At 43.6% G+C, this 264,080-nt stretch overlaps 1 protein-coding gene across 1 annotated transcript; it reads right to left on the bottom strand.

Annotated features, from left to right (window-relative positions):
- Positions 1-22,818: 22,818 nt before the first annotated feature.
- Positions 22,819-236,922, bottom strand: LOC8043723 (atrial natriuretic peptide receptor 1). The gene is made up of 22 exons (XM_042292130.1): positions 236,877-236,922; positions 234,864-234,978; positions 201,837-202,029; positions 182,428-182,563; positions 139,720-139,811; positions 132,142-132,280; positions 124,931-125,012; positions 90,213-90,330; positions 87,225-87,299; positions 87,085-87,162; positions 86,074-86,178; positions 83,295-83,366; positions 82,042-82,207; positions 73,581-73,736; positions 63,390-63,558; positions 56,808-56,957; positions 49,017-49,140; positions 44,916-44,984; positions 43,313-43,487; positions 25,448-25,546; positions 24,693-24,784; positions 22,819-22,914 (listed from the first exon to the last, which is right to left on the bottom strand). The coding sequence occupies exons 1-22, from the start codon at positions 236,920-236,922 to the stop codon at positions 22,819-22,821; spliced, it is 2,547 nt and encodes an 848-aa protein (XP_042148064.1).
- Positions 236,923-264,080: the final 27,158 nt, after the last annotated feature.

The following is a 264,080-nucleotide window of genomic DNA, read 5'->3' as shown; positions in this document are numbered from 1 at the left end:
GTGCAGCAGGTCTTTATTTGTGCGGCCAAATAAAGCGAAAATTCGAAATGTTAGTGAGTGGAATTTCACAAAATTTTGTTTTTTATTATAGCTTCTTGGTTCCGATTATGACATGCACCGCCAGGGGCCGATATGGTTATCCAGAAAAAAATATTAGTTCACCCTAAGTGTGTTTTTCTATTATTATTTTCAGGCTTTATTTTCGCATATTTATAACTACGAAAACGTGCTCTCGGCACTGTGAGATTCAAAGCTGAACGTGCATGATGTTCAATATCGTGACTAAGAACTTCAGTTGTACAAGCGAGGCTCCATAAAAGCGATTACATTGATGGCATTCAGAGCGTACAGCATGTACTCAGCAAACTCATTTTTGCAGGGCGTCACAGAAAGTAAAATAACGTTAAAGAGACGTTTTCACGAATCAAAATATTGCGAAAACTGTGTTTTAGGGTCGGCTTTAGAAGTGCGTGCTTTGAACTCAAAAATCTTTAATTGAGGACGAAGTGCTCTTGCGCGAAAGATTCTAAATTGAAGTGCCATTAGCGCCATTTGTCATCCAAATTCTGCCTGTACCCGGCAAAAAATAAAAACAACAAAAAAAACAAGAGAAAAGCTCGAATGGTGGTGTCGAGACTTAAGTCCTTATCGAAGCATGGCCTTTATTTTCATGTTTTAGTTCTGCAAAATTGAGAATAATTAAATTCAAAAGAGGTCTCTTAAAACTCATTACGAGTGTTTTCAATATATATATATACAAAAAAGGAGGGTTGTCTCTGACTACTAAGGGCAAGCAAATGTCTCAACCACAAAAAGCAGTGGACGAGGCTCATGCATCTATTAGAAACCTTACCTATATTTGATCTTATCGAAATGACGTTCAGCGGGAAAAACTTTGAAATCTACCTCCGTTTAATTGTGTGGCGGGTTTGGCGGTGGTTTTATTGGAGAGGTCTCGGCAGTCCCCAATTACTGAAAAAAAAAAGATTCCACATGATTTCTTTTTGTTTTAAGCATGTGATGTCAAGTACTTCCGTTTCTTTTTCGTATAAATTAAGATATAAACTGCAAAAAAATTGAGATTTTTTTGTTTCTTGGTAATTAATGAAAGCGCGGAACACAATACGATGTTCGCTTATCGTGCTCGGTGAACATCTGATAGGGAGAAAACCGTCAGCACGAAGTTCGTGATGAGCCGAATAATTTTAATTCATATTGAGGTATCTACCATTAAAAGTAGAGAGAAGAAGAACAGGACAGAAAAGAGCGCCATTCACAACTGTGTTTACTGGCAGGAAAAGAAAGAGAAAGAAAAGACCGAATGATCCACCGGGGACTCGCGTTTCTACCACCGGCCCGTGAATGATAGTGGCTCATTCATCCAGGCTCGTTGGGGCCCTTCATTGTTTGTTGAGGGAATTCGTTTTCCTTGTTTGACAGCGTCATTGATTCTACACTAGAACAGTTCCTGTCCTGACAGAGAATGTGGAGTGCCTCCAACACCCTTCGGGTCAATTTGTATTTGTTTCTCCCCAAAATGTTGGTCTCGCCGAACGATGGTCTGCATGTGCAAGCCCTACAATGGATTGGAAGATTTTTCGCCCACTGTAGCCTTCAAGAAATGTGTGTTAGACTACCACCTGGTCCAAATGTCAACTTTACTAATGTTAATTCACGTTATAGCTAACGGCGTTCCGGAAAATTGTTGAAATCGCGGGTTTAAAGTCAGTAATTATTGGAGACTACGCTAGTTAAAACAAATTGAATGGTGATTACTGGCTTTTAAATATTCTCGGTTATTCTTCGCGTTTTGTCAGCTGGTTTCTAAATTGGTTTAGAAACACTAGAATCACTGTCCACAACGATGCACGTAAGAGTTCCTCCCTAATGACGGGCACCTCGTCATTATCTGGGCATTGTATAATTACTTAAGAAGTTAAAAAAAATTCAATTTATTTGGTGAGCCGCCTGAGTGTGATGCTTATCTCAAATCTCACAATTGAGCTCGAAAAACACACAGTGCAGGTTGTTTTCACGTAACTGTAATTCCATTTTTGTCCGAAAACTATAAATTCAAACAATCATCCTGTATACAGAGATCGTACCACGGAACGCTGGCTAGGTTACTGCTGCGAAAGTTCTCATCGCGGAGAAGATATATTAATGTCATAATCGCGTTTGCCAAAGGTTTTATTTTGGAAAATTAGTAGCGTGGTTGATATAATTAATTTTTTAATTACTTCTTAGTGGTTTATTATCTAAGTGGTAACATAAAGATATCGTATTAATAATACACTTTATGCATTGTGTATTCTGCTCATAAATTCGAAAGAGTCGCGGACATTTACAAGGGAGAAGGATATTTACTGCAAGGAGAGTGCTCCAGCTCGAGAAGGCAGGTGATGTTAATGTCTGAAGCGACGTAGCGCGGGTGGAACGGAGCCTGGTGCCTGCTTTAGAATAGACCTTTTGCTCAATTCCCCATGGACCAAGGAACAGGCTGCGAGTGGAGATACACGCGCTGCACCTGCTGGCGTCTGCGTCAGTAGGAACTGTTCTATAGCAAATGTCGAAAAAAAAAACAAGTGGCATCTTCCACGCGCGTTTGTCAACGCCTAGTATTGGTTATTTATTTCGATATTTTTATACGGAGAACCCGAGGGTGTACGGCGAGGGTACCTACATTCCCAGCATTATTCTTGATGCCGGGTAAATTAGCAATATGTGTATTAGGAAGGCCGGCGGATCCGGCGCGTCGGCGGCGCGGGTGCGAGCGCCAGGCAGATTCACAGGTGTCTCTCTATACTGCGTTTTTCCTTAGGTTGATACTAGAAGCTCCGCCTTCAGCGCGATTTCGCTGGCTTCCGCAGTTCTTTCGTTGCGCGTTCCGGCGCGTTCACACTTGTGTTAGCAAGGGCAGAAGGCTCGCGCTGAACGTGGAGCTTTTTGTCTCAGCCTAAGGGTGAACGGAGTATAGCTGATGAGACTGCATGAAACGAATATTTTTAACTAGTTGAGCTACGACATTGTACAACGTGGGCCACAAATGGTACATTCTGTGTATCATCACTGTAAAACCATTAGCTTGCCAGAGTAAAGAGTAAATGGTGATGATGCATTTGCTGTCTACGGTGGTCCTCTGTGAACTAAAGGAGTCTGAATGACGCAGGAGTCAACACAAAGCGGCATGGCATACAAGATTGCAGGTGATCCCAACCGTCCAAACGGACTCTCCAAAGACCAAGGCAATATCAGATGCTTTTACGTAAACTTCGGCCCTGTGCTTCTTCCGGGGCCGAAAATAATTGTGTAATTTTTACTAAAAAAACAACAACAGTGAATGGCACAAAACACACAGGGAAAATTCAATGAAGGGCAATTTTTGGCTATGTCATAGGTTGTCGCTATATTTCAGCAGTTGAGTCACACATATATTAATTCGTAGCAGACGGCCGCCTTATTTTGCCAATTCACGCTCTTAATTTGGTACTTTTTAATCATTTCAGTACAATAAATTTTGATACAAAATATACACCATCTTCAGTCATATCTCTTCAAAATCGTAGCTCAATATGTTAAAAAAAGTATATTTATGGCATGCCTTTAAACAGCCTACAGTCCCTTAGACTCACACGGAAAATAGGATAGGCGCGAGGCGCATCCCTTCGAGCCGCATACATCGTCGACGGACAGTGTTTGCATGCGGAGAGGGAACGGGGCGCCGTTCCCTCTCCGATGCACTGAGATGGGATCGGAGAATCGGGAGCCGACCTTATGCTTTCTAAAACTCTTAACATAAAGTTAATAGAGCTATAAAACAGTCGACGCACGTAGAAAACAAGCGCTCTGGATTAGCTGAAACCCCCGTTGTGTCGGCGGCACAATCCAAAACATTGTTATGGCAAAGTTTTTAATCTGCCCAGCCATATACTGTAAACGACTTAATTTTCGCGAGGACCTAATTTCCGCGAATTTCGCGAATCGCCTACAATTCGCGAAAAATAGGTCCCGAACACAATTCCGGTTAGATGTTAACACATTAGAATCTGTATTGAAATCCTACCATGTTGCGAAAATTAGGACCCGGGAATTATTCCCGATTTTCAGCTTTGACCTAACTCACCAAATATCGAGACCCCGAAAAATAAGTCGTTTGCAGTATTCAACGAACTACGACATTGAACTTAGATAAGAACATGATACTTTTAATCGCACACCACTACTATCTATCAAGAAACGGAACAGAGGTATTTCTAAAAAAATGCTTATTGTAAAGACTGCGACTGCGCTGTAACGTCTACCATAATGAACATACGTTGTTCTGAGACTACATCAAAAAATACGCAGACGTAATTTTGCTGAACCAGTGCATGTATACAACATCACAAGCCTTGCAACGAGTTGGAGTTTCCGGCTCGCCAGGAAGAATTCTAGAGCTTCATCACGCATGTCATGAAGCGCATACTGAATTACTCGTTTTATAACATGTGTTTCTATAAACATAGTTATTTCGCACAATAGGTTTTATTTGTACCCGAACGATACTTAATTATAGCTAAAAAAAATATTCACATAAAGCGGCGTTATTTCTTCACATTCACTATCTCTGTGTGAAGGAGTTCACGGCATATGTAGTGTAAAACACATCTCTGCCGAGTTTGTCAAAAAGCTGTAGCACTGTAAAAGAAAAAAAATGCTGATGAATTCTTTTCAGCACAGTGTCCTGTCTCTTGTGTAATGTGTGCACTACAGATGACCCTAGCTGGTCACCACGCCTTCGATAGAATGGTAAACGTAGGCTGTATCTCGAGTGACATCCCTCTGCATGGCTCAAATAACCCATACAAAAATAAGCCTCCTTTATTCCAGTAATTATAGCGGTTGTGAAATATTAACACACACTTGCAGAAAAAGTAAAAAAAAACAAAAATTAACATTTTTCGTACATACGTGACGCGAGTACGATACTGCTTGTTTTGAATTACCCATCACAATGACAGCCTTCTTACAGTAAAAGATTCCAAACGATACCTAAGTCTAAATTAACATTAATTAGAAAGAAGTTAACTGCAGTAACAAATATATTTCACTAAATTCAATATATTACAATCGAGTTTATTGCTAGCCGCTTCTACTCGCCGATTCCTAGACAAGATTTATTTTCATGACTTTATGCAGTTCTAGAGCTATAATGTGCCTTCTCCAGAGTTTCCAGGGCGCATGCACAGCAGCAGTAGACAGGAGTCCGCAATTTTGTATGACGTGGTGCGTCCGGTTCGGGACTGCGGGAAGCCGCAGTGGTCAGGCGTTTCGAAGTTCTCCGACATGGCCCATTTCTGTTCCGTTGGGTGCAGCAACGACACCAAGTGTTGTCGTGCTTCAAGTTTCTTCAGATTTCCTTCTGCTAGCCTGCACCTAACGAAACGGGAGCTGTGGATTCGAGCGATCCAACGAAACAATGCTCACAACTCTTAAAGGCAGCCTTCAAAGCACTCCCGTTTTTGCAGTTGCCACTTCAGGTTCATGTTTTCTCTTTTTATTGGTGTGTAAATACAAGTCAGCTCCCACGTTTGCAGTTGCCACTTCAAGGAAGGTTAATGTTTTGGTCCTTTCATGTTCTATTGGTCTGTAAGTAGAAGTCAGCAGATAAGTTCGGTATGCTTTCGTGCTGCTTATGTGCCACGTAGAGCGAACGCCTCAGAGTTCGTTTTTCTAAGACGGTGCGTTTGACTGGCGCACGTTTGCTTGCTGAAGTGGAGATCTCGCGTTGCTACGCGACCCGCCTGTCTGCTTTTTGGATGTTGCAAACATTGGAATCACCCACGGTGATCAAATGATCACAAACCATTGGGGTAAAGCAGCTATGCTGCACAGTTTCTTGCTAAGAGCACATCCGGAAAGAAATGGGAGCGGCTGTTTATCTCCACGACCGCATCATTTGGTCTTGTGGTTAAATAAGGGGAGGAAATAACCGACTTGATATCTTGAATTTATGTTTGTATCGAGTAAACAAATTAATTTGCAACATTGTCTGCAGGCGCCAGACTCAAAAGAGTAAGATGTCGCCACTTTCGTGTTCTTTATTGTTTTTCCATAAGGACCTGCTGTGACACACAGCTCTAGCCTGAAGTAGGGTGACATAAATGCCGATTCTCCCTTTGAAATCGGCGGCTGCATGCAAAAATGGCTAATATTCACCAAATATGTATTTTAGTAGTGGATTTGTTTCTGTAAAATTTCAAATTGTAGCACCCCTTCCGTAGAAAAAGGAGGCCAACAAACTTTTCAGGGTAAACGGCGTTCGCAGACTACTCTGTCCGCCCCGAACGCGTCCGGATTCACTCGGGCAAGTTTATTGGTCTTATTTTTCACGGGAATAGGGACCTATTTTGAAATTTCATAAGCTGAGATTCACCACAAAGATACACGTTTCAAGAAAATTCGAGATTGGTAAGTGAAGACGCACAGTTTTTTGGACTATTTTAGAGTGTGCCTTGACATCTATGAAAGCACTTCCTGTCAAATAAAATTTGCGAGCAGGTTAATCAAATTGATCGCTATTTCAAAAAAAGCTTGCCTTAACTCTCCCTTGGTCTCAAATGTTTTTTTTTTTAATTTGCTGCCGATATTGCATATAACATAAAAAACTAGTTTAATAAAATCCTTTGTTCTTTCTCATTGATCGAAGAGAGCTTCAGTCGTGCCATCGGTCACAACGAGTGCCTCGGTGAAGTGCGTCGTCAACTGATTTGGCAAAACAGGCGAAGTCATTCGTAGTCAGCGCATTCACTGAAAACAAACGTAAACTAGTCGACCACGTTGAATAGGGGAAATTTAAACGCTGAACGCCTTTACTAACCGCGTTCAGAAAGCCAACATAGCATGGAGCGAGAAGCAAGGTACGTCACGAAAAATATTTCTCCCACTTCCCGATAGATTGCGACCAACATTCGCGGAAAAGGCCCATTGCACATTGTTGTCAGCTGCAGCAAGCGTGGTGAAAGTAAGTTTTTCTACCTAACATGTGAGGGTGGCCGATACATTTCTATTAGTTTATTCCCGTTGTCACAAATATAAATTCCTCAATTGAAATATTGATCGTGTTACCGTGCTGCAAAGCACGAGCACTAGTTTGACAGTATGACGTGTAATCACGCATATACGTTACGGAGTAAATCAAGGTATCGGTTTGGTTCTCACTGTAGGTCGGGGTACTTCATTTATAGGAAGGCGTCCCAAAAGTGCTCACGCGATTACCTCTATCGAAAGCGTCCTTGAGGCCTTAAATAGCAGGCTATTTATTGCCCTGGTAGAAGTTCCCAGCTGGTCAAGCTCCCAGACAGCTGTTCAAATCCCAAGGCGTCGGTTCTTTTTGGTGAAAAGCATTAGGTATATTTTAACGAAGCCTTCCAATCTCAACAAGTGGTCCGTCCGTCCGCTCGTGCATTTCTCGCTAAATTTTACGTGGAAACTGAATATGCCTTTAGGTCACGTGGCGCCGCGTGATCTATGCGCCAAGTAAGTTTTCACTTCAAAACCGTCGGGAAAATTAATGTCACGTGACCTGACGTCACGTTCCCTATACACCAATTCACTTTCCCTGCTACGTTTTGCGGGAAAATTCGATGTCACGTGACCTGAAGTCTGGGAACCTATCAATAAATTTAGTTTCTCTACTCAATGTACGAGGGAATTTGATAAAAATGAGAGTCCTTCACTCACCGAAACGACTGTGAAATGCCTTCTAAATAATTTTAAACGACCGCATCTTAAATACTGCATTTCATACATTACACAACATTGAAGAAAAAGGTCGCTGCCAATAAATATTTGTATTCGTCACGTTGACTATCCTAATTGTAAGAGCAGTTACTAGAGATTTTGCAGATGTTAAATTTTTCACAAGGGTGGGAGTTCTACAAGTTTTTCAACCTCTCATTTCTGAACAAGACTTAGAAAGAGCTAGTGTTCAAACTAGAAATTAAAGCATTCCTATGACTTAAAACAACTTAATTTTATTAGGAACCACAGTCTTTTGTTACATATTTAGCTAGGACATTCTTGAGATTTCCGTTACAAATATTTTAAATTTGTATTACATCGTGGTACATTTTAACTTTAAAGAATATATTGATATCCCGAACATTAAGACAATGCTTTGTACGACATATTTGGTCGAAATAACGCGATTTAAATTTGAGTATATTTTATGCCCCACAATAAATTGTTATCTGGGCCTTAACATTAACAGTAGAAGTGCATGACATTAATCATGTAAGTTACAAGTGCATGATACACCATGATGTTTCTTTTGCAGGCACGGAATTGCGTAGCCTTTAGAAATAGCACAATCTCGTTTGCAAGTGCCCATGCAAACAATTTTAATTCACTCCCAACTCATTTTGCGGCACTCTTGTGTAGCAAAGTAATGGGCGATGGTCCGAAAGTTCATGCCGTCCAGACACTGCACGGTAGTAGCGCGCCCTGGCCTATGTAATATGAACGTAGTTTTTGGCCTTGAATTGGCACCTTGACACATACTTGTGCTCATCCTTCCTTGAGAGTAGAGCAGAGAACTTGCTTAAAGCAGCACGTGTTCCCCTCTCGACTCAAGAAACACACAGCCCGCGCACTGCCAAAGCACCCGCTGCAACGCCGAGCACTGCGCAGCATGCGGGTGGGCTTTTGAAGTCAGACATTCATCTTATTATACTTAAAAACTTTTTACCGATGAAGCATGTTACTCGTAGCATCAAAAGACACAAAATAATCTTCTGTTACTTTTAGGATGTGTGACCTGCTCATAAGTAATCACATTTACGTATGAATCAGGCGGCATAAAAGGGGTATTTTTGCGCAGTACCTCATGAGCAACCAGATTCAGAAAGCAGCTTTCTTCTTCGATCCCGCGTCCATCTGTTAGGCTCTCCGAGGGATCTCATTGCTCGGAGAACTTATTGTCTGCAGCGCTCCTCGGGTGCTTCAAATTTCCCCTGAAAAAACTTTTCACTGTAAAAAACGTTCCGATAGCACCACGGAAACATTTCAGACCAGGTAATTCAAGGACCGTGATACTACTTTTAGTGAGTTGTGCTCTACGGCGTACGTTTGTACTGAGTTCACCACATAAGGAGATATAGTCTCCTACAGTGATCGGCGATGACTGGTATTATCAACATATATTTGTCTACACAAAAAATAAAACTAGGGTTTCTCAAGTAACCAGTAGTCCAATTTAAACCATTGTGCAGCATAGTGTGACGAAGTGCAGGTTGCTCATATGCTCGTGCGTGTATACACTATTGCAATCAAACTTAGGTGGTTTAAGATTTAATGTTTAGTATCTGTGTTTGTGTGATATAATTTACTGTTCTATACCTTCTAACCACATAAATATACCTACAGTCACTCACAGGTAAGAAATGCAGAGTGTGTTGTGTCCTTTGAATCCAATTAACACTTTACAGCTAAGGTGACTGCGACATTAAGGAAGAATGTCTTTGCTTGGAATCTGTCACGTATACCCAAAAGGTTAATAAAATATGGCAACATTATTACGTAATTTTAAACTTAAAAGGAAGTGATATAGAATACTCTTAGCGCAAAAGCAGAAAAATTTTATGTTTTGATAATATCTGCATTGTGTGGACGCTGGTCCTTGTGTCATAACCTTAACGAAATTCGCGCCAGTTAAATTTAACTATACATGTGGTCTTATTGCGTAAGATGCTTGCTAAATGTTTAAGTTTTACAAATCATCGTTCACTGTACAGACGTTTAGAATTGCTTACAAATTTCAAGTCTGATCCAAGGTTTGTTGTGTAGATATGCTACATGTATTACACCATTGTTGCTTCTACAACACATGCAGAGTTTTCGGTGTACAAGCGCTGCAATAAGGAATCGATTGTCGAAGGGACAGTCGAAAGAATTTAACCTCATTAGACGAATATTTGGAGCAGAGCAGGCAGCCCCATTTTTAATTAAAGGAAAGTGCCTCCCGATCAGGTGTTCCGGTGAGGGCCGAATTAATGACATGAGAAAGTTCAGGACATCGCGTTGGGTAACTTCTCGGCAGACTTTTAATTAACATATTTTTAGGTAGGAGGACTGTAATAAACCAACACTCGCCAGCCCTTGCCGCACTCTGTGTTTGCTTCATTCAAGACAGGTTTCGTTTTACCAGCAAAAGGAAATTAAAAGTAACCATTTCGGCAGACATCTGCCTCGCTAGGTGAGTATTAATAAAAGAAGCTGCAGGTATTCTAGCCAACTGTGTTTAAATAGCTCCACGTTTTGTTACAGTGTAGTAGAAAACGGGGTTGTGTTTGGATCGGCGCGGCTCGGCAATGGGAGCTTGTAAGGCTGCGCGTGTGGACAGCAATCGCGGCGCTGCAGTTGACAGGGCAGCAGGAAGTCACTGCAGTCCGCACGTGCCGTCGCACGTGCGCGTGCACGTGGTGCACGCTCACAGCCGCCACCATACTGACCCAACTACCGATGCGCCGGTGTCGACACCTATCGCGGTCTACACCACACGCGCCTCACGCGAGCCGCTCCGGTCCCAACACTACCCTGTATTCTAGTACACTGTAGTTTCGCGGCGTGCTGGGCCGCTTCTTCACGGGTATTCTAGAGAGATGTAGTGGCGAGAGCGGCGGCCGCCCCGTGAAGATTTTGCGCGTAGACAACACCGTGGCGCTGCTGTGCTCAGCCCTAGGAACGCGCCCCCGTCAGCCTCGTCGTCGGAGCTGTTCGGCGTGTACTACTGTGGTTCGACTGGGGCTTTTCGCAACGTAGAACAATTGCTAATGTGAACAATCGTAAGTCTTTTTTGGACTAATGACTCTAGAGTGTGTGTTATCCTTCCCTTTAAATATTCGCGTGTTTTGATGGAGAATATTTTATTGATATCAACTCTTCCCCCCCCCCCCCCCTTCTTTCAAGTATTGACAGATCGTTCAGCAACGCTGTCACCTGGGCTGCACGCTTAATAGTTGCGGAAAAAAACAACGCGATACTGATATAACAAGGTAAAATAGACTAATCAATTTCAATAAATCTCACACTTTTTCAACAGTGAATAGAACAATAAACTGGTGTACTGTTTTTGTCATCGTGTTACTGATGCTGGGACGAGCGTCGTGTAACGTGCAAGGCCGAGCGCGTTTGGGAATGGCCAAGGTGCCACTGCAACTGGCCAACATTTAGCAAATTGCCTTTTGTGCAACGTAGTTTATGAAGAAGAATACATTGATCGGGAGTACATTAAGCATTAAAATGTAATATGAACACAAATTTCAACAGCCCTTAATATATAAAAAAGATATTCTCAATACGCTGGTTCATGACCTCTGAAAAGTGGTAATACACTTTATCGACATACACAGCAAGCACTTGACAGATACCCAGCGAAAATACTACGCGAAAAGACTACAAAATACTAAAATATATTGCGGCATAGAATCCAAACCTTTTCGCCATGGACGATGTGCACATAGTCCCGAAGGATAAAGCGCGGTTCAAAATGTCTTTCGCACACTGTTGATGTCTCGCAAGGCGTTTATCTTCTAGTTTAAGATTTTGTTCCCACTGCTGTCTGCGCGACTCCTCCTTTGGCGCACAAAACCAACACAAAACAGCGACGGCTTACTCTCGCTGGTGCTCTGGCTGCCCTTGTTGTCCGGGTAACCGGACTTGCATCCCTGCGCAAAGCAGTGTGTCCGTCTTTTTCGTTGCATTCATGACCGAGACGGCAGCGGAACGGTGAAGACTCGATCCCCACAACTGCACCACAAAGAAAAGTGCTACGGTGTTACGCTTGGGAGAAGCGAACCACCTCAAGCTCGGGTTTCTCTTCGCTTATCCCACATGTGCAATATGCTACCAATCCTCGTGGGACCCGGAACTCAAGCGCCACGTTCTTCCCTCGTGGCCATCTACGTCGACCGTCTGCTTGCGGCCCATTGTAAGCGGGCACCGCTCTTGCCACTACATTTTCGAGAGCATTGTTTTCACTGATGACTCATTTGGCTGGGCACCCTTTCTCTTCGTCTCCTTGTCGCTGCCGTTTAAATCGTCCTCATTCTTTTGTCACACCTCGCAGCCTGTGAATATTACTGCTTGGGAGGGCACCAATTGACCGGTTCAGGTTGTTATTTGCATGTTGAAAGATGCCATGACTCTAAGACGAGTCTTTTAATCCAGTGTCTGTCGGTGCCCAGTACGAAACTGTAGTGGAAGTCGATGACGTAGTTGCTCTTTTCTGCATGTTCCGCTAGTGCGTTACATTGTATGTCCTTCTTGGACGTACAAGGTGAAACATTACCGAGAATAGACCTTTACCTTTTCCTTCTACGACGGCAACTTGAATGTCATGTGCCTGAGGTCTTTCCGGCCATCGAGGAATTTGCCAAGTCTACTGCTCTCTCGACCAACGGCAGAAAAGAAACAGAACACAAGAAGAAACGTGTTTCTCTTCAAGGACGCTCCCCCTTACCTCAGACATCTAGCGAAGGTTTTGTCGAAAAACGTTCTTCAAAGTTCCTCTGTCCCACCGAGATCATCGTGTTGGCGAAAGGAATGAAATTCAATCTCACAACTGTGCATCCCCCCTGGCATATGCATTCAATTCAGCTTCCGTTGAAGAGGGCTTCCTGAAGCCCTCTCCAAGCTACTGGTGTACTATCAAGGATAAACCCAAGGAGGCATCAGAACGAGAACGCTGAAGAAAAATCCGCCATCATGAAGCTAAGCGAAAATAACATCATCGTAATCCTCCCAGCTGACAAAAAAAATAAAAAACACCACCGTACTGTCGGGCCGTAAAGACTACGAAAAGAAGGTGCTCGAACTCCTGAACATAAAACGCTACTGAAGGACCCAACATCAAAAGTTAAAGCACTCAAACCCGACACTTTCTTCTATCTTCGGTAAATATCTAGAATCTCGGGCCCTCTACCCGAACCTTATCTGCCGAAATGGCTCAACACCTGCGTTTTACGGCTTACCGAAAATTCACAAACCAGGAGTCCCTCTTAATCCAATAGTCGACTTCACTACGTCACTGCTGCGGGCTTTGTCTAACTATCACCGTCGTCTGCTTCTTTCACTCATGCAGAAGACCAGCGCGCATGTTGAAAAACACTGCCCACTTCACTGAACTAACTTCAAACTTACAAGTGAACGACGACGAGAGCCTCGTCTCCTTTGATGTAGTGTCCCTGTTTAGAAAGGTTCCCGTTCAGCACGCAGTGTCCGCCATCAGACAGGCACTTACGTCAGACACGACTTTCCCTGAAAGAACCTTACTCTCGGTGAACGAAATCTGCGGCCTACTAGAAGTGTACCTGACGAACACCTCCATCTCTTTGGCTTGTAGTTTCTACAAGCAAAGTAGTGGCACCGCCATAACAGCTGCTGTGTCCGCCACGGCAGCTTACCTCACAATGAAAGCCATCGAGCAAAATGCATTAAGTAAGTTCTTTTCGAAACCCACTATGTTTTTTCGCTACGGAGACGATTGCTTCTGCGTTGTGAAAACCAGCGAAGTTAACCGCCTCCACATACATCTAAATTCCATCGAATCAAATATTCAATTCAAAGTAGAACGTGAATCTAACGGCTGCATTTCATTTCTGGGTCTATCTGTAAAAAAAAGGCAACCTTTTAACATTCCTGGTGTACAGAAAGCCGACGCACACCGGACGATACCTAAGTTCTTTATCAGACCACCCCCCACCTCACAAACCTTCCGTAGTTTCGACACTATTTCGACGTGCCATCACGGTGTGTTCCACAGATAAGGCACACAAATAAGGCACTTCGAAAACACGCATATTCAACATAGCCGACCTTCCCTTGTCTCTCCGGGATGCCAAGCCACTGAATCGGGCTTGGACGAGCCTCCAGAAAGGCCTATGCTGGGGACAGGCACACAGAAGCACCTAAGGTGACAATAACCTGTCCTGCTATGGCAATGATCAAGTGAAGCGAACGGAAAAAAAGAAGACAAAAACTGAATGTCGGTTATGGTGGCGCCCATGCACAGCTGCTCGAAAGCGTCTATATAGACCCCTTTCGGAGTAGAGCGCCACCTGTTGCACGCAACTGCAACTAGGTCCGCCGCCATCACGCAGGGGTCCCGCCAGATCCGCCTGCATCTTACCGCCTACAACGGTGCTGCAGCTTAAGCGCGATCCAAACCAACGCTTCTTTTTGCGCCTGTAGGTCGTGCGGCTGCGGATCTGACGTATTTTCGTGACGTCGCGCCGCTTCTTCGCTCCTTCCGGGCGCGCATAAAAAAGTTGGTTGATTTCAACTTCTTTCTCAACGCGCACAAAAACGCGCGGTGACGTATAGGGCGCTCCTGTGTCCCGGCCAATCGGTGGAGGGCAAGCTAGTTCCGGCTCCGCGTTTCTTCGCCGCCTTCTCAGAGCAAGTGACAAAGCGCCCGGTGCTCCTCCCTCCACTTTTATTCTCTTCCAACATTACAACGCGATCTCTCTCTCTCTCCCTCGCCGCCTTCTGGCTGCGACAGACTGGCCTGGCCGGCCAGTCTGTTGCGCGCGTGCGCGCTCGCCCGAAGTTTCGCCCGTCCAAACCAAAGCGCACGGTTCTGACTCAGAAAGCGCGCCCGGAAACAGCAAAAACGCCACAAAATGCGTCACATCCGCAGCCGCACGACCTACTGGCGCAAAAAGAAGCGTTGGTTTGGATCGCGCTTTACACTTTGAGTCCCAGTCTGCGCGCGCCGCATCACTATGCTATCGGATTGCTGCGTACCTTTGTGTACGCAGGATGGATACGTTGACGGAGACGGAAAAAAGGTCCGTTTCAGACAAGTTCTAAAGTGTTTAAAAAGAAAAACCGAGTCCTCGCGTTGTTTACAAAACTTTCACGGGTTAGACAAGAAAACGCTCTTACCATCCGTAAGCGGAAGCATCGCAAACGATTATATGTTGTAGTAGTGTGGCCGTGTGTCGAGTCGCGTTTTTAACTAGAGAGGTACGGCCGCGGTTCAGTGCGCGGCTCGCATGCGCGAGCGGCTCCCTGCTTCAGTGCTTCTTCACTGCAACCGAGGCCATTTTAGGTACTTGTTCGGCGTGTAGATGCAGGATTACTTCTTCAGCAAGTTCGTTTCCTTTACTCACGCCGGTAAAGAGTTTTCCAGAAAACAGACGTCGGGTGGAGGGGTGTACAGACTAAATGCAGTGTACACCGAACCTGAAGATCACTCGAACCCGCCTTGCGATCGTGGGAACTTTTGGGGTGGTGGCCTGAACAGAGTGCCAAGGCCATACCGCTAAACGTTTAGGGACGTTACGCTACTAATCAGTTTGGAAATTTGTGAGAATGCAGCCAAAGAGTTGGTGTTTAGAGCATGTTCAACAATTGTTATTCTGTTCAACGGTTTTTATTCCTGAACACATTGTATGTTGTTCTTGGGTCTTCTTGCTTCGGTAGCAGGAACCCTTGATGAAGAAACTTCCTGCACTGAATGGGATGAAAAAAAATTATACACCGGTTTGACACTCAAACAGCTGTGCAAATTTTCTGTGCAAATAAAGATCAGTTCCAGCACACATTTTTTTTTTTTTTTTTTTTGCAATGTCGCATTTTGGGTGGGTTCAGACAAACGTGGTACGTTTACAAAAGCCGTGAAAAAACCCAATACATCAGTGGTTCTGGAAAGTCTACTCTGTAGCTTTGTGAGCAATGCCATAAACCGCTTAATTTCTTAGTCTTTAAAAGGTGACTGAGGAAGGAATTTAAAATGCTGCTCCACCCACCCGTAGAACCTTTTCTGCTGTTCTGTACGATTTGCGATTGCGATTTCTTGAACACTCAAGGTTGTGACTCGTGAGGTACCTTTTGCAGTTACTGGTACGCGGTCGTAAGTTTATTGGAGGGGTACGAAAAACGAAACGAGCGAGTTCTCGGCTGTCACCGAACGACAAGCTCACGACGGGGGCAGCGTACCGGGTCGTTCGGAGTGGGCACGCTAAAAGCGCGATCACTATGATTAACTGTATTAAAATTATGGAATGTTACAACAAAAAATCACTAAAAAACAAAAAAGAATTTGCCTGTTCCGTGATTAGTTAGCCCTTATCGATGCGGAGACCACGTATGCTTCGACGAAGAGGTTGTCGCTTCTTTCCATGCACCGGTTTGTGCCTGACCGGCTCCTATAGAACTGCTCACCTCTCTGTCACTTATATGTGGCAGTATCGATAGATCATTAGACCAACAGGTGATCGAGAAAACACCCGCACAAGCCATATCTCAAAACGCTACGGCGGCTACGCTGCACGCCGACCGGTCGAACCCTGCGTAATGGCGGTGATCACCCAATGTTGCTAGATGTTTTACTATTCCCGCTAAATATTTTTCAGTGTTGCCAAAATTCCGAAAGGGGTCTATACAGGAAACTTGGTCACCCGTCTTCAGCCAAGAAAACTCATCTCTACAGACGCATGTGAGTCCCGTACCTCAGAGGCACGAGCAAAGTTCTCACCCGTGCTCTCAAACCATATGGTATACACCTTTCCAAAAAACGCTCCTAGGCCGGCGCCATGTTACTGATGCTGATGCGGCTGGTGCGACTCTCGCGCCCTCTATCAGCTAGAAATTTTCTGCCACTCTCTGGGACTGTGAAGACCCGCTCAGCGCGGTTCTCTGCCTACATTTTTGCGGCTTTGTATTCGACGTTTCCTCGCCCCTTTTGAAAGTTTCCACTTAATTTTTTTTATTCGTGCTGCGTACCCTTTTTGTGTTATCTTCCATTGTGAGAAAGAAGGCTGGTAAGTGCCTGCCATTCAAACTTTCCTGCTCGACATTCACGTGAAGCGAAGGAGGTGAAGGACGTCGAACGACCCTCGACGCGATTTTGCGAGCATTGTTCTACCCCCTCCCAGAGATAATCCGCGTAGAATCCTCAGTCATCTCCAAAAATAGTTGTCCGGGTTGGGGTGAGAAACGGGTCAGTCGCGTTTGTTTCTTTGCCTTGATGCGGTTGTGAAAAAAGAAAGCTCTCCCCAAAACGTGCCCCAAAACGAAGTCGTCTCGGATTCCGTCCGATCGTCAAGATGTGACTGTCGTTGACTGTGACTGTGTGATTTGAGATCTTTCTCATATAAATTATTTTTCGGATAACGCTGCATCGTGTGGTACGTACGATATATTGTTCGAATGTTAACACTTCCTCAATTGTATGTCCGTGTCGTGTCCATCGGTAAACACGTTATTTGTTAACCATGTTGAATATACCTGAGACTGGGGTAGAAATTTTGTGAGCGTGAAAAATGCACGCCTTTCGGCCCTCTTCTTTTGCAATTTATTTTTGTCAGCAAAGCGCTTTGTCGTTTCATTTGCGGCAAATCCCGCGGCGCCATCAAAACTTATCCTAAGAAAAAAAAATAACTATCAGTCGCATTAGTTCTGTCGCGCGCGTACCCAACAAAAATAGTTTACAGTTTTTTTTTTTTTGCTTTTTTGTTTTTTTTTAAATGTGGCACAATGCTTTCTTAATGTACTCGGGAAAATACATGTACTATGAAACACAAAATATAGCGGGAAATGACGAGAATTTAGCCGCCAGCAGCGTTTGAAACTGCGCCTACGCAGGCTGCACCTATTGAAATCACAGTCCACTCGGTTAGGGTTAGGAGGGACGCCGGTGAGAGAGTAGCCTCAAACTCAGTGACTGGGATGGAAAACGGTTTGTTGCCCCTGGGGTCGAGTCTTTTTTGGAAAGGTGTATAGCAGTGGCCCAAAAGCCCGTCTCGACCCTTGGCCATCATCTTCCTCTTCCATAAAATCGTCATAAAAAAAAAACAGCCTAAGGCCTTGTTTTTCGTATTCCATGCGCCGACTGCAATCCTTCATATGTGGGGGAAGCCAAGAACTTGCCTGAACGTCCACGCAGACACAAATACGACGTAAAAAAGAAACAAAACACTCATCGACATCGTGAGCAGTTTCATACTGGACACCGAAAGAATCTGGAAAGAACGACTCTTTTTAGAGTCATGGCATATTCAACAAACAACCGGTTTTCGGTACCCTCCCATGCGGTTATATTGACGGGCTTCGAGGTGCCACAAAAAGAAGCACACGATTTAAGCGGCAGTGACAAAGAGAAGAAGAGAAAGACGAACAACTAGCCAAGTAAGTCACCCGTGAGTGCGTAGCCGAGGAGGCCGCGAAACGCCTGGCAATTTAAACACAGTTGGTTAGTGTACCTGGAGCTTCTTTGATCATCATAAGGAAAACTAAAACTGTAAATGTGTGTCATTATCTAAAAACTCGCTCTAGATTAAAAAAAATAGCGCGATAAAGTGTTCATTTTGGAGACCGTTTAAAGTTCATTTTGGAGACCGTTAACGTGCCCATCTGACAGGAATATTAACAACCTAGTGACTGCTTAAGTAAAATTAATATCTTTATCATGCGGAGTTGCCCAGTAAACATTTTTTATAGCTCTTTATCATAAATATTTTAACTACAAATGTAAAAAAAAAATACAGTTACAATGGATATAAAAAGCGTTCCCTCGATCTGAATACGTGACATTGCAGTTGGTTTCGTTTTGGCTTCAACCCTTTAACTGCAAGCGAAGGTGCCACCGCTTCCCATGCATCCTTCTCAGAATTTACGACGCTCCGCGGTGGCCAGTGTTGCTGCATCTGTAGGTCATATTTAATTTAGAGCTGACAGAGAAAATCTGGCCACGGCGCAACGCCGATGTACGCTGGAAGCTCGAGCCCGTTTGCATTCGTTGTATTTTTTGGTCGAAGAAAATCTAAAAACGCACGTTTAACACGGCGCCGGTATGGTTTCGGTTGGACGGGAAGTGGGGAAGCTGCTCGGTTTGCGAGCACATGTAGCGAAGACGTGACCGGAGAAGTGCCCCTGTGATGTTCCGGGAAGACGGAAACTATCATTCGTAAACGTCGTGTGTGCCATGGAAAGCGAAAGGAGTCACAGGGTCCACGAGTGCGCAACCACATGCCAAGGTTCACGACAGCGCTGCGTTGACTTCGGCGATCTTGTTCTGTTTGCTGCAACACGGCGATGCGCCAAAGAGCTGAAATGTTCGTGGTGTGTGGTGCGGTGCTTGGAGGTAGGAAGCCACACTAACACGGAGCGCGAATTGGTTGTTGTGGGGTTGAAATTTTACGCATTCAGTCCCGTTGTTGTAAGCTGACCCGGACCAGCTGGTCCGGGAGGACGCAGCGAGCGTCTTTAAAAGTAAATCTTCCTTCGTTGCGTTTCAAAATGTGGAAGTATCCCGACGCGTACCGTGAGTAAAAAGCTGCGGGCGTTTTCAACCAGATTATGTCGTTTAAATTGAACAATGTACTCCGCATTGTTGTCCTAGATCTGCCGTTTTTATGTTTTGTTGTTGGACTGCGTTTGCAGAGCGACGTGTTTCCACAGCAGCGCACACCGCTTGAGTAGATGATTCGGTCCTGCAAACGACTGGTTAAACAGAATTTCAGGGAAACTTAAGTCACCACCGATATTTTCCTGTAATTCTCGTGCGAGTTTGTTGCGCTCATCATGCGGTGTGAATAATGCCTTAATTGCTAAAACGTTTATTTTACGTGTTGCAACCGTCTTAAAACAACCAACTTATATTCTTAAATATTCTACTAAAGCGAATCACAGAACTATTATTATTTAAACAAAAAAGTTTTCGTATTGTTCAAATCACAATTTGATATAATACTCTACTATAAGAAAAATATAAAGCTTTAAAACTTAACTGTTTTATTTTAAAAGAAATTTTCAGCTTCTCGCTTGGTAGCAGAATTGTTCAAAAGATTAGGCTTTATAAAATAACTTGTTGTTCGGCTAGTTGGTGTTGACTGTATTGAACCATGGTTAAAAGCGCTAAAAAAAAGACGTACACAAGATAGAAGACAAACAGATTGCGTGTTTGTCTTTATGTTTTACTTATCAAACCGCACACTTTTTTTAGAAAGTTCGCTCGGCAATTCTATTTGTTCTATTTTCTGATACGGGATGGTATATTACTTTTTATATTTCTTCTTCCTATCTAAAATAAATTAACTACGTGGTGCTATTCTCGCCTTATAGCCTTCCGGTAACAGCCAGGCGGCGCGAGTAGAGTGAGAGGCCAAGGTTTTACCCTGCCTCGGTGTAACTTGACAAAGGGTGAACGATAAGCCCCATATTGCGTGCCAACGGCTTCGATATCCGCTACGTATATGAGCACAACGCACAGATATTGGAGCATGACACAGCGAAAAGCCTGATACTTCTTTGCAGTAAAAGCGCACTCCGATGATACGTAGTCACATCTCGATTGGCCCGCCAGGGCCGCAACTTCCGCCATACTTGCATGTTATGCGATTAAGGCTTCCTGGCCTGCCCAGTATTTTTGCTTCAGACACTAGGCTATAGCGGCGCCACCAGAGTAATAGCTCAGATTTGAACAATGCAGCAGCCACTCCCGACATACCCAATGTTTCTTGCTTCAGTCGCTAGATAGCGCCAAACCAAACAGCGTTGCAGGTTCCCCATATGCCTGCTAGTCGTTTTGGTGCCTTTCATAACGTGCACAAGGTTATTGTGAGCAATTCAATTCCTTCAGTCACAAAAAAGGAAATACTGGTGGCCACCAAAACATGCATTTCATCACCGTTGTCTTTAAATTAATGCAAAAAAGACTGAACAAAAAAAATGACACATCACATTTGAACTATTTATTTACATGCGTATCGGAATGCAGAGAGTCGCAGTCTCGTGCAGGCCGGGTTTTTGTTTTATAAAGTAAAACAATCGACTGATCGCTCTACACTCTAAAAAAGTTTCAGCAACGCAATCATCAAAAACTTCCTCGAGAGTGATCTGCTGCCCTTCTGAGATATGTATCTAAATCCAGAAATCGTAGATTCTGAACCAGATTTGGGTGAATGAGGGATTTGAGCGAAACATGATCGAGGCTTAATTTGCACCGCCCATACGATGTTGACTTCAAGCACTTGAGCGCGGACTTTGTGCCGTGATTGTCCAGGTCCATATCCTGGACAACGAACTGCCAAAGCCAATGAATGACTTGTTGATAGAGATAGCACACATCTGTTAAGAAAAAAACAACATTCTGGGATAGCCCTTTCAATATCTTGCCCGGGTTTGTCCACTTATAAACTTGTTCCTTTTCTACGGTCGTCAAAGTCTGAGAGGATGTCATTAGGCACCACAAGCGGACTCTGCGACACTCATCCGGACCGGTTCCTAAAATTTCAAAGTGATGAATGCTTCTGGATGCACGTCAAGAATACGCGTTGTCTACGTGTTTTGTAGCTTATTTAACCTGGAGCCCATGCAACACCACCTAGATACAAACAAGGGCAATCTCTCTTATGACGACACAGCACGAGTTAGGTAACGGGCACAACAGCTGTTGATTGGCTTCACCTCTCTAATTTACAATTATATTTGCGTGAACTTGGAAGTCGCGGCCAATAACCAGCGGTGTCCCAACATCTATAATTCGTTTCACTTTAAGTAAAAATGATGCCGATCGTACAATTCGAGGAGCCAATCAAGCATTACAGATATTGCAACATCATGGCATTCGTCATCTTTCTGTGCGTGTCCGCCAACTCAGCCCATCAAGCGCAGTGCGCTGTGGCTTCCGACTTTTAGTGTTTGAGTGTATTGGATTGTTTGCCTTCTAGGCTTTGACCGCGCTCGGACTTCAGGTGAAACGAAGTATTAGTTCATTCATTTGTTATCCCTCAAGGGCACCGACAGGGGGCCTTACACAAGGGGGAAGGCAATACAAAAAGATCACGTGGAACACTGGTTCCACATGTCAAGTTTAGAGCTTTGAAGAGGAAAACGTGCTAAAGGCTTGTACCTAGGTGGCGTTGGCTGGTGCTTTAAAACTTACATTTGTATCATATAGTCACCCGGTTAAAAACAAACACAGAAAAAATCTCAGCCATATATTGTGGCTCTGATGCTTTGAATCCTGCATTAAGGATTTTGATTGCCCTCTCGCAGTACTCCTTTCTTTTTTAAAAACACAATTTATCATTTTTATACACCCGAATACATTTATTCGACAATGCATAGCTGAATCTGGCCCTATTACCGGCTGAATGTTTCCTGACGACCCAAACAGCGTACAGAACGTAACTGCGGCAATGGAATCTGATCCATAAATTTCTACCACAACGATCAAACCAACGTCATGTCACAACCCACGAGACGTCACGGTCTGTTTCGTGGACACTTTCAAATAATTTTGCAGTATCCTGCAACGGGTACCGGCACATGAACACCTGCCCCCTCCCTCTCTTTCTGCATCGTCTAGAAACGTTATTTTTAGGGGTGGGAAAATGGCACTTCGAATCGAATAGCGCTCCGTGAACCCTGCATTCAAAAAGAACCCGTATGTCGTCGATTTATCCAGCACTGTGAAGGCTACGAATAATGAAGCTGTGCAATTCGATTCGAACCGGCATTCGCCCGCCCCTAGTTATTTTACTTCCCCCGGGTCCGATGTGGGGTGGCTTTCTTTTTTTTTTTTTTGTTTTTTTTTTTTGACGTTCCATTTTTTTGCTCTATTGCCTTCCGATCGTATATGCCATTGAGAGCTCGAGTTCCATCACATTTTGGCACTGATCAACATGTCGTCTACTTATCGAAGGCGCCTTTCTCTAGCGGACTGCCCTGCTGGTGGAACGCGGTGCGAGTCCTCTGTGGGTACGGTGTTTTCGGCCCCTCATGGCGCCAGTCTCGCGTCCAGTTTCTCTGGGTTGCCTAGGCACACACTGGTCAGACTTTGGTTTCTTTGGGGTGGCCATCTTCATCTGGGGAAATGGTCTCCGGCGTCTCCTCCAGAAGCCAGTACGTGGTCATTAACCCCTTGCCCTGCAAGCAACAAATTTGAGCTTTGAGAATTTGATTTTTAGGTTTCGGAACAGCTGAAATTAAAATGTCACCAGTAGGTTTACGTGTTTTCAGAGTACAGGTTGTTTGATATTTTCATTCGAAGAGATTCATTATAAAACGTTAGTAAAAGGGAGACTACTGCGCCTTGTTCAGGTGGATTCTACGATCAGAGAAACAGAATATGAGGGGCTAATCCTCGCGATAATTCGCACAATGAAAGAAAATTTTCTAATTATCTTTGTAATTGGTGAAAATGAGTCGTATGGATAAAATTAGAGATTTGTTGAGCGCCATCGAAGACCACCGAATTAGTAAATTTTAGAACGATTTGAAGCACGTGGAAAACGCTGGGGTACACCAAAGGTTTCACTGGTGCAACGGGCGCAATTCTAGTGGGGGAAAACACGGATGATTAGATTATCACCTGCATTTTGTTTTTGCTAGCTTTTCTGTCTTTTACACGAGTGGCAAACTTCGTGCACCCGTACGATTCCCACGTGTTTGAAGTCATTCTAAAATGTATTCATTTAGTGGCTTTTAATGACGCTCATCAAGTTGCTAATTGGAACCGCATATGCTCACTTTTACTAACTAAGTCAATTACAAAACTTTAGTTAAATATCTGACGTACCTTAAGGATTACCCTTTGTATTACGTCCCCCGACCGTATACGTCACCTGTACAAAGTGCATTAGTGCACCTTGAACAATTTTTTTTATTATAATTTTGTTCAGACTAAGAGGAACCGGACTGTATGTTTAGAAATATCCTAAAGTCTCGGATCAGGTTTCATCAAAATCGGGGATAACCGAGAGCCATTTAAAATGATTAGAGCTTTCTTCGTATACAAACTCCCTAGCTTCACAACATTAAATATTTATTCAGAGTGAAATATAGTGCTACCCAGGAACACATTCGACAGAGAACTGTCTGCAAAGCTTTTTATATTCCCTTATCTTGATTCCTTCTCTTATCGTCACTCCGACGTTTTCCATATATTCAACATCTGTTCCCTGGAAGTTGGGCAATCCCATGACCGTGCCGTTTTCTCAATGCGTGCCATAATAAAGGCTTCTTTATTGTCTGATAAAGATAAACACAAAAAACACCCGACACTGAAAATTTTTTGCCGAAGAAAACGCGCCCAATGTCGGAGGAAACTAATTCCCCCAAACATAAAATCCTGTCGTAAGCTGCGAGATATTATTAAAGAGCCGCAAAAGCCAACTATTTAGTTTCAGCTATATAAGTCGGAGTAGTTTGTGTATAGGTATAATGAGGTTAAAAATGTAAACTTACCAAGAAGTTAGTTTCAAATTGAGTTCAAAGTCAATGTTACACCCGATCAAAGCGAAGCGCACCACCAAAAGGTCGATGGCTTCTGGGAGGGGGAGGGAGGGGAGGGGTTAAGAGGGAATAAAAACAAAACGGATGGGGCTGTGCAAACGTTTTGTTTGTCCAGCCAAATGCCACAGCCGAGGCTTCCTTCCCAGCGAAATGCTTGCTGTACGACATCGTGATAATATGTTTCTCTACACGATCTGTTATCTTTTTATATTGTACACCCTATAAGTCTCAAGGTTCTTTGATTATGTGTTTTAGAAAAAAACGGAAGTCGAAATTAATTTCTGGAGTCCATAACGGTTTTATTATTACCACGAATAAAAAAAGACAGTCAAAATCACACCAATTTATAGTGAGTGTATTGAAACTTGATTAAAGCTATTCATGCAGACAACAAAATGTTTTGAACATACCTTTAATTCAATGTCTCCACGCAGTTCAAGTTGGAATGTCTTGAACCTCTCTAGGGCTTCTTTGGTAGCTGTGCTTACGTGGATTTTGAGCGCTGAATAAATAGCAGTTGGAAAAACGAAACAAAGCAGTTACTACCTTCCAGTATCCATGTGCCGTTTATATTGTGCAAGAAACACGCTTACTAATTTAGTAAACAAGGCCTCTTCAAGGATTCATTATTTAAATTTACTTCAAGTAAATTTACGCTGTCATTATTTTTGGTTACATTTTACGCCTTTTGAAAAGCAAAAATGATGTTAAGCGAGCATAGTCCTAAAGGTACGATTGAAGCCACTCCCCATTTTTAAATACAGTGGGATCGCTCTCTCAAAAATCAGCCTTCGTTTCATATATTGCTCATAAAAGGTAGAACATAAAATAACTGTGTAGAGAGTAAGAACGTTTATGACAAATTAGAGGCAAGTAGTTTTACTTCCAGCTGCCAAAACTATGTCTATGAGATATCTTGATTCTATTGAACTAGCTTTCCTCCGAAGCTTTCTTAACTGAAGCAAGTTGGAGCCATTTGTGACTCCCAAGTTACTAATAAAGGCCCGAGTGGTCACCAATAAATAATAATTAAGACATATATCAATCGAGTGTGAAATTTAATTTTTTTCTAAAGCACTATCACAACTCAACAAATTACTTTCCTTTAAAAACTGAACGTTGTAAACAAATACTGAGGCACAAATGATCATAAGAAGTGACTTACGCTGCCCATTAGATTCCATCCTCGAGGCAGTATTAACGGTGTCACCGAACAGACAGTACCTGGGCATTTTGAGACCTACAATTCCGGCAGCACAGGGACCTGCAGAATGACGTGTTGTTCATTTGTCATTATTATGCCGCAAAGTGATTTGGCAAACACAGAATAAACGACACGAAGAAAGCGGTAATTATAATTGTCGAGATAAATCTTGTATTTCTATATTCGCACATAAAGTGCACAGAAAAGATCTGGATGCTGTCGAAGCGTAGGAGGTGTCCTAATATTTAGTTGACATTCTCATTTTTTGTTATATTTAGCGACTGCCTTCTTACTAAGAGTGCCACCGCGGTAAAGCCAGTAATGTTCTCATGATATAACACATCACACAGACAGCAACAACAACAAAAATACTTAAAGCACTTTTTTTTCTTTATTAGTCATGTCATATCTCAGTCTCTATTTAAGCCTAGTTGAATAAAAAAAAACTTTTTAAGAATCAGGAAGCTAGCTCATAACAAAGCTATTTGTTATCAAAATACACTATTTTCAGTGTTTTTATTTTGTTTCAATCTTTCGTTTTTAGCGTATTGAGTCTCAGAGTCGTTATTCTCCTTTCTATGATCGGATGAACACGAATAACTGTTGCCCCCTCAACCTCCAAAAGAATATGTTTTTTCTCACGTTTACCAACCTTTCAAATATATATTTCTTAGATGGACCATTTGGCGCATTGCAAAGGGCATAAATTGCCGAAAAAACACGGACCGAGACACAAAGACAACTACACAAGGCGCACTCTCAACTAAAGTTTATTCGAAAAAAGTACTCGCTATTATTCCCAACGGGAACCCACAGTCATCAATCAATCCCTGCCCAGCTCACGTTTTAAGTACTCATACTCGTCCGTAGATAGGACCAGTGACGTTTCGATGACGCACTTGTTTCCCCTAGCCCTAATCTCAAAAGCCTCATGTAGTTCGCGTGAGAGCTTGTTTTTTTTATTTTGCCAGAACTTGTGTGCTGTTGAATGACGGGGTGCAAAGGCATCTGCTGCAATGAACAGCGTGATGCCCTGACGGATTGATTGATGACTGTGCGTTCCCGTTGGGAATCAGAGCGTGTACTTTCTCGAATACACTTTTGCTGACAGTGCGCCTTGTGTCGTTGTCTTCGCGTCTCGGTCCATGTTTTTCCGGCGCTTTGTACCCTTTGTATTTTTCTTGCACCGCAGTCATTAACTCTGGCAATATCTGTTTGAATATTGTACCGTACAATCTCTGGTTTCCTGTCCACTTATTGACCCTTTCTACATTACTTATCCCCAATAGGCAACCTGCAATGCAGTTTGGCGCTACACTTTGCGCCATCTAGCGGCTGCAAAATAAAGAAACTGGGTAGGCCAGGACTACGCGGGTCGCGGGGGCTGCGGGCGGGCGCATCCAGAAACCACGTGTGAACGTTGCATTTCGGATCGGCGTGAGCTTTTTTGGATTCGTTTTTCGTAAAAGTAAGTCCCGACTTCACGTCTCTATAACCTCACCGGGTTCCTGTGACATCTCGCCTACTCGTGGAGTTCTTCCAAAAAATAAACATTGCTACTGCGGCATGAAAGACGGCCACAGTCGCGAAGGTGACTCAAGCGTCGAACATCACCGCTTCCCTTCGAGATCTTGGGAAGCGACACGGCGACAGAAGTGGATTACTGCAGTGCGACGCAACAAGTAAGTGAATTTTACAGAAACTGTTGGGAGGGAAGTAAACGAAAATATATGTGCAGGCTTGGAAAGTGGTCGGACGAACTCATTTTGCGGACTACTCGGCAAAATAACATATTTATACAAGTTGTATTACGAGTCGCTTTCACAGCCACATTAGGGAAATACGATAGGAACAATCGGGGCGATTGCTGCTTCGCTGTGGCGTTGAGAATCGGGCGATCAGGTCTTCAAGCGAAAGGCTCGTCGGTCCGTTCCGGCACTCCTAATGCCGTTCGGCACGCGTGGTCGCAACCAAAACCTTCCAAACCTGCGAGTTTTCAAGTAATGAATTTTCGTAGCACAAAATTTTGTTTGTTTCAGCAACCAAATTTAATGCTGAGTCTGGTAACAATTGTGACGGCATGCAGAAAGCAGGATGCTAAAGTTTTTTCTTTAGAGAAATCTCATGCGAAGCGTAAATGTCCTTACGCGTACACTTCGTTGCCTGTCGCCATTTTACACCAGGCTTTGCGATGTGCGCACGGTTCTGTAGCATGCAGAGTTTGGTTCTAATTACCCAAATTTTATTCTAGTGTGTGTGGGCGTCGGGAGGAGAGGACGGCCGAGCGTGGCGCGAGCGGGGGCCAGCCGGCGAGGAAAAGCCTGCTGCGCGAGGCTGGGGCCGGGCAGGAACGATAGAACCGTTCTGGCTGGTCTGGCCCATGGCGATTCCCGAGAGCATTCCACCAGCGAAGTTCGGATCAGGACCGGCGGAAGCGGCGAACCCTGACCATACTGGCCTAGTCCATGACGATCCCGGAGTGGTTCCGCAGCAAGACTTTGGCAGTGATAGCCCAGAACAGCTAGCCTACGCAGCGCTGGCGTGGGAAGGCCGATCCGCAGGCCTGGACACGGGCTCCGACTGTGAGCTCTGAACGACAGGCGACAACTAAGGTCGGCGGGTCCGGAGTGCCGGCTTTCGAAGACGGGCAATCGGTATGTACAATAAACCCATTTGTTGTATTGTGTCACTTCCTGGTAAACGAGCGAAGCACAGACCGATCGGGCGCCTGGCGGCCACAAGTAGTGAAGACAACTCAAACGTGTCCAAACGACGACTCTAGAATATTCTCTCAGCACTTGGACCTAGCAAGGCTCCCGATTAAAAAACCGCATAAAAGAACCAGGGACGGAGGTACACACGGGGACTGTTGAAATCGGGGTCGCCGCCGCTCGCAACGGCCCGACGGGAAAACTGGCCGCCCCAATAACAGAGACGCCTCCGCTTGTGGCGCTGAATGCAGTGCGCTCGTGGCGCCGCCTGGCCATTGCCGGCTGCGTATAGTGTATTGTTCGCTGAGGTATGGTTTTATTTATGTTATTTTTTAATTGACTATACGCTTCTTGCAAATATGTTTAATTTTATTCGTCAGGTTTTGTCGATCTGAACGTTTGTTTTTAAATTCGAAGTTTCAGGAAAGTGCTTATTAGGGATTATACTGCGACGCAGTGAAAGTGTATTGGACCGACTGTTTGACAGTATATTTTGCCTAAAGCATGGTCAGCTTTGCATTTCTCATTATTTAAAAAGGTAAACACACTGCGCAGTGGATACTGAAATCCCCAAAAAGCGAGAATTTCCGCTGAAAGCCGCAGCACAACAATTTGCTACGTGGTTAGAATGCATACAAATAAATAACCACAAAAAAAACATTTCATTATAGGCCGCCTTGTCCTCCTGTTTGTGGCAGGACACCGCGTATTTTGTAGCAAACCACAATTGACGCAGGCGCCCGCCAATTGATTCTCAGTCTCGGTTCTGCCCACGGATGCCGGGTGTTCGGCATTCTATTGGACAGAGGTCAGCGAGGCAGGCCGAGAAGAGAACCAAGATCGCCGGTCGTCGTTCCAAGAGACAGCGTGTACTCGGCGAAGGAACGAAGAGTGCTGCGAGAGTGCCCGGCGACGGGGGACTGTGGGAGACGGGCCAGCCGGAAGGGGGGCCTGCTCGTGTGGACCGGGTTGCTGGAGGTCCGAGCACAAAGCTCAAGAGCGTTCCGGCATAAAAGGACCGCGTATTGGGTGACAGCGAATAGCGCATCGATCTTTGGTTCAGTCGCATGTGCGCTGACAAGACGAGGTATTCTCGCACAAAGGGTGCCGCGCCTTGTCGTGTTTGGTTGGTTGGCGTGCCCGCTTGGCTCGCGTTGGCCGGATTCCTCGCTAATAAAATATTACGACCTCGGGGACACGGTAGGCGGAAGCCGTTTCTTCTTCCGGGTTTCCATCTATTGATTCCATTCCACCAAATGGTGGAATTGCTTGCGTCGTCATATAATTTAGATATTTTTCTTTGTTTTCTTTACTTTACTCTTTTTTTTTTGTTTAAAAAGAATGCTTATCTTAAAATGGAAGGTGCTTAAACGGCATATGAATCGATGAAATGTTTATATATTAAATTTCAGCTTTCTGAAGGTAACTGTCGCTGTGCGCCATGTACGTTTTATATATATAAGCTGAAGCACGTTTTTATACAGAAATACTTAGAAAACTGAAGAGGACAAAACCGTTTCTTTTTTTTTTTTGGGGGGGGGGGGGCATATCAAACGTGAGCTACTTTTAAATTAGGCACTTAAATGGGAATCCGAATTGTATTTTGTGTCGGCACTACACCGAATCAAATTTACGATGAATTTAGTTATCTGAGCAAGGATTACGATATATTCTATATTAAAACAATCTTCAATTTTCATTACTATGGCCCCACCTCGCGTAAACTGTTTGACCAAGTTTGACAAAAACGCAAGCTACTCGGCAACACTCTGATGCTTGTATCATAAAAGCCACGCCCCTGCTTGTTCGAAAACGTAATTATTTCAGCGATATAGCGAAGATCGTCAGGAAAAGGGCGGAATAGGGGAAAATGATGAAGGCAACAGAGAGCATTGATTTAACATAGCTAGAGTTGAGAACTTGACAAAAATGAGCACGCACACACTCTAAAAACAAAGGGTGTATTCTTACACCCTTTGTCCCATATAAGACACCCCAAACCTTTCGTTCGACGTACAGCGCGCTGACGTCGATCTGACGGTACCAACTTTCACGAGAGGCTTGATCGCCGTGTGGTACAACTTCCTAAAATAGCTAACGTTCTTATGTTACTGACTACGAAAAAAAAATCGGAGTTTTCTTGACCTTCTTGTAAAACCTCGATGTTTTCGTTCTGTGGACTTTGAGTACTTCAGCTGTTTAAAAAGTTATATCGCACCCTCATCAAGCCCCTCGTAATATTTGGGGCCGTCTGTTCCACTATAGTACGCTGTACGTCGAACTGAAGTTTTGGGTGCATTATATGGGACAAAGGGGTGTAAGTTGATACCCTTTTTTTAGGGTATAACGCTTGTTGCGTAAAATTTTGAGATTTTTTACGGATGAGGCATTTCGTAACTTCCAAATGATGTTTGTGTTCACGGATAATAATGACCGATGGCTTGGGGATGTGTCAAGCACAAGCTGCAGGGCTGTCGTGACGAACAATGTTAAGGTTCGATATCAACGCTGCGGATTACAGTTTGTACACCAATCTTACAAACACGCACACGCACACACACATATGAATGCTCGAGCGCAGGCACACATGCGAATACGCACGCACACGCCCACACACAAAGGCACACACACGCATACACGTACATACCCGCGTGCACAGATACGCACGCACGCGCAGATACACACACGCGCATTTGCACACAAGCGCGTATACGCACACGTGAACACGCAAACGCACAAGCACGCACGTACACGTTTACACTTTGTGCAATATCTTTCTAGCGTTTTTTTGCTTTCGAGTTTACCCAATTCATCATAACAATCCGTCTGCGATGTTTTAGTTAAATATATTCCATGCCTCAAAATTTTTGGATAGGAATATTCACCGGTTTTATATTCATCAGTGGCAACCTATGTCCTTTATAAAGTGTGGACTCCTATAAAGGTAAACTTCGATTTCACGGAGGAAAAACCTTTAACTTAAATATAGATAGCGTGCAAATTTGAGGTCACGACCCTTAACGACAATTGCGTATAACATTCACGTGTGCAAATATAATATAGACAGTTATTTTTCATAATTTGTTCTTTTCTTGTTTTTCTTTATATTGTTTGTGTCCAATCTGATTACCTCTTATTTCCTATACTTTTCAGGCTTGCTTTGAATTCGTGCGTCTTTTGAGTAGTGGCAGAGTTCTTCAACACGCTACTGGTCACGAAACTGAAAACCTTCTATACCGCATAGCGTTACAGAGAAGTTTCGTGACCTACTCCGTTCACCCTGCGGCTAAGATTAGAAGCTCCGCCTTCAGGGCGAGCTGTATGCCCTTGCTACACAAGTGTGAACGCGCAGGCACGCGGAAGCAAAGCACTGAGGGAAGCCAGCGATTTCGCGCTGAAGACGGAGCTTCTAGTCTCAGCTTAAGGGTGAACAGAGTGTAGCGGCGTATAGAAGGACTCTGGCAACGCTTTGGGAAAGCTTGCTACACGGCCACGCACGGCGCTAGAGTCGACAAACCAATCTAGCCACCACTGCTGGCTGTCTGACAACGAGGAAGTGTGCCGGAATTTCGAACCTACTATGAATGAGTCACTCATAGATCGCGACAACCCATCATTGCAGTGAGAGCGCTCCTCGTCAACGTAAGCGTCTCCAGCTCTGTACACTCAATTAACTGCTTAATCTCACATATCTGCTATGATCTCCAAAATATTATTATTTTTGTTACTTTCTCTTTTTCTTGAAATTACCATATCAGAACACTCCTCACCGTTAAGATTCTGCTCTGCTACTACGCCATCTAGTATAGGCACTTCCAACCCGTACGCTCAATTGATTAACTCTTTCGCTTAAAAAATAAAACAACAACAACAACAACAAAAATTCTTTTTGAACACCGGCGAAAAAGGCTTATTTCGTTATTCTCTTTCTTAGAGATCAATCAAGAATGACCGTTTCTTGTACACGGTGATCAATTGCAGGCGTAACAAAATGTTGGTGTACAATCAGTTTTTTTTTAAAACTACTTGTAATTTTGAATGCTTGGTTGACTCATGAAAGGGGAGTGGCAAAAACAAAATGCCGCCGACAATAGTAGCGCACCTAGCAGAACTTTCTGACTCTGTATCACAATTTGGGCCAAGTTTCATGACCACTAGCGTGTTGAAGGACTGTGGTAGTAGGGAGGCGTTTTCGGCGATTAATACGTTGAAACTTAGAATTCTTAGATTAAACTTAGAACTTAGAAATACTTGAAAGTTAGAGGGTGCTCAAAGCATGATCCCAAGTCGTTCCTACAAAAGGTACGCATCGCACAGAAAAAAGTATAATTTTGTATTAGTCTAGGCCAGCGGGCCATTTGAGGTAATCAACAGTGATCAGTACAAGTTGTTTATTAACGCCTTGAGGGCAAAATAAGTAGATAAATCATTACTCTCAAATAATCAATTTTTTAAAATTATGTCAAACGCCAATCATCCAATTTTAAAAATGTACAAGGTGTAACCGACAACTACGATTAGCATCATGGGCATTGTCGGCCTGCGCGCACGGACTATCGTGTCTCGGAGCTCGAGCTTTGGCTCCCCGAATGTCCCAACAACCGGACATGATTCGAAGCAGCTCTAGCTGAAATAAATAGTTTGTCCCTGCTACGAGGTTACAGTATTAGCGACGAGCACCTAGGTCCCCTGTGGAACAGTAGCGACTGCGACGACCGAAGCATGGTGGATGCCAACGCTCACCACCTCTATGGTCACGGGATGTTCGTCTCCGAGAAGAAAGAGTGGAATTTGTACCAGTTCAAATTCCCAGGTTGTTTGCACGTTGCAAAGATAACTGCTGAAGTCGGCAAGAACTTATTGATATCTTCGTTTGGGTTGACACCCTTTCAGCGGCTCTACACCTTGGTTCAGCATCAACATTTCTCATATCTACCGTATAAAGAGCTGGCTAATTGTGGCGTCATGATTGTTTTGCTTTGAGGAAATTCAAAGAGTTTGAGAGAATAAATCCAATTTTGGTGCATCAAGAGGTTTTCAAAAACGTGAAAGACGCCCGGAAAACTGCTGTCTTATTATTCAACTTGCGAATATGATACTGAGACCAACGGCAGTAGTTGTTCATTTTCGACGGTATTAATTGTTAACCTGCATGATTTACGCATCCGGGTGCGTTTATTTATGGAGATTGACTTAACTCTATGCACTACATTATTGCTAGCCGAGGCCTATCTCAGGGCGGAATCGGAGTCTTGCCACATGAATAATGCGGACCAAAATGTGATGCATGAAAGAGGTAAAGTATCCTGCTCCTAACCATGTCAAGTGTTTCCGGTGTGGTAACAGTAACCAAGACTGCCATAAACACATCCAAGATCGACATGAGCAGATATTTTATTCGATCGATTGGACTCTCCACGTGCGCATCGGTCAAATTGATACTATAACCCGATTTCCATGAGTGTCTCCGACAGTCTGGGTATTGTTCATAAGTACAAGTTTCCACCAGGTTTAGCCGAGATGACCAGACCGCTAATCTCATTCCTCGGAAGGACGCTGCCTCGAACTCGACCTCGGGTTGCGTGGTTCTTTTGACGAGATCAAACACCAGCGAACGGCATCCGAAGCTCTTGTTCATTTTGACCCTGACAAGACAATCTACACGGTCAGGTGCTTCATCAGAGGGAGTACGGGCGGTGGTATACAATAAAATCCAGGGAAGAAAATATCCCATCGCTAGTTCCTCGAAGACACTTGCGAAATCCCAGTGCATGTATGCACAAATTAAGAAAGAGGCATTGGCAATCATTTTTGGTGTCCGAAAACACCACTGGTATCTTTGAGTACGCAAGTTTGCCTTCCATAATGATCACTGAACTTTGGCTACCATCTTTGAGCCTACCAAGAGCATTCCCGTTTCTCCAGCCAACAGGCTTTTGCGTAGGATGCTAATTCTGATTAGTTACGCTTACACTATCAAGTATGTCCAAACAAGAAATTTGGAACGCTGATGGCATGCCCAGCTTTCCTGAAGGCCCTGATCAAGCCTTTGCTCAAGAAATGCAACAAGGTGTGTTTTCGATCCCCTGCTGTCTAACATTTTGTTTGCACTTCTCACGAATGCCTAGGAAAACTTGTGGAATGCTCAAGCAGCAATCCCAAGCCAGTTCCGGTTATCTTACTCGACTCATAGAGTTTTTACAATAAACGCTAGAGACTCAGGTGGCGCTAGTGTGCTGTTGCGTTTTGAAGCAGACAACAACCAGTCTCAATTTGACTTCTGGTAATGCATTTCTATGGGAAAACGAAAATGCGTTTTCTCTACGGGCTCGATTAAAAGTGCAAATATTGCTTAGTCTTGTGACAGAATAAAAGTTTTGGAACGTTTTACAATCGGATATACAAAAATACGTGTCAGATAGACCGTTTTTCTTTAGACTTCATGGCGTCAAACACTGAGCTAAAATAGCGTAATGGCGTTGCAGACTGTTATTATCGGGCACTTATTTGCGCATATAAACAATGCTATGAAGCACACAGAGTGAATCAGATTGACAAAACGCCTAAAGAATGTTAATATATGCCGAATCAAATAATCGAAACAGACGACAACAACGAAGCATGGAGTTATGTACTGGATTAGTAACAAACTGTGGAGGCATAATCAAATTAAAGCAGTAACAGCGTGTTGTTGTTGTTGTGTTGTTTTTTTTTGTTCTTTTTGCGTTTGAATTGTTCTTTTTGCTTGAATTGATAGCTTTTAATGACATATCATGCCGTACAACATAGACCTGGGGCTCAATTTTCGCTAACTAAAACATCGCCGAGTAATAAAAAACATTAACGTAATAAATTACACTTTTATAATTTGAGTAAGGCTACGTAGTACCCATTACGAATAAAGAAACCCCACTGTTTTCTATTCTCCCCTGGCGAAGGGAAAGATATCACGTACGTTTTCCCATAGGAATACACAGGAGGATTGGAAAAGTAGACTAGCTGCGCTATGCTTCAATTTGCAACCGGAAGTCCCGTAGAAACTAGCGCCAGCTGAGCCTCTAGTGCTCATTGTAATAACTCTATGACTCGACTTGCTTTATAAATGCGATATAGGTAAGAAATGAAGATGCTCGCGAGATTTTATGCTTGGTTGCCAGGAATCAACCGAGAAATCGAAAGACCACCTCAGTGGTGCGAGCGCTGCATATCCACTTCTGACGATTGACTGCTAGTCTTTGTGCCTTGCTGGGAAGATCCAATAACGCCATGGTATCGGCTCGAAGCAGACTTTGTAAATCTAGATCAAAACCGCTTCCTCGTCATTATTGGCTCTAAAGGACGATTCACAAACTTGCATTGAGTTCGACCGAGTGCGAATGCTGCGTCGGCCCTGGCCAACAGCTGACGCAGCCCTCGCAGAGCGCCGGCGGCGTTGGCTCCAATAAAACGGGGTTATAACCGGCTTTGTTGGAGACGACGCACCTGTTGCCGTGGGAATCCTCGCACTCGCTCGGACTCAACGCAAGTGTGTGAATCGACCTTTACAGCAAATTGCTGAAAGGCATGCCAATGACCTCTACAAAAGCAGTGGTCACCGTGGATGTTTTTTAAGATATTTTTCTGCGCCATGGTGTGCCTGAACAAATCGTAAAAGGCAATGGACCTTAAGTCATCAGTTCTGAATTTAAGTCATTTTTGACTGGAAAAAGCATTGATTATAATTTTACGCCACCATATCACTCATAATCAAATGGCGAGACAGAAAACTTTGTCAAGACGTTCAAGACCGCTCTGCTTCGAACAAAGGGAGCGGAGAGACGAAAGGGCCTACAAGACTTCCTAATGCGTTATCGCATAATTCGCACATCGCCACAAGAAGCCTCCCTGTGAATTCTTAAATTGAAGACATCACCGGATGATCCTTGATTTAGTAAAGCTACCTGTTAAACTGTCCAAGTCTCTAAAAGTGCCCAAAAAAACTCGCGCTCGTTTGAAGTAAAGCAAAAGGTGTGAATTCAACACCCGCTAAAAAGGCAGCACTGGATCAAGGGCCTGGTGCATAAGATTGGGAAGTGTCATTTATGAGATATTCGATGGAAACCATAAATCTCGACGAGCGCATGCTGACCACCTTAATGATCGACGTAATCTGAGGCGTTAGATGGCGTCTTGTTTCCGGTTAGCTCACGCCAAGCAGAGAAAATCCCTGTGCCTCCATGGAACCTTTCAACGTCCCCAAGTCCTGAAGGTTTATACTTCGATTTCCACCCTGCCCCAAGGTATCCTCAGCGGACAAACTTGGCACCGCAGCGGTTCCAGTCTTCGTAAGAAAGGAGATGTAGCAGGCGCTTGTGAATCATTTCATTTCATTTAGTGATTTTAAAGGCGCTTTTGCAAGGACATTACGTAGGGAGGGGGCTGGCACGTAGTAAATGCACATGAAAAAAAAGAAGAAACAACTAAAAATCAAAACTCGCACTCACACAGGTAGAAAAACAATCAGTACACAAAAAAGTTAAAAATTGCGAAGACACCTAAACACTTCTTATGAGTTGTGAATAAGAAATCATCCCAGGCTTGCTGGTGAGTGCGGCGCCGCTGGGAGAGGAGCGGTTGAAGTGCGATGCTCAGCGCGGCGCGTGCTGAAATAACGTGTCCTCTCATTATCGTCATGCCTTGACTGCGAGTACAGGTTGACGACGTTGGACCTCAAAGCGTAAAGTTAGGCCTAACGTTAGGCATAACGTAAGGCCTAACATCAGGCCAGCGCATACCCGCGCCCCGCCCTCACGTCAAACAGCTGCGCGTACTAGTTGACGACTTCAGAACTTATAGCGCCACGATAGGTCTAACGTTAGGCCAAAGGTTAGGCCTGACGTCAGGCCAGGGCATACTCGCGTCCCCCTCTCCCCCCCCCCCCCCCCCCCCTTCCCGCTGCGCCTCCAGCAGTTCGACTGGCCCCATAGCAAAGATGACGCCGTTGCTAGAGAGTCACATGACGGGTAGCAGCCAATAAGAATTTAGGTAAAGTTTAGTTCAAGGGAAATTAGGTTCCGTTTTTCGAGGCTACAGTCAAAATTTAGGTGCCGTTTTGCTCAGCCATTGAGAATGTAGGTGCCGCTTATTGCTGCTACAGACAACGATAGCTCTGGCCACACTCAGATAACGCCGGTTCGCTGTATGACCGCAGCAAATGATTTCGCCTTAAAAATATTTAACCTTTTTTTCTCCTCCCCTATTTCGTTTTATAGGCGAGAAGAACAAATCTAGGTATAGGATCTCACTCTCTGACACTAAATGGAAACATGGCAAAAGTTAATTGCGCCCAACGAAATGAACAATAATTTAATTTCTAAAAACATCGGCATCAGTTATTAACACAATATAGTCGGGAAGATCGTTCCAGTCCACGATAGTGAGGCGGCGAGATGATCGTGCGGGATAGTGTAGAAATGAGCATCTAAAAATGGGATGACGGCGATTCAGTTTGCGAAGCAAGCAAAGACGCGCTACATTGCAGCGTGTTTCGAGTGCAATCAAATTTAGGCTTGTTTCCATCGAAGAGACGCACCATCGGCCTGTGCGCACGGACTCTTGTCTAGTGGCTCGAGCGTTGGCTCCCGGATGTTCAGGCGGCCGGGCATGCTTCAAAGCAGCTCTCGCCGAAATAATTAGTGTGTCCCTCAGACGAGGTCACAACAGATGGCACTTAGAGCATTTTACTGTGTTCTGGAAAAACGTGCAACTTGGACGCGTTTCTGGGTTTTTGTTTCCCGATCGAAGAACATCTTTGCTCCTGTGGTCCGTGGCTAAGACACGCAGCTACCGCGTCGCCTCCCTCGCAGGAGGGAAGGAAGCTTGGTGACCATGCGTTGTGCACCTGGGTCACGACGGGGCAAGACGGCTGGCGCAAATGTACGCTCCGCTGAGTTGAGGTCACACCGTTCAAACATCGTACAAAAGACAGTCCGCAAACATGTGTCACGGCGATATCCGCGGTTCGAATGCCGCGTGCCAAGTTTTTTTCTTGAGCTCATTGCCATGCGGCATTCCGAGCATGGATCTCGCGGTGACTTGCTTTAGATTCTGTTGGCAGACTGCCTTTTGTACGATGTGTAAGTAGTGTAACCATGGCCTTATATAGCTTAAACCATAGTCTCCTCTATACTCACAAAGCCTGGCAGTTCGACGACGGAGCCATAGAGTGCTCGGCCGCAGATAGGAAGCGCGAGGGTCTGGTAGCAGACAGCATTTTTGTTATTCAGCGCACAGCTTGTGCAGTGGCGAGGACCCGAAACATGGTTTTCAAACCCGACGATAAAAGAAGCGGTAGCACGAGGAACGCGAGAAGCACAGGCGGACATTGCATTGCTCGGGAGAAGTGTGTTTCGGCGTCTCGCCGCAGCGGGGCGCCCGTTACATGTCTCTCCTCTCATACGTTGTCTGCCGCTCTACCTTTTCCCTTACAACGGCCTCGTCTTGTGGCGATCTGTTAGGCTTTGTCAGTATAGAGGAGGCTACGCTTAAACCTAGAAACACGTCCAAATTAAGTGTTAAAGCAGGTAGGCAGGGGAGCAGGTTAAGGATAGACATGGCAACAGTTTGGTGTCCGTTCGTCCTTTTTTTCCCCTCGCTCCAGGGTTACCATTTAAATTAAGAATTAAGCGTTTTTTTTAAGACCGTAATGTTGCATTTAGCTGCCTTTTGTATTTGTAAAATAAGTTGATTTAGTGTGTTTCGATGATCATCACCAAGATTTTTTTATTGAAACCATTTGTATATATATTCACTCATTAAAAATACTTCCCGAAAGTAATTAATAAACTAATTATACCGAACGTTATTAATTATCCCGAATGGGCCGTTTGGTAGAGACCAGTACGACATTAACCTTTTCTCAATGTGATGCGTACGTTTGGCCGGGAACGATTTGGCTCACGTTTCAAGAAACACCCTGTATAGGCAGGTAAGGGAAGTGGACACGTTTTTTTTCTCTTACCTTAACGAAATGCAATTTTAGAACATATTACTATGTTTGTGCACACGTTTATTTTCTTTTCTCTTCTTTCTAAGAGTAGTTTTTTTGTTTTTGTTTTTAATTACACGACCATGACTCGCACGATTCCGCGTGTGTAAACACTGTCAGAATAGAAAGGAGCCATGTGAACTGAATCGCAAAATAGCTTCCCGAATTAAATATAAAACCGCGGTTGGAATTGCGCGCCGTAATGTTGCAACGGATTGACCACAACTGACGGGTTTCCTCACACCCCACACTGCTCTTATAAGAGGTGGTCTCATTGTCAAAATAAAATGCACGCCCCGTCGTCCACTAGTAGTCGACCACTTCAAAAGTGGTTCAACGAACTGGTCAACCACAGCAAGGCCACTAGTCAATCACTTGCCTCCACACCCTTTACCCGCGTAGGTAACAAAACGTCGATTCATTGATGATTCAGTCATCATCATTTTAATCATCTGGACTTACCCCGCCTTTCGAATATTTTTATCTTTAATGGCGTCTTTGAGAGATGAACATTTATTTTGCTTTTAGGCGTACATTATCAACGTTCGACGTGCTTTTGCATCCGCTGCCAAATTACGAATACGTACATATTGCTGCATTTGAGCGCCTTGCAGAACATGAAAAAAAAGATATTACGTAACATTGAGGCACGCCATAGTGCTCGGCGGGACATGCAACCTCCCTGAAATTTTCCGCACATAACGCGGAGTTTGTAGGATAGCAGCGCCGCCGAAACAGACTGACAACACCACCAGATATTTGGGTGTATTGCGACGACTAAAGTAAAGAAAATATAGTGCTTTGGAGTTCTCAAGACTTATCTGCTAGCATAACAAATGCAGTAATTAAATAGAAAAGGTTTTATCGAAAAGGAGGTTTCTTTACACGTTTGGGTCAACTCTGGAGCATAAGCAGGCATTTATTTATTCATTTACTTATTTATTTCACTTCTTTAGTTTTAATACTATCGATCCTATACAGGACCAAGATAGGAGTCATATTACACAATCGCAGAGAATCACGCGCACAAAATACACACATCAATAATACAAATGTACAATACAGCAGTGAATCAATCGGGTACAGCTGGCATAAATGTCTGAGATAAGGGGAACTTATTTCATTCCAACTTCTAGCGGTCACAACATACGCGGGGTGCTTGTTTCATTTTCTTGATGTTTAAAAAAAAATAGTTCTTGAAACAAATTTTAGAAAACTTTTGTTCTTCAACATATCTAGTATGCTTCTCGCGGGTGATACGCGACATGCTTTCATTTAAATACTGTTGTTTATTTAGAAGAACGAGGTTATTCGTTAGGTTGTAAAAAAGATTACGATAAGATGTTTATTCTTTCATCTAATGCTAAGGAGGGGTAGATTCGTTCTGCCATAAAAAGGTGACACAGAGGCTAGACTTCTGTAACAAGAGTAGGTAAAACGCAACGCGCGTCGTTGCACCTGCTCCAAATTTGAAACTAGATATTTAGTATGCGAGTTCCAGACTTCGCAGCGTACTCAAGTAAAGGCCGTAGTAGCATCTTGTATGCCGTCCTCGTTCTTTCTGACGAAGCACGTTTCTGAGAGCTTCGAATGTAGCCGAGTCTTTTGTTAGCTTTTGCAGCTGTGTTGTTTATGTGCGGGGTCCAACTTAGATTTGGAGTTATAGCATCTTATATTGTAAATGTCGACCACTCCAATGTAATTTGTTTTGTTGTGTCCCAACTGAATTTTTTTTTTTTTGTGGCGCATACACATTTTTTTTTTTGCCTGGTTCAGTGTCATTTCAGACTGTATCAACCGGTGCCCTGCCATGCGAACGATAACAGGCTTATCGTGACTGATCCCGACAGGCCCATCGCATTTCGGCCGACCGATTCCAAGTAAGCTTCATTAGATCCGACTTCACTTTTTTTTTTTCCTCCGGGTGTATCACCTCTGGTAGTATCACTCAGCGAACTAAGGCCACAATATTCGGAGGCAGAGGACAAACAGTGCTCTTAAGTGGAGGAATCCCGGGTAGGCCGCCTTTGTTTCACTTTTTTTAGATGTATTGCACTCTCGTGTCTATCTCGGTGGCAGCCACACTACCACTATCTCCATTCTGTCAGCACTCGTTCACCTTCAAAACTGCATTACAGAATGTTTATGTCGTAAGTGTGCACAGCAGTATCGTTGCTATATTTGCACAAGATATAGCGCAGAACAAATATACAAAAAAAAGTCTGAGTGCCTGCTGCAATGCCTTTGACATGGCTACACAGATGCCGTAGTATATGGCGGGCGATTTTATAGACTGCGTATTTTCAAGACCAGTTGCACTATTTCGTATGACCAGCAATGATTAGCTAAATTACTACCGAACTGCTTTCTCTTTTTATCCTTGGCCAGTCGTGATTGGCAAATAGGATTTGACAACAACAGCGCGCGATGGTAAGTCCTTACGCTAAATCGGAACAAAAAGCTAAAAACAAAACATTCCTGTTTTCAGTCGGTAGACATTAAACACCTTGGGAGATACCGTATATTTCATGCGGAACAGACAACCAAGGTCCTGATGTCTACTCTTTACGCTGCAGATGCCTAAACAAACGCCTCCACGCCCCGAAGGTGGTCCTATAAAAAAAAAAAAAAGCTTGCCTTGACGCAGTGCATTATTTCATTATATCTTTAAAGATAAAAGTGGGCAAGTAGGTGATGTCATTCAATGCGCTGTATTTGCAAGATGGCTGGTGATGTTAAATTTAGGCCCGCAGTGCCCTAAGAGGCAGCTAACGACTCGCGCATACTTTAAAGCTCAGCGTAATAAAGCAATCATATTTTTTAAGATTTAAATCAGATTAATTTTAATGATATTAGATTTACTTGATTTATATCAATGTAGCTAAATTTTTCGGACTCTAACACTGCGTGTATTTTTAAACATGACAGACGGACCTATCAATCGTCCGACTACTGATAACATTGCGGAAAAAAGAATTTCTTTAATTTAAAGTACAGTTTAATTAAGGACTTTGTATGTATGAAACCTTAGCTATGGTAAAAAAAAACAGCTTCATTATGTTTAATTATCTAGAAAGTCTTACTTGCTTTTTTTATTGCATTTTGATTGGCTAGCGACGGGACAAGACCTTTTTAGACTTTTGTTTCTTCACTTCAAGTTCTTATTTGTTAAATTAAGACGTTATGAAACTAATGAACGAAACGGAAAGTTGAAAGAAAGCTCTATGATCCGATTTGGTCAGAATAGGAACGGTCTTTGTTCGTGTTTACCCTCATGTAAACCTCTGCGGTTTGATGCTTTTTTTTTTTTAAATACGAAACTGATGCCATAGAAAGCATCAAACGATATCCAAACGGTAAAAAAAAATATTTTGATAAGTTTCTTTCTGAAAAGTTTTGAGTTCAATTATTCCAATAAAACGGGCCTAATAAAAAAAAAAGATTGAATTGACGATTTAAATTATGATTTAAATCATGTTGGTTTTTATTCTATACCCTGCCTTCAATCCCTCGCTCAGTGATGCCTTCGCTCCTTTCTCTTCACATGCCCCTGCAGAGAGGTAGGTTTTGTAATGCTCAGGCTTCGAAGTCAAGCTTTATGTTGTTTTAATATTGGTTCTCAGAAGACAGTCGCGCCTGAAACGAATGCCGTAATAAATATTGCGGTTTCCCGTTTTGTTTTTATCCTGGCAAAAATTCCACACAAATTACGACAAAACAACCACGTGGACGTCTCGGACCTAAAAAGTACCTAACACTCTGTAATTCGTTCGACCTGGATACAAACAGCGACACTAATATCCTGCATGTTCTAACGCTGAAACGAGCTCTCCTGGCCAAACTGTCGTAGGAAGAAAAGTACTTTGCTAGGACAGTAAGAGCGTAATGTAGAGTAGCGGCATGTTACAAAGAAGGTGCAGCACCATAAGTCGTACTCGAGCCAAAGACATGATTTCCTTACGACTTAATATTGAAACAACTTTATCACCATGGCAAACCCGTGATATACTGTACCTTTTCGTTTTTCTAGAGTCTCTTGAGGTAGTACAACTATTGCTTAAACTATTTAGGTTCAACATGTGTTCCCACCTGTGTGGATCCCGATGCGTAGCTTAAGCTGTTCCAGGGGCCGATGACGTATGCTAAAACAGCGTACAGCTCGCAGCAATGCCAGAGACATGCGGGCGATCTCTCGAGCATGCAGCATTCCGTTGCGTACCGGAAGTCCTGACGACACCATGTACGCGTCGCCGATCGTCTCCACCTGCAAAAAAAGGCGTGCGCAATGGTTACAGTCTTATATGGTCGTCAATATAAGCATCTCAACATTCTTTGTTTGGCAGAGCCCGTTCCAACCAAATTCTAGAACACTGATAAGCGAAAGCATGCCTTATGAATCTGTCGACCTGAAAATACCGATTTAACTGACGGAAATGCTGTGTAATTGAGTTAACCATCCTGCCGCAGTTTCACGAGCCTAATGTCCTCTTTCAACATGTAGTGAACTCCGGTCGTCCGTGTTGCATACGTTATCACATGATTCTCAATGCTTTAAAAACCACAACACTCCTTCATAACACTGTCGATTCCCATCATTCTGCTACGTAATTGGAACGTTAATCGACCTAAGTCATGTAGCCTAGTATTCATTGATCCTTCTTCAACTACACCTCTGGAGGTGTTAATGATGAGAACCACCCCCTTTATTTCAGACGAGATATTTTTTATATAAACGTTCCCTTCTGTAGGTAATATCTAGAACCTCGCAGAACCTGTTCTTGCCAACATCATACTCGGCTTCATGCAGAGTGTGCAACACTGTCAAATCAGCTAGCGTTAATACGTTACGCCACATATCCATTCTCTTGGATGCGGGATCGCACGGGAAAATAAAGCAACAGATTCACACTAGCGTTTATAACAAAGTTGTACTGAACCGGAGGCCACTTCGAAATCGCTGGAAAATTCTAAGACCGAAACACTCGCCCGGCGAGGCGATATGATCGGCGATTTTCGTCATCATGCGGTGACAAACTTCGCAATAAAAAGAGTCTAATCGAATGGCTCTTGAAATTTTTTTCCGGCATTTGGGCTTTTCATACGTTATGACGACAACTGCGTCTGCACTGTAGATGCGTGCGTCTTGTATGAAGCACAAGAAAGACAGGTTCGTGCTTCAGCGGTCTAAACTAGGGCGGGTGCTCGCCAAAATAATGCAGCTAAGGCACTGGGGCGCACGAATGGTGCGCAAGAACGTGCCATGCGGGTCAGCCGTAATTTACAAATATATTTTCCTTAAAACATTTTGGTGATGTTTATTTTTTTTTTCAGTTTTACACGTTTAGTCATGCAAGACTTAAAAACAAATAAAAACCCGTAGATATTGTTCTGTTTTCTACGAAGAATTAAAGTGTTATATAAATTACTTTTTTTACCGATATCGCCCGCAGAATCAACAAATAAAAGGGACGTGCGAGAAATGTTTCAACCTTCAATACAGTAAATATATTCTAAGCCACAAACAGCCATTCAAAAAACAATTCTGAAGCTTTACAGAAAACGGATATTCCTTTAAATAAATGTACCTAAAATTAGGAACGGGGCCTGCTGTATCCATGATGCCTTCGTGAGAATTTAAGCGGAAGGAAAGTTTGAGAGGACACATAATTTCCTGAAAGATTCTTTAGCTCACCTTGTAAACATCATAGTTCTCGATGATGGAATCAAAGCAGGTGTACAGGTCGTTCAATAAATCGACGACCTTCAACGAAAGAGGGCGAGCAAAAAGGAATCAGAGCAACTCATGTAATTACTCGGAATGGTGGACCATCATTATGGCCCCACGATGCAGTAAGAGGTAAAGAGGAAAACGATTTCCTAGATGGTTCCACTCTCGGGAACATTTAGAAGAATCGAATTGCGCTCAATCGTTAAATAAAAGAGATAAATGAGCTATCTTGTTGCAATCTCGACTGAGGAAAAGTTTCTAGCTGCGGCAAGATTGAAAGTAATCTGTGTTATTTGTTGGTAGTTTGCCTCCCCCCCCCCCCCCCCCTTCACGAGACAATTCTTCGCCTGGAAACGAGAAAGAAAGTTATAAAAATGTAAACAACCGAAAAGAATCTCCCTTTTTTTTCTGAAAAACTACTAGTCCAAAAATTACTTATATTTCTCTTATATTTTTGTTCTACGTGACGTCTTTTTTTCTTTGAAACCTTAAACATTGTTTACGTACTTCCTTCGCAGCAACTTTTCAGGGAGCGTACGGTTAAGCAAAAAAAAAAATATTTTATTTATCTTGGCACGTGAGGCACTCAAAACCGTTTATCATATGATGGCTTCATATTTAAATAATAAAAAAATAATCCGAATTGCCGAATACATAATATACCTTAATATATAATTAAAGTCTCGCAAGTCTATTAAAAAGACTGGGCTTTAAGATTTCCACGATTCAGCTCAAATTAATTTTTGTATGTTATGCGACAGAAGCTTCTCTTAGATAGAGGACTGCTCAAAAGTCAATCATAATTCCGAGAATATAAATGCCGTATGGGCAAAATTTCGTGTGCTGACAGGTATATTTTTCTTCTGTTTGGCAGTGTTCTTTTGTAGGTACTTACTTTTTTTTCTCTTATAAGTTCGCTCTTACTTAATATCAAGTTCGAATTTCGAAAAAAGTGGTATTTTTAAAGTGGTACGTTTAAGTGGTACGTTTGAGGTGGTACGTTTAAGAAAAAACGTACCACTTTAAACGTACCACTTTAAAGTGGTACGTTTAAGAAAAAAGTGGTACGTTTAAGAAACTAGAATACTGGCATGATATTTTGCAACCCCCAGTGAACATACGCACAACCGAATACTTAAAAAAGTCCCCATAGCAGTAAAACAAAACTAGATAAAATGTGTGGTTCTGAAGCAAGATGCCTCATGGACAGTTCATTGACGGCTGTATTCTAGGTCAACATAAAATAGAGCAGTAGATAATTTTTTTTTCTTCGCGTGAAGCGTGGCTATTCAAGGGCAGCTTTAATTTGAGGTTTCTCGGTTTTCCCCCAATTTCGGTAAAACCGTCTCGAGGGTTAGCTTTGGAGGTTTATCTATACCATGCGAGACCACAGAACCCTATTTATGAGTCACCATGTAAAGTTGTAATTAGGCCCTTTTCAAATTTCCACCGAGCAGAGTGGAGAATAAAAATCAAGGTGATTTATATCTTCGTAGGAATCATGATTTCTATCAAGATGATTTAAATCTTTATTTAAATCATGACTTAAATCGTGTATTAAGTCATGCAAGACTCACTACGATTTAAATCAAACTTTGCCCGCAAAAATAATACCGATGGAGTTTTTTTTTTTCGGCGTGTGCTAATCATATCACGCTTTGTGTGGCAATTTGTTTCGTACATAAATAATAAATAATCATGAATAATGAATAAACAAAAATGATGAATAATATTGAATAATTAAGCGAACACCGGCAAAAAGCGGTGCTTCTCTGAGCCAATAAAAAAGTTACACTTTTTTATCTACGTTCCGCTTTGTTGGTTAGCTACGCCATGCGCTATTGCGATGGAATTATAACGCAAAATAAAATGGAAATAAAGCTTTTGTTCTAGCATGACGGGACTTACAAGAAGGAAGGGTCGGTAATTCGACCTTGCTTTAAATTTCCAGATATTCGTTTGTTCCGTTTTGTTTTCAGTGATTGGACGGATGTACTAAATAATCTGTCATGTTTAAAGACCATATATATTGAAGACTCACTATTTGCTAGCTGCTGCGATTCAAAATCAAATTGATCTAATTTCAAGTAAGAAAATCGTTTTTTATCCCTATTTTTCTAACCCTGTCATTAAGTAATAATGATAGTCGTAATTTTTTGGGCACGAAGCGCGTGATCGAATCTGAGCCCTGGCCGAACGCTGACGGAGTCTTCGTATGAAATACATGCTCATACACTCGGTTCACCCTTAAGCTGGGACAGCAGTCAATGGTACAAGCACGAGTGCTCGAGGTCGCTGCCCTGAAGCGTTCTTCCGTATAACGAGCACTCGCGCTAAGATGCTTGTCTCAAAACCAGGAGCGCGTGCTAGCTTACGCTCGTAGTTTTGGGCTGCAGTCTCAACTTAAGGGTGAACGGAGTATGGTACGTCATCACCCAAGCAGCACGGATTTTGGCCGTGCATTGGCTAACGGCTGGAGATGGTCTTTTGGCCAATGGACAAAGAGTGGCCATTCGTCGGCCAATGCTTGGCCGATGGCTGATAGCCAGTGGCCAATGGCCAATGGCCAGAGAAAAGCCAGTCATCGGCCAATGGCTGGCCAATATCTGGCAACTGGCCAAACGATTATTTTCAGCCAATGGCCAATGATTGGCGAAATCTCAATGGGGGAATGGTAGTGGCGCGTACTTTTGAAAGGGTACATTTAACAGATTTAGCGCAACTGCCAGCTGCGATTAAAAAAGAGAAAAGCTATGGTTTTGTAGCCATGATAATGCGAAAACGCATCAATGCAAATAGGGTCATTTAAACTGACGCGTTCGATAGTAATTTTCCAAGATATTCGTATATAATCACTTGACTATGAAAGCTTACTCGGGAACGGTAAATTGAAATTACTAGGACGAGGCAAACGGCATCAGCAAGTTCTAAAATTACACCAAAACTGCAACGGTTCGTCGCCCGCCTTAGAATCGGGAAATACAAGTGATTCATTAAGTGTGTTAGTAAAGTTCGAGCGCTGCACCATTTGCGGATATCGAAAGACAGGGGTGATAATTAATTCATTTTATCACGTCATACAAAACTCATGTTATATTGAAGTTACATCAACTCCTTCAATGAACTCTCAAGATGAGTTGCTAACCTAATAAATTTGTTGAAATGTACAGTTTCTAATGGTAAGCGTAGGAAGATAAGGTTGACAAACCCCGTCACTAATATATAGAACAAGCGGTTGATTGCCGATCTAAAACGACGAGTCGTATAGAAAACACTCACAGCCAAAGGAACGGAGATAACGTGGTATAGCTCCCTTTTTGTAGTAAAACAGGTATGGCAGGTAATACTATATGAACCGGTTTCTGTCTAAAGGCTGCAGCATAAATGCTTTTTTTTTGGGGGGACAAATTGGTTTACACTTTGACTATAAGATACTGTGAATGACTTAGTTTTCGCAAGGACGTAGTTTTCGCGAATTTCGCGAATCGCATACAATTCGCGAAATATAGGTCCCGCGAACAATTCTGGTAAAATGTAAACACATTGGAATCTATAGTGCGATCCCACAGCGTCGCGAAAATTAGAACCCGCGAATCATTCCAAAACTTCAGCTTGGACCTAAATCGCGAAATGCTGAGCACGCGAAAAATAAGACGTTTACAGTATACATAAAGGTTGCTTAAACCTATCTTTGTCGTAAATTGGTTTCTCTTTTTGTACTACGTTCAGTAGTCGACCATACTGAGCCCAAGCTCGTAACTCTGCGAAAAAAAAAAAGAAGTTTTTTTTTTAAGGCTACAAGCTTCGCAGCTCCTAGTTATTGCGAAAAAAAGTCACAAGCAAACATACTAGGCTATATAATGTACATTAGGAGCAGGGTAAGGGCTCGACGTCAGTATTACAATAAATCAACCGGATCCCGTTCTCCCGACATGGAAAAAAGTAAATGAACAATAGAGCTACTCTCTTTCACAAAGTGGTTAATTAGTATAATATACGACGTCAAAGGCAGAAAACTGTAGCCTCCGTTAGGAGGTTTCCGATAGCATAGATGGTCGCACGTACCTGCATTGGTGTGCTCTGGGCCGACAACGACGTGAAGCCCACAATATCACTGAAGTAGATTGTAACGCTGTCGTATGACTCTGCGGTCACCGACTGACCTTTGATCAGCTGGCTTGCAACGGATCTGAAAATAAAACCGAATTTCACTTTACACATGGGTGCCAAATTAGGCTAGTTTTTACCTAGAATTAACTTTCTGGGGCCTTTCAGAGGCTGTTTGTGTATTATATTTATTTCAAAGGTAAATTCTTTGCGCTCTTCCCTGTTTATCAAAGCCTTCTGTGTCCGCTTAAAAGCTGCAAAAATTGCTGTATAATTGTTTTATGATGTGTACCGAGTGTTGTATCTTGTCTAACATCCTCCTCATTCAAAACTATAGATGCGGCTGAGGCGCAGCAAGGGAGCGCGGGTCTTATTTTAAAATATCAAAAGCCGTACAATTGCTGACACACAACATTACAGTCCCTATATTCACGTGCACATCTTTCCAGGACACGCTTAGGGTGAGATAGGAAACCGAGATCTTAACAGTATTCCTTCAGGCCATAGCCTTCTCTATGCTCACAAAGCCGACAGTTCGACGACGGAGCCTTATAGAGTGCCCTGTAGCAGAATTTGAGCGCGAGTTTGTGGTAGCACAGAGCATCAAAGAGCCATTTCTCAGGGAATCTGGACGTCAGCACACAGCTTTTGCAGCGGCGACGACCTGAAACATACTTGTTCGCTAGGGAGGAGTGTGTTTCGGCGTTTCGCCGCAGCGGGGCGCAAGTCACGTGGCTTTCCCCTCCTAAGGTGTCTGCCGCTCCACATTTTTCATTTAAGCGGCCGCTTCTCGTGGCGATCTGCCAGGCTTTGTCAGTATATGGGAGGCTATGGTCAAGTTTATCCACAATATGCAACAAAAAGAGTGGAATATAATAGCGAGATCGGGCCCCGTTTTCATCATCTTCCCATTAGCCGTGCAAGCTTGCCAGCGTGTCTGGCTCGCAACCGAAGGGTCGTGCGTTCGAATCCCGCCAAAATTCTTCAGATGCATCTTTAGGACAAATTAATTACTTTACTAAGTGAAATCATTTAATACAGGTAGCGACTTTTAATTGGCATTACATGTCATGTTTTAATCACTTTCATTCCACGCGTGATATTTCGTTTCACGTGAGCGTGAAATTTCCGCGCGAGGTCATCTGGCTGTGACGTCATGAACCTATCACTTAATCAAGATTTTTTCGTCACACCACAGACAGCGGCTTTTCTGCGACACGAGCTTCTTAAGGTAAACCTTATTATAGATTAGAAAGTCACACAAAACACAACTCCGTCAAAACTGGCGAGAAAACAAAATCTCAAAACTGAACCTTATTAGAGACCACCTATCCATTTGACTAACACTCATCGAAGCTTTTTGTTGAAATATTTGTATCTAAAAAGACTTAGGCATAACAGCGCTTTTTTAACCTTTCTTCCCAGCCCCAAAACTCAACCTTTTAAAGCCACCTTTTTCTTATGTTTCCCGGAGACAAGCCACTGCGTGGCATAGAAAACAGTTGATACATTCATTTCTTCGGCTCAAACCTTATACTTCTATCCTTTTTTTTTTCTCTGTTCTTGAAGATTTCATTTTGTATTTTTTCTCACGTCCTTAGTTCACGTAAGGGTGATCGGAAAGTGCGCTGCAATATGGGCGTGCCGACGCGAAGTATAGTAGTAAACACACACGTCCATAACGCGGGAGATTCTGGCTATTCGGCGAACATTTGACTGATGGCATTCACGGCAAATAACCTAGTCACGTGGGGTAACACTGAACGGCGCGCTCTAGAGGTGCCCTGCCCGCTTCATCGGGGGCCCACGGGGCCGGCGAACGCTGGAGGCTGCTATCACGCTCTTCGCAAACGTCATCAAGCTTTATTAATAGAAAACAAGGAATAAAACCGGAGGTTTCCGGACAATGTCACCATCAAGAAAAAAGCAAACTGAGCACAAAATCGCGCAGCCGATATACGGACCAAAACAGGCGCGAAACGTGAGAGCAGCCTCCCGCGTTAGCGGCCCCCGATGGAGCGGGCAGGGGAGCGGCTTGTTCCATGTTGCCCCACCTAACTAAATTAGTGTCCGCGAATGACACCAGTCGAGCGCTCACCGGAGAACGCCACTCGACCCGCGTTAGGGACAAGCGGGATTACCACTCTATGGAAGCGAAGGTCCACGTTGCCATATTACAGCTGATGAATTCGCATCTTAGAGGAGGTTGTGACCGGAGCATAACTACACTTAGAGAATCGTCCAGGTAGCTGAAGAACACCTAGGTTTGACTTGAGTTTCTTGACAACTGCAACTCGTCATGCAGTTTCCTTCAGATGATTCCAATGTACTACCGTTACATCACACGCTGCAAAGGTGTATATCGGGCACGTTGAATAACACGTGAAAATATTTGTTATGTACAGAAAATCAATTACAGATTTTTTTTAAAAACGATAGCATTTTTATGGCCACAAAACCAAGAGATTGTGTGCGTCCGCCGGTAAGCGCCTTGATGGCCAAATTTGGTGAAAAATGGTTTCCGATCAATTTTGCGGAAGCTTTCCTAAATGTATTGTGAAAACTTAAATTGGTGTATAAACCATGCAGCCTGACGTTACACGACACCTGGATGCCACGTGACTCGGTGTCACATGACGTCACAGCTACGCTCAATGACGCGACATCACGTGGCACTGACGTCACGGCATGTAACGCATTGAGACATGACTGACATCACAGGTGCAACATGACACGGTGACATCACGTGATACTGCGTCACATGACATGGCGTAATGCGAGAGTATGACATCACATGAAGGGGTGCCTTAATTGGTCGAAACCCATGGTTGTTGCAATTAGCGATGAGAGAGAGTAGGAATGAGAAGGAGAGTCAAGTATCAGTGAGAGTGTTTTGAAGGGAAATGGTTGTCTTCAGTTGTGCTTGTGCACTCGAGTAAGGACGAGAGCATGTGTGGCGGGGGAAGGGACGCCCCCACGTGTATCTGAAGTGCAGTAGGTAAAGGATCCTAAAGCGTTACATGTCCCTTGGTAACAGACAGAGAGAAGACGTAGCTTTTCAGTGTGTTGCTGGGCATAATAAGATATACCTCGAGTTTCTTTGTTGTTTTCTTTGTGTTATACCACTTGGGGAATTTCTTATTATCTGACACGAGAATAAAGTTTTGACCATGCCAGATGGCACACTCAGTTTTGAAGCGACGATAACCGAACCTGTGATGAGATGGGAAAGATAACCTCCCACCCTAAAACTGTAGGACTCTTCAAAATGAATTTAACTTTTTGTGCGATGTTATCGTGGCAATGCAGTAAAGCTCCGCGAAGAAGTCATAAAGTAACCAATAAAAAGCTACAAAAGGCGCCTGGGCTCTAGTGACCATGCGCCCGTTCACAGACAAGGAAATAATACGAGCGATTAATAACGCATTGTTGCTGCGTTTGATGCTGTGTAAAACACGTCGGGTCCGTCTAGCCGTCTAGCACTTTTGCAGATGACATCGTCCTGCCTGGGTCCAGCAGTAATCAAGGAGTCTTGAGCAGTCCACGCTTACAACTCAAAATCCAACAAAGGGCTTCACTTCGAAATGGTCCCAGGACCGCAGGCGCTCCCTCGGTTACATAAAATTGGCACCGCCGAGCTGCTCTTCCAACGAACAAACATACAAGCATTACAGAGTCGGCATGGTTCTTAACCTTAGACGGCTTAACGCACTTTTGATCCATTTGCTCTTGCCAAGGAATAAATCTTTACCTGCTTCGTTTTTTTTTTCATCCGCGTATGCTGAAAATAAGTTCTTTTGCCGTCTCCAGGACATGCAGCTGCAAAATTAGAAGCACATTTTTGCAGGTAGTATGCTTATTCAAGTGCAGGATACGTTGAAGATGAATCTTGGACAGAAACGATCCGGTAAATTTATTTTAGGGCATGCAATACCTGACACGAGATACCCATCTGTACCTGAAAATTCCAAATGAATGTTACCATACGCCTCCGATCAAGACGATGTCAGGTTCGCCGACCATTGCCTCACCGGACATGTGCGTAAAGACAGTTGATTATATCATAGTTTTAACCCAATAGTGTTAAGGAGCTCATGACGCGCCGGTCTCGGTGGCGTGCCAGAAAAGCAGTCTTGACGCGAATAACCCGAACGTGTTCAGGAACACGTGCCGCGCCCGCCTCGGTGGCGTGCCAAAAAACCTGACGTGACGCGAAAATCTATGCTTGGTCGATAGGGTCATTACGTCGCAGTCACATAACCTGGGCTCGTCTGTCTGGAGGAGCGCACAGTTTGCATCTGTCGCGAAGGAGCGGGAAGTTTCTGTCCGTCGCCGACTCCGCCCAGTGCCGCTGTGATCCTGCCACAATCGTTATTCTGAGGAGAACGCGTACACTGCCGCGGGGCCGCCGCCAGCCGCCGGGAGAGAACTCGTGTGCGATAGATGCGGTGCCGTCTACAGGTGCGGACGCACTAGAGGCAAAACGCGGCAGAACGCCGCGCGTGGCGTGCCAGCTTGCCGCGAGACCTGCTCCATGGCAGAATTTTTATCCCGCAAAACGAATGGGCTCCGACGCTATTTCTTAACGCGTGCCCCGCGCCGAGAGTGCCAGGAGAACAATCAGAAGCAACGCACTTAGTGACGTGCGATGGCGTGGCAACGATTTTCCTGCCGACCGAACGCTGTTTTTGAGTCGGCAGCCGCTATGAGCCTCGCTCAGGCACGGCCGGACTGGAAACGCGCGCTCTCTTTCTCTTCTTACGGCCTTTGCTATCGCCCAGGAGTCAATGGCGTATGTAGTTTTCTCCGTATGTAGTTCACTTGCTTGCCGCCAGGGGCGCAACCACCTAACCCCACTTCACGCCACTCGGAGAGTCCCTTCGAGCTGCTTTGCGCACGGCAAAGCCACACAAAGTCACTCAAAGCGCTCGGCTGGTTTAATTTTTAACAAGTTCCTCAGAATACTTCTGATTAACCATGCAAAGACAGTCACGGACAGAAACAAAAAATCAGCTGGACATGTGCACAAACCCTCGAGGAAGCACTTTAGGCTGTAATATGCACTGTGCGAAAATCGCACAGACTACTACCCCCCCGTCTACAGCAGCTAACTGACTTCATGTGCGGCCTATGAAATGATGATGCAGACCATGGCAATAGATAGGTTGGGCCTGCTTACATTTCACGCGAGTGTACGAATTATTTATCATTTAAAGTTCCTACACTAGAAGGGGTCCGTCTCCTCCTGTTCTTGAGTTGCAACAGAAGTCCCAGAGGTAAAAACGAGTATAGCTTTTCCACAATTGCATTCGCTGTCTCTACTTACTACGTTTTACTCACGAATCCCTCGGAGATGTGCGTCAAATATTCACCGTTTTGGGCCCATCAAAAGCGCATTAGAAGTGGCTGAGGGTCTGAACGTAAGGATCAGGAGTCAAAAGCTATAAAAATCTCGGCCCCAAGTTGCGACAGCGCTGAGATACACTGTCAGACGCGTTCTGTGTAAACGGCAAAGGGTAGCCCGGTGAGGTGACAGCGCCCCCCCCCCCCCCCCCCCCCCGCGAATTGTGGCGGGAGGTTGCGATTGCCCCAATTGAAAAGGCCGTAAGAAAAGAAAGAGAGCGCGCGCTTCCAGTCCGGCCGTGGCACAGGAAAGTCGAGTGATAGAGAGGCCTCTTGAGACTGTGGGTATTTTTCCTCTCCTTTACGACAAGACTCATCCCGAGTTTAAGGGCAAAGACGCAAAGCTTAACCGGTGTGCTATCACTGGCTCTGGCACGCAGTCAAGGCAGCACGGCACTCGCCTGCTTTTCAAAGTTCCGGTAGCACCAGGTCAGGCGTTCCCAAAATCTTCGTCTTCGATCCTTTTGCGTACGGCACCGTCGTAACTCCAGGGAGTACACGGCAATAATAACTTTTACGACCGTGAAGAAGTCGTTGTCTGGGTCAGCCATGAAAGGAAAGGATGACCGTAGCCACTGCAGCCGAAGGCCGAAGCAAAAAGCACGGAGAATCACGCAGGCGCTCGTTACCATCAAGAGAGCTCGAGATCTTCTGTGCTGTCACGTGACTGCAGCGGCGTCAAACTGCGGGTTGGTGCGGCTCTGCCACGCGGCGAGTGTGGCCGTACCTTACCAGTACGGGGAGCTATTTTTTAATCGTTGTCTTCTACAAGTGCGGATACCGCATTGACGTTTGCTCCTGCTCGGCGACGGGGTCGGCACGTAAGACCGAAGCCGAGAAGGCGGAGACGAAGGCTAAGTGTGCAGAGGCGATGCGCCATAAGCAGGCCAAGGATTCGATAACGCTATCGCATTCCACCCTTTTAGGCAAAGTTTAAGCGTCCTCCGATTATTTTTGATATAATAGATCATACACAGTTTTTTTTTAAATTTTATTTGGCACGTTTCATTTTGCCTTTTGCGTTATGCTTTTTCTTTAATTTGTCGCGCATGCTAATAATATTACCAAACCCGCGTAGTTCTTTTGGAATTATTTTTTTGTAAAAGGGTTCTAGGAATACATAAAAGAGACGCCGGCTCACTACGGACTTTCAATATTAATGTTAGGGTATAGCCTACTGGAAAAGAGCGAGAGTTTCGACTGATCCTAGGTTTCCGCGAAAGGCTGCAAAACTGGGCCTGAAATAACTTGACCTAACTGTTGGCGATGTGTATGTGGAATCCTCTGTAGTGCGCCGTCAAGGCGCTCGGAAGTGCGCCTCGACGGCGCACTTTCGAGTGCCACCGCTTACAGCATGAATTTCAATATGGTGCATGTTCGTTAAGTGCAAAAAGCTTAGTAAACCTGTGGACGCAGAGCACTACGTTCTCCGATATCGTGGAGCGAATGGTTGTGTGGAAGAACTGGAAGTGCCCTTAATATCGTTTTTGGTAGGCAAGTGCCTCCGAAAAATGGCATTTTTCTTAAGACTGCGAGTCTGCAGGCAGTGTTATGAACTCTGCCAGCTGAGCATACTCCAGTTAGTGGTTTTTATGTCATTGCAAGTTTCAAGATCGTCACTGAGAAGCATATGGGAAGATAAAGTGTACCTATTCTACTAACTTTCCCCGCCCCAAACAAAAAAAAAAAATAAATAAAAAAGAAAACAGATATTTATATATATATTTTAAATCCCGAGGAATACCCCGCCCCCGAAAGATAGCCCATCCTTATATTTTTTTTTATTTGCTATATTTTTTAAACACCGAAAGACAGCCCACTCCTAGTAATAGAAGTGTTGGGATCAATGATGGTCGCGGCGTAAATGCGGCTAGTTAGCTACGGCGGGAAATTAGCGAACGTTTCTGACTGGGTAGTAGAGTCATCTTTTCTTCGTTGCCCCTCGGCACCTTAACAAGCTTGGTCGGGGCACAACCTAAAAATCGCTATTTTTAAAACTTTTCTCTATTGTACACCAAAAGTTAGCCACTCCATATTTTCGCCCAATCTGCTCTTAATGTTAGGTGGGCTATTTTCGAGATATTACGATACGCATATGAACTCCATTTTTAAACCTGAAATTAAAATATGATAATAAAATCACCCTCCAAAAATTTAATTATCAAAATGTACTTAGCGAATAAACGCAATATTACGTATATCTTTAAAAACAATAAGAAGGTTCGTGATGACCAATGCGTTTGCAATGCGCAACCTATTTGGCCTTGTTTTTAATTTGAAAAGATTACAAGCCAAATCCTTCATACCTATATCAGAGGATGCGGAAGACAATGATATTGTTCTCACCTGGGCAGCAGTTGGTAGAGAAGGTCCTCTGCTTTCCGCTTCTCTTCGAGGTAACTGGCCGTCCGCTCCTCGACGAGTTTTTCCAGGTTGTTGGCGTACTGCTCCATCCGCGACAGCAGGTTATCCAAAATGTTTACGCCCTGCCGCTCCCTGCATCACACAAAGAGCAAACGTCATGGCCGGGTGTTCAGGCCGCAATGATGGGGGTCTTATTCCGCGGTCATGGGGGTAGAACATGCTAAACAGATCCACAACCACGACCCAGCCTGCTCAGCTCCAACCGGTTATTAGGTACCATGGTCATTCTGTCATTTAAGGCAAAAACGGGAAAGTGTAAGTTCTTTGTATATTTTGTTTTGTAATTTGAAATTTGTATAGCACAAAAATGAGCGCGATATATTCTTCCACAGTTTCGTTGTACAAGATACTGTAAATGCTCCGAAACACATTACCCGTTTAGTTGCTCGTAATAAAAATTCTTACTGACTTGCGAAAATGAGGAATAAGGGTAATGTGCTACAGCCAGCAATAGGCAAAGAAACGCTTCACTTTTTTATATCTTGAAATAATGGCAAGCAAATCCCTAGTATTTCTTTTTTTAAATTATATGTGCCAATGACCTGAACAGGAGTCATAGTTGTATGTATATCTGATTAAGAGAAATTCGCAACGTTTGATACTTCGAGTGGTCACGGCGTTTATTCGTCGGAAGTCAACGCAAAACCATCAGCGAACAGGTCGCCAAAATGCTGCAGGAAGGAGTAATCTGGGATTCCTCAAGCTCCTGGTCTTCGGCAGTCATCCTCGTACGCAAGCGCGACGGTTCGTGGAGGTTTTGCGTTGACTTCCGGCGAATAAACGACTTTTTCAGTTATGCGCCAGTCACCTAAGGAGCGGGAGTTGCGCTTTTTTGGGAGTAAAAGCATATATATATATATATATATATATATATATATATATATATATATATATATATATATATATATATATATATATATATACCATCAGCCGTCATAGCTTAAAGAAATATATTGTGCGTGGAAACTTCATTATGTATTCTTATCACTTTCATAATCCCATATAAATTTAGAGCAAAAGTTTCAACTCGACACTGATATCTCAAAGGAAAAGTTTAGCTTAAAACGGAATGGAAGACGCGGCTGACTTTGAGAGCCTGAGAATTCGAGGACAAACAAGAAAGCTTATAAAAACAACTTCGCCTTTAAAAAGGGAACGCGATAGCGTTGTCGAGCCCCTTTCGCATCGCCTTCTCGTTTGTTTCTCATGTTGTTTTTTTTTTCTGCTAGTGAGCAGGAAGTGCGGCGGACATGACCTGGTCAGTAGCTTGTCCAGCTCGCAACCGAAGGGTCGTGGGTTTGCATCCCGCCTAAAATGCTTCATTCTTCTCTAAGGCAAATGAATTACTTTATTAAGTAATATCATCTGAAACATGCGGCAACCCTTAACTAGCAATACATGTCACGTTTTAAATGACTTTCATTTCACTCATGACGTCACGTTTCACGTGAGCTTTGTGGGTCGTTCGAAATTCCCGCGGGAGGTCATGTTACTCTGTCGTCATTTCCGTATCTACCAATCAGGATTTTCCCGTCACAACGCCACCGACGCCGGCGTTTCTGCGACACAAGCTCCTTAACGCTGTCGGGTTAAAAACGCTTTAACGTAATCGCAAGATAATTTAGCTGAACCCGGAAGCTTAATAATTGGCAAATAAAAGCACTTAAAATCTCTTTCCTGGTATTCGTTTCCTCTAGAAGTATTTAAATGGTACTGCAGTCAATTTTTTTATTTACATATGTAGCGAAGGATTAAGCGTATACACTATAGTTTTTTTTTTAAACTAAACGACAATATGATTATTTATAGCCAAATGTTCCTGGAAGGCTCCAGCGAACTGCTTTGCGCTTGCTAAATTCGCTAGGTATTGCAAATATTGAGCAGTGGGGGTGTAGAAATTCAAGTGCTTATTTTATCAATTTTAGTAAACAAATTATTTTTATTGCTGTTCTTGAAATCTAGTCTACTGCTAACACTTGGTTTGATAATGTTTCTTTTGTTTTTACATACGACAGCCTCAGTGGGGCTATGACAAGAGGAGGAATTATATGCAGACAGTCAAGACATCCCAATCAACCACTATTAATAGCAAACAGAAATCCTTCTGGTTTTAGTTTCCGGACGTTTTTTCGTCACAAGTTCCAACGTTCAATGATGTGAGGAAAGAAACTGTATTCAAACATTTCGGTACAAGGATGAAACGCTAAAATATTTAAATCTTCCTGGCTCCTTGTTGAAGTTGGACTGAGAAATTTTCTGTAGATATCTAAAGAAGCAAAACATTATTAGTTAAGCATAAAATACAATGTCGTTAGGCCCTCGATATCCCGAAGCTCAAAAAGAAGAAATTAGGCCTAACACTGGGAGGTTAGAGAAAGGAAAGAAGTATTGGTCATACCGAAGACAAGTAAAACGTAGTAATTTCTTTTGAACTGATTCGACTTTATTCATGTCAGACTCTCTGTAGGGAAACCAAATTATAGAACCATAATCAAGGTTAAGGTTAATTAAAGCTTTAGAAGATAAAAGCTTGAGATCTTGTGGCGCCATAACCTAAGGCATGTCACAGGTATCCAAGCATCTTAAAGGATTTGTTATATCTCGTGTTAATGTCCTTTGACCAACATAAATCTGGCATGAAGAGAAGACCAAGGTATTTATATTCGGAAACTCTTTTAGGGATAAACCGTCGAAATATTAATTAAACACAGAGGCCGATGAACGCCTAGAAAAAGTATTAAAAACGGTTTTACGGAAGTTTAAGTTCATTTGTCAGGTTTTACACCATGTACACAAATTCTCAACTGGATTGTTAAGAATATTATGATCATGGGTAGAGTTGATTTTGTGGTATAATTCACAGTCGTCAGCGTAAAGTCATATCTTAGGGAACATATAACGTAGCAAATAACTAATCTGCAATAAAAGAGTAGTTATGATCGAAGAACCGATCCTTGCGGAACGCCGGATGACACAGCTACTGCCATTGGATTTGGAGGAGTTAAAACAGACAAACTGCGATCGAAAAGAGAGAAAACTGAATATCCCATTGACCAGGTAAATACTGTTTAATTATAGTTAAGCTTGCGTAGAGGTTTGAAATAAGGAATTCTGTCCAAAGCTTTAGAGCTATAAATATCGTTTAAACTGGGTTACCGATGTCAAGAGACTGACTGACATCATTAACAAATTCTGTTAGTTGTGTCGTAATACTACAACTGCGTCAAAATTCGTGTTGGAAATCGCATATAAAGTTGTTAGTTTCTAGAAACTCAAATATGACAGGCGTTTTTAACCTACCCCCAATTATAGGATTGTGCAGCTAATCTGCAAAGAAATAAGGCCCCAAGAACTTACTAGCGACGTCTTGTCCTCAATGAAAACAAAGGCGCAAAGTTGGGTATAGGAAAGGCTCAACCTCTTCTCAATACCTGCCCGAAATGCCCACTTTGGTTAAGGTACAGAAAAAAATGAAGTTAGGCTGCCATTTAATATATGGCGACCTCTGCGTCACCTGTAGTTGAACACGTTTGTCGTCGCAATGAGACCCGCTAACGACGCGGGGCGTGCAAAGTGTAATCGAAACTACCTGGGCGCACGCCGGTGCGAAGGAACCGACGAGGGCAGAAATTGAGCTCATAATGCCGCGGTCTACGGCACGCGCCTTCGAGTCAGGTGCCGCCGAACTGCGGTGCATTAGCAAACTCAGCCACCGCAACCAGGAAACTTTCCACGCTTCTCGAAATTGCAAACTGGAGGACGCTAAGTCACTAATGCAACAGATGCTAATCATTCAGCCAGGATCCCTGTACACCATAAACCAGTAATTTGCAACAATATTTTATCAATAGGCCGCCATGTATTGATTTATTTATACATTTAGTTTTTGTTTTGATTTACGAGAACCTTCCGGGCCCCAAGAGACATTACATAAAGCGGACAGCTTTGTACGAAATGCCCGTCATTTGCATGATGGAGCGATTCCCGTATCATGCAAATAACTTTGGACACTTTCCGCCCGTCAATTAACTTATATCCGACAACACACCACTTGCGAATCTTTTCGGCTAATTTCGCAACATCGTGGATGCTGGCGCGTGCCTGATATTTCGGTCCGGTGCAGGCGCGGTCGTGTATAACTTAGCGCGAAAACCGAGGCCACTTTCTATCGCTGTGTAATTAAAAGTCCATTAAAGTTTTGAAAGATGGCGAAGAGCACTGTTAAAATCGCATAGCTGCTCGACTCGACCACATGTTTGTCTTTATTGAGTTCGTTAAAATATGCAAAATATAAAGACTAAACAGAAACCAGTCTCGGTTTCTTCTGCCGCATTACCGAAGTTTGCATCGAAGTATCAATGTTTTTCCTCACGCAATTACGCCAACACTAGCTGTGGTGTCGATCCATATCCGAACCCCAATTTCTGTGCTTATTCGAACACCACATTAGCGTAAGTACTGCGACAGATTCGCGCTACTGCGTCAAGTTGTTTCCTTTGGCTGCGGCAGGCCGCTCTTTCAGATATTGCCTCGGGCCGAAAGCCGCGCAGCTGATCGATGAGCTGTCTTTATATTTTTTTAAAGCGCAGCTCTTAGGCGCCCGTTTCCGGGTTGAGTGGCGTCGGCATCGCCTCGTCATCGCCGTCGTCGTCGGCGTCGGCGTCGCTAAATTTAGCGGCGAAATTTAACGGCTAAATATAGCGGGAAAATTTCCCCGCTAACCTTAGCTGGGAAATTTTTCCCCTAAATTTAGCGGGTAAATTTTTCGGCTAAATTTATCGGGGACATTTTCCCACTAAATTTAGCGGGGACATGTTTCCGCTACGTGTAGCGGGAAAGTTTCCCCGCTAACTTTAGCGGGCTAAAGTTCTCCGCTAAATTTTGCGGAGAAATCGATGTTACGTGACCTCAACGCCAATTCAGTTTCCGGCTAAATTTAGCGGGGAAAATGGCGCCACGACTTCATGTCACGTCACCCATGAACAAATTCAGCGCCAGGAGGAAAGGAGGAGAAGGAGAAGGGGAGGAGGAGAAGGGGAGGATGTGGGGAGGAGGTTTGGAGGGAAGGAGGGGAGGGTACGGAGGAGGAGGAGGGGCATACTCTCCCCTCCGTACTCTCCCCTCCTCCTCCTCAAAAGGTGCGCTCTAATTTCTCAATACAGAAATTTAAAAATGTCTTATTTTTTTTTTAATCTTTTTTCGCCCGAGACAGAGGAGTTACCAAGACATGCTGTGGTTTAATTGTCTAAGCATTCGAGAGGATGGCGGCAGCGTCGTCTTTGAATCTTTATTTTATTCATGCCTGCTTTCCCCAGAACTGGATCTGAGCTCATGTAATACGGAGGGCACGCTTTATCTAAGGGATGGAGTTTGTCATATGACGTTCGCAGCTAGATAACCCATATCGCCCAAGTGTAACGGCGCTTGCGATATCTTACGTACTGCAATGCTTTCTAGAGTGGGGAAACTATGACAGGTAAATATTATGCCTGTTGCTTTATGCGCATAAAAAAAGATACAGAACCCAAAATAAATTTTTCTTCTTGACCTAGTCACATTTCGCAAACTATCTCTGAACAACCTTGTCTGTGGAGTGATCAAAATAGATATGAGTGAAATCGTTGTATTGATCTTACAGACCGGCAGAAATGTCTTAAATGAATAATTGACCCTTTCCGAAATTCAGTGCCAACTGGAGGCTGGAGCAGTTTAGGTTTTTTCATACCAATGGTGGAAATGAACTTCTATTTTATTGGGCAACACCACTTTCGGAAGTCAACGGCAGGCGAGGAATTGTTCAATGTGTAGTTCTTTCTTTATCACTTTCAGTTTGATGGTGACAAAGAACCCGTAGTAAGAACAAAGCTCCAACCTACACAGACGCCTCGATAAAACTCCATGCACCAATGAGATTTAGAACAGATTGTGTGTCACCTACAGATTTACTCAATCTCAGTTAGAAATGAAGGCTTACATAGCTTTTGTGCTTCATTCCTACGTCGCATCGTACTAACCCCCAAATGTGCAGGCTTTGCACCATCCGCTTAGGAGCATCTTCAACGTCTTTCTTTATCAGTCACTAGAAGGTCGCCTTTGGTACGGCACGGCTGCCGTTCCACAGATGATGATAGTGATCAACGTGGCCAGACTCATTTTAGGAAAGGGCCTATTCCTGTAAAAATATTTTAGAAGACACCGTATACGCGCTCTATCTTATCTGGATGTCTTCACACTCTCAGTCATCTTTTAAACAAAAACACAAAACTGCTCCTAAGAGAAGATATGTATACTTCATCTTACCTTAGCATGGACTAACTGCGAAGGCCACACGCATGTACTTGAATTTTTTTTAACAAAACAGCGTAAATATGCGCATCAGAAATAACCAATCGAACACATTTGGACCAGTAGCAAGGCCTTAGGATCTTCCACAGAAGAGGTGTAAGAAGCATGTGTCTGTTCATGCTGGTAATGTTGGCGGTCACGAAAGAGCGTACGGCTTACTTGTTGAACCTCCGAATAAGAGGCTTGAGAGAGTGAAAGTCCGGTCTTTCAGCTGGATCTTCGGACCAACATCTGCGAATCATTTGAGCTACTTCCTCGCTGCAGCAGTCTTCTTCGAGAAGAGGTCGGAATGGAACCTTGTGCTCCTTCCGGACATTTTCAACAATTTCTGAAATCAAGAAAATAAAAAAAAAAATAGTGCTTTTAATACATTCAAGGCTAAAATGTGCAAAGCAGTGCCTTGAAGATAAGTGCATGAGTGGGGCAGATATCTCTGATTGGTTCTAATTTTGATCCAGAAGGCATTGAATCAGACTATAACTTCGAAAACTAGGGGGAGCATAAAAATTAACATGACTATAATCATAGTTTAAAAAAATTTAACATTATATAAAATATAAACATATTTGATAAAATATACATTTTTTGTTATAATTAACATATACAATATAAATATAACATATTTTATACTATAATTTTAATCACCGTGATTTGAAAATCCTGATATAGATCAGGGCAATATCACTAAAACAAATAAAATTAACAAAAACACTTTACCGTTTCACGCATAACGTTTTTATTGGCATGTGCATTCATCTTAAAGAAGCAACCATTTTGTTAAAAAAAACTTACTAGGATTTAGGTGAAATTCGTACTTCTAAAAAAATATTAATTAATTAATTAATTTATTCATTTGTTTATTTTCTGTGCTCATGAACAGCTTGACACCTTGATAATGATACACAAAAAATGTTCACAGTTTAGTAATAAATGTCTTAAAAGCTACGAAATTTGGGTTAAAGACATCAATATCTGCTCCCCCGAGGGTATTGTAGAAGTGTTGAATACGGGTCATGGGGCTGGTTTGGGAGATGTGATTAACATGGAAAGTCGGAGAAACCCGCAAAACTCGACTCGGAACGTGAATATTAATAGGAATTGTGAGATCTGGACAATCAATTAATCCATGAACACGTTTGTACAGGAAAACAAGGTTGCGCTCACGCCGTCTGGATCTCAAAGTAGGGCATTTGCATTGTCCCAACAGTCTCGCATAAGAATAATATACAGTACGACCAATGTAACGATCGTCAACAATTCAAAAAAAAAAAAAACGCTTTTCAACATTTTCAATTATCTATTGGCTCGTAGAGCTAATACAATTCCAGACTAGAGAGGAAAACTCCAAGTTGGTCCGGAATAACGAGAAATATAACCGTAGAATACAAGTTGATGTAGAGAACTAACGCGTGATTTTAGAAATTACTCCCAGCCTACGCAAAGAGTCACTTATAAGGTTGTTAACATGTACAGCAAAGTATAACGAAGAATCTATGTATACACCAAGATTACGCGTGCACTCGATTCTTTGCAGGGTATGATTGCCAATATGGTAACAAAAGTTTATTTCTTGTACGTTTCTACAGAAGACATAATAACAGTTTTAGAAGGATTGAGCGTTAACATGTTCTGACGACACCAACTGCACGCACGGCCTAACATCCTCCATAAGTTCTTCACAGCCTTCCAAGGATATGATCTGCCTAAACAGCTTGGCATCATCTGCATATTGCAAGATGAACGAATTGCGAACAATTGAGCTCAAATCAGTAATAAAAACATTTAAAAAGATCGGCCCAAGTATGGAGCCTTACGGCACACCCGAAGAAGAAATATAAGGCTGGGTGTGATGTCCAAGAACACGGACAAAATTGTGTCTACCAGACAAATAATCTAGAAACAGGGAACAAAGGAAGGCAGTCACGCCGTTGGATTCTAGTTTGTGTACAAGGAACGAATGGTCTACCAAGGCAAAGGCCTCAGAAAGGTAAAAATATACAACATTTACCTGTCCACGTTGACACACAGTATATATATATATATATAAAACTGAGAAGAGAAGAACCCTTAGTGAAAACAGCAACCACGGCCGATTTAATCTTCGACGTTTCGGACGGAGTTCGCCTTTCGTCAGGAAGAACTTTTACAGATCAACGCGGGTGGTATTTATACAATGCTACGGTCGAGTCCAAATTTCGGCGGGTTGACGGTTCGAGCTTATATATATATATATATATAGTGAGTGAAGATTGACAAGTGCAGCCGTAATAATATATATATATATATATGACTTTCTTAGATCGTTTTCTACGTGGCCTCCAGATTGTCAGTAGGCTTTCAGAGGCGTATGCTTTGTAACTTCAAGGTTATTCACGCAGAGTTCCATTGCAAGCTCAACAAGGCTTGATAAAAAAGAAAGCAACAAGGATATTTGAAGCGCTGACGTAAACACACGGGCACAGATTCATACTAAGAGATAGAGAGAGAGAGAGAAAGAGAAAGAGAGGAAGCGAAACAAGAGAGGCAGGCAGATAGACCGAGCTATCCGTCTAAAGCCAATATTGTTTCGGTTGGTGTATCCACGTGGCCTCACATGAACCTACGGCCTCCTCTTCAAGGCCAAATAACCATGATGGCGCAAAAAAAACTATTTAAGAAATTGTGGAGAAGCGATTGGAAAACGGCGCTTGGGTTGAAATGTCACTGTTCGCGCGTCACTGGCGTGCAGTTCGTCGTCATTTTTGTTGCTTTCCATATTCGGTGTGCCGGACCTTTTATATTTCGTATCCAGTCAACTGCAGGCGCAATGGGCGCAGTGGCATCACATGCATGAAGTATCCAAAAAAACAGCCGACCCGTTTTTAAAGTTTAGCAAGCAACATTGGCGGTCGCCATTTCCTGGGCACCAAGCGTGGGGTTCCATCCGAGTCTATGCCGAACACGGGCGCAGCCCCAGGTGTCAGATCATAGCCTCCTATACAGGGTGTTTTTTTCTTAGCTTCACCAAATTTAAAAAAAAAAGGAACGTGAGATAGAGTAATTTGAGCCCTGGGGAAGTTGAGTGGTCACGGCGGCCCCTAGAAAAAAGGTGAAATTAGGTAATTAGTTAGCTAATTAACTAAATTGTTTTGATTAACTTTTTAATTTTTCACTTGAGGGCACATCATATATTTAGAGGATTGAAGACCGGCCACAGCATGGTCTAGCCGTGTCGTCAAATATGGATAAAAAAGTCTTAGTAGGCGCAACGGGGAAGAGAAATGTCACTTTAGTAAATGGCGTCAAACTGAAACGAAACAGGAAAGAGTGCCGGTAAAGTTGTCGCTCCGCCCTTCCGGGTACGCGACTCGTCATTATCGCGGCTGGCTCGCCTAAACAAGTGGAACCGGCCGTGATAATGAAAAATCGCGTACCCGGAAGGGCGGAGCAATAACTTTACCGGCACTCTTCCCTGTTTAGTTTCAGTTTGACGCCATTTACTGAAGTGACATTTCTTGACCCCGTTGCGCCTACTAAGACTTTTTTATCCATATTTCACGACACGGCTAGACCCTACTGTAGTCGATCTTCAATCCTCTAAATACATTATGTGACCTGAAGTGAAAAATTAAAAAGGTAATAAAACATTTTAGTTAATTAGCTACCTAATTACCTAATTTCACCTTCTTTCTAGAAGCCGCAATGGCCACTAGCACTTCCCCAGGGCTCAAATTACTCTATCTCACGTTCCCTTTTTTCTTTCTTTTTTTTTTTTTTTGAAAATTTGGTGCAGCTTAAAAAAAAAAACCTGTATATTGACAAAGTCTGGCAGATCGCCACAAGAAGCGGCCGCTCAATTGGAAAAGGTGGAGCGGCAGACAACGGATGAGAGAATGGATGGATGGATGGATGGATGAATACGGCTGAGCCCTTTGGATCGGGCGGTAGCTTACGCCACCTAGCCATTTTGTTTTACCATTTAAGCTTAGAATATTTAAATGTGAAATCTATATTCACTCCGCAGTGCAAAGAAAGTGAGGCTATGAAACCCCCTTGCCATCAGTGGATAAGAAAATACCTAGTTTTCTCTCGATTTCTGCCACCATTCACTTAATCTTTGCTTGGTAATCTCTACAGTCTTGAAATCCACTCTCCCTTCGCTGTCTCTAAAACCCAATGACTTTATTAAGTCTATGTTGTCTTCGGTAGGCATAGGGTGAAGCCCTTTACAGTAGAGTATCAAGTGCTCAGCCGTCTCGTCCTCCTCTCCACAAGCAGTGCACACTGTATCAATTTCCTGGTACTTCACTCTGTATGTTCTGGTTCGCAGAACACCCGTTCTTGCCTCAAACAGCATTGAGCTTCCCCTAGAATTGTCATAAATGCTTTCTTTGGCACTAACCAGGAAAGCTGCATGACTAGCGCCCCGCTGCGGCGAGAGGCCGAAACACACTTCACCCGAGCAAACAAATCTGTTTCGGGTCCTCGCCATTGCAAAAGCTGTGCGCTGACGTGCAGGTTCCCCAAGAAATGGCTCTTTGATGCTATGTGTTACCAGATCCTCGAGCTCCAAACCTGCGACCGGGCACTCTATGGCTCCGTCGTCGAACTGCCAGAATTTGCGAGTATAGAGGAGGCTACGGTCTGATACACGCTCAGGGTACGTGCCCAAGCAATGGCGAAAGCAGATAACTGACGCAGCGGCCACTAGACGGCGCGCACTTTTGAAAACAAGTCGATTCCGCCAGAATCTTCTAGCAGAAGATATAAAGAAACAAAAATGCCGAAGTCGGGGGGGGGGGGGGGGGGGCTATAATCCTGTAATATTACTAATTTATTCCGCGGGCAGTTGTTACATTTTTTTTGTAAACTTATTTATTGTATTACGGCCAATAAAAGTTATTAACTAAATAAATACAAAATACAGCAGTTCTTGTCCAAAGTAGAAAGCGTCGTGGTTTATTTCAGTAACGACGTTTGCAATTAAACTGTAGTTTACAACATCGTTTAGTGCGCAGTAAGTAACTCGATCCATATGATTTTACGTCTAGAAAACCATTAACTGGGAGTTGAATTATATTTAAAGACTTCTAAACAAACATTCCTAATTTATTTATATTATGACTTTTTATCTTGTGTAAAAGTATTCTGGTCAGCACGAGGCCACTTGTTTTAGCAGTTTCCGTGTAAAATTGGTTCGTCCGAGAATGAAAACCATCTTGAATATATTTCGGTATGAAGTTGGGCCGTGGGGGTGCATATTAGTAACAGAAAAACAGGGGACACAAACACAGCGCTCTGTTTGTATTTCGTCTACTTGTCCTTCCGTCTTTTAAGGCGAAAGGTTTATACTTGCCCCTTTACGCGAAAAGCCGGCGGAGTTGTGCCCGAAGATAAACAAAAATACATCATCGAGCACGCCAACAAGCATATCATCAGAAATAAAACACAAAGAAAAGCACAGCAGCGCAAATGCCTCGTCATGGAAGCCGTTGAGTCGGCAAGTGCGCCGCGCGTGCGCAGTGGAAAGCCTGATGTCGCCACCGGATGACAGCTAAAGAGAAAGAAAGGCATGCACCTATACACACCGAATCTAATACCGGCAGAAATAACCTCGTTGCGTGTAGAAACATCACTCAAAAACGTTTCACCCGCGGGAATATAATGCTTTCGCATTCCTACAGGTAAGCAGTCTTAGTGCCTTCGGCGAATATTGTTGCGCTGTTTTCTCTCATATATTTCTCTACAGTATAAACATCTGGCCCCTATGTTTCACATGTATAAATAACTTTAAAAAAAAGTGGTTTGTAAGAAAGGGGGGGGGGGGGGGGGGGGGCGGCGTTTCCCTCAGAGGAAAGATATTGCAAACCATCGACCGCACTCTGAGGATCCCAGGAACCTGCTACAAACATCCTAGCAAGTATTGACCACCTTCGTATTTTTTTTATGTGTTCCTGTGAAAAAGAATATTTGGCAAAGACACTTAAGACTGCTTACGTATCGGAATGCGAAAGCATTCCTATAGACCAGTGTCCGGAAGTGCTCTTTTTAGCCTCGACCGCAGGGAGCAAAAGCGAACAATAATCTCGAACCCAGATGCTCACGGGGAGAGGGGGGGTGGGGGGGGGGGGGGGGGGGGTCTGCGTCGGCATGCGCCGCCGCTTCCCGTTGAGGACTTCTTCGCTGGTGTGCCGACTGCCTTTTCGCCAGCATTGGTCCTGTTTACCGTGGTTTGTGAGTATAGCGCCTGTAATATGAGAGCCGTTTGTCCATACGCCACTTTGCCGCTGTTGGTTTTCATCTAGCCGAGCCAGAAAAAATCTCGCGACGAGTTGACCGCGCCGTAAGTGACGAAGAAGAAGCGAACATGGCGACGGTTTGTGGCTCCGGTGTTGAGTATCTTCAACGTCCACGTGAGAAGATTCCCCTGCCCTTTGAAGTTATTGCAAGCACCACGAGTGGCACGAAAGATGTGGAATCATCGCATCAACTACAAATAAGCAGGCCTCCACGAGCAACAACGATGCCGAGCTGGCGCTCGGCACAGTTCTGTCGTCAGATGTTCTACAACGCCGAGGTATTTTCGTTTTTCATTGGGAATAGCTTCAAGAGTAGGAAATTAATCGATTTCGCGGATTGTTAACGCCGAGGCGAGTGCCCTCTGTCCCAGTGCCGTTATCACGCAAAGTGCAGAGAAAACCGGGTGGCGATGGCGGGGGTGCTCTTTGATCGCTTTGATCTTGCGCCGTCGGGTTCATGGAGTCCGGAGTAAACATACGTACGTGCGTCTGCTGGATCAGTGTTTCGGACTGCCTCAACACTCTTTCTCACGCGCATTTTCCTTGTGAAGCTTAGTAGCTCATTACACCTCGTCGTCGACTGCGCTCATTTGACTACGACGGACGAGCCTGCGTGATGTGAATTTCACTGCCTAAGATCCTTGGTGTGCTGTAACGAGGGCTAATAAGATATCACCGCGAACTTCTGAACGAACGAGTCAAAGTTTCGTCTGTTGTCATAACTGATCGCCTGTCACAATATTAATCAGTAGCGTTCCTAGACTCCGCCCCCATAGGCACCCTGCGTCGTTGCCCGATAGTGTCTCCTGGTACATCGTAGAATTCCAGCTCCCACTTCAAGTAAGTACCTTCCTTTAGAACTGGCAATTAATAGTTCCGAACCCAGACGCTCGCAGCGTGTGTGTGTTTGTGAGTGTATGTGGGGAGGGGGGGGGGGGCGCGTGCTAACATACTCGGAGCCCTCGTTTGCGGCGCTTCGCGGCGGCAGACAAGGCGCCACATTACAAAAGAAAGCTAATCCGAGCTGTCTATGTAACTAGACCCATTCGCTAGTCATTCGATGTAACGTCGTGGTCTCGTTTTCATTTCTCTAAAACGGCGTTCAATCAAGTGAACGCCGCCCACTTATTTCGGCTCGGCAGAGCCGCGCCGCCGCAGAAAGGCAAGCAGATCGCGAAAATCGGTCTCAAACGTGCCACGAATGTAATGTCGTATACAAGAAGCCAACAATCAAGCATTTGAAAGCTACAAGAAAGCGGTAGCGAAATATTTACTACGCAATGAACCAGCAGACACCGAGAAACATATTAAGTGAAGAAAGTTTTTTTCTTGTTTTCTTGATCGAGATGGGTTCTCCAATGTTCACGACATCTGTTGAAGAACGGGCCGCGGAGGCTTCTGGTGAAGACATCTTTCACGATGTGCCGGTGTATTCAGACGGCCTGCCGCATTCAGCTCCCCAAAACAACGCCACCAACGCAGCCCCCCCCCCCTCTCCTCGCCCCCCCCCCCCCCTTTTTCCTGCCTGCCAGTTCTCTCCGCGTGGTGGCGCGAGCGTAGATAAACATGGCGGCGCCCTGGAATTGGCGCGGACACTGGTCCATACGCCGCGCATTCCTACAAGCAGCGCGCCACATGTGCCTATCGCACACTGCGCTTGGGCGGTGATATCACCGTGCAAGGTTCGCTGCGCAGGCGCGGCGAACTTTGCCGGCTCCACGACAGCTTCCGTGACGAAGCATTGAGTTGCTGTGCTTTTCTTTGTGTTTTATTTCCGAGGTGCGTCCGCGTTGACATTGAGCGGCCGCGCCGGCTTCCGTGTCAAGGCATCTGATATACGTCGCAGCCAATTTAGGTGCCGTTGTTCGAGGTTACAGAAGCCGCCGGCTCCGATCCATGGGAGAGTTGATGTTTTTGCATTAATACACGCTAAATGAAGCTTCCCGATTTTGCATAAATTAATAGCGATAGTAAGCATTCGTAATGTCATATAGTGCTGGGTTTGCTTGATTTCATTAGCTTATGTACAAATTTACGCTCAAAAAAGTATAAACAAATATTTAATTCACCATGTATGTCACGTTAAATGTCTTCGTCAAAACAAACTTTTAGCCATCGCTCGAGCGAACTATGTAGCGGGACTCGGTTTTTGTACCCGATAACCAAAGCTTGGTGGGACAGACGATACATTTCCTTTCATTCGCAGAAACAGTTCCGGTAGAAGAGTAATGTATTCCATAACAAATATATCCCGTGATAAACTCAAAGACCACCGAGATCCTTATAGAAACCGACGTAATGAACACACCATCGAAGGGGGCTCAGCCTCCCAAGATATTCGGGGAGCCCGTTTCATAATCCAGAGAGAAAATAAAAATCCTCAAAATGGCTCACTACGACCTCGAATTGGACGTCATAACTTAACGTTGTTGCGATGTTCTTTATTGTGTGTCCACCTGCTTTGTTATGGAATTGTAATGCGCCTTGTGTACGGTGTCCGTCTTACATTCATACACTTTCGTTGGTGCCGTGTGGTTACGTTCTTTATTGAGGAGGCAATACAAGAATTCAATTAAGAGGAAAAGGTAGTTGTAATTAAGTATAAAACGTATTGAGTTTTAAACAACAACTACCCTTTTAGTGCTTCATGCTTCGGCGGAAAATACAAAATACTGCACATAATAATTAAACTTTAAGACATTCCGTAGTCCTCCCAAGAAAAAAAACAAACGTAAAAGATTAAAGATGCAGAGTCACTCTCGCTTATTTACAGAATAACATCCCAGCGTGCTTCCTTCGCAGCCTAAAACGCATATTCTTGTCGCTTTGGGAAACGAGCGAACCACGCGGCCATATGCAGGTATGCTGAAAAAGGCACCGGCCAGAAGGCCGTTTCTGCAGTGATTTATTTCTATAAGGGACGAGTCGTAACTCCCGTAAGAGCATTACCTTCATGTCTGTATTCAAAAATGAATAAGTCAGGTAAATGTGAACGCGCTCACCCTTGAACATAGCTCGTAAATTCTAGGACTCTCCAAAAGACGCATTGATAAATGTTTGCGCATACCCGATTTATATTTAAGCCGGTGATAAAAACATGTTCCCAATGTTTACGTTTGTGTGTGTGTGTGTTCATCCCTTAATTTATTCTAACAAACTCCTGATCGTCATCTAGGCTACCTTCGGTATATAAACTTAAAAAATGTCTCCAAATCATTGTTAACACAACTGAAAGCTGGAGGAATCTCCAGTCAAATAAGAACTTTTAATTCTCGAGTACGAGCATGAAACTATTCAATACAGCGCTATATTCTGAAATGTTTATTTATATACATTTACTCGTTTATGTAACATCGAACCGCTGCAAGGCGCAATTATTTCAGCAATAATTGTCACACTCGAAATCAGTATATTGGCACTTGCTGAAGCGCACTGCTGGTTTTGTGTGCTACTCACGACACACATCGAGCGGACATTTTGTACAGAGATGGCCAGAAATAATGTATTTCACGCAAAAAAACTCAAGGAATGAGGAACTTGTTAACGAGGAGCTCGTTAAACAAGGAACTTGTTTAACGAGCAAACATTTAGGAGCATGGTTTTCCTACCTATAGCAGGCGTCTGCAAAAGAAGGACGTCTGTGTCACGCAAAAGCCAAGAGCTGGCGGCTGCTGTTGACATACAGCCGAAATAACTTGACAACAGAATATTTATTATTGGACTTGTTCCAGTCCAGTGGAATGTGTTAGTTAAAATAGCAAAACCAAGCAGGTAAGGGCCAAGGTGCAGGCACTGATCTGCGATGATCAGCGTCTACTTCCTGGTTCTACTTGCCTCCAGGGTTTTGAATATATATCGGCAGTTGCGCAAGTAAGACAGTCAAAATCATTTTCTTAATTTTCTATTTCCTTGATGTAAGTTAATTTTTATAAAGATTGAGTCGGAAATTCACATTTTTTATCACTTCTACACATAATCTTAGCGTACGTCATGCGCTGAGAATCTGATTTTCGCGGTCCCTTCAAAGAAGCAACAATTCGTTTGACTTACGTGTTGGAATGTGATAGATTACCTTTAGGGCAGAGATCGAGCGGTCCAAGAAAGAAAGGTCCCTGCCTGAGGACAATCTCGTGGGCGATGATGGCGAACGAGTAGACGTCACCTTTTTGCGTGCCGGCTGAAGGAGCGTCGCAGGCCCGTTGCAGCTCGGGTGCCGTCCACAGCATACCTAAAGTAGAAACAAATTCACAATAAACCATTCGTGCAGACACCCATATCAGCGAGCAAACTAGCAGCTCTATGGTTGCAGTGTCTCCGACATTTCTATCTTCCACAACAAAACACGCTTATACACCTTATAATGCTCTAAGCTGAAGACAACGAATATATTGGTTATTTGTTCTGCTACTATTGAGTATAGAGCGGTACAACGTGCTTAGCCTTAGCAAGCGGTGAGATTGCTAATTTCATATTCGCAAATTAATTATATTAAAAACAGAATTTGAATAAAATCCTTTTTATTTTGCCTAAAAACCATCAAAATAGAGAACGTCAGAGCTGGAAATTGGTTCCATCTGTTACAGGTAATACGACTACATAATAAAAGTTTCTTAGACACCAACTCTGCAGGGTGACATTGTGTCTACAAATGTAACTAAGATTTTTTGAATGTATGAGTGAAAAACTTCTTAGTGAGCGCGTTGGTAATGATGCAGGTTTAGAAAGAGTTATACACCTATATGAGTGAAATATCTCATTGTTTGACAACTTCCGATGAAAGAAATTCCGGTTTGATTCCACATTTTCTTATGTTAGATAATCTAAACCTCTACAAGGGCATCTGGGTGCCTTATACTCAATACTCATTCCAGCTGAAAGTTAAAGTCCTGCATGAGTAACTACAATTGGGTCTTCTTTTGGAGACGCGGTAAATACCTGCTTGCGGCATAAACATTTTAGAGGTGGTTTCTTTGGGGATTTTCGATTATGTCCAGAAAAAAGACAGCAAGAAGCAGACATCTTTTTGGGGTTTATTTGTGTTCTTTGTGTCTCCAGGCCTGCGAGTTTCAAGAGCCCCGAAAAAACCGTCTTACATATTGTATATTGGTGCCCTCTTTGTAGTCTCTATAGATATTATGTACTTCCCCCTCCCCTTAAGAATTTATGTTAGACTGTCTGCTGAGTATAATCCTGTTAAGTGTAGGGAGTTGCAAAATATGAGGGCTTAACATAAGGGGCGTATACATCGTCTTTGCTATTGATTACGAGGTCAAATCTGTGTCTGTCTTTTGATTACGAGATTCTGTCTTTGGTATTAAGGCGGCAGCGGTTTCCATTAATGTCTTCGTAAAACAAAAACGCGAGTTAAATGTTTTGTTTTCGTATTTCTTCTGCCTGCTTTAGTGACAATACGGCGTACATTGTCAAAGAATTGTCAGAGTTTTGACATACATCTCGGGCATAGCGTTCATTGTTCGATCGGCCAAAAGGAAGTCTGATAGCAACCTCATTATAGAGCTATTAACGAGCTCGTGGTCCCCCGAAGGCTTCCTTGATGGCCATGTAAGTGCCAAGGAGCCTAGCAGATACTGGGAAAATTCATTCTTTCAGGTTTCCAGGGGTTATCACCGTCAATTTTAGATAGCTTTCCACAGAACCGTTGGATCGCGGGTGCTATGCAGGGGTTTCTAGCTTTGTCATTCCAGGAGATCTGGCGTGCTATGTAGGTAAGGAGCAATTCAAATTGTTCTCGACCAGTAAGACCGCCGCCTTCATTTTCATTTATTAATGTCAAAATGAAGGCGGCAGCTCTGGCTGACGCAGTGATGTCCGTTATTACGTCGCCACTTGCCACCTCGTCAACGTTTTTATGCAGGTCGCATGGTGTCACTTCTTCTGCGATGGTGGAAAGGGACGACAAAGCTCAGATGTATTTTAGATCCACGCAATGTGCTGGAGATAAATCTTGGTCTGTGGCACAGGGTTCCACTGTACCTTTGCCGACTGACAGTGCATGCACCAGCAAGCCAAGTTTTCGATGACTGGCTTTATGCGGTGTCAGACATTTCGGTTCGTGATGAGCGTTTGTGTTCCCCGAAAACCTGGATGTGACGGGCTGTGGGAGACATTTAAAGTATTCGAAGTATAGGAGCGGGCACAAATGATAAGCTTTTCAGTTGCGACATGGCCAGGGTCAACATTTTTGCCGTGGAAAGCTCATGTCCTTCTGTTGAACATATAATGATGTCTGCAGCACTTTGAGCAACGTGTCGTCGATTTGAACACAAGCAAGTTCTACAGGGTCCAAAAAAAAAAACGAGAGAAAGAAGATTATATAAATGCGACAGAAAGCATCGGGAAGCAGGTACTCCAGGTGTTCTACGTGTCAGATATCAGTCGTGAATCTCGTCATGAGGACAAGGTCACGATTTTCCGGTTGTCTGTAGAGGTCCCCCGTTAACATAGAATTGGTCAGGTGGCGACCTGTCCAGATGGCGAAGTTTCATTCTCAAACAAACTGTCTGAAGAAGCAAACAACTAAGTAGCCAGCCAGCAACTCGACTCCTTCTCACCGCTCTCTTGCGGAATTGCGAGAGTTCCAAATACCTGAAAACATATTATTTTACTTTGTGTAGCAGTCACATCTGTATTATGATTATTACAAAACCGTACCTTCAATGTCACAACAAATAAAATTATGTCAATAGAAGAATAAAAAAGAAAAAAATCCTATTGATCTTGAAGACTGCGAATCTTTCTAATTATTATCTTGGTCGCAATGAATGACGTTATTAACCCCTTGTGTGTGTGTGTGCGATGCGTAGTTTTTTTATAATAACCTTGAATGCACTCCAGTGAATCAGTGTGTATATTAAGCTACTTGACTTACAGTAGAATAATGCCGAACGAATCTTTTTCTTTATTTTCCTGCTTAAATCACAAGTACAAACGAAACTGCAATGCCAACTGAAGGATCGCAGCATTTCTTGCAATCATATCTCGTCGAGGCAGTCGTCCACGGGCTCCCGAGTAAAACGAAGTATTACGATCCTTTCTCTAGGCTGCTCCTCGGGTGAACGCCGTTATTTGTACAAGCCCCTGCTGAGCAATCGACCGACAACAAAAAGGTCGCTTACAGCCTCCCTGAGCAGACAGGGCTTTGTTTGAGCAATCCGATCGCCGAGGACGCAGCATTAGTTTCCTTTGACGGCAGAAAGAGACTAGAAGGAACGGAAAAAGAATTCAGGACCTTCGATTTATCTTACTGCAAACCATCAGAAACGCTTTTTTTTTTTTTTTTTTTTTTTGCTTCAAGAAGAAGGAAGGAATAGTCTGGATCGGGGTCAACCCAGGTTTGATCCGTAGGGCCGAATGCGAATCACATGAACCTCCATTTGCGTACAACCTATACTTTTTTTTAGCGGCATCCCTATAACATCTTGCGTCCATCTTGTGGGCTCCAACAAAAAAGCTATAAAAAGGCGCCCACATCACTTCAACCGTGTACAGTCGCGGCGCCATGCATGCTTCCCCCCGACGTTGTGGGAAAACGGGGAAACAAGGAAGAATACATATAACCGTGTAATGAGGATCAGCAGTTCTCATTAGCGGAGAAGCTTAAACAAATATACGGTCTCCGACAGAGAGGCCAGGCCCTATCCGTCGGCCGTCCCAAGAAAGCGCCCTCACGTGTTGGTCCTCAAGCAACACTGGTGCGGCGCTTGTCAGCTACCTTCCCCGCTCTCGCCATTGAAGAAAAAAAAGGGGCATCCTTCAGATTGGTAAAGCTAAGCAACTGTGTTAATTTTAAAATAAATAATTACAAAGCATATGGAATGTAAATTTTATTTTTCATAGCATAAAAATAATGTACAATGAGAAATCACTTGGTGACAAAATTTGAAAAATTTGGCGAAGACCTTAGCAAACATGCATGACAATATTTAAATACTGAAGGAGCGCACCCACACAGTCCCGGGAAGCTACACCTAAGTTGCGTGAACTTTTTGGCTCAGGCGGTTTATGTGCTATCTTTCTTGCTTTTAGCGCGATGGTAGACAAAGTAAAGCGAGTGAAGACCAAAATCATCTCCTGTGCTTTTTTCGGTGCTTGTCAGCGCGATGGAAATACGGGATAGTGTCCCTTCATTATTGGTCCAGTCGAGGTCCGAGTAGACCAATTCTGTAATGGGGTTTTTGGATGTCCTGCTTACGAAGCTAGGGGAAACTTTTTAGTGCAATGCTCTTGTGCTCGTGGTACTTTCCAAATGACGACTACTTCATACTTGCTAGCTAAGTAATTTTTTATGTGACAGTGTAAAATAATAAAAAATGGACGGAACAGACCTCAGACTACGGTTTACTGGGACAACTTTTGCAGTTTGTGGAAGAAGCTCAAAATTTTTGGAAAACCTGTGTATGCGTTTCGCACTTTTAGAAAGCAAAAGCGTACAATATTTTGAATTTGGTACTTGTATATTAAACATACTTCACGTTTGTATACCATAATGACCGGACTGACTCAGCAGTTAAAGTAGAGCTAATGCCGCGCGTAACGTCCCATAAAAACAATACGCAACAGGTGTAATAAAGGTGTACTTTAGATTACGTATATATGTATATCGCAGTCTATTTGAAATAACCTTTAATGCTATTTTGTGTTTATTAAAGAGAAAAACAGACACAGTGTCAATGCATTGCTTTTTTTCCAAAGGAAGCGAAGAATCAATAGGCTGGCATTCCCTCAGTTTAGTTTTGAGTCGAGTGGGTTGTTGCAGCTTGTGCTTCGTATGTTTGTCGCCGCATTGGTTAATCTTGTTCCTGCTCCCCGCACGGTTGAATAAAGCACACCTTAGCAGTACTTGAAGTAAAGCGAAATAAATGAAAGGTGATGTACTTCAAGTAAAGTAGTAAGTACAGTGGGTACTACGCTCTTGAAGTAAAGGGGTATCAATACAATGCGCTTTCATAGCAAACCACAAGTACTTTTTAGCAGAATCTTATATGATGCCCTTTCGTACAGAAATTTTTTAACTAGTATGCATTTCTTTAGGCTTAATAGGGGGTGCACCAGTTATATCCGGAAGTGGCAACGAATATTGGATAAAGTCAAGTGGCCACAGAGCAGTTATTTTTGCAAATGGTGCCAAATTCCGTAGTATCTCCGTCATCTGAATTTGGCGCCGCTTGCACTGGCTCGTTGCAGTCAAGGGGTCAAGCGTACTAGGAGAGAGCATGACGTCAGGCCTGTAGCTTCCGCAAGCAATATTTTTGTAGAGGAGTATCCTCAAATTAAGAAAAAGAGTGAGTGTGCAGCTGAGCTGGTGATGATTACTAATAATGTGACACCTAATACTCTGGTGCAGAAAAAATTTAAAGACCTTTCAAGTCGAAGGAATAGACTACGGAGGAGAATGTCTAAAATCATTGAGACGCTCTACTCTTGTCTTTTTCTTCGAATTGAAAGTTTCGTTATTTTTTGTGCACCACAGTCTCAGGTGTTACGTTATGATTAATTGTCATATTCTAATACTTGAACCTCTTCGCTTGCGATGTCCGGGCGAGATATAGCGAAAGTTCGAAAAGTTACGGGAAAACGGCCCTAGAGCAAAAGCAGCAATGCGTCGTCTGTTTGCGTTTCTGGTGATAGTAGAATATCCCTCCCCGTATTTCTTCAGAGTTGATAACGCATCATTTTGTGATACAAATTTAACAAGACCAAAATTAGGGGATGTATTTTTGAAGTCGGAAGGTGTACTTTGCTCGGGAAGTACCAGAAAAAATACTTACACTAAGGTACAGGGACTTACTCAGATATTCTACTTCAAATAAACTAATGCTTTCTAAACCTACTTGAAGTAGTATTTTGAGTACAATGTACATAAAGTACTTCCCAACAGTGGCTCACCGGTAAGTTCTTCGATACAGGGAATAAATGGAACTTTTTTTTAATAACCGATTTTGGGAAAATTTGTTTCACTAAACCTACAGTGGCCAGCCAGCGACATGCGTTTACAAAGGAAATGTGTCTGCTTTACGATGCGTGGTGCGCGATCTTGCAGCGCAAGAAATCCGCTAAAACATCATGACCACTTTGCGTCCAAGGACTGTACTGTTTCTAAAAATGCAGCGGTAGTTTTACCGTGTGTTTATATTTTTCAAATTTGTCAGCCCAGCAAGCATATCTTCTGGTGATCCTTTAAGAGTTTCGGACTTGCGAGTTATATTTTTAAGTTGATACGGCTAGCGGCCACATGAATCTTTGATGTTTGTAGACAACGTCAAATCATCATACGCTTGCCGGCGTTCTACCTCGTACTGCGGTACCTCGTAACTTAATTTCATTTATTATACCCCTAACGCGCCCATCGGACTTTACATAAAAGGAGGATAATAAAACAGAGCAAATTCAAAATTGTAAAAACACACGCATAATAAAAAGAAACGTACATGTTGCTACGTGTTTATGAAAGTTGCAAATGCAGCTCTAAAGCTTAATGATTCCTAAATAATTGCAATGTTATCAGGTAGAAAGATCTATACAGAAATGAATAACTGAAAACATGAAAATATGAAGGTTTTTGCATGGTGTGACCACTTCAATCATTTTGAGCATTGTCAGTACGTGGGGATATGTAGAAGGCAGCCGGACAATACAAATCTCTCCTTGATTGCGGAATGATAATACAAAGTGTATAGTGATGCAAGTCTAGATACGTTTTTCCTCTGCACGAGAAAAGAAATATCAAGTTCGTTCTTCAGTTTTGTAATGCTTGTGTGTGTGTGTAGGTTTTTAAAATGAAGCTATTGGCTTCAATTTAGACACATTCTAATATCCTTTCGCCACGGGTAAAATAACTTTATTCCACAATAGACTTATTGAAAATTGCACACAAAGTTCAATAATAAATAATACTGTACAAAACACAATTATAGCCGATGTAGTCAATAACAAATAATGCCGGGTTTTCTACGAAGGCCGGTATTGAAATACGGGCATCAGACGATTAGCGAACGGCATTGCGTCAGATGTTGAAATTTTCCTTCAACCCCGCATATCTACGCTGTTTGTCAGAACAACTAGGCTGCTTATATCTGCTCGCTCATAGTTTTTTTTTTAATTTCGGGGGCATCTAGATCGTTCATGTGATTTGTGGGACTCAGCCAAGCTTTATGCTGTGATATACGAAAGAAAAATGACATCTCCGCAGCCGTCATAGCTTACTTTCAGTGTCACTGCTCTCGTTTTCGGCCTCAATGCAGACTCCCGAAACCCATTGTGGGGGCAGCAGATGTCATGATTCGGGCCTTCGTTTTTAATCTGAAGGGGAAATGCCTGTAGGGCTCCGCTGGTATTGCGAATGACAGGAGGCTGTCACGGTGAACCCCATGACGCTAAATGAGCACCGATTGTGTTAAAATAGTTTCTGATATACCTTATCATTTGGCCTCAAATTTGTTCGTTATACCTTGTGAGAAAGCGGTATGAAGTCACATCTCTCTAAATAGCAGCATTTTAGAATGTTTAATACTATTATATAGGGTTCTATCCAGCATTCTTCACAGCATAAAGACCCGCTTTTCTTTCCTCTAATGTTGTGAAAAACTAAAATTCTTCCCTCATATGTTATAATTTGTGGGATATAGGAAGGTGTGACTCTGTAACCCTCTAACAGGCCATTTTGTGTACACAACCTAAGTACTTTAGTCTTAGGGATAGAGAATAAAAGTGCTTCTAGACGAAAGTTTAATATTTGTAGTAATTTCGGGAGTTTGTCCAGCGTAGTATAATTACCTGGTCCACACGAAATAAAGAGAAACTAAAAAAGTATTACCAGCTGATCTCTGCATAAAACAAAACAAATTATGATTCCCCACTCAATGTTGTTTATACATATTTTAATTTCCAGGAAAAAGTTAATGCTTTCGTTATTGTGGTCGGCGAACTTAGGAGGATACAGCGGAAGCCAGCTGATTAGAGTCGCACGTAGCTACGGTTGTTTACTTAAGACTATCGGTGGCGCCAAATATACAAATTCCGAATGTGTGCGCAGTTATAAATATATATCTATATATATTACGTGATTTTAACATTTTAGTACACACTCCACCGAAATACATGCAAACACGCAAAAAGGAAAAAAAAAAAAAACGGCGCTAGAGATGTTACGTCAATTGCAATAAAAAATAAGATTGCGCAAACTTTCTCACATCCCAAAGCCAATGCATCGCAAACCACGATGTAAAGAAACGAAAAGAAATATCGGGGAAATGCTTTGATATACGACCGCCTGCAATCAGGAGGCAAGCAGCGAGTCTCGTGCAGCAGCCGCCAGGCGATGCATCTGGGTGTAGATCGGAAGGACTAGCCTCGCCCCATTTCTCGTCCGAAACCGCTGAAGTTTTATGGCTCGTTATGCAAATCCCCATCTTGTTCTAAGTGGAGTGGCGGCGTGGAAATTTCATGGCCGTTTGGATAAGTTTGCATTAACAAGAAGGAGAGAGAAGCAAGTACGAGAAAGGGGAAGGACTCACGTCTCCAGTACGCGTAGGAGTCGTGGTTTTCGTTGTTGTCGCTGGAGCGCAGGCAGTGGAGGCCAAAGTCGGTGATTTTGAGCACGAAGCGACTGTCCACCACGCAGTTGGAAGATTTGAGGTTCCCGTGACTGTGGAGGACACTGCTGTGTAGGTACGCCATTCCCTAAAAAAAATACAATATACGGGAACTTAAAAAAGAGCATTACAGAACATCGCAAGTACCACATAACGCTACCTTAAAGGAACTTAGAATAAACTTTGCCTCCGAATTCTCATGGAGAAACTGAAGTCACCGCGTTCCTCGGAAGAAATGCGTAATTCTCAAGGCCGTTGTTTACAAAAACGAAAAAAAACTACGCCCAATATCCATTGCCCCCATGCAATCTGGGCATTGCTTTTTATGCGGAGCTTTTCTTGCAGTTTTCATTTTGCTACATTCCACAACTAGTTAATGGTCTGCATCTCAGTTCCATCTAGTTAATTGCTTGCATCTCGCAACACACTGCCAATGCATATCTCTTAGTTTGATCAATCATTCCACAGGTGCCCATGACTTGGTAATTAGAGTCGTTTCGCAAACAATAGGTAGAATTATGGGCTACTTGTGCAGAGTAGATGGCCTAAGGCAAAAACCTGTCAGACGGTGCGTTGAGCTCGAACCAGTGCAGCGAGACAGAAGCTAGCTTCACAGTCTAGGTCCAATTGTCGGAGCCATTAAAATGACGGTTATTGGGGCCCTAGCAAAATATAACACAAACAAATGACACATCTTTTTGAACGCCAGCAAACCATTAAACAAACTATTCCGCTGAAACATCAGTATGGCTACTACCGATGTTTTGTTAGGAGACAGAGTCTTGGGGCCCTGAAAAAAGTGTAAATCTTTTAGCGAAGGGTTTGGTGCAACTCTACGGATTCGTGGAGGGCAAATGAAGCCCTTTTTAGCACTTTCAATCGTCATCAATGATGTGCTGTGGGGAGGAAGTACGTATGTATACGCACTGCGTAAAGCTAGGCTTTTCTCGTATACTACGGTTTCATGTGTGCTACGCTAGAGAAAGCTGGACGTGTTCAGTATATGCGTTGCCTGGACGTAGTAATCGCAGAAAAGACTAAAATATTGTAAACTCAAGCTAGAAAAGCAAAAATTTTATTTTGTAATTGACATTGAAATGCTTTTTTATTTTAGAAAATAAGATAAAAACCAAATGAACGAGTGAGCTTTTAAGTTATGAAAATATTATGCGTACCTTTACAATATCGTGCATCAACGAGTAGCGAAACATCCAGTCCAACTTGATTTCATCATTTTCGAGAATATCCTAGAAAAGAAAGCAATTAAGAAAATAATTCATAAATGATCTGACAATGCAAATAAAAGACAGTCATAACAAAACTTATATACACATATACATACATCTAAAGTTTTCAGTAAAAATAACACTTTTTACTTAGTTAACTGCATAGCTTGCATGAAGCACCGATGTTTGTTACACTCTTATTGTATTGCTTAGAGATACTCCACTTGACTAGCATATTTGTGGGAAAGACCAAAAAAACACTGTTTTCACGTCAGTTTTTTTTTAATTTTTATGAAGTACTTTAGATCGTGACTGCCTAAAAAATAAGCAGCTCGCAAGTTGTTACAGCTATCTCCGTAGCTGTTTCTGTCGAGGATCTAGAGAAGGTCAGAACGAGTTACCTCGCAATACTGCTTCAAATAGCGCTTCCTCTAAAAGTTTGTGCTTTACAAATTAATGAATAACAGGAAACCGACATAGAATACATAAAGGATGTATTGTTTTTTGTCCTCTATGTCGCTTTTCTTTTATTCCTCCAGCCTACCAGTACGCTCCAATTCTCCGATTCGTCGAGTCTCCCACTTACACGAAATATTCTGCCTAACGCATGTTTTTTTTCTTTCATCCTAACCTACGTGCATACAGGGTGCCATTTTTCAAATGCTTGACATTGCTGCATTAAATGAAACTCAGCCTCCGTAGGTGAAATCAGAGTAATATTTTATAAACGTCCTAGAATGAAAGGAAAAAAAATCGAGTACAATTAAATTTGGGGTGATGAATTAAAGAAGAAAAGGCTAAAAATATAATATTCATGTGAGCTCAATTAGAACGTCTGAAAATATAAAATAAAATTAGCAAGTTCCTGGAAGGTACATGTTGGAAGGAAATTGTGATGAAATAGCAATGGTGAAAACATAAAGGAAACACAGTGAAATACAACTCTTAAAAAATCATTCTTCTTTAGCTTTCTGAATAGCACAATTTAAGCTTTATTGTGAGCCCCATAAGATTTTTGTCTGGTTTCTAGATAATAAAAAATATCACAGGATGCACTCTTGTTTTTATGAGCCCAATACAACGAAACAACAGTGGAAGTCTAGTTCCCGTCACCATGACAATACCAAGGCTTCGTGGCATTTCGTTTTTCCCGTATGTCTACTTTCTTTATATTTATATTGGCCCTTTAAGCAGGTTTTTTTCTTTGAAAGGTTTCAAAGTTACCTTCTTTTATCAAAGAAACCACCGTGTGACAGGAGATTCTCGAATGTGCAATGAAGATTAACAGGAGTAGAAACGTTGTCTTTAACCTTTCGGTATAAAAGATGGCTTTCTGGAAGCCTCTGAACATAGAATTTTATTTGGCATCTTGTGGAGCCCCTTTGAAGGGGCTCCACCCCAAGAGCTTAATTTTTTTCTCTTTCACTGAATCCAGAACTGCGGGCGCAGTGCCCTCCCTTAAAGCGACACCGATTGAAATAATTTAAACAAGAATTGAATGAATAACAATTGAACGATTAACAATTGAAATCTATGGACGAACACTTGTAGAAAATATCTTCTAATGGGGCATTGCAATTTGTCTCCAAGAAGTATTCACGTTACAAAACAAGCAAAACATATACATAAGAATGCCAAGAGAATAAAGTTGCTAAACAACATTGGCGAACTGTAAATAGAATGAATACAACACAAATGTGGCATGGAATCAATATCAACACGCACGCCTAATCTAATGATCGCTCTCGAATTCCAAAGAATTATAATGATGTCGCTCTTAAACGTATTCTTTATTTTTCTCTTTCATATCAGTTACATTTGATCAAGAGTAGTTATCTAGAAATGTTCCGAGACTGACAAGCCCATGGACGCACTACACAATGTGTGGCCATTGTAGAAAGAAGGCTGAGGTTGCCGAAGTTTACCTTCACCTTATGTCGCACAGGCGCGATCTAAGGCAACGAGTTTAGGCATTATCACTAAATTACCTAATAAAAAATAACAATTTAAAAAAAATCAAATGCATTTATTTAATTGCAATCAGGTTACTTTGACTTAAATCACTGTAGCTAGATTATAGCAATTTGTTAACACTATATACATTTTTTTAACACGGCAAAATATTTAAATAATTTGTCTGATCACTGATCGCAATGCGACAAAAAGGATTACTGTAAATATACAGTTTAATTAAAAGCTATTCACTGCTGTAAGTTTTGTCATACTAGAACAATACAAACTTTTTTTTGGATTGCTGAAACAGCTCTTTTTTCTTTCGAGTTATGAACTGAATAAAAGAACCCATTTACTTTTTTAGTCTTTCCTTTTCTTGCGTTCTGGTTTTATTGCTGTAGGACGTTTCGCAGCTGATGATCTAGTGGAAGGTAGAAATTAAGCTCAATTCTCCAATATGCTAAGAAGAGCACTTCATTTTGCTCCTGTTTTACCTGATAAATACACGTCTTGCTTGATGATTATCTCATTTAAATACAAAGCGAATGCAGATAGGAAGAATCAAATGAGAGGGAAGCGGAAAATAAAACAAACAGCATTATGTTTCCGAATACGTTTTGATTTAAATCATCATAATAAAACTGGCTTTATTTAGATCAATGGTATATAAGGATTTAAATTACGATTTAAATCATATTGATTGGCCTTATCACACTGCATGATTCCAGCTTCATTTAAACTTAAACGAACGATATACTAAAGCCTTTTTACTCACCTGCAAGCTTCCCCTTGGACAATATTCTGTGACGAGACAGCAGTGAGGAGAATCCTCACAAACACCGAGGAAACGCACGATGTGGTCGTGTTGTAGATCTTTCATCTGAATAGAAGCCCCAGAAACATATCCGTCTGACGTAGCATTCATTCGGCCTTCATTTAGCTTCCCTCATCGCAAAGCTAGAAAAAACATCACTTTCACTCTTTGTAATTTTGGATCATTGGAGCACCTTTCGCAGTTGAGCAGAAACGAAATTTATCAGCAGTCAATGATGCGCACTACGCGTATTTTACGTCCTATTTCTCAGGCCAGCTCTCTGAGAAAGTCAAATTTGTAAGGAGTGATTTTTACTGGGTGTAACGAACTTGGGCGTTTGGGGATTACGAGTAATATGATGTAGCTAAGTTAGGGCACGTTCTTCACTTTTCGGGTTCATACTGAATATTCGCTCAGTTTAGAGAACGTTCACACGACGTGGAATGCGAGGCTATCGTAACTCTTGCTGACTCGACAAAATCCTCATATCGAAATCCCCCAGAATATTGGGAGTCAGTTTCACGAACCGAACATAGACTCTTCACCCGACTGCTCGGGCCAGTTCTGTTAACTTAGTTTTTCACTTTTTATTTAAACAAGTATCTGGCATGTTCAGTGACTCACTTGTTTTAGGTGTTGATTTCCCACAAAGCACACTACGGCATGCCGGTGCAAAATTTCTGATTTCATTTGTCATTAGAGAGCTTGACGTTTTCAAAGTTACGGAGACAATAGAACATGGCGACCTTCGCTCGCAACCTTGCCGGAATAGCGAGCATAAGGCGTCCGAATGGTAAGACATTTTTGTCAAGGCCCTGCGTCATAATATTTATGTGCTGAGAGGGCAAAGGAACTTCACATTTATAAAATAAAGGAAAGGGGAAGGGAGGGAGAGATAATGTTGCACTTCTTCAAAGAACCAAATAAGTAAAACGAGTGATACGAGAAGACACACAGACGTGTAGTACTCACGTTTTTCAATTCTACGAGTAAAGACCTTGTGACTTCAAGCTTCATCTTGTTGAACGGCCGGATGGCAACCACCATTCCCTTGAAACGGAAGTGAAATTAGGAGTTGGCACGCCTAGTAAAATTAGCGTTTTAAAATTTACCTTGTAAAGTCCTGTGCCAATGAACATTTGACGACGCCCATCTCCAAAGAACATGGCCTCTGATGAGTTGGAGCTCTGCAAGCAGCATAAATGAGGTTCCATGTAGTTTGGAAAGCCGTCAAGAAATTTTTCAACAGTCGATTGTTTGGAACACCTGTCCGGGTATAAAAGCTACAGAATGGAAGAATTCGTTACAACTATGAAAACCGGGGCATACTTTATGACAATATTTCTTTTATGTTGAATAGATAAATATACCAAGTAAGAAATATTTCGAACTCGGCTCTCGAAAGTCGAGTTATTCAAATTTGCTAATAGATATCGTTTAACATTTGACCTGGTTTAGTTAAGTTAATATGCGCTATAAAAACGGGGGGGGGGGGGGGGGGGGGTAAAATGTGAGTAGTCAGAATCCCTACAAATGATGAAATAACTTTTTTATCGATATCAACTTTCTAGTACATTACAGGTAGAGCGATCACAACACCAGCAAAACACACACGGCGTCTCTGGACAGACGCCAGAGTTCTCTCACCTGTCCCGCATCTAAATTGATTGTGGCCTTCTGTATAAGCTCTCTTCTGCACTCTTTGCACATTTAACATATTGTCTTAAAGTTATAATACTTCGACCATTAGAAACCCTACTTCCTTTATTTTAAGATAGAAAGCATTCACGGGGTTGTCCCAACGACACGTGAAAGTGTAACGGCAAAATTTACGCGCACCGCTTCACCTTTTATTTCAAGAAACCGCGACTTGTTACCTTTGACTTTTGACCGCAAGGTGGGTGTCCTTAAACAAATCTTTATAATACTGCTACTGATTTCCACACAGCAGTGATATGCGTCCGTAGACCAAGATCGGCTTCTACGTACCACAGCTCTTTTGTGTCGACATGACGAAGCTGTTTGTTTCCTCCCGCTCAGACTGCTCGCTTTAGTTCAAAGTAAATTATATTTACTGCGCAGGCCCTGGCGGCTTCAAACGTATAGCGGCAGCACAAAGAGCCACAATGAATGCGCGTACAAGATTTACGGCTAGAGTTTGTTTTCTTATGTTAGTAAAAGAATGCGCACGAACGTCGCTTGCTCAATTGAATAAGCGCTGAAAATTTATATTCTTTTCAAGCTCGTTTTATTTTGCAAAACCATAAGGATTGCCCCACGGCAGCATTCCAGCGAGTGGCGCGCTGTCCAACTCTCTTTCATATTAAACAGAACATCCTTTCGCCCCAAATTCTAAAGCGGGCTCACGACAAGCGGCCATAATGCATTCATAACGGTTAGCACCGACAGGCAGCGTAATTCCGCGAAAGGCAGCAGAAGACAGGGATCAAATGAGAAGACGAAGCCATTATGACCACCTTCAATATAAGTGGGTTATAGAAATATGCCGTGAAAGCATTATGAGGTATAGCTAGTGACAGAGCAAGAGGCGCAAGACGTCGAGACACACGCGCATCGCATTATAACTCGGCAACCAATGAGATTGGGGGAAAAGTCAATAATGGCGCCGAGGAGTGAATAGCAGAGCAAAAACCTTGGAGACGATATGCAACACCCTGCGTTTTACAACCTCAGTGACTATCGCGATTCGTCACTCTAAAAGGCCTTCGCTTTCATGTATCCATATATGACGCATGGATTCAGCTATTTGGATATATCGAAGTTTAAATAATAGGTGTCAACTGTGAGTACATACCTAGAGTCACATGAACTTAAAAAGAGAAAGGACAATGGTAGCTTATAACGTTCAGGCTTCAAGCTTCGTTTTTTGATCTTCAGCGTACTTTTCGATATTGCAGGAATTACATTGAATAAGAAAGTATAATAGAATGCGTCTGACTGGTCGTACTCTGGGTTTTTTAAGCCATCAGTAGAATTTTCTGTTCTCGGAATTTATAGCTTTCGTGGAATTCGGAGGGCATTTTTCGCTGTTTATTTTTCGCTGGAAATTCGGGATTTACTGGAGCTTTCGTTTTGTTAGATTTCAAACTCTCTGAAACTGGGAGCTTGAGTTTATTCTGTTCTTATTTCGTTCAAAATATCAATACCAATTAGAAAAATGTTCGGACAAGAACGTACACTAAATTTGGAAAACAATCACCGGTCTCGAAACACACTTTTGCCGCTGCATTTGGCATTTGCGTCCGTGCAATCGGCAGTACTAACTGTCTCACGACAAACTTTGAAAACAAGTGTTACGTCAATAAACGTCGCAATTTCGAAATACCCGACACGCATAAAACCTTCAGCTGCACTCCTCACCCTATGAAATCTACAGGTTTACATATTTCACTGTAAAAAAAAGGACCCTGTCCCTTGGTTCGAACTGGCAACCCACAACAGCTGCTTTTGTCATGGATTAGAAGTAGATTGGTCCATTGTATTGAACGAAACTTGACGAGATAAACAAAAAAGCTTTTCTTGTCAATAGTAAAAACAAAAATTAATTAGTTTTACTCAGAACTAGTAGCCCTGTGCTCTGACGAAGTTGATTCGTAAAACACCGTCCCCTGTGCTTTTTCATTTGGCAACGTGGCTTCTAACGAAACTTTTAACGGCGTGTATCTTTCGTAGTTTATCGAATTTTTCCAAAAACACGAAACCCTAGCTATTTGTGGCTACAGTGTGTGACATTCCGCTCACGTCATTCTTTGGTTCCGCATATTTTATTATTACGATTTATTTTGAACGCATCGTAACGATTGGTAGGCGTATATAGGCTCCTGAAATCGTGCGTTGACCAGCGAACCCTGTATTGGATATTTCGATCTGTCCGCTGCACGCACAAAAATCAGCCGAAGACAAAGCGCAAGTCACGTGACGGTACCTGACCAATGGTTGCTCGCGGCTCCCTCTCTTTTTCTCTCTTTCTCTCTATCTTTCTCTCTCTTTCTTTCTGTGGGGAGCCCGAGCACGTCAATAGGGTCGGCGCAGTGCTGGGGTCGAAGAGCGCTAATTTGTGTTGACGCATGAGTACTCACGGCGAGGCTGGCTCTCGTCAGGCTCAATCGAGACCCAAAGCCGGGAGCCGAGATGGAGATCTCTTCCCATCTGATTTTCCACGTCATGGAGGCCAGTTCTGCTTCCAGTCTGAAGTGCCTGCAGCAAACACGATTTAATTAGCACGTTGGTCCACGTGGGATTGCGCGCGCAGGAAAGTGGAACGCTTTGCGAAGCCAATTCCACCGCTCCTAGTTCGCGTCGCTTGAATGGATGAACGCCAAAGACAAGTGGAAACGTTCTATTAAAAAGGCGCATACGTAGCTTTATAAGTCTGAGAGGGTAAGCTCTATTTTAGTGGGTGCTTGTCGAGTAATTTCCCGGACCACGATGGTTTTGAAGGGAACTCAAACTTTAACTTGGTGTGTTTTGCGAATAAAGGTCCGTCCCATGAAATTACAAAGCGACTGACTGAGGCTTTCACCAGCTTGTAGTTTTGAACCCCGAGACAAATAAAAATAAAAATAACGGAAGGTACGACCCAGCATCTCAAGCCCAGCAGAGTTAATTCGCAAGGAAACATCACTTTATAGCCGTCCACACTAAGAAAAGAGGGAAAACAAAAATATATGTCACCGCAAAGTTGACGGGACGGAGACAGACTGACAAGCCTGCGCACAGACACCAACCACCGTCATACACCCGCCTCCAAGCTACCAGAAATCAGAATTTCTATCAAGGCTATGTGAACCGAGCACAAAACTGCTCCGCCCCCCCCCCCCCCTTATCTCCAACCCCACCCACTCAAAAAAAAAAAAAAAAACAGAAGGAACTTTTTCACGCGTTCGCTCAAAACTATAGACCGCTGGCTCACAGAATTTTCTTGGTCCCCTATACACAAGGTTTTCTCTAAGATTCTCTTGAAAAATCGCTTTATTTGCAAAGATCGAAGCCTCTTTCCATAACGGCGAGCATGCCTTCCATTCAACAATATGTTTAGGGAGTTCATATAATGGAGCAACATTTTTCACACTTCTTTTGTGTTCCAAGAGTCGGTCAATTACACACCGACCCGTCTGGACCACATAGCAGAGCCCACAATCAAATGGTATTTGTATACACGGAACTTCCTTGATGTAACCAGTTGGAGGATTTCTATACTACTCTTTCTTACGCAGCTCTGTGTTTGCTTAAACTCGAACGGTGTAAGACTACCTAACCGAAAATCCGTCTTAAAAAAGACAATTACTTGGGACTTCTTAGACAAAGCTTCAAGAAGATGCGAAAACCTGTGAAAGTGCGAAATCAAAACAAAATTTCTATTCAGAAATTTATAGGAACCTTTAGGCCTTTCTATTTGTCTACGCAATATTATTTCTTTTTCTTAAATGCAAACTATACCCAGCTAGCCTCAACCGCTACAACAGTCTCACGAGCGCATTACCGACACAATGAATACACTACAGTGTTTATAGTATTGCCTATAAGGAACTTTACGATATATACTATTACGAATTTTGAATGGCACTGTGTCTAAATAAGACCCTGTTCGGTTCCTCTTTTCCATACGACCACACAATCATTGACCGTTAAACAACTGTATATCTAGAAATTGCAACTTCCCCATAGCCGTAGAGTCAGCCGTGAATCTTAAGCACGGTTATACTTCGATAGTATAATCCCGAAGCTTATTTGAGTAGTATTAATTTCGGGTGCACATCAGTATGTCGTCAAAAAATCTGTGAAGAATCAAGCTTCTGCCCCCAAATATTTTACAAAAGATGCCGCTTGCCTGACATATTAAGATAGACTTCAGACAACAGCGGATCCACTGCGGAGCCGATACACACGACTCTCCGCCGAAAGAAACATTTTTAGTATTTCATTTCCCCTTGTCTTGATGTTTACCAGCTTTTCGAGGCTTGAACATAGCTCGCGCAGCCTTCCTCCTATTCCAAAATTAACTGAAACGAACAAATTAGTTTTATATCCATAGTAGCCTGAAGAACGGGTGAAGAATCCCCCCCCCCCCTTCTTTTTGCCTTCCCCGTCTTCCATAATTTAAGTTCCTTCACAACTCAAAGCAATCAACAGGTGTATGCGAGGACGAATCGGTGCATGGTCAAGCTTGGTAGACATATAAAGAGAGCTCCTTGATGAAAATACGGAATACCGCCGGTTATACTCACGGACGTGTTCATCAGCACTCCACGTAGGCTAGCGCATGAGCTCTCACCCCTTTAAGTTTATAGCCATTGAATTTTCTTTTAATATCCTTGCTAATATTTGTACTTATCCGGAACACGGGGAAAATCTTTTACTGCCACAATGAACACGCTCCTAACTGTTGCACATATATCAAGATTTATGGGACTCTAAACTTCTCTATTCTAAACGAATGAAACATTGCGTGCTCAAAATCTGAATCCGTCCACTGAAGGTTTTGTGCTAGATTGGCGCTTTTAGCCAAACTCCTACCATACCGACCTGCAACCGTGTATATAACTTTTGTGTGGTGCAGTTTAAAGACTTCCTAGTTCACTAGACACATTTCTCATGTACAACGGAGCCATGAGACGCCCCTTGAGGCAGAATAATATACCGCTGTCTAAAGATACATAATGAGACTCACTTATTTCCCTCGTGGGAACAAACATTAGGATGCACAAATAGACCTGACAAATTACCCAGGCATTATGGAGAATGCTGGAAACGTAGGTACACGCGCTGTATGCACTCAGCTTCTCTGTATTATATATTCGAAGTAAATAACCAAGATAGGGCTTTGACGAACGCACGGACAAAGTGCCATTTGTTTTAGTTTTTCCTTTTCTTCTTGTTTTAGTGCTGTTATTGCTCCAGACGACAGCGCGAGCAGCGTGCGTGATTGCACACGCGCACGCTCCTTGACGCTTGGGCAATTAAGCGAAGGTACTATCGGTCTGCAAACTTTGCTCGACTTGTGTGTTTGTTTACCCGTAAAAGCTCAAGTAATGACGACGCACGCTAGGCTGTCTTCTCTGCGCAAGTTCACTGCGCGTTCCTTATTTTCCCCGATTGGCGCAGTTCTCATTTTTATTTTGCACCAACAGCTTGTGCTAATTACATTCCAATGCGCAAACGTTGGGTTTTGGTACCCTCACACTGCATGATAATCCAAACATTCTCATGCTAGAAATAATATTCATAAAAAACATATTCCTGCCGAAGAAAGAACCCAAAAAACAACCAAACGGTTTTTCTTTTGTCTTTTGTTGCTGATTAAGTGTTTTTGATCATGTATGAGGTTGACGACATGCCAACGACAAAATGTATCAGTGCCAAAAACAAAACCCGTCCCTCGTCTTTCTGGCACTTAACATTACCAAATATGTTTACAGTAAAATAAATAAGAAAAATATTACAGGAATATCCATTGACGGATTATTCGAGAATGCGTTAGCATGACTCTTAGAAACGCCCTACAGGTCACCCTTTGGGAAACGCTAACTTTGACCCCTTTACTTGTTTCTTTTAGATTTCTCTCTTGCTTCCTCTATTTTTTCCTGCCTTTATTGGCCTCGTTACGGGGTCAGTGTTACCGTTGCCCAAAGGGGAACCACTGGGGCATTTCCCAAGGGTCATGTTAACGGATGCCCCAAGAATCCATCAATGGATCTTCCTGTAATTTGTTTCACTCCTTTTTTTTTTTGTACTCTGCCTGTCAGAGTACGTCGACGAACGCCCTCGGATTCGGTATTTCATATTAATCGTGAAAGGAACCGTATCGATATCACTCGCGGAGTGAACCATATTCATATTTTAAACTACACATAGACACACATCACAGCCCACGCCGCTACTACGAAAACCCGAAGCGAAGAACAACCGGTGACAGCAGAGCCGCAACTGGTCCCGCCAGCATTCCACCACACCGCTGCGCAACAACTCCTAGACAACAAAGACTTAGTGCTGAGTGAGATGGCTTCGTCAGACGAGGCCAACGCTAGGCACAGATTTGCAGATTTGACACGACGATTGCGTCAACGTTCCGCTCAAACTTGACTCGAAGCCGAGCGCTGACGCAGCACTCGTTTCCAATCTGTGATCAGCGGTGGCCTTCTCAGATTAAGCAATCTCCGATCTCGTTCAGAATTCCGGCTTTGTTAACAAGGTGTTGCGCGACGCTTCCTCTTCTCTGGCTCCGCGCCAGCTGTGCGCGTGACTTTGCCAAAAACAAAAGGGCTCGTGTTGACGCAAACCCGGCGGTGTGTGTAAGTTTGTCAGCGTGCTCATATTAGAGTTTCGGACCAATGGGAGCGTCGCACGTGATAACTGACAAACCAACGACACCTCCAGGTTTTCGAAAGAACGAGCGTTCTAAACGACCATCGTGATGCCCCCCCCCCCCCCCCTCCCCTCCTCTCAGCACCCTTTTCTCCAGTTTGACACCTATCGTTCGGGTAGCCCTATTGACACGCTGCGGTGCACGTCCGAAAGAGAAGTTCTCAACGGTTCAAAACGCAGCCGCAGCGTGCAAATCGTGTGGCGCTTCAATTGATAGGTGTCGAAAGGGGGGGGGGGGGGGGGGGGGGGATATGGGTATCTGCAAGTGAAAGTAGAGTCTATGGTTAGTTCTTCAACCGAGTTAATCGACAGGATGAGTTAAAGAGATCGATGGTTGTTTGAAGGGCACCGCATAAATCGGGTATTGAACGAATTGAGCTAAGATTTTACACAAAAGAGGCTGAAGAACGTGCATGAAAGATAAATATTTCAGTGAACCAACTTACCTGAGTAAGACGTTAGAAATTAAGAACCTGAAATATCTACCTATTGCGGACGTCTGATAATTAAAGGCGCCTGATTAGTGCACCAGCCGGCAGATGGCGACCTTTAAGACCGCAGGATGGGCGCTTCCGACGACTCCGGCAATAGTAGACAACGTGTCTGAGCCAGAAACGATGCACTTTTTTTTCCTAGAATTTCGAGCATATGATTATATGATTCTACCAATAAAACACAAAAGAAATAGTATAGTATATATATATATATATATGTGTATATAGAAATAGTATAGTATATATATATATATATATATGTATATAATTATTTTTGGCTGCATGCCGTCCTCAGGTGCTTTGTCCTCGCTGGTCTCACTTTTCATTTCAAAGTTTTCACGCGAATAAGTTTGTTCACTGAATTTCTTTTTTTTTTTTTCATTTAATGCACTTTTGCCGGCCACATCTGTACAAACTTTTAGCTTGATATGTTAAAAAACAATTTTTTGCCCTCCGTTAAAACAGCCATCGATCCCTTTGACTCGCCCTCTAGTAGCCTTGCAAACATGTAGCACTGCTTCAACGAATAAACTTGAGAACGGGGCGAAAGTAAAATAGCAGCTTTGATAGAAAATGGCATATGTTCACCTCGTAAATCGCTGCAGTCGTTGAACTCATAAATTGCAACCAATTTGTGTTCCCCTCTTTTTGCATGCAGCTAGCCCGCACTTTACCCGAGATTTTATTTACGGTCGCTGTCATACAACGCCAAGATCGGCGATCCACTTGCACTGACTGTCTCACTGATTTGTATGGTGTTAAGTTTCTCTGTCGAAACGCAAATAAAAAACGAAAACCACAGAAGATGCTTGAGGAAGGCGTCGGACGCATATTTTAATGTTTAAGGGCGAGTTCAACTTTTCTTTTTTTTTTTTCTTCTGTTCATTGAGTACTTTGCTGAAACCAATACCGACAAATGCAAGAAAAAAAAATTATATGAATAGAAAAAGTGCCGAAAGATGCCTGGCAAGACGATACTTATTCCGTCCAGCGTTGTTTGTCACGTTCGAAAGCGATGACGGATATTGCGAGCTTGCGAAATTGAATTTTCTGGCGGTGCTGCCGGGAGGATCATTAAGCCCTCGAGCTGCACATGAAACGATATTAAACCCTGGGCCACTTTTTTTTACAGTTTATAGAGCACTGCGAAAAACGCAGACATCATCTGCAAACTTCTTGCAAAGAAAAACAACACGACATTGACTATACGATGATCAATATCGTGAATTTTGAGTAGCGGCTTTTATATTTGCGGTATTTCGCTTTGGCGCGTGTGCAGAGGCATGCCGTGTTGTTTCTATTCTTCATGACTTTCTTTCTTCAGCCTAGTCTTGTCTTATAAAGGCGGCATTTAAATAAATCAGGACATGCGAGTGAACATATGCAAAAAGCTTACAACGACATTAATCCCGGTCAGTATATACGCGAAAGCACGAAACTACGACGTCCATTCAAATTAAAACGAACAGTTTATGTCGCGTCTTTTAAGACCAGTTTACGCATGCAGCGGATCGGTGAGATAGCACAAAGTTGGCGCTGCATCAGTGGTAGAAATAGGGCTGAGCCAGCGCTGAGTTGGCGCTGTATTGTGTGTGTAAACTAGAAAAGCCTCTGTCCTGAAGCAGAGCGCAGATGCGGAGTTAATATGGCGCAAAGTCACCGCATTGGGGAATTATTTTTGTAGACCGTTTTCTCACCTCCGCTTGGTTATTGCGCCACTATTGCGCATGCACGGCGCTAGTCTCGTCTGCAAGCGCCGGATATCGTAGGGGGGTCGCGGAAAACATTGCGGGACCGCGGAAACGATATACGAAACCTCCCTGTTGTCAATAGCGCTAAGTTAGCGCTGCGTCGTATATGGGAGCAGGCCTTTACAGCCATATAAAACAAGTATACCTCTTACCATACTTAGCGTACGCCTCTGTCAAAGTTGCGGGCGCCAGCGTATGGCTTGATCTTGCGGTGCATTTGCACGTACTCTCTCGCAAATGTTTTTTTTATAGATCGCACCCGTAGCTTTGATGGCATTCGGAAGTTTAGTACAGAGGACCGTAAGGTCGTGGTCGCCCTACTTATATATCATACGAAAGACAGTCTACCAGGCATCAGTCACCGCGATATCCGTGGTTCGAATGCCATGTGCCAATTAAGCTTCTCTTTGTACTTGTTGCCATGCGGCATTCGAAGCACAGGCCTCGTGGTGACTGACGCTTGAACCAGCATGAAAACTGTCTTTCGTATGATGTATAAGCAGTGTGACCCGGCTTAACTCTTTAGGTCCCCCAAGCTGCTTGGGAGACAAAAATCATTGGATTCCCAAGCTACACTAAATCTCTCTAATCTACGCTACGGCCGGACTGGAAGCGCGCGCTCCCTTTCTCTCTTACGGCCTTTGCAATCGCCCGGGAGTCAATTGCATTTTTCTCCGTATGTGGTTCACTTGCTTGCCTCCAGGGGCGCAACCACCTCACCCCACTTCACCCCACTCAGAGAGTCCCTTCGAGCTGCATTGCACTGGTGTTCGAGCTTCGTAGGTTGTTGTTTTAGCAACAGTTTATTGAACTTCGCTCCGATTTAAGTCACTCTACCGACAGGCAGTGTCGTCAGCAAACTGCGTTCCCCTGTGACATAGAGGGGACTCCTGTACTTTAGTGTACTGTACTGTGTGTGGATAAAAGTGGACTTCATTATCGAAATCCTAGGCTTTTCGCACTTCTAAACAACATTGTGGCTTTCTTTTTTTTTTTTTAAGGCTGTTAAGCACCTTTTGCGTACAAATGTGCACGAAGTTCTGCAACTACTCACTGCACCCTATCTTGAAGACGCGCCAATCCTAAGTTGCCCAGAGGACATTGACAACAGTCACTCAAAGCGCTTGGCTTTAATCTGCAACAAGTTCCTCAGAATACTTCTGATTAACCATGCAAAGACGGTCACGGACAGAAACGAAAAATCATCTGGATATGTGCACAAGCCCTCGAGGAAGCACTTTAGGCTGTAATATGAACTGTGAAAAATTGTACAGACTACTACACCCTCATCTAGAGCAGCCGACTGACTTCATGTGCGCCCTATAAAAGGATGATGCAGACCACGGCAATAGATAGATTGGGCCTGCTTACATTTCACGAAAGTGTACGAATTATTTATCATTTAAAGTTTCTCCACGTAGAAAGGGTCCGTCCTCCTGTTCTTGAGTTGCAACGGAAGTCCTGGAGGTAAAGAGGAGTATACACTCTAAGAAAAAAGGGAGCGCGACTTAGTCCCTCGGGGGACTAAATGCGCTGCCACCACCATTAGTCCCCTAGGGGAGCAACTGTAACGGGAGCAACTGTTGCGCCCCGTCAGTTAGTCCCTCGCACTAGCACCGTTGGGACTAACTGTTGCACCCTTTCAGTTACACCTCGAGGACCAACTGTTAGGCCCTTGCACTTGGTCCTTTGGGACCAACTGTTACACCGTTTCAATTGAACCTCGAAGACGAACTGTTAGACCCTTGCGCTTGGACCCCTGGGACTAACTGCTACACCGGTTCAAATGAACCCCGAGGACCAGGGCCGTAACCAGGGGGGGGGGGGATAGGGGGTTCTGACCCCCCCCGAAATTTTTTTCTGTGTACGGCCCTGGTCGGTGCACCGGCAGCCAGCCGATTTTAATCTCCACCTCTGCGCACGCGCAGTGGCGCCGGTCGGCTACCGGGTACCAAACCGGGACCGGATCTCCGGTTTGCTGTAACTCTCCATTATATGCCACCGATGCACATGATTCATAGGCGAAAATAAGACAATAGACACTTTCAAAATGGCCGCCGTTGTCCCCGAAACCCCCCCCCCCCCCCCCCCCGAAATTTTTTTCTGGGTACGGCCCTGCCGAGGACTAACTGTTAGGCCCTTGCACTTGGACCCCTGGGTCTAAACGTTGCGCCCTTGGATTTAGGCTTCTGGGACTAAAGGTTTATTTTTTTCATTTGGTCCCGTGCCACAAATCTCCCGAAACGAAATTGTGGAGTTCAGGTTAAAAGTAGCTTTATTGCCTCGTAGATACACATCGCATTCAAGGATGACTGAAGTCAAAGTTCCAGGGCGGTAGAATCCACGATAAGGCCAGATTCCGAAGAGCGCACTTGCGTCGACGATGGCTTGGACACTGGGACGTCTGCCCAAGTCGGTCGTGGTCCCAGCACCGCTTATTGGGGCTCCGGCAGCTTCTTTCCTGTTTGCGAGGAATTTGGATTATTAGTAACAGGGCAGCATTAATACCGAATCGCTTGACAAATATATGAGATATAAGTTATAACACACGCATAATAAATTAACAAATAGGCTGCATAAGTGATACAATGGTTCACATCCAACACGCAGTCTGTTGACAGCAGACCAGCGCAATATTAGATTTTAGTAGACCGTTCGCTGCGAATTACAGACCCAGCGCGTTCGTGCTCAAACTATGCTTCAAAGTGACGGCATGATCTCCCGCCATCAACGCGAAAGTCTAGTGTACAATCGAATAAATGTCTCCATTAATGCCGGTTCTCACACGCAGCGAAGCGCTGATGTAGCGCTGCTCACGTGTCATGAGCTACTTTTCGTCTGCCGTGAGCATGAGTTTTGTCGGTGCGATACAAAGCTTTTGACCGATCCCGTCAGCACGCGCTTAGCGCAAGGTCAGCGTTATGCCTGTAGCGCTCCGCTGCATGTGGACAGGCGTTTATGGTCAAGCGATCCTGCCAGGGTCTGCGAAACACACACACACACAAAAATAAGCCATCGGTAGAACTGGCGTTTCGCTCGATACGATAGAATATGAGGTCTCTGTGCCGCATAACAAAATCAGCAACCGGGGTGCCAAAAAGAATAGAGCATGGCGCGCGCTTTGCAAGCTAGAGAACGCGCTTAAAAGAAAACACTTTCTGAAGCCACAGTTAATAAATACACCATAAACAGAAGCACTTCGACATACCTTAATCGAGTTCCCTTGGCTTGCGACGTCAGAACAGATCAAGTGCAGTGCTTCAGTACCGCGAATCCAAACCCGATCCCGGCATGATCGGAGACGACACAAGGCGACCAGCCTCCGACGAAGGCTGTATTTCGACTTTCAACTTACTAAAAACAGGTTCTTTTCAAACAAAGACACTTCCCGTTTTCCCGACGGACCCCATCTGACCAACGCCCAACCCTCCGCGTGTACAAGGAGCAAAGAATGCGGGGTAGGGGATTGGGGGGAGGGGGCAGTGCGCGCAGAAGATAATCTCTTTTCCCACTCCCACTGCACACGACACAAGGACACCGAAGAGCTCCAAGGACGGGAGACGGTCGCCACTTTCAACACGCCGGTCGAGTGACCTCAAGCAGACACTTTTTTTTCTTTCTTTTCTCTTTCTCTCTTAAGCATTTTCAACTTTCTCAAGTGGCTTTTTTTTTTTTTTTTTTTTTAGTTTGCATTTGTTTTGTATTAGTAGGGTGCTGCCAGGTGTGACGTTCCGGGCGTGGTTCGTTCTTCGTAGTTCATCTGGATTGTTTTGGAAACAGCGACGACGATGGCATGAAGGCGTCTGGATACTGCCCCTGAATGTGCTCTTTAAGTCGAACGTGCCGTGCATCAAGTGTGTCGTTGCGGATTTTAGTTCGACATTGGACTACCCAGAAAGGTTTGTCACACAGAGACGGAGGCGCGTTCCCACCGGCGATGCGATCTAGCCGCGCGATAACTTCCATCGCAAAAGCGACTATCGCGGGCAAAAAGCGACGCGATTGGAGCAGTCGCTTCTCGACTCAACTTTTTTGCGATGCGATCTAGTCGCGGAGCGGCTGAGCAAATCAACGGCGTTCGGAGCGAGAGTTTTCGACAAACGACTCGCCAACGAAGGCGTTGGACTCGCTTATCGCACACGCCGGTGTGACCATCTAATTTGTTTTGCGATGCGATCTAGTGGCATCGCGCGACTGCTTATATCGCCGGTGGGAATGCTCAGTTTTAGGGATTGAAATGACCATTTATTCTGACTGCGAGACTCCGGTGTTAAAAGCGTGGCTTCTACAAACTGTTAAGTTTCATTTTTAAAAGAAAAAAAGTGTTAGTATTTGGAGGTGTTGCGTTTGGATGAATGCACATTTTTTGCGCGAAGGCAAATTACGTAAATGGGACTTCTGGAATGTCAACAGATCGTTTTTGAGGAGATAGTTGGAAGAAGTCGAGTCAACACATTCGTTCACTCGCTTTCACACAACGCGTGAAGCTCTACCATGCAATGTCTTAACGTTCCTGGCACATTAAACAAATTCGCCAGTTTCGTCCGAGTTTCGTCAACACTTTCAGCCGTGCTGGGCTGAGTATCGCCGATCCCCAAGACAAGCGAAATAGCATCCGTCCTCCTGGCGAACATTCCGTTTGCATTCGGGGACTAAATCATACAGATGCACCCCGTCTGAGGGGGACTAATGGATGCTTTTGCTCGCGCACGCCTATCGGTTGGTCCCAGTCGAGCGCAGTTAGTCCCCAGCTTTTGCGCACGGTACCTAGCTTGAGCCAGATGGTCCTTTCGAGGAGCAACTGGGAGTTCAGAGGACCAAATGCTGCCGTTAGTCCCTTGAGGTCAACTTTTTTCTTAGAGTGTAGTTTTTCCGCAATTGCCCATTCGCTGTCTTTACTTATACTTTTTACTCCCGAATCTCTCGGAGATCTGCCTCATATATTCACCGTTTTGGGCTCGTCAGAAGCGCATTAGATAGTGGCTGAGGGTCTAAACCTAAGGATCAGGTGTCAAAGGTTATAAAAATCTCGGCCGCAAGTTGCGACAGCGCTGAGGTAGACTGTCAGACGTGCTCTGTGCAAACGGCAAAGGGTAGCCAAGGGGTGAGGTGACAGCGCCCCCCGCGAATTGCGGCGGGAGGTGGCGATTACCCCAATCGCAAAAGCCGTAAGAAGGAAAAGAGAGCGCACGCTTCCAGTCCGGCCGTGTCTACGCTAAGTGTGCAACGAAGTGTAAGATTAGCTTAGGAGAAAAGGGAGGGGGGGCTACCAGTGTTGACAAATATCATCTCTCTTTAAAGACTTTCTGTGCTCCATTCCTGAGTGAACAGTCAGATGAATATGTCAACCTTGGATGGAACAATCTCGTTTGAGTGTACTAGTTACTTCGATTTCCGCCGGCTTTCAAAGCACAGGGAGGCCCCGTCAATACTCCCTGTCGGGGCTGGGTTGAAGCAGATGGATGGCTCGATCGCCCGTGGAGAAGCGGCGCCACTGTTCGAGCGGCCGAGCGCATCTGGCGAAGCGGCCGCTCGAGCTTCCCGAGCGATCCTCAGGGCGCCCTCCAATCTACGGGGGAGGTTTATTTCTTTTTTACGCTTTATCGACTTTCTGGGCGCCTTTACGCAGTAGAACTTTTCTTCAACTGAAGGCGCAAAAACGTAATACCGGACCTACTTCGATCATTTCCACGCTGGGAAGGCATGAATTTTTAGAACGCACGCGTTCCTTCGCTCGAACTGCGTTGTGAAATTTTAAGTTGGTTTTAAATGATCCAGGGACCTTTATTCTAAGCCTCAGTAATATCAAGACCGCAGGAAACCTTCTGCGAGGTTTACCCCTTTACAGTCTTCTGCGGTCAAGCTTGGCTATGGACACCGGCTTCTTTGGGATATTTATGACAGCGTTCATATAGATCTCCAAGGATAGGTGAAATTCCTTCAGGCACTTATTCAGGATGGTCGTTTTCTTGCAATATTTGTTTATCTAATCTTTTAAAACCTGAGTGAGTCAAATTTCTCTTTTATTGAAATGTTGGAATATTGCCTTCGACCTAGTAAACCGGTTAGCGTGTTTTGTGGTGGTAAGGGTACAGAGAAATATAAAAGCCGTTTACAACTCCCTGTAACACCGCGTTAGAGCGCAGCTCTTGAGGAGGGAAGGGTACTAGGGGAGGGTATACCCCTCCTCCCTCCTCTTCACCTCGTGATCCTGCGTGCTATTCCTCCTCCCCCTCCTTCTCCTTCACCTCCTCCTCATCCTTCAACCTCCTCCCCTCGTCTCATCCTCCTCCCTCCTCACCCTCCCCCTCAAAGGGGGGTCCGTGACCTTGGGGAACGGGGGAGGAACGTGACCTCGGGTGGACACGTGACGTCGGGGCAGGGGGGTCACGTGACCTCAGGGGGGAGGGGGGGGACATGAACTCGCAGCTATGCCGACGGCGACGTCGACGCCGTTCAAGCCGGAAACAAGCGCCTAAGATCTGCACTCTAAAAATTGATCAAGAGAAGGTACGCTACTTACCTTTTTTTTTTCTTTAGATCTGCATGTGTCAATCTTTGCTCAGTGTGTCCATTATTTCTTCTCACCTTAGTGATTTCCCTTAACCACAATGGTGTGTCTACTTTAGGAATGTGTTTTGGTTTTTGTTTGGTGTACTAGCTATGTGCTGACCGCGTGTTATTTATGTGGTGTTCACGAGGATACCACGCATCCAGATAAACCACAAAGCATGCTATACGAGCACGAACTGTTGGTTTTTAAACATTCTTTCTTCGTCAAGCCAACTGTGCTGAATTAGATCCTTTATTTCGAATTTACCTTGCTTGTATTTCCAGACCCGCTCCAAGCTTGAATAGAACGTTGAGTTAGAGAAATCGGTAAAAAGAAAATAAAGTAAGATTATCTAAACAAATTCGCGATGTGACTTAATTCATGCTTAAAGTCACATACACGGCGAGCAAGCGTTCCGAAATGCGTCTTGGCACATCGGAACGCAAGGGGGCCCACGCCAATAAAAGGCCAATGCAGAGAATGCGCATGAAACGCAAGATGACTATACTTCGTTTCACCTTAAAGATAAACTGAAGCGGTTTTGTATTCCAAGAATTAAGCTTAAATCGTCTTCATTTCGCCTCCAGAATCACAAATATTGAGACTATTTTTCATATTGGTGCACGGAGGCTGCAAAAATCGTTTTCAAAGGTACTGCAAATGGCCCTCCTTCCCGGAGTGTTACGTCTTAAGAGGAGTTTTCGGAACCTTGGCTCTCGCACATCTTCAGAGCCTATCAAAAACAAAGACCTCACGACTGCCGTCAGTCTGGGGGAATATACCAAGGTTGCAATGGCATGGGCTGCCCACGCGAGCGGGCACGCGCTTGGCGGCAAAAAAGATCTGGGTATGACGTAACGACTGGTCTGAGGTTTTTCGTGTTTTATCACGTTTAGTTACATCTTCGGGTAAACCGAATGCGATTTTCAGATTCACGGGCAAAAACTATTATGAAATGACTTCTAACTTTTTTTTTTTCTTTTTCATGGACCTCTTTAGCTTTTTCTAAGTCCCGACTCAGTCGACGCCACGATCTGGTGTGATCAATCAGACAGCGTCAAAAGACCATCATCATGGTGGTAGCCATATTTCTGTACGTGTTCTACATAGCTGAACCAATCATAAACAAAAAAGACATAGTGACTTGCGCTTTGGACGCAGCTCGATTGGTCCCCTTAGCTCGTAGCGTCGACTGCGTCTGGACCTATGTTTGAACAAAGTATAGACGGCCAAGCACGCGCCGTCATTGATTGAAATCCCGGTAAAACAAGAGAGCACGGGCGAGTTTATGAGGTAAACAAAACCACGAGATGGGCAAAGAGCGGGCAAACTTGCACGCGGTATATATATATCAGGGTGTCGAACCGGAACCGAACCGAACCGAAAACCGGAACCGAACCGGTACTTTTTCCGGAACTGAACCCGAACCCGAACCGTTATATTGTTATCGCGATGAACCCGAACCGGAACTGAACCGGAAAAAAAATAACGGTTACCGGCTCATGTCAAAACGGCTCGGCCACGCGCTGTTGACAATGAATGTGCTATCAATGCCATTTGTTTTTTAAGTGCCGTCAACTGACACACACCTCGCTTACATATTTTTCTTCTCCACTCAGTCTTAGGAATATAAACGCTGCATCCATGAATCTTGACAAACGCTGCATCCATGAATCTTGACATAGGAACCAGTATTGCGCTGGTCGCGGCTTGCACGGAAAAAAAAATTAAAAGGCTGTGCAAAAAAAAAAAAAATATCGCGTCACGGGATTTCATTTTCCTACATTCTCGTAAATCCTAAATGCTGCTGTGTGCTCATTTCATAACACGTTTCTAGAACGCGCGAGTTCTTGAAGCTTGCTTTCATCGGAATGAGAAAAGAAAAGGCTGTGGAGTTTGATAATAATGCATCCGGTTTCGTATAGGCACTTAGAAGCTAACATATTTGTGAGACAGCGAACTCTTCTATTTTAATATTTATCCTATTACGTCCTTCTGGCGTTGCGTTCGGTGAAGTGTTTTTCATATTCCCTATCTTGTTTAATGAAAACTTCTTTAAGGGTCTAATTTGAGTTACCGAAGACTAGTTCAAATAAAGAAAGCTGTATTTTCTCCCCACTTTTCCTTCAATTGCTTACACGCCGAGGGGGCGGGATAGTTAGCGAGTTCTACTTGTAAGTGGGTTTGTAAGGAGGTCGCGGATTTTACAGCTACTGCGTCGGACCCAATTAGATGAAGTCCGAATGCGGAAACGTCGGTGAGGTAACCTTTGAGTGCACATAAAGAAATCATTCCTGGTAGAAATCCCTGAGCCCTACACTACGATGTATCCCGTTTCGTATGTGCTGACCTCAGATTTTTATTTGTAATTTATTTTGATGCTGCAATTTGTCATTTATAATTTCCGAACCGGTTCGCGAACCGGTTCGCGGATCGAATTAATCGAACCGGAACTGAACCGGAACAAAATAAATTTACCTGAACCGTAACCGAACCCGTATTTTTTTCGGTTCGACACACTGATATATATATATATTTATTTATTTATTTTGACTAAATTCAAACTTCCTGAGAGGGTTGCCCCACCCCTCAGAAAATTAAAAGCTCTGGGGCTTTGAACTCGTCAAACACAAAGCTGGGGCCGAAGTCGACAGAGCGAACAGATTGGACAATTGCGACAATGACTTCGCGCTTTTGTCGCCGATGTTAAATTGGCGCCTTCCGCGAACTTTCGGCTCCAACTTTGTGTTCGACGAGTTTAGGGCCTCTGGAAAACGAACGCTAATAATTTTTTGCTTATCCTTTCTTTCATTTGGGCGTGTGTCTAGGGCCGGTCATGGTTTCTACATAATGACCTTAAAGAAGTACAAAGCCGAAAATAACGTCCAGTCATGTTAATTGTTCAATTGCGAATGCAGAATTTCCTTTGTGTTCTAGAACATATCTGTGGTGTTTTTGTTTTTTTTTTATTCAGCGACATTTTTTTTTTTATGTAGTAGTAATCGGTTCTCCTTGCGCAATGAAAAAAATACAAATATGGTTCCATATAACATCTAGTATACCACATCTGCGTACATCAAACCTAATACTATGACCGCAGTGGGTTAATGAGTTTAACAGAAGAAAGGGGGATCGGTGGCCGACGTTTCTGAGAGATCAGAATCACTATTTTTTACGTACAGTTATGCAGGTTCGTTTGCGTAATGTTTTACCGTATTTTGTCGTGTCTTCCATTGATGTTAATTGTGCAGGGCCGCGAGGCTATTTGCGAGAAGTTTTGCTTTTCTTTCGAATGTTGAGTGTTCGTTTTTCTTTAGACTATCTAAGTACTGTCCGACGGAAAAAGCTATACAACGATTTGGTGGATGTTTTAATGCCGGTACCTCTGTACAGAACATTATACAGTGAGGGCCCTGGTCTTGACGTCTTGATGAAGGTTAAGGGAATGCCAGTTAAACCCTCCATTAAATCCTTTTTTTTTTTTCTTCAAGCTGCATTCAGGTACTTTGCCTGTGAAACCATGGTTGGCGGCAAAAGGGATATACGTACCATGGTCGGTAAACTGTTTACGGTGCAAACAACCAGAAAAGATAGAACATGTGTTTATTCAGTGCTGGGACGCGGTTTTCCACTGGGACATACTCCAGCGCACTATAAAGAAAACCCTCCCTATAAACCCGCGCGGCATTCGATTCCTGCGAGTCGAAAATGAAGGTGGAGTACCATATGACATGTTTATGGTTCTAAGCTTACATAGCATCTGGAAGACGAGAATGGTTGTCCGCCATGCGGAAACGAATGTTCGTCCTGTCCGAAAAAAAATGTATTGAACGTGTCGCGTACATTCGCGAAGTGTACCGCATGAGCCTCCCGAATGGATGTCGCTTTTGGACGAGTGTGTTTCCTTGAAGGAATTTTAATGTACTCGCGTCAGCAAGCTGGGGCTGATGTGCTTTTAGTCTCCTTTTTGTAACTATGCTGAAAATCGCCAAACAGGCAATAAAGAAAAAAAAAAATCGGTGGCCGAGTGGTCTAGCGCACACGTGGAGCGAAAGCTCGCGCTGCAGAACCAAGGGATCCTGGGTTCGAGCCCCACCTCTGCCCCTTTCGATCTGGATGAGCATCGTACCGGCGTGCGGTCGAGTATCACTACTGCGTGGTGCACGCTAAAGACCCCAGGCTAGCGGTTGTACTGCACTGGCTAAATTGCTCATCTACAACTGGGAGACCCGTCGCCCGTTGAGGCAGACCAAGTTCTACGCCGTATAAGCATACACACAACCCAATATATTTTTAACAGAAAAAAAGGTGGATCGGTGGCCGAGTGAGTTAGCGCACATCAGCTCGGAGCACGGGGAGCGAAAGCTCGCGCTGCTTAACACAGGGAACCCGGGTTCAATACCCACCCCTGTCCGTTCCGATGTGGATGAGCATCGTACGGGCGTGCGGTTCTGCATCACTACTGCGTGATGCACGCTAAAGACCCCCGAATTTCCTTTGTACTGTACTGGCTAAGTTTCTGATATACAACTGAGAGACTAGTCGCCCATGAGCCAGACTAAGTTCAGGCTGTATAAACATACCCACACCGCATTTTTAACGCAATAAACGCAATTTATATTGTCCTAAAGAAGCGTGTTTTCAGTGAGAAGTTATACTTTGTCCTACCATAGCATGGACTATTGTCAGCCGCGCATGCTGAAATCGCGAGCTATTTGTTTTAGATGAATCCTTGGCGGCAGCACAAGCACTCGTACAGCGAGTGCTCCAGTCAAGGTAGTCAAGCTACCCGCTCGTGTTTGCACAGCATTCGTAGTTAGTCTATGTTAAGGTGAGACGAAGAATAGACGCTTTCAGCGCGCGCCAAATTGAGTCGCCATAGCCGACCTTCTCTTGTCTTACCGAGATGCCGAGTCACTGAAGCGGGCGTTGCTGAGCCTCCACAAAGGCCTATGCTGGTAAAAAGACACAATAACACTTAAAGTGGTAATTACCTGTCCTGCTCTGGTAATCACGCAGTGGAACGAAGGGAAGAAGAGGGAACAATAACTGGAGGTCGATTATCGCGGCGTCCATGCACAGCTGCCTGAAAACGTCTATAGAGGGACAGCAAACTCAGAAAACTAACTGTATTAATAAATGCCTCATTAAGATATGCGCAAAGTGCAGCAGAATGTGTTTTTCTGTCGCGGGGCAGGAGAAAAGCTACGAGGGGAAACCAGAGTACGTTACACTGCTAGAAAATAGGGAGGTTGAAATGCGCTGCAACATTAATTATTGTGGCAAATGTGTCAGCCAGTTTGATACCTTAGTATGCCGGATGCACCCCATGAAAAGTGTACTCCCATCGTATAGCACTCGGCTAGGCCAGCTAAAATTGCCGCACACTTTGTCAATAAATTTGCACCCCAAAAAACGAAATCGATAACAATATTTACGCAACGACACGCTTTTCAAATTTAGATCCGTCTTGTTTGTGCGCGGCGGCCCAAGAATGACTTCAATTCGAAGACAATTTTAAAGTGACGTCCGAATAGAGTCCTTTTCTTGCCGACAAGTTTGAGCAGAGGAAATTACTTTAAACTTAAAATGCGCATAGTGCTTTAAATAATGCTATAACTTTTTTTTAAATTTATTTTAGACAATTTTTGGGTCAATTTGCCACACACGTTTCCTATTTAAGCAAGTATTGTTTATATGTGTTTCGGAGTGTAGCGTCCATTTAATCTAGATAAAGAGTACTAAGCGTTTGGCTTTACCAGCCAACTCTCAAAATTTCTGTCACAAATGATTATGGCACACTGTTTTTGTTTTATGCATTTTATCATAGAACGCCTCCCTCCCCCCCCCCCCCCTCCAAAAAAAAAATTTCGTGCAAGTTAAGAAAAGTTAGAAATACGGCTATTGACAACAAGTATATGCGACCTTCGTGTGATACGTAAGGGCACGCGCGCCCAAGGATGTCCGAACAGAATTTGCAAATGACGGGCAGATATAAAGGTTTTGCTCTTCAGATCATTGCCGTCAGCCGCAAAATCTTTGCTGAGCCTTAACGTTGCACGCATAATTTTACGAATTAGCCATCTACTAACTCACTGTATCCGTTGCAGCATGAAATCTTCAGATTAGCCTTCGCGACCACGAAGGAGAAAAAAAAAACGGCCATGGGACCGTTAGAGATTCTGTGACGCCCGAAAGTGAGCGATTTTTTTTATTGACCAGGAGATTTTTTTTTTTCCGAGAATTGGAGACGGAGTCTCCGAGACGCCCCACCCTCTTTGAACGAGAATGAGCACGCAGATTCACAGAATGGTCCTTGCAGCAATTCTGCCTTGAAAGGGCACTTTCCACCGAACGTTCGCGAGTTATCGACTCGGGAAAATAATTTATTCGTCTAACTTCGGGCTCGAAGGTTTTCAGAGAAAATTCTATTAGCATGGCTCCATACATGAGTTGCAGGGAATCGCTTGAAAGTAAGTTTTGACTCATAAAAACGCGCTTTCAACAACACTTTTGAACTACGAGAATAAAAAAGGAAGTATATGTGTACGGGACAATAAAAAAAAAGCAGAGTTTAGAAACACTTCAACACCTCCAGGCCACTTGGCCTTTGTGTGTATTATCGAGGACTATGTAAACAATAAAAAAGTCAGTTTTCATAGTCACCGCCTTAGTAAACACTTGAAGACACAGATTTTTTTTTTTTTCATTTAAATACCATCAGGGCCATAAGGCGTAAATGAGGGGAGTGGGTGTTCAGTACAATGTTTGATACTGCTTCTCGGAACCTGATGGAGTCCTGGATGGTGACGACGTTTTCGGGAAGGTCATTCCAATCCACAATTGCATCAGGAAGAGGGGCGTGCTGATGTGCCGTGGAAAAACACTGTGGCCGAGCTATTTTATTGCAATGATCGAGTGTGGAGGAAAGATAAGACGGTGGGGAAGTGAGCTTGACAACACTGAAGAACTTAAAGAAACAGTGAGGGAAGGAAGAATTAAAACTGATTGAATGGCGCTGATTTCATTATTCAAGAGCTCAAAGGTTCCCTAAGGAGGTTTCTCAAATCGGATAAATATTGCGATAACTCACTCTGTGGGCTCTAAGCATTCTATATATTCATGAATCATAACAATGCGCGGCAGATTTCCCTATTAATAAATAATCAAAAATAAAACACAGTGAGCTCACCTCCGGCGATGGGAAGAGAATTGTTCCGGCAGCAACGGCAACGAATGACTAATGAAGGCGACATTGCGTAGAGTTTGCAAACGCACTTATCACAAAATGTGTGTGCTTTTGTGCATAATAATGGCAAAAAGGCTAATGGAAAAATTATGATTTTTCGCGGAGAGGGCAGATAATACTGAAATATTGTAGAAAAAAAACGCACTATGTGTTGCTGTTTGTTTTGTTCTTATATCTTCCGCGGGACTGGCGTGTCCTGTCGTCAGCTTTCAAACGCGCGCTCTCTGGGTTGAATCTTATGGCGAAATCCACTGGGCGTTTTGGAGCGCGCCGAGATCAGCTGACCAGACCCGGACTGGAGCACACGATCCGAACGGGGTCGCGCCGCCTACGGATCCCCTGTGGAACATGACCACTGCTCCGGGATCGGGGGATACCTTCCCGTCATTTAACTGCCCGGGAATCCGTTTTCCGCGGCCGCCGTGGTCGTTTCGAAGACGTTTTTGCAATCGCGGCGCTAACACGTGTTTGACGCACGAGCGGCAGGAATGGCTCAGGCGCTTCTAGCAAAGATTGCCGGAATGCCCGTAGAGCGGCAAATACCTTCTCTTCTCCTTTCTCGAAAACGAACCGGCTGTCGAGCCAAGGGGTAAGCAAGCGGCCATTACGAATTCTTCTAATGTCGAGACAATGAGCCCAGCCCACGACGTGCTTCTTCTTCCTTCTGAGGCGAGATGGGCGAGATCAGGCGAGATGCCCCACGAGAAAGGAAGTCGCGTGTGTGCGCCGAGGGCTGGCCCGGCTGGCTTTCGGTTGAATCCGCCGAAATCGTGGGAACGGTTTTTCTCATATCCAGATTGAGATGTGGGGCGGGAACTAATCCAAAACGAACAGTGAAACACGTCGGTCTCGATCCCGATTGCCCGGTGAAATTGGCTCGCTCCAGAAAAGTCGATCCCAGCGCGCTCAAAAACGACCAGTGGAATTCGCCATTAGCCCGGGCTGAATGGGCGACGAGGCGCGCGCATTGAAACTTTCGCTCTGTTGTCCAACCGGTCGGAGGCGCGAGGATCCTTCGCTTGTTATTGGCTGACAGTGGTCCTGGATTCGGAACATGCTCCTCTCATCGCCGGAGAGGACCTCGCTGTGCTCCAATCTTTTCTTTTCTTTTTTTTAATAGTAAATGGGCCGCGTATCTTCAAGATTTAGGAATGTATGATGCTTAGAGCAGGCAGAGTGAGTTATCGCCATATTTAGGCGATCTCGGAAAACTCTTCATGGTGCCTTTAAAGGGAACTAAAGCGGTTCTGAATTCGAGAAAAGACACTTGTAGCGGCGAGCGCAGCGGCACCGAAGAAGACGAAGTGCGACACCAGCAGATGGCACGAGACACAGAACGATCTGCGGCAGCAACCAACACGCACTTTTGTAAATATGTAAATGTAAATTTGTAATTTGTAAATAAATTAAGAAAGCCAAAACCCCTTCACACTTATATCGTCTTTATTCTGCCTTCATGGTCACGAACGTTGATACTATATTTTTTTTTTCTTTTTTTTTTGTTGCGCCAAGTACACCATCAGCGCTTTCAAAATAGCGTTGAAGTCTCTCATTTCTGGCGTGTTCGGTGTGAGGAGAGATTCGTGACGTGCGAGATATCAACATTTCTGCGCATTCCGCAAGCCCTACCCGAGCAGTTAAAAACGCAGCATGCGACGCCTCACAAGCGGCATGCGCAAGGCAGTTGAAACTGTTGGGTGTAACGTTACATCCAGCGTTTGGTATTTTCGTTTTTCTCGCGTCTATTGATACCTACGGGGCAAATGATTGCGGTTCAAAGTCACGGGACAGAAATACGCAAGAATTCACCCTGAACTCGTTTTTCTCAAGAATTTCTTCAGTTTCCCTTTAAAGACACAGGCTCGTAAATGTGAGCTGTCTTCATATCTATGTGAACTAAGGTTCTCTATCTCGTATTTTATGATTGCTTTGTATCCTGCGTCGTGAGATCTAAATTTGACCTTCAGTTCTTAAATGGCAACAAACCTAACGGGTGCTCATATATTGGGCCCTTAATTTTCTTTTAAAAATAATTTATACAAGTTCCACAAGGCCACTTGGTACATATAACCCTGATTGTTTGAAAGTATCAAACCTAATTTCAGAAAAGTTGTAATATTTACTTTTTGTCTCCATATTACCGGGACAATATATGGGTTTTCCTCAAAGATACTCTCCGACGCTGGTTTACGTTTCCAGTTGCGCTTGTCGGTATACGACGTGTGCGGCAAACACCAAGAGTTAAAATAAACATCTCCAAAGCGCTTTGATCATTCGATTAAATTCAAAGTTGCGACCGAGCTATTTGTCATTCTACCCGTTTTTACCGTTATTTTTACACGCATGCAACCAAAGGGCCGGGCACACGAGCAAACGTTTATGCATATGTTACAGATCATACCGCTCCTCGCACAGGATGCGTCTCAAGTGGCCGCATCGAGCTCTCGTCACCAGCTACGATTTTGCCAGTTCCCGGCCTCGGAACCTGCTCAGCTTTGTTTAAGAGTTCTGTAAACACCTTCTGCGCACCTAGAGTTTCAAACCTGGCACCTGTGCTCGGTATTGACCGAGCGGTGCGCCACTTTTCGCCTTGACCGGTGTCGCCGCCGCACTAACCCTAGTTCATGCAGGTCACGGCGACTACCGACACTGGCGCGTGCCGAAAGTTTTGTCTGATATCTGCGTCCCACCTCCCCATGAAGACTGCCGATGATGGAACCGGCTGGACCCCCACCACTCCAACACTACGCCTGTATTCACGCCGGACCCTTCTCATGAAGCTGACGGGCAACGCCAACTGGGCATCTGTGAGCCCTACTACCGTCAACCAAGCCCTCCAACAAGCAGCCTGCCTTCCCAGCAGGAATGCCAAGACACCTTCATCAAGCTGCGATCCCGTTAAAAACTCGGGGCAGTGGACACATGTCACGACTCTGCGGCCACCAAACTCCTTTATCTTCAATAACTCCCTCTCCAAGGCAAACTGCATCCCGCCAACACGTACGAGGCCAACAACCCGAATAACGCTCAAGGAGTTATCCACGGACTATCACTGAATCTCACTGACGAAGTCATCCACTCACTGCTCTACATCCCCTCCCATAGGATTCTCCGATGGCGCCACCGAGGCCAAAAGGCCTCGCTCCTCGTCACCATCGAAGGACGTATTCTCCCTCGACATTCCATTGTCTGTTCCATGGTCTTCAGGCTGTACCTACCACGCCCTAACAGCCAGCAATGTAGGCACTGCTTCAGCCTCGAACATCGAAGCCTTGTATGCCCAAACCGAGCCGAGTTGGAATAAAAATTGGGGTTGTGTGGATATTTATACAGCGTGTACTTGGTCTGCCATTTCATAGTTGCGACGAGTCACTCGCTGTAGATGAGCAATTCAGCCAGTGCAGTACAACAGCTAGCCTGGGGTCTTTAACGTGCTCCACGCAGTAGTGATACACGTCCGCACGCCAGTATGATGCTCGTCCAGATCGAAACCGGCAGGGGTGGAGATTGAGCCCAGAATCCCTGGGTTCTGCAGCACGAGCTTTCGCTCCACGTGCTCCGAGCCGGTCTGCGCTAGACCACACGGCCACCGATTCACCCGAGCCGAGTTCGTGTGCTGCGCCGTGTGTGGTCCCGTATTCCTCCGGACCAAAACTCCTCCGACATCCGTCACGACTGTGAGCCCCGATGCCCCAACTGTAACGGGGAACACGCAGCAACAGGCCCCTCCTGCCCTGCGCGCCTCGAAGCAACACAGACCCTACAAAAACAAATCAGGCCCGGGAACCGCCACAACGTCCATACTCAAGGACCACCCCCTCTAGACTTAATTTCACCTTACATCCGAGTGCGGCCGATGTTATGAGCCGAAAGGTCAATCAAAGCGCGCAAAGAGCGCAACGTCATGGTGTGCTCTCAGTGCTTGATAGGACTAGCCGGCGGAGGAGCACGCACAGAGAGACGGCGAATACTGGCTGGTCCTATCAACTGCAAAAAGCACACCATTACGTTGTGCCTCTTTCGCTGTTTGATTAGCCCTTCGACTCCTAACATCGGCCGCGCTCGGACCTAAGCTGAAACGAAGTATAGACACCGGATTTAGCAACTGACCCACCTTGCCTACCTTCAACCAGTTCGTCATTTTAGCCTCATCACGCAGCCGCAGCCGCAGCAAAACACCTGCCCAAGTCAAATCTCACCGTGGCTCCAGGGCCCTCAAACGCAGCCGCTCCCGAAGACAGAACACCCGAGCGTCCCCTCCGCCACCCCCAGTGCGCAACCTCCAGCTACCTAGACGCTCCAGACCCTCCCCACGCCAGAACTCCACATCGCACGATCTGCCCAGGCCTTTGACCAATGCCATTAGTCAACCCTCCCCCCCTCCCGCAACCCGAGAGATGAATGGCTCAAACTCCCATCTCTACCCACCTCTACCGCTTTCGCCACTCTCGTTTCTCCCCCTCAAACCGCAAGACCTATCATTTCACAAATCAACAGAGATCTAATTGTACGCAACGCCTTGAACCAGATACTCTCGTCTCTTCTTCAACAAATTATTACCCGCCTTTATTTTGCTGTTTAAAGGGGCGGTGCAACGATATTCAACTGGCACTAGTGGGAATCAAAGATACTCGCACGCAACGCCACTGACCAAGGAACTCCTTTGTTGCGTTGTAATTTCGAGGACAAAACCGAGTGTTTTCAATCAATCGCTCCTTCGCAAAACCTGATGACGTAGCTGGGCGGTAGGAGTACCGCCGAGTGACGATATTTGAATGCGGCTCATAGATTTGACCCGAGCATGGCGTGGACACTCGATTTCGGCTCGTGATAAAAGATAGCTCAAGAACCATTCGGGTAGTGTCCTGTGTCCAATCGCTCCAATGACGACAACAGCCGAACCATAACAATGTCTGGAACTCAGCGCGTGTCCTGTGCCTTGCCAACCCCAGCGCATGGCTATGATCAACATTGGCGGCATATAATCGGCTCCAGATCACGTGGCCGCTTGTTCTGGCTGCGAGTTGAAGGGGCGAACTTTGCTCGTGTTTCTTTATTTTTTTCTGCGAGTTCGATTGCGTGTGGTGAAAAACGAACGGGTATTTCACACGTCATTAACGTCAGGGATCCGTTCTAAGCGGTATTTGCGCAAAATACATAATTGTTGCATCGGCCCTTTAAATATAGTACGGTTTCTGGAGAAATTGCCCTCCAAGAGGCGCCCTAGGATAAACGCTAGAAGTTGAGCTCGCCACGACGCAGCTCCGTACACTTAACACCTGCCGCAAGTCGCGGCTTTGACTGCATTCAAGTCGATCGAAAAGCGATTTCTCAGCCCGTGAAGCATCATTTCCAGCTGGGTGAATATCCGCTTTACAGAGATTAGTTCAAGACGGGAATTGCAGCCTTGCGCGAACAGCACATATAGAGAAACAAAGAATACAATAGAAATACTGGCTACGACGTGCCGTGTGCGCAAACAAACTCATTGCTTCGAACCGCATTAGAGCGGCTTGATTTATTGGCTTTCAAATCATTACGGCATGATCGAGAGTTTGCTTTTTAATAAGAGATTCATCTCCCGAGCCATTGAAAATACTCTCAAAGATTTGACGTTTCCGAAAAAAAAAAATATCAACATGCTGTGAATATTTTTTATTGCTTATTCAGTCACCGAAAAATTCCGTACGTTCAAAACGACCAGTATAAAAGACGGAAACGCAGGGATCGGGTGTAGTGTTCGGGTTTGTGTGCTGTTGTATTGATGTTTGTATGTGCCATATATATGTATGTGCTCAATATATGATCACCTGATGCTTGTAGTATGCTTAATATGTGCATAGTAGAAGATCCCGAAGCGCAATGGTGGCCTGAGAAAATAAAACAAAAAAACTGTAGAACATGAATCAGGCAGTACCTAGCGCCACCTAGCCTAGCCACTTGCAATTAATCTGCTTGACCCTCCCATCTGGTGGCAAGCGATTTAACCTTCTTTCACGCTACGCGATAAGCAGCGGCTTCGAGTTGGTTTTTTTGAGAGCGGCTTTTGGTTTCGCGGATTGAGTTTGCCATTCCTCCGTGATGTGCATTTGACGAAGAAATTGTGACTCGAGGAACACCAAAGGTAAGACGTAAAGTGGGCGAGGAAACTGGGTATCGCTTGTCTCCGTTTAACATCGCAGTGCTGTCACCGAGAAGACTGAATGACTGCTTTCGAAACGCGTTTCTGTACCTGTGGGGGGGAATCTGGCTTCGGAAAGAAAAACAGTTCGCGGAAAGCTCATGTTACGCTTTTATTTGCTGCTCTTCTCGTGCCGTACAAGAGACATACCGTCTTCGTTAAGCCTTATTGAGCTCGATTTTCTCGATTCAGGGCCGCCATAATGAAATACAGGCGACGGAGGAACTAGTTGCTCCCCTGCTTCAGAAACGAAAGTTTCTCCCTTTCTAAAGGAACATAGGCTACAAGACCGTTCCTCCCCTAAGGGAGGACTATCGATACCCTTTTTTCTAAGAGTGCACCTACTGGTCTTGTCCTCGTGCCCAACAATATCCCCACTTTCTTCTTCCACATGTGCTCCCTCCACATCTGCTCCCTCCCCACATGCCCTTTACCTGAAAGAGCTGGGGCACTTCCCCTTCGTACCCTCACCCTGCCCTCTGGCATCCCCTAGCGCAGCCAATCACCCATGTGCGAAACCCCTTGACTTCAACAACGCCCCCCGAGCTCCGACCTGATCCGGCAAGCCTCCCCGAAATGCCTCACCTTCTAGTGGCCACTGCCCGGACATGGGCGGCTTTATTAAAGGTGTGTCTCTCTCTCTCTCTCTCCTCACAAAGAAAAGTTCTTTGATTTTTATAAAATTGTAAATTGTCTATAGTACGCTCAAAATTAAATGATATTCCGATCGATTGTGAAGCGCTTCACTTCACTATACAGTCACTCGCAGTTTACGAAGGGCAGGGCGTTATATGCCCGGAGCGTTCTTTTATCTCTACGCAGTCAATCAAAGTGCGGCATTTGCATATAGGAACTTTAAAGAGAAAATCCCGAAGCGCGATGCGTGAACATAATCAGCCGCGCCCTAGGTTTCTTAAGTTGTCAGTGACCACAGCACGCTGTGAGTAGAATCTTTCTAAGCACGTACTGGTCGATCCCTCAGTGTAAGCTTAATTGACGACGGTCGGGAAACGAAGTTGATCTCTGGGCATATAAATACGTTTGAGCAGATAAATAGGTAACACTTGACAGAAAACCGTGTTCAGTATAAATAGAAAAGAATGGCCGTTGTTTGTATACCAGAGCAGTCGCGCTCGGCATGGCGTTGTAAACCTCGGAACATCATTTTCTTCGTTCCCTCCACTTTTGACGGCGGAGGAATATTCCGAGTGGAGGCTGGGGCTCTGCATAAGCGAATTACGAACAAAACGTGACTCGCCGTCGAAATAAATTCGAAATATTCAACGAGTGCACACGTACGCCACACGAAAGGGCCGAAGAAGACAAAGGACGACCGGACTGCCAAAAGCATTTTTATTATTCCCTTTGAAAGAAATAAAAAATAAATAAATCAAGTTTCTGTAAGTACATTTACGTTTTTCGACGTGTTATGAACAGTCCGTTTGCGGCAGCTTTGTGCTCCGTAGAAAGGTCTAGTTGATTTGTACTTCGCCGTCACTTATTATCATTATACTTCATGACAGTTGTTCTTCCTTTATATCCTATAAAGTTCATATTTTTTTTTTAAACTTCACTTTTAATAAGGTAAAGTCTACATTCAAACTCTCTGGCTTCAATATTTTATCACTTTGTAATTTCTAGAAAGAAATGTCTTTTGATGTTTTATTTTTTGCCTTTAGCTTACTGACAGGGAGTTTACTTTTCTTTCCTTCTCACTCACTTATTAATTTTGTTATGCAGCTTCAATTCATTAGAAAGGGTCTGCTTGAACTGAGTGGGTTAGATTTGTGCATGGAAAAGAAAAGAAAGGAACAAAAAAAACGTTGAAGATCCTTAGGTTTTTTAGTCATTTTTAAATGTTACTGCATTTTGCGCCGTCCATGAAACTCTTAATTGAGTTATTTAGAACCAATATCATTTTGGCCGAAGCGACTGTAATATTCTAGGACATCTTATCACAGTTTTACCCCTGCAAGTGAAGGCTATCAACCGCAATATTCTTTATCGTTAACTTTTTTTTTTCCTCTCTTTAAATTTTCTAAACTGAGCTCTTCGCCTTTGGGGGCCACTTAAGAGTATACTTCACACTGACATACACAAAAAACTAAATTGAGAGAATCATTCAGACACTAGGCATGTATCCCTATCCTATTAGCCGGTTCCTGAATATGATGTTTTTATGGTTTAACACATGAACAATTGTGAATAATGTAGAAGAACAGTCACAGATCAGTTTTCTTGTATCGTTTATGGTTGACCTTTCGTAAGGATCATAAAAACACGGTGTATTCAAATAAAACAAAAAATACTGTTACGATATTTCTAGACGTTGTAGGACTTATCACTGTCGCATTTTCAAAGTGTTGAGACAAGAATATTGCGAAATATAATCACAATCCAGAAAATATTATTTTTTTTGCGAGCAAGAGCCTCAATGTCAAGTCAAAATATTCTTTTTTTTTAATTTTCGTCTATTTAGTTTTATCATTCCCTGTGTATATAAAAGAAAGTCCAGGCTCTAAATGTTGACACCCTGCTATTAAATACATAAAACAAATTGAAATTGCTGCAACTTTTTTTACCGCACTGGACAAAATCTAACCGCACAATTAGACTACAGTTATCATTAGATTCGACTGATAAACATCTAATGTTTTTTTTAAAGTAGTTTCAACTAAAAATTACGTTAAGCGCTCTTTCCTATAAAACCTTTCAGGCATTTCCTAGTTATAAAAAAGGCACGTCACAATGATGAATTATGTAAAAACTAAGCTCGAAACGCTGCATATCGTGGTCGTTCAAATAGCTTGAGTATGGATTGTATTGTACTAATCAATATATGACGTGTTTAGTAACATTCCAGTGTGTCAGACATTAAGATACACATAAGGTAGAGAACAAAACATGAAATCTTTGTATCTCTTTCATGTCGTTTCCCATAATGACGTCACATGTGACGGCACGTCTAACGTCATGAGGGAGGAAGAGGGAAATTTTAGAGTGCAGCTCTTAGGCGCCCGTTTCCGGCTTGAGCGGCGTCACCGTCGGCGCAACAGCGCGTAGCATTATGGGAGGATTCCCATATTGACGTCACACGTGCCGTCACATGTGACGTAACGAAGGTCACAACGAAGGTAATGACCTTCACAGTGAAGGTCATGGCCTTCACGAGGACATCACGAGTGACGGCACGAAGGTCATGAGTGACGTCCCGAAGGGGGAGGAAGGGTGGAGGAGGTGGGGGAGGACGAACGGAGGAGGGGAGCAAAATGAGAGGAAAGAGGAGTGGGAGAGGGAGGAGGAGGGGAGGAGGAGGGAAGGAGCACGAGGAGGATAGGAGGAGGAGGAAACAGGAGATGGTATTGAGGGGAAGGAGGGGCATACCCTTTTCTCTTTATACTCCCTCCTTCTCTTCAAGAACAGCGCTCTAAGTTGGCATTACAGAGAATTGTAAACATCTTTCATATTTCTGACATATTTATCAAAAAACAAAATTTCCTGCTAAATTTAGCGGGAAAAATTTCCGGCTAAATTTAGCGGTACAATTTCCCCAGTAAATTTTAGTGGAAAAAATTCCCCCGCTAGATTCAGCGCAAAGAATTCCCGGTAAATTTAGTGGGAAAATTTCCCTGTTAATATTGGCGAAAAAACTTCCCCATTAAATTTTGCGGAAAAATTTCCCCTTGAAATTTAACGGAAAAAATTCCCCGCTAAGTTTCTCAGAAAAAAGTTCCTGCTGAATTTAGTGCAGGCAATTTCCCGCTAAACTTAGCGATAAAAAGTTCACCGCTAAATATAGCAGAAAAATGATCCCGCTAAATGCGGCAAAAAAGATTCGCCACTAAATTTAGAGTAAAAAATGCCCGCTATATTTATCGGAAAATTTTTCACGCCAAACAGCAGAAAAAAATTTCCGCTCAAATTTCCCACTAAATTAAAAGGCATATTATCCGCGCTAAAATTAGCGATAAAAATTCCTCGCTAAATTTAGCGCAAATATTTCCCCGCTAGTCTTAGCGGAAAATATTCACCACTAAAGTTACCAAAAATAATTTTCCGTTGACATTAGGAAAAAATTTCCCCACTAAATTTAGCTGAAAAATTTCCACGCTAATTTTAGCGCAAATAATTACCCACTAAATTAAGGGGAAATATATCCCCGCTATATTCAGCGTAAAAATTTCCCCGCTATATTTAGCGTAAAAAGTTTCCCGCTAAATTTATCACAAATGATTCCCCACTAAATTTAGCGAAACCAATTCGCTGCTAAATTTAGCAAACCACTATTCCTGCTAAATTTAGCAGGGAATTTTTAAGCTGAGTTCAGCAGAAAATGTAGCGAAAATTTCCCGCTAAATGAGAGGGGAGCAGAAGAGGCGGAAGGGAGGAGAGGAGGGGGAGGCAGGGACCAGAGCCGTATATGTAGAGAGTTTGGCCATTCGTTGGGAAGTATAGGAGACAAAGGAGGAGGCGCCATTGGCCGAAAGCGGGCTGGGCGTGTTCCAGGGCGTCTTCGGAAATTCGAATGTGACCAACCAGAAGCAGGAAATAATACCCTGGCGGTGGTTGCGAGAAACAAAATTCATAAGTGCGTCGGAGTAACTCTCGGTGACTGAAAATGTGGTACATGTGATGTTTCAATCACGGTCATCTAAAATGATGGTGGAAGAGCGCGACTAGCGGAACGATCGACATAATCCGTACGCCAAACGCCGAGGGCCGGGAATCTGCCGTCCGAGCGGTCACACTTTGTCCGCGCAAAACAGAGTTGAGCGGCGCATTCGTTTCTTACATCTTTCTGCATGATCATGATAAAAACAACACGTGCACCTTTTTTTCAACCACGAAGGGTTACTACACTTCTCTTACGCACTTATTAAAACCATCTACGAACATAGACCTTCGATCAGAACTGTTTCTCGCTACCACCGCTAGGGGATTCTTTTCGGCTTCTGGTTGGTCAAAAGAGCATGCCAAGCCCTCTTTCCGAGTCTGCCGCACGCCCTGGTTCTGCCCGCGCCTCCCATTGACCAAACTCTCTACATATACGGGTCTGGAAGGGACATACCCTCCCCTCCATACCCCCTCCTCCTCTTCCTCTAGAGCTATGCTCTAATTCGTCATTACAGGGAATCGTAAACGTCTTTAATTTTTGAATTAACTTTTTTTTTCGACGTATATATAGAGCATTTCTTGCGTTACGCTTTCGTCGACAATATATGAAACGCTTAAAATAAAAAACACCTAAATATGAATGAGAAAAAAAAAAACAGGGTTTAAGAAACACACCGCGGCAACGACTAACTTCTTTCATGAACCCGATATTTTCAGCACCCCAAAGGGCTTAAAACTGCATTTCAGCAGAGTGTACAAAGGGTAATTTTAAGTGTATGGAGGAGTTGCATGTATATTATGTAATGAGGAAAAATGTGTCGTTAAATATTTATGAAAGAAAATGTCAATCGTGCAATCATTAAAAGAAGCACTCTTATAACCCGGACAGCAATTTTTGCTTTGCTTACGAGAGGAACCTATCCATACGTTCTCGCTATATTTTTTTTGTTTTGTTTTTGTTTCACGTAGAAGGGTAATGTATCGTTTTGTAATGCGCACCAATTGAGAAACGTGCCAACGATCAGGGAATTTCTAACACATAACCAGTTTCTTTTGAATATATCCGTGGTGATCGTGCGTCTAATTAAAAAAAAACACCAATGGCCTTTACGCTCGGTAAATAAATTAGTCTCCCTATGAGTAAAAAGCACGGGTGAGATGGTTAAAAAGATTTTTTAGCCATAAAACGATCATAAAATGCACTTCAGCAGTTGAATATAATCTACCAGTGATATTCACACAGAAACAAGCTTATCGCATAGGAAAAATTACCCATACTTTTCTTTATTAACTATGCAGCCTGTGCTCTATGCGTGTCCCTACTCTATTAAACTAAATTCAGAAGGAATACACCTCGTTGAAGATATCAGACGTATTCGTAATACACCCGCGTCACACCAAGTAGCGTGACTTGGTGCCTGCCTTTGGATGCTAAACTGAGGTTTTACGTATTCATGCTTTTTATGCAAAGTGAATGTTAGAAGTACAATTGACGAACATACTTTTTGTTCGGGTGCGTAGCAATACCACGATCAGATTTAAGTCTCGAGAGGCTATTTGAAGCGTAATGCAACCCATTTGTGAAAGAGATACGGTACACTAGGTAAATGAGCTCCCCGCTACTGAGGCGTCCATCGCTATCTAATGGCTGGCCATATTTCCGGACAAAATTTATTTACCACTTAATTCTAGGCGCTGCTAATGTTTTATGCTAAATCTAAGCAAACGCTAGTTTTTATTTATATCTGTTACTTGACAAAATCTGCAAAATAAAGTTTAGTTTCGGTGACTCATACGACAAGGCGTACATCGATCGTTTAATATAAACAATTGTACCGTATGACTTCGTTTTATGTTTTTCTTGTTTCTAATTTTACTTAGATGATTTTTACGCTATCGAAAATCCTTTTTTCCGTATTTCAGCGCGAATATGAGTTTCGCAATTACACCCGTACGCTGCCGAACAGAAAAAACATAAAATTATCCACGGATAAATTGAATACCGAAAATAGTCATCAAATCAGTTTGCAGAAAAACAAAAAGTTGTCTCTATGGAACTTTTTAATGCGATTCAAATAAATGGAGTTCAATAATACCAATTGGAGCGAGGCCCAAAGCCCCCAATGGTGCGCACGCCGTACAGCTTGTTCGGGAGTGGACCATATCTTTGGATTTAACGAGGTCCTCCCGAGTTTCATCATAATGGGAAACACTACATGCCACAGTATGTGCATGTTATCTTCAAAACGCCACATATTGTCAATTACAAACATCGGTGCTAGTGTCGCCACTTTTTTTTCTTACGAAACCGCTACATGTAATTTGTTAAGAGTGTCTCATTGCCGTGTACAGACGAAACGACACGCAGAAAAGCCCCAAAACACGGGAAGAAAAAATACATATGCAATTACAATTCTTCTGCCTGCCTTTAGAATATACTCATAATTAATTTTTTTTATAGTTTACTGTAGACGTTGCAAGTATGTGAAATAGTGTACCTAAACATATTTGACAAAACAAATTTTACGTAAAGAATTCGAATTCAAGATTGGCTCTTACTTGCTGTCTCTTGTTTCGTTTTGAGATTTCACTTGTTACCGAACATTAAGACAGAAATGTTTTTATTGTATATTATTGAAACCCTGCCGTTGTTGAGCTTCGCCATTCAGCCACTATATTGCGCATTGCTCTGGGATAAGGATGTCTTGAGCGAAGGAAGATTCATAACACAATGATTAAAAAGCGCGACAGGACAACGGACACAGAAGGAGACACAGACACAGCGCTGTGTCTGTGCCTCCTTCTGTGTTCGTTGTCCTGTCGCGCTTTTTAATCAATATGAATCATCAACTTGCCCAACTTTCTACCCTGGTCATACCACATTTTAAGTTCAGATTAAAAAAATATTTAAAAAAATGTTTTCATTATCGAGAAGAGCCTCGTACACCTCATAACTACTTTGGGAATTTTGAGGTCGAATTTCGGCTGACGAACGCTTGCGTTCCATATTCCCACGCGATGCGCAGACCCCAGTTGCCATAGTAACAATCACGTCTAAGCAGTCATGGGCGGTCCTCACGTAGCACATCACACTTAAATACGAATTACTCAACCGCGCCCTTACATTACTAATCCAAAACACATTGCCAACCTTGAATACGAATTTATATACATTTTAACGACCATACAATATAAAAGAAGAAAAAAAGCATGTGTGCTTACTTTCCTAGTGAATACATAAACACTCAATCGTGGCGAATAGTAGAGGAATCCTAAGAAATATAGAACTTAACCTTAGACTCAGGCAAAATAATTCAAAGTAGGCAGGTACAACTTATGCGTTGTCGCTACCTAAATTGCATTTTTTTAGATCTTATCGTATGCTTGATACGCAGCAATATTTCTATTGTTTGCCGCAATCGGTTGTCTTCGTGCTCTGCCCGATAGAGAACTCACCGACTTTTTTTCTTTCTTTTGTGCGTATCACACGGGGCGCGCGTACATACATGGGACGGTTGAACAAACCTCAGCCGTGTTTGCTCTACGAAGGACCTGTGATTATGAGATAATTAAAATCGTAGTAAATCTTACCTGTAGATGAAGAAGAATACGACGCAAAGGATGACAACCAAGCCGCTGAGGACGCCGCTCACGATTGCATACTTTGGAAGTTCTACAAGAGGAAGAAAACGTATATTAGCTGAAGACAGCCCATGTATGAGGAGAGCAAATTCGTCTGCTACTTTTTTAGAGGTTGCGGTGACGTCAGAACGCCCAGCTTTGATTGGCTAAGATTAAAGGATACTGGTTAGACCTTGAGGCAGATTGGTTGCAGCAATGTTATCAGCTAACGCCCTAATCAGATTGGTTGCGGAGCGACACTACACTCTAAAAAAAGTCTGTGAGTCTACTTAAAAAGGCAGCTCAGCGAATGACGATGCCGAAACATCTGTTTAGACCAAAAAACGCAGACTGAGTTGTGACATTAGGCAATGCAAGCGTGACGTTTTGCATTGCTTAATGTCACAACTGAGACTGCGTTTTTTGGTCTAAACATATGTTTTTGCATCGTCGTTCGCTGAGTTGCCTCCGTAAGTTGCGGTGATTGGCTCCCTGAGTGTTCGGCGTGAAAGTAGACTTACAGACATTTTTTAGAGTGTAGAAGGCTCGGGACTCAACACGCCTTGTGTTTCTTGATTTGTCGATGACTCAATTTCACTTCATTGTGAAAGCGTTCAATTTAAAAATAATTTATATTCCACACAAAAAGAAGTAATAAATCGCTCCTACCAATTACTTGAGCCTGAGAATCTTAAACACTGCATCACACTTTTTGGGTCTTTTACTAGGTATCAGTCCTGAAGACACGCGAATAAAATATTGAATGGTTATTTATCGTGTCGCAAAGCTAGTCCAGACAGAAGTAGAGTTATTTGAAAACTATGAGAGAAGAAAACACTTCCTTTGTTTTGTCTTTCCGCCTGACTTTCAACTCTTTGGCAATTCTGTTTATCCAGCTCCGGGTATTCTTGCGATGCGATTATCTTGTACTAATTCTCCTGCGCTAGCTCTTACTGACTTTTTTTTAATGGTTCTTTTTGTATGATTTGGTGAAAGTGTTTCAGGGTTGCAGATCGAAAGGTGATCGTAATTCAACATGTGCATGTAAGTTTAATTAATTTTTACAAGTAGTAAAAACATCATAAAAATACAGAGAAGATTGAGTACTCGTGTTTAAATTACATATTTTAGGCATAATTTAAGTTATTAATTCAGTTTTGAGTGCACACGGGCAGTGTTCGACGCGTTGAACGACACGAAGCTGCAGTGAAACGAAACTGACCAGAGTAGCGCGAAAGCCATCGTGCTCATTACAATGCCATCTCTGGATGTAAATTATTTTGCGCACGTCTCATGCACACTTCACGACATAGCTTTTTGCAAAATGTTGTGGCGAGATAAAAAAAAAATATTGTGCTCTTTATACACATGCGTTTAGATAAAATATCAGTAAACTGGGGTTAAAGGCATGCACAAACATAGTATCGCAAATGGACAGGTCAGAAAGCGCCACCGGCTAGCGTGCGATCGCTGTGCATAATTTGGGACGGATTGCTTTTCGGGAAACTATTTTTCAGGGTTAGGCCTCTTCAATGTCGCCTCAGTGTGTCATTAAGAGCTGGCTATTTAATGCAACACATACAGTGCTTGGAGTTGGTTTAGGTCACCAAACATTTTTTTCCTAAAATTTCATTACGGCTAGTGCATTCTGGTGCCATCTTTGAGCATTTCGTGTTCATAAGAGGCTCAAGGATTGCGGCTTATTCTCAGAATCTACAGGCAATGTTCACCATCTGGAAATGCTGAATAGTTTCCTTCGTTCGGTCTTCTCGTTTGAACTGAAACATTGTGTCAGGCCTACTCTCTAAGAAATGCCTGCCCGTCTACTTAACCGCAAAACACTCAAAGAGCATATCTCCGCGATCTACGAAATCAGCTCAGTGAATGATGGGGCGGAACAGATGCTTAGACATCAAAATTAAGTCTGCGCTGTGGCATTACGCAATGCAAGTATGACGCTCTGCATTGCGTAATGCCACAGCGCAGGCTTCATTTTTAGGTCTAAACGGATGTTCCGCCTCATATTTCGCTGAGCTGATTTCGTAGATCGCACAGATCGACTCTTTGAGTGTTTTGCGGGTAAGTAGACGCGCAGGCATTTCTTAGTGTGTAGGAACTAGCTCAAGCAGCCGGTGCTTCATGATATTTTTATTTGATAAAAGTAGGGGCATCAAAAGAATACCGAAATATTTCTGACGAAAGTTTACGTTTTATTTTTTTTTAAATGTGAATAGGATCAGACAGGTCAGCAGTGGAATGCGCGTGACTGTTTGCCACTTGAAAGGAAGTAAAAGAAAAAAGAGTGAAAGCCGTTTACAACTCCCTGTAACGCCGAATTAGAGCGCAGCTCTTGAGGAGGAGGAGGGAGGGGTACTGGGGGGGCTCACGTGACCTAGGGGGGTCACGTGACCTTGGTGGGGCACGTGAACTGGGGCCACGTGACGATGACAATGCCGATGATGTCATCACTGACGTGACTGATGACGTTATCAGTGACGATGACGATGCGGATACAGATGACATCATTAGTGACGTCACTGATGACGTCACCAGTGATGATGACGATGACGATGCGGATGCCGGTGACGACATCAGTGACGTCACTGATGCCGTCATCAGTGATGATGACGATGACGATGCGGATGTCGGTAACGTCATCAGTGACGTCACTGATGACGTCATCAGTGATGATCACGATGACGATGCGGATGTCGGTGACGTCATCAGTGACGATGACGATGACGATGCGAATGCCGGTAACGTCATCAGTGACGTCACTGATGACGTCATCAGTGATGATCACGATGACGATGCGGATGCCGGTGACGTCATCAGTGACGATGACGTCATCGGGGGATCACATGACCCGGGCGGGGGTCTCGTGACCTCGGGGAGGGGTCACGTGAAGTCATGGGAGTCACGTGACTGCGGGGGTCACGTGACCTCTGGGGGGGGTCCCGGCCCCCCCCCGAGGTCACGTGACCCCGGGGGAGGCTCGCGCGGTGCAATATGGGACATTTCCCATAATGCACCGCGCGGTTACGCCGACGGCGACGCCGACGCCGCTCAAGCCGCAAACGGGCGCCTAAGAGCTGCGCTCTAAAAAAGTGAAAGCCGCTTACAACTCCCTGTAACGCCGAATTAGAGCGCAGCTTTTGAGGAGGAGGAGGGAAGGGCACTGGGGGGGGGGGGGGTTAAACTAACCAGGCGGGGTCACGTGACCTTGGGGGGTCACGTTACCTTGGGGGTCACGTTACCCCCAATGCCAATGATGTCATCACTGACGTCACTGATGACGTCATCAGTGTCAATGACGATGCGGGTACCGATGACGTCATTAGTGACGTCACTGATGACTTCACCGGTGATGATGAAGATGACGATGCGAATGTCGGTGACGTCATCAGTGACGATGACGATGACGATGCGGATGCCGGTGACAACATCAGTGACGTCACTGATGACGTCATCAGTGATGATGACGATGACGATGGGGATGTCGGTAACGTCATCAGTGATGATGACGATGACGATGCGGATGCCGGTGACGTCATCAGTGATGATAACGATGACGATGTGGATGCCGGTGACGTCATCAGTGATGATGATGATGACGATGTGGATGCCGGTGACGTCATCAGTGATGATGACGATGACGATGTGAATGCCGGTGACGTCATCAGTGATGATGATGACGATGTGGATGCCGGTGACGTCATCAGTGATGATGACGATGACGATGTGGATGGCAGTGACGTCATCAGTGACGATGACGTCATCGGGGGTCACGCGACATCGGCGGGGGTCACGTGACCTCAAGGAGGGGGTCACGTGACCTCAGGGGAGTCACGTGACTTCGGGGGGTCACGTGACCTCGGGGGGGTCACGTGCCCCCCATGAGGTCACGCGACCCCGGTGTAGGGCTCGCGCGGTGCATTATGGGACATTTCCCATGATGCACCGCGCAGTTACGCCGACGCCGCTCAAGCCGGGAACGGGCCCCTAAGAGCTGCGCTCTAAAAAAAGGACGAGCAAAAGAGTTACTGAAAAACGAAAACTGCCTTTTTCATATGAAAACTTATAAATACCCTTTTAGTTAATACTAAGTTTAGAGTCAATAATATATAATAAATATTCAACTTTGCAGATCTACAAATGTCTTCATGGCAATAACATAGCTTTACTTTAGCGCCCTCTTGACGTCTCACTAAAAATTATACTTGAATTATTTTCAGCTTCACAAGGAACATGTTATCAAAATTTTCCCCAATCACTATGCAAAGATAACAGCTACGTCACTTATAAATTTTGTTTAATTGGGAAAGAGCCTAGAACGCCGTAAAATTTTTCACAATTATAAACTAAAAGTATGTGACAGTTCTCCTAGTGATCTTCTTGAAATATTTACCATTCAGGTATAAACACATTTCAAAAAGATAATTTTCAAGCATATTTTTCTTCATAAACTACTTTAACGTAGTAATATTTTAATAAAATGAACAACAAGGGCGCTATGTTTTACCAAAAAAAAACAAATGTCTATTTCACCGCCACAAACTTTGTCCAATTTGTTCAATTGCGCTTCTCTCTCTCTCTCTCTCACACACTCACACACACACACACAAACACACACACTCACGAAACATTCGTTTTTGACATTTTCCACGTTTAACATCAGCTGATATCACTTCAAGTTAAAAAATAATGTCGACTCGGCTTACACATTGAGTGTCTAACACGTTTTACCCATCATTGCATTCTAAGCCTTTTTTCTTCTTTTTAACGTAACACTGCATATTTTAAGCAAAAGCTTCACTTGTCCTATTACGCAAAAAAGCGGTGGCGTTGTGCCCGAAAGATGGTCACACCAGTACGTCATCAAGCACGTCTCTGACAAATGAAACACGAAGAAAAGCACAGGAACGCACGTCACGGGAGCCGTCGTGAAGCCGGCTAGGTGCCGTGTGAAAAAGGAATTTATGGGGTGCTGCTGTTCGTCGGAATGCTTTCGCATTCCTGCACGCAAGTAGTCTTCAGTGTTTCTGACGAATTATTTAGTAATCGAAAAATTTGGGCAGGGTGTCCATTAAAGATTTGAATTCTATAAATCGCCATCCTTTAATCATATAATAAATCGATCAATCGATTCCATTAATTCCCACGCACAAAAGTTTAAAAAGCCGAAATTATTTTTTTTTTTGCCTTTGTTGATTTTGTGATAAACGGCGCAGTGTACAATTTCGTATTTCAAATTAACCTTGAAGTGCAGCTGAGAACAGTCAACTGACATTCACATTAAAAAAAAGTATTACTTCAGCCGTAGAGGCAAAGAGGTTCGTTGTTATTCTCCGGCGATAGCGAACTCCTTTGATTGTTCACAATAGACTGCGGCGCTAAACGGACACTTGCGCGACATTGAAGTGGCTGCAACACGTTTAACGTTTCTGCACTTGTTTAGAATTACAACTAGCGCGCCTATCGTTAACGCTAGGTGAAAATTTCACGTAAACTTTGCCTTCATTGTCGTGTAGTCGTCCACGTGTGCGAGGTGAAAACGTCAAATTTTAAAATTTTTGGTTTGTTTGCGAAATTTGAATTGATTACGCGGTTAAAAATTAATTACCGATAAAGCATTACTTGATTAATCGGTTTAATAATCGATCAAGTGCCCATACCTACCCGTACGTACACTCGAAAGAGTTAGGGTGATTCACCATCAAACAAATAAATAAAATAAAACGTAAAAGAGTTGCGAATATTACAAGCACAATTAATTAGCGCTATAGGTGTTCCGATATCCAATTTCTCTCTACTGTCCCATAATAAGAAGAGAGAACAGTATAAAAAGGTAGGAAAAAAAATCTGTCTAAAACAACAAAGTTTATTGAGTCATCTATGCTCATTGTTTTAAAAGTAAGATTTAGACTTTGTTGGGCTCCTGTTCTTTTCATATTTTGGCCACTGTGTATGACGACATCGCCACCTGACTGCGAAAGATCAAACATCCAAAGGCCCCAAACTTGTAAACACAAAGTTGGAGGCGCAAGTTCGCGAAGCGCGCCAATCGGACACCGGCGACGAAAGTGCGAAGTCATCGTCGTGATAGTCCAATCTGAGTGCTCCGTGAACTTCGGCCCAACTCTGTGCTTGACGAGTTTAGTGTCCCGAGAAAAACACATGTTTTTGTCTTCATCGAACAACAACATTCTAAACGCGATCTTCTAGAAAAACCTTCGTAAGCAGCATCACGAGACTTTTTTCACGGGCTTCTGCAGTTGCTCACATCTCAAGATAACGCAGCGTGGGGCCTTTCATATTCTCGCTTCTCGCTTCGTGTTTCGGCGCTCTGATTAGCTACTCGAGCAATTCCACTGATTCGGCTCTCGTGACTATAGTGACTATTGAGGCGAGGGCTTCTATCCTGCTTCGTTAAAACAGTCGCAAATATTGATTACAATATTGCTCAGGAACGCGTAAACTATGATGAGTATACCTTAAATCCTCGCTGGAACGAAGCACTCTATATTCTCTTCACCACTAAACTGAAATGGCGGTTGAACTTGTACGCACACGGAACAACCAACTGTCTGCCTTTCGCCGCTCTACTCTTATTTCTTCCTGCGTGCATGAGGAGAGAGTACGACCACGTGCGGCATACTCGGCGGTGCACTGATCGAACGAGTGCTTCGTTCCCACTGCCCTTTGAGCTCAGCTGTGAATGGACTAGAGTGTTTCGCTGGGAAAACATGGCCGAGGGTTTGGTTTCGGCAGGCTCCACCTTGCCAGAGATTTGTTTCTTACCGGAACTCGTGGGAATTTCCTACTTTCCTTAATAAACGACCCGAGCCGTTAACATTGCCCCCCCTAGAAAAAGCACCTGGAAGCAAGACATCTCAGGCACACGAAACATCATCGTTCATACATGTTGCCGAGGAACGGCGTTGCGACGAAGGGTCGACCGAAAAAGCTGGTCATGTGTCATGCTTTGGCGCCGGCAAATATCGAGGATTATCTGCGGCCAAGGGAAGAAGGAAAAACTTTTCTTTCTTTTTTTTCTCTTACTGGCTTGTTCGTTACTTAGTTTCGCTCGTGTATTTTGAGGATGTGCATTCTTTGGGAATTGAGTCCATTAATAGCTCTTTTTTATGTTTAGTGGAAATTGTTTTGCGTGTGGTGCGTACCTTCGTCGGGGCACTTTGAGCCGTCGAATCCGCACCTCGGCGTGTCCGGTGGAGGCAGTCGCTTCCCTCCGGGCCAGTGGATCATACGACCTGGGACGTCGCTGAAGCTCTTGTTTACGCCGAAGTAGTTGGCCACCACCTGCGATGCGAGCCTCGATGGAAATGCTCTTCTCCCAATTCAAGCCGTCCTTCCTATTCATTCTTTCTTGAAAACACGCTGATTTTTATTCTTTTTCTTTTTAATTAAGTATATTTTGTGATTCCAGCGTAAGACGGTGAATGCATACACCGTCATATATGCATATATGACGGTGCATACATTCACCATCTTGTAGATATACAAGTCATTTAGATAAGATATCTAATCAATGTTGACATCTTTTGGGGATCCTTGAATATTTGGGGGACTATGGTGTTCATGTACCGTCGTAAAAATGCTCGCGCTTTTTCTTGCCCGCACGCACTTAATACCGATACACTGGTATTTAGGAAGACTGCAAGGAAAATAACGAGAACGAGAATTATGCTTCAACCTCATAATAAAATCAGCGTTGTGACACCAAGCATGGGGAAAACAGGTGAAACGTGGCGCTCAGTGCTACAACGCAGATTCTAAGTTTCGGTCTTCAAAACATTTTCGTCCTCGTCATTGGACACACTGTCTTTGTAGATTAAAGTGATTGCCTCTCCGACTGTTCTGCTTGAAAAATAGAAGTCAGATGGCATTTCTAAATAAGTTAAACCCTCAAAAATATTTATTGATGTGCCATCTCGTGATTAGTCTAATTTACATTGTTTAATAATTCGTGGTGTTATTAGTGTAAGCTAATAATGTCGACGGGTTCTACTTTGAAAAATGTATGTGAATGGAAGTATAAATGGAAGTGACATGTCTACATTTCAGCCAAAGAAAAAAAAATTGGTAAAGCTCTGACTCGTTGAATAAATGGGCTAGCTGGTGCTGGAGTTAAAAGCAGCATGAACAATGTTAAGATCTGCGTTGTTTTCTGTTACGTACTGATGATCTGAGTTTAGAATAGTAATATGTCGTAATAGAATGGTTTCTACCGCCAGCTTTATTGGGTCTTTTCTGTATTTGCCTGCTGGAACATAAGTGACCATATGCGTCGTCGAGTGCGGCCCGCGCTACTTACCGAGGAGGCCACTCAAGCATTAGCAACCCCGCAATAACCAAAATATGTCGTGGTATTCCGGCGCATTTGTGACTGCTCCAATATCTGGTCAAACGCAGACGAAATCTGTGCAGTGGCATTATGAATGTTGTATGTTTTTCTGCACTTGCATTTCCTCTAGCTTCTGGTTCCGCATCGTCCTAAAGGGACCTCAACTATTTACATACACCCCTTTTTAGCAATCGTAACTTGAAATGCCATGGTCCAGTGCTTAGCTCTAATCTTGCAAGAAATACAATTTGTATATCTCTACCCAGTTTCGAAAATTTCGTCATTATTAATTATTTCAAACTCTCTCGTTCTTTGTGTTTTACACTTGTAAACTTAACAAAACAACCAACAGCTTTCTCTTCTACTCGGTTGTAAACACTCGTTCGACTGATTTTTTTTAAGGCTTTACCGATTGGTTTAAAAAAAAAAAAAAGAATTGAAAGTTACACAATCCGGTTCGTTCAAATCAGTAATACGGTCAGGGTGAAACAATATAGCGGGCTAATTGTCACAACAAATCCAACAAAAAAGATTTTTTAACATATAATTTTTTATTAGTGAAAATAACCATAAGGTTGCATGCAGAAACTGGCTGAGCTTTATTAAAAAAACACTAAATAAATAAACTTTTGAACAGATTTTTGAGGCTCGTGGGAAGCGCGGTGATACGCTAAGGTTAACACTCGTGGAACACGCGCAATGCTATACGGGTGCAAAAACGCACCTGCACGGTTTATTTTTTAACTTTTTTATCATATGATTTACATTTTCGCCCAGGACTTTGGCCCCAGCAGCATTGCGCCAGTTGGACGAGGGATAACTTTAACATACACCGCAGCGCTATAAGCACAGCGCTGACTTTGCACTTGGCGCGTGCTGACGGGAGCGTTCACCATATTTGTATCGCACCGCCAAAATTGTTGCTCATGGCAGACGATAAGTATCTGAGGACACAGCGCTCCGCTGCCTGAGAGAACCGGCCATTAACGCACCTCCGCGCTCTACAAACGCCCAAGATCTTTCTAAAGTTAACCTATTTAGTAGTTTTTGATAACGGTCAGCAAGTTTCTAATTAAAAGTATATGTTCATTTTTACAAATTAAAAAAAAAAGTTAGTTAAGACATTTTTTTTTTTAATTATCCGACTTACCGCTCATTCACTCTGGAAGTAGATTCGCGTTCTCAAAGTGGTTGCGAACGCGGATGTATAAAGATCCAGTACAATTTCACGTGCATTTTATGTCATCAAGTGCGCGTGAAATTGAACTGGATCTTCATACACCCGCAATCGCAACCACATTGCGAACGCGGATCCACTTCCAGTGTGAATGAGTGGTTACCGTGCCGATTAGTCCCCTATATTTTGTCAACCTGGCCGTATAACTCCCATGCAAGAACTGCCGTAGTGTGGCTTTGACGGTTATTCTTTAAACAAACCTGTCTCCCCCCCCCCCCCCCCCCCCCCAGCGCTATGCAGTGTCCCCCCCCCCCCCAAAAAAAAAAGAGAGAAAAAGAATAACAGCAACAACAACAAGCATATATATATAAAAAAAATACGCAGCCACCCACTCCAACGAATGACTGCTTATCTATGTCTCGCAGGGCAAATCGTATATCAGTGACTGACTAAAGTACCTCAATACGTTTTTTACAAGTAACGACAACCACCACAAACGACAAAGCACATTCCGCTAGAACGAAATGGCGGCATTCGGTTCAAACCTCTGCTGTGCGCCGCCATTCGCTTCCTAAAACCTGCACCGTCACGCAGTCGGCGCTTCAAAGAACGTCGCCACTTGTGGGAAGCTCTTATCTAGGGATTTTATGACTGACATCTACGGAGCGCCCCTATAGTGAATGACGAGGAGCAAAAAAAAAACGGTTTTACTCGACAGCGTTATTTTCCCAACATCTTACCGATTGTTCTTGCTAAGATTTTAATTTTGAACCCAACCTCTGCTTACAAATGTGCTCATGAAGTTATAAAGAGTAGCCCACCGCGTGTTCTTTCTAGAGATACACATACAAATAATGCCACCGTATCTATACTGTTCTGCGGAGCAATAAATAATATAACTAATCACTGCAACTGTACTGAAACAACTCGTCAAATATTGACGTGATTTTTTTTTCTCACGAATTTACTCTTTTAGGTAATGTTTATGACCAGAACGATAGCCTCCTATGTACTGCAAAAGTCAAATTTGGGGGTTTTAGTTGCCAAACCAACGACGGGCATCTGGCACGCCCCAGCGGAGGACTGAGGATTAATTTCGACCACCTGGGGATCTTTTGACGTGCAACCGAAAGCTCGGTTACACGGCGCCTTCTCCGCAATAAGCCTCCGTCAGATTGCGGGCACCTCGGCCGGGACCTCCTATGTACTGCAAAGCCCGTCATACGGAACAATAAAGCGCCCGGTCGCCGGAAAAAAGAGAGGAGAAGCGGCAGAACGGCGAACGCAATGGTGGCGCAGAGGGCGCATTCTCACCTGCGCCAGTGGACCTAGCGGTCTCTCGCCAAAATACATTTGTATTTATTTTTTCTCTTTCGCTTTTTCTTCTTTCCCCAACGCGGTGGCGGCGAGGCAACGCTGGTACCACTTTCGGTACGACTACAAGACAAGATCGAACTACGAGCGGCCGGACGCGTACACATTGTGCAGCGTAAAAACTACGCATCTTTCTGCTCTCTCCAAGCTCGTTATTTCGTTCCTTGACAGGTTAGTTATCCTGGGTGCTGAAAAAACAAACAGCGGCGCTGTGAGCTTCGAGTCGGACGTGTTTCAGCGAGCAGTGAGTCGGCGGTGATGGAGAGCTTCCATCTGCGAAACTTCGTCAGGACGCTTTCAAGTCCATGGATATCTACTCTCCATGCCATCTACGTTTTGTTCTTTCATCATTTAGCTGTACAAACACGAATTGCAGTCGTCTGTCATAAAATCCAAAGCTAGCGAGGTATCTTATAGATGCATAGATCGCCGGACGCTCTAGGCAGGAGATTCTTACCTTTGATCGTTCTTCCTTTTTGTCACACCCTGTAACACTTCGTCCCGACAAGATGTTGCTCATACACTCCATATAGCAGATCCTAACCAAAGCCCAAAGCAAAACGAAACAGCGGTATCACGTAAGCAGTACAACAAGCTGAAAGGATGCGGCCGCCGTTGCACGGAGCAAGAGGAGAAAGGCGTAGATGGACGCCCGTTTTTTTTTCTTTCAATAAAAAGAACGGGAGTGCTTTCAAATTTGTCCTCTCGCGCTCTGGTGGCGCCACCAAGAAATCCCCTCCAGGACTCTTTGGTTATCCTTTTTCTCCGCTTCTCCTCTCCCTTTTTCTGTGACCGCTTTGCTTTGGGTTCTGACAGGCCGCTAAGTATAAAGGAGGCCATGCCACAATATAACTCATATGGGGGGAAATTCAGGCAAAGGATGAAAGGAGAGCACACTAGGAGGGCTAAATGCCGAGCTCTAATTTGAAGGGTTGGCGGGCAGACGCGAAGTTCGCTGCCTTTATGACTGTTCGAACACGTCCAAACGCCGGCTTGAGGCGTTCGCATTCAAACAGTGAGAAGAGACAAAGGCAGCGTGTTTTTTGCTTCCACCTAAAGTCACTCGATACTGGGAAAGTAACGCCAAGGTACCCGTATGGCCTCCATTTTGGTTGATGATATGAGCCTTTTCTTTTTGACCTCTCCATTCTTGGCAAGCCGATCCACAATAGCGACGAAGCATAGCTCTATAAAGACATTTTCTGTATACCCAGACTTCGTTATCCAGACTTCGGCGAAACAAGTGCACATCTTCGCACTGCCACCACATGAAGCGTCGGTGCTTGGCGCCATTTAAAAATAATTGCTCTTTCTCGTAGAAATAGGCAGAAAGGACCATTTCGTTAAAAAAAAAACTATATTCCTGAAGATAAGCCCGATTAATAAATTAACTGCATACACAGCGAAAAAAACACACACACACACGCGCTTATATGGGCGAGGAACATATTCAGAGGAATTTCACACCATAGCGATCTCCTCGCGACTGGTTCAGAGCGACCGCTTCGAAGCTTAGAAGATTTGGAAGGGCCCAAATAGCGATCGCCATGGCAATACAGACCGCACAGCCAAATACCTTGCAAGTTTTTGGGCGTCGGTATCTTAGTACCAGTTTATGTAGCAGGAAGAGAAGACAATGGAGATATTTTCCCCTAGGATATACTGATTTTACACCTACCTACTAACCATTCCAACGAGAGCTCGGTACGCTGTCGTCCCCACCTCTCACATACCCTCCTCTCCCTTAGTTTTCGCCCGTATTTATGTGTCGTCCACGTGCCGTCTGTACGCGACGCGCATCGTCGACATTCTCTGTGGGTCCTGGTACGCGTCTCAGAAAAATTGCTACAATCTGACTAGACCGAAAATAGTGTCTGTGATATGGAAATGAGCACGACGCAAACATGCGAATACTCCTGCAGAGTCAAATATCCTCAACTATTCTAGTGCTTTCCTTGTAGATGGCAGTCATCTTTTTTTTTAATACTATGGGGAAATTGATTATTTCTTAAAGATAAGTATAAATAAAGAGTATGTGGCGTGACGGCGCAATGGTACGGGGCAACTGTTTTAGAGATGTGTAAACTCTAGTTAAAACCAATCGTCTTTCTGAAAGAACGCCATTTTTGTGAAGTCGGAGATTTAGAAAAAAAAAAAGACGCTAAAGGCGGGTCAAAAAAAATATGCGGCATTATACCGCATTGCGACATCAGATCAACAATATTATTAATACATTTCGTCCTCATCCGAGCCCAAATAATATTAAAACCCTGCAAGGGCAGTGCTAAATATTTAATGTACCCTTATTCTTCTAATATATAATTCATAATTTTCAAACTTCGTCCCATACATTTTGGACAACATTTTACTCTGCCAGGCAAGACGCAGACTTGCAAGTAGACTTTTATACATACGCTCGAGTCAATAGGAAGTGCACGCAATTAAAAAAAAAAGAACTACAACGTTAGGATTCCTGCTTTAGGTCTCCAGACCAGGAAACAACTTTACAGCTGGTGAAAACAGGGTTCGCTGCTTTTGAGTTAAAACGACAGCTGCCTCTGTCGTTCTCAGTAAGTGACTGCTCGCCACGACAACTTGGTGTATAGATTCCCCTTTTTTTCTACCACAGATTGGCTGCTATGTTTTGAATATGCAAGAACAATCGCAATTCTATTCTTTTGCGTCTTTGACCATTTCAGTGCATGAACTTTTTGAGATTGGACTTAATGCAGTCGCATTTTTGTTTTTGTTTACACATCTCGTTTACGTCAGTTAATGTAAAAGACACTAAACAGACTCGACTAAATGTTTTTTTTTTTTTACTGCCCGCCAAACTTTATTGGTGTGCGTAGCTCGGCAGCAAACTAGTTACCTTAGTCGAAGACGTGCCAGAATGCTTGCAGGATTGTTAGGAGCTTAGCTAATTTGAGAGCGATGCCACAAAAATAGAGCCTTTCCAATACCTCAAATTGTTTTGACACCATCGGTATAAGCGATGTTGAGGGTGCCTAAACACAAACCCGTTCTAGCAGCAGCGGCGATTTAATCTTATGCGGGATCAGCACGCACTGAACCCAAGGAAGGCTCTCTGCAATTTTGCAATGCAAAGTGCGTGGGGTACCGCCCCTCAATATGAGTTTCAACCATCTTTCTATGGCAATATTTTTGATGCAAAGTTTAATAACGCGCATGCCCAATCATATATGTCGATGTTACAAGTGAAGGAGAAAACACACACACACACAACGTTGAAGCTACGAGTCAGAGGTATCAAAGTTTTAAAATATTTGAAGAATTCTATTTATTTGCTCGACTTCGCAGCTCTCACCACAATAACAAGACCTGCGGAAAACTAGTTTAGGGGCTTTTACAACGCGGTAGATATTGCGAAAACAAAGGGACTCGCAATAATGTAAACAAAAAAAGAAGATGCGACGCAAACAGGATCATATATATATGGTGATATCTCATATTTATACGGGGAAGCTGTTTCTCGCTCAAATGAACAATCTCATATACATATACGACGAAAACAAAAGCGACAACTATTAAAGAGGCGAAACTATTGCTCGGATTTTCTCACATCCCCGCCGAAAGCTGGCTCGTATAAAAAACATTGTTGGGCTATTTGTTTGCCTTTTGTTTCCTGCTCAATACATATACCACCTCCACTTTGGACGCTGCCGACGCGGACTTGATGAAGGAAGCTGCCTCTCAATTCCCTCGGTCTTTCCATGGCTTGTTTCGAACGCGAGTGTCGTACATTTCCGGGATTTCAGCGCCGTGTTGACAACGCAGTTCCCTCCGTGGCTGCGGAAATAACAGGTACGTATATTGACTCACTTGGAATTCCTTGGTAACCGGATCCATGTCGAGGATCGAGTAGTCGGCGTCTCGGTCCCCGTTCTCGTTGATCCTCACCGTGCCCGTGATTCCTGCGTTGATTTTTTATTTTATTTTACTGATTGCTTTCTATTCGGGTACAATGGGATTCAGCTCTATTGCGAGGGAGCCTCAGAAGGGAAAGCTCAGAAGAAATTTTTGCTTCAATCGTAACCTCGCGCTTCCGCGAGTTGAGCAATATTTTACTATCTTAAAACGAAAAAAAAAACACATTTTTAGCTTATTTAAAACAAACATTTACTTGCTAGAATTCTACGGATAACGTCGTTATCTCTGGTTGAACAAAGCAGCTTAAAGAAAGACTGGTGTGATCAGTATAAAAAGGTGCGGGGTTTGACCAACGTTAGGTATTCAGTGAGGTATATTGCATAATTAAACCACAGTTCTCATTAATACTTGAGGTACATGAAGTGGCATGACAATCAAGGGCAAAAGTGGCACTAAGATTTTTTTCTTTTTTTTTTTGTAATATCACATCCGCATTCAAAGTAGCAGACTTCTTTGTTTCATAAGTTGCTGTTTGTCTGGGAATTTCAAGCCTGAAAAGCCTAAACAAGTGGCCAAGGTAGGGACAAACTTGGCTTTCTTTTGCCCGAGTCTGGATGTAATGGTCCTAAATCGCCAAAGGAGTGCAAGGAATAGGCTTCACTTCAAGCTGTTGGGTTTTCAAGTGGCAACTTTAGGTCTAAATTGCGAAACAGGAGCCAGATTTAGGATTCACTATTGGTTCTTTGGTTCATACGTGGCAACTTTGGATTATGTCTGGCACTTAGGTATTTATATGGCTAGCCCGAAAAAATCCATACGAAACGCAAAGGAAAAATTATCTGGCATGCACTAACTATAACGCCTGAGAGGAAAACCTAGGATTGCCTCGCTTGTGCCAAGTTGGACGTTTTTACAGAGGTGCTGTTAAGGGCTAGTTTCCTTAGTACCGTGTCCGCCAGCAAACAAATCATGACATAAAACTCCGGGCAGCTACCGCCATCTATGAACAATGACAGAAACCAAACAACCGGCTTTTCGGTTGTCTGGTTGCCGCCGCCGCTTATAGATGGCGGCAACCTTTCCAGCCTTTCCACTCTGGCTTGCCGACTTGCTGCCGGCCATTACTTCATTCCCACCATAGCACAGCTTCGCTGGTCTTTCTTCTTCACCAGCGTGGAAAAGGTCAATGTTTTTATTTCGGTCGGGCTACCTCGGATATGTTCTTCGCAAATGCACCCTGGTTTTACAGTAATGCGAAGAATTATTTTTCAAAATCTTGTTTTAATTGCTAAAAGGATATTTCTTTTGAAAGAACATGTCTGAAGAACTTTTCGTCATTTTGTATTCTCCTTTGGGGGTTCATTTTTGTTTTGTGTTCTCGCTATGCCTAATAATAACGGGATGTTAATAACGTTATGAATAGATCGCATCTTTGGGACATCCAATAGAATATGTCGATTTTATTCTTCCTTCTCAACATCCGGTAGGGTGACTTTCACGCAAAATGACTGGGTGGTCATAGTACGCATCGCCAAACACTACTTCACCAGGAGGTATTTTTCAAAAATTATTCTAATAACTCCGAGACTATTTTGAAAATAAATCTAACTAATTCAGTTTAAGTCCCGAATCGGGCATTCGTGCCTCCCGCTCCTTTAATATCAATCATGAAATTTAAGATCTGTGCCGTGGTTCTAAATAAGCAAATAAATATTTCTACGTGGCTTCCCGCAAATTCAGCTCAGCATGACTCGGGTGGAAGATCACTTCCGGTTCAAGTATTGTTTGCATGCTCTAAAAAAAGGGGAAAAAAAGGTTTGCGCGATGTTTGGTCCGTTTAGTAATTACACCGGAATTTTGTTGCGCTTTCCGCGTCTATCGTCTTGGAAGATACCGCGACCGTTGGGTGTAATAAGAGGCTGTCAGGCGCGTCAATTTTTCGACCGGCACTACGAATCATTGATTTATTTTTAGATAATGCCCTATGACGTTCTAAACCAAGGATGCACAACACCCCGCTCTTTTGGCGAGCGAAGATATTTCATCGAACAAACACATCATATCTTGTGCAAAAGAATATTGATTGGAAGATTGCAAATTTTCAAGATTCAGCGAAGTCGAAAATATAAAACGTTTATTTTGAAGCCAGACGTTCTGCCGGCTCAATTTCTAGATTCCATACTTTGGACGCACATACCAACTTGTTATAGAGTACATTATTTTTTCAATTGCAGGCCTATAACTTATCTGTTCTTACTGACTCGCTCTAATTATTCAGCTTAATTTTCGCGTGCTTGTACGCTTCGAATGGCAAGTTCTTATGACATTTTTGAACAATATGCACCAGCCTTGGAACTCACGAACCAACGACGGGAAAAATAAAGTAAATTTTGGGAGTTTACGTGCAAAAGAAGAAACATCTGTCACGCCCTAGCAGAGAACTGAGGACTGGGATCTTATAACGTGCCACTAAAATTTGTGACACAGCGCTTTCTCTGAATTGAGCCCCTTTAACATTGCGGGCACCTAAGCTTTAAATCAAACACGCAGAAGTGGGATCCGCAAGTCGGCGTTCTGTTTCATATTGCCACGCTCGTTGGCGTGCGAGCGCGCGCGCGGCCGAGTGCTTTTCGCGCTTGACTTTCGTGCGGAGGCTTAGCGTTCGATTTCTGGGAGTTCCACGTCTTTTATTTATTTTTTTTAAGTTTAATGTTCTGGTAAATTCGAGAACCCTGTTTCTTGTTCGAGGTTCGAATCTTGCAGTCGCCGAACCCTCTACGCCAAGTATTCCGGAAACCTACGCAAGTACATAAGGAACTCCGCATGGCGAGCCGGAGTCAGTCTCGCCCTATAGTTTGATCCTGCTGTTACGCCGACTTCGACGCCCGTGGCGCTCTGTTGTTATCTTCTGTTCCCGTTTTGTATTGGGCACAAGTTCGTCCCATTAACGATTCAGTTTCCTCTGTTATTCTTTGTTTCGTAACCTCGTCATTCGCCACAAAACTCACCAAAGTTTTTATTTTGTGGGTTAAGCCGCGGATTCTCTTAGAAGTTGTGAAGCGTGACATAAAACTGTTGGTACTATTCTCTAAATTTTCTTACTCGCCTACGTCGTCATGTAGAACGTAACTTGTTACTGAAAAGTTGTGTAGATCTGCCATAAGAGTGCAGTTTTAAGAAATAATCATGAATAGCGCGTCCTAGGTGCGTTGCGTGATCAACCACAACTGGGACGCTACACCAGCTTTCATAGCTTAGTACCAGGGTTCTAAAAACTAAAATATACATTTCTCCCTGTCAGTCTTAAACTGTCGCCACTTGAAAGTTCAGTTTTCGTCGTTGATGAACAATACAGGTTGATTACCCCCCCCCCCCCCCCCCCCCCCGGGTAGAGGCCAGGCTCTTCAAATCGACCTCAAAATTCGGTTTCTTAACCTATTGTGCTACGACTTTGTGCAGCGTTGCCCATAGATGGTGCTTTATATTTAAATTTCTTGTAAAACTTGCAAAGAGCGAACCTACCCCAGGAAAAAATAAAAAAAAAAGAAAGAAAAAGGCTTAGCTCCAATGGAAACGCAGCGAAGGCACCGGTCTTCAAACAACACGGCGACGTTTCGCACGGGAGACAAGAGATGGCGCAAGCGGTCGTGACGCCAACTGCCGCCAACGAACAAGCATACGACGCCGAGAGCCGGCGTCTGTTGCACACAAGGAACTGCAGTTCCTTGTTGTTACCGCGCCTGTTTTTGTTCCTACGACTGTCGCCGCCTGCGGAACGCGCGCCGCTTTTGAGTCGAAAAGGTCTGCTAAAGACGCCGGCTCTCGGCACCGTATGCTCCTTCGTTGGCGGCGTTCGTTGCGCCATCTCTTGTCTCCCGTGCGAAACGGCGCTGTGTTGTTTGAAGACCGGTGGCGTCGCTGAGTTTCCACAGGAGCTAAGCCTTTTTTTTTTCTTTACTTTTTTCTCAGGTAAGTGTGCTCTTTGCAAATTTCACAAAACAAAATGCACCATCTGTGGGCAACGCTGGACGAAGTCGTAGCGCGATAGGTTAAGAAACCGAATTTTTAATCGGTTTAAAGAGCCTGGCCTCTCCTTGAATCACACTGTAGTATTCACGGTGTTCTCGAGATAGGTAGACGCTGTCGAAATTCTGAAATCTCCACTCTTCGTCGAAAACCTACTACTTAGATTTTTCCGGGTACGAGCCGCGTAATCCTTCATATTGCGTTCGCCATTAGCCCCTCCAACGACCTACAGATGGCGGGGCTGTAGTTCCAAGATGGCAGACAAGTCAGGAACATATTTTTCCTGTGCCCGTTCGACATTCGTTAATGTTGGTCAGAGTGCCTGAATTAATATATTTGGTTAGAAAGAATAAGTAGCTATAGGGATGAGCAAATCACAGGCGACAGTAATATTGACTTGCGTGCGGAAGGATAGCACACGCATTTTCTAAACGTTGCGGGAGGCCCAAAGAACTCGCAAAACTTTGTGCAGGGCTAAAGCGTCTTAGACACCGGCCGCGTAATTGTGTGTGGCAGAAAACAGGATGGCTACAAATATATCGTCGTGTTTGCGTTGTACTTGGCCACCAATGCTTTAAACCATAAACCACATAGCATGACCTTCAAGCGATGGTAGAGCAGCGTTCCCAGTGTTGATGCCTGTGTGTCAGTGGCTCAGGGCTTACTGCCCACCGTCGCTGTTTTGCGGCATTGCAACTTGTAAATAATCTTCGCCATGGTTAATAATAACACTATCGGTGTGTTTGTGGGCAATATATTGTTTTGTCGAATAGAAATATTCCAATATATTACATCTGTCTACTGTGTAGCCCCAGCGTCATAATTCGCCTTTCAAAACTGCCCGTTAAAAGGACTAGTCACGAATGTGCATAAGAATGACGCTAGAATTTGCGTTTATGTTTTTATTTGTAATTACCTTTCAGCAAAAAAACCGTATTCTGTTTTTTTCAGAAGTGCGTAGAGCAAATAGTTATATTTCTTGTTCCATAGGCGCTGTACAGGGTTCCAGAGCGCAACACCATCGGTTCGTCATCAACGCCACCGTGGCCATATTGCCGCGCCCAGGGCTGAGAAAGCAACGCTCGGTCACGGACCTCCAGAAAGTTCTCGTTTATTCATGTACCGCACGTAACTTCTATCATTTATTCCTGATATTCCTGATTTTGTTTTCTAGAAAGTGCGTGTTCCTTCTCGCCCGATCAGGCGACGCTCGAGCCGCTTTCGCCGAACCTTCGAGATAGCGACGCACTCTTGATAAGAGGCCGCCCGCGACCTTGTCGAGTCAGTTTTCGCCCCAGCGTTCGACTCTGCTGACACGCCGACTTCGACGCCCGCGACGCTCTGCTTTCTTCCGTTTCCTTCTTTATTTTTGGCACAAGTTCGCCACATTAAACGTTTAGTTATTTCTGTTTATTTCTTGTTTATTGGTCACCACCCGTGACAATATGAGGCAACACTGGGACGGCTAAAATCGGCAGCGCCGCCAGCGTATTCTCGCGAGATTACGTAGCTACCAACTCCGACCATTGTGTTGCCGCGCACTACAGTACCGACTGTTCTTAAAAATGTATGAAACATTAAATATATTATTGTGTATGCGCGCGTGGTTGTGGTGTTTTAGTATTAGGAAGTTTTAGTAGGTTCCTTTCCTTGATTGGTTGAGGCAACCTAAAATGGGAACAAGCAGAACAAAATTGAACCTCGTGATATTACTGCCAACTTTAAGTAAAAAAAGTAGAAAGGGGTAATTTTCTTCTTTTATTTTTACGTTATCTTGCGCGAGCTTCAAAATTACAGAAGCGAAGATTTTCTCAAGCTTCCCTCCTCTACAAAAGCGGAAATAAAAGCGCGCCCCCCCGGCCCCCCCCCCCCCCCCCCCCCCCACCCCCTCCGTCTCCCTTATTTACCCTTTGTTTTTTAAGTGGACTCTTCCCGCATAAATAGCTGACCTCATTTCTGGGATCAGCTTGTTTCCCGTTCCCCCGTCGTCGTTTTGAAGACGTTTTGTGGTGTCCGAAGAATGTGTTCTTTGAGCAAGCTAGCTGTAGTTTGACCGGTGTCGTATGCAGTTGCTCGTCGCAAGCTGATGCTCTTTGTCGTCCATTGAATAGGATGTTCTCTTTTACATAGAACAGAAATAAACACTTATGGGTAACGTTTTCTCAAGAAATAAGTAATTTTTTTTTTTTTTTTTTTTATTCCTAGGTAGATTTTTTTTCGTATCGCGGACGAAGTTAGAACCGCATAGACACGGGTCGAACTAGAGCACCCATCTTGGGCAGCTACGCGATCACGTTAGAGACGCAACTGGCTAAGCGGAAGAAATGCTGACTTCGGCGTCCGGTAACTACGATCAAGCTTTCACAAAATGTCGTTCGATCAATATGAGTCTGCGGAGCAGAGAACGTGTCAAAAGGAATGACCTGACTCTAGAGAGTCATCGCATCGAATCCTAAGACAACGCCGGGAATTGAGCGCATTATTTCCATATACATAATCAAATATCACATTCAGAAACTTACCTCAAGCCGCGCAATGCGAACGGAATGCTTATTTTGCACGTTTGGTGGCGTTGATTCATATCCGACCGCGTTGTATTCTCCGCGGCCTCGACAGGTACCAGCGATGCTTCACGCACGCTAAGCTTTCAGGGTTGCGATAGTCCGGTACGCAACAGTGATTAGAGTTTCGACATTTGCTCTTCTGCGATATTCAATAGCAGTCTTAAGAACAAAATACGCAAAACGCACGAATCAATACCTTCAAGACGATACGCGAACAGCCCCACAAGCAAGCAGGCTGGCGAAATAAGAACCCAAGTGTTGCAAAATATTTGAGCTGAATGGCGCGACGTGTCACACCATACTCGATTGCCCTGATTGTATATTAACCGCAGACACGGAACGATAAACAAAAAACGAACGAATCAACAAACACAGCATCAGGTTTATATTTTAAAAAAAATTGTTGCTTTTATGTTTAGGTAATCTCGAGGCTAGTACTCCTCCACCCGTGACCTGACTCTAAGCTGCAGAGAAAAAATTTAGCCAGCACAGTAGAGCCGCTAACATGGGATTTTTTACGTGCACCATAAGCGTGCGGTAGTGATTACAGGAACGGGTGCCGGTAAGAAACTCATCCAGATCGAAACCGGCAGGGTGTGGGGATCAAACCCAGGAATTTATGCAGAGCAAGCTTTCGCTTCACGCTTTAAGCTCAGACGCGTTAGACCACTCGGCCACCCATACCCCTCTAGTATATTAAAACAACGAACGATCTAATATATACGTCAAAAGCCTTACCACAAAAAAAAACAACACCTTTCCACTAGGTCACCGAAAGCCGGACACTCAGGCAGATACCAACGATTCCAGTTGCCTTCCTCCCCCCCCCCTTTAGGGCAAAATTCAGCACTTAAACTTCCTGTTGTACACGGAAACGCGCCTGTGCTGGAGGTACCACAAGGAATCGCCAATACCTTTGTTGGCAGCTGACAGCTGTCGCTCGAAGATAGTTAAAAGGGGTGTAATTGCGTCTGTGATGAATAACGCCCGGAAAAAGTAATGTATGCGTTGGGTTGGGGATGTAGTTGAGTTGCAAAAGTTGCGTCTTTTGAAAGCGGGTCATCACCAGGATGTAATTGTTCGAGTTGCACTCAAGGTGTTGGGAAGGTTTAGTTCAACTCCTGCGGAAAAACCGGTTGGGAAGAATTTTGTTTGTGTGCCTTACTACCATGGAATCTCTCATTATTTAAATCTGGCAAATAGGTTTGGTGTAAATATAGTTTTCAAAGCTCAGTACAAATTAGAAAGTTTAACCCCCTTCTCGGGTGGTCTGCATGGGTGACAGAAAAAACATAGAAACCCTAATGTAACTTGACAGGTAGGAGTGGTATACGACATTCCGTTTCGGTGTGGGTTGCCCTAAGTTGGGAAAACTGGTCGTTGTTTAAGTGAAAGACACTTGGAAGATAAAAGGACAGTAGAAGGTAAGGTTCAGTACTCGGAAATCGCTGAACATGTCGTAGGCTGTAATGTCCCTCGGACTGAGCCCCCCCCCCCCCCCCCAACCCCTCCCCCTCAGTCTCTTTGTGCCAAACCCGGTACCCGCATTTTGTACAAAGAGAAAGAAAATAGTAGGAGAGTTCTGAGGGAGTTCACGCGTATTTTCAACATCTGACAATTGTGTAAGCACGCAGTCCTTGGTATTGGATAGTAATGTGGAGCGGTTTCTTTTTCCTATAAGGTAGGCACGAAGCCATGATTTAGATTCGGGTGGGGGGGGGGGGGGGGGTTGGGGGCGGGGGGGAGAGCACCGATAAAAAAATGCGGTATGAGGGGAGGGAGAGGGGTGGCCCCAGTAAAATGGAAGATATTGGGGAGGGGGGGGGGGCGAGCTCCAAAAGACACCCCCCCCCCCCCCTGGAGACGTGCCTGCTTTCAGGTGTTGTTCCTTGTGGTTTTCCAAGATTAGTGAGGGTTGTGCTTGAGTTGCCTGTTATAACATATGGTGGACCGCGCCAAGGCGGTCGCCGCCACGCATGGGGCCCCGGACTAGGGGCTCCACCCGAGAGTTTGTCACACGTCGCTACAATAAAAGTTTATTCACTCATAACATGCGGCTGGTGAGCCCTCAAACGGGGTTGTCAAGGTGGGTGTATCCAAAGGAATGGGGGCGCTGCCGGGCACGATCAGCTTAAATACGAAATCGCAAATATATAGTTGTGCTACTCGAAAAAAAATATGTGGACAGGAAGGTATACACGACGTTTCGGGAGGACGCCCTTCTTCAAGTGATAGACGTTGGTTTGAAAGGAGGGGGGCAGCTTGAATCCTTCATATCTGTCTGAGTGTCCGCTCGCCGTGACCTAGTGAAGAGGTAGTGTTTCTCTTTTCTTTGCAAGTGAGGGTCTTGACGCGTATATAATGGCGTTCGCTGTTCAAATAAACTAAAGGGGGATCGGTGGTCGAGTATGCTAACGCGCGTCTCAGAACTCGGAGAGTGGAGCTAAAGCTTGCACTGCAGAACCTTTTGGGTTTGACCCCCATCCCCTGCCTGTTTCGATCTGGATGCCTTTCGTACCGGCACACGTTCATATAATCAGTACTGTATGGTGTACGTTAAGCACCCCAGGTTCGAGGTTATACTGCGCTGGCGAAAGTTCTCATCTACAGCTTAGAGTCAAGTCACCAGTGGAGGCATACTAGCATTAAGGATGCCTAAGTATTCAAGCAACACAATTTTTAGAGCGCAGCTCTTAGGCACCCGTTCCCGGCTCGAGCGGTGTCGCCGTCGCCGTCGGCGTAACCGCGCGGTGCATTATGGGAAACGTCTCATAATGCACCGCGCGGGACCATGACGTCACTCGTGACGTCACGTGTGACGTCACGAAGGTCCTGTGCGGTGCTTTACGGGGTATTTCCCATGATGCACCGAGCGGGGAGGAGGAGGAGGAGGAGGAGGAGGGAGGAGGACGAGGGAAAGGGGAGGGGGAAGGGGAGGGGCTTGAAAGATGAGGAGGAGGAGGTAATGGAGGAGGAGGGGAGCAGGAGGAGGAAGAGGAGAGAGGAGGGGAGGAGAGAGCAGAGGTATACCCTCCCCTCAGTACCCCTGCCTCCTCCTCCTCAAGAGCTGCGCGCTTATTTGGCGTTACAGGGTGTTGTATACGTCTTTCATTTTTTACTGTTTTTTTTTTATTGGTCCGTGTCTCCGGTTACTATGAAAGTTCTTCACCAGCTCGCCTGTGTTTTTACCCTTTTTTCAATGTTTCTTTTCACGGCTAAAGTTCCTCCCGGAAAACGCGAGGCCATTCTCGACGTCTATCACTCGACACAGCTTTGAGCTATCAGCTGTATTTTTGATAAGGAAAAAATAGGGACATTTTGTAGATTGCATAAAAGAACTTTACGCTGCCTGCGGGGGCTCGTACCGTCACGATGAGTGCGCGTTCTCCTCGTTCTCGGAATTCATAGCCCATGACGCACGATTTGCAACGAAATTAGACATTCCGGTTTCTTCGTGCAACGGTGTTGTAAAACCAAACTCAATTTTTTTTTTTTTTGCGCATTTCCTGTTAAATCTGCACAATGTACGAACACGCCGACCGGAACAATGCGGTACCACTCCCTACAGTTTCCAAAGCCTCCCACCTCCTCTGGTTCGCTGTTCGTCTGCGAGAGGGCGAGCGGATGGCTGGAGTTTCGAATAATCAACGAACGAACGGTTTTCTTCAACCACTCTCCAAAAGGTGGAGCGTTGAGTTTCCCTTTGGCCAGCTGTCAGGCTCACGGAGGCGACGCGTAGTTAAGGAAGCGTCGTGTAATGATGCACGAACGTGCTCTCCCGCTCATAAAACATAAAATAATCTGGAAGGTGTTTTGTTTCGTTGTATTTCTCCCATTTACACGTGTTCCCAATGTCTGTCATGTAGGGCTACGTATATCTTGGAAAAGATAAGGTCCAACTATACTGAAAGGTAGAGACCATCTTTTCATACATAGTTAAATTACTTCCAAAATGTAATTTAATTACAATTACAATTTCTTTGCTCCAAAGTAGTTTAAATACAATTACAATTACTATTACGTGGAAAGTAAGTCATTACAAAGAAAAATTACTTTAAAAGAGCAATGCAATTACATCTACTTTAATATTACTCTTTTCGGAGAGCGACCTGACTTGGGCCATTTAGCTGTAAACGAGTTGTTTAGAATGCAACGCATTTGGTCATCCTTGCCCCAGTGTTTGAGGAAGCTTACCCTTTGCTGCATAAAGGTCACATAGTGACTTTTATGCAGCAGTCTTTTTGCGAATTGTGTATATTAATGATAATTCGGGGTAATGAAGTCGTACGTTCTCATATTTTTAATAATTAATAATAAATTAATTTATATACTCGAATAAGCCAGATCGCTAAACTGAACTTCGGTTAACACGCTTTTGTTAGCCAGGCAGACAAAAAAAAAGTCAATTAGTTAGTTTTTAGTATTTTAATAGTGTTAATATAAAACTACAATCTACATGCGCTAATACGACGACATTCCCATACAAACGCTTCATGCTATTTGAAAATTATTTCCATTGAGTTGAAATTGTATTGGTTCAGAAATACGGGGCTCCCGATTCAATATTGACAATATTCCCAGGTGGGAGGTCAGCCTCCAAAATTCCTTTGCAAATAATATCCGAAGTAAAACCAACAAGAAATAAACTTTAAGGTTATACAAAGACACAAATATGCCTCAGTACGGGAAAAGGGACGTCAAAAGTGGCAAGAAATGAAAAATAGCTAAAAAGACAATTAAAATCCCCAATCTCGGCTGAAAGGTGAAGCTCAATTTTGTTTCTTTCAATATTTTGGCATGTTTACGCTATTATTTTCTTCTCGCACCGCAGACGGCGCCACACGGCGCTGTTGAGGTAGGCTCCAAAGAGGATTGTCTCTCGGCCCGCAGTGTAAGCAACAAAACGCGCTTGGCGGCCCAAAGATCCCGGTATGACGTCACGACTTGTCGTAGTTTTTTCGTGTTTTCTCGCGCTTCGGGCTAAACGAACGTGATATTCAGATTTACGATATAAAAATACGCCAGAATTCACCTTTAACTCGTTTTTTTTTTTTTTTTTTCTTAAGTGCTTTAGCTTTTTTTTAAACGAGCGCCCGGGTGATACTGCGATCGCGTGGCGCGCGCTTAAAAGCATGCTTCAAATGCTCCGGTAGTGGGGTACGCAGAACACGGTAACGGTTTTCTAAAAGTTTCTATTGCAGACAAATGTGCTCATAGGACAATTTTCGAATTAGCGAATATTGTTCCTGTACCTTTTGTAGTACGATACAGGAAAGTAAAGTCAGCAGCATATCTAATCTGTCACATCCACACCAGAAAACAATCTTTGAAACAATGCAGGAGGGAGGGGGCCACTAACATTCATTGAGAAGCACCAAGCGATACAATAACTGAAAATGTGTTTTGAACACTTCAAAATCCTTTATCAATGTGGAAACTAGGCAAATCAATATTGTGTCAGATCATCAACTACTACGCTGGCTTGTTACTGCCAAAGACATATCTGGTCGCCTCGGGCGTTGGATCCTGCGACTTCAAGAATACGATTTTACTGTTACGCATAAGTCCGGACACAAGTAGAACGATGCCGACGCACCCTCGCGTTGCCCAGTTCTAACAAAGACAACACCCACAGCTCAGTTTTTCAGGCACTATACCATGTTCTATTCTTGCCGCCCTCCTAATGACACATTGCTCTCCGCTTAACTGTCGGACCCCTAGATACGACGAACTCTCGATCGCCTTGAAGGGACACAATCCTCTACTAACCGTCGGTTTGTCCAAAGAGCACAGCATTTCACCGTCATTGACCGGGCATTTCTACTGGCACAACTACATGCCTGATGGTGGTCGCTGGCTTCTCGTGGTTCCACCCAATTTCTATTCTGAACTCCTGCGATCTTAGCACGACGATCCAACTGTGGGCCACCTTGTTCTTTTCAAGACATACGCCACACTTCGTCAATGCTTCTTTTGGCCGAGTATGTGTCATACCGTTTGCTAATACCTTCGGTCCAGTCCAAAATGCCAATATCGCAAACGTCCATCATCCCTAGAAACCGGCCTACTACTTCAACCTTTCAGCCCACCATAAAATCCCTTCGAAGTTCTCAGTACCGACCCCCTTGGCCCTCTTCCCGTGTCCACCGCTGGCAATCAGTGGATCATTGTCGCCACCGACCACACTGCCCACTACGTGGAAACGGCACCCCTCAAACATGCCACCGCTGAAGCAATTGCACCATTTCTCCTTTACAACATTGTTCTACGTCACGGAGCCCTACGAGTCCTCATTAGTGACCGCGGACGCCCCTTTTTAGCACAAACTGTGGAAGCACTACTCCAAGCCTGCAATGCCAACCATCGTATGACCTCCCCATACCACCCCAAACAAATAGGCTTACTGAACGATTCAACCACACTCTCTCGGACATGATTTCCATGTACATCAACTCTTAGCACTCAGATTGGGATGAAATCCTGCCCTTCGTCACATTCGCATATAACACGGCCATCCATTCCACCACGGGATTATTTCTATTTCATCTCGCGTACGGCAGAGACCCATCTTCCACTTTGGACATCAGTTTTCCCTATCCTAATGAGTATTATTAGGACCTTCACCTGAATCAGCTGGCCTCCCGCTCCAAAACTACTCGACAACTCGCCCGTGAACGCACCATGGAACACCAACAAGCCTCCAAACTTCGTTACGATGCTTATCACAAAGACATCCGCTTCCCCTATTGAAAATCGCTCTGATGGGACTTCAGGATTTTTTTAAAGGGTGTGAAAGGGACTTCAGGAATTTCTGAGATGTTTGACGGGGGCACCGATATTTCCTGGTGGGTTCACTGGCCCCGTCAGAGGCTCTCCTGAAATGTCTAAAGTCCCCTTTAGGATGCCTTGAAATGTCTGAAAGCCTATCAAGAACTTTTCTAATGGGGTCGGGAAAACCTTCAGGCCTCTTGATATGCCTGTGTGGGCAACGGCCCAGGTGGAAAAAACACATTTCGCAGAATTAATGAACATAGCTGCTTATTGTACGCTACGGGGGAAAAATAAGTATTTGGAGAATGCCGATCGTGTGTGAGTACGGTCAGATTTTTATTACTGCTCTTCTATCAAATACGAGTGGGCTCCTGGACCCGTCTGTCACTGCCCGGGTGTTCGGTCGTGAAAGAGGCTACTGAGGGCGACCGCCCATGTGGAGAATTGACGAGCCGCGGGCCGAGTGGTGTTGGCCGAGCGGCGTTTTGAGGCGAACGCAATCCTGTCCGCTCGAGGCGAAATACGTGCAACCATGTATAAAAAAAAAAGAAAAAAAAAAAAGAAAAGAAAAAAAGAACAAGCCGAGAGCAGTGCGCGCTTTCCAGGAACAGGGACGCACGCGGGAGCGACTCGTTCCGGGAACCGGTCTTCCACGGGGGACTGTCCCCAAAAAGCAGACATGTACAAATTACTCAAAAAAGGTAGTTAAGTTAAGTTACTGAGTATCGACGCCAAAAGTAATTGGAGTAGAGTAGAAATTACGCATTTGTAATAGTAATTGGGTAAACTACTAACTACTGGAAAAAGTAGCGAGTTACTTTGAAGTTACTTTCGAAGTTACTTTTTTATATTTTTGTGGTAGCAAAATGAGCAGCAGTTTTGAACAATGAAAAACCCTGCGAGCCTAAAATAAATGCAGTCTATTTATGGCTTGCGTTTTCGCCGAAATAGTTTATTCGCTCGCAGAAGCGATTGACTTTCAAAGTTCTTGATAGGAGAGTTTTCCCCTTTTCCTTCTAAAGACGTCCCCAGCCAAGCTAAATAGACGTTCCACCGACGGGCTGGATGGAACGGCAGCGTTGAATTTGGGAAACAGGCTGTGCAGGGTCGGGTAAGCGAGTGTCGGCATCTTCGGTGTTCATGACTAAACACGTGAGGTTTGCCTCGGGTAGAGTGTCTTTTATGACAAACTTTCCTCCTTTTTTTTTTTTCTTCGTCAAGTTGAGATTGTTATGACTGGCCCCTCTTTATTCCGGCGTCGTTCTGAGAGTACGCTGAGCGAGTGCACCAGACCGTCAAGGGTTCAAGTCTCGCGCCACGACGATGAGATCATTCGGACGACTGCGCGTTCCGTTGTAGTGCTAGTGCTACGCTACTGAAAAAAAAAAATTTTCGATTTAACAGAAGATGAAAAGATGTATACTTCGCCGCTGACGCCGGGTCCAACAAAATGATCCCCCAAGGGTAACTCGCAATCCTTGCCGGCGAGTACAATATTCTGATGCGCCTGACACGCCTGACAAGTAAATCGTTTTTAACAAAGAGGAGGTCTCCCAGGCATGGATGGTCGGAAGGACGCGAAGGATTAAGTGAACAAGCATCGTCGCTCGTATACAGTTGCAGCTGGAAGCGGGAACGTGCTCCCATGAACGGATTATCCGTACCAGGGTTTGTGCGCGGGGGAGTCCGGCTTTGCAAAGGCGTATGCGCTGACGACAAGGCGACCATAGGAACAGGCGCCCAGCTGCGAGGTCATTCCAGTGGCGCCTCCCGTGGAACCTACCCCTTGAGTCAGAACTCACTAAAGACAGACAGCACGAAAACAACAACTCTCGGAGTGTCCCTGTCTTTCACGGTTGCAGCTGGAAACGCGGGTTCCTGCGTGCATTACCGGATTAGGTCAATACCCGACCAAGGCTTGTTAAGCATCTCTTCCTGCGTTCGTGCGTGCCGGTGTTATATTTTGGCTGCTCGTCGCCACCTTGGCCCAAAGACGCCTTCCCGAATAAGGGGGCCCCTTGTTCGGGAATGCCACTTTATCTGCCGGCGTCTTATTCATTTCTGCGCTCAAACTTTCGTGATGGGCAAAATTAGCACTATATAATTTCGAAAGTAGTTAGTAATTTGAGTAGAAGTTACCTGAAAAAAGTAGTTAAATTAAACTACTAATTACCCAAATCAAGTTGTAATTGAAAGTTACCAAGTTACTCGAAAAAGTAGTTAAACTACAGTAGTTTGAGTAGAGTAGTTGAACTACGTCCAAGTCTGCCAAAAAGCAATCGCCTCTCTCCGCCCGGCGATGGGGAGAGGGTGCAGGGCTGCCAGGCCAGCGGTCGGGGGGAGGAGGGTGGTGTGTGCAAGCGGGGGAGGCCATAGCCATTTTTTCTCTGCTCGTGTGCGGTTCCGGTTATCCCACGAGCCTGGATGTTTGGAGCGGACCAATTTCCTCCAGGAAGGTGAGCATGCATGGTTTTGAGGGCTCGCCCCTTGGTCTGTTTTGATCCGTGCAGTTTCTTTCTTGGTACCGCAGGTGAACCATAGTTCGGCGCAGGCCGCCTTCAGCACCGCTCGAGCGCCTTTGTGTTCAGCGCATTCAAGGAGATGGTGGCCGGTGTCGGCTTACCCGCTGCAAAGCCTGGCAGTCGGGGTCAGCGTCCCACCGCATGTTGTGCCTGCGCACCGGGATTATGGCGCTGTGGGTGTTGAGACAGTGGATGACGGCCGCTGTCTGGACTTGTTTCTTGCGCCTCTTCGTCCGTCCGACTTCAGACCAGCGAGCAAAAAATACGCCGAAGACTCCGGCGCGATGTCATCATGGACGAAACCGTGACTGTGCTCGGGATTTCTCAACGGCGGCGGGTGCTGCTTACGAGTTTGTGGTTTTCGCTAAACGTGCTTACTGAGGCTGTGTATGTGTCCGTGAGGTGCACCTGCTCGGTTTTATTAGCTGAACTACCGTAGATCAGGAATATACCCAGCGGCATTGTGAGTACTTTGAAAGGTATTTTTCTTTGGGATAAGGATGTCAGTTGTCCCTGTTTGATGTGATCCCTTTCGTCTACAGCTCCTTGCGCCGGGTTTGAACAAGCGTTGCTTTTTGAGTTATAATATGCATGTAAAACTAAATGTCGGCAATAAATTTTCAGTGTTTTGACCTGCATTTTTGTCTATGGTTCACAGTCATTTGGGCGTCTAAAGGGTTGATGGGCTAAAGGGCCTGACGGGTTAAAGGGCTGTGGGGCTAAAGGGTTTTTCTATGGGGTATCCTTGAAGGGTTTTTCTGTGGGGTATTCTTGAAGGGCTTTGAAGGCCTGTGAGGTCCCATAATCCTTCAAGGCTGACGGGCCCTTTAGAAATATTTTCAATAGGGTCTTGCCGAATGACCTTGTCCTCATATCGACCCCCACTCATCAAATTAGCCTGTGCGAAAAGTTTCTATCTAAATACAAAGGGCCATAGAGGATTCTTCGGCAGACATCTGTGGTGAACTACCTCATTGAAACCACGACCCCTTCAAATGATCGCTGAAGCCATGGCCCACACAGAGTACACGTCAGCTGCCTCAAAACTTCCCCCCCCCCCCCCCACGTGCAAGCCCTCCCTGACCGCCGACGGCCAGGATGGCCTTCTTTTCTTTGGGGCATCTGTGCGAATAAACACCACGGGAAACATGGCATGCGGTGCCCCTCGCGATTCTCGAGCTCGGATAGTGAGGTCCGGATCCAGGTGCACCTTCTTCGACAAATAGATTCTAACGGAGCAACCACAGCTGTTTGTACTTCTTGAGTACTGACACAGACACTCTCACAATATCAACAAATTCCCACTTCTTCAAGAGCAATGCGTCACCTGCAGGATTTAATGAGAAGTGATTCATTGGTTCTTTTCCTTTGGTGGTACGTTAGACCTTAAATTTTTCGTGCTATTGGGCTGTAAGGAGCCCGTTGTAACTCAAGTGATCAGGAAGGGGGGAGGGAAAATCTATCGCTCCCTTTACTTTATCAATTACCTTTTGTCAGCAGTTCTGATGTTGTACGCCCGCTGCGCTATCCCTTGGAACGTTACGATTCGCCCCGTGATGTCAAGAGCCCACCTGGGAAGATACGCTTTGTCTGTAACCAGCTGCACGCGCCGACTATTGCTTGCGGCCTAACTTTGCTGGACTATAACTGTCACTTTCCACCGACAGTTGTCAGCGGTCTATGCGCCGAGAAACTGTGGGAGAGGAGGTGAGAGCGCAGGTGAACACGCCGAGCTCTGGTTGGAATGATTAGTGGGTAGAACCATAACCTCCTGTACACTGCCAAAGCCTGACAGATCGCCACGAGAGGCCGCCGCCGAAATGGAAAAGGTGGAACGGCAGACAACGGATGAGAGTAGAGACACATAACTGGCGCCCCGCTGCGGCAAGACGCCGAAACACACTTCACCCATGCGAACAACTGTGTTTCAGGCTCTCGCCGCTGCAAAACCTGTGCGCTGATATACAGGTTCCCAGACAAACGGCTCTTTCATGCTCTGTGCGACCAGATCCTCGAGCTTAGAATCTGCGAGCGGGCACTCTATGGCTCCGTCGTTGAACTGCCAGGCTTTGTGTGTATAGAGGAGACTATGGTAGAACGAAAGCTACCTCCCTTTTTTTCCACTGCACTCGTCAAACGCGTAAGAACGCGAAACATCGGCGTTTGTTTCTCGCATTTGAACACATTCGACGAGCGCACTGGAGGCTAAGGCAGCTACACTCGGCGTCAAGTTTTTGGTGCACCGTTGCCAAAGCTATGGCGTATGTTCCGCGGTGCTCAAACACCGTGAAATTTAGCTTCGGAAGGGCAAATGCGACGGAAAACGAAGCCACAAACAGTAAATTTGTTCACACCCTTAAATATGTTATGGCACACAAAACACGCTTCTAACACCCCCATTTTCAACATGGAGGGTGTAAGAAGGGTGTCCGACAAGACTAAAACACCCTTTTTCCACCTTTACAATATGAAAGTGTGTAAGAGGGCTCTTAGGGGGGTGCAAGAAAAGGGTTAAGTAATGAGAGTACACACTATGATTCTTCTGGGGAATAAGGGTGTTTGGAGCCTGGCTCTTGAAAACAATAAAGAGCAATTTAACATTAATGCCAACTGCAGCCAACACTATGATCCCATGAGGCCAATGAAACACGTGTATTGTCAGGGTGCTCGTCGTCTTTCTGCGTTTTGTATCAACGATTAGACCAATCACGCACAATGAGTGCGTCGTGGTCCTGGAATTCTTTCTGTGCTTGATTGGTCTAGCCGGCAAGAGCAAACGCGCGAAGACGATGGGTAACTTGACGGTGCACTTTTGGTTCCGCTTAATTGCCTTCATTGAATCTCGGCGTTCTCTGTGGTCGAACTTAATATTGAACTGAGCATAGACGAACTCCAAAGACAGAATGCCAACGTTACGAATCTGCTGCGTTTCACGGGCATAAGAGCTCGTCAGGATGACACACATCTAAATATACTATGTGCCAATGCGCCATTTTACAAACATACCCGCGTTTGCCCACACCAGGTGTGGGCACTACGCATGCGCAAAAACCAGATTCACTCGGGGTAAATTGTCTGCGTATGCGCTCTGTGGAGAGCTGCGCCACCGCGCAGCGGCGTGACGTCATAGTCGCCGGATGGTGTACCATATAGCTTCAGTAATAAAATAAAAATAAACGAGTTATACAAGTTCAGTTAGTCATACTGTATAGGATTAAGTATAGACATATCCTCCTTTATACTGACAAAGCCTGGCAGGTCGTCTCGTGACGCGGCCGTCAAAAGTGAAAAGGTAGAGCGGCAGACAAGAGTCATGCAAAGGGCTCCCCGCTGTGGTGAGACGACGAAACACACTTGTCCCGAGCGATGGAATGTCCGCTCGTGCTTCTCGTGTTCATCGGGCCACCGCTTTTTAGAGCGCAGCTCTTAGGGGCCCGTTCCCGGCTTGAGCGGCGTCGCCGTCGCCGTCGCCGTTGGCGTCGCCGTCGGCGTCGGCGTAACCAAGGTCACCCCAAGGTCACATGACCCCAAAGTCACCCCAAGATCACGCGACCCCAAGGTCATCCCAAGGTCACCCCAAGGTCACGTGACCCCTCCCCAGAGGTCACGCGACCCCCTGAGGTCACGTGACCCTCCCAAGTCACGTGACACCCCGAGGTCACGTGACCCCCTAAGATCACGTGACTCCCGAAGTCACGTGACCCCCCCCCAGTACCCTTCCCTCCTCCTCCTCAAGAGCTGCGCTCTAATTCGGTGTTACAGGGAGTTGTAAACGGCTTTCACTTTTTTTCTCGTCGGGTTTGAAAACAATGTTTAGTGTCCTCGCCGCTGCCAAAGCTGTGCGCTGAATACTGGACTCCCCGAGAAATGCTCTCTGCTACCAGATCCTCTCGCTCCAAATCTGAGACTGGGGACTCTATTGCCCTGTCGTCGAACTGCCAGGCTTTGTGAGTATAGAGAAGGCTTTGGTGTAGCTTTCCATGGCTGAAATGTCACGTTCCTTGCTTTTGAGGTAACAAAAGAAGAAAGCCCCACTCACTTTGATCGGTTGGTGGGAGAAAACACTAATTTATGGTCACGAATTTTAGACTTCAACCCGTTTTCTGAAACGGAACGTGGGAATATTAGCTCGTAAAAAAAAAAAAAAAAGATGTAGTTTCCGAAAACTGAATTGTGAATTATAATATTAATTCAACTCGAAATTGTCTACCTGGAAAAAACCCACGAACGTTTCACTTTAATGGTCCGTAAATACTTCGCCAAGGTACGTACTTATAATTTCTAAGCTCTGAGCTCTAAGCTCTGGGCGCTCGCACATGAGTCATTTCAGAAGATTATTTTCGAGCGTTTCCTACAGACTTAACTTTTCTACAACGTGCTGTTTTAAAACACTTAAAAAAAAGCTGATGAATAAAGATGACAATACAAAAATGAAGTAACAAAAATATAGTTCAATAACATGAAACGAAGATGTCTCCATTGGGAGAAGTCACCACACGAAACTTCTAAAACCACTGATAGCCCCAAAAACACAGGGCATGACTTCAATGTTCAGGATTTGAACTACATGATTTTTTCTTCGGCGTACGTATGCCGGAAAATGAAGCAGAGATAATATAATTTATATATTATTAGAAAAATCTCAATATTACATTGATGACAAACGATATATGAAAGAGATGTGGTATTCTCCTCTGCCTATTATGTTTTTAAAGTACAAAAATTGATTTTTAGTCATTTTTCAATACTATGAATTAATTCTTATCGCAGAAAACAAAATTGCTTGGATTGTTGATTGTAGAGCGATAAAATCCCTTTCATCAAAAGGATTTCAGACCACGCAGGCGAAAACTTAAAACAGTAAAATATCAGTACAAGCTATCGGTTTAGTTACAAGTGTTTTGTCACTTGAACGATGAAAAGGCAGCATTCAAACCAGCTAAACATAAACCGCTCTCAAAATCAAAGGTTAAGAGCCAAAGCCGCACCAAAATGTGACCTTCGATCGGCCGACGGTTGGCCAGTATCTGGACAGGTTGGCCACTGGCAAACTCTTGGCCACCGGACACATAAACACGGTCGGCAAGTGTTTGGCGAGAAGTGCTGATTATTAGCTTGGCCGCCAGGGATATAAACGCGGTCGACAAATATCTGGCCAGCAAGGCTGACTTCAGCTTGGCCGCCGGAGACATAAACACGGCCAGCAAGCGTCTGGCAAGACGTGTTGATCTTAAGTTTGGCCGAACGGACACCCATAATCTAAACTTTTATCGTGTTGACAAAACTTTGGCATGACGACGGTCAACGAGCAAAGCATCTTGAGCGAGTGGTTGTCAGAGTTGCACTAAGTGCATCGCTCGAACACTGTAAGCGCAAGCAAGCGATCACCGTTTTATTCTGTTTTTTCTTTAAATTTGAAAGTATATTGTCTTAACTACTACTGTCATGTGATTCGTTCATTTGGAAATTTACCGAAAGAGAAAATATATGGTGCTCGTGATTGTTACTTTAAAATAAAATACGAAAACAGCGCCGATGTCATCTTCGCGATAACAATATCGCTCAGTCGCTGCGCAACGCTCTCTGCGCGAATCTAACATCAGCGACTTTTCTGTAGTGCTCCACATATTCACTTCCCACCTGGCTAGTAGATCTGAGTTTTGATTCGAGGGAAAAAAAGAGCGCTAGAGTCATTGACAGAGCGACAACGAAAAGGCGTGTCTTGCGAACGCCCTGCCTACAGCACGCGCCTCCGTGTCTTCCGTCGAGCTTTGGCTGTGTGCGCGCGCTTGTGTTGCACAAGACGCACAGTCGAAGCTAGGACACTCGCCCTAGGTGCGAAACAACTGAAACTCCGCCTTGCCATTCTCACATTGTCAGTAACCATCACTTTTCAGCATTGCCAGTGTCGCGCTATGTATACAACACTGGAATCCGCTTACTATAAGTAACACTGAGGCTTCCCTAATTACCTACAATATGATGAGGTAGGCGTGGCAATTAGAGGGATCAATTCAAGCCACACTACAACGCACCAAAGTAGCGAGTGTGCAAAAAATGCTGCCTCTAAGGCAGCAACATTTTGGTAGGTGTCACGGAGCTCTTTAAAAAGAAAGAAAGAAAGCAAGCCTCGAAAGTCAAAAGATATGGAGACAGTTCATTAGTGTAGAGAGCGAGCGAAATGAGCCCAATAATAATGACCACAAATTGATCCCTTCATGACCATTTTGAGCATTCATATGTCTCTAATCACCACATCTGATACTTAAAGAAACCTGCAATATATATTTTTTTTATTTTTCAAAAACACGCTTCGTCGCACCGTTCCACCTACTTCGCGGCTACTCTGCTTAAATTTAGAATGAACCACAGCAAATGCTACGGTATCTCTTAATATATCAGGTGCCAGAAAGGTTATACGATGCTGCGCGGGAGGTGCGCCGGACACTGGAACGGCCCTGCAGGCGTTTCCAAGGCAAAGTATTCTCAACGACAAAGCAGCCTATCGCAACATCAGCAGGCTAACGGTGCTCAAATTTCCACGCTCACATTTTAGCAGAGGAAGCGCGGTCAGCCAGATCGAGGCGCAGTCGGCTGTTGTGTCGCGATTGCTACGTCGTTGCTAGCACCGGCATTCGAAGCAGCTTTCTCGAGGCTGCATGCGGGTCAAATCGACGAGCCTATACGTCGAACTGAAGTTTTGGGGTGTATTATATACAACAAAGGGTGTGATATTACACCTTCATTAGAATGTAAGTATGCCTGACGAAGTATTACTCACCGCGAATGTCGTGTTTTACTGCAGGCGACCGCCGGCGGCAAGTAAAACTTGCTTTAGTTGCTTTCGCTTTCAGTCATCTCCTACTTTTTGAGCCGAGCAAAGATGTAAAACGTCGGATCTCATGGTCCGAGGTTCGATTCCCGCTAAGCTTTGGTGAATATCTCTGCTTTCGATCGTGCGTTTCTTGTTATGATCATGTATTAATTTTAATTACTAATTATGTGTATTGTATGCTCTGGATGTTTATGCGTCGCCTACTACATGCTACGTATCCTTTATGTTACCTTGGCTTGTGTGTAACACTTGAATATGGTCAGCTGAACAATTACCAACTAGCTCAAGTAAAACCTGTAGTGTGTAACACTTTTTCATCACACTCAAGCGTTACAGTATTCTAGAAAATCAAGTCCTTGAACATAATATGTGTTAACATGAACCAAACTCTCTGAAACCAAAAATATGTGGGCGACAAAGAGGTCTTTAGAGAGTAATCATCGACACGTAGCTATATCGAATTTGGAACTTTCGTCGTCTTGGACCCTCAGGAAAGCATTAAACCCTGCAACGAGAAGGCTATAAGAAATGCCCGGCGCTATTACTGGTACGATGTTCAAACTGCGGCATTACCGTAGTGCCTGCTATTTGTCCCAGTTAGTGCTGTAGGCGATACTGAAAAAAAAGATCAAGGAAATATGTGGCTGGTTACTTGCAAAATAAAGGAACGCAATACCCACCTACATTACCTCGAAATAAAAAGAACGGGTTACCGTTACCGATGAAAAATACCGCACGTTGCTTTTGCGTTACTTTTTGTAATTATGAGTTGACAGGTTTTACTGTTTTAACGTTGCAGGCATGCATAAGCGCCATATTTCAAGAAACACAATAAGTCCATGCAGAAACTGAGCATAATTACTTTAATATATTCTTACCGGTTTCACCTAAATACTAAAAAAAAAAAAACGTAAAAAAACGCACAAAAAAAAGAGAAATTCACATGGCGTAATTGGCGCTTAAATAAACGAAAAAAAAATTATATTTTTTAAGTCTTGGGCATATAAAGTAATGAGTAACGTAATTCTGTTACTCGTTATTCGAAATAAATAATGTAAGTACGTTACCCGTTCCCGTTTTCAAGAAAGTAACGAGTGCGTTACACGTTACCGAAAAAAAGTAACACTTTACTGGTAACGCCGCTACTTCTAACGCGCTGCCGCTAACACCGGTAGTAGTAAATGAAATCAAAATTAAACGTGGTTCCATAGTGTGGGCAACTTCGATTGCGCAAGTTATACTTTATTTCTTGTAAACACAAGAAACTCGAAGGGCTATTGTTTTATTTTTTTTAAATACCAGAGAATTATTCGAAGCTGTTTCAAAGGCATTCGCAACGAAACGATATTGTTAAAACGGTGTGATGTAATCGGGTTCAATAAAAAGGCGTGCCATGCAACGGATTCTACGAAACGATATGGTTCGATTACGTTTGCGCTACGATATGGAACCTACCACGTGAAGCGTTTCAAGATCACGATCACGAAAAATACGATATTCTTCGAATCTGTCAAACGGACAAAACAAAATTACACTACATATCATACGGAGAGGGTGAGGATTTCATCTGAACTTTTAAAACCGAAAACGGCTAAGCCTACTGTGGGTTCCCTATCGTCTGCTAAACCAACCACCCCAAAAAATCCTTTTGCGATTGGTTTAATCGCCGAAAGCTAACTAGCAAGGATGAATGAGCGTTGTGACAATCCACTTTTTGCGCTACTTGATTGGCTGCATTAAAGTGAAACAAAATACAATATCCTTTCGCAACATTTTTTTGTTGTCAAATGCAACGTTTAGCGCAATTCAACGATAAACGTTGCTGAAATGGAGTGCCGAGCATGTCACAGGCACGGAAAACAGTTTGAACGCAGTTGCTTAATTCTGCAACTAAACTGTAAAAAAAAAAAAAAAAGAGTGAATACGCAAGCGTTGTTTTAAAGTTTACGATAATATGCAACTGTGGGAACGTACGAAACTTATTTTTTGTTAGAAATAAAGCTTTCATACTTCGCCTAAGTTCTAGCCTAGACGCAGCCAACCCTACGAGCCAATGGGCCCAATCGAGTAGCTCAAAAAGCGCGAGCCGCTGGCCCTTTGTTTTTTACAATTGGTTCAGCGATGCACGTAGGGGAACATGACGAGCACCGTGATGGTGCACTTTTGACGCTGTCGGGTTGGTCCCGTCTGCTACTAGCCTCGGCTACGTCTGGACTGAAAGGGATTGTCCGGTCGATTTTTGTCTCCGAGAAAACAGTTGAATATTGTTTTTAACTGTGTTTATAAAAGCACTCTCCACGCAATATCCCAATTTTTCATTTTCCTCCACGCGAGAAGTTGGATTTTAAACCCTTCCCAAAACGCGTCCTCAAAAAACGGCACTTTTGTTGGCAACGTTGGCAACCGCGGAAGCGGAAGTGGGCCGAAGCGGTCCATAACATCACACGGAGTGGCCGCTCGTTCGTCAGCTGACAAAGAGGACGTGTTTTTCAGAGATCCGGCGAAGCTAGGGGATTTTTGGTGTATTTAATTAAGTTGCGTGTGTGTTTATGGGGTAGCAGAAAGCAGTTTTTAAAGTAGCGATAGGATAGGCTTGCTTGTTGGATCTTCTTCCCTGGTGGTGTTGCGCGCTGAAGGCAAGAGGCACAACCCATTGGTGTTTATCCTCCAGGTTTAGCGCCTTGCTGTAAAGCACTTTTGCGCTTACACTGGTCTGTTTATGGGGTAGTACAAAGCACTTTTTAAAGTAGCGATGGAATAATTGGGTTAAAGCAGATTTTTTTTTTTTTTAAATAGGGTCACAAGACCGTACCACGTGCACCCTTTGAAACTTTTGGCGGGCTAGTTGGTTGTGCGCGCAGAGGCTTTCTTGGTTTGAGTTTTGGTGGGATATTTGTCGTGGGGTCGCGCTGTATGTCGGTAGGCAATGGTGCATGCGCGACGGAAGAAGGATGCGCAGCATCAAGTAAAAGAAGGACCCGATGTAGAATGTGAGGAGTGTGGCCGTTGGTGCTGCATGATGGAGACGGGAGTTCAAAAACGTAGCAGAAGCCAAGGGGAGCAGCTTTAGATGCCGGAGTTGCGAAAAGGTAGAACCAGGTTTTAGGAGAATAGGAAGGGAATGGGCTGATAGGGTTCAGGAGTTTAAGCGGGAGATACCGGCAGAGCGAGAGAGGCGGGTTCAGCTCGAGGCGCAGGTTGGATAGTTGATTAAGAGGGCTGAAGCGGATGTGGAGGAGATGACCAGGGAATGGGCAAGCAAGATGAAAAGCGTGACGGGAGAGCTGAGGCGAGAACGGGAACAGCGAGCGGAGCTTGAGCGACAGGTGGAGGAGCTCAGACAGGGGGAAGAGTGGAAGGCGGAGTTGGAGGAGCGTAAGAAAGAGTGTGAGGGTATGGTGCAGCAACTGACAGGAATAGTTACTAAGGAAAAGGGGTAGGTGGCAGAGAAGACGGCGCTTGGGGCGGCAGACCCAGGGGGGCAGTTAAATAGTCACGAGGTACTTGAAAGTGTAGGAAAGGAGTCTGCACAGCTATATAGTGCTGCAGTACAGCAGAACTCGAGGAAGGCAGCAGAAGCTGAGGAAGAGAAAGCACAGATAGCTGGAGGGGGTGAAGACAGGCAGTCGGGGGTTACAAGGGTGCTGGTAGTAGGAGACGCAAATATAACAAGGGTTAAGGAGGGGCTGCTGGACAGGGTGAAAGGGGATGGGAGGGTAAACATAGTTGCCCTGTCAGGATAGTGCATGGTAGATGCTATGGCCAAAGCGAAGGAGGAGGTGTGGGAAAACAGGGAGGGAGAGAACCTAGTGGAACAACACGCAGGACTAAATTATGTGTTAAAGGGTCCGAGCCAGTACCTCGCCAGGCAGATAGAGTTGGGCTTACGTAAGCTGAGGGAGCTCTCTGAGGCGGTGCATGTGAAAATATGCACCGTCCCAGAGGCCTGGGGATAGTCGTTGCAGATAGAGAAGCGGCTGGTGGAACCTAACCGGGTGGTAAGGGGAATGAGCCGACATTTTGAGTACGGAGTAATGGAAGGAAACAGGGTGGTGTACGAGGTTCGCTCGGGCCCTTTTACATGGGGCGTCCACTAGAGTGGAACCACTGGTAGCGCGGTAGGCCATAGGATTGCACGTCACATTGTACTCTTTTTTTGTTTGTGTGTGTGTGGGGGGGGGGGGGGTGCCGGAGCCCTGAGGGCGCCGGTTTGAATGAGGGCGGAAATGTAGATAAAGGGGGGAAGCTTTGGGAGGGTGAGAGGAGACCTCGCAGGTATTGTAAAAACAAACAGCGTAACATAGGGTTCATAAACATGCAGGGGGATAGGAACATAATGAAGTGGGAGGAGATTGAGGAGGAAGTAGAAAGCTAAAATTTTGTAGTATAAGCTCCTTGCACATGACGTCATTTCCGATACCCTCCAGAGAAGAGGGGGAGAAGGAGCTCCCCTCTTATCAGGACCCTCCTTTGTGCCTTCCGGATTTGCACAGGCGTCGCTATTCTCCTCCCAGAAGATTATAGAAGATTCCCGTCACTCAAAATTCTTACAAAAGCAGCTTCCCTCTCCTCCTTTTACTTGGTGTGCAAATGTGTGCGATGTGACGTCAATGCAAGGAGCCTATATGGATTAGCAGAAACACATCTGAAGGATCTGGAAGAACCACCATACATACCGGGATATCATTGAATGGGATGCAACCGGGCCAATGGGGAACGCAAGAGAGAGGGATTAGGGCGGTAGTGAAGGGTCAGGAATGGGAAAGGGAACGAGAGGGCTGCAGGAAACACATGTGATCAAAGGCAATATTGGGGGTTTAGACATAATCCTGGTTTTGTGTATCTAACAACAGGGAGTGATGAAGGGGAAAAAAATGCAAACACTTGACATGTATATCAGGAGACGTTAGGGAACTGGGCACAAACAGGAAAATAATTATCTTGGGGAACATGAACGCGCATTTGGAAGGCTTTGATGGGCATGCGGATACAACAGGGAGAAGGTTAGAGGAGTTCTGCGAAGCTCTTGATCTGGTATTGGTTAACGCCCAGGTGCAATGTGATGAAAAAATAACACGGGAAAGAAAGAACTCGCACTCAACTATTCATTACTGTTTAATGTCGCGTAAGATATACAACGGATTAGGAGGTATGAAAATAGATGAGGAAGGCACAAAAGCCTGGGGAGCGACCATAAGAGAATCAAGATCAGATTTGGCACAGCAAAACCAGATGTGCAAAATCAATAACAAGAGGGTATAAATAACTTAAATGATAAAAAATTACAGGAGCTATCTAACCAAATCGAGAACTTAGTATCCAAGCAACCGGAAAAAGAATGGACATATAAAGACTTAGTGTTTTCAAAAGAGAGTTAGAGAAATATCGAAGGTTAAGGCAGCAATATCGAGATGCCAAGCGGCATCTAAAGAACACAGATGGGCAAAGAAAAAGGGGGCCACACAATCTGAAGTAGCATCAAAATGGGAGGAATTTTAGGAAAGAAAGCGGTAGGCATCAGCATTAATGCAGGCAAATATTGGGAGGGCAGGGGTCCAGTGGATGATAGAGATAAACCAGAAGGATAGGAAAACGGCAAAAAGTTCTGGGAACACATCAGTGCGCAGAGAAAAAAAAAACCGAGGGGTACCATCAGACACTAACCACACAGGAAGGGACAAAGGTAGAGGGGGAAGAGGCAAGAGAATACATTAGACATACAATCGAAGCAGCATTTTCGGAGTTAGAACCAGATCAGGCCGTAAGGAATGGTAGCGTCTACGTAACACAAGAGGAGGATCATAGTGAAGAAGAGGAAATGACCACTGGGGAATGGGAAAAAGCAGAAGGAAAGGTTCCGACTGGAACTGCAACAGGTGCAGACGGCGTACCAATAATGAGATCGATAAAAGTTCTCAGCGAAACAAGCAAATTGAAACTAAGGCAGGTGATTGACCAAATACTTATGGAAGGGGAGGTACCCATCTAATGGAAATTGAGCAGGATGAGATTATTATATAAGGGCAAGGGAGACAAAACAGTATCAAATCATACCGACCAATCACAGTAACTACAGTAATATAAAACTAGCTATGCAAATTTTAAGAAGAAGAGTGGAAAAATGGGCTGAGAGAAAGGAGATTCCGGGGCAGCTTCAAAACGGCTTCAGGAGCCGTTTTGAAGATTACGATAACTTATTCGTAATCACTGAGCGCATAGAGATAGGAATGACAAGTCAAAGCCCATTATGGGTAGTATTTTTAGGCACCAAATTGGCCTATGACAATGTGAATCAGAAAAAACTCTGGAACCAATTGAAGAAATATGGGCTAAGGGGAACCATGGTTATGTTTTCAGAACGGGTTTATACGGAGAATAGGGTGGTCATAACATGGGAAGCCGAGACTACAAGACCAGCAGCAATAAAAAGATTACTTAGAAGACCTAGACAGGGTTGACAATTGCCTCCCCTGCTCTTTATGATATACCTCAGTTAGATGAAAAAAAGGTTAGAGCAGTGCAACCTAGGTTTTGACCTGTCTTACATGGAGGAAGGAGATAAAGTAAATGAAGTATTGCCAGGGTTAATGTAGGCAGATGACATTGTACTCGTATCAGAAAGTCGTCAGATAATACAGGAACTAATTAGGATTTGCAACAGTGAAGGGGACAGCTTAGGACTAAAATTCAGTAGGGGCAAGTCGGGTATAATAGTTTTCAACGACGAGAAGCGGAAACCCCTGGAAATACAGGACATATTGATAGAACACATAGAAAAGTAAAAATATCTGGGAGTATGGTTAAGTGAAGGAAGACAGTATCTAAAAGACCATGAAGATATTGTAGTAAAGAAGGGGAAACGAGATTCAGCTATCATGAAACACAGGGCACTATGGAACTATAATAGATATGAAGTCGTTAGCGGTGTATGGAAGGGAGTCATGGTGCCAGGACTGGTCATTTGGGAATGCAGTAGTGTGCATGAGGTCAGAAATCCATGCATGTTTAGAGATACAGCAAAGGAGTGTGGGTAGGTTGGCATAGGGGGCACATGGGGAATACACCAAAAGGGAGTACAGAGGGATATGGGTTGGGCATCTTTCGAGTGTAGAGAAGCGATCAGTAAAGTCAAATTGGAACAAAGACCAGCTGAACACGGTGGGCAGCGAAAGTGTACAACTATCTATATATGAAAAGTCTAAACACTAAGTGAACAAACTGAACCCGCAAGCTGAAATTTAAATACATTCAACGAGATGGAGCCGATCAGAGCATATCAGTACAAAATAAAGTAAAGGAAACCGAGACGAAATTGTGAGAAGAAAGAATGCAGGGGAAATCAGCTTTAACACTATATAGGGCACAAAAACAAGAAATAAATAGGGAACAGCTGTATGATAATTCAGGGGGAGCTCTTTGATATTTGAAGCTAGAACGGGGGTGCTTAGAACGAAAACGTATAGGGCTAAATTCCACGAAGTTGACACTCTTTGAGACGTATGCAACCGCGAAAGGGAAACTATAGAACATGTAATTTTAAGGTGCACGGGGCTTCGTCCCACCCTCTTGGGGAGGATGATTACGGATTTGGAGGGGGCACTGGGTTTTCCGGACATGGATGGACGAATGGATGGGGAGAGAATTGCGGTAACTAAGAGGAGGTTGGAAGATTGGTGGAAGAGATCTAGGGAAGGGTAAAAAAATAATACAGTTAAAAATAAGCAATGTAATCACTTTAAAATGGCGGGTGCCGAAATGTGAGGCTCGGTGGCGCAAGCTGCCGCCCGTTACAAAGGGTATATATAGCCACTACCATCCATCCATCTGACGTAACGTCAGGTAAAGAGCCGCGTTGGGTAAAGAGCCCCGACTGCTGTACTGTACATATTTTGTTTTTATTTGTCTAACCGTGATGCTCTGTCAGACTAGATCTTCGTCGAGTTAAGGGGACTTTTGTTGTGCGGTTGCTTGAAACAACCCTCGGACTGCAGACAAATGATGTCCTGTCGCCGTGTGAAATAGAATCGAGCTGTCCGAGTGCGAATGTGGCCGCGGCCTGTCAGGTTGCAGATTGGTTTCGGTTTCGCCGCATAAAAATATATTGAAAATACAACTGTTCCTCGAGCATCAATTTCGCATGATCTTGCAATACATTAAAATAGTCTAAACATCTAAATTCTCGATAGAGCTCACATTTAGTGCTACTCGTATGCAAAATGGTTTCCGTTTCGGTTGCGCCGCATAGGCATTTTTTTTTTTATTGTGTAACTGCTATTTTACGCTCACTTCCTCACGATCTCGGAAAACATTGCCTTTAAATGTCTTCGTTAGCGGTATAGCGTCTTTTTTGATCCTCTGTCTCCCACAGTAACGACTCTAATTGATGTGATTGATCTCGTGGACTCCAGCTTTGTCCTTAACACTGATTTATATGGCGTGCAAGTACGCCTGCTAGTAAGCAAGCGTCGAAGGAAACACTTTTCGCGAATCTCGAGCGTTTATTTACCCGCTAATGCGCTCGAAGGATCATGGCCTCTGCCTGGCTGACATGGTTTTCTGCAACTTGCATAGTCCATTCATTGGTGTGCCCCTTCTTTATATATATTAATTTTTTGAAAGCGTGCTGATGATCTTATAATAACCAGGTCTTTATTGTTATCCCACATTTCAGACGTCTTATCTCACCCTCCTCAATCCAGAGTCGATCAGCGACATCACCATGTATATGGTGCAGTGGGATGGTGCGACGGTGGATTACACACAAGTGCCGCGTGAATAACTTGTACTTTGCAAAAATGAGGTTCCCCTGGAGGTTACCGGCTCTCAAACTTTGTTTCAGAAACAAACAATAATAAAAGGCGGTTACGCGCACGTCCGGAGACCACATGTCCCATGGCATAGTTACAGAATTTCCCCTGAACACTTGCTGCAGCTTTGAGGCTGCCACTCATATAATGGCTTAGAATTACGGATCATATTTACTATTTATGGCAATGCTCGGTTACAGATACCTTCAGAAACATAGGAAGCCTCGGCAATCCTCTTCGCAAAGGTGTGATAACTCTTTGCAAAGAATGATATGTCAATCCGAGGAACGCACGGATAGTTGCTCCAACCTCACAGCCGTCTTGGAATTGTACCTCAATAAAAGTCGCTTCCTCTTTTTTTTGTTTTGTTGCTATAACGAGAAGCGCTATTGAACTAAGAACAACCTAAAATAGAGTATATGAAGAACCACAATATAAACACTCATCGAAGAGCATATTTAACCCCCGCGTACACGAAGTGCCTCATAGCAGACTATCCCATACCTGATGTTACTTGACGCGTAACGGCAGGATGTCAGCCATTGACACTGGCGAAATTCGGGGTGCAGTTTCGTACACACACTCATAACTTGTTTAATTACTATCTGAACATCACATATCAAAATCAAAATAATGTTTGTTTATATGAAGGCTCCCTAGACCTAACGGGCGCAAATCTTAAATACTTCCGGTTTAGACCGGACAATCCCTTTAAAGGGAAAAAAATATACTAAAAATAATGACACAAGAAGAACCAAATGCAAGCATCAAGAGTATCTCCCTCTAGTAAAAATGCAGCAGGAACAAAAGCGAAGCAAGTGTCACGAAACAAAAAAATGAATTACCGTCGTTTGCCGCAGTCTTCACTAGAAAATATGTGAATGTTCCACAATATCTATAAATTTAAAAAGAAAATGAAGGAATCTTTTTTTTTTTTTGCATTTTATCATTTTTTTTAATATAGTCATTACGCGATCTGAAAAACGACTTTCCCAACAACAGAAAGCAGTGACAACAGAAGCACTTTCGGGCTTTAGGAAGTCTCATTTCTTATCTATAATGATGATAGGTTACTTTCCAACGTGACTGAGTTGAAAAGGCACAAAGGCCACAATAGACGCGGCATATTTCATGTTCCTTTTCACAGACATACACAAGGAAGAAAACATTAAAAAAAAAAACGGTGGATATCGCATTCTTCTGAACGATGCAAATAGGCTCCGTTTATCGGCCATCTTCACGTCATTTTCTTTTTCAATTTGAATTTAAGCAGGAAATAAAATTTGATTCTGACCAAACGCAATTTTGTCTCTTAATATAACATATATTTTCGCAGCTGACAGCGTGCCGTAGTTGTCCAACACAAATTCTTCATTGAATTATTGAGTACAAGTTACCGAAGACCTTCTTTGGATTTCCTTTGTTTTAACGAAGTTTTGTTTAGTTTAGCGCACCGATATATTTCTTCTCCCTTCATTAAATCTAGTTTGTTAATATAGTGTAAGTTGGTTCAGTCCAGCTTGACATATCTTAGATTGACTTTGTTGTGTAGAGTGTAGTGTAAGTTGGTTCAGTCCAGCTTGACTTATCTTAGATTGACTTTGTAGTCTCGAGTTTACTTTATTCTAGCCTATTTAACATGAAATGAGATGTTCTGGACGCAGGTTTTACTTGATTATAAAAAGTCATGTCAAATTAGTTAGTCAGTTTGCCTGAAGAGGCTATCGTCTTTTGATTAGTGTGCCGACTAATGTAAAGGTAATTATAGTGCAGTTAATCAAAATGTATATATTTTAATTTGGTTTGCTTTCTTAGCTGGGTTATAACTAAAAGACGAATGCGTTGGATCCATAAACGACAACGTGGTAAAGTTCCAAACCGTTGTTCGGAAAATTGTTTGCGAATTTTAATGGTGTACATTAAGCTAGGGAATATTCATATTTACCTTAATTGTCACGGAGCTAGCTTTAAAAAAGCGGCCCATTTATATGGCAACTATAGATCAAACTTTTGGTCGCTATAAAATTTAACCCGATTAACATTAAGGTCTAATTGTAGGTGTATGAGGCCTCCTCGATGTTCGTCTGAATGATGTTGCTAAGATGTGATAATCTCGAAGAACAGGTGAAAGCGATGTATAAGCTTAATTTTATAGGAAATAACTATTTTCAAATATTTTATATTTATTTGTCGCCAAAAATTTTTTTTTTAAAAATCATCATTTTTTTTTTTTACACGAAACAAGTATTTTGCTGGGTGTCTGGTCACTGGAGGGTGTCCAGTGCGCCAGGAAAGGTTACGTTTTTGTGTCAGACGTTACATCAGCCTTGTAATTAAATATACTGCTGAATGGCGACTCTAATAGTAGATCTGCATACTATGCTGATACGGGCAATCTATACGAGTTTTATTACGAACCGCAAGGAAAGAAATATTTTACATTAACTAATTCGCACCTCTGCAAGTAACATTAAAATCCAAATTGTTCTGTGGAGTATTTCTGCGGAACCTGAATATTTTTAGCCAGGTCCTAGAAAAGAAAATTCTTTACAATTCCTTTTTCGCCTTCCGATTCGGAGAGAAGTAAATATATATATATATATAATTTAAAAAAAAATTAAATATATTTCCTCGTTTTTTTTTGTTTTTTTTGGCAGGAGTTGTTGGTTTTTGGCACACTCTATATAAAAGGCAGACGCACGCAGATCCTTTCATTGAATTCTTTTGATCTTCATGCACTTTAGTAAATACAGCGATGCCTTCGGAAACTTCTCAAGTTTCTAGGCATCCTTACCGGGTCCTTCATATAACCATGTCTGACTTTTTATAACGGTTGTCTCAATAAAGTTGTTTCTTTGATTTTTCATGGTTGTTCTTTCAAACAGGCTTATCAGGTGCACGACAATTGCTTTTTCCGGGTATCCATGCATCTATTGCAAATGAAAACAAAGAGGGACTTAGACTTACACGCGAATCCTGTAAAAAAAAAACATTTGTAAAATCACCGGACTAAAAACAAAAGAGAACTAAATGTGCGGAACCACGAAGACGCGTCCGATGAGACTTGACAGTCTCAGTAAAGCCAGTTTTTGTTTTGTAGCGCTAGTGCTTTGCTTGCACGAGACACACTATTCTTGGATAGAGGAGTGGCGTCTGGCAACGTAAATATTTAAGTATTGTCGCCAAAGCATCTTGGCTCCGTATTACATACCGAAAAAGGAAGGGCAAAAAACAAACGTCACGTCTTTGAAGGATGAGTCGCATGGGACCACCCATGGAAGGGCTGACAGGCTAAAGTCTTGGTTCGATGCATTAGCTCCTCTCTTCCTATTTTTATGCCGCCATCTATTTTTATAGAAGGGCGTGATGGTTCATATATATATATATATATATATTGTTTTTTTTTAATTTCCTGTCTTCTGCTTGTGTAAACACTCCGGGCTTAGGCGACAGCTTTTATATTTGTTTTGATTTCTTCTTTTAGGTGGGTGATGTTCGGTTCGTTAAAGGCGACCGAATAAAAAGCATTTTCGCCAGCTTGAAAGAAACAGGTTCTTTTTTTCTTCTGCGATTACACCCATTTTCTTCATTATCACTTGTTCTCAAACACGTTTTTTTTAAACCGATCCATTATGTCCAAATGTAAGGCAAGATCACTATAGCCACTGACGGCTGAAAAACCACAGGACGTGGGTTCTTGTATTGTAATTTGTTTTTCGTTTTTTTTTTTTCTCGGCTGACGCCTTACTAGATACGGAACATTAATAAGACTGCCAATAACGCGCCACGCCTCGGTTTCTTTTTTTTTTTTTTTCGAGCTGTCAGGGAATAAACCAGGCTGACTATTTGCAACGCCAGCCCATCGCTCGCCCCCTCGCAGACGAACGAAGAACCAGAGGAGTGTGGACGGCGGCAGGGATGGTGGCAGGGATTGTCGGCCTTGGTGCCGCTGTTACCGCATGGCCTGGCCGGCGTGTTCATGCATCATGAACACGCCGGCCAGCGTCAGGGGGCAGGCGCACGGGGAAATGTTTGCACTTAATTACATTGTTATCACAATCTATCCCTCCTGTCTCTTCCGCCACCTTGCGACTATCTTCCCGCCACCTATAAGGCATTGTAGTTGGGAATAGCATGTCTAGTAACACTGTTTGTTAAAAACTCGGCCACAGCTGTCTGCCGCACTTCAATCCTTCTTTTTATTGGGCCTTTTTTAACAACAGCGAAACCAACTATGGAGTGTCTTACAGCGGTCGCTGTTATGGGCTCTCGTGCCATTAGAAACGACGTTCATGGTCATTGTTGTAGATGGCGTAGAGAGGCGCTTAGGCGTCGGTGGTCTATATCTCCAACTGTTTGAAAAAGATCGCTCTCCACATCTAAAGTTCGATCTTGGGTTCGCCGAGTGTGAAGTGGGCGCGTTACCACAAAGCTACGCAATGGCTTTGACAATAAATTTCATATACGCTATTTCAGGAACAAGCATTTGCGTAAAAGTCTCGTGTTGTTCCCGATAGATTACCACAATTTCTGTGACATCGCAATACAAAAACGTTCTTCGTCATTCTTAATTGAATATAAACTTAGTCTGAGGTAATTGTTGCAGTCAAAAGCTTCCACTAGAGGGCTCAAGCCGCCGTCCGATTAAAGGGGTTCATCCGTATCCATTCACTTAATACCACCTAGAAGGCGGTACTGCGCGTTACTTTTTCGTTAGTGGATCCCTGAGCCACCCCAAGCTGCAAACGCGCTGAAACTCGACGAGAGATATTGCGCAATGCGGCAGACGCGGGTTTCTTGGCGTCGCCGCGTGCTATACGGAGCGCAAGTTCGCCTGCTTAAGAGGTTGCGCTGATGTCAGAACGCCAAACTCTTATTGGCTGATTGAAAAAAAAACAAAAAAACTAGTGGGTAGATTTTAAGGCATCTAGCACTGAGGACTACCCAGTATCATTTCAACCAAAGTCAAGCAGAGCTCGCTGTCGTTTTGACATCACAACATCTCCTGTGCAAGATGCAGACGAACTTGCGCCCCGCATTGCGTCGCGCTTGTTGTGAGACGCTGAAAGATCCACTGACGCGTCTCACCGTTTGTCGCATTGAAGGCAAGAGCAACCATGCAATTTACACACACATGCAGGCTTGCGCTGATGATGCCTCAAAACCGAAACTCTCGCAGCGTGATTCGTGACTGCGCCACGCTCGCTTTTACCCAACCTCGTTGTCACGCCACTTCTGCAAGGATTCACTAAAATTTTCAGTAAACGCACAAAAACGACACCAATACAATTATTTTGCAGAATATCACCGTATTTAGTAAACATGTTGCATTTAAGTTAAGAAAAAAAAAAAAAGAAACAGAAAACCTTTTTTTCAGCTAGAAAACAAACGAAATATCAACGAGTCTGCTAACTATGTATTTTTGCCGAATCTTTGCCGAATTTTTAGAAAAGTTCGGCAAAAGTTCGGCTTCGCCGAATACCAAGATTCGGCACCAAAATTTTGATTCGGAAAAAGTTCGGCCCATCACTACTATCTGCACAGACTCGCAAGTGGCCTACTCGGAGCCGCCAGGCATCGAAGTCGGCCAGCGACCGCTCGGAAAAAGATCTACGGCACCGCGTCCCGCCTCCATGCCAACCACCACACTCAACTCCGTGTCGCCTGGGTTTTCGAGGAAATGAATGGGCCCATAACGAGGAGCGTGCAGCACTAAGCAAACCTTCCGCGCCAATCGTACCCACCATCTACAGCGGGCCCTTTTTGATTCTTCGCCACCCGACGACACTACACCGGACCTCTCTGAAAGAGCCGCGCTCGCCAAGCTAGAGCAAAAGAAAATACTCCGCAACCTGAAGACTACGGCCTCCCTTTTCAACAAGCACAGCAGAACAATACCCCGGCTGTGTGCATATGTTTCTTTTCAAATGCCACCACCCCCCCCCCCCCCCCCCGCAAAAAAAAAAAGTTTTTTTTAAACAGTTTGATTGAGACACACACGCGTGTCAAAAAATAAAATTTACGCGAAAAATATTTTTACAGCAATATTGACGCCGGGAGTTTTATTTGAAATTCTACGCGCAAAGTCCATGACGTCATGGGACATTCTGGAATGACCATCTCGGTCTTTCGCTCTTTACACCTCAACGTGAAGGCGAAGCCGATCTACCTCTCTTCGACGCGCCCGAAATGCCGAGAGAGAAAACGACTGAAAGGAGGTAACTACAGACTAAACCGCGTCTCCTGCTGTCAGTCTTGCTCTAAACAAAAAAAAATTTTCGCGTAAAATTATTTGTTTTATTATGCGTGTCCCAACCACTCTGGTAAGAAAAAATTTTTTTCTTCTTTTCAGGGGCCTCTTAAGGCAAGAGCAACCATGCAAGGCATTAAACAAAGGCGAGTTCTCAACTGAACTCAGGCACTCGAGGAAGAGGGCCGGCTGGTACTGGTTTTCAAATCAGTGACGACATGAGCGCGGCGTCAGCGTTCAACTGGCAGTTGGCCTGTCGACATCTGTTACTGGCACCTAACCGGTTATGGTTTGGTGCCAGTCACATAACTAACACATTCTGTGTTTCAAAGAAAGGAGGATGTGGGCGATACAAACATGTGTGTGTACCATCCAACTTTTATTTTCCTTTTTATTATTATTTTCCTTTTTAATTAACACTGTGAGGTTTCAACAGCGCACTCGTATGTTTTCCGTCATTTCTAACGGCGCTTGTTTTACAGTGAGAGCAAACAAATTTTATTTAGAACGGCAGAGAACAACCACTTTCTTATTTTGTACGATAACAGTACAGAACCAAAGTTATGTAACACGCGCTTGTGCGAAAAAGAAATTATAATAAGGACAAATGTGACACAGGCTCATAAATATAACTAAATTCTTGAGTTGTGCGATAGGAAGAAATTTCCTATCACACTCCCCAGTCAGCATTTTAGGGGGAAAAAAGGTACCTTTATCGGGCCGATGTGCGTTTTACACATCCATCAAAAGTGTACGTGATGTCTAAATCAGTGTAGCGGAGTTGCCATTCTGGAGTGTGAATTATTCCGGAATCATTCCCCATTTTCACGACCCCGGAATGGACTGGGAATTGAATGGTGACAGCGCTAGGGGGAGTGGGATAGGAATGTAATTAGATGTATTTTGCCCAGAATGGAGTGGGAAGGGAATGGATGCGGTTTTTACGTGAGATCTGTTGATTTCAATCTAGTGCCCACGGGCTGATGGCGTAATTCGCAAGCGCATGATAGGTGGCTCTTGAAACAATATCATTGCACTGGAGATGGCTGACGCATTAATTAATTGCCTGACTGGCTTATGCTCCTTCGAGGATTAAAGTGCAAGCCCTCAATGAAGCGACCAAAATTGAATAGTTCTAGATGGACAAGGTGTCATTCCTGGCTCCCCGATACGCGAAAAAGCGCATGTTGTAATCATGTGTAATTATAATGTGGCTTTTAACCAGGGTTTCCGAACCGAACTGGAACCGAAAACCAGAACACAACCGTTCATTTTAACTGAACCGCAACAAAACTGTTCCCGAAATCAAAGATCTGATATTGGAAGAGAACCGCAATCTCATGTGGCGGTTACCGCTTCATTTAAAACGGATCAGCGTAATAAAATGTGAGCCGCGCCTTCTTGAGGGTGGCGTCGCTTAGTTAGTTAAATCTTTTGCGACGGTGGCATTGGCGGCACAGGTTTCACTAAACAAATGGTAGCGACACATAGAGACAGCTCAATAATAATGAAACTAATATATATATTTCAGGTTTACGTACTGCACGAATAGGCGTCGTCGAGTCGACGATGAGGCGTACATGTCTGTACTTTATTTCACCTTGCGATGGACCGCAAAAAACGCTACGAGCCAACAGAGCAAATCCACAGCTTAGAAGGTGTTACGTGTCCTTCCGGTTGGGCTAAGCGATGCGGGGAACGCGAATTCACAAGGCAAGCTACGATATATGGATTGGCTCGTGTAGCTCGTAGCGTCCATTACAATACATCGTAAGGTAAACGGAACATATCTGGCCACGGCCGAGAGGCCAAAGGGCTATTCTTCATGTGCGTGTTTGTGTATGTGTCTGTATTTTTTTCTTGCTGCCAAGCAATATTTCTTTGCAAGTAGAAACTGAAGACAAACATCAAAATAACAACAAAAGTTGGCGGCTATCGGCACGTTTGTTCCGCGGCGGCGAAATCTGGATGCGTCAAGAGACGAAGCCGTGAGGAGCGCAAAAGGGCGGCGCCGGTCGCCGGGACGCCAGGCGCCCAGAACTAAAGCCCTGAGCGCTTCTTCAAGAAAATTTCTTGTGTGTGCGTTTTTCAGAAACAGCAAGTTGCGCGTTTTGTTTTGTGTACTTTTTTTCGTTTTAATCACCTTTCAACAGGGACATCACTCTTCTTTATCTTCAACTCAATCGTTCGAGCAGATACTTCGGGTAGGCGGTGTGGGGAGTTTGCAGTTTCGATCTGGATGAGCATCATACCTGCGTGCTGTCGTGTATCAGCGCTGCGTGATACCCGTTAAAAACCCCAGGTTAGCAGTCGTAGTACAGCATTGGCTACTCATCTACAGTGGGTAGCAATGTCACGATTGTCTGGCAGTCTAAATTCCGGATATCTAAACAACTAACTACTAACTTCTTTTTGTTGGTAGTTTGCGAGTACGGGGTGCGTGCTACCGTCACGGTGTCACTCTGCATGCTGGCTAATGGCCTTTTCATGTTAGTACTAGACTTTTGTACTATTTCCACGCGCCTGTATAATAGCGTAATATTCATACAACGGCGTTTCCGTTAAAAATGCGAGCTCACGAGCAAGATTAAGCATATATTTGTTTTCCTGTCCTCGTTCCCGCAGCACGGCTTTTAATGATGTATTTCTTCTTTTTTTTTTTTTAATGCAGATGATGCCATATTAAACTTACCTTTCCTTCTTCACGACCGGAAATTGTTGACTCTTTTTATTAAGAACTAGTTTGAACTGGTTCACGCTTGGTAGAACCAGTAACCGAAACCTTATTTTAAAAACATCCCTGAACCAGGACCGAACCGAGAAAAATGCAAAGCTACTGAATCCGAACACGAACCGGACCGGAATAATGACCGGTTCGACTCTGCTTTTAACCAAACATATCTTCTTGTGTTTGCGTGGAAAAGAAACAAAGAATTGAATTGAATATTGTTACGAATGATTATTGATGAGGTGACGAATAACTGAAAGAAACTAAGCGGGTAATGGGTCGAGCTTGTGGCCAAAACAAAATAGAGAAATGATAGTGTCGCAGGTGTCGATGGCGGTGTAATAGCAGGATCGAGCGTTGGAGCGAGACAGACTTGTACGGCCCGGCGCAGTTTCTTTTGAGGCGTCCTCGGGGAGCCTAAAATATTCTGCGATCTTTCTGGAACTGTACATTCCGAACACGAATAGACTAGACGGTTCTTCTACCTTCTCAAATTTTTGCTTATATAAAGAAAGATAAAACGACCCGCAGTGCCGGGAATCAAACACGAGCCACCTGCCCGTAAACCAAATGCGCTGCCGACTTGCCTACGTAAGCGCGCGGCAATATGTTAAGAAATCTCAAGAATCGCAGAGGAAAGGTAAAAGTTCACATTTTAAGGCAGGTTTCATAATCCGGTGCTTCAGTCCCTTGTGCTGGGGCCGCATTCTCATTGCACCTTGTCAGCGGTTTCCCGTTCTTTCCGCAGTGCATGGTGTCTTGGGGCAGGAATATGCGGCGTCGCTTCTAACAGTGCAGTAGCGGTGCTCTTGTAGAAGTATTCGAAGCAGAAAACAAGATAACTCCTTGCGCCACGCACGAACTAGACACATTTAAGGTCTTATAAGACAAAGAACACGCTAACCATGCATCTGTAGTGAATATGTGGTTCGTTTGCTAAGAAAATGGGTGCTTGTAATTGTTGGCGTCTGTTGCGACTAGCAAGCCTCTTACGCTGAAGCGCGTTTGATGTCAGCAGTGACTCCAAGAGGCACAAAGCGCCTTGTTCAACCACCCTTCGGCTAAGTAGAATGGGTGCTGTGGGGAAGCTTTTATAAACGCAGTCGTCTCTGCGTTGTGTAGCGTCAGCCCCGTATGCTGCTTTTTTCCAGTAATAGATGTGGCTGTCAATCGCCACTTTTTTCGTTTAGGAATTAGAGGAATATGGAATGGTAGGGTTCAACCATGCCAGGAGTGGGAATTGCCTCATTGCCTTCATTCCCAGTAGTTAACAAAAATAGAATTGTTAAAACTCTAATTCAACGGAATGGAATTTGTTGGAATGGATGTGCCTATTCCGTAACACTGGCCAGAATTTCCCCTCTTTTCAAACAGAGGCGCGAAAGGTGGACGGCAGACTCGACGGTCGGATATAGTGTTTTCAGTCGCTCTCAGTGGTTTCGGCTAATATCCGGTGGCTCACATTAGAAGCAGCTTTCGTAGAAAAACGCAGAGTCCACAACATATTATGGAGAAAACTTAAGGCTCCAATGGACGCCGTGACGGTGGTTGGGCAGCGAACGGTTATAAGGCGTGCGCGTATCGAAGGACACGAAAAAATCCGAACTGCGAGTCATATACAGCTTCGCTGTTAAACGGCCATGGAAAAGGATCGAGCGGGGTTCATAAGAGCGGATCCGGCCACGGACCTGCTATGCCCACGAAGCGCGTGAAGTTTTGCGCGTGTTTGGGCAACCTTATAGCGGATATTCAGCCAAGGCATGGCGTGTGAGCGGTTGCGAAACAGTACGCAAAACTTTGAGATTTAGACTCCTAGGGAAAACAATATAGATGAAGTTTTGACCCTATACTTAATTAATTTCGGTTACTTGATGAAGATTGCCCGAACTTCCTATGTGTGCAAAATCGTTGTAGTGCACATTGGATAGTGTATGTGCGCACTCGTGCTTGATACCGCGGCGCGTTGTAGAGGCATAAGGTATAAATAACAGTGAAAGCTCTTCTGCTAATTTAAGCTTTCTACCACATTTGGGAAGCACATGTGTCGTTTGGCGAACACTTGATGGAAGCCCTTTCAGTTGCCGTTATGGCGGGAGCACACTCGGCGAGAAGACGAGCTCAGCGAACCAATTTGGAGGCAATCGTAAACAGGCTTACCCGTGAATGTCCGGTTCCACATTCTCCGAGTAATTTCGGAGCCGTTGACGATGCTGCCACCCTCACTCAGCGTTTCGTTCAGGGCGATGGAGTAGAGGATGACCGCCTCGTGGAATGCTGCCACGAAGTTATTTACCTGTAACAAAGAGCGATAATTATAGTCACTTTGATGAAAACCTCAAGATATGAGGCTTTGAAATTTAACTCCTGATCACTGATGCTTCAGACTCATCGGAAATTGTCTTTCTGTAAAAATATTACGAAGTGACAGCTAGGTACTTTAAATGACTTATTTTTTGTGGGCTCAATATTTCACGATTTAGGACAAAGCTGAAGTTTTGGAATTATTCGCGGGTTCTAATTTTTGAGACGCGGTGGGATCTCAATATAGATTCCAATGTGTTTACATTTCATCGGAATTTTTTTGCAAGACCTATTTCTCGACAATTGTGGGCAATTCGCAAAATTTGAGAAAATTAGGTCCTCGCGAAAATTAAGCCCTTTACGGTATATTACTTCAATCAAAAAGTTTCTTTTTAGCCAGTAATTTTTAAAATATTTAATAACTTAGGGCGGTGGTTCTCAACCATCGATGTTTCGCGGACCCCTTCTGGATCGGTGGAAATAGTGGAGGACCCAGTTCGTGGCGAGATGAGAGAGAAGGTAAAGGTTACATATAATAATTATTTAATAAATTGATATAACTAAGGGCTAGAGTGCAATAGACTTCTCTCATTGACAGACACACGAGAAATCTCGCCAGAAAACTGAAACGTTCCTTCTAATCCTGAATACAGGCAACTTTCATTGCCGGGCTTGACTGATGGGGCAGGGCTTCGCGGAACCCTAGAATGACTTCGGGGACCCCTAGAATGCCTTCGCAAACCCCCATTTAAGAACCACTGACTTACGGGAAGATTCCCACGTCAAGAGTTTACCTTAATGGTTTAATGGGCTTTTTGTTCAGCATAGATGACAGACTGCACAAAACATGCTGTGCAAATCAGCTCAAAAAGAGGTATAAAAGGCCACTTGGAGAAAAAAAATTACTGGGTGTTCAAAAGCGAAACGATCATACAACTATTTCCTTAGTTATTACCCGATATCAGTGCTATTTACCTTGTCGACGTCTATTGGTGGTTACTCTGACTATATTCTTAGTTTATTTATAGCTTTGTTAGATCGATAATCATTCAAATGGTGTCTAATGTATTTAAAAACTTACTCTAAAACTTCAGAGGAATTTTAAAGAATAGGTTATATTTTGCCATAGATGTAAATGAAAGGATTGTAAAAGAATCTTGGACTGCTTATACGTTTAATCAACGTTTACTAAAGATATGACATTACAAAGCTCATAATCTATTTTCTGAAATGTTCGTTTTCTACGCTCCTAAAAATGACACGCCTTGTCATAAAATCGCAACAAAAACAACTATTCAGCATAAGTTTAACGATGTCAGCGTTTCGGCCCTGCATATTCAAATAACACTCCTAACCCTCCGTAAATGGAACGTCTAAACTGCCCAAAAACTGTCAAGCTAAAAAAAAAAAGAACTTGACTGTTTAGCTTGTCAAAACTTTCCAGTGGGGAGAGCATTTTGAAAACAAGAAATTAAATACGTGTTTATTAAATTTGACATCGACGCTTTGGAGAGAGCCGCTCCACCGTTCAAACCAGGATGTCGAACAGAACCCGAACTGAAAACCGGAGCAAAACCGTCCTTTTTGACCGAACCGTAACAAAACCGTTAACGAAAGGGAACGTGATATTGAGTCCCCGAACCGAAAAGAAATTGTAAATTGGTGGTTACCGGTGCATTGCAAGACGATCCGGCTTAATAAATTGTAAACCATGCGTGTATTCATGTTTTGTCTTTTTTTTTTGGGGGGGGGGGGGGGGGGGGGGCGTTACGCTTTTGCAGTAGCAAAAGCCTAAAACGAGTGGAATTTCGCACGCGCATGCGCAAACGCTTTACTTTGGTTATTTACTTCGAATCGTTTATACAGGGAAGGCTTGCGCGTGCGGCGCGTGGAACACCATTCCCTGTATTTTTCTCGAAGCTTGGGTAATTTAGGAATTTTCGTGTACGTGGCCAAAAGCCCTACGCCCGTACTGCCCTGTCTTTGTCGTCGTTTCAAGCGCTTGCGTGCCTAGTTTCCTTTCCTTCCGCTCTCCCGGGTTGGCGGTCCCGTCGCGCGTGTCTATTTTCCTCCGGGTCGCGGTCCCGTTTCGAGTGTCTTATTTCCCGCGGCTCCTCGGAGCGGCGATTGTCGTCCACGCGAATTTATATAAAAAATCAGAAAGACAAGTTGCCGTTCTCCATTTTTAATTTCACTTCTCTCGTCGTAGTGGGGAAGCCGCGTAAAATCCGGACTTCGGAAGAGCAACGTGCCTACGAAGAGCAACGGCAGGAACGGCAACGAAGAGCAACGGCAATCACACACCGATCAAGACAGTACATGCGTTCGTAGCTTTGTTCAAAGTTCTGTGTCACTTCTGTGTCATGTGCTAAACAGCTTCGTTGGTCATCTACCTTCACAGAGTGGAATGGCTCCCATTTTTTGTCTGTTTTTTTTTTGCCATATATTTTCAAGAAAAAAAAACAAAAGAAAACCCATAAAAATAAGAAATAAATACGACAGCTTTCAGTGTGTTTGTTGGTTTGTTACTCGGGGACAAAAACTAGAGCCGATGTGCACGTCACTGGGACGACAATCGCCTGGAGCTCTGGACGCTGCCTGAGTGAAATATTTTTTGTTTTGGTTTGATTTCGTTTTTAGCTGCAGCTTGCGCCCACTTTCTTTTATTTTCTATTTTCTCGCTTTGTTTTGTCTGCATATATTTTTTTTCTTGACTTCAACTGCGTCATTTGAGGCGGCCCTTGGTACCGTTTTTGAGCGCCTGTGTGACCACGCAATTTACGTACAATGGTGTATACGATAAAACGTCATGATCGGTAAACAAAACTAGGCATCTATTTGTTTTTCTCTCCTCGTTTCCACGGCACGGTGTCTGTTCACCACTTTTTTGTAGCATTTTTAATGCATATGACGCCCGGTTGTTTTCTTGTTTTCTTGTTTTCTTAACCACTGGAAGCTGTCTTTTTTATTTTAGATAGAAAATTCACGCGGGGCAGTGGTCAAAGGTAGAGTTATGAACCAGTTAAAACCATTTTTCGTTTGTTTAAACGAATAACCAAAACGGTATTCCAAATTCATCGCTGAACCGGAGCCAAAGCGAAACAAAATACAAAGCTACTGATTCCAAAACCGAACGGAACCACAATATCGATCGGTTCCATACCCTGGTTCAAACACGCCATACAACTAATATAAATAAAATCACGTTTTTGTTTGTTTATTATTTTATGACTCGCAATTTTTTCAACTTTAGCATGTTTTGAAGAGTGTAGATATAAGATGACTTGTTCAGAAATAGCATTCCTCTTCTCACGGTACGGAATATGCAATATTTTTCCTGGATAGTATTTGCTGCCATTTCGGCCGCCATCCCCATCCTTCAACAAGGGGCAGTCTCAGTTGGCACCTGAAGAATAGAGCAGTGTCCACCCTTTAGAAATCAAGCAACATGGATCATATAAATTCACCGGAGTCAACATGCAACGCGGAGGAACCAGCAGAGTCCTCTAACAACGCTGAAGGCCCCCCTGTAGAACTGGGCCTCATTCGACTTCGAAGGTCGATTGACATTCATGCTAGCGAATAAATAACACGGGCTAAAACAAAAGAGGTGGCATATACAACTCAATATATATATATATATATATATATATATATATATATCATTTAGGAGACTTTGTCAAGACTAGTCGTGTTTTGAAAAACATCCCGAACCTCTCAGGTACTGCAACGGGAGCTCTGAAGTGACACCTCGGAGAATCATCTGAACTATTTTTTTTATGTACTTGACTCAGCATCATAGTTTTAGATGTAATAAATATGCAATTACTGACAATCTTCGAGTCATCTATTGTTCGCATGTATAAAACACTACCCCAGGTTTTGTTTTATCACCATTAACGGCGTTAACAATAACCGAACTCTGGCTATCCATAAGAAAGAGAGCCTCGGTAGAGATCAAGTCAGAAGGATTCCAAATAGAACAGATGAAAAGAGACAGAAGCAAAAGTATGGCCAAAAACGTTACACTAACTGCCCTCCCACGCCAGCATCCCGGGAAACGAGGCAGTCGATCGAACCGATGCCGCTGCAGATCGCACTAATGCGCTCACACTTATCATGATGGGAGGAAACATCCGGAGTCCGGACACACGCGTCTCCAGCGGGAGATGACCGGCAAGCTTGCCTTCAAGGCTACCACTGGCCTCCCGATCCTACAGACTCCGCAATGAACGTGCTTTCGCTCCACGGGCCCTTCATTGCATTGACGCAACAGTCAACCCATGTTGTCTCCCAAGTGATATTCCCGAAGATCTAGATCGATTCTCTTGGGTCTCCCACCTACACCCAAGTGGACGCGAACAAAAAGAATTAGAGTGCATTTATGCTTTCACGTGACTTGCGTTACGCGAAAGCATCTTGGCGCTTGCGTATAACTCGCTATTATTGTAGCATAGGTGGCCATTCATGCGCCACCCCTGAGTACGATTCTTGGAATTTTCGCGACATTTGCGCATCCGGTTTTGATTCCGATAATGTGTCTGGTCCGTACCCCTGTCCACGACAAGCTTGCTCAGCCAACGCGGAGCGCAATTTCGTCTGCTTCTTGCGCAGAGGTTACAATGACGTCAGACCTTGAGCCAGCTAGCTTCGAAGTGTTCCCCCTATCCGCCCAATCAGAGCCAATCGGAGCTCGGCGTCTTTCTGACGTCCACGCAACCCCAGCGCAAGATGAACTTGCACTCCGGATACTACCTAGAAGGCAAGGCCTGAGAAAGACGTCATCATTAGTGAATCCACGACCCGCCCCCAAACGGCGAAACAATGAAGTTCGACGACAGAAGCGGCAGACACGTCCATCTTCGCGCCGCCGCCTGCTGCGTCGCGCTCATTATGTGACGCTCTAAGATGCGCTGGAGGTGAAGCGGACGCAACCTAGACGGCACTGCGTCAATCCACTGCTGATTGTGCTTGAGGGGAAAGGCGTCCGGCCAATAGGCTTCTATAGGTGGTGCTGCTGCTGCCAACACCTCCTCAGTCACTGTCAAAGTGAGGACGACAAGGCGTCCATTTCAAACGCTAGGCCTCCAGCACGCGATCGCTGCCTTTCGCCGTGCCCTGTATGCGTGTGCACGCTCGAGGCTCCCAAGACACCGAAGCGTTGTCGAAAAAAGAAATATATGTAATACTATTTACCATTATAATGCAATTAAATGCAAAGGTGCAAGCGAGCTGGACAAGAATGACAAAAGTGATCCCTGGAGAAGGGGAACAAGAGGGACAAAGGACAAACATAAATCTCCAAACACAGCTAGGTGACTGGTGAGCGACCGAAAAAATCCGCCTGGTCCGGGTATCGAACCCGGGACCTCTCCATTACAAGTGGAGCGCTCTACCAACTGAGCTAACCAGGGGTTAGACGTCAGTAGAGCAAACGGGTTTTATCAGCTGCCACCAGTCGAACACCAACAAGGGTGAAGCTTGCAATTTAAAGTTAATATTATAATGCAATTAAATGCAAAGGTGCAAGCGAGCTGGACAAGAATGACGAAAGTAATCCCTGGAGAAGGGGAACAAGAGGACAAAGGACAAACATAAATCTCCAAACACAGCTAGGTGACTGGTGAGCGACCGAAAAAATCTGCCTGGTCCGGGTATCGAACCCGGGACCTCTCCATTACAAGTGGAGCGCTCTACCAACTGAGCTAACCAGTGGTTAGACGTCAGTAGAGCAAACGGGTTTTATCAGCTGCCACCAGTCGAACACCAACAAGGGTGAAGCCTGCAATTTAAAGTTAATATTATAATGCAATCGGGACAAAGGACAAACATAAATCTCCAAACACAGCTAGGTGACTGGTGAGCGACCGAAAAAATCCGCCTGAATTTCATTGTGGCATTCAAATTAGACTGGAGTAAACGTAAACTGCCATGTTTTGGAAAACAAACACGTTCAGGGATTGCCGCAAGGCATGCGGCGAGCCTCTCTGCTGCCTATTATCAGTCAATGATGCTGGGACACGTTTTTTTGTGCCTGTTATCTGTCAAAGATGCTGTGAACAGAGCTCTGACACGTGCTTGCTTCAGAATCAAATAACTCTGCAGTAAAACGCGAAACACGTGTACGACGAAACCGTCCGATCTGACGTCCAATCAGGCAATACGGCGGTCGGAGGCGAGGGTTTTCGATGCTCTCTGGTGCTACGAAAACCCTCGCCCCCGAAGGTCATTCCGGCAATTCGCACGTCGGATCGGACGGTTTCGTTGTACGTATGTTTCGCGCTTAAAACCCAGTACGGTGGCGAGTTTAGCTGCCCTTTATAGTCGGACCTGGGAGACCATATGTTTCGCATCACAAGACTGCCAAATATACATGGTGGGAACATAAATTTTGCTTTAAATATATCGCGCTTCAAACTGTGTTAGCAACGCTTCGACTCATTTGCTTATGCAAAGCACGGGAGCAACTTTAAGCAACAAAGCTATGACGGATCATCTTGAGGTATTTTGTCAACTTTTGAGCAGCTAAAGTTTGAGTTAGACCCCCGTCATGTTTGCATGCAGCGCTTGTGCTCGTCAACACGCTTGAGGAATCTGCACCGCTCCGCCAGCACGCAGGCTAAAATGTCTCTGGTGCGCGCTCAAGCTAGCTTTGTTTCCGAATATTCTTGTGGATTCATGACAATACGTAATCTATTTGTTTTCGTCCACTATAATGAATAAAACAGGGTTAGAAAAATGGGCAGCGACCGTCATTTCCTCAGTTCGTTTAAGGAGCAATTGTTTATGTAATTTAGAAGATATTGAACAGTTGTTTCGGAGAAACTGATCTCGAAAATTCTTTACGTGATACCGATTTCTCCGCCAAACATAAAGGTCAAAACTGAATGTGTGTGGACGTTGGTGACGTCAGGTCACCGGTCATTAATTTTTCCACTAAATATAGCCGCGAAACTGACCTGGTGCATAGATCACGTAACATTAATTTTGCACGCTTGACCTAACGGAGGAAATAAATTTGCGTATAATTCACGTGACGACTGTGCTAAATCAACGCCTCCTGTACTAAGATGCCTGTCATGAGAGCGGCGCGCGTCCTGCCGCGCCCTCTTTCTTTTTCCTCCTCACCTTCACCGAAACAACCGCGAGGGCCGCTGTATTCCAGATGAATGTAGGCTTAGTAGGAGGAGTGTGATATATAAGGGAAAGGGAGATAAGTCTGATATTAGGAATTATCGTCCCATAACCGTGACACCGGTTATTTACAGGTTGGTAATGCAGATTATAAAGAGCAGTCTGGAGGAATGGGTAGATTGCGAGGGCATACTGGGCGAGTTACAGAACGGGTTTCGGAAACAAAGGAGGTTGGAGGACAATATATTTTCTTTAACACAGTGTATAGAAATAGCGCAAAAAGGAAACAGACAGCTCTGGCTGGCATTTCTGGATATCAAGGGTGCCTATGGCAATGTGAACCAAAGGAACCTGTGGGACATAATGGAGAGCTTAAACCTAGATGAAGAACTAACAGCACTATTAAGGAACATTTACAAAGATAACAAGGTGATTATAACATGGGAAGGAAAGGCGACAGGGAAAATAGAGATAAGACGAGGCCTTAGGCAGGGGTGCCCGTTATCGCCTTTGCTGTTTATGATGTATCTGAGAGGATTGGAGGATAGACTAGAGAAGAGTGGGCTTGGATTCGACGTTTCTTACAGTAAGCTAGGCCAAAAAATTCAGCAAACCTTAACGGGATTGATGTATGCGGATGATATCGTATTAATGGCTAACAACAGGACAGAGTTGCAAAAATTATTAAGCATCTGTGGTAGGGAAGGAGAGGAATTAGGTTTAGAATTCAGTAGCAAAAATCAGCAGTCATGATTTTTAACGAGGATGAAGTTGAGAGGCTGAAGATGTAGAATATTACAGTTCAGAGAGCTAGTAAATACAAGTATCCAGGAGTATGAATATGATGTGATGGTGCAGAATATCTCAGAGAGCATGAAAAGTATATAATAGGTAAGGGCAGCAGAAATGCAGCTGTAATGAAAAATAGAGCACTTTGGAATTAGAACAGGTATGAGGTGGTGAGAGAGATTTGAAAAGGGGTCATGGTGCCTGGCTTGACTTTTGGAAACGCAGTGCTATCCATGAAATCCGAAGTGCATGCGAGACTAGAAATAAAACAGCGCGGAGTAGGTAGACTGGCTTTGGGGGCACTTTGCAAAACGCCAAACCAGGGAGTACAAGGAGACATGAGATGGGCGTCATTTGAGAGCAGGGAAGCGGTGAGCAAGATAGAATTTGAGGATAGGTTGAGGCAAACGGATGGGGAGCATTGGGCACGAAAGGTTTTCAGCTATTTATACATGAGGAGTGTAGACACAAAAAAGAGAAAGCGCACTAGGAAATTAAGAGGAAAGTTTTTGGGCTATAGCGAAGATACAGAAGAGAAAGTCTCAGTTAAGAAGAAAGTTAAGGCCACAGAAAGAGATCGGTGGCTAGAGGAATGCAGACAAAGACGGCTCTGGAAAGCTATAGATTAAACAAAACAGTTATTGCCAAAGAAAGCATTTATGACAATTCTAGGTGAAGCTCATTGTTGTTTGAGGCGAGGACGGGTGTTCTGCGAACCAGAACATACAGACTGAAGTACCAGGAAATGGATACAGTGCGCACCGCTTGTGGACAGGAGGACGAGACGGCTGAGCACTTGATAGTCTACTGTAAAGGGCTTCACCCTATGCGTATCGAAGACAACATAGATTTAATAAAGTCATTGGGTTTTAGAGACAGCGAAGGAAGAGTGGATTTCAAGACTGTAGATATTACCAAGCAAAGATTAAGTGAATGGTGGCAGAAATCGAGAGAAAACTAGGTATTTTCTTATTCACTGATGGCAAGGGGGTTTCATAGCCTCCCTTTCTTTGCACTGCGGAGTGAATATAGATTTCCCATTTAAATATTATAAACTTAAATAGTAAAACAAAATCGCTAGGTGGCGTAAGCTACCACCCGAACCAAAGGGCTCAGCCGTATTCATCCATCCATCCATCCATCGCTCGTGGCCGCGAGAGCAAAGCAGATTTGACGTCTGCTATTGTTATACCAGTAGGGGTGTGCGAATACTGCTTCCAATCGAATAGTGCAGTGCCATCCCTGGCGTTAACCGCGCAAAGAGAGCCGGTTGCATCGGCTTTCCTTTACACCGGAAAGGCAATGAATGACGTGGGGGTGTACAGGCGGAAGAGCGCACCCGCAAAACAGTTACTCAAGTCCACGCACACAAAAGAAAGACAAACTTACGGAGCGCTGGATCACTCTTTGTTATATTTACACTTTCGTCTTCGTCTTCTTTTGGTATTAAGGACTAGGATCATAGAGAATAGTTGGGTTTCTTATTTGAAAAGGATTCTAAACAGCAAACCAGAAACTGAAACTAAAATTAATGTTAAAATCAATAAAATTTGCACTCAGTTGCGAGCGGCCGGCCGCGCCAGTTGCGCCGGGATGATCGAGCGCCTAGCGCGAGTTGATGATGATGATGATGATGTGGCTGTTCTTTTTGAATCGGGCGATACCGAACCATGCTCGTGCCTAGCCAAAACATAGGGTCGGAGGAGAGCGCCACCTCGTTTGGTTTGGCTACAATACGATGGCAGACCGGCAGCAATGGGAGAGCGAGCCGCCTGCCAGGAATCTTAGTACAGGATGCGTTGGCTAAATATTACGGAGGTTCATTGTCACGGCCAGGAGAAAATACGAAACGCGACTGTCTCTGATAATGATTTTAATGGAGACTGATTGCTGATCGGTTCCTTCTTCCCCTCTTCTTCACATCTCTTTATAAAAGATCACGTCTTCTTCCCTACTCTCGTTTCGTCCTACTTTATATTGTTGAAGTCTCAACAGGCTACCGCCTCAGGTTTCGCCGGAGTAAAGTCCAAGAAATTACATCGCTCGCCGGACCTGAAGTTGCCCTCGTGGAGTAGTAGCCTTTGCTTGTGAATCTGTTCGGCTTCTCATGTTCCGATGACACCGTGCTTTAAAACTTACACGCCGTTCTTCAAAATCTAGACGTAGTGCTTCGAAACGTCTGTAATTCTAGTTAGCCATGCAGACGTCTTCCCAAGAAACGGTGGCGTGCCCAACGACGGGAGGCGGGCCTCAGGAGTAGAAGGCGGATATACTGCTCCTGGAAGCAGAGCCTATGGGCAGTCATGTAACTGAGTTGATTTAATAACGTTGGCTGCAGTGTACACCCTTCTGAGGGTGAAAACCGTCGGAATCGTGCACAGGAGACGGCGCAGTAATGAGAACGGTGCCACAATGATAGCGAATCAGGCAAGCATCGAGCCGCTGTCGATGTGACAGACGTTACCTGGTAGCGTAAGTGCGCTCGAAGGTCTCCTCGGCGCTGTCCCGCTCTAGGCCGTCTTGCAGCGATGTCAAGAATAATTCGATCTACTGTGTTCCTATTTTTGCCAAACTTTCTGAACATCGTCTATCTGACAAGTTGTCGCCGTCGGGCTCAGCTGTGTTGGGTGACAGTTTCTAAATTGCGACGCTTTCGTCGTTACCGTCTTCTGTAAGCGAGCTCTTTTGAGATTGCACTCTTTTTGCCAGCGGAAGAACTAACGCGTCATGTCCTGGGGCCCTATGTTGCGCTTTTTGGACTCCCACGGCGACTAGGGAGAAGGAACTGACGTCAACAACGCAGCAAATGCAGATTTGATGTTGACAAAAAAAAACAAAAAAAAGTGACCTTTTTTTTTTTTTTTCGGAAATTCGTCATTAGTGATTCTCACCAATCAACATCCAATCTGCGTTTGCTGCGTTGTTGACGTCACATCCTTCTCCTTAGTCGCCGTGAGAGTCCAAAAAGCGCAACATAGGGCCCCTGATGCTTTAACGTTATTTTCTGAGATTCGCAATTGTTCCATAGACCGCTTGCAAAATCAAAGCGATCCCAGCGGCGTAGTGCCACGCAAAGCATCTTGGGTACCTTTTTGGCCACCGTTTAGGTTTCGATTTGCCACTCTCACTTCACTATACTTCGTCAAGACTAAATGCAGTGCAGGCATTTTTAAATACGTGACTTTCCTTAAATTTATCGTGTTGCCTACCAATACGGATAGAATGATGGGGCACGTTTTCGGGGCTCCCGAGGTACCAGAGTTTCTGGGCAGGTAAAGGAGGGAAGAAGAAGAATTGTACTTGGCCGATCATCCTCTTCCATCGCCTATATGTGTCCTAGACTTATACCGCACTCTGGAGTTGTAGCCAGGACGCCAGAAAGGCATGAGACGTGGCAGTCCTTACTCCTACTCCTCGCTAAGTTTAGGCGTGTCCTTACGTCCGCTGGAGGCCCGTATTTCAACGGGGGCTCTCACGAAGATGAATGGGAGCAATGCAAGCGAGCGCTGACTTTACTTTTAACCAGTGCTGGGATGCACTACTTCGTCAACGGGGCAATAAAAATTGAAACCACGCCACTCCTCTCCATGTCCAAAGAGGTCCCATAATGCAACTCGTGCAGTGTTGTATGCTGGGAGTTTCGGACGCAGCCCATTACTGCTTCGCTCGCTCTTTCTCCTAATCACCATGTTTCATTCCTAATCTTCAACGCCGTCAATAATCGGAGTAATCTTATGTTCGTATTCAATACTTTTCTGTTAAATAATACTGCGGTCCTCGTTCATGGTGAGGAGGAAACAAAAAACCTGACTGTCACCGAGTATGGTTTTAATTCAATGACGACTGATTTCTTCTCAATTTCTCGTCCTCTTCTTTATAACCTCTTCAAGAAATAAAAAGCTCCCAACTTCTTTGCTCCTTATTCGTCCTAGTTTAGGCTGTTGAAGATTCAACAGTCTACGGCCCCAGGGTATGGCGGAGTGAAGTAAAAAAAATGACGCTACCTGGCTGATCTAGAGTCTCTTGCTAAGGCAACCTGTTTTAGGAATCTGTTCGGCTTCTTAGATCGTGATGATTCTCTGCTGCTTTTGTACTTATATATTTGTTTATAATTGTTCTCTTATTTTTATGAAGCTCTGTTTCGGTATTTCCTTGTGACGTCTTTGTGTTGTATAGCCTTTTCGTTTCTTATGCTTTTAAGATTTTTTTCATCGAATTTGTGGATTCACGCGTCATGTTTTTCAGAAATATTCTGTTTTGATGCCACTGATTTTTGTATGGTGTAGTTTTGTTGAGTTGCTTTTCATATAGCGCCAAATGTGTGATGTACTCCCACGTTGAACATATGTGACTGTTGCAACATTTCCTTCGCTTTCTTTGTTTTTCAGACTTTGTCATGCGTCGTCTTCGTTGTTAAGTTTTGTGGTGTCTGTACGATATCTTGTTTTGTAAAAATGTCTAGCTGCGATGGTTTATTTGTTTTTTTGACTGACGGGATGTCAGTCAATAAAACAAATAAAACATCAAAACCACAAGAAATACAAGATGTATTTCTTGTTCGATGGGCTCGCCCGTATCTTGAGAATGTCTTTTTGGTACACTTCGTTGGTGACTAATATCGACTTCATTTGATGCGGTGCCACTTCTTTTGGTGTTGTTTTCATCCCTTTGTAGTTTGATCTCTGCTGGAAGATTGAACACAGGCAGTGTGCTCGTTGTTTTCCGTTTGAAGTATACGCTCCTGAGTTGATCCGTCGACTGGTCTTTGTGCCTTGTCGATGTTTTTGCTCTCGGTCTTCTTTCGGGGATTTGAAGGGTATGTCGATGTGCCGTGCTTTGATCCTTGCCGAGCCTTTTGAACAGCGTTTTTTCGATATGTGGTAACCACTGGGCTCAGTCGTACTGGGTGACACTTTCGAAATTGCGTCGTTTTCGTCGTTATCGTCTTTTGTACGCAAGTTATTTTCAGGTGGCACTCCATTTTCCGGGTGAAGAACTAACACCTTATGACTTAAATATTTAGCTTTTCTTTCAGAGATATTCAGTATTTCATTTACTGCTTCGGTTTCTGATTTTCGTAATTTTCGTGTTCCAGTTCTGATCTTCAATTCCGTCACAATCCTACTAATCTTATATTCACACTCGATGTCTTACTAAATTCTTTTTCCAAGTCTTCGCCACGCACAAGCGGTTCGATTGCTGAATTTATGTGAGTGGGTCGTCTCTCGGATATCCTGCGCATGTTCTATTTATTTTTCTGTATGAATCTTATTCACTTTTCACATCGGTAAACCTACGTCGACGTGTATTAGCGGCGAGAAGTTTTAGTGGCGCCCTCATAGGTTACCTTCCGTGACGTCATTACCTTGCGAGCAACAAGTTCGATGGTGTTTATAAGGAGCATGGTGGAAGCTTGAAGTCATTGCGCTCTTAAAGCAACACTACGAACACCGTCGAAATTGAAGTTCTTCCATTCCTGTTATTTCCGTCGATGAGAAGTCCTTTGCCGACGTCATAGTCAGCATTCGGCCAATCGTGGAAGGCCGACCACAGCGACGCTTTGGATTGCGAAAGTCGTCAATAAAAAGTTCTCTCAGCGTTTGTCGTAAAGGCGTGTTCACACAGGGAGCGAAGCGCGAATGCAGCGCTGCTCACGTGTCGCCAGCTACTTATCGTCTGCCATAAGCAAAAGTTTCTACGGTGCGATACAAAGCTTCTGAACGCTCCCGTAAACACGTGCTTAGCGTGAGGTCAGCGCTATGCTTGTAGTGCTCCGCTGCAATGGTGAACAGGGCTTCAAACCACTCGACCTTCCAGAAGTCGCTCGGTATCCGCGCAATATTTGTCCATCCTGGCCAGACAACGACATTCTCCTTTCCGATGAGTGTCCATGTTGATTGCGCGTTGATATTCCCGGGTTTCGGCACTGTAATTTAATGAGAAGTAAAATCCGGGTCCTGCTTCTTGACCGGGAGGAAATATAAAACATGACTGCCACTGACGTTGGTTTTAACGGCAACTTATTTCTGCTCGATTCATCGCTCTTTTCTTCATCTTTCTAACAAATAAAAACTGCCATCCTATTCTTTGCTTTGTTTTCGTTCTAGTTGCTGCTGTTGACGATCCAACAGTCCGGTCACGTGAGTGCGGATCGGCGGCCAAGTGTGTTAACACGCCATAGCTCGGAGCACGTGGAGCGAAAACTAGCGCTGCAGAACCCAGGCCTTCCGAGATCTTTCGCGCGCTGTCTGCGCTCCTCAGACAATTGCATTCGCCCGGTAGCGACTGTTTCTGCGGGGCGCTTGGTGGCGCCTGCTCTTAAATTAAACAATACTAAGAAATAGCCGAGGATAATCATCATCAACATTATCATCAGTCTACGGAACTTTGAAGCAGCGCGAATTCTGCTCCCCGCCTCTCGCCACAATACACACAACCATTTGGCAAGTAAGAAGTTGATCGAAATTCGAAGGTTCATCCGTTCGTAGCGCGAAATATGTATCACAAATACCGCAGCACGTAAATGAAGTTCAGAAAGTTGTTCTCATGCATGACGAAAAAACTATTTCTATGCCTGTCCCGCCGGCCCAGACAGCATCCGCAGATGAAAAATAAAGATTCGACTTAGATATTCTGCAATCTGAGCTATCATCCAGCGAAACGGCGTAAAGAGAGGATTAGGCAATAAAATTACGAACCAAGAGGGGTCAATTAACCCGTTTTTTTTTTATGGCGAAAACAGTGAAAATGCAACGTTCATTCTGCGGGGTCACACTTGACAGCGTGCTTTGAGACGGTTCTTTTTTCTGTTTATGGGTTGGAAATAAGCGCCGGATACGAAGACTTAGGGAACTGGCTCGGCCCGCTTTTTTCTGTCGAGCAGCCGAGCGTTTGGACAGTCTGGATGCCTGTCCAAACGCTCGACTGCCCAACAGAGTTTACGGGTTCACGGCCGTGAACCCAGGATTCCTTGGTTCACGGCCGGAGGCCGTGAACCTAGGGATCCCGGGTTCAATCTTCACTACTGCCCCTTTCGATCTCCATGAGTACCGTACGTACCAGCGTGCGGCCCTGTTATCACTACTGCATGATTCACGTTAAAGACCACAGGCTAGCAGTCGTACTGCACTGGCTAGATTACTCATCTGCAGTGGGTAACAACGTCACCCTACTCTGCCAGGTTATATTCTGACTATAAAAACACTTAACTGCTATTTTTGTTTTGACGTGACGTTTGTTTCTTGTTAAATTTAGCGGGAGACACTGAACCGGTGCATACTCGTGACAGGTCACCTGACATCAATTTTCCCAGTAAATGTAGCGGGGAAACAAAATTGATGCGGAACTCGTGTGACGTAATTTTCTCCGGATAAATCAAGCGGGAAACGCTCAGATGGTCAACAATTTTAGATTTTGGGCCGGGCGAGGGGGGAGGCGGTAGGGGTGGTACCCTTAGGAAAATAATCCGTGTTTTAAATATATATATATATATATATATATATATATATATATATATATATATATATATATATATATGACATCTTCAAGTTGTGGGGAGCCGAGGCGTTCGCATATAAGTAAAAAAGCCAGCGAGGTTTCTTTTTTTTTTTTTTTTTTAAGTGCGAGTAATTCCAATTTGCGAGCTGCGAGTCCGGCGAGTGAAGAACGGGAACAGGGGGGAAGGGGAGGGAGGTAGGGGTGTTATAGTTGGCTGACAGCTTAAGAATAACATTTCGTCACACGCGCAGCCAAAGACCAGCAGGAGGTAACGAGCGTATGGGAGGCGAAGCATCTGCTGGGTTCTTCGCCAACTCCAGTTCGTAATCACATCTTTTTACCAAAACAACGTTGGTAGTTTATTTTAATTTCATCTAACTGCATTAATATAGGACACATTGTTTCTAGAACGTCAGTGAATACATAGAACAAGGCAGGAGGGTGTAATTTCCTGAACAATGTAATCACGTTCAGCTGTACGCCTGACACCTCAGTATTGCTTTTAAGAGGCCAACAAATATGCGACTTACTTTGTTTTAGCGTAACATAGAGTGAAATTAATTTATATGACCTGTTGTCGAGAGAACACAACACAGTTAAAGTTAATTATTCAAGCTGAGATTAATGCTGCTCACATTTGTTTTATATATAATTGTATCTAAAACATAATTAAGGAAGAAAAATTAAAAACAAAAAAAAGAATGCACAGCATGAAGTGTTTTGGGTCACTGGTCGTTCCTGTTGATTCTTGAAACGTCATTTTGCAAAACATATGAACACGAATGGATTGACTGATCATTTTTAAATTTTTTTTTTATGTCTTCATAATTTTTATGGGGTCATTAGTGTAAGCAACATCTAAGTGCACATGGGGAGTGAAATCACAATACATTGAAAATCCATAATGTATATCGTTACGTAATTATATTTTATTTTTTACCCTAAAAAATCAGAACTTTGCGGGAGATAACAAATGAGTTTCCTTTTTAAAGCATGAAATTTCTTTTAACACTAAACCCCAATTCCAAAATTGCGTCAGGCCGTTTTTCCGTCCGTGCGTTTTCCGTTAAATTTAGCTGGGAAAGTGATGTCACGTGACGTCCCGTGAAGTCACGTGACTTCTATATTTTGGGGAAATTGACGGCTAGAATCTAGAAGTCTAGGTATTCTCACAGAGTATACAATTGACAAATAAAGTTAACTCCGACATTAAGAAAGCACAAATGGAATATTACAAGCATAAGCTTTTTAGCAAGCGACGCAATCCGAAGAAGTTTTGGGATACAGTAGCAAGCCTTACCTCAAACACGGAAAAAAAACTTTTGGACGAATTAACAATTGATGCTGTCTTGTTCGTTGGTGAGTCATCAGCAAATAAGTTTAATTATCATTTTGTGGCTTCCGGCGCATCATTGTTCTCAATAAACCGTGATAGAGTGGAATCTTACGTCACCAAAAATGTATCAACTTAGTTTTTCTGTCCCCTAAATGCGAGGCAGAGATAATTACTGCGATACATGCCTTCACTAACAGTACCACAACTGGCGAAGATGACAGCTGAACCATTTAAAGTGATGTCTCATTTTATTTCAGCTAGCGCCTTTCGCTCATATTTTTAACGCTGTATTAAGCACATGTATTTTTCCATGGAGAATGACAATTACTAGGGCCTGCGTGTTGCGTTAAAGGGGATAACCAAATAATCTAAATAATCATCGACCAAGATCAGTTTTGCCAGTGTTCCCCAAAATATTCGAGCGACGTGAGGCTCACAAGCTTTCTTACAGCAAATACTCCGGTCGTACACAAGGAATATGGGTTTCAAAAAAAGAGAAAAAAAAAACACAAATCAAACGAAATGGCGTTATTAAACATTAAATAGAAGATAATCAGCAGCAATAAAAATAAGCTCTTTCTATTCAGCACTGTCTTAGATTTTAGTGAGGGTTTTTGACTCTATCAAGCATGATATTTTTTTTTTTTGGAAACTGGAAAGCTAAGGATTCAGAGGCACGCGTTGGAGCTAATTCCAAGTTATCTAACGTGGTATACGTTAATACATGGCGCGCAGTCGGAGTTTGAAACCAGTGTGCACGGTGCACATCAGTGATCTATTTCAGGTCCCCTGTTATTTATTCCCTTTAAATTGCCGTACTTTAATTTCTCTTTTCTCTTTAGACAACCTAGTTAATTTTACAGAGACGCCCGACATAATCATGCACGCAGACGACGCAGATGAATTGTTTTTCCTCATTCGAACTTGATGAATCTAGAATCCTCGTCAAATGACTGGAACTTATCGCTATGGTTACGATTTAGTAAACTGCAGCTTGACACTAGTAAAACAAGACATAATATTTTATAACCAAAATTATGAGCCCGTAGTTGCGACATGAATATCACGTCTTGTCTATGAAAACTAATTTGTTTCGGCATCTTCTGTCTTTGCGTCGCAAAAGTTTCTCGTCTTTGTATTTTTCACAAAATTTATTACTCTAACCCAACTCAAAAACAAAAATTTATTCTTCCTTCTCCAAAGATCTCTGCTCGCTTTGACCATCAATGCAAAGTAGGATTTTATCAGTGTCGTACCAACGCGTAGATTGACTCCTTTGTGCCCAGAACGTCTTCCAAGTGAAACCACCTTCCCGCATCGTTAGTGTCCATATCAACACCTGATTTGTTCAAAATTGCGATAACCAATCATCTTTGTTGATATAAATACTTCGTTTTGTATTTAATTTTGTTTTACTGTCTTTTGTACTGCATCTTGACCCTCCCCTCTCTAATGCCCTAGCGGCACTGATGGTACTGAAATAAATAAACTATTATTGAAAATGTAAGCTCACATAAATTTCTGGGTGTCTGGTTCAATGAAAGCATGATTTTGTCTCGTCATGTCAAACACCTCCGCTAAAAGTTTTTCCGTTTCATTGGCATATTGCGAAGGCTTATACTATTACTTCCATGTTAGTTAGAACGTCAATTATATTACGCATTGCTGCACCCGCATCGAGACTATTGTCTACTGACCTGGGGCACAACAGTGACAACGTATCGTAACAGGCTACGTCTCCTACTTGCGCTCACACTGCTCTTCTTTCACTAAGCACACCATCCCTACGATTCAGCAACATTCTAACTTAAGATGAACCTTATTAATTTACACAGAGCGGAAAACCAGAAAGTGTATAAAAATATACAAAAAGTATGACCTATAATTTTTGGTATGAGACATACATTCAGGAGAGAATCCGCATTAAATACGGCAACGTTTCGCTCCTTCCTTCCCAGCATTTTCTGGATGTCAAATAAACTTCATTCTAACTTCGTTCAAACTCAGTTTTCCTGCTAGATATAGAGGGAAAATTCACGTCTTGTTGCAAAAACATCAATTCAGTTTCCCCGCTAAATTTTGCTGGAATTTGACGTCACGTGAACTATGCGCCAATCCAGTTACCCCCTAAATTTAGCGGGAAAATTCGCGTCTCGTGACCCAGATACCAATGCAGTTTCTTCGCTAAATCTGGCGGGGGAAGTCGACAAAACGTGACCTAACATCACGTGACTTATACAACCATTTTGTTTCCTCGCGAGGCGAACAATATACGTTACATGACACATGACTTCCCTTACCAATTCCCTATAATGCATTCCAAACATCATAGGACTTTGAGTGCAAGGTCGCAGCCATTATTTTTCCTTACTCTTCGGTTTGACCAGTATAGGTAAGATTAATAAAATTAACTTTTGAGACTTCCACGCGTACACAGTAGTCATAAGACGCGCAGATATTAGTGCACGCTACTCTATCTCGTGGCTGTAACACGTAGCTGGTTTCCCACCTCTTCGTTGCCGAAGGAGAAGTTGAATTTGTCGATGGCCAGCTGCTTCACCTCCCTGGAGAAGTTGCGGAAGTCCTCGGTCTCGGGAGTCCTGGCGGTGACCGTGAGCAGGGCCTCGTAGGCCCTCTGGGCCAGCGCGTTCTTGTCCGGGGAGTCTGCCTCGCGGTACCACGGCTTCCGGCTGTCGTTGCGGCTGGGAAACCAGGAAAAAAACATTGTGTTTTACGCATAACCTCCCTTCATTTCTTTTTTTTATCATGAGCGTGACGACGCACTTTCTAATTCATATTTGACACACCTGAATGAAGAGCACCCTAATTGCTTGAACCATGTTTTGTATTTTTTTTTTCATGGCTGCAGTCCGATCTGGTTATCGGAGTGCCAGCAACGCAGCGGAATATATACGTTATCGCGATTTATCCTATTCCGGTTTAAACGTTGAAGTGTGATAAATCCTAAAATGTTGAGCATAAGCTGGCAGGTTAATAGTTCTTATCGAGTACCCAGCATGAAGATCGTTCCTTAAAAAGTTAAGTATGAGAAAGCTAATTCTTGCGACAATCGATAATTTCTCACGTCATTCGATAATTAGACACCAATTTTTCGTCTACGGTATTTGTCTTTTGCTACTTTGCGTTACACATTGACAAACAATATATTCCCTTCAGCGCTTAATTTAGCACTAGCAGAACGTAAAGGAATAGTACGTGGCCGTTCGGTGCTTGTACAATAAAAAAAGAAACGTTTTGGGGCAAGTTGAAAGTACGAATACCATATTTCCGGGATAATTATCCTCTGTCCGCTAAATAGTACTTTTAAAATATTTAATCGATAGGAGGTACATGGTGTTAAATAAAACAGCTTTGATACAATCTTGCATCACAGTTGAATAACTGCATTTGTAACTCAGGAAATGCGTTTATTCGGACCATTATATTGTAGAGCAAATACTGCTTTTATATTGCGGGATCTAAATTGCAATAGAAGATAAGGACACATGATTTGAGTGCCGGAGTGTGAGATGGAAGACGGAGTCTCCGTATTCTGTTTTTTCAAGCTTATGTAAACAAAAGTAAAAAATATAAAGACATTCAAACTTCCAGCAAACAAGTAGAAATAAATCACTTACTAAGTTGTTACCCATATAAACTTTTAAAACTCAGAAGGGAGAGAAAAATAAACGCTACTCTGGGCAATGTACCCCACGGTACATTGCCCAGAGTAGCACGCCCTACGTTAAAGGCAGAAGTGCTACAGCTTTCCGAGTGCTCTAGAACGAGCTACAGGTTCTTTCCGCCTCACTGTTTGACCGAAGAAAAAAACGCGAGCACGATGTCTCACGCTTTAGAAGTCGTCCTACCATTATGCATATGATCAACTTGCACCGCATAAAGCTTTGGACAAGATGGTCAGTATAAAAAATGCAAACCTTCAAAGCACAAATCGAACCACAAACTGCAGAAACGCAATTTAAGTAGGATTGGAAAGCCACCTCGGCGGCTCCGAGTAAAAGCGTCGGTCTAAGGCGGGCTCGAATCCCAGCTTAGGTGTCTGCAACCTAATGGGGGCTTATTGCGAAAAAACGTGCCGAGTAATCAATTTTTTGTTTTGCTCACCAAAAAAAAAAAAAAAAGAAGTCGTTGTAAATAATACTCAGTCGTCCGCAGGCGCATGCCAGATGCCTTTCGTTGGTTTGCCACCTGAAGCCCGAAAATTCGACCTTTGATTTGGAATTGGAATTGTAGTGATAGGCAATAATTGTCTTCGTCATAACGCAAACTACACCAGTCTCCCTTGTCGCTAAGCGCGACACAAGAAATCTCTGAATCGTAATCATAATTTTTCTGTCCTCCGGAATGTTTGGATGCATTGGTACGCACTCTGGCCGAGCGCCTTACAGTCCTGTCGTTGGATGTTCAAGTGCAGCTTAACTGCCACTGAGGTACGAAAATAGGGTTTTTTGCCTTAATACAATAATATATATTTTAGAATGCGTTATGTGCATGGTCATTTAACCGTTTAAAATATAGAACTCATCTTACAATTTAGTCTAACATTCCGTCAAGTAGTAAGCTGCAAAATGTCAACCACACTGTTTTTTTATGTTTATTTAGTCTTCGGAGTGTCTCTAGCAGCCGAACAACCTTCATGCTTCATGACCGCTTGGCGCACCACTACCAGAAGCATAAAAAAATAGAGTATGTATGGTGACATATCTGCAAAATATCTACGAGCTGCATTGGACACTGAGCTTTCAGGTTTTTAGGGTTCAGAGAATATTACATGTTTATAATAAACCTCTATATGACCTAAAGCCAGCAGGAGAACAGGTTGCTTTAAAATATGCGCTCTATGCTGTAATCCTCCAAGTCAAAATGTGTAACGAGACAGAATGTTCAACAGGTCAAAATGTAAAAATACTAAATGTCAGGACCTTTGACTCGACGGTCATTTTGTCTTGCTAGACGTTTTGACCTTTGAAGACATATTGAGCAGATGAGGGTTAGTCTTGTCGACCCAGTCCTAACACCTGCAGTGAAATGGAAGTTTCTAGATACCTTAACCACGAGGGCGCGCTTTTCAATTGAAGATGTCATGATCTTCAATTTAAAACGTTGCTAAAACTTTTTTTTAAACCGTAAACTTTTCTAAAACACAAGTAATATGCTTTAGAGATCCAGGAAAAAGATTGTAAATGAATTTCCACCAAAAATGCAAGATAAAAACTGCAACAACTGCTTTTGCATCCCTCTAAAATAAGCTGATAATGTTAAATGGCTGGGTATGTACATAGACAAACATGTTAAATGGAATATTCACATAGACCAGGTTTGTAAGAAATTAAGGATACTAAGGCCACATATGTACCATATCACAGAACTAGTACCGCGATCCATAGTTAAAATATATACAATGCACTGGGAAAATTCGTACTTCAATATGGAATAGTAGTTACGTTTCAGAGATCAAATGAAGTATGATGTTATTATAAAACATTTTTTCGACAACAAACATAGACGGGAAAATGAAAAAAAAGGACATTAAGACGAAATAAAAAAATTGTTGAATCATTTATAAGAACAAAATATGGCAAAGCCACAAAAAAAATTCCATATCTAAGATTTACCGGATTAGCTTGATAAAATAAAATACCCTAGTATAAAAAACAACTAGAAAAAGATGGATAAATGAACAGGGAAAAGAAGGCACATAAAATGTAATAGGAATAAATAATAGAGCATTAACGAAAGCGCATAATATAAAATGTTATTTTTTTCTACGATTATTAGAATTAATTTGTAAGTCGCAAGTTCCAATTTCCTTCACGATACGTAAAGGCTAATTCAATATGATTGGACAAGTTTTAATACGTACTCATTAAACTAGAGGAATTAAAATAGGCTGTGAAAGAAGGTGGAACTGTAAAATATATACTGATATTGGTATGCTTTGTTGTATTTATTTACCTGTGAAATAAAAAGCAAAAGCTCCTGTCGCGTTCCACGCAGAAGCCATTATTGGCTTATAATGCATTATTTTCAAAGAAAGTAATTAAAGGTGGTTTTGTATTCTATTGCATTGTATCTGCTCACTTGCACAATCTTGAATAATTTCCGGTCCTGTTACAAGTAGTATTCTATTCAATGTTACGGCGACACGCAGACTAATATAGCACTAAAGCTGCTGCATGATTGCACAAAATGTCAATACGTGTTGTAGAATTTAGAGACTGATAGAAAGGATTGCTTGTAGAATGAAAGTTAGAAGTGAACACAAGGATTCAAAGCACAATATTAGCCACGGCTTTCTATTTAACAGTACATGGAAATGGGCTAGTTGATTGTTTTTAATGCTTTGAATGAACTAAGCTGCAAAGGGGTTGCAATAACTACACATGGACTAGGAAGACGATACGACATACACGGTTATAGACGCTAAGTCCGTTTACCTGTGTATGGCATTTTGTCTTCACAGTCCTAGTGTCGTTTTTAGAAACCTTTCAGGGCCCACTTTAATCAAAGGATATTTATTTCCAACTGACATTGCGAATATTTTTGCGTAAATGTAGCATGTTTTTTTTATACGTGCTCACGTACAATTCCTTCGTATTTTATGCATGTTTAAATGCTCAGAATATAGAGCTGACAGCAAAAGATTGCGGACGCGGAAGCGCCAGACGAAATGACTGGCTGCACCTTACGACAGCACCTCGCCGCTCTCAAGACTCACGCTTTGCGCATGCGCTTCATTCCGTGTTCACAGTCATGTTGTTTTTTTTGTTTTTTTTCGCTCGCTTTCGTCTAACGTGAACGAGTTGACAGGCGCTGGAGCAAGGTGCCGCGAAATGTTATCCGGAGCACGCGAGCTCGGTCACCTATCGCGGTATAAGAGGTAGACGCGCAGCATGACGGCTGACATAGCGGCATCTTGCGCCGGTCATGGTTATTCTGAGCGGGTCGGACGAAAGCGAGTAAAAAACATATGGCCGAGAACAGGAAAGGAAGCGCATGCGCAAATATTGAGACTTGAGAGCGGTCGCGCGCCGTCAGGAGGCGCTGCGATTCATTTAGGCTGGCGCACCCGTGACCCACACTCTTTTGCTACCGACTGTACATCTGGGTCCCGCACACAAGCATTCTACGTTTAAGAGGGCCAGTGGCTTTATATTTGTTGTTTTATCTCGAAATAAATCATAGCCTTACCCTTGAAATTATTCTTATCCTCATAGTTTTCTAGTCGCGGCTGTAAGTCAAAGTTTCAAAGTGTAGCCGGAGTTGGCGTCATGGTGGACATAGGAAAGTAGGCGTGAAATCAAAACTGGGTACGAAGTGCAATGATGTTATATGTATATAGATGATGTGATAAATTACGTACTACGTGCATACCTGCCTCAACTTTAGTGGTTGCGACCAATATCCACCGAGAACTGGAAGTTTACTAACGACGACCTCTCACCTAGTGGCTGATATGTGACGTCGACAAAATTACGTATATGACCAAGCTTCAGGGAGACCGGGTGCGCATTTGTAAACGGTAGGTGATACGCGGCATGGCAACGCCGCTCACCCCGGATCGGCTGCTCCTCGAAGAGGACGCTGCGTTGTCACACATAGCAAAGGGCGATTGCTGTGCTCGCCGGCAGTGGGTGTTGCGCGACTATCAGTGGGGCGCGCTTTAAACCCCCCCCCCCCCCCCCCCCCCGGCCCGTTAACGCCCCTTCGCGGCGACAGTTGCGACGGCTCATTTACGCTCCCCAGTGATACACACGCGCACCGTCACCGCGAAGCGGCGTGAACAGGAGGGGGGGGGGGGGGGGGGGCGGGTAGGCGGGGAGGTAGAGGTTAATACGCGCCCCGGTGATGCACCAACGCCTTCTAGAATAGGAAGGCCTCAGCGCTTGCGAGTCGGGATTCAAAGATGGCGGAGAGGGAAGGCCATGGCGGTGGCTGGCACAGCCACAAGTCAACCTGTTCTAGGGTTTGCTTTTAACTACACTGCTGTGTTAGTTTCATGCAAAAATGCAGTTGTCAAACGCGTTTACTACGTCAAACGTGTTGGTACTGTAATCTGTAATGCCGTTTTCAATAATTTTTATTGTGTAATTTTTGGCAAGTATTCTTCATAAATAATCAATTCTTGCGGGGTTAATTACACAATTCACAATTTCGTGCTTAAAAGTATGTTTTAGTACAAACATTTTGTTCGCCAACATACCTTTTAACGCAGTTCTTAGGGTGGATCTATTCGTTATCGATGACTTCTTGACGTTTGTGAAGATCGACACTCGAGAGTGTATGTGCCAGAGGGTGTAGTACACATTAGTCGAAACATTTGTACCGTCTCACAACTGTTAGGATTGCGCTTCAGTATACGTGCCGTGCAAGTGGTGTATCTTTATGTCAGGAATGTTCTGTATAGATACACAGGACGGTTTCATTCGCAGAATCGTAGGTGGAATACACCGGGCGCGTATTTGTGCCCGGTAAATCAAGCTAAAAAAAAATTTTAGCTTGATTTGCGATGTAATTAAAAATAGCTCTTCAAAAAAAAAAAGAAAAAAAAGCTTTTTAAACAGCTTTTATTTACACAAAAATAATATTTCTGAGGTTGCGTTGTTGCCTAGACTTACTTAAAGCAGATGCAGCAGTAGTTACCATTGGAGATGACTAGGTTCTGTACAAGGAGGGATGTTTAGAGTCCTCGTCGAACTGACTGCTGTTAGACACAAATATGTTAATGTGATGTGACTTGTATATAAGCAAACTACGTGTTATGTCCTGCATTGCACGAGCGAAAGAACTGGTTTCGTCCACTTTGTTTTGTGACAATCGATTGCTCGTGCCAGCAAGGGCAAGCCCATTTCGGCATGGACTACGATCTTAGCTGGCCGCGATAAAGCGGCCGGAGTAAACCTATTGTATGCGTTACTCATATTGAGCCCTATGATTACCAGTCCACATAACAATGGCGACGAGAACAACCAGGACTGCACACGGGAATTCTCCGACTGTCTCAGCGATGACAGTTCTACAAGCAAGTTCAAAGCGTTCAACAGTTCTGGAAGGTCGGCCTGGGTAGAGCGATTGGACTTCTGCTTCCAGGCGAACAATGTGCAAGACCAGGCGAACGATGTGCAAGGCCGGAGAGAAGAGGGCATGTGACTGCTGTCAGTATACGTCGCCGAAACGTACGACACAGAACGAGCGCCAGTCGCACCCCGTAAACCGGGGGAAATAAATCTTTACGCATTTATGTCCACGCCACAAGACCACTACAATCCAAAACCATAAGAAATTTTTTTGTAGAAGCAAATTACAGAGACCTGACCAAGATCTCGAAGATTCCAATGCTTCTTAGGTAGCAGCGCTGAAAACAATTAGCTGCTGACTGCAGCAGCACCAGCTCCTACAGCGGTTTCATCGACGCAAAGTAGAGGCGACACGTGTTCGAATGTAACGATCCTAGCGTTATCTGTGATGCTCCGGGATCGCTTTGTATGCGTGGTTCAAGGTGAACACATCCAACAACGCCTTTTTGAAAGGTAAAGCTAAGCTTCAAACAAGCGTATGATATTGCCATCAGACTTGAAAGTGAAGTGCAACAGCAGCAGAAGCTAAAACTCATCAAAACAGATCTCTACAAAATATGTGAAACTACAGACCAACCGTCTTCCTTCAATGGGGGTCAGCACCAGTGACGATGTTACCGCTGCGATGAACAACATAGCGCAAAGACGTGTTCATTCCGCATGACATGTAGTTTTTTTGCAGGAAGACGGGCCACATCGAAAAAACGAGCCGAAATAAAGCACGTACCGCGGTACAACCACGCTCGACAAATCTGGTGAGCTACGACCGAGAGGAAAACGTCCTGGAGCCACCGATGAATGATTCGAACATGCGAGAACTGAACGATGTACACTCTTAATCTGGGGCCGGCAAACGTCACGGCCACAGCCGTGAACTGATTCGGCCCCGTCAAAATAGCCGTGAACAACGTCACGGTTGGAGTGGGCCCCTTCCTTCTTTGATGTTGCGAATGGCTATATAGGTGGCTCTGTAGGCGGCCCTGTAATTTTTGGTGGCCCGTTTGTGCAGGGCCGGCAAAAACAGGCCGGCTATGCGCATGATAGCGGGAAAAAAACACTGCTCTCCGCTAGATGGTGGCAGTTGCGGCCGCCCAGCGTGCCCCGTGGGCGCAGCCAGCGGGCACGCATGCGCATATCGATCATTTCTCTTCTCGGCGTGCAGGGACGATGAATTTCTAACGTACGAAGTACGAATCTAATCGGAAGCATCTACGGGTGACATTTGTTTCCTTATCATGGTGATGGAAGCCTATGTTAGTGTCCGCCGAAGCCGCGGGACAGTGAGTTAGTTCTTCAGGATGCTCACGTCGGAGGATATAAAAGGAATTCAACGTGGGCGGTGTAACCATGAGGGAACATATAAACGCGGTGGCTCCACACGGCCTGTTGATCTAACGGCACGACCAGCACGACCACTACTTCTGTCTGGACAAACTTGGCTGGTGCTTTTACTGCGAGCACAGTCCTCTTCAGCACAACCGACTGGGTAATTGTGTAGCTCCCTGGCTAACACCGGAATAGAGTCAAGTGTTGAAAGAGTTCATAACTAGTAAGTTTTGTTCTCGCCAACAGAGGACAAGTGGGACCCTATCCTGGACGGTACAGAATACAAAAATACACAATATTTTTGTATTCTAAGAAGCACGTTTGGAATCGCCTCTTTTCACATTATTCGGTACCGGCTGGCGTCGTCGGTGGGAAGCGGAAAACAGGTATACTTCGTTTCACCTTAGCATGGACAAGCGCGGACTCTTCGCATTTGACGCCAGCTCGGCTGTGCACAAGCACTTGTGGTGGGGGAAAATTTTTAAAGTTATCGGGTCACAGTCGCAGCCCTTACGATTTGCCTGTGGTAAGGTGAGGCAAAGAAAGCTAGCCGGCTATGCCTCGACGGTGGCCACCAAAATTTTACAGCGACAAGGTGTAAATAGTTTATAGGGGGGTACTTTTCTCTTGCCGAAGTGTCCGCGATAGAGCACGGCGTATACGGCGCACTCATCAGCTTGCCGTCCGAGGTATATAGTCGCGCGTCTCGGCCGGCGTCGACGATATCGTTAAGCAAAGGAGGACGGCCGCACAAGGACCATTTATACTAAAATTGATGATGAATATAGCATCTAGAATACACTAAGTTTGCCCTTGTGCGTGCACCCTCGTTTGCTCATGCGACCGTCGACGTCGGCCGAAACTTTCTTTTTGTGTGAACGAGTTTATATGCTTTTACTAGGCCAACTGAATTTCAGAAATGTATTGTATTAGAAAATATTTTTGAAAAAAAAAAAGTTAAATTATCTGCTTTACATTTTTTGACACAGTTTAGCAAGGTCTTTACCCTGACTTGACCATACTTTTAAATTTAGTAATTACAGTATGATAATTATTCAAAATTTTTGACACCATAATTATTTGAACGTCAAACTTTATGAATTTTCATATTACATAAAATTGGCTTTTTATGTGCAACGTGTAGTTTTTGAGCAACGATTTAGCCGGCGTTTCATGACGCAGCCTGTATGATATAGCTATCGACATGTAGATCCTGGCAAATGGACAGCCTCAGCTCCCCTTCCTGGTGGCGTCGAAATTTACTGCTTTGTTCCCACTCTTCAAACTGGCACCAAAGCTATGCGGAGGGCAAGTTCGTCTGCTCCTTGCGCAGGGGGTAGCGGTGACGTCAGAACGCCGAGCCCTGATTGGCTGATCGAGCCCCCCTATCTGAGCGTCGTCTGCTTCTTTGCAACGTCGTCTGCTCGCAACGTCGTCTGCGTCTGTCTCACCTTTCCTGTGACTTTCGGAAGTGCAGAGGCCAGATTCACGAAACGATCTTACGCAAAAAATGTGCGTAAGACAAAACTTAAGAACAAATTCGTATTCACGAAACGAAATTTTCGTAAGTTTTGCGCAGGTTACGGCGAAATCCTACGACAGCTCCGAAGCTGTCTTGCGCACTTCTTACGATCAAATCAGCATGGCCGACAGCGTCGCGGTCGCGACGACCCACGGATGTTGATTTTTCTACGTGCGTTTCTCGCGCGTCCCGACTTCAAGCAGCAAGAAAAAAGTAAAAATTACTTGAAACAGAGCACGACGAACAAGAACGCTGGATCCACAGACACCGGGGAAAGGCTCCAACGGCGATGATTCCACCGAACGCGACCAAACGAGCTGGGCAGTTAGGCCTAGCAGGCACTCCGCGACTCGGCGACCGTCTGCCCACGACCGGCTGACGTGCTGAATGGAATATGCCCGCGCGACCCTTGTGAACCCTTCCCGTGTTATACTTTGATCGCTGACCTCAATTTTAGATTAAGAGGTCAATTTTTTCGTCTTGTTATCTCCTTGTTTCCCGAGGCAACGGTGACTCTCGCCGGTGAAAAAGCGGCGAATCTCCGACAGACGCAGGAAAGGTAAAGCAGCCATCGCTTTGACTAGCAAACGTAAAGCAGACGACGTTAACTGCGCCAACCCGCCGGCGCCGTTAAAGAGTGTGGGGTCTCGCCGCACACGAATGGAGGTAAAAAGTATTTGGGAGGGAACTTGCGGACACTAAGCAAACAAACCTCGGCGCCCCGGGACACCTCGCCAGTGAGTCCTTTGACTTCCCTCCTTGATGCGCGTCTGCTAGTTGTTAGACGAAAACAACGTACCGCTCGAGTTATATCGTCTGCCCTCCCTTAAAGGCGAAGTCGAGTTCGCTCCGAAAGTCGCACGAAAGGTAAGACAGACGCAGACGATGTTGCGAGCAGACGACGTTGCAAAGGAACAGACGACGCTCAATAGGGGGTCGCGAGCAGCGAATCAGGACTCGGCGTTCTGACGTCACCGCTACTTCCTTTCTCATGCGCAGAAGACGAAAATGAGCCCACTTACGAGGCGTATAGGGTCTATCTATATGCCGTCAGACTGCTTTTGAATGTCGAGTAACTACAAACAAGCATGGCCGCCGAAAGCAAATGCGGTTATCTAATTGGCGAATATATTTTGCTTCCTTTTGTTTTCCGTAGAGCATATTAATAAATGTTACGTTAGCGGCCATGTTTGTGGGCGATGACTCAGCATCTGAATAAACTCTCACGTCCAGCAAGCCACTTTAAAAAAAAAAAAAAAACATCTGTTTGATAAATTTTAGAACGTCATTAAGATACAAGACGTGTTCTCTGTCTCTTATTTTCTTATAATAAAATGCTGAAAATTCTTAATCGGAACAGCATCATGCCTTAACGACAGAGGCAACTGGCCTTGGGACGTGCCGTGGAGACCCGTCTTGTGGCACGAAGCTCCGGCTGACTGCAACACACTTGGCTCGGATAGCGCACCTTCAACTGCGGCGGGTCCTAGTTCGCCAAATGTGTCATGTGAAAGCAACGACCATGCTACCACCAATGTTTCAGCAAGTGACACATATTTTCATATACTTTTCTATTATATTGTTTGAATGTGGTATTTATTACAACAAAGCACTACCTGTATCTTCAGCTGTGCATCTAATTTAAACAAATAAATGGATTGTTTACCTGCGGACTCACCGTTCTTTTAAATGTTTAGAAAACATCGGCCTTGCTCTTGAAACAATTTATGTATATTTACTTTCTCCTAGAGCACTCGGGAAGTCAATCTCTAAAGTATACAAATTGAGCTTGGCAATGCTTTTTCAATATACTTTGCGACTCAAAAATGAAGTTGCGACGCGACTATGGGCATGACGTCTCTAAAGAAGACGTCAGGCTCAGTGCCACGTCACAGCTTTATTTTTACGGTGAGAATTTTCTGTACTTCTCAATCCCCTGGCTTTCTTCGTCGATCACAGTCCTGGACCCTCGAAGATACTCTGCGGGGAAGTGGACGACGGGACATTTTTATAGTCAGCAGAAAACGGGCCACCTAGAAGACGGGCCACCTAGAAGACGGGCCATCTAGAAGACGGGCCAGCTAGAAAACAGGCCAGCTAAAAAACAGGCCAGCTAGAAAACGGGCCAGCTAGAAAACGGGCCAGCTAAGAAACGGGCCGGCAAGATCCAACTCGTCACGGCAAATTTTGGGGCCACCTAAAAAGGGACGGCAAACGGGCTGGCAATTTTAGGTGGCCCCAAAATTTGGCGTGACAAGTTGGATCTCATTTGTCATGGCTATAGGTGGCTCCCTAGGCGGCCCAAGATTAAGAGTGTACGTTGTAACGCCGTCGTTCCCAAATTGCTGGTAGCACCCAACATATAAGGGAAAGCACTGGAATTCGAGTTGGATTCAGGAGCGGCTTTTACAGCAATCAGTTCAGGTACCTGCAGAAGGACATGGCCGAACAAGCCACCTCCATCACATAAAGAGGACCTTACTCTTTAGCCATAGACTGGTGAAGGACTAGGAGTTGTTGGGTCGGAGCAAGTGCACGTAAGACACAAATCCAAGGACTACGTCTTGCCACTTATGGTTACGACTGGAACAGGATGCAACCTGATAAGGCGCAGCTGGTAAGGCGCAGCTGGCGCAGCTGATAAGGCGCAGCATTCACAACTTCGAGCAAGAGCAAACGATCAAAACAGTCCTCCGAGCGCTAGAAGAGATGTTGAAGCCTAAAATCACAAGATTTCTAGGCTCACTAGTGAACTTGAAGCTGAAGGAATCAGCGACTCCGAAGTTTCTGAAGTCCCAGCAGGTACCGTTTGCGTTGCGTACAGTTGCTGACTGCGAACTGCTAGCGTTACTGAAACGAGGCATCATAGAGCTAGTTCAGCACTCAGCATGGGCAACGCCAGTCGTAGTCGTCAGAAAGATGGCTCTGTGAAGCTCTGCGGTGACTACTGTAGCACTGTTAATCCCGCAGCAAAGCAGGCGTCCTACTCACTCCCGAAGCCGACGGAAGCACTTTCAAATCTCCAAGAAGGCCTCACCTACTCGACACTTCGCCTAGCGCAGGTATAAATGCAACAGTGAATAACAGATGCAATATCCCGAATTCTGACAATTAACACAATTAAAGAATTGTATCGAGTTAAGAAATCACCCTTCGGAATAGCGGCAGCCCCATCAATCATCCAGCGAGCAATGGAGACCAGACTAGCAGCCATCCCAGGAGTTAGTGTGTACCTGGATGATATGATCATCACTGGATCAACTCCAGAGTAGTATGCGCTTTGGATGGATGAGGTACTTTCAAGGCTGGAGAATGCAGGGCTGAAGCTGAAAAGAAACAGTTGCTCTTTCGGCGTAAAGGAAGCGAAATCCCTAGGCCACCAAGTCAACGTAGGAGGAATCTCCCAACTGAGGACAAGGTCCAAGAAGTTGTCGAAGCGTCAGAACCGGAAAACAAAGCCCAGCTGCAGTCATTTGGAGGCCTTCTGGTGTTTTACAACAGATATTTAAAAGTCAAGGCGTCAATCACTAAGGAACTCTATGAACTACTTGAAACGAATGGAGAGGGGTGGTGGGAAGAAAGTAACGTAAGGCTTTCCAAACGTTAAAAGAGTTACTGGCAAAGTAAACTGTACACGCGCATTAGGACAAGGAAAGGCCTTTTTTTTGTCTTGTGATGCCTTATTATAGGGAGTTCGAGTCGTTCTGGCACATCGAGATACTGAGGGGCGAGAGGCGCCAATCTCATTCGCGTTTGGCGCCTCTCAAAGTTTAAGAGTGGGTTCAAGTTGCTACTAAAAAAGCAAAGGGTCCTGAGGAAAATAGAACGTTTCGTTCTCCCAAGGGTTTTTACAGACTACGGGAAAAGTGTACGGCTTTTTTATGTTTCACATTATTAAAACATCTTGCGAGGTCGACTTTTGGATTTGCAGTCACTTACGATTTTTAAAAGAGAGCTGAGAGAGTGGTGCTATAATTTTGTTGGTTAACAAAATTTGCAACCTCTAGATTTTTTTTAAGTTTGTGCGTTGTGTAGTGCGTTTGCACCTTGTGCTTTTTAAAGTTTCAAATTTATGGTTTTGTAACATGTAACAAAGAGTTCGTTTTCCTCTTTTTTCAGCCCGAAAGCATACCGTATGTAGTTTTGTTTTGTGTAAGAGAGTAACCTCTTATCCATTACAGCAGTATCCGGCCACATGCACACACCTGCTTTTGCGGGCCTGGATATTTAATGTACCGTTTTTTCCGGGCTATAGTCCACACCCGGTGCATAGTCCACAGGGGTGAATGTGGGGTCAAAAATAAAGGATTTGCTTAGGTAGTCCACACCCGGTACACAATCCGCACCCCGTGCATATTCCACACTTAGTGCATTGTCCGAACGCAAAAAAAAAGTATCATGCACAGCACACCTGGACAAATCCCTACTGTAATTGCTCACAAAGAAGGTTTATCGTACATAAATCCACATTAATATAGTCCTTTACTCATACAATATTTCAGGACTTATCAGAGTACCCGATCTAGAAAAAAAATCATTGTATAGTCCGCGCCCGTAGATGGTCCGCATCGGATGAATTTTCAACTTTTAAACAGCGGACTATAGTCGGAAAAAATACGGTACTAGTTCAGTACGCAATATACTTATGAATGTGTGTATGTATGTCCAGAATGTTAGGTACTGAGCTGGCTTGGTGGCGTTGAGACAAAGCACCGGCCGACGGATCCCGGCCGAGGTGACCGTAATCTGGCGGAGGCTTATTTCGGAGAAGGTGCCGTGTAACCGAGGTTACGGTTGCACGTCAGAAGATCCCCAGGCGGTCAAAATTAATCCTCACTCCTCCGCTTTGGCGTGGCAGATGCCCGTCGTTGGTTTGTCATGTAAAATTCCAAAATTTAATTATTTAACGTTAGGTACTGCCGAGTGTAACTATTCGCAACTTGATCGTGAGGCCTCGCCATTGTGTACGATGTTCACCACTTCCATCAGTACATCGCCACAAGATTCGTGATGATATTTACGGATCGTCAAACTCTCTTGAGTATTATCGGCAGTAACAAGCCTGTTCCACACGTACTATTACCAATAATGACAAGGTGGTGAGCTGGCAGCGTCCCACTACGACTTAAAGAAAAGACCAGAAAGTTGTCACCAAAAGGACTCAACAAAAAGCCTATTTCGCTGAGTCTTGGTTCATCCAACGCACAAAGGGGAACGTGAGTCGTTCTTCGGGCCCTCTGCCCAGCAGCTACGTATCGGGACTGCGTGACGTCTGCAAGGCCCCATACATCGGTGTGTGCATTTAAGCGGCGCGTGTTCTTTCCGTAACTTACTCGTAAACAAGGGACCGAACTAGTCTTGAAACTTCGGGTTACTGCTTATAAAACGTTTGGTTAGAGTACCTATTTTTCGCTTAATGTCTATTCCTAACCAGGCAGAGGGCTGCCGAACGTATACCTTCATGTAGTTGTTTTAGCACTTGCCTTGTATGCGAAGTACAACAGAACGTTGTTTCAAACACCGCGCATAGTATAGAAAAAACATGACCAACATCATTGTCAACTGAACGGACACGCTTTGCCATAAACCTCACCTGTCAATATTCCTTCAACATACTTACTCGGTACCTCATCATTGCAACGTGATCTGTCTGAAATTCTTCTTGAACGGCAATTCTGACAAATGCCAGAATTGAACAGGAGCTCGCACTAACTGGCCAGACACTAAGGAGCCGTGAACTTCAAACCTGTGGGACTGCGTAAGCTGCAGTAGAGCAGGAGGAGACAAAGCTTTTGCTGTACGTAATAAGCCCCGATTTTTTGAAATATTACACGTTCTTCGCATGTCGGCATTAACCTAAATTAGTACTGCTCTCCGTGGTTTAGAGTTAAGTCAAAGTCAAGAATAATATCAAAATGACTTAAATCGCGATTTTAGTCAGACTGGTTTTATTATGACTACATAAATCAAACGTTTCCAGCAAAACTAAATCCAAATATATTTTGTATTCACTGCTCTTCTATCGTGTGGGCACTTCTATTGTATTTAAATAAAATAAAAATCAAGCAAGAAATATTTATACGAGGCTGAACACCAGAGCAAAGCAGTGATCTCCTGAAAAAAAATCGAAGCATTGAGCTTACCTTCCATATTGCACCTCATTCGTCAGTATAGGAAACGTCCCACCGCTAGTAAAAAGAACACAAAAGAAAAAACAAATACATTTTTTTTCACTAATTAAAGCAAATGAAGATGTTTTGATCTTACTATGATGGGGTTCACTAAATCAGGAGTTGTTAATTAAGCTGGACTTTTAATTTATGGCAATTCTTCGAGGTTGTTTTCAGTGATCAGAAAGTTCAATAAAGTCATCTGCAGGCTATGTTTAAAAATATGTCTAGTAAAACAAAAATATAAAGCTAGGGATTTACACCAAATAAATTTCATTTGAATAAAAATTTCTTTTAAGTCAAGTAAATATAAATTACATAAAATAAATATAATTTAAATCAAGCAAATTCAATTTAGTATTTTTAAAAACTACCAACTTTTTTACCCTGGAACATTAACATGCTTCACTGTGTGTTTTTTATATTCTGAACTTCAGTCACAAAACCCAACTTCCCAAAAGGTGTCTGGTCAGATCTGTGCAAAAGGCGACCATTAGAACCAGTGCAAGGAATATTATAACGTCAGGATTTGGTTTGAGCATCTTCGCTCGCTTAAATGTGCTTTGCCAGTCATCAAAGCGAATAAAACCCCCGGAGGGAACTTTCTTCGCAAGCCTCATTTTGCCTTTTCGATACGGTCCGGATAATCTTAGGGAGAAAAGAGACAGAATCCGCCGTTCGGTCCGGCTATCACTACTCCGGTCAAACTTCAACCAGAAGCAACGAATCCGCTAATACTCGGCTGTACGACCAAGCGCGTTAATCACGATGTCTGGATGACACGAAACGTAAACAACTTGGCGCCCCTTGAGTCCACGTCGTCGCTCCCAAGTCCAACAGAGGCCGAGGTGTCGATGTCAGCCGGAGTCTCCCGCCCCTGCCCTTAGGCGTAATGTGGGCGAGACATTCGCGCTCCTGATGTAAATGAGCGCGTCTGCTCTATGTATACCGGGCTCGCGCAATATTCGACTGAATGCGCAAGCGAAGCAGAGGCCTAAAACCCATCCCTTCTTCGCGCCTCGCCTCGCATACTTTTTTTTTCTCGGGCAGCCCAGCGCTTCTTCGTGGCGTCGCCGCCTCTCATTGTGTTTTCTGGCGTTGGGCAACGACGACTTTCCGTGTTTTTACCCCTCATTCCGTCTCGTTCCGTCTTGCTTAGACAGGAAGGCACGACAGCCAGCCCCGGGCCCTGACTTTCAAGAAGGAGCGACGAAACACTCTGTTTCGCCTCTGCGGAGCTCGCGTTCGCGAGAAGTACTGATGTTCGGGAGGTGTAATTACGGCATCGCCATTTATTTTCGATTCGAAATTCCAACGCCTTTTTACTTTCTGTGGCATTGTTGACATTAGCTCGAGCTGAGTAGTGCATATATATTGGTACATTTTATTAACCTGATGTATATTAGACCCACTTTCTGCAACAAACCAGTCGCCTGCGATCGAAAGGGCGCACGTGCCTGTGCCATACTCGCGCGGTTTCTTTATTCAGGAAATGATATTAGCCAAACTTAGTACTTTCTGTTGGAATCAGTTGTCGAGTGCGGGCCTTTCAGGTTTTGGTATAGCCACTCTATTCAATGCTGTCAGTTTGTTTAATTAAATAATTTGAAATGAATGATTGGATGATCGGATGTATGATGTCTTTATTAAGTTCACAGTACTACAACCACATCGCTTGCAACACTGAATAGAAGGGAAGGCATTTAAAGTGCACAAAAGGTTACAAATATTAAGACACACCTTAGCATCACTCTTAGACAAGAAGCTAGAGGATTTGCCTGGCTTCGCAACTACCCATCTGCCGTTTACGTACGATCTGCATTTTTATTTTGTCTCCCTCTCAGTGAGATTTCACCAGGGGAGCGGTCAGGTTTGTTAATGCATTATAAGTTAGTGAGTGTCTCGCGTTGCAGTTCCAAAGCAACACGTGCAATTATTGTGCCCGCCTGTTTTAATATTAGTGAGCACCGTGCCGGCGTGCGGTTGAGAAATCACTAATTGGGGGTGACCGTTGAAGATCCCAGGTTAGGCGTTGTGCTGCACTGGCCAAACTGCCCATATGCTGGGAAACCACCGGACGCCATTTGGATGCAAAATTGCTTCCCAAAGTCTTAACAATCAAACAACATTCGCCTTTTTTTTTTTTTTTTTACTGCACTTACGGTTTTGTATTTTTTTCTGAAAGCAAGAGACAGACAGAAAAAAGTAATGGGATGAATATTGGAGGCAGGGAAGCAACAATTCGAGTGTTCTCTTCAAGTCTAATGTTTTGCTTCGTTTGTAATTGTTGCTTTCTTATCCAACATAATATCCCCTTAAAGTTTCACATATGCCGGTTTTTCTGGTTTGCTTTTACGTACCCAGAAACCTGCAAGAATTAAAGCTTCCATTTGTTCAGGTTTCCCGAAAACCTGATATGTTTTAAAGTATGTCAAGCAGCATACAACAAAAAAAATGAAACGACAATGTGTGTATACGTAGTCACGCTGGTTACGTATCGTCTTCTTTCTAAGTTGCCATTTTTTTTTCAAAACTACTTTTGTAAATGCTATTCAACATATTTGTTTAGGGACAGTGCAGAAGTTAGCAATGTCTCTTTCCAAGACTCATTGATTATCAGTCATATTAAGACGAATGAGGCTTAAAACAAACCTCAAAACAAAATTATCAACAGGAATACATTTCTTTCAAAATTTTATTGTCGAGGGTTCTGTCAATCTGTTCGCTCCTGCAATATGTCACATATTTAACCTTTCCTTGGAATCTGGTGTTTTTCAATCAGCATGAAAAAGGTCAGTTGCCATCCCAGTGCACAAAAACGGCGACACTTGTAAAGTAAACAACTAAAGACTAACATTTCTGTTATGTACATTTCCGAAGGTGCTTGAAAAATTCATAGTTTTGCGTATTTTCTATTACTTTTGACATAAATCTAGTAGTGTTTAACATGGGCCTTTAAAGGTTCGTCCGGTGCAAACGAATCTTTGTTAATTTCTTGATTACTCAGTTCCTATAGTTCTTTCTCGAAATCAAGTATACATTGTTTATTTTGACATGACCAAAGCCATTGATAAAGTGAATCATGATTTTCTTTTGTATACGCGGCCCTTATAAGGTTTCACACAGAATCTTCTACGTTTGTTTCCGACCTACTTGCGTGATCGTCAAAGTAGGGTTAGGATATTGAAAAGCTCTTCTGATACCTTCATACTCACATCTGGGGTACCCCAGAAATCTAACCTAGGGTCGCTTTTATTCCTCGTTTTCGTAAACGACCTTGAGGAGTGCATAAAATTTCACGTCAGCTAATGTTTGCTAATGACATCAATATTGTTAAAACAAATATATGACCAAAACAAGCGCTGGGGCGAGACTGACTCCGGGTCGCCACGCGGAGCCTCTTATGCACACGCGTGGGCTTCTGGAACAATCGGCGTAGAAGGTTCGGTGCGTAGAAAATTCGGACCTCGAATAAGCAATAGAAGTCTCGAATACACCAGAACCCAATATTTACAAAAAAGAACAAACAAAAAAGGTGCGTCCGCTCCCAGGCATCGAAACTCGGCCCTTTGTGTGCGTGCCAAGCACGAAAACCATTTGGCCACGGGCACTGCCTACTTGGCTAGATCCTTGTGCGGCAATTTCGTTTTAACAATCGCAGGATTATTTCGCGGAACATCACCGATGGCTAGATCGTGTTGACAGGAGATTTTCATTAGCCTCACAGGAATTGGAATATCATGTTGTCATTAACAAACTGGGAGCATACTGACGCTATTGTCGAAATAGCATTCTAGTAGGACCTTTAACAAGTCGTCATAGAAACTACACGCGTTACCAGCAAATGCAGCTCATTGCTAGTTTTATGTTCATAGAATTATGAAATGAGAACCACCATGGACGCGTGGTTCTCTTTTAAACCCATTCGCATTTCTACCTTCTCCTTTGCAACTTTCTCAAATGATTTTTGTTCTATTTCTAGTTCTATTAAAACTACTTTTCACTTTCTTGTTTCGTTTACAAAACTTTTTCGTTTCTGTTTGGTTTTAGTCTTTCTTAAAGCAGCTTTCTCCTTCCAACCCGGCTCAAAAGTACATGTTTTCTTTTCGAATTTAATTTTCAAGATTTCTTATAACGATCTTGGCTTTTGATTCTTTATCAAACTAATTTTCAATTTCAGTTCTCCCAACACAATATATAGCTAATTAACACATAATTTTCATTTATGTCTTTGTCTTTCAATGTGTACTGGCAGGGTTCACCAAATCTTACAATGCAATGTGACGTACAAGGTATGCAATAAGAGGACACTCACGTGCTTTCATCTGTGACATCAGCTTTTGTTTATTTACGTAGTACACCCAGATAGGCAGCTGACACTGTTAGTAACAAAGAGGTCGTTCAGGAAGCATGCGTCTATAGAGGCCAAACCAACAGGATCGCAGGCTGGGCTACTGAGACGAACAAGTCAGTCAAAGCAGCCCAAGAAATGGTGTTGCCTGTGCAGATTTATAAAACAAGCGATGAGAGTTAATTTTGCCGGTTTCGCTAGAATTGCAAAGAAATGACGCGAGCGCGATCTGACAATGCGGAAATATCCACTCATGGAAGCGTGGCCAGCGCAGCGTTGGGGCAAAAATGCGAGTACCAACGGCATCCTCCCCACTGTAGACTGAACCTTTAATGCGCCCCTTCCCCCCCCCCCCCCCCCCACCCCCAACTAGAAAAAAATATTCTATAAAAGCCGCAATGCACGCGCACGCGCACCGAGCCATAACCAAGCCCCATATGGTTTTGTGGTTTCGTAAGTTCCGTTGGTCCCGTTCACACAAACAGCACCGCAAGCATCGTGCCTGGAGCGCGTCTCCGACTGATGTGTTTAGCGCTTTCTCAAACCTGATACTCATATTTCGATTATGACGTCATAAAAGTATTATGCTATTGCAAGGCTCGATCTTGGTGGTGGCATAGCAGCGGGGTAGATGTGGCAGAGGCCTGATAGATGGCATGTGGATGAGCGGCAATTTAGCCCTGCACCAACGGAACCAGAGCTAAAATAGGGATCCACGGACAGGTGACAAAATTAAACCTTTGCATAAAGAAATCAATGCCATGTCCAGAAAGGAACAGCCTAACATTTACTCACATTTGAATCTTATCAAAAGAGGACTCGGCTCTGACCAGGATCTCTTTAGAGCAGCAAGCAAACGTAGGGTTAATCGCATGACCGAGGCGCAGGTGGTCAAATAATTAAGGGCAAGCTTTCTGAGCTAGAGCACCAGCTTGCCAACGGGAGCATTTCTTTGTGTGATTTTCTAAACAATGCTAAGGCTAGTTGGTGCATGCCTTAGTTCAAAGGTGTTTAAAAGCACAGAAAATACTGGGACGAAAGAGACACAATCGCCCAGTTATGACTTTTGACCTTGTGCGTTTTTTTTTTGTTTTTTTTTGTAATGAGGGTTTTTTTGTTTCCGAATAATCTGCGTTTTGTAAGACGTACTTGCATGCTGAAATAGACCCGATAAAGTCTGTGGATCTGAAACTCATATCTTGTTTCCTTCTTCCGGCTTCATTTATATTGTGTGTGAGCATCTGGGCCTGTGAGTGCGAGAAATGAAAATAAGATCTCGCCGATCAGGAAGCCGTTAAGAGTTGCGAAATTTTATTTTGAAGCAAGGCAACTTCAAACAAAAATAAACAAAAAATATATATTTTCTTTTTATTAAAAGAAAACAGCGTTTAGCAGTCCAATATAATTTTGATACCGACGGTGTGAAATTGGCGGCTGTATTATGGTCGGATGAAATAGGGAAGCTTTTTGTGAACTAACTTAGATCACTTAACCTGAGCCGCGAAGATTTGTGGAACTCTCATCCGTAGCAGAACAACAAAAAAACAAACAAAAAAAAACGTATTTTTTGTATTTTTAATTTCAAGAAAACCGCGCTTGCGGCCTAATATAGTTTTGAAGCTTACGGTGTCAAATTAATTGCTGTATTTATTTATTTATTTGCGTATTTATTTGAATAAGCCACAGCACCCATCAGGGCATTATAGTGCGGGAGGGGCAAATACTAAATGAAAGGATTAGAGTTTTGCAACTCGTGGCGACTGGATGAAATAGGAAAGCTTTTTGTAAACGACCCTAAAACACACACGCTGTTATTTAGGAATATTAAAAGTAAACATGATTAATTGAAAATTGTGAAACAAATGGAATGAAAATTATTCAAATCAGAAAGTGTTAAAACGAGAAGGGTAAAAATGCGAAGAGTGTTTTGAGAAGGGCTTGAGACTAGACGGATTAAAGCGCGAAAGGCGCTTGAGAATATGTTGATACAAGCCGTGTTTAAACAAGAATTATACAAACGAGAACGGGAAAAAACAAGACGGGTTTAAATTAAAAGTGTACAAGGGACAATTGGTAGAAACGAGAAAGGTTAAAACGCGAAGAATCTTTTGAGAATCGGTCCGAACCATAAGGGTTCCAATGAGGATTGGTGGTTTCTCGATACACCCGCACAGACAGGCCTGGAAGTAAGCGTTACTGAAGGCATATCAAATCATGTCATTGTTTTGTATGATTTTCTTAGAGTTCCTGGTGTAATAGCACGACATGAAACCACAGGTGAATTCGGGTGGTAGATCCGAATCGCTTTCCGAAAGCTGCAAGGGAGGCAAAAATCTGCTCCGTAGGACGCATTCGAAATCGACGTGTGGAAGATGGACTTGCATTTTAGGGGTGACCCTCCGGACACGGTCTGTCGTTCAAAATGGCCACTGCTAAAATTTGACAAGTCGATAGAGGTTTTTGACTACAAGCCACTACTGTCACTGTTCAGCTGCGGAAAGAAACCGCGACACACGCTTGGCGCATTATCTGGGCCACGGAGCTCATGCCACAAATAGCGAGGAAGACGACCGCGTTCGTCACCGTCCAATACCTTTAGCCCGCCACGGAGCGGCGGGGCACGCACAGCGATCGCCATCAGATTGCTGGCAAGACTTTAATAAACACAAAGAGGTAGCAAACCATCACTTGTGTGGTCGTTGCGTACTCTGTTCTTGCTTTATTGCACGAGAAAACGCTGGCGGCATCCGGTATTAAAAGGTGCAACAATCTGTTGTGGCAAAATTAACACGCCTAACCTTGAGTCTGCTTTATGGTCGATTTTTTGTCGTTGTGTTTTGGAGCGCAGCTCTTAGGGGCCCGTTTCCGGCTTGAGCGGCGTCGGCGTCGCCGTCGCCGTCGCCGTCGCCGTAACCGCGCGGTGCATTATGGGTAAGTTTCTCCGCTAAATCTAGCGGAAAAATTTCCTCGCTAGATTTAGCGGAATATTTTCACCGCTAAATTTAGGGGAAAAAATTCCCCGCTAAATCTAGCGGAAAATATTCCATGCTAAATCTAGCGGAAAAATTTTCCCCGCTAAATCTAGCGGAAAAATTTCCCCGCTAGATTTAGCGGAAAAATTTCCCCGCTAAATCTAGCGGAAAAATTTTCCCAGCTAGATTTAGCGGAAAAAATTCTCCGCTAAATCTAGCGGAAAAATTTTCCCGCTAAATCTAGCGGAAAAATTTTTCCGCTAAATCTAGCGGAAAAATTTCTCCGCTAAATTTAGCGGAAAAATTTCTCGGCTAAATCTAGCGGGAATTTAGCGGAAAAATCAACCCGCTAAATCTAGCGGAAAAATTTCCCCGCTAAATCTAGCGGAAAAAATTCCGCGCTAAATTTAGCGGTAAAATTTCCCCGCTAGACTTAGCGGAAAAAATTCCCCGCTAAGTCTAGCGGAAAAATTTTCCCGTTAAACCTAGCGGAAAAATTTCCCCGCTAAATCCAGCGGAAAAAATTCCCCACTAATTCTAGCGAAAAAATTTTTCTGGGGGGTCCCCTGACCCCCCAAGGTCACATGACCCCCCCCCCCCCCCCCCCCCCCGCCCCGAGAACAGGTAACCCTCAGTACCCTTCCTTCCTCCTCCTCAAGAGCTGCGCTCCAATTCGGTGTTACAGGGAGTTGTAAACGGCTTTCATTTTTTTCTTTTCTTTTATTTCTCTCAGAACCACAGATGTCTGTGATTACGGTTTGCCACGCACCAGTCCCGCCTCTACACTGCTCATTTATGCGAGGGAGGAGCGCTCGAGCCGTCAGAATCCCACGTAAACAACCGTCGCGTCCGAACAGGCCCGACTCGACGGTCCGGCCGGTCCAGCGACGTCGACGCGCATGCGCTTTGCCGAGAGAAATAAATGACGTAGCACGCCTCTGACGACCTCAGTCAAGCTCCATCATAATCTACGAATCAAGTTCAATGGCGTTGGAAGCGTTCCACGGGACGAGAGCTGTCACAAATCTACGACTGCAAGATGACTAACTTGAGCCGGATGCCAGTAGATGCGCGCTCCAAAAGGTGCGCCCATAGAGCGCTCAAGGTCTGCGAGCGGAAGTCGCCAATAGCAAGACAGAGATGAAAACAAAGCGAGCGACAGCAACGTCTTGAGGCTCGTTCACACAGTTACATTCGAGTGCGACTGCAAACACCTCCGTCTCGTTACGACTGCTTTTGTCGAGTTGTTGCTATGGCGACTCTTACGACGAACCAATGGGTATGCGCTACGCTGCACGACGCAGCGCAGCGCATCGTCATCGACGCAAATACGGAAACCAGCCTTTAGTTTGTCTGGAAATGGCCCTCGACAATTTCTTCATAATTCAAAAGGAAAGCGGCGCATCATCTGATATTTTATGGTCCTCCTTTGAGAGTGCTGTCAGCAAGTACATTAGCAAGCTCATTTCACAGCGTCTATAAAAAGTAAAAAAGTAAAATACTTGGGTAACACGCGAAATCTTTTGCTTGAAACGTGAGGTTCACGGAACGAGGAGATCAGTGTACCACCACTAAAGATCGGTGGTACTCTCGTAGCGCTTAGCAATTATCAACATACCCCGATAAAAAGTACGCGGCTACGCTTTTTCAAGATACCGATTCTTTTTCGAGAAAGATTAACGTTCAAATATTTGGCCACTTCTATTTTTAAAAAAATTTGGTAAAGGCAATCAGGCAGAACGACCAAGTTGTTGGAAATAGTGGTCATAGCGAACATTCTTAAAGGGCAGCTCCGCCGTCAATTTGAGCGTTTTTATCGAAACATATTTTCGGAAAGGGTACTAAAGATGTAGACTATAGCGGCGGTTAAATCATGGAAAAACTGTTTACATAATTTATAATCGTTAAAATACGCTGAAACCGAAACCGAAACTAACTTGCCACTCGACTGGTCCGCCATTTTGATGTGACGTCACATATGGTATAAACACTCGCACGTGCGCAGTTTGAGCCTGGCCACCCTGGCAGCAGGTCGCTGTTTTGTGTTCGTGCCGCGGATGAAAATGGACTCATCAAGCTCGTCTGAATCGAGCAACGATGAGGATATGCGGCTAGATTTTGAGGACGATGACGATAACCCGTTTTCATACGATCCGTCGGCATCGCCTCCGAGGGAAGCGCCAGCGGCGGCTGCATTCGTGATCCGCCGCCATGTGGACCCAGATGCCGCTTCCGAAGCGGAATGGTAAGGCAGTTTTTGTTGCTAGCACGCCAAGAAAACTGATCCACGTTATGCCTTTTAATTGGAGGCACTTTTTGTTATATCTTGGGGTCTGCCAATAGACGGTTTTAGTAGACCGTGTTTTCAAGCGACGCTTCCGTAGCGCGAGATCGCGCCACCACTTCCAAGCATGCTCTAGCGCGCGCCCGGAGGGGTAGCGGGCCTCTGATAACTATCTACTAAAACTCCCCATGAAAAGAAGGCACGAGCGCGGGGACGGAAGATCGTTAGAACCTCGTAACCTCAATTTCCATTCTCGCGCTGAAAAAGCGTCGTTTGAGACATCATTCGCGCATGTATAGCTTCGGCTTCGTGAACGTGCATTTCATCCGCGCGCTCGCGTGTGCTGTATAAAACGATAAAATACGCAAAAACCAGACAGTCCTAGCACCAACAAGTTCCAAAGCAAGCACCCTGACCAACATGTGACGTCACGGCAACGTCAGTGCCATCATGGCAGCCTCCGTGTGCCGCTCTTCCTCAGTGTTGCCAGTAGGGCGGCAGCAAGTGATTTGGGTGTGGACGTGTAAATTTCAAGATTCATTTTCTTCTAAGAAAATTAATATTTTTCCGAGATATTTCGTACACATGCTCAGGAAGGGCATTCAAATACATGGTGAAAATTTTATAGAAATCGGTGACTATAAAAATTACGGCGGAGATGCCCTTTAATGACGTCTTTTGTTTCGTCCGTGTATACAGACGATTGCTCTTATTTGCCATTGTATAGCGTAAAACATTTCGACATCAATGTTCCAGATTTTTTTCATTTCACTTTAATTTATTTTATTTACCTCATGGGCATCCCAACGATGCAAGGTCATCCGAAGTATGTTACTGTTCTTAAAGAGGGTATCTTCAATTACTTGCTTCGTCTCGATGCCAAGAGGTTCTGCAGGCTCGACGAGATACCAAACACCTTCCTTCGCAGATATCCTGAATGGTGCTCTGAATTGTTTTCATTTATACTCATACTTCTGCTAGTGGTGTGGTTCCCAATGATTTGAAGAATGCTAAATTTGTTCCGATTCACAACTCCGGCAGCACTGCGGATGTACAGAATTACAGGTTGGATTTATTACCATGTTCAAGTGGGAAGGTACTCGAGTACTTCTTATTTAAGCTGATCACGGACTTCCTGGAAGTGAAAAAGGTTCTTCCACAGAGAGCAAGAAAGTTTCAGGAGTGGCTTATCTACAGTCATGCAGCTTCTGCATACTATTTACACGCTTGCGAAAGTAGTCAATAATTCTGCTTAAGCTGAAGTTGTGTTTTTAGGTTTGGAGAACGGCCTTTCACCGCGAGTTACACCCCAAGCATTTTCACAAGTTAAAATCTGTTCTTAACAATTACAACATAGTGTCATGGTATGAGTCAAATCTTATTAATCGCGTCCACTTCGTAAGCATCAGAGGTCCTGAGTCACAAAAAGAACGTGCCTTGTCTGGCGTACCGAAATGGGTGCTTTAGCCTCTCTTGTTTCTGGTTTTCATCAATGACCTAGAAGTAAGCCATCCCTCCCTACAGTGACATCTTTTTTTGCGGACGACTGCGTCCTGTTTACAGATATCACATGTTATTACCGATCAAAAAACCTCACTTAAATGACTATCAGAAGTATAATCATGGTGCACGAATTGGCCAATGATCCTTAAAACGCTTAAAAGTGTGTTCACATAACAGTTACGAACAAGTAAATCCCACAATCATTCCACCACGTCATTTGCATCGTGCCTTTGAAAACAATCAATGAATACAAGTATATCAGTGTCAAACTTATCACTGACCTCATCAGCAATTCGCATATTATGAAGCAGCTAAATACCATTAAAGAAACAATGGTTTCTCCACATAAACCTGTGTAACACCCCACTGACTAAATCAGAAGCATATAAAATCCTAATTGTTCCCATTCTGAAGTATGCGGACATAGTATACGATTCATGGTCCTAAACATTCATTAACGCGCTAGAAAATGTTCGCAAGAAAGGGCTGCAATTTATTTAAAACCGGCACAAAAGAAGGCCGTCTATAACAGAGCTTCATGGGATGTCTAGTCGACCGCACTTGACCACGTGAAGCAAAATCCACAGACTAATGTTCTTCAACCAGTTAGCCATCGGCGGAACAAAATACTCGTCAGCAGCTATGTTGCACCTGACAGGGACTAACCAACACGAAACAAAGAGAATAAAACAATGTGCGAGTTTATCTGTCACAATGATATGTTTTCAGGAGCTGCTACTTTTCACGCACTGCTTAGAGTCGGAACAAACGTCCCGAAGAGCTAGTGAACATTGGCTCCCTCGACACGTTTACCTCGTGAGTACAAAGACTTTTCACCGAGGACATGTGTTTGAAGAAAATGCATCTGTGCCATCCACATATTATACACGTTCACGATTGACTGCTGAGATTGTTACAGTGTTGTCTTACTAAACAACACTGAAATAATATTTTTCACAATTGTGTGTACTGTTAGTTCAAATTAACGGCGTTCTCGTGTAGTAGATTTTTTTCTTGGTATTGTCTTGTTTGTTATTCTTTGTTATCCTACACTACGTGGTTGTAGTTGTCTTAACCTATGTACAAGCGACCTAATATGTAAATAAAGACATTAAAAATAAAGCTTTAAGCTTACAAAGGTATCCCATATTTTTAAAGAATAAAAGCGAAGAATAAATTTTATGTAGTAATTTTATTACTTGTTAGTAGAAGCCCTTTTGTGGCGGTTACTTTGAACACTGGAAGCAAAGTTAATTTTAGTATGATAAATGATGATTCATTATATGACAAAGAACAATTAACAAGATGGATTTAGTGAGGACCAATGCGTGATCCAAACTAGTGCTCCACACGTATGTTTTTGCTGTGTCATGCAAACACGTCGGCTTGTACATTTAGTGCTAACTTGATTTCACGTCAAAAAAAAAGAACGGATTTAATGCAAAAAAAGTTCCATATATACCAGCTTTTTTCACGGTGAATCGTTTACGTTAGCTAAAATTGCAATTATTATGGTCAAGAAAATGGATATTGGCGATGATTCACCCGTGTCGCCACATTAATCTGTAACAACAAATATCTCGGCAACCCCCCCCCCCCCCCCTTCCCAAGCATGACCTAGAAATCCACTTTCGGAAAAATATTTCACCTCTAGCAAGACAGGAGTTGTAATGACCGAAGAGTCCGATAGCTAAAGCCCGTTCACACTCTTGCAACCTCTTAAAACTGGGTTCCTTAAAACCTCTTACAACGAGAGGACACACTGTCGCCATCTATTGGGTAGCAGTCTAAACGTAGCGGTCCGACATATTTTCTATTTCTCTCGCGCATTATCCTATCTTTCTTGGCTCGAAAAACGTTAGTCAACGTCATAAACGAGCCTTTTTTATATGTATTACGCACATTTGACCTCGGAAATCCCGAAAAACCTTCCCTCTTGTGAAATACAGTTCCAGAGTCACTGCATAGATGGCGCCAGAGTGCCAGTGTGTTCTCTCGTCCTAAGAAATTTGAAGAGGTTTTAACAAGTCTCGTCTCTCTCGGTCGTACTGCGTTGCAAGAGTGTGGACGGGCCTTAACACTCGGCCGGAATGGAGCAAAAAAAACAAACAAGGGAAAAAAAGAGAATTCTTGAGAAAGACTGCTTTAGAGAAAATAGTCAACGGTATTCCACCAGGAAACCCAACAAGTAGGGACATTAAAAATGTCTGCTTGTGAAAAAAAAAATCAGCCGCTATGCCTCCTCAAGATTTCAAAACGTAACCCAACTCAACCCACAGTGATGAACCGCAATTTACTCATTTTACACTAGTCAAAGTCTACTATAGTCACAGATAGTTGAAGAAACATGGGACGTGGCGTGTTTCGAGGATTTTATTAAAACTCCTCAGCCATTAAGGTTGAGGAATTAGCCGATGAGATCCCAGAAGACCGAATCACGAAGCAAGAAGCGAGAACGAAATAAGCCAAGCACTGCGTTTGTTGACAGTAATATAGTAAATGGTAATTTAAGAAAAATAGACCATGGCTAGTTTTGACCAGGGGTTCTTTTAGATGTCAATGGCTATATTAACTATAAAAAATTAACTGCATAACAGGCTCGCAAGCACATTACATTCGAAAAATATTGTATTGGGCTGCGCTGCCGCTTTTCCTGCTGACGTCACGGCTGTCGAAAAGCAGCGCATCTTCGTCGTTGGTTTTCTCGAAGCACGCAAGTGAGTGCTTGACTACCGAATCATTTTTCCTGAGCGCTGCCATAGTGACAGTGCTGTGCGACAATGGACTGTCAATAAATGCCGCATTCTCCTTTCTGCGCCTTCACGCATTACCTATCCAGTTGACCGCGCACGTTTTACTACTCTACGAGGTGCGTGTGTCTGTTTGTGTGTGTGTTTGTTTGTATATGTGTGTGTCTGTGTGTGTGTATATGTGTTGGTATGTGGGGCGTCTGTGTTGTTGCTGTTGTTGTTTCGGTGTGAGCGGAAAAAGCGTCGACACCTTGCATCAGACACTGCCGCATGACGAGAAGAGCTACGGGTTGCATCATCTACACCTCGCCGAAAGAACACAGAGAATTCCATCAGTCGCCCCCGGCGCTGCGAACACCACGGGAACATTAGAACTCCGGCGAAGGCTCCTCTATCTCAGAGGGTTTTCTCGCCCTCGGAGTGCTATATAACATGGCTTTAGAGAGCCTGAAGACGCCGATCAAACTGCCGACCAGGTACTTGTATTTTCACTGTACGTGTAAGTTCTATTTCACTAACCCCCTCCAGGCCTGCTTCTTCTAGGATCAGCGAGCCACAGCCCGACTCCTCGTTCCGCACCTGAGATCGTCCTTTCCCAGTCACAACAATGCCCACTTCGTTCAAGCACCCACTATTAGCATTCCCAAACTTGTGAATCCAGCAAATTATACGTTAGGCGCCTAACATTAACACATAAGCGGCCATGTCTAGGTTAACCCAGTTCTCCATGAAAGCGGGATGATATTTTAAAGTTATCTCTTTCACGCAAACGCACACACTATTTTCACCCAAAAGCGCGAGAGTCCTGTATGGCCATAACACAATTTTGAAGAACTTGCATTGTGTTTAATTTACATAACGCGTTGTCTGTTCACCGCAGGACGCTTCTGCGAATCAAAAAAAAAATATTACTTTATGCCAGAGCCAGAAGTATATAACTTTCTCACCATCTTCTGCGAATTAAGGTGATCATTGCGAGTGTGAACGTGATTACTCCTCCTTATCCTATGGATGGTGTTTTGAAAGCATTTCGAGATTGAAGCTTTTTCCAGAGCTGCTGCACTTGTCCGCTCCCACTCCCTAGAATTCAATTTCCGCTGTCGTCATATTCGGCTTTCAGTATCAGTTCGTGTCTGAGCTCGTAATTCTTTCTCTAGGGCGTATTATTTTTTCTTCAGCATCTGTAGTTTGAATTATTGTGAAGTTGCCATAGCATATACACACAGGGAAAGATTATGGTTCACTCATTCCTCTGAAAAATAAATGTGAGCACAAAATTCAGTACAGTATAAGAACTCACGAACCTCGTGCTACTTTATTTCCTCTCTGCACATCTCTTGCTTTTCTTTCCTTTCGTTAGACGTAGTCGAATATTTTTGTACCATGTATTGAAAGGGGTTACAGTTGTTAACTGCATTAAAAGTTGCTGTCCTTACCCGGAAAATAAGCTTAATAAGCTTCGCATATTTTTTCAGACCTGCTTTGCTACAGATTTCGGAATGTCACTTCATTAAAATAACAGCGGAATAAACCTGTCATTAAATAGCTCACCCTGATTAGTTTGCAAACCCATGGGACCGATTATTGTAGACGCTGCGTAATTATATTGTCTTATGGAAGAAGAGTAGTAGTGAAATTTTATCAGCAGGTTTGCCGCAACGTTTTGTGTGAGAGGGGATACTTTTTCTATACATAAATAAACCACCGAGCGCGTATAAAGAAAAAAAAACAACATAAAATATATGAATTGTAATATGGGCGGAGGATACAACGTTATTAGCCACTGTAAATTGCTTAGCTATATATATAACAAAAAGTATGTTTGTAACTCAATTAGTCAAGTGGTTTCCACATAACAAGCTAACGTTACCCGTTAAAAAAAACTTACACTCTGTTCCCGCCTCTATGGGAGATAAACACTTTCAAAATGTTTAAATATGTACAAATATGAACGCGATTAGTTCTTGACTACGCCTGTTAATAAGTATTGCACGTAGAATATTTTAGTAAGCGATTCATGTTGATGCTAAGACGCTAGGATTAATATACTTCAACACATATATCTACATCTTCAGTATTGGGTATGATCATGAAGACAAAACTGCAGAATCACCATAAGAAAAGTAGCCAGGATAATTGCGAGTGCAAAATTAATTTTGCATTGGCTATTCCAACCAAACATATAGTGTCTTTTCGCTTAATACGTGATAATGAAGCTGCTTCTATGTTGCGCAATAATATAGTAACCAATACACAATTACCATCGACTGTGCTTCCGCAATCGGACAGATTCACTGATAATGATATGTTGGAAAGTTTTAACATTTTAACGTTTGTTATATTGTATAAGAAAACTTGTGTAGTTCTTCAAGGCAGTGCCTACGAAACTCTGGTACTTTGCGACCCCTAAAAATATATTAAATATCGCGTCCCCAGAGCTCCCCATGCCCCCACCCACCTTTCCCCCGGCTCTTAGCGATGCCACCTCGAGTTTGATTTCAGTGATTGAACAGCAATACATAAAATTTTCGCTGAAGTTTCATTTCATAGTTAATACAGTCAGAAGAAATCAGCTGGCCAGAACCCACTGCAAAAAAAAAAAAATGGCATGTCAGCTGGGATGACTGTTTCCAACGACTAAAGTGAGCTTCGTTCTGAAAACACAATTTCTCCAAACAAAAGCTGAGATTGGGCACCGCAAGCCTCAGCTTTCGCTCGATGTTAAGCTGCATTCTGTACATTGTTTTCATCAACGCAAAGACATATTAAATAAAAGCTTTTTTTAAGTTTTAACGTTGTTTTGCGATTCTCAGTTGAATATGTCGCGATTCCCATTGTGGTTGCGAACCACAGTTCGGGAAACACTGCTTTGAGGGAAGCTTGTTGCGTTTTGTATGCCTAAAAGTTTTATATGCGAATGCAGTAAGGGTGGTAATATGGTTGACTCACACGAGGTTTGCAGTAAGGTTACAGCTACTATGTATATTCACTAAATCCACTAACGCGTGTAAGAAAAATGCATGTACCAATTTCGGAAGGACTATTTACGCGTAAAAACCATTACTTTAAATTGCAATTATTAACGTTCATTAAACATCGCTTGCATAAATCTAACGGCATGTTCCTATAACGCTGGACCAGTACTTACGTGCGTAAAGCGGTGATATTTTAACAAGGTACAGATGTCGGCCCAATGATAATGCTAGAAGAAATTAAACAGGCAAGATCGCTCATGTAATCGGAAGGTGAAGATATTGGTTCTAGACAGAAATGTATTTCCACAAAAGTGTTCAGTTGAACTATTTCAAACCTTTTGGAAAAGGTTTAAATGTATTTGTTACTAAACGTTCTGCAAACTGGAAACAGTATTTTATGCTAGTGGTATTTGCAGCAAGATTTATTGCATACATTGTCGAGGTCTTCTAGATCAGTTCTCTTATAAGTCGCACAGTCGTTAGGAGATTATGGAGCTTGGATAAGTCATGATTTTATGTGCCAGTTCTTGTTTGCAAGGCCTCAAGCCGCAGAACAGGCACCTCGGAGTTTAGTTGCATGCTTACCTTGTGAAGAGCTCCACAGAGAAAAAGACGTATTCTCCGCTTCCTACCATGTTGAGATCGAGCGCTGCCAGCATGATCTCACGAATGGTGTCGGGCGAGGCACACATCAGGATAACTGCACACACAAAAAACAAAAGTAGGTTTGAGCGAAAAATATTGTAATGCAATGACTGTCTGGAAGCTGGAAACAACTCCCAAAGAAGAGTTTTGACTATCGCATACAAATCAAAATTTTGTTGTATCAAATATTCATTAAAATGACTGGAAACTTATGCTTGAATGTTTAGGTGCTCACAATAGAAGTTACACAGATCGACACATTTTGTCGATTACCTGAAAATTGCCAAAACTGCTGGCTGAACGGGAGAAAATTAAATTGAATGTGACAGTACTTATATATTTAAGTACCACTTGAACGAGCGGGCTGGTCTGGACTTATCAAAGCGAAAGCAGAGCATTTTCATTAATGCATTTCTTATTAAATATACGTAGATGGTTTAAGGCGAAGGAGATCAAGCGGATTAATGAATACGCGCTAGGGCTGATTTTGATGTTATCCATAGCGAATTTTGCCTTTTTCTGGAGTTTTATAGGCATTGTTTGGGGAGCGCTCGGTAGAAAATAAATAACTGGTGTTTACTTTTAAAAAAAGTTGCATCACTCGGGTACGCGCACGTCCCTCTTCGCATTTCATCGCCGTCCTCTTGATGCCCGTGGTACAGCGTGAATTTGAAAAGGCTTTCTAGCAAGACGCCATGCCTATTTCGTGCCGCTAAGCCCTCGGGCGACGAACAGCGCTGGACAGTGTACCATCTTGCATCACAAGTATAATAAAAAAAGACGTTTGAGGATTCAAAGGCCTCCTTTTTAATATTATGTTACAATCCATGGTAAATAATTTATGTACATATTGTGAAGTTGTTATCGAACAGAAGAAGAGGAAGCCAGCTGCTGAACGTAAGACGTACTTTTTTCTATCATTTGAAAACATTGACCCACACCCTGTCTCCGATTGACAGGGTTCTCACGCTGCTCTGTTACAAGCTCGACCGAAAGCTGGGAAGATTCGAGGCCGCTTTCGTGAACATCGCCGTCCGGCCAATACCGGCGTTAACGCCTAAGGCCCCACCACGGCGGTGTCGGACTCCTTGCGTCGCTGGAAATTGGGACGGATCGTCTGCGAGCTGGGCACACCGACAGAACTAGCCTGCTGGGTTTCACGTGCCTCATTTTCTTCACCCATTCCACCATCATCATTCCCTCACATGCATCAAGTTATCAAGCCCTCATCACCCGCAACATCAACCCTCACCCTCGCCCACAAGCTCAATTTCAACATCGTCATGCATCTTGTATAATATATCAGCCCATAATCACTCTTACTAGACGCGGCATTGCGGGCCTCTATGATCCGGTCCATCACCTTTCCGCAGGGGCATGGCTCTACCAAGTCGTTAAATATTACTATTTTCATAACTATTAAAAGCACTTCCAGCTCCAGTTTAACGTTTACGGACGCTGATGGAGCGGAAGTGGCCAGCGATATATGTTCTTTTGTTTTGATTGATGTCTGTTCTAAATATGTGTCGATGCCGGTCAGCTCTTGTCCTCTATTAGCAGCCTGTTGTTTTCTTTACAATGTATCCTGTTAATATACATAGTGAAGAAATAGCCAAAACCGTTGAAAACTTAAAAATGGCTTCTTCAGTAGGAACTGGTAATATACACGCTAAATGCTTTTAAAAACACTAAACTGTATTTTTGTATCATCTTACCTAAATTATCTTCTCAGTTGCTTGAACTAGGAGGGCTACAAGGAGACTGGAAAGTGGGTACGCTGATTCCTGTTCACAAAGGTTCCGATAAGCATAATCCTTCAACTTTCGTCCTATCGCTTTAACCAGACTTTCATGTAAAATCCTCGAGCACTTCGTAGTCAACATACAAAAGGTATTTTTTCCTGACACAATTGCTTTTTACAAATTTTGCAGATAGATAGATATATATACAAACGGGCTACTCCGAGATAATGTCTGAGGTAGGTGAGACGAGTCTGCATTGCAGCCAGGCGCGTTCCATCGGTGCTTGTGTCGCGTGCCCGCCGCTCGTGGTGCGGGGCTCCTGCCTCATTTGCTGTGAGTGCGTTGGTGTACGTTGTTCTAACGTGTAGATGGTGTCGCCCGCTTGTTCGCTACAACATAATTTATTCCCAACTGCTCAACTTTCTGGATTCGATTTTTGTTTATTTAAAACATTGCGAAATCGTTTTAAAACGTTGCATTATTCAGTACTCAACACCTCACGTTTAGCCATAATCTTCACGCCACGTTTCAACGGGTTCCAGATTTGATTACATAGTTCTTGATTTCTCAAAAAGCTTTTGATGAGGTTCCTCAAGTCTAAAAAAAAAAGACTTGAGGAGCCTTATCAAAAGCTTTTTGAACAGTTTGTTAGCCTTAACATATGACCCTACGTTCTCGTTGGGATAGAATACTTTCAAAACTAACCATCTCTAACTTGTTCACGCCAACGAAACGAATTATTCATTTTTACGTGTTATCTCCGATGTCCCACAAGGTTTTGTAATACATCCACTGCTCTTCTTTACTTATATTAATGATCTTCCTATCCGTGTCTCCTATTCTATTAGCCTTTTTGTTGACGATTGTGTTATTTACAAATAAATCAGTAACGATTGTGAGAGATATGCTCTTCAGGCCGATATTAACAATGTTACCAAATGATGCCATTAATGAAATATGAAACTTAACATATCTAAATGTAAATCTCTGGAAGTCTATCGTAAAAATAACGATTATCCTTTCTATTTCGTCAATAATTCTATCCTGCTTAGTGTGCCATCCAATAGACCAGTGTCTGGTTTGTTCCATAGTCGCCGCCATGTTTGTTTATGCTAACACCATGACACAGTAGGGGGGCTGCGGTTTTTCGCAAGACTCCGTTTTTTTTAGAAACATTCTCACATATCGTAGTGCAAGAACGTCAGAAATGTATAGTCATAAAGTTTCAAGGACAACACCGATGCCAAGAATGATGTAAAAAGCACAACTCTTGTTTTATGTGCGGCTCCTCTTTTCACCAGAATCTATGCTCGAGGTTATTATTGGCCATTTTTTATCTTTGGGGGCTAGAATTAAGGACACTGGTTTATTAATACCTCGGTGTTCACCTAATTAATGATCTTTCCTCGGAAACCCATGTGGATTGCGTGCCTAACAACGCTAATCAAATATTGAGCCATATCAAAAGAAATGTTTCTCTTGCTCCCGCTTTATTAACACTTCTTATTTATAAACGATTATTTCGTAGTAGACTTAAATATGCAGCGTCAATCTGGGATGGGACCTTGTTGTCACCCTTGCATATGCAATCAAATTCAATCAAAATGATCCGTTTGTTTAATACTTTCTAACTCTCCCCGCACAGCTAGCATTACCTACATGAAAGAATCCTCACCCTTAACTAAGCTCTGCCTTCGTGGAAAAATATCTTGCCTATGTCTGTTTTGAAGATATATTTCACTGTAGAGTAATTGGCGAAGTGTTGGGTTAGCCAACACTTCGATAAAATGTTTTCAGAACCATCTTATATATTATCCCGCACCAATCATCAACTAAAATTTGGAATTACCCCTTGCATCACATCTACGTTTAATGCCTTCTTACGCCAAACCTCAATGGATTGAAATCGCCTTCCAGCACTCATAGTTTCAGTTACATACAAAGTCGATTTTTGAATAACAATTACTTATTTACTAACTAATGTATCGTACTAATGCTTTACTTTTGCATTTCTTTACTCTTATGTTCTTATTACTGTGCCTAAACCTCTGTGTAATGCCATCGGGCCCTGAGAACAATAATTGAAACGAAAGGAAATATAGAGATTAATCTTGTAGATGTCTGGTCTTTGTTTCGATCTATTCCGTGTTTTCGTTCCCATTAGCTTACACCAGGACCCCTAGACCATTTTCGAAACCTGTGTTTCTCGTGTGGTAATCGAATTAGTGGACAACCCTACCCACAATATACCTAGGTTGTATAAAGACAAGTGTTTTCAGGAACATTATTAAATATAATTTCAAACAAACACTCAATGCAGGGCCTTTCTAAGTTAGAGAAAACATTAGCGGTCGACATGTTCTGTATAAGCACTGAATGTTACAATAATACAGAAGTTAAGAAGGTAATATATTGTCTTTTTTTGTTTCTGTCTAATCTGGTACTTCATATCTTAAACTGCAGTTTTACTTTCAGTCGGAGGGGATCTTTATTATGGCCTTACAGAGAAATGCTGTTTTACATCAATAATTCTGACTTATTAAGGGGAAATAAGGCTAACGCAGTCGTAGCATGAAAAACCAAATAGGTGTAACGTGATGGCCAAGAAGCGACAGCGTTCGGTCTTATGCTACCATTTTTATATTTGTTCGCGTTCCCCTGGAGCGCGCTCCCAGAGCGCGTTTCGTCTTCTTCGCCGTGGCGATACTAGCGATCACCACACTATCCCACTTCACGAGGAAGTTGCCGTCCCGGCACTAGGCTTCTCACGCTAGAAGCACTCAATCGCGATACCGCACGGGTCGACTCAATGTTTCTCGTAGCCGAAGGACGTATCGCTCTGCTGGCTTTGCCTGCTGTGGCACGTCTACAGGCAAGTCTGTTGGAGTGACGTCATCAGGGGGCAAAAGAACGACTGGAAGTTGATCGTCGTCCTGGAGTTCGACACCGTTCGCTGGTGGCGTATTGTGCCGGCCTCCGTCAGTGCCCTGGTCACCGTTTTCTTCTACTTGGTCGTCAACGTGAAGCTCGTTGTCGAGGATGTCTAACAGCGGTGGGTTCTCATGAGCGTCGGCCAGGTTCAGATCCTCAGCTGCTTGTACCGGTGGTAGATTTTCGACCGCATCGACGTACAGATCATCACCTTCAATGTCTATTATGTCTTGGTAGTCTGGGACTGCTGGGCGAGTAGGAGTCGGGTCGTTATCTTTGTTTTCTGTGATGATAGTATCGGGGAAGTCTTTGAGTGCTGGTGCAGATAAAGGCAGGTCATTATCCGTGATGTGTGATAACGTCCTGGCAGGCAACAAGACTGGCTCCTTCCCATCGGCTACCCGCTTCAAACGGTTATGGTCTACAACCCGCCGCTTCCTTTTTCCAGTTTCTTCCTGGATTCTGTACACATTGTTAGGAAGCTTCTTGAGGACTACATAAGGACCCAACCATGGCAAATATAAATTCGAGGACTGCCCTCGTGGCAGAGCGGGCGAACGTAGAAGAACTCTGTCGCCAGGTTCGTAGTCTTCTTCACTGGTCGTGCTGTCGTAGTGGCGCTTCTGTGCATCCTTTGCTTTCATGTTGTTTACAATTGCGTGGTCGCGAGCCCTTTGTAATATTGTCACTAGGCGCAATGCGTGTTGTTCATAACTGGGCGTCGACGCCATGTTAGTATGGACGTGCACGTCCAGCAGCATGTCAGCGGGTATATTCATGTGTCTGCCGAAGAGCAGATAATGAGGACTGTAACCAGTCGATTCACGCACGCTCGAGCGATACGACATCATGACGAGAGGGAGCTTGACGTCTCAGTCAGTCTGCGTGTCATTGACGTACGCACTCAAGCTGTTCATCAACGTGCGATTGAATCGCTCAACCAATCCGTCCGACTGGGGGTGGTAAGGGGAGGTCCTTGTCTTTCTGATGCCCAAAATTGAACACATTTCTTGAAAGACGTTGCTCTCGAAAGTTCTGCCTTTGTCAAAGTGTAGTGCTGACGGTATCCCGTAGCGACTGAAGAAGTTGTGGACGAGGCAATTGGCGACCTCCTTGCTTTATTGAGTCTTCAGAGGAAGCGCTTTAACCCATCGAGTAAAATAGTCCCTCACCACCAAGATGTACTTGTGGCCTCTTTCCATCGTTGGAGACGGACCAGTGATATCAATAGCCACTCGCTCAAAAGGGAACACGGCCGCTTCCTGAATCAGTTGTGCTCGTGGTCTGGGGTTTGGTGCCTTACGTAGCCTTGCCCATGACTCAAAGCTTCCTTCACCGGTGAAGACGTCCGGGACAGGTTCGGTGGCCATCCCACCGCTGCCGCCAATTGTAACGTGATGGCCAAGAAGCGACAGCGTTCGGTCTTAGGCTACCCTTTTTATATCTGTTCGCATTCCCCTGGCGCGCGCTCCCAGAGCTCGCTTTGTTTTCTCCGCCGTGGCGATACTAGCGATCATCACACAGGCATAGCCATGTTTGTAAAGTTATCATTCAAATTAAATTCGCCGATTTGAACAATTAAAATCTTAATAAAGCAAACACTCGCGAGCACAACAATCTTCCTAATTTTACTTTAGATACGTTATATATGGTGAGCTGATGGCGAAACCAAAAAAGGACAAGACGGACTGACTTACGGGAATCACTTAGAAATACACGGGCAGTAGTCGTTTTGGAGATTTACGAGAAGTGAAAATGAACACATATAGAAATTTGTCGAAACAATTATTTCAGGAATATTTCAAAGCTGTTTAATACAGCTCGGCTATTGTCCTGATTTCTTTGAGAGGGAAGTCTTCATTTCTTTATTCATATGTCCTGTTTCTAATAGGTTTAGCTGCACACAAAAAGCTACAAATCATTCGGTAATCATCATAAATGTTTAAACAGTGCGATGAAAAGAAAGGTGCAAAGTGCGTCGCGAACTACTTTGTGTGTCGCTTAGTTTTAGTAGGACCTCTTAAATCAAATATCTCTCGACTTCCCTGCATGCTTGTCTGGGTGCTTCCGACAGAACAAAGATTCTAAATGACTAATTTATACAAAAAGCGTATTGACTAGGAAAAATCTTCACCTAACACCTGGGTGTTTTTCTTGTACACGTTTGTTAAATTAGTAGCACTTCGACAGAATCCAAGGTTTTGAACATAATATTTCCACACCACTAAGCATGCATTTTGAAAACTACACATTTGTATCAATTTTCGATTTACCGTGCAATAGAAAAAATAATAGATTGCCTAATTTGGACAGTTTGACGTAATATCGCGTCGTGATAATAGTATTAGATATAAGTTTTTAATGAACACATTGCCTTTTTCGAATATAGTGTGCACTCGCAGAAAATGCTTTCACCGTGAGTAGTGATCAAAATATAGAAATTAAATAGTTTAAATTCTTCTTCTGTTCATTGCCACGAGCAAACCATTTGTATTATCAAAAAAAAAAAAAAAAAACGAAGCTATCAATACTCTGTTTTTGGACGGTGCTTCTAAATGCTTGGGCTTTTTCAGAAGGGAAATAATGAAAGATAATGAATGAATACTTTTGCAGTAAGATCGTCAATCTCTCCTGGCTTGAGCCAAGAGATAGTGTTGAATCTTAAATTAACTCGCAAAAATGATGAAATGATGGGGCGATTACGATATTCAGGCACGATTCCTTAATATGTATCAACTCGAAGTTTCTTAGCAAACCAGTATGGTAAATGAATGATGAGGACAATGGGAAGCCACCTCAAAAGCATCTATACCCCATATTATAAGCACAGTAAAAATATACTGCTTCTTCAGTCGATACTTAAAATAAGAAATTATAAAAGTGTATCTAATTACAATTAAAAAACACAAAATTTAAAAGTAATTGGGAAACATAAAATTAATAAAAATGGATAGAATCAAAACTATGAATGCAATGATAACGGTATATAAAGATCAATTTACGTATACCTCGTTTGTATAAAATGCTTATTCATCGTAGAGAATAAATTATTGCCGCACGGAATGACACAATCTGAAGAAACTGTGACCGGACAACACAACACCAAGCCGTTTCACGCCAGTCTGAAAAATTATCATGTCGATTCATTCATGACTGTTAAAAAATATGCTGCCACCGATCAATTTGATGCGAAGCCGCACATAATAAACGCTGGGATCTTCAGAATCGGTTCCGCTATGAAATACGACATTTAACGTGAGTTCTAAGGTGTTACTTAAACGTCGTCAAAGCCGACTTTCGCTGCAAGATATGCATAATATATACGTATTTACTCGCATATTGGTCGATACGTCGTATAGGTCGACCCCCTAACTTCGGGACCCCCGAAAAAAAAAAAAAGTTGAAAATATAATACCGGGATTCGCGTATTGGTCGACCCCCCAGTTTTGATGAGGCGATTTTTGAAAAACAGGTCGACCTATACGCGAGTAAATACGGTCTAAACTTTGATTACGTTTTATTCAGTGGTCTGGAAGAAAGCTGGAAGATTTCTCCGGGGGCGTTGCTCATGCTCCTCTACGACGTTTTCACTCAGTAGTGTTAGCTGGAGCGTCTACTTCATTCAATGGTGTTAGCTGGAACGTCTGCTGAACGGGCTGTACGACCGTGACAAACCGAAAACTCAGTTTTAGAAGCCGTGTAAATTTTCAGGCTTAACATCAAGATCTGCTGTCTCCTTCGGTTCTAATAGAGTACTTCGAAGTATATTTCGGGTCGGAAGCCAAACACGCAAAAGCACTACCACAGGAACGCAAAACTTTAAAACTTCCACTTCGGGGGAACGTTCATTTTATTTTGCTTGTGCTCATGAGTCATGAGGTAGTAAATAATTCATCAAAAAAGTGGTCTTTTTCGTTTCTATTTTGACGTAGGCACATTACAAGATTTGTCGCACGTGTCTACAAAATTGATGAAATAATTAAGCCACACTAGGATTACGTCCAACGTCAATTATGCGCCATTTTTGTCACAAATAGCTTTAAATTTTTTCGTTTTTGCTTGGCCTTATCAAGCTCTTGTTTATGTAATAAAATTAGACAAAATATATTTTGTGCTAACTGTGCGAGCAAACTAACAGCCACAGATCTCCTCCATCTGCTATTTCCGTGATGTATTAAAGTTTTGTGCGTTTTACTTGGACATTTTTCTTTAGTAATATAATATAAATAACTGTACTGACAATACATATTTATGACCATTCTTGTACTGAATGGTGAAACGTGTTTCGAAACCTATATATTTCCTAATGCCGAACTCCCACTTTTCCTCTGGCCCCTGCTACGTCAAAATAAAGCACACCAATTGGAAAAGCGCACCGTAAGTTACCGTGAAAAATAAATTGCCTTCTCAAAGGTTTTGTTGGTGTTATTAGGTTCCTGCATAGACAAACTGAACGCGCACCAAGGTGAGTGTCAATAAAACTGAAAATCTAGTTGAGTTCAAAACAAGTCTCCGTGCGTTTGCATGAGCACGAAGGTCTGAATACTCTGCCCTTGTTGAACTTCCCAGGAAACGCTGCAAACAAAACATTGTTTTTTTGCTTGTTTTTTTGTCAGCGTGCGATTGTTGGGTTTGTTGTTCAGCAAGCTAGGGAACACCGGTGAGCGTATTTTTGAGTCAGATCTTCATCCTGACTTTTTTCTGCTCTCGGCCATGACACTCGAGCAGACAGAAAACGCCATTTGGTAGGCTTATAGAAACAAAGCCCATCTATTTCATTTCATTTCATTTATTTGCTACCTCAGAGCCGGAAGGCAAGAAAATCATGAAACCGATTTTAGTAGCCCCGTTAAAACATTTTAAAAATCAACAGGATGAAGAATTGTGGCAATGAATCTGGGGAGATAATTCTATTCAGTAGACGTGCGAGGTATGAATGATATAAAGTTGGTATTAGTGCGATCATATGTGTATGTAACGCGCAACTAGAAACGAGTGACTTCTGCATGGTTCATTTTTTGCGTAACAAGTGGCTTATAAGTTACTTTTTTTAAAAAAGGAACGGGTAACGTACTTAGTTCCATGTAAGGCCAAGTGATGAGTAACAGTATTTCATTACTTTTGAGAGGTAACGAGTACAACACCGTTTACACAACGTCTTTTTAATTCTAACCTTAGTATGCGTCTATTGCGACAAAAGCAGATGGGCAACCCGAAAAAACAACTAAACTGTATGACAGTATAGCAACGCTTATCGCAAAACTCTTCAGTCGAACTCTACAGCTGGGAATGTCCATCACGCGGCGAACACAATAAGGTTGGTCGGTTGAACTTTTTCGGCATAACATTCCGCTTATACGTTTTCTTTTTTTGCCTTTTTATTACGAATGTCTTATACCGCTGTAGTGCGTCTTGTCTGTACAAATGCACACGTGTATATGAGTCTTCAATGACCGGCAGTACAGATAAATAAATAAATAAAATAAATAATCGTGTACGGATCAGATGTAAACCCGAAAGTTGCCAACATGGGAAGGCACAGAACCTTTTGTCAGCTTCGAAGTCTAGAAGCAGAGAGAACAAAAGAGAGGGGGGAATTCCAGCAGCACCAGCTCTTCTTGAAGCGCAACGCTGCCGGTCCATCGAGTGCGTCAGCAGAACGACTCTTCAGCTACGCCTGAAATGTATTCTCAAGGAAGCGGGAAGCATAACTGATGAAAACTTCCGGAAGCACCTTCTACTTAAGTCTAACGACTACGGAAAAGAAATAAGACCAGAAAGGAAAAGCAGTCGGGGGTCCTCAAAGTAACGAGAAAAGTAACTAGAAAAAGTCGTAAGGGTGCAGGCGAGCTGGTGAATATTAACCATGTTGAATTAACCTGAGACTGGGGTAGAGAGAAAACATCAAAACGTAGAAGGGATAGAAAATAAACAAGACGACGTTTGAGAGGTGAGTTTCAAACGTCGTCCTGTCTATTTTCTATCCCTTCTACGTTTTGATGTTTCTTTTCTACCCCAGTCTCAGGTTAATTCAACATGGTTAAAAGTAATTAGTTACTTTTGAAGTAAAGCATGCGGTTTCTCATGAGAGTCGGTAATGAGCAACATATTTAGTTACTTTTTAAGCGAGGAACAAAACACGGTATTTAGTTACTTGTTGGGGGTAACGTGTAGTGTGACACCATGTGATCCCGACTTTATGTGGGTAATCGATGCGTGGCGATATGTAGAATGGCTTCAGTGGAAGTTAAAAATTTAGAACTGGGTTGTGAAAAACATATTTTTGAGACTAACAAAGACGAGAAATCTTCCGGCGTAAACAGAGATTAGGCAAAGAAAAGCTATTTTTTATATACATTACAATGGATGTATGATAGAAATTAGAAACAGCAATACGCGCATATCTATTCTGGACGGCCACCAAGGCACCGACAAGCTTCTCAGTGTTAGGGTTCAAGACATCAGAAGCCTACTCCAGTTTTGACTGGAAGATTGCCGAAAGCAGTCAGACGGCAAGTAAAACTGGCAAACAAGCCTCAGATGTTTAATTGAGTCCCCGGACCCATGTCGCTTTCGTGGTCGGCTGAAAACGTATCACAGCGTTTTTATCTGTATTCCATTAACACATCAAGATATCAGCATGCCACGAAATATGGATAATATGCCATTTTTATTTAGCGTTCTACTTAGCCCCTAAATTTTGTCCATGCAAGACAGAAGCTACTGGATCAGGGAGCGTCTTTTTGGTGCTAACATGCACCGCGAACTACAATACACTCCAAGCAGCACTTTCGTTTTCCTAGATGGAGCAAAGCAAATAGGTCTTCCAAATCAAGAGAGCGAAAATGAGAACACATACACAACTAGGACACATTCTGCCGTCGATGCCCGTATGCTCAGAAAGCCCTCCTCATCTCGCTGCGCTCCCATCGATCGCTTCTTTTCTTCCCTCCGATACCCTTCTTCTCGTCTCGTGACCGCCACAAGCATAGCAAGTGCAGCGTCATGCCTTCGCCAATTGTACCTTTTTCCCGCCGACTCGACGCCTCTTGCTTCCGGCCGACATGCCCCCCGAGGACGATCGCGTTCTCATTCTCTCTTGTTCGATCTTGTGTGCCTTGTAATCCATTTCGCTGCCCGTGGGGGGCGGCGCGTGCCGCCTCTTCATCGCGGCATACTCGAGAGAGGGATGGAATCCCGTCGCCGTCACCCGGAAATGTGTGCGAGGTTGCGCTGTTGTTTTGTTTACCTAACGGGAAAGCAATTAAGCAAATTAAAACAGCCATTCCTGCGCACGGACGGTTCCTGACCGCCTTCCTGCGCACAGCCATCTTTGTTCACTGCGCTGTAGAACGCGATATCAGCATGAGCAGTCGCACTCTTCTGTGGAAAGTTAAACGCCATGCACCTGTTCATAGGCCAATGACTGGACCTTTTTTTCCTGGGTGGTAAGTGCTATTAAGGTTTGTGCAGGGGGCACGAGTTCGAAATGGGGGCATGCGTAGTGACCGAGTTTGGAACAAATGTGGGAACCGAGCTGTTGCACGTGTCGTGTCGTGGGTAAGGAAATAGTGCACGCTTCAATATTTTTTTTTTTGTTCGTTGTGCATTACGATTTGTCTCAAAAGTCGATGCACAATAGAACAATTTAGTGTGCGGTCGATGTTGGTAAACAGGCTACTGCAATGGTTGTTCACGTTTGTTTATTTATTTAATCAAAGCCGACATTCAGTCTTCGAGTTGATATAGTCCCTCTTCGTCGGAGTTTCAAAATATAAGCAGCCCTTAAATTGCAAGTACCCTCTCACTAGGACGCTATTACCTATTTCAGTTCACTAAATACTTTTGTGACCACTTCTTTGGATATAATGCAAAAATATTTTCGCAGGTTTTGCTTTTTGTCGGATTTTATGGTTCTTCTATCGGACCGGTGACGCAGCTTGAGGGCAAATTGTGAACACCCCTTTTACCGCAATTTTAGACACTAGAAAAATTCCTTTGCGGAAGAAAATTTAAAATTAAAATCCTCAGTCCTTCACTGGGGTGAATATACCAACCAGCCATGAGTCGTCTAGGCAGTTTAGCAACAAAGCACTAAGTCGTTTTATTTTGGAGTTAGTATAATATGTATAGTGATATAAAAGTCCACTCCTATTTCGCATACAACTGGGGCTTCATAGAGGAATTCGGACAAGTATGATTAGGGTATGCACACACCACGTGAAAACACAAGAAGCGTTGGCGAACACGTGGCATACATCCACTTAGCGAACGTAGCTAGACCCTCTCAGTTATTGAATTTCGCTGCCTCCTGTCACGAGTTCCTCCGCGTGTTGCTTTTGATGGGGTGAGCACCGAGCATTAGCAAGCATCAACTTCATTATCAGGTTGCTTCCGTTGTACTTTTCGTGGTACGAAATAACTTTCTAAATATTTATTGTTGTTTGGGATATTATAATAAAAATTAGTTTTATTTGTTAGAGAGTTGGGTTATGTTATAGGTATTGCACTAATGCGATAGCGAAATTCGCGTCTCTACTAACACGACACATTTACTTTCAAGCGATCCGTAGACTTCACCAATATTGAATGGTCTCCTAATACAATATATGATAGTTTCATTTGTACTTTAAGCACTAAGCAAATTATTATGAATGAGGCTAATACTCACGAAAAAAATTGACTCGCTTAGAGCCGTTCAAAATGGAGAGATTGACAGACCTTTGAAGGTGCCTACAGCTGGAGAAACCGGGTGAAACTCCGGCAACTGGAAAATGTGTTTCTTTCACCAGCTTGTGTTATTAACACAAAACATACCATGGTTTTTTCTTGACGCGATACCGCGTTGTATTCCCCCCCCCCCCCCCCTGGCTACAAGCCAGGCACGTAGCCAGGGGGGGGGGGTGGGGGCATGGGGCCCGGCCCCCCCTCCTCCCGAAATCTTCCACTTTGCTGGGACCTACTCTGCCCCCTCCCCCTTATACAGCATTTTGTCACGGGTGCCCCCCCCCCCCCCACCCCCCACGAAACAATATCCTGGCTACGTGCCTGCCACAAGCTCCACCGGATGGTCAAATTAATGCAATATATATTAGGGCTGGGCACTCGATCTATTAACCTACAGATTAATCAATTAATGATTTAATCAAGATTAATGTTTTAACTACTTCATCGATTAATTTTGAAAATCAACAAGGTGCAAACTTAACGCTTTCACCACGAAAACATACACGATTTGACAGGAATGGAGGCCAACTTTAGGTGACATTTTTACTGAAAGTTAACTGTAGGGACAAGATTTGTAACTATAAACGAGTGGAGAAGGCTATACGTGCCTCAGCCACCTCAACGCCGTGCGAGTTTCTGTTAAACGCAGCAGAGACTGTTGCGGAGATTCAAAGGTTGTCCCTCTTGCCGGAGAATATCAACGAACCTCTTTGCGTCTGCGGCTGAGGTAATATTTGTTAGTTTGGGTGTCTTTTGACTTTTCTGAGCTACATGAGGTTAACTTAAAATTTGAAATTGTACATTACGCCGTTTATTACATATTGATCAAGGGCAAGAAATGTAATTGTTTTCCTTTTTAAAAATTCTTATGCTTGGAAAGGAACGAAACCGATTAATTGATTAATTAATCGATTATGGGTTGGGGATTAATCGCCTTCAAAAATTTATTCGACGTTCGCCTCTAATAATTATTTAAATTACCTTGGGCCTGCCGTGCCGGCAGCGGCCACGGCGAGAATTCGGACTATTTCTGACGTTAACCGTTGTCCAGCGTCTCTGAGAACCTCAACGAGTAAAGCGATTTACAGAGCGTTTTTCAAAGCTTTACAACTTGTTTAAGAAACCCTGAACTCTACACTTTTGCGGTTTGTGAAGGTTAGTTATACGGCCAGTGGGGGAACATAATAAAGGAGGCTAATTGTAACGTTACGGCGGCTAATTAAGTAACATTTGTGAACTTAATATTTAGTAAAACTAGGCATGGTTGCACTGGGAACCTTTATAAGCATAATTGAAAAACACAAATTCTACTCTTTTTAGAAAGATCTAAGCCGGGGCAACATTTTACTAAGTCTTGAAGAAAAAAAAAAAAAAAAAAAAAGCCCGCTCAGTTTGGCAGCGCTTCTAGGTTTCGGTTTCTTACCGGACCGCATCTTTGCACCCGCGGTCCTGTTTGCTGGTACTCGCGGCGCAAAGCCACCGCCTCGCCTCCCTCATAGGATGGAGGTGATGGAGGGAAGTATGGCTCCATGGCCTCCGAGATCCCGAAGCGTTCGCGCGCTCGCACGCTTCAGGGTCTCGGAGGCCATGATGGCTCACGAGTGTTGCGCGTTTCGGCCAATTGGAAGGAGGACCATGGGTGCAGAGGTGCCCTCCGATAAGAAACCGAAACCATCCAACTCATCCAAATGGAGTGTTTTTACGGAATGCCAGAAGATGCTGCCGCTGCCCTACATTTTTAGAAAAAAAAAAATTAACATAGCAGTTTTCGATGAAGCCCCGCAATTCCTAATAGGAACCATATGTCAATTTTTGCAAATTAAATATTTAGTGAGAAAATTGTAATTAATTAGCCGACTAATCATTATGATTAGCCCCCTTTACTGTTTCCCTGACCGTTTAACTAACCTGCAGAAACCACATCAGTGCAGCGTTCACGGCTCATCTAAACAAATATGTTAAGCTTAAGAAAACTAAAGTATTATCAATGTTAGAAAATAGATCAAAACTCAAATCTTACCCACATGTAAAAACGAACAAAAACACAGACACACACATTTTGAAAACGCGGTACTGGTGTGTATTGCCCGGGTACAAACAATGCCGATTTTGGCTGGCTTACAAGATTATGCCTTTTACGAAAAAGTGAACAAAGGATAATTGGAGGAAGAAAGACGAGATTAAAATTCGACCAAAGATGAAGGCCTGCATAATGAACATACGTTCCTCAGAGTAGTGAACATTTACATCGCTCTGACAGATTATCAACACTTTTTGTCGGCAATGGAGCTCTCGTATGTTTTTTATTATTATTAAATTTTTTATTCTTAAAAAAAAGATTATCTGACATCTACTTCTACAGATATAGGCATGTCACGCTCAAAAAACGAATACTCTCATTGAAAACTACGTTTCTGGCGAGACTTGTTTTTTTTTTCAAGCGAAATGAGTGGCCCTACTAGTCCAGCTGAACGCTTTGCTTTTCTTGAACGTTAAAAAAGCGTCAAATTATTACTTTGTGGTATTCTTTGAAGGGAGACAGTTAGGGAACCGGTACTATTGCGAATGTAGTACATTCGCTTTCACTAACGGAGCGCGGCAGACAATCGATTAGTGCACAATGCGCTTTGTATTAAAAAACGGACCAAAAGAAATGTCGATCGCGCAATAAAAAAATAATCTTCATAAAAAAAAAAAATATGCGAGCGACCACTTGGGCGCTTCCTTTGTATTATAAAAATTAAAGCCGTAGCTTTCTTTTTTTTTTTTTCTAAATTAAGCCGCGACATTCATTCTGCTACGAACTTAATGGTGCCGAAGAACGGAACTTCGAGCCCATAAACGACCCTCAATGCTAACGAAGTCAGTTAACAAATGCTCTGAAAAAGTGGATGCCATTGACTGACCATCGAACAAACTCATGATTCCTTTTGGGGTCAAGCCTGTGAGTCTTTCAAATGCGCCTTCTTTCTCAATTTATACCAATTTCGAAAGAGTGAGAACGAAGAGGTTCGCTCGCTGAGCACGGAACACCCAAAAGTTAGAGAGGGGACCGCATCTATCGTCACTGCGCATGCCAAATAAATTGAAGCCCTCATGAGAATGTTTATGCCGTTATCGAGTTGAAATACTTTCAGTGTGTCAAGTATCAGGAACAAACGACCTATATCTTTAACGCGCTTCAAAGTAGAACGGTTTGACAGTGTTTTAATGACCCACCGCTACCGACAACATCCGCCATTAACTCACCTAACAAAGAAAAACACGAATAAAGGCAGCGCAGAGTAAAATTTAAATTTAAAGTGCAGTCCTTTGAAGGCGAGAATTTTTAAAGAGCGGTCTTTTACGGGCTTGTCCGTTTCCAGCCTCCCTCAGGCAAATTGGAAACTATCCGCCTATGCGCTGTAACACAATGGTATGCAGTCTAAACATTTGTCAAAATCTGTGGAGAAGTTAAAAGTTCGGGTTAGTCCTAGTACTGAAATAGATTTGCTTATTTTATTTCTGTGGTTTTCAGTTTGTGTCTGTTTCTCTTTAGTTACATTACACAATTATGAATAAAAAAAAATAAAAATAAACTTTAGTTTTAGCCTGAACTCAGAGTGCGGGCCCTTGTTAAGTGCATCACAAAAACTTCAAGCGCGGTAGTCGTCTTTTAGTCAAGACCCGAAGTGGATAATCACGCTCTCCTATCTCCTTTGTTATTTTAGTTGGACTTCATTTTCGGTAGCGAAAGCTCACATAATCTTATCTTCACGTTTACGGGTGAGATGATTATGCTTCGCGCTATTATTTCTCTAAAGGAAATCGTTCCATATCAAAGATGGCTTCAATCCCCTGATTGATGCCTGTGTCAGCACGGTTGTCCTTCACGCCCCGTTTTGTTTCAGCAGTAACCACATTTCATACCGTTTATAAACATTTACACTAAATAGTTGGAATTCCTTCTAGGGTGACTTTTGTTTTCCCCCGACGTGGCGTAGTTAGTTTTTTATTCCAACGACTTTAGGGTCGTCAAAATTGTGTATGAAGAGTCCACCATCGGTTTGGAATCTTACAGGGGAAAAGAAACGACTGCTGTTTGAACTGTAGGTACTTAGAAACTTCCATGTTCTACCAAAATGCAACATGCATTGCATGACGCATTGCATGCATGTATGCATGTAGATGTCACTCAAGGTGGGTGCCATCTTCAGCGAGTGCTTAAAAACTTTGTGAAGCGATGTCAACAAAAGCACTTTCTCCAACTCTGATCGGGGAAAAAACAAATTGCTACCGAAACAGACGCGTTTAAAAAAAAAGGCCTAGATTCTGTGAAGACGAAAAACAACCAAACACATCTAGCAGACTGGATAGATAGGGCATGTCTATCACGGCCAAATGGATAGTGCAGTCCTGCGCTTTGAGCCTGCACAGTAGACAAGGGTTAATATGGAGCTCAAATTATAATGGTGTTGCGAGTCAAGTAAACCATCATGCGGCCTACGTTTGTATACGCACAAACCCCGACCAGACATGTCAGGAACCCACATAAATTTGTCTCCAGAAATCCTTCCGTGACGATTGGCAACGCCTGCGTTGTTATAAATTTATGGTAAGTGGCCTAAGCACACACCGTATTCGGTCGGCGCAACATGACGTCATGAACTAAAATTGGCCAATCTCAAACGAACCTTAGTGGTCAACCGGTATCGAAAATGCATCGCGGGGGATCTCGCGTGTAGGATTGCTTCGATTCTAGACAATCTACTAATTTCCACCAAACATGTGAAGGCAAAGGCGAACGATGAGGAGAATTTGCAATGTATCTAACTGAAAGCGCCTATCTTTTTTTTTTTTTGTTCAGGTGTTTGCTTCGTTTTTTTAAAGAAAAAAACTTTCCCTTAAGTTTCTTGCGGAACTGTCTTTTAGAGTGCTAAATAAAGATGGTCATCTCACATCCTTCCTGTGCATGTATCTCGTTCGGTGAACATGCAAGCCCGTAGCTGCAGATTGTCGCACCTACGGCATTTCGACGTCAGCTGTGTGTGTCCACTATCCGTAGAACCAGAAAATGATATCATAGTGAAACATGTTGTAATCAAACAGACGAGAGTATAGGACTGCAGTAGGCTAGCCGAAGCAATCAACGCAAAAACTAAACACACACACAAAAAAAAAAAACAGAGTAGCGACAGGTTAAGAACGCCTGGCGCACTATCAGCTAAACTTGGCCGGCTGAAGCGACGTTCTGTACAGATAAAATGCCTACACTGCCACCAATTTTACTATGTGGCGTTCATTGTGCAAGAGGTGTCACGGGACATATTTACGTCCCCTGGCCTCTATAGTGTATGGAAAAGAAAAACGGTGCGTTGTCCGGGCATGCGCGAATGTCCGCTAATAATTTACTGGGAACATAGAATGTCTACTACTTTTTGAAAAAATAAATAAACCCGACATCAAGTGGTGGTCAGTTCCATGCACGTTTCCAGCCATAGTGCTATTCTAAACACCCCCCCCCCCCTTCCCTCCTCTACACCGAGAAACTGAATTATATTTATTTAATATCACATCTGTTTATCCGTTTTTGTGCTGTTTAATGTCGAAGCATGGTAGTAATAAAACAAAACCGTGACGTAATCTTTAAGCGCACAGCATCGCGCGGCATTTACAGCGAAAGGTTGAGTTGAAGAATACAGGTATCCTTGGCTCGATCGCCGTCCCCTCCTGTTCATATCTTTATGAGCATTATATAACGTATTGCTGGGCTGTATCAGTGCTGGAAACACAGATTAAAAACACCAATTCCTTAGCAGTGGCGTAGCCAAGAAAATATTTACGGGGGGGGGGGGGGGGGGGGGCTGGTGCGCCATAAGCCCCCCCCCCCCCCCTTTCCCCATGGCTACACCACTAATCCTTTGTCATGCTCCTACAGCGGTGGGTAAGTCGCTCGTCTAACCGTGACCGATTGTTAACATGTCTTTAAGAAAAATAAAAAGGTTCCTGAAAAAAAAACAAAAAAACGAGCCAGTGGTGAGTACTGCGGCTCGCTCTAAACTCGTCAAACACAAAGTTTGGGCCGAAGTACGTGGAGCTAACCCATTGGACTATCACGACGATGACTTCGCGATTTTGTCGCCAGCCTCCAATTGGCGCGCTCCGCGAACTTTCACTTCCAACATTGTGTTTGACGAGTTTAGGGCCCCTGGCGTACTTTTGCCTCGCGAATTTTAATATCACAAGCATTTGACCCGAGCGTATAAATAGACACAAAAAAAAAAAAAACCCGAAAAACCAACCACTGGGTGTGACGTCATTCCTAAAGGTTACAACTGCCTTGCACGTCCCTCTTGCGAGGGGACGCGTACAGCGTTTTCGACGGTTCGGGCAACGCTTGCAGAAGGCGTGGCTATAATCCGTCCGCCGTGCATAGACTGCACCTGGTGCTTTTTTGACACGAAAAAAAGCTTCTCATACACGACACAGCTTGCTAAATGTCTGATTTCTTAGCACACAAAGAAGCTTGCACTATACATAAATCATTATTAACCTACCCTTTCATTCAGAAAATCCGTCACGTCTTGTCATAATGAACTATCTTGAAACACAAAACTCGGGTATAGTCCGCACTGTCTAAAATGTCAACTCTTAAAAATGTACAGTCCGCGGACTATACCCCCAGAAAATACTGTATATAAATATATATCGGCTTTTCTAATCAGTCAAACATCCCCTTTCGAACACTTCCTCGCGTCCTAGCCACACGGGGTTCTAGGGAATTACACGAGTACGCAATAAATGGCACTAACTTTATTTGAAAGTTTGGCTAAACCCTGCTGTCTCACTCCATCTTTTTATTTTATATATTGGCACGCGCGTCGCCGAGCGAGGGCTTGCGGGGCCGGATGGTTACCACCCTTGACAGTCGCGCGGAAGGTCTAGGTTCGATTCTAGTCAGTAGAATGTTCTATTTATTCTTTCAACTTGGCGTTCTTGTAAGTTCGAGAGCATTTTAGTCCAATCGACTTGCGAATGTTCTACGAGCCGAAAGTTCTACGCCGAATGTTTCAGAAACTCACGTGTGTACATAAGGGACTCCACATGGTCAGTAAAGTCAGTCCCGCCCCAGCGTTCGAACCTGCCGTTTTGCCGCCATCGACGCCTGCGACGCCAGCCTTTTTCTATTGTGTTTTTCGGCACAAGCTCGCCCTATTAAACGTTTAGTTTTCTTCAGTTTTAGGGGCGAAGCTCCTTAGGCTCTAGCCTTGTCCGTCCGTCCGTCCGTCCGTCCGTCCGTCCGTCCGTTTGTCCGGCCGGCGTCCGTGCTCACATAAAAAGAAAAAAATGTTTGCGCACTCAACAGGATTCGAACCTGTGCGGGGAGACCCCAATGGATTTCTAGTTCATCGCCTTAACCACTCGCCCACGACTGCGGGATGAGTAGGGGGCTCTGAGATGTGGTAGTAACGCAAGAGCTGGGGATGTCATGGATGAGACGGTGCATGTAGCCGCTCAACGTCTATACAGGAGAGGGCGCTGCGGCCAAATGCGTATATAATCGCGTTAAATTTTGCATGCATTGGCTCAACGTTTATAGAGGAGAGGGCGCTGCGGTCGAATACTCCAATGCGTATATAACCACCGTTTCATACCACATATTCTCTTTCTGACATGGACCGTTGACTTAAGCGGTGGAGATGCGTTCCCACGGCTTCTAGCGGATCCAAGCTGATCCGCTAGAAGAACCACTGGCTCAGCATTTCAACGACCATAAAGCAGTAATAATGAAGTCGAAACGCAACCCGGAACTCAGCACTACCTATGAGCAATAAAAAAATCAGCAGCATCAGCACTACCTAGGAATAATAAAATCAGTACCATCAGCACCACCAGACCTTCGCCCCAATCAACATCATTCACAACGTGGAGATGTGGACATTTATTTGTCACCTCATTGTTATTCATTACAATATACACAAACACGTGAACGAGCGTTCCAGAAACATTTTCAATGACCACCAGGTGGGTACCTACATGTAGTAATGTGCTTCAAATGATTTTTAAGAAATGCCGAAAATAAGAAGATGAGTATTAATTTGACATATCGTCTTTCTGACGATATGTCACATACCTTTATCAGGTCTGCCGTCACAGCACAGCAGGAGAAAATGAATCACGTCTTTAACTGTATAGAATTGTTAAAAACTCTGTTGAAGGTTAAACACATTTTGGAGGATCCTGTTGGCTACGCCAAATTTGTAGTAGTCTACAAATAATTGTCACCTTAGGGAAGCTAATGAGACTCATTTACTCTATCTTACTTCTTATTTCCTCTCCCCGCTAGCCTGATCATCATCCTCTTCTTTTATTGCCAGGCTGTCTTGAACACTTATTTATACTTTATTTGTCTCTATTTTGATAAGTTGTGCTGATGTCTTAGTATTCGATGTTTTAGGAAACAGCAATTTTTTTTTTATTATTCTATAAAACCCCTTGTGCGATTAAACACAAACACTGCACTTTATATTAATCCCACGCGCCTCCGTTTATTCCTGAACAGAATTGAGAACACTTGTTTTAAAAACAAAAGTCCTATAAGAAAAACACCCGCAGAAATTTTAACTACGTGGAAGCTTTTGAATCAGTGTCGTGCATTTATTTTTATGTATGTAAGGAAGCGCGCTCGAAAACGCTACTTCTTTTTAAAGGTTAAAATTTTTTTTTGTAATTTATATTTCCGTCAGGGTAATATGGCGGCGGGTTCCTAGAATACAATACCAGAATGTTCATTAACTAATTACACAGCACGAGCGAAACACTTCGTTCTCGAACGCAGACGGAGTAAAAGCAGTTTCCTTGCACACAAAGTAAGGAGATGATGTCATTGACGTCATATAACGCCTTTCTCAGGATGCTTTGCTTAGATTCAACGTCACCGCAGTGAGGAGAGCATTAGAAAAACAACAAAAATAAAGCTCAGGTGAAAATGTAGTGCGCGAGCCAAACATTGGTCCATTAAAAAGCACTACTGGTATGAGTTACGAGGCTTATTTAAAACTAAGAAATGCTTTGTATCTTACCGGTCTGGATCTCGGAAAGATTGGAGGTGTCAGTTTGAAGAAGAAATAGTAACATTAGAATTTAAATAAGAAGAAAATATGAGAAAAATGGTACACGTACGACACACCTTGATCAAATTTAAGTAAATTATATTCTGGGTTCTTATTCCAAAATTGTTGTAATAAAACTTATTAAACTTTATCTGAGAATTATCCTATGCGTCCCGTTTTTTCAAAAGTGTCTGTTTCAGTATATGTGAAGGGTGCCGGTTTCATCAGTCATCTCATCACCACATACCCTCGGCGAAATTTATTTATGAAAGAAGTTGAATTTACGTGACCAAACTCCTTTTTGAAGTATGTTCATCTTTTAAAAGCGCCTTTTATTTTGAATAATTATAAACATCTGGAGTGTTTAATTACACGGGCTTGCCATGGCGTGTGTGTCATGAATTCGCGGGAAAAATTCGGTTTTTCGAGTTATCATGAGTACATAATTTTCTCTCGCTGTAAATTCTTAGCAGTCTTGCAGCATTATTGCTTTTTTTCGAAATAAACAAAAGAAAGACTAGACAACATATGTTGATTTAAAATGAATATTTATCCTGAAGCTGTCGCTTGGTTGAAAGCAGGATGATCTTGGTTTTATGTGAATGTTGTCCGGCAAATTACGAAACTATTTTATTACAAAACTTTTAGATGTTCCATGTTTGCAAAGCTTGGACAACTAAGCAAATGGAAGTGGCGATACTGTATAAAGATTCCTGCCCATCAAAGCGAGAAAAAAAAACTCGGCAGAGGCTCGACCTTTTCATGCACGCAGGTGGTTGATATTTCACAACTCCTCGGGTAATACCTTACAAATCAATTTATGCGTTGTGAACGAAATACATCTCCGCTGCATTTAGAGATATTAAAAAGATGAAACTCAGCCATGCTTATCAGTCAACTAAGCTGATAAAATAAATTTTTCCAACGAAAGGATAAATCGTTCAATCATAGCAACCTGATGGATTGCAAGAAATCGTTCATCAACATTTTCATGGACAGTCCGAAAACCGTAGGTATGTTTTTTTAAATATAAATTTGCCGACATCTTTACGAAAGAATCCATAAATATAAGGCACTTTGCGCTCCCAAGTAAAGAAGCTTTCAGATTTGTTCTTTAAGGATAGCGCGCTGAGGGGTATGTGAAAAAGCAAAAATAAGGACAACTGGTATCTTCTATCTCAACGCTTCTTCTTGAGATACATTCTTGAAAAGTTTTATGCTCAAACTTCATATCACAACAGTCGAGAAACCAAATGCAGCAATCAATGGAGGGAGGTAGGGCAGTCGGAATCGTCAAGATATACTTAACCTTAGAGGTGAATTGGCGGTGCTGCGACAATGAGCTTGACATGTTACCTGCTTACATTTAGAAGAGTCTCGCATCGCAGACTTCTATATTTTATAAGTCTAAACAAATATTTGGCCTCGTTCTTCACCAAGCTTCCGCCGTCATTGGTTATTTCAGTGCTATGTTTGAAAGTAGACACAATTACATTTTTTAAATGTATGCCATTCTTATGTGTTTTCTTAAGCCGTTGTCCCACTTGGACACTTTCAGCAGTTATTTAAACTAAGAGAAGGCAGTTTAAATTTTTCTTCCAATATAATCACCAAATTTGTGGCTATATGCGCGCAGATACTTATATTTTGAAAACGGTTCCTATGTGAGATCAAAAGGTCATGTCTGAATGGCGCATAAATTAATTGTTTTTTACATTTCACGTATTATGCCACACAATACGCAATGCATTGTGTGTCAGAATGGCACACAACGCACAGAAATATCTGCACCACTGGCGATTCTTCAGCACGCTGTAATCAATAAGATTTAGTTTCCTCTTGTTACATTATAACCTTTGTGAAACGACGTAACTTTTTGCAAAAAAAAAAACGAATATTCAACATGAACAGTGGAGACTTCCTAAAAACGGACTTTTCTAGACCGTATCTATGTTTTCAAACGTTCGTCCACGCAATACGACACTGCAGGTTGTGGTTTTTCACAATTTCGGCCGTAGTCTGATAACACTATTCAATCAGCACTGAACCACCGACCGAACTGTAGCGCACTATGTTCTGTTAAAATTATTTTCTTAAGATTACTATGCGATGAAATAAACGTTAATCTTCGGAGCCTCGCGCGCGTGAACGTCGGCCTACGGGCGATCACATTTTTTTATATATGATTCGATCCTAAGTGTACTTAAATTTCAATCACATAGATATAAATAAAAAAAACTTACTTTTTGAACTTCCTGAGTGGATATAATTAACCACTTTAATATAACATTAATTTACCTCGTTCCTGCTGGGGTATTTGTGTATATGGAAGGAATCCCCAATGCCCCCTACTGGTCCCGGGCACCATTTCATCGTTTGGAGGTATTGTCAAGGTATTCACGAGTATAGCACAGATATAGACACGAGCAAGAGTTTTCGTCTGCGGTGTTTTAACTTCGTTAAATTATCTCGGGTAGAGGTTAGTGGCGGCTAATTCACTACTCCAGTCGGCTACCGAGTATGTAAGTGCACCGCAGCTAGGTGCACATAGAGCGAAGCAGGAGGTGAAAAATTCAGGAATCCTTGACTCCATTCCCACCCCCTTGCCGTTTCAAGATGGATGAGCGTTTTACCGGCAACCGTTTTTGTATCGCTACTGTGTGATACCGGTTGGAAACTGAAATTTATTAGTTACGCTCGTACTGCACTGGGTAAGTTGCCCATCTCAACCTCGAATTATCAGAGAGGTTCAGTTGATTGTTTCTTTAAGTACAATAACAATGACTGGTACACCATGGACGCTTCTGTGTATGGATCGTATTGTTACTCTGAATCCCTATTGGTGGTATCGGAAATATCTACTAAAACTCCCACTTTTTCACATACCTCAAATGAAGACCGAGCTGTTGTCTAAGCAATCTGTTCTCTAAGCCCTCATCTCGCTGGTGTTGTGGCTCAGTCTTCTCAACTCCTTGTTGTTCGAGGGTCGTGTTTTTCGTTATATATTGATTGGTTTGAGAGGCAATCAAACATACCCGCTCCTATACTTCCTCGCACTGTATAGTAACACAGGGCACTTGTGCATTACACGAGTAGTCAATAAATGGCAAGAACTTCATTGAAAGCTCGGTATAGCTATGTCTTACTCTATGTTTTTTGTGCTCCAGAGACCAATTTTACTCTCCACCAGGTCAATAACTACAGGTTCGACGACTGTATTTAGCTGCTTTACATGAAGCGCATAAAATAAGAACAGCCATAATCCTTCCATATTTTTCTGAGAATTTAGTCAGGTACTTTTAAGAGGTCTGCCGTCGTTGCGTAGCAGAGAAAAATAAAGCACTTCTCAGCTAAAGCATATTTCTCCATACTCTTATAACATTCTATTTTAATAGATTGTGCCGACATCTTGATGTTGAATGTCTTCACGAACAGCAATCTTCTTTCTTATATTATTATTCCGAGCCTCTTGTCTGACTAAACACACACACCACACATCGGATTAATCCTACGCACCCCGTTTCCTACCTGAACAATATTCAAAACGCTTGTTTAAACGACAAACAAAATCTAGTAAGAAAAAGCCTGCAGAAACAGTTATTATGCGGGTGCTGTCTTAATTAGTGTTATGCATTTGTTTTCATTTATCGCGAAGAAGCGCGCCCCAAAACACTAATTATTTTTAATTAGTTGGCTCGCTTATTGCGATTTATACTGCCGTTATGGCAATATTCCGCGTGTTCTTACAGCGAAGGGCCAGAATGTTCATAGAAGAGCTACAAGCAGCACGTAAAACACTTCAGCTTCGAACAGATACGGACTAAAAGCAGTTTATTCGAATAACATGAAGGTAAAGAAAGAATCTCTTCAATTTCATATCAACGCCTTTCTTAGCCTGCTTTGAAGATCCTACGTCAGCGCAGTGAGGGAAATAGTAAGAAATCAACAACAACTAAAATCTCCAGCGTAAGTTTAGCGCGCAAGTCTTTGAATCGGAAGGGCTGATATCTGTTTGTGTCTCCGTAAACAATCAATACTCGTGCGAGGCTTACTTAAAAACTAAAAAACACTCTGCATCCAATATTTACGCCGGTGCGGGTCTTGAATGCATCACGGATGCCCGGTTGATGGAAGCAAGCGAGCTGGTTAAGATGCCACCCGTAAACCCGATGCCGATATTTTGTTTTGTTTCTAAAGTTCTTGTTTTCTTGTCGTACGTCTTGTACGGCAAGACTAAAAAAAAAACGATATCTACCATTTATTTGTACTATTAAACCAAATCTACAACAAATATTTCGTAAGTTTTGTCTGAGACTTCTCGTAGGCGTTCCTTTTTTGTACTCGGCGTTGGGTTTTATTATAGATTGATGTCTCGTTAATAAGGAATTTCGGGGAACCTTTTTTGCACATCCGACACGGTAAAAACGACCCTCCTGTACGAACGGCGCATGTGCGATTCTTCTGCGCTAGCACATGGGCAGTTCGTACCGGAGGGTCCATCGCACCGTATCGGGTGTGCAAAACTGGTTCGCTAAAACACTCCCCCCTCCCCCCCCCCCCCCCCCCCCCCCCGCCTAAAGTATCTACATCATCCATTTCCCCAAACAAGAGACCGTAATTTCGATTGACTGTAATAACTAGACAAATATGAATGTATTTACCCAGTTCGTACTAGGAAATGTTTTTCTTTCGTTATTTTTTTGGCGCGGTATTTGTACTAACGCGATCCGTATTAACGATACATTAATGTAAATAATGGACGTTAGTTTGATCAGTTCTGTCACCGCCACATATCCTCGGCTATAATATTTTTATGTCAAACAAGTTCAATTATTTACATACTTTTTCCCTTCAAACTCTTTACTTTTTACAATCAAATTTTATCTTGAATAATGGCAAATGTCTGGAGTGGGGGGGGGGGGGCAGTATTGTGTCAGGTAAAAGCGCTCTCGTCCGCTTGCATTGGCTCATGGGTAATGGACTGGCAAGAAAAGGTTCGGTTTTCCGAGTTAATTACGGCGAAGGTAGTTTTTCTGAACGTTTTTGCCGTTTTTGCGAAATTTCCGATGGGCTGCTTCTTCTGTGGTGAAACAAATATAAAAAAAAGTGTTAGTAACCGTAATTTCTGTTAACATGAACTGTTTGCCGAAAACTGTCCCTTAGTTGAACGTTGGATGATGCTGACTTCACGGAAAATTAATATCACATTTTTACGGATCAAATACATTAAAGCCAAAGCCCAGAAGCCAAAGTCCAAAAACCAAAATGCGTTGGACAGTTTAGATAAACTCGCCTTTGCCATCTATATAGTTGTTCTTGTTTCACAAACATTGAATATGCCAAGTTTTTTTTTCATAATATTTTTTGTTTGAAATTAAATGTGTGTGAAACAAGTACGGCTCTACTGATGGCAATTGCGACACCGCATGAACTGCCCAGCGAGTCAACCACTGGATCAAACAATGTCGAAGGAGCCTTAACCTGCCCAGGTGGGAAAATATCTGATATTTTACAACTTAACGGCTGAGACGTTATAAATTAATTTATATGTGTTGAGAATGAAATACCTCTATTGAAAAGCATTGGCTACCGACGTCAAAGTTAAATAACTACGCCGTCTCTGAACCGGCGAGAATATAAATGAGTTCACAATTGTTGTTCGTTTTGAATTGATACTTGTACTTACTTATGCATACCAAGTTCCTAGCTCAGTCATGTATGCGAGCTTGTAAGTAGTAGTTTTTTCTACCGTAAAACGTCCAAACACATCTTTTTTTTTTAAATACTTGGGTACTTTATTTTCATTATAATGGCACGAACCTTCTACATGCAAGCATCGTTACTAGAAATCACTCAGGAATAATGACAGTATGAACAATCAATTATCTATATTATAACTTTCTTGTATTATACTTGCGTGCAGGGTGTCGAACCGAAATTTTTATCGGTTCGGTTCCGGTTCGGGTTCACGGCTTTCGGTTCGGTTCCGGTTCAGTTCCGGGGAGCAAAAAATACCGGTTCGAACCGGTTCGAACCGGTTCGAACCGGTTTGAACCACTAAATTGAGAATATATTTTCCGCGTAAATAGTGTATATACTGGCAATATACACTATTTACGCCGTGAAGCGATTAACTATATAGTTTCTTCGATCGTCCGTGCAATTTACCTTTGTTTTTAGGTACCAAAAATATTAATTTCAGTTATTTAATTGGCACGTAAGAGTAGAAGAAAATCTACATTAACATACATAACGTCGTGTTCATACATCCCTTTGTTTACGAGTAAAATATATTTTACCTGAATCGAAATGTTTAAGTACAAGAGTAAAAAGTTGAGCTTGTTGGTACATACCTGTAAATAGATCAGCTTCGAATTTAGAAATATACGGTATTTTCTTGCCATTCCTTCGTGTTTAAGTAAAATTCTAAAGTTCAAGCTGATCTATTTACACGGTATAAAATGTGGTCGCGAAGTAAGGTAGGTCGTCTGAAATACCCGTGATTGGTACAACTTTGTGTCGCAGTATTAAAAGTGAAACCGTGTCCTTGAACTAAGGAATTAATTACATCACATAAAAGTATGAAATGAGCACCTCGTGGCCCTATATATCATAAAATAAGGTTTACGAAATAACTTCACAATATATGTATATGATGACGACCC

The sequence above is a fragment of the Ixodes scapularis genome, unplaced genomic scaffold (assembly GCF_016920785.2).
Source record: "Ixodes scapularis isolate PalLabHiFi unplaced genomic scaffold, ASM1692078v2 PGA_scaffold0__279_contigs__length_252992795, whole genome shotgun sequence".
Lineage (NCBI taxonomy): Eukaryota > Metazoa > Arthropoda > Arachnida > Ixodida > Ixodidae > Ixodes > Ixodes scapularis.
Note: the sequence above shows the minus strand (reverse complement) of the source record. Positions and strands in the feature narration are given on the sequence as shown.

Coding starts and splice junctions, on each gene's coding strand:
- LOC8043723 (XM_042292130.1), bottom strand. CDS start 236,922: ATGCAGACTCGTCTCACCTACCTCAGACATTATCTCGGAGTAGCCC. Junction 234,979..236,876: donor ACATTATCTCGGAGTAGCCC/GTTTGTATATAT, acceptor TTGTGTGTGCAG/TTATCCTGATGTGTGCCTCG. Junction 22,915..24,692: donor GTGGAGACATTGAATTAAAG/GTATGTTCAAAA, acceptor TGTTGCTTGCAG/GGCAAGGGGTTAATGACCAC.